The 252,166-nt window shown below is 40.1% G+C and overlaps 2 protein-coding genes and 1 long non-coding RNA gene across 3 annotated transcripts; 2 read left to right on the top strand and 1 right to left on the bottom strand.

Moving 5' to 3' along the window:
* The first annotated feature begins 5,311 nt into the window (after nt 1-5,311).
* On the top strand, nt 5,312-6,549 carry LOC124285807. The gene is made up of 2 exons (XM_046722073.1): nt 5,312-6,010; nt 6,118-6,549. Exons 1-2 carry the CDS (start codon nt 5,312-5,314, stop codon nt 6,547-6,549), a joined length of 1,131 nt encoding a protein of 376 aa, XP_046578029.1.
* A 52,037-nt stretch (nt 6,550-58,586) lies between these two features.
* Nucleotides 58,587-168,927, bottom strand: LOC124285913 (tyrosine-protein kinase transmembrane receptor Ror2-like). Its single transcript, XM_046722193.1, has 9 exons — nt 168,489-168,927; nt 125,531-125,812; nt 123,790-123,917; nt 117,587-117,773; nt 98,730-98,745; nt 79,046-79,303; nt 68,221-68,414; nt 63,494-63,745; nt 58,587-62,089 (listed from the first exon to the last, which is right to left on the bottom strand). The coding sequence occupies exons 1-9, from the start codon at nt 168,571-168,573 to the stop codon at nt 60,924-60,926; spliced, it is 2,568 nt and encodes an 855-aa protein (XP_046578149.1). The 5' UTR covers nt 168,574-168,927; the 3' UTR covers nt 58,587-60,923.
* Nucleotides 168,928-177,333: 8,406 nt separating this feature from the next.
* LOC124285917 lies at nt 177,334-225,979 on the top strand. The gene is made up of 3 exons (XR_006900910.1): nt 177,334-177,445; nt 177,613-177,707; nt 225,587-225,979. It is a non-coding gene; the product is annotated as an uncharacterized LOC124285917 (long non-coding RNA).
* The last annotated feature ends 26,187 nt before the right edge of the window (nt 225,980-252,166 follow it).

Genomic DNA, 252,166 nt, shown 5'->3' with positions numbered 1-252,166 from the left:
TACCAGACAGCTATGGTGGATTTGGATTTTAGGTATTGCCCTGATTATGTTTCTAGGTTTTGCAGCACCATATTCGTACTTGTACTTCTCAAAAGGGGCTGTGGGGTAGCCTAGTGGTTAAAGCGTTCGCTCATCATGCTGAAAACACGAGTTTGATTCCCTACATTGCTACAATGTGTGAAGCCCATTTCTGGTGTTCCCCGCCATGATATTGAAGGAATATTGCTAAAAGCGGCATAAAACCTCACTCACTCACTCACTCACTAATGTAAATTAGTGTTGCACCATAGGAATACTTATACAGTATGTTAGATTACTTCCTGTTGAAATAATGTGACGTTAAATATTAACTCACTCACTCACTCCTGTTGAAATGGAATGGTGTTCAAATGCTGTCTCAGTATGTGGAAATAGAAAGGTTTTAAGCAAGCCACAGATGAGGTTCTTTTACATTTCGGCAAGGACAGCATGGTTTATATTGCACTGTGGGTGAAAATCTGGAAATAAATAAAGGAACACTTGTACTTTCATGGTTTTTTCCCTTATTCGTTTCCATGAGTATATACCACAGACACACTGAACAACTATCTACCATTGACTCAGTAAACCACAAAGTACCACTCACACACTGAACTACCAGGTACCACAGGCTCACAAGACCATGAAGTACCTCTGACACATAGAACATAGCACCATCAGCACACTGAACACCAGCAGCAGTACCAAAATATCACAGTTGACAATACAGTATATAGAGCACCACTCCCCTGCCCATAGACTAATGCTTAGTCTCTGAATATATATAATTTTGATAATAACAAACAAGCCCATATAAATTGAAAAGGAGCCCCAGTGAGACCAGAGGTTCAGAACCTGAGGAAATCTAGACTTGCTTTATTTAGGGCTTTAGCACTGCAGAGAGGGCTTGGCAGTAGGAAAAATAATGTGGTTCAGGGACTGTGAGACAGACTACCCTGCCCACTTCCCAGTTACAATGGCAGGGAGTCAGATATCCTTCAATGAAACTGCCTCTGAGGTGCAACAAGGAAGCACAGAGATATAGTTCCACATCTTTTTGCACCAGTCTGAGCCACAGTTGAGGAGCATTTCCTGAAGTTATCACCAGAGTCTGTGCTGAACGGCATTAGCCCAGCATTAGTTCTGACACCACACTATCAATGTTACATGTTGTCCATTTTTTGTGGCCCTCGGGAAAGCTTTGGAGGAACAACAGTGCTTTGTACAGATGATAACATGCTTCAGTGGGCTAAAGTACTTTTGTAATATCTCAGTTTATTTTACTGATTTGGTGGTGGAAGAGAGTGGCAGAAGGTGGTGGATCATCTTTTTGAACAGTGTTTCAGTAATAAGCCAGTTTATAAATGCACCATGGCCATTTTTCTTAATCATAACAAACACTTATATATTTAAATGCATTTGGAAATATATTTGTATTCCATTGTACTGAAAGTAGATTTATTACAACTCTCATTTAGTAATATTTTTCAATGTTATTTATTCAAGAATTTTTTATCATAAATTGCCAAATGTACCTGTGCAAAAAGTACAACTCTTTTTCCAAATTGCTGCATCTGCACTTGTATATATCCAAGATATATATTTCTCTGGAGAAAAAACTAGAACAGGTCTGTGCTGATATCTCAAGGATCATAAACTGGGAACATCTAGGCTTCAAACTCAGACAAGGGGATCCTGGCATTGCTATGGGAAGCAACTCTGCAAGAAGAAGCACCTCAGACCAGTAAGCAACACATGCCCATAATGACCTGTGAATGACATAAACCAATGTATACAAACTGTATACTGTATACTGAGAAACACCATGACTGGAACACCTTGTTTGGATTCTGAGTTAGACTAGGTCACCAACAATATATGACTGTCATAAGACATAACTCAATCGATCGGGTTGTCAATCTCAGCTCATCAATCTTTGTTGTAGTCTTGTTATCAAACACTGATAGGACCCGTGAAGATCCAGGGTAGAATAGGTCTTCAGCAACCCATGCTTGCCACAAAAGGCGACTATGCTTGTCGTAAAGAGGCGACTAATGGGATCGGGTGGTCAGGCTCGCTGACATGGTTGACACATGTCATCGGTTCCCAATTGCGCAGTACGATGCTCATGCTGTTGATCACTGGATTGTCTGGTCCAGACTCGATTATTTACACACCGCCGCCATACAGCTGAATTTTTGCTGAGTGCGTCGTAAAAACTAAACTCACTCACTCACTCAAACACTGATAGTGTCAATCATTGCTCATAATATCAATCACTGCAAACAGTTGGGGAAAGCACTAATTTAAAATGTCCTCTTTATAGTGATAAAAGCAAATCATGTATTACCCCAGAAGTGTGGTATGCCTATTTCAAGATTTGTTAAACCCGAATCAACGAACTGATCATTTGTTGTTTGGTTATTCAGTTTTAGATTTTATCGAAAGCCATTCATGTCGTGATTGTAACAAATTCCCATTTACTGACAAACTGTTATCTAGTCGCATTACTGAGAAAGAAATCCAGGGCCCCGTTTCAGAAAGCTCTCGTAGCACTACGACTATCGTAAGTCAATGTTACACTATAGAAAGTACGAGAAAAGTTACGAGATCTTAGGCTTACGAGAGCTTTGTGAAACAGGACCCAGGACACTATTAATTGCAGAATCCTGGAAAAGCCCCAGGAGAGGATGGCATACCGCCTGAATTCTCAAAACTATGTTTTAAAATAAATATTTTTTACCTTGTTTACTCTTCTTATTTAATACAAAAAGGATGTCATGGTAAAATGTACAATCTGTAAAAATGTATATGTATGGATCTGTAAAAGGCAGGTGTAAGGATTAGTTGCTGCATTCCACACCTCTAGTGGGGTATGACAAGGGTACGTTTTGAGCCCTGTCCTGTCTATACTCTTTATTAATGAGCCTGTGCTAGAAATGTATGCTGCCTGTGACCATGGTGTATTTGTTACCCAAAATATAGAAGATCAGATGTTACCTTCATTTGCCAATAACATTGTGCTTTAATCGTATACTGTTCGGGGCTTGCAGGGACAGCTAGATGTTTTAAATACATATTGTTCGAAATGGGGATTGCGTGTAAATCGTGATAAAACAAACGTTACTGTCTTTAGAAATGAAGGAATAATATTTCAGTATGAATCATGGACACTGGATAATGTGAAGATAAAGTCGGTAACTTACTATAAATATCTTGGAATTGTGTTTACCTCACGGTTAATATGGTCTAAAGCATGTCAAACCCTCGCCATGAAAGCACGTAAGGACATGGGACCAGTCTTTCATTTGTTCAAAAATAATAGTTTAATAGATTTCTCAACTGCTTACAACATATGTGATAGTAAAATCGCTCCAGTATTAATGTATGAGTCGGATATATGGGGTACTAAATATCATGACACAATTGAAAAGATACAAGCATGCTATTTTAAAGGTTTTCTAGGTGTGGGTAATCTCGCAGCAAACCAAGGTATTCTGGGTGAAACTGGATTCCACTGTGTGTTTAAAAAGACGCAAAAACGGGTAATTAAGTACTGGATTAAGCTTTTGTGAGTGAATGAAATTCGATACCCCTTCCAAAGTTATGTTATACTTAAAGTTTTAAATGAGAATGGTAAGGTCAATTGGGAATCTTATGTGAGAAAAATATTATTTAATAGCAGTTTTGTATATGTGTTCATATACCAAGATGTTGTTGATAAGAACATGTTTTTAACTGCATTTAGAAGACATATCTAAGATATATTTATTTTCAAAAATGGTATCACAGTTTAGAATCGTCTGCTTTTTTAGTGCAATAATATAATATAATAATATATAATCTCTTTAGCAACTTGAATTATATATAACTGTACTCTGAGACAAACAATTAGTTAGAGCAATGTGTAAATTTCAAATATTCACAACTTTCGAGTCAACATTATCCATAAAAGGTCATTGTTAAATATGCCTCATACAGAATCTATATGTAAAACCTGTGACCTGCATTTGGTAGAAGATCTGTCATACACACAGGTTAAAAATGGCTGACAAATTAAGAACTGATGTCTTCATGTAGCAAAGGTGATGCAAGGCAAATACAACCAGGAACCAGCCTTCCTGAGCAGGGTTTCCTTGCAGTCGTCTTGCGTTACAACCTTTGTTGGGAGTAGCATCGCTCTGATGAATTCTGTGTACACACATATATGAAGTAAGGAATTGTTATGTTCATCAATGAGATACAGGGAGATAACTGATGTTGAATAAACAAATAAAAATATCCTATACCGTCATAAATGAATATGTATTTTTATATGTGTGGCTTTACTTTGTTAGCAAAATATTTTTTATTATAACAGCATAAAATATGTCCCTTTTAGAGCTATGATTCATGTAATACATCAAATGAAAATATATAGAATCGTGATCTTTCACAAGATTGTTAGTACGATCTATTCTACATGTTGAAAGTGTATCTTCCATATGAAAGCATGCATTGTTTCCTTTTTGCTCATTTTAATCTTAATTTCAAAAACATGTTGAAAATAAATCTTAGATAATATTCATTACCATGCATCTAGAAAATTTGTATGAAATATAAAAACATCATCAGACGCTCCTTATCCAACAAAGTTTTTATTGCAGCTTGTGTCAGTTTGTTTCAAAAGGCTTAATGCTGTGACAGACCGAAACCTAATACACGATAAGAGCACATATGCTTGGTTGTTTTTCATCCATTTTTTCGCTGTTTTTTTTCTTTGATGCAAGCCTTCTGCACTTTCACATAGCACGTACGGGTCAATTACCGTACGCTCAGCACATTCTACAGCTGTAACATGTTTTTTCAGTAAGGCTGCAAAAATCTATGAGCTTTTTATTGTCTTCAGAACTGAATTAAACTGAATGCTGCATGTTGTGCTGTCTGTAGATCATGCAGAACCCCTATAAATGGTGTTAACAGACTGGTCGGGGAACCATGAGGAGAGTTTGACAGTAGCAGAGACAGAATGGAAGTGTCTTACAGTGAATTTTCATGCAGGTTTCCGTTGGGTTATTTTCCATTAATATGGTATAAATTATAAAAGAGAATAAAAAATAGACATGGTGAATATGTTTTATCAGAAATGTTTAAAAAGTAATGGATCTTATGTGCTGCTTGACGTATAATACCAACAGGGTAGTCTAATGGTTATAGTGTCATTCATAGCACTGGAGATCCAGGTTCTATTCCCTACATGGTTACAGGGTGAAAGCAGAGATGCCAACCTCTACGATTTTATCGTAGTCGCTACATGTTCAATGTTCTCATAGAGGTGTCTCTCTGGAACATCATGATGTTGTGGTGGTACATGTTCAATGTTCTCACAGAGGTGTCTCTCTGGAACATCATGATGGTGTGGTGGTACATGTTCAATGTTCTCATAGAGGTGTCTCTCTGGAACATCATGATGTTGTGGTGGTACATGTTCAATGTTCTCATAGAGGTGTCTCTCTGGAACATCATGATGTTGTGGTGGTACATGTTCAATGTTCTCATAGAGGTGTCTCTCTGGAACATCATGATGTTGTGGTGGTACATGTTCAATGTTCTCATAGAGGTGTCTCTCTGGAACATCATGATGTTGTGGTGGTACATGTTCAATGTTCTCATAGAGGTGTCTCTCTGGAACATCATGATGTTGTGGTGGTACATGTTCAATGTTCTCACAGAGGTGTCTCTCTGGAACATCATGATGTTGTGGTGGTACATGTTCAATGTTCTCATAGAGGTGTCTCTCTGGAACATCATGATGTTGTGGTGGTACATGTTCAATGTTCTCATAGAGGTGTCTCTCTGGAACATCATGATGTTGTGGTGGTACATGTTCAATGTTCTCATAGAGGTGTCTCTCTGGAACATCATGATGTTGTGGTGGTACATGTTCAATGTTCTCACAGAGGTGTCTCTCTGGAACATCATGGAACATCATGATGGTGTCTCTGTCATGATGGTACATGTTCAATGTTCTCATAGAGGTGTCTCTCTGGAACATCATGATGGTGTCGTGGGTACATGTTCAATGTTCTCATAGAGGTGTCATGTTCAATGTTCTCACAGAGGTGTCTCTGGAACATCATGATGTTGTCGTGGTACATGTTCAATGTTCTCACAGAGGTGTCTCTCTGGAACATCATGATGTTGTGGTGGTACATGTTCAATGTTCTCACAGAGGTGTCTCTCTGGAACATCATGATGTTGTGGTGGTACATGTTCAATGTTCTCACAGAGGTGTCTCTCTGGAACATCATGATGTTGTGGTGGTACATGTTCAATGTTCTCACAGAGGTGTCTCTCTGGAACATCATGATGTTGTGGTGGTACATGTTCAATGTTCTCACAGAGGTGTCTCTCTGGAACATCATGATGTTGTGGTGGTACATGTTCAATGTTCTCACAGAGGTGTCTCTCTGGAACATCATGATGTTGTGGTGGTACATGTTCAATGTTCTCACAGAGGTGTCTCTCTGGAACATCATGATGTTCTCATAGTGTCTCTCTGTCATGATGGTACATGTTCAATGTTCTCATAGAGGTGTCTCTCTGGAACATCATGATGTTGTGGTGGTACATGTTCAATGTTCTCACAGAGGTGTCTCTCTGGAACATCATGATGGTGTGGTGGTACATGTTCAATGGATGACAACTGAAGGTTTCCCTTACAAAATTGGGTGTTCTCTTTTTGCCTGCAGGTATTGTTTAGGTATTAAAATCAGTGAACCATACTAATCCTTAGAACAATTGGGATTAAGGCTATAGTCTGTATTAGAAATGCATGCATGCCAGCAAATTAGGAGAAATGGTAAAGTTTATCACATTTTGTTTATTGCATATAGCACCCACAAATACAATGCATTGTAAGCAGAATGCAAAGAAAACACTGAATCCAAGTTGTGGTGAAAAATGTTTGTCAACATATTAAATATGAATTCAGTATCCTGGTATCCATAACATCAAGCTGAAGGTTGTATTTTTCAAATTTGAGAAAAATATTCAAATATTTTGAAAAATTGAGACAATTTCAAAATTTCCAATCCCAAAGTGCAAATACAAATTGTGGAATATCCGTCCCCTGCTACACCAAACACCAGCCATTCATTAACGACTGATAATTAGTAATTCCTCATATTTTGTTTGTTATTATCTAATTATTGTGCAATGAACATTAAAGCAACAAAAATAATTCTTTATTGAAAATATGTCATGAAAATATGAAATATTTATTAAAAACATTTTCTTCAAATATTACACACAAAAAGCAAATCAAACATATCCATCTACACATATATCAGCACATCAGGCAATATTATCCTATCAAAAACATACAAAACATAAAATAAATAACCCAAGACCTCTCCAACAGAATATAAAACTCATTCACCCTATGATATCTGACATGATTCAAGTCCTTCCATATTTTGATCACATACACAGAAACTGATTCCAACCCCGTGCAGGTGCTGATCCACCAGAGAGAGGCTCAATATGGCCGCCTGGCGTGATTCCATCTGCTCCTGATATCATTACGTTACAAAACCTGGCTGTTCTTTTTGTTGATGAAGGCCTGGCTAAACATGGTGCACACAAGGGGTTAGCTTAAATGCAGAAGTCATGCATACAGGCCCTGGTACAACAGCAAGATAATATTTGACTTCATGTTTTTGAAATTTTTGACAAATGTTGTACAGAAAATAGTCATTAGACCATATGGTTTTAGTTTGTTTTAGAGATAAGCCTGTCCGTATAATGGAAAAAATAACAAAAAAAAGATTTTGTTTATTATTTGTTCAGATCAATTGAATTTGCTGATTGCAAGTCTTTTCTTTCAAGGACTTTTTAATGGGTAACTATAGGTTTTGGTTGACAGAGAATCCTTGCAAATTTTGATGTATTGTGTCAAAACATTATTTCTATAAATCATGATGACTATCCTAATTAGTGAGAGTATCAGATTTGAAAGTTGTACATACTCCCCTTTTGAAAATCTAAATAAAATCTAAATAATTTGATTAGTGTCATGAACACTTAATGACACCACATCTTACTTGAATCTTTATCATATATTATCAAATAAACCCCTGGCATTGGAAAGACAGCATTTTAACCCTTAGATAGATAACACAATCTTCTCTCACATGCCCTGCAATCAAATGTTATATACTACCTCCAAAGGATTCTGTGGTCAAGTGGAAAGAGCAGGTTGCCATGTCAAACCAAACAATGGTACTAAATGGACCTTTTTTGTTACCCTGCCTGAAGCATTAAAGCTACAAACAAGGTATGGCTGGCTAAGAGACTGTATGCCATGTCTGAGCAGGACATTCATGCTATACAGGCACCCATGAACACATGTGTCTTTATAAATGCAATAATTCTGACCGAGACATTTAACTGTCACATCCCCCATTTGCCACTCAGGTCTGGTTTGATGTCAAGTTTTATTCAGAAGAAGCCTTTTGATTGGTTGTTATTTTCAAGCTCATAAGTGAGAAGAGAATTATGTTGTAAGTTAGTGATAGAAGCTATGATGACAAGTGGGTATTAATACTTACAGAAAGGAGACAAAACAGACTGGACAATGTATGATACCGGTAATTCAGTTCTAGAGAATGAGTAATGTGATGGAAGTGGTGCAAAAAGAAAGAAAATAACTACTGACAAGATATTGAATAACCACATAGAAATAAAAGTACTAGGCAAACTCAATAGTGTAAAATCAGGAGAGACTGGTTGTAGCTTGCAGGCAAGGCTTCAAAGGCTTAGATGTGTGTATTTAGAATTTACTTGATTCCTTGATTGTATCAGAGGTGTCGTGCGGGAAGGCTAAAATTTATTTTTCAGATGTCCCGGAAGGCTAAAATGTATATTTCGGATTTCCCGGGAGAGCTAATTTCCAAGGGAGTAGGGGTGTACCGCCAAAGCTAAAGATACGGTGCTGGGAAGCATAATCCATGTCGGGAGTCAATAGTTTAAATTTCTTTTCAAAACATTGTTATAGTAGAGTGTTTATCTTCTTCGCTTGTTTAGACCTTTAAGATGAAGGTATTTACAGGAGAATCACCATACAGATCCTTTTCAAAACTCTTTACCTCGGTAGTAACAGCGAGACTTGTTTCATGGTGTGAAAAATACAACATCATCTCTGATGCTCAGTTTGCTTTCAAAGCTGGTTACTCTACTGTGGACGCTGTATTTATACTACAAAACCTGATTTCTTCTCTGTACACCCAAGGAAAGACGAAATTATATTGTTGCTTTGTTGATCTAGCCAAAGCATTTGACTCCATTAGTCGTGTCAGTCTATTTCTAAAGTTCAATCTGGTGGGCATCAGAGTTAGACTATGGAAAATTATCGTGTCTATGTATGACACTGTGAAATCATGTGTTAAACATGATGGTGAGTTAACTGGCTTCTTTCTGTGCTCCCTGGGTATTAAACAAGGGGACGTAATGTCACCGATTCTTTTTGTCCCTATATCTTGAAGATATTGAAGTAGCACTACAGGCAAATATTCGACACTTCTATTACCTCTACTATGATGTATGGCTGTGAAGTGTGAGGTATTGTGAAATATTCGGAAGAATTCACTTAAAATTGTGCAGTCGTATTTTGCAGATCAATGCCAAATCATCTACAGTTGCTGTATAAGGCGAACTTGGGAGGTACCCTTTATATGAAAATAGGTATATCCGTGTGTTACGTTATTGGTTTAAGTTATTACAAAGTGACAACTGTATACAACAGGTTCTTTATGGTTTATGTTTAAATGGTCTAAATAATGGTTATAAATCATGGTTACGTATAGTGTTAAACTTAAAATTTGTTTGTATGAACTTGGTTTGGGGCATGTTTAAGAATTTCCAATTGTAAATGTTGATAATCCTGTTTTCTTTGTAATTTGTCAGAGCCTACGTGTGAGGCGCACCGTGTTCATCCAGCCATAACATTGCATTGCAAGTACCTGGAAGGCTACGCTCATTGAACCGAGAAGCGTCATGATTTTTGCCTTCCCGGCCATGAACCGTATCAGAGACCATGAAATAAATTTATTTTATGGTCTCTGGTTGTATGTAGGCATGCCAACCATCAAGTACATTGTGATCTAATTTCAATCTCTGGATTAGTTAAACCAACAAGGGTTTGAAATAATAAACATATAATCCTTTCCCAGGTTATAAATTGCAGTTTTCATGTTTTAGCAGATGTTAATAGCAAATCTTCTGCAATTACCACCATTTTTTAATGGTTAACCACTCTGAAATAATCCTTGGATTATCTCCCTTTCAGCTGGTAGCCAGTCTCAATTGAAAATGAAATTCTAACCTCTACAAGTATCCATATGTAGCTGATCTCTTAAATCCTTGGGCACTTTATCAAATTTATGAGATGATCAAATTAAGTGCAGCAGTAATTTGGTGAAACTAGATCCTGTGGTTGTAACTGGTGCAGCCATTTTGTTTATAAGCCCTCTTAGTGACCCTTACAGGTCTGTCACAAGTAATAAAGCCTATCTTCATGGTGCACAGATTACTTTGGTTCAGGCAGGTGATAATCTCTGTTATGTGCTAGGTGATGCATGAAACAAAGACTTGATGAGACTGATATTGTGTCTGATTCTTGTGCTGATGGGGTCGTTGTCGGCACGGGTACTACAGATATGTATCCCAGGTACAGTATACAGAAACGTACGCCTGGCCATAAGGAGAATACAGAAACGTACCCTATGACGATTCCATTCCCATTGTGTCATATTCTTGACATGAACTGTCATACTGTTGTATTAGATACATTTGATTGCGGTATGTAAGTAATGAGAATACACAGTAACGGATATTTCGCGATGCACATGAATACCACTCGGAATCAGTTGAACGGGAACAACTACATATGGTTTCGGGTTTGGATCACGGAATATGGACTCGTCCGCCTTTTATGGTACCGAGTACGTTTCTGTATTTTGACTTTGTTTAGGGTACATATCTGTATACAGAAACGTACCTGGGGTACGTATCTGTAGTACCTGTGCCGACAACAACCCTTTCAGCCCTAGGATGAGTACATTCCACATTATTGCTTTTTCTTTTTTGTATAATTGTTTTTATTTTTCATACCACTTTTACAGTTGCACATGGGCTGCAACATGCATGGTAGAGTTCAAGTCAAGTTATACAGAGCATGTAACAACAACAATGCAGAATAAATCAGTTGTTGAACAGGTTGTGATATGTCAACCAGAATTTGTAAAAAGCGTCGATTCTGAAGCTTAACATAGCAGCATATTTAGTTAAATTGTAATATTGAGTAAGCTTTTTTTTTTTTACATGAACTGAAATTTGACATATTTCCAGATGTTTTACAATTAAAAATAATAGTTTTGAAAAGGATGAGGGTCACATTAATTGGATCATAATGTTTATGACGGAATCCAAGAAGAATTTGTTGTCTTGTGAAATTCAAATTTAAATCTATTTTATCATTTAGCCAATCTTGGTTGCTTTTTCTTGATCAGAACTCATACTGTTGTATTAAAGGCATTTGTTTTTGGATATGGACTCGTGCGATGTTTAGGGTACCAGATACGTTTCTGTTTTTGACTTTGTTTAGGGCACATTTCTGTAGTACCCATGCCAACAACGACCCCTTCAGCATTTCTTGCAATCATGTTGATGTTTCAAGAGGGCAATATCTTGTTAAAGTGGCCAAGGGTCTATTTTTTTAGGTCAGTAGCACATAATTTTGCCTCAGTTATGGTTAATAATATCATAATTACATGATTTAAAAAAAATTGAATTAAGAATTGCTTCTTTTATCTTTTTCGCAAATCCATTACAAAAAATGCAGCCATACTTTTTATACTAGAGAAGCTGTTTCATAACAACCTTTGGAATATGTATGTTTGAATACAAAAAATATTTCTCTCCAAGTTTTAATTCATTGCCTTAATCACACACAGCAATACCACTTTTGATCGCTGCACAACAGGACGGGTGAAACAATCTACAGATGTGATATTGTGATGAAGTTAATAAATTAATTATTGTTTATAATAACTTCACTGTGTACACATGCCACTAAACTGTCCCATACAGTCATTAAGTTCTCATTATGACACATATAAACAAGCTAATTACAAAAATCGAAAATAAGATTTGCTTTGACCTTAATTATGGCACTCGTTTTTGCCAAATCGTTCACTGCCACCTCAGGCTCGGATGTAGCGACCTAAACACTGATAAGTATAACAGACATTTAATAGACAGCCCATGTTGTTCTTGTGGACATCAGAGTGAAAACGCCCTACACTATTTCCTCACTTGCCGTAACTATACTCGGATAAGACTTAATATGTATTTTTACACTACGGTTATAAACTAGATACCATTCTTAAGGGAAACAAAGAACTTACTCCCTGTGTTAACCAGAAAATAGTTGAATCCGTCCACGATTATATAACCAAGACACAACGCTTCAAATTTTCTCAGGAAAATAATTAAATTTACTCAACAACCTTCTCATGATTGATTTATATTTCTACAATGGCTTGTTAGACACACACAACTGTAACTCTCTAACTTATGACTACTTAGAGAATAGTTGTATTTCATGTAATCTGTATATATTTATATATATTTAAAAATATTATATTTATGCAATGGTCAGTATCGATGACATCAAATCCTCCATTTCATGTTGTATTATACATTGCATGGGAGCGGTGTTAACATAAGCAGTAATGCTTGTTCACCAATCCCAATTCATCTTCATGAATAAAAATATGTTTAAATCATATAAACAAGCAGGGTGCCCTTCAAATTCAAATTTCAACCCATTCTGGATCTGTCTGGGTTTGGTTTTGATTAATTACGCATTGAGGCTGATTAACATCTCTCAGTGTCTCAGCTTTCAAAAACTTTTTCTTGAGCTAAAATAAGGCCACTAAAAAAATGTTCTGTTTCTGTCTTACCAAACTGAGGATTAAATCATAGTATGGTTTTGGCCTGTTAATATGAAAAGGAAGAGCCCTTGTATTTTCTCAATGAAGTTTCCTCTTCTTATATTGAATTTGATCAAATTTGGACATTTTTATGGAGTTGTTTCCTAATGGAATTGCTTTTTATAAAACGTACGGTACCTTAAAGTGGCTGGAGTTGGTGAAAAATACTGAAATTGTGATCAATAATGTACAGTGTATGTTTATGTTGCCATAGGGTCTGTGTGGTGGCCCAGTAGTTGAAACGTTCACTCTTCACACCAGAACCACGAGTTTGATTCTCAACTCCCAGCAAAGTGTGAAGCCCGTTTCTTGTGTCCCCCCCTCCCCTCAACATACCCTTTCCTCCCAACTCATGGAATATTGCTGACCCCATACTCCTTACACAAAACTAACTTATAGTCTGTCAGATATTATATTAGGGTTTTTATTACATTTCTCAAAATCTTCTCTCTTTTTTTCATAAAATACATATATTTCACAGTCTTGGTGCAAGACTAACAACATATGAATTTCTTACAAACTGCAACACTTTGAAATTTGTATTCAATTTTTTTTTAAATATCTGGCAAATGATCACAAAAATTAAATGACACTTTTCCACATATTTAGACATGAAACAATCATGCACAATAATATTGTCCTGTAGGTTCTAATGTCATTCAGTGTGTTGGGAATGAACTTAAGCAAAAAATTACGTTGAATTTTGAGTTCAAGTTGATCATGGATTTTCATTGTTAATGCCTGACAAAGCATTGCATGCAAGAAATTTGATGCATATCTTCATTTTTTCTTTGTCTGAGAATGATATTAACATGTTTAGAATCTGATGCCTGTGTGAATGACAAAGACAAGTTAAAAAGAATAAAATACTTCTTCTTTATCAGATTGTTAAAAATTGGCAGACATTCTCAGACCTTACATATTCATTATTTACAATTTAACCCCCCCTCCTCCCCAGAATGTCTGTCTTTTGTCGTAATACTATCTATCAACATTAAGAATGGATTATTCTGAAAAAATGTAGCCTTTGTTACATGATAAACACAATCTATGTGTATTTATCATTTCCATTTCTCAAAAGTGCAAACATCGAATTCTTTTAAATATTTTAAATCCCTATCAGATTCTCAAAGTTTGTTTATACAGCTCAGTGCAAATCAATTCTCAATCCTAATACACTGATGTGCTGGCTAATCTGCTCCAACCATGCAAATATAAACAGTTTCTCTTTATGGTTTGTGAGAAATTTATTTATAAAAGATTAAAGTAAATACATCTGCAAGAAGACAAGGGATTGCATTTCACAGTGGCGATGTAAATTGCACCATTGTCATATGGTTGTAATACTCCAGGTGGTGTCTATTGCCCTGAAGTGTCAGAGGTATTTCATAAATGCTATCAAAACACAACCTTAGGAAACCTTTACCTTAGCTGTATCATGTTCTCAATGTCAATGTTATTTAATGTCATTTGATCTCATGTTTCGATGACATTTGGTTAGATTAAGACAAAAGTATGACAATAAAAAAGCAAATGTAATATGAATTTTGAAAGGTAAGATGTACCATGATTTATTAATTAAGTATTTTCCATAATTCTTTCTTGTTCAAGATTTGTGTAAAATATCTTTCACAGTTTCAGGTATCTCCCATAAGCATGAAATGCATTTTTTCAGATTTTCTTAGTCACTCAGCTATGTTTTAGGACTAGAAGCTAAATAATTTGTTATTTAAAGTTTGATTTAAAATGAAATAATAGATATAAGAGAGATATGGAAGAATGATTATTTGCCATAAATCATATTTAAAGTCTTTTACAACTGTAATTAACAAAATTGTAAAATATTTTTGAACTAAGAAACAAAAAAATATTTTGTTCATGCCTAAATGTTGATGGCTGATTTGAGATTTGGTCCCAAACAATGGCCATATAAAAACTATGTATTTGCTCATAGCAGTGATGCATGGAACACCAAATGTACCAAGACCCATTAGGTGCCGTTCTGACACCAAGATTTGTGAGAGTGAAAGTTCTCTTGCAGTAGACAAAGGGGAATCTTCTGCGAGGGTTAATGGGACATCGAGAGACAATGCTATCAGTACTCAGACAACACCGATTCTATCTGACATGATGTCTGTCTTTCACAGTGGAAGTAAGATATACGTCCATCGTGAATTTAACCCATGTTTGCAGCTATCTATACCTTTGCTCTCAGACAAAGCAGTCTGTGGCAACGATCACGTTTTCAGACTGGTCTTATGAACATAATGGATGTTCAAAAAGTTGATGTGGATTTATTGTGATATTTTTTTCCATTCTCCATTCTGAAGTTGATGAATACTTGTTGAAAACTAACGGGATATCTCAAAAGCTCGGAGGAGTTATCAGGTTTTCCTGCCCCAAGGGAAAGAATCAGTTCATATTTTAGGTTGTGTTTGTTTGTTGTTTAACGCCGCACTCAGCAATATTCCAGCTATATGGTGATGGTCTGTAGATAACAGAGAGATCTGGACCAGAGATCAGCATGAGCATTGAGCATTGATCTACACAACTCTGATACGCCTCAACCAAGTCAGTGAGTCTGACCACCCAGATCTTTAGGTGTCTTCAGGTCATGAGGAACAGAAAATCAGTATTTTTGAGTTGCAATAAGGTTATTTGTTGTATTATATATGGAGCGAAAAGATGTGGGTCTGATGATGATGATGATGATGATGATGATCAACTCTGTGAATCTATTTTGGAGCCATGTGATGATGATTACTGTGTTCATGAATATAAGAGATGAGCCTAGTGGTTAAAGCATTGGCTCTGATGAAGACCCGGGTTCAAATCTGGGTACAATGTGAAACCCATTTCTGAGTCATGTCACATGACACTTACTGTGTTCATGAACATAAACTGTAACTTTGGTTTAACATTTTGTTTTTGTGGATTTATGTAATGTAACAGACTATCAGTCACAGGGGATCACTAATGTGACAAAACAGTACCTGGTAGTGAGAAGTATTTGCCCAACCCAGGTAAACTGTCCCAGCTCTATAACTACAACATCATTTACAATGGATGGCATCATCTTTCATTGATATGACAACACGCTGATATCAGTAGAATGAGATCTTGAACTCTGGTACAATACCTCTCTGATGACTGAAGAGGTCACCTCGATCAGAGGTCATGTCTGATAAACTTTCTAACCAGCCAGTCAACATCAAGAACTTGGTGTTCTCAGTTTGAGTGAGCATGGCATTCAGACAACCATGTCTGCTTTTTGTATTTTGAAAACAAACATAATCATGAACTCCAATTCCAAACACAAAGCCACGCTGTTACATTGTTGTAGACATTTAATACAGCAGGTCATTTCTGAGCACCATCGTGTCTGCACACTGAAAGTTGAACCATTTAGAGTTCTGTAATGACTTCTTCCATGGCATTTTAGAAGTTGGGAAATACAATATAGAGAAACTTTAAGGATAACAACTTCCTTACTACGTGAGTGCGACGTTGCACTCACGTAGTAAAGAATTTGTCATCCATAAAGCTTATCTATATGTAGTTCGGGAATGGTTTTCTTTTGTTAAGATTGAAACCATGGAATCAAGCTGGTAATATTGCTAAAAGTGACATAAAACTAAACTCACTCACTCACTCACTCACTCACTCACTCTCACTCACTCACTCACTCACTCACAATATATAGATTTGATTTGACTTTTATAGATTTGATTTGACTTTTGGGTTTTACTGAAGTCGTGAATACCTACAACTTGCCTTACGTGGGGCTTTCCTTCTCAGTCATTCTGACACACGCGGATAAAACATAAATAGCACTAAAAACAGCATCAGTTGCAGCTAACCTTGACAAGAGTAGCATTTCCTCCACTAACCAAAACAAGGAATGCAGACACCGATTCCACCATGGTGGTGATCATTCAAAGTAATTCTGTCTCTTTACTCCTAACTCTTACCTTTTCCCTGAACTGTATCTAATAGCAAGTAGATATATTTAACATACTTTAGATAAAATATTCATTAGTGATCAGCTCAGGTGACTCGCTCTATCAAACCCAGTCCTGAGTACAACCAGACACACAGTGTATGCAGGTCCCTGTCAGGGAATTAATCTTAAATGCATCATTAAACCCATCTCAACTCATCTCTTCAATAGTAATGCCTCATTTTATCTTTCTGGGTCATGGCTAGTTTGCTTTTATTAAATAGGGAATGTGGTAAAAATAAAAGGAAAGGAAACATGCCTTTACCCATTTTACTTATTCTAATTTTTACAATTTATTAGTTTGGGGAAATTGTTTGAGCCTTTAGGCACATCTCTTGATGTTTTTTTTATTCTGTATAACACTGTAGAAGCTCGCATTTAGCCCCTGAAGTAATATTTTAAGATTTGGTTGATTAATTGTCATTAAAATTATGAAAGAAAGGTACCCGAAGACTGTCTTCATTTCCTGAAATTTAACAATTCTAGACTTGCATTGTATTGCAGACATGCAAGGGATTTTCCAGACATTCATGTTTCAAGGTCTGCATTAGACACAACATTTATGTTTAGGCCAGGCCAATTTTATTTATTGTTTTACGGATCCGCCTGCTGTATTTTTTCAAGAATAAGAACAAAATAAATATTAATTTTCCCCGCCCAAAAAATAAAATGCTAATGTTTTTATTGGCCAAAAATGTAAACTTAACAAGAAAATACTTTTGGAGTGTTTTTTGCCCCATATGCAATTCATAAATTGCCAAAAGTCAAATACTTTTAGTACCGGTATTTAGAAAGAATATCAATTTGATTGGGGATTTTATTTTTGTTTTTTTTTCCCGCCTGCCTTTAGGTTTCCTGAGGACCAAAATCCATAAAACAAGAAATAAAATTGGTTTGGCCTTACAGAATAATCTTTTTTTATCATTCTATATTTATTTTGATGGATTTGGATGGAAAACCCAAAATGTGAAATAAAAAAATGTGTAAGTAATTTAGCAGACATTTTGAATCAGTCCATTTGGGTCACACTTTTATGGGTTATTGTTAATAAAGACAGTACGATGAGATAAACTACTGGGATGGTTTTGTCAATTCCTTCTCTCCGTTGGTGATGCAAGAGATGAAACTAAAGCATCCTCCCAGTGCTACCAGAGCCCAGTTTGGACCAGGTGTTGCGATAGGAATGGAGATAGTTTACTGCAACTAACAAGCAACATGACATATTGAAGATCCTGACATTTACAAAGGGAGGATCCATGTCCATTTCAACTGATGTACATGTGCTTTAGGGTGGGCCATACAGGGGAGGGATTGGGGAGAGTGAAATTGTGGATTGGGACTGATGTTATTTCAGATTTTTGTATTACCCCTGAGACCATCAGTGCCAAGGTGAAAGAGACCCTGAAGAAGTCAAACCTCATCAATTCCGTGGGTTTGAAGGCATGCCAAGGCCATTTACTTTTATTAGATGGTTTACAGTTTTTGGGGCAAAAAATTCAATGTAGGTGGTCTTAAATCTCTTTTAAAATGTTTCAACTAACTTATCTGTGCTGCTTCTAATGAAGAAAGTGAACAAATGTTAACACTGCAATATACTAAAAACTTAACAGAATGGACTTGTGGGAATATACTTTTTTCCATGCACGTTTTCACCATTTCTTGGGAGCAGTATAATCTTGTGTTGTTTTGCTCACCTAATGGTCAAACAGACTTGGCAATTTGGACAGGCAAATTTTTTTTTTTTTTCTAATATTTCATGTCAATTTGTTGGTCGTCGTCATCATCATCATCATCATTCATCTTCATCATCATGATCATGAATATAATACCATCAATCCATCTGGCCAACTTTTCACACACACACATGCACACACGCACACGCACGCACACGCACGCACACACACACACACACACACACACACACACACACACACACACACACACACAAAAAGACTCCGCCAACGCAAAAAAAATCTTCACTGTGGTCTTAAGTCATTTTCTGGATCCACCAATGGTTACAGACACAACTACCAGGAAAGCCCATATTTACCCTCCCTTTCTTAGGCAATCAAACAGTGAAACATGTTAAGCCCACAGATTTGATTTAAAAGAACTTTTGATGTTAAATATGTTCAGAAAGTTAAACTAGAACATTAATACATGGTATACGTTTACCGGTCACAGAGTGTGAGTGGTGTTGGAGTCTTTCTGGTAGGGGTGTCTCCTTATGAAGGTGATATTCAGTTTGTTTGATGTTTCATTAACCTTTTAATGTCAGATTCTGTATTATGTGTATTTTATACAGCCATATGTTTGTTTTAAGCCTGGGGCAATAATGTGAATAAAATGTCACTCAGAATTAGTAAATTGTTCAATTTCGTCCAGGGGTAAAAAGTCAAATGTTTGGGAGGGTTGTGACACCAGAGGTGATAAAGATGTTTTTATAGACTTTTGGGGATGGTTACAAAAGAATGAAGATCCCGGGTAGAATAGGTCTTCAGCAACCCATGCTTGCCACAAAAGGCAACTATGCTTGTCATAAGAGGCGACTAACGGGATCGGGTGGTCAGGCTCGCTGGCTTGGTTGTCACATGTCATCGGTTCCCAATTGCGCAGATCGATGCTCATGCTGTTGATCACCTGATTGTCTGGTCCAGACTTGATTATTTACAGACCGCCGCCATATGGCTGGAATATTGCTGAGTGCAGCGTAAAATTAAACTCTCACTCACAAAGGAATGAAAACCATTTCGGGAGGTAATACTTTTGCAGCACAGTCATGGAACAAATATTAACCACCACCCTTTGAAAAAAGAGCCCTAGAATAAGGATGGGTGAAAGACTACAGATGTTTAGAGGATGATGAAGCTCAGCATCTGGTAGGGTACATATTTGGTCCATGGAAGACTGTGAGATGACAGAAGGCATGAGAGTGGTGGTATGTAGGAGAAAACTGCAGGATGGGTAGCATTCTCGTCTGTGTCATGGTAACAAGTGATGGAGAGACAAGAACTCTCAGAGGTGAAGGTCACTGCATGTCATGTCATGCATTTGTCAGCTTTCATTTCTGATTGTATCTGAGGGCTGTTGTGTTTTGTTTGTTGTTTGGTTTATTTATTGTTTAATGCCCCACTCAGCTGTATAACAGCAGTATAACAACTGTGACTGGACCAGACAAACCAGTGATTGATACTATGAACTTACATCCTGCTGTATTGTAATTCACATTTAGATGTCAGTTTGTTTCTGTGTTAAAGGACCTAACTGCCTATTTGAGGATGAGAATCCATGACAGAAAGCTGAACATTTTGATATGATACATCTGTACTTGTACCCAGGGCATTAGACTTACACAAGTGTGTAAGGTAATAATTAATAGTTTAAATTACAATTTCTAAAAAATTATAAATAACAGTCCACTTATCTAGATTTGCCTCTTTAAAGGATAGAATTACTATCTATCCATGGACTTAGCATTCAAAATCAGTACAGCCTTGGAGCAAGGCTTCCAGGGCATCGGGAATACAATTGGCCGTGCGGAGTTGCATCTCTTGGCTATGCCAGGATCTGATGATCATGGACTCAAACTTCAGACCCAGTATGGTCTTTTGTTCATCACACACCACAACCTCCCCAATTTCCTCCCCTCACATCTACTGTCTCTGCCATGATGTTGCTGGAATATTGCTAAAAGTGTCATAAAACCATACTCACTCACTCACTACTGTCTGAAACTAAACTCCATCACACAGTGCTATACATGAAGAAAAGTGAGTGAATGTCAATATTAAAGGTTAGTATTTGAGGTATTTGACAACAAACCTTTAAAACATTGAATCTGGACTAGACAAACCAGTGGTTGAATCTGGACTAGACAAACCAGTGGTTGATGTTATGAATAATGTCCGATGTTGTTGTGGTACGATGAAGTCCAACTAACCATTGTCAATTAATCACACCACCTCACTGTAATCTGAATTTTCTTTCTGGCACTTTAAAAGCAATTTCATTTTTACACTGAATTTATGAAGAGTTTAAAACTCATCCAGTATACCATTTACTGTCTTTTATAAATTCTAGTCAATTTTTGGCTATTGAAACTTTGGGTGTCTTTGTACAGAATAGTCATCTGTTTCTTCTTTGACAAGCATAGGTTGCAGAAAAAATACTGAAACATGAATCTCTAAATTAAAATCAAGGAGGGTGACAAATAAAAGCAGGATTGTAATTCTTTTAGTATAGATGGCAGGAAACCGGGGAAAATGAAGAAGTTTCAAACACGAAACATAAATATTTATGACAAAGGTCAAGGCCACCTCTCTTACTTCCAAATAACAACATGGCATGGTGGGACAGGAAAAGCTATACTCAGCTGGCCACATGACTAAAGTGTGCCAAAACAATTTTTCAAGAAAATGTTTGATGATAATCTCAAGTATCTGAAGCATATATACCAGAAAAAACATCCTGAGATTGAATCCCTTTTATCAACTATTCATCTGTGATAGCATCTCCTGCTGTGTCCACAGGGAGGCTCCTCTAGCTCCAAGAGCATCTCCACACATCTGAAATATCTCCAAAATGGCTGCAGCCTTCCCACTTATCAACTTGCCTTGCAATATGGTCACTGAACTGATCAAATAAGCCCCGAAAAGTCTTAAAAAGAAGCAGTCAAGTTTCTTCCTTATCTGCCATGAAAATGTTGTGACCCCTTGGCTGATGTTGAATATGTCCTTATCTCCGGAGTCTCAGCTTGGACTGATAGCTCTCTGTGGTGCTCATGCGTACTGGATACATAAATATTATGCCTAAAACTTTCAAATTTCACAGGTTAAACTTAAAAAATTATTATAAACACATATTGTACATGATAATCATTCCCAGGCATCATTTATGCGGGAATGTGTGCTGGGCGTTATTTTTGTGATTTTTTAATGTTGGAATATATTTCTGGTTATGATAACAATCCTGGTTTTATAACCAAAAGCATTCTGGTAGATCTAGACAACATGTCTCCTTAGTTTATCCACGGCATCTTGAGATAATCGTCTTCTTGTTCTGTGTTGTGGAAATGCTGTTTTAAATGGCTCCAGTGAATAGAATGTTTAATGTTCTTCAAAAATCCTGGTTAAAAATATAGGATCGGCCGTCAGTGTTATGTCTGTGGAATACTGTCAGAGATATTTAATCATGGTTAAGTTTAATCCCTCCATCATAAAAACTAGTAAACTATGCTATTTCAGATTGTAACTGTGAGAGTTTTTATCCAAACACATTCTTCATTTTTATCCTGGTTACGTTTACTGGTTGGATTTCTAAAAAAAATGTGGAGAGGAAATATTGAAAGTTGTGAAAAGGTTTGATCTGCAAGACCACCTCAGCGTTTGTGTGATCTTCAGTTTAACAGATCAGAAATAATCCCATGTGTATACTTTAAACAGAAATGATCGCAGGAGATTTGCTCTTCAAAGACATGTGTTTCATCAGCTGTATTTCAGACGATCTTTATTTGGTAGGAGATTCCTATCAAGGATACTAGATCACATGCTGTGTGAAACAAAGCCATTTATGTCAGGAAAAAAGTTCAAAGACCACCGAAAATAAAACAAACATAAAAAAGCTTCAGTTGTAGAACATTCAACACACATTGTCAGTCAGCAGTGTGAAGGATTGGGTGTTAACATAAGACAATGGTTTATCTAAGTGGCAGTTACAGGCGGGTGATATGGAAGGCTGTGGTAATTAGTGAAGACTCCACACTGTGGAGGTATTCCCCATCTTGTGCTTGTGTTACACCTCTCTCCCACCCACAGGCAGAGCATCTCCCATCAGGATGAACAGCACTGATGTAAGAGAAAGTGGATGGACTGAGGACATGGTTGAAGGAAGGAGATCTCATGTAGAGGTGTGGCTCTATTGTGGAATGAGGAGATCTCATTGAGAGATGGGGATCTCTAGTGGAGTGAGGAGATCTTGTGGAGTGAAGGTGGAGAGATGAGGATCTCTAGTGGAGTGAGGAAGAGATCTAGTTGAGTGAAGTGAAGGTTGAGAGATGAGGATCTCGAGTGGAGTGAGGAGGAGATCTAGTTGAGTGAAGTGAAGGTGGAGAGATGAGGATCTCGAGTGGAGTGAGGAGGAGATCTAGTTGAGTGAAGTGAAGGTGGAGAGATGAGGATCTCGAGTGGAGTGAGGAGGAGATCTAGTTGAGTGAAGGTGGAGAGATGAGGATCTCTAGTGGAGTGAGGAGGAGATCTCGTTGAGTGAAGGTGGAGAGATGAGGATCTCGAGTGGAGTGAGGAGGAGATCTAGTTGAGTGAAGGTGGAGAGATGAGGATCTCTAGTGGAGTGAGGAGGAGATCTAGTTGAGTGAAGTGAAGGTGGAGAGATGAGGATCTCGAGTGGAGTGAGGAGGAGATCTAGTTGAGTGAAGTGAAGGTGGAGAGATGAGGATCTCTAGTGGAGTGAGGAGGAGATCTAGTTGAGTGAAGGTGGAGAGATGAGGATCTCGAGTGGAGTGAGGAGGCGATCTAGTTGAGTGAAGGTGGAGAGATGAGGATCTCGAGTGGAGTGAGGAGGAGATCTAGTTGAGTGAAGTGAAGGTGGAGAGATGAGGATCTCTAGTGGAGTGAGGAGGAGATCTAGTTGAGTGAAGTGAAGGTGGAGAGATGAGGATCTCGAGTGGAGTGAGGAGGAGATCTAGTTGAGTGAAGGAAGGTGGAGATGAGGATCTCTAGTGGAGTGAGGAGGAGATCTAGTTGAGTGAAGTGAAGGTGGAGAGATGAGGATCTCGAGTGGAGTGAGGAGGAGATCTAGTTGAGTGAAGTGAAGGTGGAGAGATGAGGATCTCGAGTGGAGTGAGGAAGAGATCTAGTTGAGTGAAGTGAAGGTGGAGAGATGAGGATCTCTAGTGGAGTGAGGAAGAGATCTAGTTGAGTGAAGTGAAGGTGGAGAGATGAGGATCTCGAGTGGAGTGAGGAAGAGATCTAGTTGAGTGAAGGTGGAGAGATGAGGATCTCTGAGTGGAGTGAGGAGGAGATCTAGTTGAGTGAAGTGAAGGTGGAGAGATGAGGATCTCTAGTGGAGGAGGAGGAGATGGTGAGGAGGAGATCTAGTTGAGTGAAGTGAAGGTGGAGAGATGAGGATCTCTAGTGGAGTGAGGAGGAGATCTAGTTGAGTGAAGTGAAGGTGGAGAGATGAGGATCTCGAGTGGAGTGAGGAGGAGATCTAGTTGAGTGAAGTGAAGGTGGAGAGATGAGGATCTCTAGTGGAGTGAGGAGGAGATCTAGTTGAGAGTGAAGTGAAGGTTGAGAGATGAGGATCTCTAGTGGAGTGAGGAGGAGATCTAGTTGAGTGAAGTGAAAGGTGGAGAGATGAGGATCTCTAGTGGAGTGAGGAGGAGATCTAGTTGAGTGAAGGAAGGTGGAGAGATGAGGATCTCGAGGTGGAGTGAGGAGGATCTAGTTGAGGTGAAGAAGGTGGAGTGGAGAGATGAGGATCTCTAGTGGAGTGAGGAGGAGATCTAGTTGAGTGAAGGTAGGTGGAGAGATGAGGATCTCTAGTGGAGTGAGGAGGAGATCTGGAGCTGGAGTGGAGAAGTGAAGTTGGAGAGATGAGGATCTCGAGTGGAGTGAGGAAGAGATCTAGTTGAGTGAAGTGAAGGTGGAGATGAGGATCTCGAGTGGAGGAGGAAGAGATCTAGTTGAGTGAAGTGAAGGTGGAGATGAGGATCTCTGAGTGGAGTGAGGATCTTGAGATCTTGTTGAGTGGAAGTGAAGGTGGTGTGGAGGAGAGGAGGATCTCTAGTGGGAGTGAGGAGGAGATCTAGTTGAGTGAAGAAGGTGGAGAGATGAGGATCTCTAGTGGGAGAGGAGATCTAGTTGAGTGAAGAAGGTGGAGAGATGAGGATCTCGAGTACCCATCGTGGAGGAGGAGATCTAGTTGTTGAGTGAAGGTGGAGAGATGAGGATCTCGAGTGGAGTGAGGAGGAGATCTAGTTGAGTGAAGATGAGAGAGAGAGTGAGGATCTCTAGTGGAGTGAGGAAGAGATCTAGTTGAGTGAAGATGGAGAGATGAGGATATCTAGTGGAGTGAGGAGATCTAGTTGAGTGAAGGTGGAGAGATGAGGATCTCTAGTGGAGTGAGGAGAAGATCTTGTTGAGTGAAGGTGGAGAGATGAGCATTTCAATCATCTTATGAAATATATGTCATACTCAATGTGTTTGTAATCATTGTGTCCCTCTTGTAAGTCTTTCTGCATACTAGTATATTACATTGCTTCATGTCTGGCGACATTCTGCTGCTCTCCCACCCACAGACACCTCCCCAGCAGCTCCGCTCATACTGCTCATGTTGCCTGTAGATCCATTGTGAAAGTGAGGAACTCCATTGGTTTGTCTGAAGCCTTCATCTTGCTCCTATCTTGTAGCTCTCAGCATGATGGCGTGATAAAATGGATGCTGTAATGGAAGAATTGACATTATTCAAGCCTGTCCTTTGTTACTGTTAGAATGTGACAAAAGACAAATGTTACTTATGTAGGCAACTGTGGAAGGATATTCTGTTGGACTGTAAATCAGTCAGTCTGACACTGTTGTTGGCTAATGCTGACGTCCTCCTCAGCTGCTGCAAATGGATTTATATTTTGATATATCATGTATTTTGTCAAAGTCTTCATGAGGAAGAACATATAAGACTTTGCTTCTTGGAATGAAATATAAGACTTTGCTTCTTGGAATGAAATATAAGACTTTGCTTCTTGGTATGAAATATAAGACTTTGCTTCTTGGTATGAAATATAAGACTTTGCTTCTTGGTATGAAATATAAGACTTTGCTTCTTGGTATGAAATATAAGACTTTGCTTCTTGGTATGAAATATAAGACTTTGCTTCTTGGTATGAAATATAAGACTTTGCTTCTTGGTATGAAATATAAGACTTTCTTGGAATGCTTCTTGGAATGAAATATAAGACTTTGCTTCTTGGAATGAAATATAAGACTTTGCTTCTTGGAATGAAATATAAGACTTTGCTTCTTGGTATGAAATATAAGACTTTGCTTCTTGGTATGAAATATAAGACTTTGCTTCTTGGTATGAAATATAAGACTTTGCTTCTTGGTATGAAATATAAGACTTTGCTTCTTGGTATGAAATATAAGACTTTGCTTCTTGGTAATGAAATATAAGACTTTGCTTCTTGGTATGAAATATAAGACTTTGCTTCTTGGTATGAAATATAAGACTTTGCTTCTTGGTATGAAATATAAGACTTTGCTTCTTCTTGGTATGAAATATAAGACTTTGCTTCTTGGTATGAAATATAAGACTTTGCTTCTTGGTATGAAATATAAGACTTTGCTTCTTGGTATGAAATATAAGACTTTGCTTCTTGGTATGAAATATAAGACTTTGCTTCTTGGAATGAAATATAAGACTTTGCTTCTTGGTATGAAATATAAGACTTTGCTTCTTGGTATGAAATATAAGACTTTGCTTCTTGGTATGAAATATAAGACTTTGCTTCTTGGTATGAAATATAAGACTTTGCTTCTTGGTATGAAATATAAGACTTTGCTTCTTGGAATGAAATATAAGACTTTGCTTCTTGGTATGAAATACAGGTATAAGACTTTGCTTCTTGGTATGAAATATAAGACTTTGCTTCTTGGTATGAAATATAAGACTTTGCTTCTTGGTATGAAATATAAGACTTTGCTTCTTGGTATGAAATATAAGACTTTGCTTCTTGGTATGAAATATAAGACTTTGCTTCTTGGTATGAAATATAAGACTTTGCTTCTTGGTATGAAATATAAGACTTTGGTATGAAATATAAGACTTCTTGGAATGAAATATAAGACTTTGCTTCTTGGTATGAAATATAAGACTTTGCTTCTTCTTGGTATGAAATATAAGACTTTGCTTCTTGGTATGAAATATAAGACTTTGCTTCTTGGTATGAAATATAAGACTTTGAAATGAAATATAGACTTTGCTTCTTGGTATGGAAAAATATAAGACTTTGCTTCTTGGTATGAAATATAAGACTTTGCTTCTTGGTATGAAATATAAGACTTTGCTTCTTGGTATGAAATATAAGACTTTGCTTCTTGGAATGAAATATAAGACTTTGCTTCTTGGTATGAAATATAAGACTTTGCTTCTTGGAATGAAATATATAAGACTTTGCTTCTTGGTATGAAATATAAGACTTTGCTTCTTGGTATGGGAAATATAAGACTTTGCTTCTTGGTATGAAATATAAGACTTTGCTTCTTGGTATGAAATATAAGACTTTGCTTCTTGGTATGAAATATAAGACTTTGCTTCTTTGGGTATGAAATATAAGACTTTGCTTCTTGGTATGAAATATAAGACTTTGCTTCTTGGTATGAAATATAAGACTTTGCTTCTTGGTATGAAATATAAGACTTTGCTTCTTGGTATGAAATATAAGACTTTGCTTCTTGGTATGAAATATAAGACTTTGCTTCTGGGAATGAAATATAAGACTTTGCTTCTTGGTATGAAATATAAGACTTTGCTTCTTGGTATGAAATATAAGACTTTGCTTCTTGGTATGAAATATAAGACTTTGCTTCTTGGTATGAAATATAAGACTTTGCTTCTGGTATGAAATATAAGACTTTGCTTCTTGGTATGAAATATAAGACTTTGCTTCTTGGTATGAAATATAAGACTTTGCTTCTTGGTATGAAATATAAGACTTTGCTTCTTGGTATGAAATATAAGACTTTGCTTCTTGGTATGAAATATAAGACTTTGCTTCTTGGTATGAAATATAAGACTTTGCTTCTTGGTATGAAATATAAGACTTTGCTTCTTGGTATTTATGAAATATAAGACTTTGCTTCTTGGTATGAAATATAAGACTTTTGCTTCTTGGTATGAAATATAAGACTTTGCTTCTTGGTATGAAATATAAGACTTTGCTTCTTTGGTATGAAATATAAGACTTTGCTTCTTGGTATGAAATATAAGACTTTGCTTCTTGGTATGAAATATAAGAAATATAAGAAATATAAGACTTTGAAATTCTTTTGGTATGAAATATAAGACTTTGCTTCTTGGTATGAAATATAAGACTTTGCTTCTTGGTGGTATGAAATATAAGACTTTGCTTCTTGGTATGAAATATAAGACTTTGCTTCTTGGTATGAAATATAAGACTTTGCTTCTTGGTATGAAATATAAGACTTTGCTTCTTGGTATGAAATATAAGACTTTGCTTCTTGGTATGAAATATAAGACTTTGCTTCTTGGTATGAAATATAAGACTTTGCTTCTTGGTATGAAATATAAGACTTTGCTTCTTGGTATGAAATATAAGACTTTGCTTCTTGGTATGAAATATAAGACTTTGCTTCTTGGTATGAAATATAAGACTTTGCTTCTTGGTATGAAATATAAGACTTTGCTTCTTGGAATGAAATATAAGACTTTGCTTCTTGGTGTTTTGAATAATGGACCTTGTTTTATATTTATTTTGTTGATTTACTTCATGGGATTCAGTTTAAGTTGTAGCTATCTTGAAATGGGGGAAAGTTAAAAATCTTTTTTTTTTGTAACTCTAATCTCATAGCGTTATCAGAACTTCAACAACTGAATATCCACTCAAACTATCCTCTTAACATTTCACCAACCACTAATCCCAGCTCCACAACCACCCATCCCACCTCCCACCCATCTCACCTTCACAACAACCCATCTCTTCACCACCCACCCTACCTCTCACCTTCACCAACCCAGCTCATCTTTCACTCACCTTCACAACAACCCATCTCACCTTCTCACCCATCTCACCTTCTCACCACTCTCACTCCAACCCTCATCTCACCTCCACCCACCCACCCATCTCCCTTATCTCACCTTCTCACCAACCCATTCTCACTCACCCATCTCACCCATTCCTTCACAACAACCCATCTCACCTTCACCACACTCCCCATCTCACCTCCACCACTCCACCCATCTCACCTTCACAACAACCCATCTCACCTTCACCACACCCATCCATCTCTTTCCTCACCTCCACCTCATCCTCACCCATCTCACCTTCTCTGTTACCACAACCCATCTCACCTTCACCACAACCCATCTCACCTTCTCCACACTCCATCTTTCACCTACCTCCACTCACTCACACCCAATTCTCACCTTCACAACAACCCATCTCAAATTCACCTTGACAACAACCCATCCACCTTCACCACCCACCCATTCACCACACCTTACCTCCACCCACCCACTCTGCACCCATCTCATCCTTTCCATCAGGATAAAAAGATAGCATTACCATAAACACTGGTCGGCCTTCTCACCTCAGCACCAATCCAGCTAGCACCAATCTCAATGCATAAGCCAGACAGGTCAAATATGATAATGAAAATATCACCCATCTCTGAGTAACAGTAATGATAAGCCAGACAGGTAATGACGTAACAGTATGCTATACACCATTCCAGTCAAGTCCCCACATAAACCTGCCACACAGCATCACACCAAGAATCTAGAAGGAGGCTGATGAAATGTGACAATCTTGCACCACACTCTATTATGATAAACATGCTTTCAGGAACTAAGATTGTAAAAAAAACCATGGTTATGCTTTCAAGACGTACATCAATCTTTTTTGGGCTGTATGTGACAACTTCACAAATGAACATGGTGCTAATGAATGTCATACTACATGTAGAGTTCCATGCTGTAGAAATTATCTTGGAGCCAGCTGTTTTTTTGCCACGACTACCCTGTGTGTTTTTGTTCGTTTCAATGATCAACGAGTTACTTAAGCACAACACTTTTTAGCAAAATTCATCCATGTGATTTATGAATATGCATGAATATGATTGAATTTTGCTAAAAAACTATATGATTGTTGATCATGCTTTGCATGGTGAAAATGCTTTTGTATGAAGATTCAACAGTTTGGAAGTACAGAAATGTTCATTCTCTTTCAAGACATCTTACTTGTCAACTTTAGTCAATCACTCATTACTTATGTTTATTCCTTGGTAACTTGGGTAGTGATGCCTTCAGTGGTAAATATTTCAAATAGCTCCACCACACAGACTTTGATGATTATGCTAGTTACACTGAGTCCAATATTTTGCAGACCCTGTAAGGCTTGTTAAATTAAATTTAGTTTTTACATTATTAAATATTGTTCAGTTTAGTTTTTTCACCTGATTCTGACTTTTTGCATGTCATGCAGTGAGATGAGTGATGGCCACATGGTATATTAGATGTTCTGGCGACCCCCGCCATGATATTGCTGGAATATTGCTAAAAGCGGCATAAAACTAAACTCATGCATGGTATATTAGATGAAGTTTTCTTCAACAGAATTGTATCTTACTGAGGAAATGCAATAAGACAAGTAAAATTCTCCTTCTAAGACGGGCGGTGGGGTAGCCTAATGGTTAAAGCGTTCACTTGTCACACCCGGGTTCGATTCCCACCATGGGTACAATGTGTGAAGCCCATTTCATAATAGTCCTCAACCCTCTACTAGGATTCCTCTTTCTCAAAATGAGAACCTTCCTTCAACTAGATCTCTTTCTCTCAATTAGATCTCCTCACTCCACAAGAGATTCCCATCTCACAACCATCTTTCAACTAGATCTCCTCTTTCTCTCCAGGGCAGTGGGGTAGCCCAGTGGTTAAAGCGTTCGCTCACATGGGTACAATGTGTGAAGCCCATATCTGGTATCCCCCACTGTGATATTGCTGGAATATTGCTAAAAGCAGCATAAAACTAAACTCACTCACCCTACTTTCATCCCTTCACTCTGCACAAGAGATCCTCATTTGCTTGAACACACATCTCTCTCCCAGACCTCCCCATCCCATCACTGTAACTCAATACAGTCCACTACTCACCATCCATTCACTTGAGGAACACTAGAATATCAATCTCTCACTTCTCACATAGTAGTCCTCATTTAAGTTGAAAAAGAAACCAAATTCTTAACCTCCAACAAGTTATTGATTACAAAATCAACAATTCCGTTTTATGAGACCCTAGTCTGTCTCCCATTCTGTGTATCGCATTATTTCTCCCACTGTTCAGCCCTCCCTGCAATGCCAAAGCCCTAAATGAAGCAAGTCTAGATTTCCTCAGGTTCTGAATGTCCTGTCTCACTGGGTCTCCTTTCCAATTTAAAAGGAATTATTTGTTTCCATCACAATTATGTATATTCAGAGACTACACATTAGTCTATCTGGGACTCTTGCATCTGTGACACTCTGATAAGCTTAATGGTATTCTCTTATCAGGTTTGCTTGTATTATCCCATGTGTGATGCTTAACTTCTGACATTGACCTATGACACTGATTAGTTTATCAAATTCCAAACATTGGATATAGCCCAAATCATAACACCATCCCCTTTAATGACCCTGTGAAACTTTAGCATCTCAGATATAAGCAGAGTGTGATTCCAATACAGATAATTCTCTCACTTTCATTATTTTCTTACAAAATTGTAAACTTACACCTGTAAAATAAACCACTAACAGTAAATATTTGCAAAATCTGGTTGATATAAAGTTTCAACAATAACCATTCCTAAAAGCCTCAGAACCTGTGTCCCAACTCACAGATAATGTTAATGGGCTTTTAGTAAAGATAACATTATCTGAATAGAGCTTTATTTTCCAACATTGGGTCTCAATTAACAAAATAAACCTTAACGGTAAATAGTTAACAAAAGTCACCCCCTCCACAAGCAGAACGTGTTTCGGAAACAATGGAACATCCCTGATAACACTCACACTCAACCAGTTGTCAGGAAGATAGTCTTATCTTGAAGGAGCTCCTCTTACACAATGTCTGAATCTTGGTTATAAACCTATCACCCTGAATGTGTTTACTACCTCACATGGGGAATAATTAGTCAAGTTTAGTGGTTATCAGGGAGGAGTTGGACTTGAGAGTCAGCTGATGTCCAGGTTCAACCTCCTGCTGATAACATGCAACTGTCCCTGTTTGTCTATTATGTAACCCCTCACTTGGGTTCACAGCTGGAGAGCTTGACACTTTAACAGACCCTCTGCTGCTAATGGTCTCTCCAGAAACAGGGACATCTAGTCTGAGTACAGTCCCTTAACCATAATATATTCACCTAGGCCTAGTCCTTACTGTAATACTATAACTCTAAATGAGGCAAGTCTAGATTTTCAACACATTCTGAATCTTCTATTTCACTGGGGCTCTTTTTAATTTAAATAGAGTAATTTGTAATCAAAATTACATATTTTCATATATTAAGCATTAGTAGCACTCCAGTGGTCATATGTGGTGTCTTCCTGGAACAGAGATATGTCACTCAAAGGGCCTTGAGTGATGTCTCCTTAAAAGCAGAGATATGTCACTCAAAGGGCCTTGAGTGATGTCTCCTTAAAAGCAGAGATATGTCACTCAAAGGGCCTTGAGTGATGTCTCCTTAAAAGCAGAGATATGTCACTCAAAGGGCCTTGAGTGATGTCTCCTTAAAAGCAGAGATATGTCACTCAAAGGGTCTTGAGCGATGTCTCCTTAAAAGCAGAGATATGTCACTCAAAGGGCCTTGAGTGATGTCTCCCTAAAAGCAGAGATTTGTCACTCAGAGGGCTTTGAGCAATGTCTTGCTAAAAGCAGAGATATGTCACTCAAAGGGTCTTGAGCGATGTCTCCTTAAAAGCAGAGATATGTCACTCAAAGGGCCTTGAGTGATGTCTCCCTAAAAGCAGAGATATGTCACTCAGAGGGCTTTGAGCAATGTCTTGCTAAAAGCAGAGATATGTCACTCAAAGGGCCTTGAGTGATGTCTCCCTAAAAGCAGAGATTTGTCACTCAGAGGGCTTTGAGCAATGTCTTGCTAAAAGCAGAGATATGTCACTCAAAGGGTCTTGAGCGATGTCTCCTTAAAAGCAGAGATATGTCATCCCAAGGATCATCCCAAGACATTTTTTACAGGTTTACAGGCTCCAGAGACAACATGAAAATAGAATAAAACTGTTCCTGCTGGGCACTGTGTGTATTATTCAACGGGATGTATACACATCAAACAATGTGCATCAACACGTTATAATATCCACCACAAATGCTTCTGGTACAGACTCACATAAGACTGTTACCAGTTGCAGCATATTCAGGTAACATTTCTTTTTAAATAATGGAAAGTATGTTCTTCTCTCCGTACAACCGGCCATCTGTTCAGGGAGACATACAACCGGCCATCTGTTCAGGGAGACATACAACCGGCCATCTGTTCAGGGAGACATACAACCGGCCATCTGTTCAGGGAGACATACAACCGGCCATCTGTTCAGGGAGACATACAACCGGCCATCTGTTCAGGGAGACATACAACCAGCCATCTGTTCAGGGAGACATACAACCGGCCATCTGTTCAGGGAGACATACAACCGACCATCTGTTCAGGGAGACATACAACCGGCCATCTGTTCAGGGAGACATACAACCGCCATCTGTTCAGGGAGACATACAACCGGCCATCTGTTCAGGGAGACATACAACCGGCCATCTGTTCAGGGAGACATACAACCGGCCATCTGTTCAGGGAGACATACAACCGGCCATCTGTTCAGGGAGACATACAACCGGCCATCTGTTCAGGGAGACATACAACCGGCCATCTGTTCAGGGAGACATACAACCGGCCATCTGTTCAGGGAGACATACAACCGGCCATCTGTTCAGGGAGACATACAACCGGCCATCTGTTCAGGGAGACATACAACCGACCATCTGTTCAGGGAGACATACAACCGGCCATCTGTTCAGGGAGACATACAACCGGCCATCTGTTCAGGGAGACATACAACCGGCCATCTGTTCAGGGAGACATACAACCGGCCATCTGTTCAGGGAGACATACAACCGGCCATCTGTTCAGGGAGACATACAACCGCCATCTGTTCAGGGAGACATACAACCGCCATCTGTTCAGGGAGACATACAACCGGCCATCTGTTCAGGGAGACATACAACCGGCCATCTGTTCAGGGAGACATACAACCGGCCATCTGTTCAGGGAGACATACAACCGGCCATCTGTTCAGGGAGACATACAACCGGCCATCTGTTCAGGGAGACATACAACAGTGGGGCTAGTCTGTCTCACAGTCCCTGAACCACATTATTTTCCCTACCGCCAAGCCCTCTCTGCAGTGCTAAAGCCCTAAATAAAGCAAGTCTAGATTTCCTCAGGTTCTGAATCTCTGGTCTCACTGGGGCTCCTTTTCAATTTAAATGGGCTTGTTTGTTACTATCAAAATTATATATATTCAGAGACTAAGCATTAGTCTACAGTGTGGCCTGCATGGGCGGATCCAGGAATTTTGAAAGGGGGGGTTCAGGGGTGTCGAACCCGCTCCACCAACACAAAAAATCTTCAATGTGTACTGAAGTCATTTCTTCAAGACATGCAGAAGATTTCAAACCCCTGAATCCCACTTAGATTTATATTTGCAAATGCAGCTACTCTCTCAATTTCACTTGTGATTTTTCATGAAGATTGTGGTGAATCAAGTAGACCAGATATTTACATGCCCATGAAGGTCCGGTTAGAATTGGTCTTCAGCAACCCATGCTTGTCATAAGAGGCGACTACGGGATCGGGTGGCTATGCTTGCTGACTTGATTGACACATGTCATCGTATCCCAATTGCATAGATGTTGTTGATCACTGGATTGTCTGGTCCAGACTTGATTATTTACAGACTGCTGCCATATAGCTGGAAGTTTGCTGAGTGCAGCGTAAAATTAAACTTCACATTTCCTGGTTTAGATTCATCATATTTTGTTTTTGTCTTGCACAACATTAACTGCATATGTTGCCAGTGCAGGCTGCAGTGTAAGATACCTTATTCCAACAGTCTTGCAGTTTAACATGATAAATTCACAGAATGTTTTCAACAGAATATACAATTACTGCAGTTCATATTTCACAGTTTTTTGTTTTTGTATTTTTAAAGGATCAGTTGAACCCAGAAGTCAATTAAAAAAATGTCTTGCTTAAAGTGCAACATACGATCCAGGTTTAATGGGGAATATCTAACTTGAGAATTCTGCTGCACATCAAGATATTTCAGGTCATGACCTGTCTCTGGTGCAACACATGGAATCTGGCCTGATGGTGCAGGCATACCATTGCTGAACCCTGGCTATGACTTGGATCTGGTCTGATGGTACACAACCAGCCATTGGGGAACTCTGATCTCAACATGGTTCTGGTCTGATGGTGCAGGCATACCATTGGTGAACCCTGGCTGTGACTTGGATCTGGTCTGATGGTACAAGACCAGCCATTGGGGAACTCTGATCTCAACATGGTTCTGGTCTGATGGTGCAGGCAGACCATTGGTGAACCCTGGCCGTGACATCAACACTGTGGGTGTGTAGATGCAGGCTGAATCACTGCCAGGCTGGTGTTCCGGACAGTATTCTCAATCATGGGAACCCTGGAGTCTGTCATCCATGCATGTTTGTCAAGAGGAAGGAACTGATAGCTCCACTACATGACTTAGTCAGTCTCACAGTCCCTGAACCACGGTATTTCCCCTTCTGACCCGCCCTCTCTGCCTTCTGAAGCTCTTAATGAAGGGAGTCTAGATTTCCTCAGGTTCTGAATCTACCTTCTGACTGGGGCTACTAAGACTAAGCAGTAGTCTATACATGATCCACATCCTGCTTCACAGTTTCAGTTTTGCTGAAGGATAAGCATATTTAGAGGTTAAGAGACCTTTCACAAAATGCTTTGTGATGGTTTTGTGTTGTTTTTAGATAAAAAGATTGTATTTCTTGTGAGGTTTTAAACACTCATATCCATGAATGAACATATGATAATGTATGACTACAATATGGTAAAACAACTTCTAATACTTGTAGTTTCCATTTCAAGTCATTTATCTTTCAGTAAGATTTTTTAAGAATGTGAAAAAAAAATGAAGATATGTTTATTTCTTCAGTGTTTTATCAGTTTTAGTGACATCTGTAATGGGAGCGCAAGATGCATGAAGAGGTTTGAGATTTTTTCCCCAACTTTTTATAAGATCAATTGGACAGCAATTCAATAAAGCTATGGTATAAATACTTTTTATAGAGAAATATAAACAGGCAACCTTATGTCTATGAACCATCTCGTCCCACAATCTCCCCAGTTTGTTTTTTCTCAAGTATTAGCTTCCTTAGGCCAATAGTTTTTATGTCTAAACGTATGATCTGTCATCACTATCTACAATCGTAATGTTTTTAAAAAATTCAAATCCATTTTTTTAAATTTTAACTTTGCAAAAATTAACTGATTTCATCTTCCTAGAGTATAGAATTTAAGTTTATGCTGATGTCCCTTTGTTTTAAATATGTTCTTCCAACATCATGCACCAGTAGATAGAAATCTGTGATCTGACAAACAGGGAAATAATGGTGTACTGTTTCAGTTAACCTCAACTATCAGCAGAACATTGCTGGTCATCTAGAACAAGCCAACAAAAGGATGCATGCCACCATCATGTGATTCACCTTTTACTGGAGGACCAATGGATCACTTCATCTGAAGATTCATTAACATCAGCTGTATCTTGACATCATGGCTTGTGTTGAGATCCATACAAGACCAAGATGAGATGTCTTTTTTCTGAAAACATACTCTGAGACTCAATGAGCTGAGTGAATTTCTCCAACAGACTGAGGTTGGCACGCCCAGATGACATGGTAACTGTGAACGCTTAGTCTCTGAATATATACTGAGAGAAACAAATAAAGGATCAAAGGAAAATTCAAGCGTTCCTTTATTATTTTCCAGTTTTCATCACAACAGCTGTTCAAAGCTGGTGATGACAACTGGAAAATATTAAAGTAATGCTTGCATTTTCCTGTGATCCTTTATTTGTTTCTCTCACTATATATAATTTTGACATTAACAAATTGAAATGGAGCCCCACTGAGATGAGAGATTCAGAATCCAAGGAAATCTAGACTTGCTTCATTTAGAGCTTTAGCATTGCTGGTAGGACAAATAATGTGTTTCGGGGACTGTGAGACAGACAATTGTAAACCAATAGCCTGCTGTAGTTTGCCCTGTACAATAGTTCCAGTAATATTGCACATGATGCTGAAAAAACTGACTGGTGTTTTATGCTGAAATCAGTGTTAAGAATCTTGCTTGTGTAAACCAGTGGTCGACAGCATGAGCAACACTGCATACAATCAGGGTGTGATGACCCAGTACGAGGCAGGTCACACATTGTTGCCTCATTACTCCAGCACTCATCTCTTGTGATAGAAGACAGGTACTTGGAAAATATTCTACGTGTCATCACTGTCATCATCATCATCATCATCATCATCATTGGTTATTACTGCTTTAATAAATTATTTGAACTATAGAAGAACCAACAGAACATTATCTAGTATGTTTCTTTGGATTTGGAGATTATTGTAATGTGTCAGTGATTATGTTTGTATTTGTATGAGTGTATTATAACAATTCAATATGAAATTATTTTCATTTAGGGACAAAAAATTATGTCTACATTCCGCTTCCCAAGGTTAGAAAAAAACAAACTCAAAAGAGGTGACAAATGCATATGGTGGTCAGGCTTGATGACCTGATTGATGACATGTCTCTGTACTTACTGCTCACTATATCAATCACTGGTTTGTCTGGCCCTGACATCAATATGTACAGGCTGCTGGTATATAGCAGGAATATATACTGATCAGTGATAAACAGCAAACAAAATCATATATACAACTATGGCTTAAAAAAGAAGGAATTTTTTTTATCTCAGCCATCAACAAATCACTTTAATCCTGCATGTCTGTAATTTTTATTGCCAAAAAAAGAAAATGTCACACATAATTTGAAGCACACTCTGTTATCCATAAATTAAAATGCTTGACAACTGACATGCTATTAGAGGGAGGGTTTAATGTATGCTCAGTTGTTGTTTTTCGGGTATTTGTGACGGTGAAAAAATATAATTATATATCTGCTTCCCAAACCTTTTGAATGACAAATTCTACACTCTTAGAAAGTGAGCCTGAGAAACCTTAAGCAGGGAGGTCAGACCCTCAAAAGTAATGTGTCCATAAATCCAGCCTCCTACCAGATCCATACAGGATAAAGTCCTGTAACTCACTGTGATGCTTCAAGTTAGGACGTTTGTAAATAAAATAAAGTTCAAGAAAACAATAAAATAGTTATACCCACCAGCTCAATAATTCCAAATATTCTCAATACATTGTTGTAAGTGATGCCTCTAAGTGGAAACCTGTTTTTGTTTACATTATTCAGTAACAGTACCCAATATTCAGCCACGCTAGTCATTAATGTTACTGACCTGAACAACAGTACTGCTGGAATGTTGTGTATGTCCATATACAACTCATGCACCATCATACCAGGGATTACTGTATCACTGACCCTAAAATAACATGTCGTGAAGCTCTCATAAGGTATGTCAGGCTAAGTCAATGCCACAGTCCCAAAGTTTGAGTAATTCAAATATTGTTTATTGTATTCATTCCTTGTTCAAATTATCTTGTGTTTTTCTGCAGACAATTGTGGCCCAGTTCTCTGAGAAATTCACAGGAATGCACTTTGATTAACACTTGATCTCAAAAGGTATGTCAGCCCAAGTTAATATTCAGAATGTTTAATCAAAGTCCCCGAGTTTCACAATTCAAACATTGTTAATTATATTTATATGTATTTCCAGATTATCTTGGTTTGTTTTGTTGTGCCAGTTCTCTAAGGCACAGGAATTCATTTCGTTAACACTGTGTCTCTGATTGTATCTAATTTTGATAGACTCCGTTTAAGTTGAAACGGAACCCCATTGAGTGTACCTGAGGGAAATCTAGACTTGCTTCATTAAGGTCTTTAGCATTATGGGAAGGGAAGGGAAGTATGTGGTTCAGGAACTGTGAGCAGTTCACTGTATAGATCGGAATCCTTCAAATGTGACAGAAACAGAAAATTGTGGATTTGAATCCCAGTTTCCCCTGACTGTGTTGCTAGGTTTGCAAGCACCAAACTTCTGGCCATGTGGTTCACCAAGCTGGCAATTGTCTAAGACCTGCATCACTTCAGTCTCTCTGTCTCTCTCTCTGTCTGTCTCTCTGTCTGTCTGTCTCTCTGTCTGTCTCACTCTCTCTCTGTCTCCTGTCTCTGTCTCTCCTCTCTCTCTCTCTCTCTCTCTCTCTCTCTCTCTCTCTCTCTCTCTCTCTCTCTCTCTCTCCCAAATCAAAGTCCACTCCCACTCCATTCTCTCTCTCATCTCTATCCACTCTCTCTCCTCTCTCTCTCTCTCTCTCTCCACTCCACTCCACTCCACTCCACCTCCCTCCCACTCCACTCCCACTCCACTCCACCTCACGCCACGCCACGCCACTCCACTGCCTCGGCCCACTCCACGCCACTCCACGCCTAATGCTTAGTCTCTGAATATATACGCCACTGATAGCCACGCCAAGCATGCGCGTGCACCCCAGTGAGACCAGAGATTGCTCACTCACCCTGTAATATTTCTTGTGAAATTGTCCAGATATGATTAGTTCAAGTTTAATGTATCAAGGGTGCCATATGATATATCTTTATAAAACAGGTATGGAATATCTGTTATAAAATACCCTGAAACAAACATAACCATGAAATCTTGATGACATCAGTTCTGATGAAAATATCCTCTGACATCCAGCCTATTACATACAACTCCGCCTTTGTTAGAACTATTATTTTATATCTGATTATCCTTATCAAACTTTGAGATGAATACATGTAGTCAGTATAGTTCTTTGTATATAATTCTTTTAAAATCCATATATGTTACACATATTTCTTATAAATAATTAGTTGTCAGCTCGTTAAGTTTTACCAGTCAGCAACAACACAGTATATCTGTGTCACTCTCTAAAGCTCAAGAGACTGATTGGCCAAGCTAACACCTATTGTTATACTACATGATTTGTTCACCCTAAAATCTATCAGCTCATGACAGAACTGCTCAGGTCAGTGAAGGGACAAGTTGGGACAAAAAATAAAGTAAGTAAATATCCATTATCTTGACATTGTATTGTATTATATTGAATAAATACAGTATGTTTGCATTGTCTCTTTGAGTAACCTAAATGTATGTGAGAAAAAGATAAATAGGTAATGACTGATTAATGAAATATTTACAAGAATCACTAAATATTCTACTGAATGAATGAATGAATGAATGAATGAATGGACGGACTTGTGCAAGTGTTTTATTTCTATTTAATAATCTTTTGAAGATAATTTGTGTAACATACAAATTTAGATGCAATGCATGTGAATCTTTGTGAATAGTATCTGAACATTATATTTTATTTAGCCTACATGGTCTGTGTGTATCATCCTTCAAGTCCAGGAGTATAGCACTCCATAAGTGTGTCAGTTGAAATCATGTCTTGTCTTACTTACAGGGTAGGCATTAATTTCTTTACATTTGTTCCAAACCTCTCCGTGTTGTCATCATGGTCAGTACCATAAAATTTTTGGTAAGAGTTCCCGCACGTAACCCCCGCTTGAAATGTATTCTATTTATTATGATCATTTCAGGGGCGGATACAGCTTTTTTGAGAAAGGGGGGTGCACACTATTGAGAAAAGGAGGGGTGCACATTTCATTTTCACCCGAGTTTCAATGGTCATTAACAAACTTTCAGCACAAAAAGGGGGGGTGCGCACCCCTGCACCCTCCTTCTGGATCCGCCTATGCATTTCATGGGGTTAGGGTTTAGGTTTAGCGTTTAAATTTAGCATTATGTTAGGTTTAGGGTTAGGGTTCGGGTAGGCTTTCTATAAAAAATATCTATTCTTATTATAAATCTTAGGCATAGAATGCTAAAAAAACGGGGGTTACGGGCGGAAATCTTTCAGAGGTTCACTCTGTATGCAAGCTGAGAAGACTAACACTAAGGCTCTATATCATTTTGATAGTAGCAAATAATCCCATTCAGATTGAAATGGAGGCCGAGTAAGATGGGAGATTCAGAACCTGAATCTGAGGAAATACAAGCTTGCTTGCTTAGGGCTTTAGCATTGCAGGGAGTACCAGGCAGTAGGGAAAATAATATATTTCAGGGACTGTGAGACAGACTAGATGACAAGGCAAGGATGTCATCTGCGGGATGACTCCATGCCCTGCTACATGCATACTAGTCTGTGTCACAGTTCCTGAACCTCATTGTTTTCATTATGCATACAGAAAGAAACTTGAACAATATTTTCATTCAGACAATAAATGCCCTAAGTTAATGTCCATTGCTACTGGCACTGACCAGGGTCAAACTTCAACACAGCCTTCATTCCTCATCTGTACAGAATCTGTCCAAGAGGTCAGATTCTCACTGACCAGAAAGTTGCTAACATGCTGCCAGATATGTTCCCCACACTTGCAACTATCAGACCCGACATCTGACCTCTGTAGCAATGAGGCGTGGCAATGCACTGTGCCACTCAGTGCTGCCTCATAATGAAGACGTCTCAATTGTTGTTGATGAGGAATTGTGGGCAAGGGGCAGCAGTAAAACACCAGGGCCCGTTTCATAAAGTTATCTTAGTGCTATGACTGTCCTACCTCCAATACTGTAACATAGACTTGTGCCAGTCGTAGAGCTGCGATAGCTTTGTGAAATATGTGTGTGCATGTGTGCGTGCATAACAAAAAGCAAATCTCTCTTAAAGAAAAACATGTAAATTTGGATACTTTATCATTTTTAAGGCTGAATCTTGTGTTGTGTGAATTATAAGTGGCTAAAGGCAAAAGTAACTAATAAGTTTTGATCACTCTTTTTACTTTTAGTAATTTATGAAGTGTATATGGGTAAACAAAATCTAAAAAGAACTTTCCTTGTAAGTTTACATTTTTGGCCAATAAAAACATTAGGATTTTATTTTTTGCCAGGAAAAATTCATTTTTATATTTTTTCTTATTCTTGAAAAAGATATGACTGGCGGATCCGTAAACAAGAAATAATTGGTCTGGCCTTAAGAAAAAACTTACGTAAGATTGGATATCTGGTCATTTTTTAGGCTGAATGTTGTGTTGTGCGAATCATGCATTGTTGAATGCAAAAGTAACTAAAACATTTTACAACTGAAATATGATTAGGGCTTACTCTTTCATATTGCTATTGCTAATCTGAGTAGAATACACGTTTGATGACTGAACATAATAACAATTAGAACGATATTCACATATTTGATTTACTGACTGACCAAGATTCAAAACAAAATATCCAGACACTTTTTTTTACAGCTATACATAAACATGGCATGAACAACTCTCCTATCCAGTGTTCAATGCAATCAGACAAATCACCACATGTTTTACAGTCCACTGAAGATATTACATGTGTTTTTTCAGATTTTTATTTTTGACACGTTTTCACAGCTATACATATGTTATTGAAGGGTTAGCTTTCACTGAGAAAATTATGCTTTTGTTTACATCAGTTGTACACCTCGAGGTGTTGTCATCAGCACGTTACAGAGCTAGTTAGACTGACATTTCATTCCAGAAATAAGGTTATCTTATTTAAAAATATAATAAAATAATTTATCCGCAAAACAATTCCCAGAACTATCCTTAATATATTAAGCTGAAACAATCTAGACTTGTGAAATCATTCTAGATTTGAGCATGAATATATTCTCTGGGAGAGAGACTTGGAGCTAATGGTATGATCACTTTTATATATAAATATATATTGTCATGCATCTGACTGTCACAGTTGCAGCAGGGGCAGTGGGGTAGCCTAGTGGTTAAAGTGTTCGCTCGTCATGCCGAAGATCCAGGTTCGATTCCTCACATGGTTACTATGTGTGAAGCCCATTTCTGGTGCTAAAAGCGGTGTAAAACTAAACCCCCACACAGTTGCAGTAGTGTATATATACAATCTTGCAAAACAGTATGTAAAATGTTGAGAAACAAATAAAGGAACACAGGACAATTTCAGCGTTCTTTTATTATTTTCCAGTTTTTATCACCACAGCTCTAGTCAAAGCTGGTGATGAAAACTAGAAAATATTAAAGGAACACCTGAATTTTCCTGTGTTCCTTTATTTGTTTCTCTACGTATATACCAATAGGCTTGCATTAGGCCTGTCTGTTTCAATATCAGGTTTTGTTTGTTTGTTGTTTAAAGCCACTCAGCAATATTCTGGCTATATGGCAGCAGTCTGTAAAGAAGTCTGTATCAGACAATCCAGTGATCAAAACATGTGCATTGACCTATACAATAGGGATACCACGATATATGTCAAACGAATCAGTGAGTCTAACCACCCGATCCCATTTATTTGCCTATTATGACAAGCATGGGATGCTGAAGACCAATTCTAATCCGGATCTTCATGGGTGTTCAATATCAGAATAAGGACACATGTTTACAAACATGAGAAAAGTCCAGTCATGTGATATCAATATATTGGCCTGTAGCAGTCGTGTAAAGCTAAGTCATCACTGTGACAAGAGTGGGCATGGACTCCACAATGGAAGCAATCTGCAGATAAATGTAGATCTTTTCATACATTTTATGCTTCTTATTCTGTCACCTTCTCCATTTTTAATGTTTTCCTTAAAGTGACAAACTCTTCTTTCATGAAGCCACATGGTTAAATTAAAAAAACATTTCCTTTCTCCTTTACACAGCATTAGTAAGCAGTTGTGTTTTCTTCATGGAGACAATAATATTTTACTGTCTGAACTGCTCATCACCTGATCAGTCTCCATTCGTCACTGCACAAGTTCATCTGTTCAACGATGAACATATATGTTCCAGGTTACGATGAACAGCTGACAAACCTTTCACCCACAACACCACACTTGCAGATATAATGATCAGCCGCACAAATTACCCACAGCTTGAAACAGATTTATGTGAGGTTTTCCCAACAACTACTAAAGACACGTTATCACAGACTCTGCCAGGCTGATGTATGCGACCTTGTCCTGAGTACTATTAATGACTACAAAATCCATTCTTCACCAGTAATAATGGCGTTCTGCCAGGTGTTCATGCTATGTAAGTGCAGCCTTCCATCTGTTTATAATACTATCTTTCCAATAAACAATAGTTGAACATGTGTTTAGGAGAATATTATCAAAACAAACAACCATTTGTAAATTGTGAACATGCTTTACAGATTTATTGTAAATACCATAATAAACAAGGCAAACTGTTATTTGAACTGCTAGTGTATGCATGATGAGGTACACGCTGTATGGTGTACGAAATATGTACAGTGTACATAGGAATGACAGCCATGCAACAGTATGTTTCTTAGAGACTTGCTCCAAGGCTGTACTGAAGGCTAAGCCCATGGATGTATAGTAATTCTATCCTTTAAGGTACATAAACCAATTGAAGATTATATATTTAGAAAGCTGAGAATTAATGCATTCCATACATAATTCAAATGACACGTAAATCCGACTTGTTAAATAATTATTGCAAGTTTTATTTGGGGATGTCATTTTGCTGCACTCCTGTCGAATGGGTTCGACAGTAGCATTGAGAGGATTAAAGAGGCAAGTCTAGATAAGCGGACAGAACAATCTGTTAGTGGGACAATGTGTTTGTTTATATGTTTTTATGCCTGTCTGTTAGAGAGAAATGTTTTAATTTTTAGAAATTATCATTTAAATATTAATTATTACCTTAGAGACAAGTGCAAGTCTAGGGATAGGGGTGAGGAGGAGCGTGGGAGTGGTGGGATAGGTTTAAGGATAGACTATGCTAAGTCTCTGAATGTATATAATATTGATAGAAACAAGGGAGACCCAGTGAGAAAGGAGATCCTGAACCTGAGGAAATCTAGACTTGCTTCATTTACAGCTTTAGCTATGCAGGCAGGGCTAGGACTGTGAGACAGACTAGCCTTGGGACTGTGTCTTTTTTGCTTACCCTCATTTCATGTACTTGACTTTTTCATAGAGATCCCCCATCCCACCTCGATATTGGTGTGATTTCAGTGACCAGCTCTTTCCCTGTGTGATCTACCTGGTATTAAATGATGGATTAAGTTTCAGATGTCATGGATTTTACAATTTCTGCAACATTTTATGTCATACACCACTGCTTAGTCTGTCATACAGACCCTGAAGCAAATATATCCAAGAAAGCCCACACAAGTCTAGATTTCCAGAGCTTCAGGAAAATGAAAGTCTCAGGGCTCCTTTTCATTATATTTTTTTACTATGAGCTTTTTTCTGTAAAATATGTTCATATCAGAGCCTAGTTGTTAGTCTAACCACTTCTTACAGTTCATGTTTTAGTTCTTTGTCATGGGTGGCTCAGTAGACATAGGTTCAACATTTTGCTGTACAGAGTTGTGTCCATTTGGTCATGACAGAATCTGCACATTCTGTAACTGAATCCCAGCTTGATAATGATTCTTGTTTTGTCATCATTTTGCCTATGCTCATGGTTCTCACCAAGCGAAAAACATGTATGACCTCCGAGGAAGAAAACAAAAAGTAATTCAATCTTTAGAATTTCAATCATGAGATTGGTTCTGATTGTGACTCTTGGAATGTCATCAGATGGTTTGATGAAGATGGTTTGATGAAAGTGGTATGTGTCTGAGACGTACATTGTAATATCTCTTTGGGCTTTCCATCCAAACTGAAACTGACATATAAATGAAACACCATTAAAAGTGTATTTAACCCAACTCACAAGCTCTTGTTCAGCACTGAATCAGGTGATTAAAGGGGGGGGAAATAATCACATTCATGTATTTTTTTCATTTGTACCATGCTGGGCCCAGGGAATATGTGTCGTTTATTATCAGTACAACTGCGATACAGATCAAATAAAGGCTAGTGTTGCATTTCTTGAGATCAACATCTCCTTTTTTTTCTTTTCCTGACAGATAGGAGATCACATCATCCATAACCAAATCTCCTGTAGTAAAGGATACAGTGGAACTGATCTCACCAATCTGTGATTTTAAGGCAGGAAAACACTGAGTTGGATAAAGATAGGCAATTACAGCCATGCTGAAACTTCAAGTCATGTGCACATAAATAAACCTTTACTTTTCATGATTTTGAGGCATACAAGCTGTAGCTCTGGTCTATATCCTGACCACATTGAAGAGAGAAAGCAGAGATTTCCCTCCACCCTGTTATCTGTATGTGAAATAATATTTTAACGCTTGTCATGATGAATTTTTATTCTAGATTATTTTTCACTTTGAAGTTATCATGCTTAAGTTATTTTGTGGAAGAACTAACTTTCTTTAAAGAATCCAGAAAGTTGTACGAACTGGTTTAAATAAATAAATAAATAAATGGTAAATAAATAATAGATAAATAAATAAATAAATAAATAAATAAATAAATAAATAAATAAATAAATAAATAAATAAATAAATAAATAAATACTTCAAACTACTAGTATACTATTGTTATGAATCAACATGATCAATCCCCAACAAGATATTTCAGGGTTCTAAATTGAAGAGTGAGTGAGTGAGTGTGGTTTTACGCCGCTTTTAGCAATATTCCAGCAACATCACGGCAGGGGACACCAGAAATGGGCTTCACACATTGTACCCATGTGGGGATTCGAACCCGGGGTTCTAAATTGAGAAATGTAGTGGTTTTTAAATGTAATAGAAACAAATATTGTTCATATTTAGAAAAAGTTAAAGCAATTTATTTTCAGAAAGCAAACAGATCTAACATGTGATGTTTTGGTGGAACATATATAACAACTCCTCAAGTTTTGTTGCCAGAACTGTTATGTTTCAGCTGATAAGAAGAGTCATCATTGTATAATGCTTTATGTTAATTACATCTGTGTGAAAAGTATAATCAGATACCACTGTCTTGCATATCTTGCACTGATGTACATTGTAACTATTGTTAAGATTGTATAATAATTTGGAAAGGGTATTTTTGCTATTATCTTCATTTCCATCATGTGAAGCCCATTTCTGGTGTCCCCCCACCGTGAAATTGCTGGAATATTGCTAAAAGCGGCATAAAACCAAACTCACTCACTCACTCATTTCCATCATATTTTCATAACCACTGTTCTTCACACTGTATTAATTTAATAATTTTGTAAAATTAAAATTATTATGGCAAAATTCATGATTCTTGAGGCACAAAGCATGCAGTTCAGATTGGACCATGACCTTTGACATTTTGCACATGTCACATGAGGTAACAAGAATACATTTAGCAAATGTTTTTTAAGGATATTTCTTTCAATTATTTTGGGGCAATGTAGTTTTGCAGCTCCTAACATGTCACTTGTGTGGACCACTGGAGACACTAAACTTTAGGTCTCGCCCCTGGCTTAGATTTTTCTCATTTCCACGTTTCTCTAAAATGTCATGACAGCCGAATTCTATATAATGTTCCTACATCCACTGTATAATTTGTGAAAACACATCGATATTTTACTGTGTTTTATATCTACTTTAAACTGGCAAATATTTTTCTTTTACTCCGTACATAAACAGTTAAATCTGTTTAAAGTTTTCTAACTATTTTTCAAAACCCTATATAAACAGATTTCAGGAAATACGATATAGAAATACCATCGTGTGATGGAATATAAGTCAAGGACATCAAGGGAGTTTGAAAGGTGGGTCCAAATTTGAAAAAAATGGAAAGAATATATTCATTTAAGTTGAAATTTCATTACCAGATGTGTACATAATTTTAAAAAAGAATGGAGTTCTAGAACCGCCTATGTTTATTCCCTCATCAAAATCTTCTTTTTTTCTTTCCAACTACATGTACCTCTTCTATACCTGTCGCAGCTAGAAGATCTTTTGCCCCTTTAAGAAATTTGCCCACCATATGGAAGCAGTTCCTAGCACTTCAAGCGATAACATTAACAGTGTTTGGAGTTCACAACACTATGGGCAAGGTGGCAGGATCATGGAGGGGAGCTGTGTGGAGCCAGTAGTTCCTAATTAACCAATAATAGACAGGCATGGCCAATTTAAAAATCACTCACTCCACAATACTATCTTCTTTACCACATGGCATCGTTTGACCTTGCAGGTGAGAGAGACCTCGGTCGACCAAATAGGTCTGTGTAAATTTGGAGGTGGGATGTGTGCTTGCTCTGTGAGAGTAAGTGGCTATAGGGAGAATGTTTGGTGTTTATGTGTGTGTGAAGAGACATCAGAGAATCATGTCTTTTCAGACTGTAGCTTATGACCTCATATTGGTAATTGGTGTTGCCTTGATCGTTCGTAGAATCCTCTTTGTTTTTGTGCATTTGATTCTGACCTGGAAAGTCTGAAATTGGATTGGAAACACACACTGGACAGTACAGGACAGGATGTCTTTTAAAATAGGATTAGTACAGAACATATTAGATTATGGATGGGATGGGTCCAAATTTCCTACCCGGGTACCCATTATAATTGTGAGTTTGTCCCCTTCAATAAAATCAATCGTGGCTGAGATTAAGAGCGGCGTCTGGAAATATTTTGAATCCGTTGCATCAGGCACAAAGACAAAATGCATTTTGTGCTCAGTGCCACTAAGTCACAAATGAGGGGGTATGTTATCGATGTGGAAACGTGATCAAAACGGGTCCGGGTAATGTGATGGGTACCTGTCCAACTCTTTACCAACCTGTCTCGGGTATCTGGGTTACCTGTCCCAGCCCTATATTATACTAACATTAATTCACAATAAATGCTGAAAGGTTATCATGTTTATTTTGTCTTTTAGTTTCTAATTTTTTGGAACAGAGAAAATCTCTTCATTTTCAGAGATCCTGAAACAGAAGAATCTAGATATGTTTGAGATCTATTGAGTGAGTGAGTTTAGTTTTATGACGCTTTTAGCAATATTCCAGCAATCACGGTGGGGGACACCAGAAATGGGCTTCACACATTGTGCCCATGTGGGGAATCGATCCGTGGTCCTCAGCATGATGAGCGAACGCCTTAACCACTAGGCTACCCCACCGCCCCGTTTGAGATCTAAAATATATCCTGGTGGTGAAACTGGAAGCAACAATTGTACTTTCTTCTCTGTCAGACGTGGGAGGTAAGTGAGCCTAGTTGTTGTAGCATTGTCATGCTGAAGACACCACCCACCTGGTCCAGTGGATGTAGACCCTCTGCTCAGAGAGAAGGTAGATGGTTCGAAGTTTTTACTCAAATTTCAAACTGAAATCCACAATTTGAAACAGCTGAGTTTCTAACTCAGTCGCATTTCAAAACTCAAGTAACCTATCTACCAAATTAAAATTTTCTGCTGTTTGAGTTTAATGTCTATTTCAATTAATTCTGGGAAATGCATTTTCCTGCATTTTCTCAAATTTGAGTAAAAAACTTTAACTTAAGTCAAAACTTAAGTTTGTTTTGAGAAATCATGGCCAGATCTTGTACAAGCAGACACAGATGAGGTCACAGGCATGCATGCACAGGTTGCCATAATCTTAAACCTGGCGCTAATTCTGTTTAGCTTCATTATGATATTGAAGGCATGCTGCTGTCTTGTATCTCCTCCCATGATGGGGCTGGAACAATGTTGAAAGCCACATCAATCACCGTCTCTGTCACTCCCAATCTGGACAGACTGAACTGGGTTAAATGCTGCATAGCGTTTCAGTTACATCTTTTTTATACATTCATGCAATGTTACTAGACATTTATGTATGAACCACTTTGGCGAAACCCACATGAGGATGTAATGAAGCTGATAGGAAACGATCATCTGCATTAGTTCAAACCTGTGCCAAGAAGATCCTTACAACTAAGGGGCATAACTCTGTACAGTAGCCTGTATTGCATCTCTGGCACCGGGTAAGAAGAGCAATAATTTAATTAGGTGACAATTTATATTTTGTGGTTTGCAATTATGTTCTCTATTCATGTTTGTTCCTGTAGCTGGTACCCGTGAAGATCCAGGTTAGAACTGATCTTCAGTAACCCATGCTTGTCCTGAGAGGTGACTTACAGGATCGGGTAGTAAGGCTCACTGATTTGGTCGAAACGTGTCATCGTATCCCAATTGCGTAGATCTATGCTCATGATGTTGATCAGTGTATTGTCTGGTCCAGACTCGATTATTTACAGACTGCTAGAATATCGCAGAGTGCAGCATTAAACACCAAACTACAGACACTATCAAACTCAGGATTTCATGTTTCTAATGTATAAGGTAGCAGGGGACTTACATTCTTACAACAGGATTTTCTTGTCCTGTGTGGATTCCAGGTTGAAATAGGACCCCAGTAACCTGTGCTTGTCTTCAGTCAATCTTTATTCCATACTGAAGAGTGAGTGAGTGAGTGAGTGTGGTTTTATGCCACTTTTAGCAATATTCAAGCAATATCATGGCGGGGGACACCAGAAATGGGCTTCACACATTGTACCCATGTGGGGAATCGAACTCAGATCTTCGGCTTGATAAGCAGACACTTTAACCACTAGGCTGCCCCATATTGAAGGCATGCTGCTGTCTTGTATCTCCTCCCATGATGGGGCTGGAACAATGTTGAAAGCCACATCAATCACCGTCTCTGTCACTCCCAATCTGGACAGACTGAACTGGGTTAAATGCTGCATAGCGTTTCAGTTACATCTTTTTTATACATTCATGCAATGTTACTAGACATTTATGTATGAACCACTTTGGCGAAACCCACATGAGGATGTAATGAAGCTGATAGGAAACGATCATCTGCATTAATTCAAACCTGTGCCAAGAAGATCCTTACAACTAAGGGGCATAACTCTGTAAAGTAGCCTGTATTGCATCTCTGGCACCTGGTAAGAAGAGCAATCATTTAATTATGGGACAATTTATATTTTGTGGTTTGCAATTATGTTCTCTATTCTTGTTTGTTCCTGTAGCTGGTACCCCTGAAGATCCAGGTTAGAACTGATCTTCACTAACCCATGCTTGTCCTGAGAGGTGACTTACGGGATCGGGTAGTAAGGCTCACTGACTTGGTTGAAACGTGTCATCGTATCCCAATTGCGTAGATCTATGCTCATGATGTTGATCACTGGATTGTCTGGTCCAGACTCGATTATTTTCAGACTGCTAGAATATCGCAGATTGCAGCGTTAAACACCAAACTACAGACACTATCAAACTCAGGATTTCATGTTTCTAATGTATTAGGTAGCAGGGGACTTGCATTCTTACAACAGGATTTTCTTTTTGTCCTGTGTGGATTCCAGGTTAGAATAGGACCCCAGTAACCTGTGCTTGTCTTCAGTCAATCTTTATTCCATACTGAAGAGTGAGTGAGTGAGTGTGGTTTTATGCCACTTTTAGCAATATTCAAGCAATATCATGGCGGGGACACCAGAAATGGGCTTCACACATTGTCCCCATGTGGGGAATCGAACTCAGATCTTCGGCGTGATAAGCAGACGCTTTAACCACTAGGCTGCCCCACCGCCCCTCCATGCTAAAGAGGCCACAGGCCTATAATACATTAAACATACATTTGTATTCACCCGAGTAGTAACATTTACATTTTTTCAAATATTATTTTTTTCTTTGTAATGTTGCATGGAATACAAACATTGATAAATTCTGATGCATTAAACTGTTTGTACTTGTCAGTAATGATGTAAATTTTCTGTGCTTGTCATAAGAGGCACTGAAAGAGTGGATTGGCTAGTGGTCACGTTTAGTGATTGTGTACTATCTTCCCTTGACAATATGGTTTGTTGCTCATGATATCAATCACTTGTTTTGTCTGGTCCAGTCTGATTACTGACAGGTGCTCTGCTATAGCTAGAATATTCATGTGTACACCATTTAACAAACAAGCCCATCGTAACTTGCACTAGTGCTAGAATATAAAAAGAGACATCTACATGTGATTGGTGTCATTTCAGTAAAGTAAACATTTTTTTGCCCATTTATGTCTTCATCTATTTTCACTCACTAATAATTTGCTGACAATTCACATTCTTGGGAGCATCAGTTGTCTCTGATATCAAAGCTTGTAATAATATTGAAATTCTTTCAGTCAACATTTGAACTCATCTGGGGGGGGGATGTCTCCCCCAAATCCTACCACCAACTCAACCTGCTCCTTCCTGCAGTGGAGAACCATCTGTGGATAATTGAACAGAAATTCTAGACTGCCAGTTGACAAATTCATCTTACATGCAATAAAAGATAAGCTGTTGAAATGTCGATGTCAGGGGAAGAGCATTTAGAATCTTCAAGATATGTTTTTTGCCATACGGAAGACTTGAAGCTGACCTCCAGTTTTCGTTTTTCATATAGATGCTGTAATGGTTGGTTGTGTTGTGAAATGTCAACACTCTCTCTTAATTTATTTATTTTCTGTTGGCTTCCAATTTGGTTAGCACTTTTTGTCATGTTGGACAAATGCACCATGACCTACTTCTGGTACCAGGTCAGTACAATGTTGCTTACTTTCAACACCAGTCCATGGCTTGACCTGACTGAATACTTTTTGTGTGGCTTCACAGGACACTCCATTGCTTAACTTTACAGAACATTCCTGTTCCTTATTCTCACAGGAGCCTCCCTTGCTTGACCTCACATGACACTCGGGACAGTGGGGTAGCCTATTGGTCAAAGCATCCGCTCGTCGGCACCTAAAACAGGGGTTTGATTCCCAACATGGGTACAATGTGTGAAGCTCATTTCTGGTGTCCCCTGCCGTGATATTGCTGGAATATTGCTAAAAGTGGTGTAAACTAAACTCACTCACTCAAGGAAAAGAATGAAAAAACTCGCAGCTACCAAGACGAGGAACATTCTTTTGGTTGGCCTCAAAGAATCTTCTATAGCTAAACCTAGACTAATTCTTAGTCTCTGAATATATATAAGTTCAATAGTAACAAACAAGCCCATTTAAATTGAAGAGGAGCCACAGGGAGACCAGAGATTCAGAACCTGAACCTGAGGAAATCTAGACTTGCTTTATTTAGGGCTTTAGCATTGCAAAGCCGGGCATGGCTGTAGGGAAAATAATATGGTTCAGGGACTGTGAGACAGACTAAGCTAAACCTTAAAGAACACTCCAATGCTTAACCTCAAATAGAACATGATAGAGCTCACAAGCTTGTTATTTCTTGACCTCAAAAAGATGCTATTACTTGAACTCGCATTGTATGACCTTACACAACATTCAAATGCTTGCTATATCTTGACCTCACAGAACGTACGATTCCTTGACTTCACTTATACTCTGTTGACTCACCTCTGTTGATTTAACGGGTAGCCTAGTGGTTAAAGTGTTCACTCATCATGCCCAAGACCCGGGTTCGATTCCTCACATGGATACAAAGTGTGAAGCCCATTTCTGGTGTTACCCGCTAAGATATTGCTGGAATATTGCTAAAAGCAGCATAAAACCAAACTCACTCACTATTCATTTAACTAACAGAACAGCAAAGCAGCACAGGCCTATCAGATACATTATATTTCGGAGTATTCTTACAGATGAGAACTGCACTGTAATTAATAGTGGACAGAAGGTTGGTGGTTCCAGCTCCAGGCTGTGTCTTACCAAAAAGATGGTACTTCCTGTTATCCTGCCTGGCATTTGGCATCAAAGGCCTAAAAGGATTGGTCAGCTCTCAGGCAGTATAGTATGTATACCAGGAGTTATCTGTGCTGGTACAAGCATACCCACACCAATATATGTACAATAAAGCCACTCTCATCTCACTTCTTGTAGAAGTCCCTGTTTGGGCTTGTAGACATTTCGAGAAAAGTTTTTGAGTTGGGTTTTAACACTGCTTTGAACAGTTTTAAATTTTCATCCTGGTGTGTCAGCTAATTAAGGGAGGACTTTTTAAGCCAAAATAGATGCAAGTCTTAGACGTTTAACACTTTTTGTAAAATCCTCAAGCAAATGCAGGATGCTGTCAATGAAGCTTCCTAGATGACAAGGCCACCCATTACCCACGTTTAGAGTGGAGTTCCATCTGGGGAACTCGGATTTCTCATTCCAGACAACAATTTTTTGAAGGTCATTGGAAGACTAGCTTTTCCATTTCCATTTGTCCAAAGAATGAATGTCCATAATTCTTGTTTACTAATAAAATCAACACAGTTAAAAAAATAATAATAAGTCATCTTCTATAGCGCACAGTCTCCAAACACCAAGTGATTGCTCGCGGTGCTTAATCAGAATCTGATTCTTATTACCCTGGATAACCCAAGCTGCCTGTTAGGCGCTAGAAGGTTAAAGTCACATGACTTTATCCCACCGGGTACCCATTTTCTGCTGGGTGAACAGAGGCAATTTGAACAAACTCACTTGCCTAAGGTGAGGCCACATGTATCGCATGTGCTTCGTTGTAGGGCAGGACTAAAGTCCTAGAAACTCTCAGGAGTCAGGCTGCCAAACACGGTCACCCATCCAAGGATTGTCCGAGCTGGACGTTGCTTAACTTCAACTGATTTGTGACCTGAGCTCTGTGCACAGGACCACCTATATGAAATACTGACATAATTGTACTCAGTAACTGATTGTACAATAAACCAGTTTGAGTCAGTATCCACAGGGTATCAGTGTATACAAAATGGCCAACCAATTGTGAAACAGACTAGCCATTGACAGTGTATGAAATAAGGCCTGTCCGACTGCTCAAGACGGCCTAGATTTCTGACTGATGGTCTAGATTTACAGCTAGCCAGCCCTATGGTCTGGTAAAACTTTTAGATGTTCCATACATATCTTGGTGTCTGGTCTGGTTAAATCCATTTTGGGCTGGTAACATTTTTAAGTCTGGCTGGCTGGGTTTTTGGCTTATTTCAAGTTTGATTGATGTTAAAGGCAGAATTTCACACATTTTTGACAATATTTTGGCCTATAATATATATATTGGGGCATATGCTTTCACTTTAGATTCTTATTGATGCAATAAAACACTTACCGCGTATTATCCCTTACGACTTGCTTGAAATCAATAATTAAAACTTCGATGCGACCAGCTTCCAATATTATGCTGTGCTGGGTCAATGATGCATTTAGGGATGGCGGGGTAGCCTAGTGGTTAAAGCGTTAGCCTGTCACTCCAAAGAACTGGGTTTGATTCTCCAAATGAGTACAATGTGTGAGGCCCATTTCTGGTGTCCCCCACTGTGATTGTGCTGCATTATTGCTTTAAGTGACATAAAACTAAACTCACTCAAATGGTGCATTTGTGTATTTCATAGCCAGCTCCTACTAAAAAAAGCAACTAGTGGATATCTGGGTAATCTTCAGCAACCCTTATTATAAGAAGCAACCAATGGGATTGAGTGGTCAGGCTTATGGACTGACTGACTGACTGAGTTTGGTTTTACGCCGCTTTTAGCAATATTCCAGCAACATCACGGCGGGGGACACCAGAAATGGGTTTCACACATTGTACCCATGTGGGGATTTGAACCCGGGTCTTCGGCGTGACGAGCCAACGCTTTAACCACTAGGCTACCCCACCGCCCCCAGGTTCATGGACTTGGTTGACACATGTTATCTGTTCCCAATTGCGGTGATCGATGCTCATGATGTTGACCACTGGATTGTCTAGTGACTTTTATTTACAGACTGCCGCCACATAGCAGGAATATTGCTGAGTGCGGCGTTAAACAACAAACTAAAACTACAGGTTACAGAGACTACCCAGAATTCCCTCAGGGTCGCTACCAGCTGGACTGTAACACGCAATGATATGTTGTCTTCCCATGGACAGCCGATGTCAGGAAATAATCGAAAGATAAATCATATAACACCATTTCTTCCTCATCTGGTATTCCAAAACATGTCTGTACTGAGATAAATAACTCCGAGACACTGCGGTTCCATCACGTGAACAGCATGAGGTGTCAGTCAAGGAGCTTGCTTCAAATCCCTTTGAACATTTTACTGCACAAACATTTAAATTTAGATTAATGAGTTCAGTCAATCTTGGCCCATTACATTGAGTTCTATCTGCTCATTTCCGTGGTTCTCTGATACCACATAGACTTTATGAACCCTGTAATCAGAGACACCGATATCCCACATACTCCTCTTGATATAGAATTGGATCCACTTATTTTGTTTGATGTCAAGTCCACCTCGTCTAGGCAGCGATGGTTCTGCATCTCAGGATGATGACTCAAGATCATCTGTATGATTGGTGAATGAGCTCCTCAATCCCTGGTAGGGTTTAAAGGCCACAATATTGTTGCCAGTACCCTATGTTTGGTTTTGTTTAATGCCATTGTTAGCAGTACTCCAGCTATATAGCGCATTCTTTAAATAATCGAGTCTGGACCAGACAATCCAGTGATTGACAGCCCCGTCAATCTACGCAATCGGGATACAATGACAGGTGTCAACCAATTCGGCAAACCTGACCACCCGATCCCATTAGTCGCCTTTGACGACAAGCATGGGTTGCTGAAGACCGGTTCTAACCTGGATCTTCATGGGTCATGCTTGGTTAAGTCACTACTATATGGGTTATGGAACAGTGTGACTGGACTGATTGTGTTACCCAGGATTGGCATTCTTGATCATATTGTTTGTCTTCTGATGAATAATGACTTCTCTGTACATCTCCGGTTTGTCTGGTCCAGAATTAGTTGGCTACAAATCTGTGTGGTAAGACTGTAATACATGTGCTGGCCAACCCTTCATCCATCTGAACCTGTGAATGAGTTCGTTGGTTTTATGCCACTTTGAACAGTATTGTGGGAAAGGTGAGGTGAGGTGAAATTGGGTTTAACATCGTGCTTAAGAATATTTCGCTCATATGACGACATGCATGCGTGTGTATGTGTATGTGCGGCTGACTAGCCCAGACTTTAGCTGGTTTTTAGTGCTAGCCAAGACCCTGAAGCAAATATATCCAAGAAAGCGCACACAAGTCTAGAAAATGTGGCAAGTCTAGATTGCCTCAGCTTCAGGAAATGAAGAAAATCTCGTGGCTCCTTTTCATTATATTTTATATTTTTTTACTATGAACTTTTTTCAGTAAAATATGTTAATTTCAGAGACTAGTTGTTAGTCTAGTGCTAGCCCATTGAGATACCGGGCCGCAGTGAAGCATGAATACCCCACTCAGACACATTATACTGACTCCGAGCTGACCAGTCCTTGTTGTACCCATTAATGCCAAGCGCCAGGCAGGGACCAACAAGTACCATATTTTAACGTCATTTGATATGACCTGCGACCTTCCGCTCTTCGGGGGGGGATGCTCTAACCACTACACCACAGAGGTTTATTGGGGGAAAGATTGAAGTGATACAGATCTCAGACAGCTGCCACATCGGTGAACCACATAAGCACAGGTTTGGTGCTTGCAAACCTAGAAACATAGTCAAGGAAAACTGGGATTCGAACCCACAATCCTATTTTCCTGCTACATTGAGAGATTAAAATCTGTATGAGCGAGTGGATCTTGTTTTATGACTATTAGCAATATTCCTGCGATAGCACATCATGGGACTCAAGAATAAGCTGAATAGGTTGAGAAGGTTAGCATTTCTACTTTTGAAATATTGAATAAAACAAATTAATAATCTTATAATATTTAAATAAAAAATTGATATGGAGACAAATTTGAGCCTGTATCAGTATCAGCTGAAGTGACCTTCTTCAGCTCCCATGACAGACAACTCACACAATGTGCTACTATATGCAAGATCTTCATCACTTTCAATTTTACTCCTATTTAGGATGAAAAGAATTTCATGATAGTGTAATCATGCAGACATGCATGATGGATATTCTGATCCTCGACCGCCTCCGTGGTGTAGTGGTTAGAGAGTCCGGGCTAGTGGAAGGTCAAGCCCCAGCCGCATATCAAATGGCGTTACAATATGGTACTATGCCTGGCGCATTATCGTCATATGACTGCGTCAATAATTTGTCTGAGTGGGGTGTCTCAGCGAAGTTAGCACTATACAACCCTTAAGTTTCACCTCACCTCACATTCTCATATCCACTCATTAAACCCAATTTCACCTCACCTCACATTCTCATATCCACTCCTAACAGCACAGGCATGTGTGAGTTTGGCTTTAAACTGTTTCAAATCAATAACCAAGCAACAACAACAGCGGTTGAGTAGGTACACCACTTTTAGCAATATTCCAGCAATATCATGGTAAGGGACACTAGAATGGGCTTCACACATTGTACCCATGTGGGGAGTCAGATTTGGGTGTGACGAGCGAACGCTTTACTCCTAGGCTACCCAACTTACCCTCACAGAGAGAGACACCATATATATGAGTAAAACACTTTGCTGTCGACACCCCAACACCCAAAGTTTGGTCTAGGCTAAAGTTTCCCCAAGGAAAGTTTGTCCTAGGCCAAAGTTTCCCCAAGAGTTAGGCCAAACTTTCCCCCTGGCCAGTTACATCGGGTCTTTGCTGTAACGAGCGAACGTTTTAACCACTAAGCGACCCCACCACCCCGAGTGTGTGTGAGGTCACTGTCCCACTACTTGTCAGATACAAGGAATCAAGTGAGCGGCAAGCACAACAAGACAGCCGTTAAGTGTATATTGGTTTAATTGAGTAATACCAAACGTTACAGGTATGTTTAAGTGAACACAACATATGTGACAATAAAACTAACACAAGTCTACAGCTCTCACAATAAGGCTGGCATCTAGAGGTCCATCTCTTCAAATGTATTTTAGGACGCATGAACTGAACACAAATTTGTCATCAAAGTCAGCACTAAGTTCATACACAAATAATAAATAACAAGGGCAATACTAACTGCGGCTATTGTACAGCTGTTGCAAATGCACATATCGTCGTGGAAACAAAGTGGACACAAAAATCTAAGGAGCAATCATTACTGCTGGAAATTAGGAAGATTTGTTACCATGGTGACAGAAATGGCATCTATTCAAGTGCCATTTTCTGCTTATGAATCAATTCTTTTTGCATTAAATTGTAACTCTGAGTTGTATGTTCAGCACATCTCAGAAGGATTCATAGATCTCAATCAGACAGGGTTGAGCACCATTTTTTCCTATTTACACAAGCACCTAAACAGGCAACGTTAAGTCTTCATTGGCTATCTTTGACCTTGACCTTAATGGTTTCCATAATTGTTAAGAGCTGTTAATGTATTGAAGAGACTGATGACCAACCTACATCTATACTTCTCTCTGCAACTGTGACACAACTGTGAAGGTGTCGAGGGTGTCGGCTATCGTTTGTTCTGACCTAGTCAAAGCAGATATCCATTACCACAAAACTGGCAGTCTCAACGTTGACAGGGGCCTAATTAACGCTAAGTAAACGTGGGACGAAACACTCATCCCAGTAATCTTACCATGAGAAATACAGCCTCTTTCATATTACTTTTGAAATTTTTCTTATTATTTGGATCACAGATCTGACTATTTTTCTCCATTGTTCGAATTATGGCTTATCAAGTAAATACATAAATATCATTTAACGGAGAGTTGAGTTTTGACTTATTGTTTTATTTCAACAGCAGGATATGCCCTGATTAAATCTGCGATCCAACCCAAATAAAGAATATTTTTGTAGACAGCATTTGGATTTTGGTTCTATTTAGCATGGAATTGAAAGTGTAAACATGAGATGTTGAGAACCACCAGTTTATACATGAAAACCAAGGAAGATTGGAGCCATATATCCTACTGTGGTGCAACCCTATCTATACAGTTAAAATGTGGCCAACAAATACCAATTATTATCAAACATTTTTCTGTGTCAAAAAAGTACAGCTGATTTCTTACTCTTCCCATTTCCATCAACTGACAGAAACTGCCATATTTGGTATTATTAGTTGGTGACCTTGAACTAACACAAAATGGACTCCAAGGAGGTTCCACACGGATAGGCACAACATTAATAACAATCTGTACAAAATCACAATGCATTAGTAGAGAGTCACTGTCTCGCATATCACCCTGGCAAATATAGCTTCCTCATTGGTCAGTTCAAATCACAAGCCTGCACATATCTCATTAGTCAGTTAAAATACTCCGCAACCATCATAAGATTTGCTGCAGGCTTCCTTTCCTTGGTAAGAGGAGATGATGCAGCCAATCAAATTTCACCAGTTCTTCCTGAATGGTCACATGGGATTCAAATCCACCAATCACGTGCTCGTGAGTCTTCATTCTGCTCAGCTGTTGTTGATGCTTTAGCACTCCTTTCAGTTACTTCCAAACTTTAATAACATCAAATGGCAGTCTAAATTAGCTTTGCATTTAACTTTTTTCATATTTCATCACTCTAAACAAAATCAGCTACCTTCTGTATCATAAACTGAAACAAAAGCAATTATTAACAAAGCCTTTTGGTACCCAAGTCCATTTCTTGGGACCATTATTATGCTTTGGCAAAGTATGAAATCAGACAGCCATTTTTAGTCAAACTAGGAATGCCATAAATGGAACCTAGAGATAAATATATGTAAAGATATACAGCCTTCATAATAGTGAGATTTTGTTGTAATTTTAACGTTCAGCCATTCTACTGATACTAAAAATGCCATTAAGCTGCAATATGTCTATTTATTGCAAGCTGTCAAAGTTGTCGTTGGTTTAGGTGCCATATATGAATATTTGAATTTTGTGTTTATTTCTTGTCCCACTTGTCACAGGATCCTTAGAACAAACACTCCTTATAAATCACATGGTAACGTCGTCTGGGAAATATGAAAATTATATATATGATTCAATGAAGCTCTGGAAAAATGATATGTCTTCATGAGATTGGTCAGAGGTCAGAGTGAGTCTTACTTCTCAGGAGGGAATCATGATGGTGTGTCCCTCGAGTCCAAATCACATCCATCGTGATTGAGATAAAGTCTGTGATGGAAACGCTCCATCGCAAATCTCATACTGACACGTTCAAGTTTTTCTTTTTTGAGCACTCTTCATAAAAGGAACATACAGATTTGTGAAGCGATTGGAATGAGGGGCGACTTGATGGCTTTTTATTCCAACAATTTTTCATTAACTCATAAATAGCCACAGGAGTACTTTCGGGCTGAGCAAGGATTTTCCCATCCTTAACGTATTTCACCACTTCTTCATGGGTCATGCCATAATATGGCTGTAACGCAAATGAAAAAATCTCCCAGAGTACAACACCGAATGACCACACATCCGACTCCACAGTGAATTTGTTATAAAGAATAGCCTCCAAGGGCATCCATCGGATAGGAATAGCGTCATTGTCGCTGCCCTTGTAATAGTCAACACTATGAACACTCCTCGCCAACCCGAAATCTGAAATTTTCACAATCAAATTATCACTCACGAGACAATTTCTAGTGGCAAGATCCCGATGAACGTACCCTTTCTGAGCTAAATACACCATCCCAGCCGCTATCTGGGTGGAGATGTACATCTGGTCCGCTGTATCCAGATTGGCCATTTCCTGGCAGTCTGTCAGAGTGCGAGACTGAGTTATGAAGTGCTCGGGACTGCACAGTCTTAAAAACTCATTCAGATCGCCTTTGCTCATGTACTCAAACAACAAACACATCGGCTTGCCGATCGCGCACACACCCAAAAGTTTCACAATGTTGGGATGGCTAAACTCCGCCATCAAGGATGCTTCGCGTTCAAAATCAGCCTGAAGGTCCTCCGATGCATCTTCCTTAAGCATTTTGACACCAACCAACGTGCAGTCTTCTTTTTCTAACAAATTGGGCACCTTAGCCTTGAACACACGACCAAAGGCTCCCTGTCCTATATCACGGATATATATAATGTCATTGCGTGGGTATTCGAGACTTTCTAGTTTGGGGTTCAGTCGGTTCTTCTCCTTCATCAAGTGGTAGGACATGTTGGGTGGGAGTTTCTCAATGTCGATGTCAACATCCTCCTGGGGTGTGGCGTTGTACTTGATGTGATGATTCTGGATCAACATGTTGAAGCAGAGGCCCACAATGAGTGCCAGGACCAGGATGCCCACAGAGGAGACGATGGTGATGATGAAGATGGCCAGGAAGGTGAACTTGGGTTCCTCCTCTACTTGAGGTAAGGTTTGGTTATCTGAAGTAAACAAACATGCATTCAAAATCATTCTGATATAGTTGTGAAATATCTGTTATGAACCATGAAGGTCCACTACTACAGATAACTAAAGCGATACACCATTGTGTCAAACTCTGATGTGTTGAACTTGTCTCAAAGTGAAAGCTGGGTCTTTAGTCCTCATTTTGTAGCTGGGCTGAACTTTGGATAACAAAGTATTCATGCAGGTCCTTTCTATTCTGACATAAAGGTGTTTGTATCAGTTCCCCTCCATTGATGCAAGCGTTAACCAGATTCAGATGTGGCTGCCAATAGCTAACGATCGAAATGGGGAGACGATTGGGCATAGACATCTAGAATCGTTTATGCAGATACTGCCTTCGATATAATATCCAGCTTGTCGAAAACGAGTACCATTTTATCCTTGTCTGCTGTGCCTTCACCGACTTAAGAAAGCAATATATTGAGTATAAATACTATAGTAACCCCTCATTTGAAACATTTGTTAGACTTATGTCTTCAAATCGTCAACTTACTTCTGTTGCTATGAAATTGTATGAATCACTTCATTTGTTATCACAATATTGAAATGTTTTGTACTGTGGGCCTGTGGCCAAGACAAACGTGAATAAAACGACTTAAAGGTGTTTGTAAAGTGTATGTGTAGTTCAGAACCTCCTTCTGAAAACTTGCATGTTACATAATTGTAAGTCAAATTTACATTGTCACATCAAGTCAAGGGCGGTATTGCTGGAATATAGGCCAACCCAATCACTTTCTTATCCAAAAAGAAATCTGATGGTCAATAATATTGACATTTAGTCATTCAGAAAACCAAGTAATCAGTACCATAGGAGCGTTCATGTTTGTATCACACAGAAAATAATTCTTGAATTTTCACTGGCTGTTACAACATTTGACAATTCAAGTGCTGACCAAATGAAGACTCCAAACAATTCTTGCCTGTGAGTGAGTGATTTGGGTTTAATGCCACAATGATCAGTATTCCGGTTATATCACAGTGTGTCAGGTTAACGTGGGGGGAACGTCTGAAGTCACCTATCAACACTTCAATGGTGCTGACAAACCTAGACAATAATCGGAGGAAACTGGGATTTGAATCCACAACTTTGCACAGCAAACTGTGAGTTGGTTTTGATTGTGGACATTTATCTTCTGTTCTGCAGATAAATGTGGTATGAAATGGACAGTTGGCAGACGTGGCAGCTTAAAGACCTCACACCCAACATTTCAGCTGCAAATTCAAAACTTTCAAGAAAATTAATTTAGCAATGTACCCTAACACACTATGTTGTGTTCCATTTGTTGATCATATGAAAATGGCTACTGTCTACCTCAAAGATCGGAAAGTGAGCTCTGACAGATAACTGAGACTAACCAAGTAAAGCTGCCTCAACCTACCATGCCTGTTACACTTTGGTATGTCACAGAACTCCCATCTCCTGTACTTGTTCGTTGTGTAGCACCATGGTCGATCCTCTTCAGAACCTGGGTTCCGACAGTAGTTCTCTGAGTTCTCCAATGACACAAAAACTTCAGGAGGACGCTGGTGCTTCTGGGGCGAGTTCGTGGACCAGTGCTGACAAGTGGCGCCGGATACTGTTGTGTTGACCGTTCCATTGTACCACTGACCAGAACCAACATAGCAGTCACCTAAAACAGAACATCAAAGGTGAGGTCAGGTGAGGTGAAATGAAGCTTAGCTTAATATCACATTCAATATCATTACAGCTCCATTGTGTATGTATATGTGCATGAGCATCAGTGTTTTATGGCTGAGTGTGTGTGTGTGTGTGTGCTTGTTCAAATATCAGAAATTTAGGCTTCAGCATGATGAGGTGATGTGAAATGGGTTTAACGTCTGCATTCCTAATGGCAGACGTGCTATCTCACTGAAAGGCCATGTTGCAATTATAGTGGATACTAGGGGTGGGTATTGCATTGAATTTTCATATTGCGATGCGAAAACATGTATTGCGATATGTATTGTAATATATTGCGTGAAGTATTTTTGCACAAAAAACTACTTATAATCGAGGTAATGCTTGATTTATAGAGCAAATACATAGCAAAACCACTATGCTTGATAACAACTTTTATTCATGATTAAGAATAAAAATGTGAATGATATTGGCACAAATGAAAAAAGGAAATATCCGAAGCTTTCCGAGTGTTACAAAGTTTTCTGAATGCAAGTCAAAATACCGGTTTTCAATCAGCGTATCGCAATACGTATCGTTTTCATGTCTGAACCGGTAAATACCGGTAAACCGGTTATATTGCACAGCCCTAGTGGATACCACATTCAGACACAATTTACCGACTCCAAGCCAACTTTTCCCGAATTCTCCCCCCAAAAGACAGGCAGGTAAACCAACAATACAACCTTGTAACACCATTTTGTATGACTTCTCAGGGCTGAACCACTTTCTGGGCTGACATTGTATCTTCTACTACTTACTACATGGTACTGTTGAGCTGAACCACTGATGGAACAATTAGACACTATTCATCAGCCTCTGTATTCGAAATACTTCTGCAAACCACATTCATTGGTATGGGTGCCTCACTCCTTCTGTTACATATTCCCTCACTGAATGTCCAGAGCCCTGTTCCACATGATCCAAACTTTCTCATGTACATACAAAAGTCATAGTGTTAAGACTATTTTGTTGAACCCAGGACAAACTTCAGCAATCTCAGGCTGCAGCTATTGCAAAACTATAAGATTCAAAATACTTGCAAGTCTATCACAAGAGTCACAAGCACTAAGATAATTTTGCTAACTTTTGGCCAACTTGCAGAAAGCGCTTTTAGGGCACAACTGTTGATGATGATTGTGGGCATGTGTGTTCAGCACAAGACAATTGTTACCCCATAAATACCATACAAATTCTACCTTCTCTTGCCAACACAATATAATTGGTCTGTTTCTGGTTTGAGGACCAATTGGTTCCATGTGTGACATGAAGACACCTAGTACCATTCCCTCTCGGCTATTGTTAATGCTGGACCAAGATGTTGACATAGGTCAAGGCTGACATGCTCAGGTCACTCTTGTGGTTATGTGTGAAGGTGCCAGAAACCAGAGTCTTCAGGAGTGGGTGAGTGAGTGGTTTGATGCCACAATTAACAATATTCCAGCAATATCACGGCAGGGGACACAAGAAAGGGTTTCACACATTGTACCCACGTGGGGAATCGAACCTGGGCCTTCGGCTTGACGAGCCAACACTTTAGCGAGTGAGTGTGTTAGTGTGTGTGTTAAATGCTTCATTGAACATGTTTTAACTCATATCATGGCAGGTCAATTAGATGTGGGCTAAAAGTCACCAGGATGCAATTCTTTGACCCATGAGAGAATGTATTCCACAGGGAACAAGTGGGATCCAGGATCTCAGGTTTGTGACTTAGATTACAATTGTTACTGAGTGAGAGCATGCAGATCTTAATTTTAGGGCCCGATTACAAATATAACAAGAAAACAAAGTCATCAATATCCCCCGCAATGGCAAAATACTCTTCGTGATTATGTCTATGAGTTATGATTATGTCAGATATTTAGGTGTGTATATAGAAAAGTGGAAGGAGAGTATTGAAAGGTTTTTAAAGTTCTGCTCCAGAAGGGAGCACTATCACCAATTTCAGTCTATGTCAAACTTGTTGCCATGGAAATGCCCAAAATATTGTATTCAGAATTCCAAAACTACCAAAAAGGAGCCAGTACACCACCAGATCTATGTACCAAGTTTGGTGAAGAAATAGTGAACGGTTTTAGAGTTCTGCTCCGGAAAAGACAAATGTGCACAGAAGGACGGACGGATGGATGGACGGAGTCCATTTTAATACCCCCCCAAAACGAGTTGCGGGGGATAATTAATGCTAAGTATTATACAATAAAAAATATCCTTTAAAAAGTAAGCTTAACTCTGAATAAAACCAATAAAAATAACCAATAAAAAGGAGTCTGAAATGTTTTGAATTATAGTACTGAAATGGAAACTTTTATCAACATTCACACTGTACAGACCTTGGTTAGATGGACAACTTTGTGGGTGGGGTCAAGAATGATGTGGGTGGATGGGAAAGAAAACCTCTGACCCACCGCCCACATAAACCTCCATGTGTTGACAATAATATCCAGGACCAACTAAAGACAGAATCTGACGATACAACCTCCATGATGACTTCATCATGGCCAACTGCAACCCCAAAAAATTCCACACAAAATCAGAATGCCTCCGTTGCGTTCCACCTGAAATCTGACCAAAGCCAGATCTCCAGACCTGACCCTAGCCAAGGCCACACCCGATGATATAACCCTGTAACCTTACCCCCACTCTGGCATCTGGTCCACCAAGATAGTCTGACATTGGGCCCACCCACTCAGTTCATTGTTTGGGAGTACTCTGTTTCTGCAGTATTGGTGAACATTGGTTTGCCGTAAGCTACAATTGTGATTAATGCTCGACAGGTTTGTGAAGAGGGGATGAGTATATCTACTCCATGAAAAGTGCTCCACAAATGTTGCTGGATGGAGTATGCTAGTTTATGAGTGTCTTCCACATTTTACACACTGAATACAAAGTTTGAACCAGTATGAACCAGTTGAAGCCTGGTTGGCCAAGGGGTGAAGTAATCAGGTATTCCAAGTCACAGCTTCCTAAGCAGTAATGGCAGCTCATATTAGGCTAGGTCTTCCACATCAAGGGCATAATAACTACTCCGCCATGCCAGAGTTTATCAACTTCTACCAGGTGATAATGAGCAGGTGGTAAGTGCAAAACGTAACAGTTGGGTGAAATGGGACTTTGAAGTATACTGAATCACAAAAGAAACATAACATTTCAAAACCAAATGCAAAATTTTGTTCTTTCAAGGTGGTGTTTTTATTATGATGAAAAGCATATCGACCAAACGCACCTAAAAATGCAGGCGTGGTAAAACCTACCAATGGAAGAGAGTCCCAAACTTGCCTGAGATCATTTTTGTTTTGACCCAGTCGCCATGCCACAACTTACGAGAGATCAGAGGAACCAAGCCTTGGACGATTGCAATTGTGCCAGACTGCACGGAGGGTAGCCAATCATTTTAATGTTCATGTTAGAACAATCTACCAACTGCAGGAGCAGTATCAGGCCCCTAACAACATCCAAGATCATCCACGCACTGGACGACCTTCAGTAACATCATAACGTCAAGACCAACAGATTGTGCGAACCATCTACAGGATCGCTTCACCAGAGGGACGAAAACGCCAGACCACTGGGACTCACAACAGACCTTTTAGTGCCAATACAGTGTGTCGAAGTTTGTGGGGAAGAAACCTCTCCTGTCACAGACCATATCGTGGTCCTGTCCTCACCGCCCAAACCAGTGGGCAACACAGCATCGAAGTTGGCATTATCAACAATGGAAAACTGTGCCTTTTCTGGTGAAAGCCGAAATTGCGTTTCGACAGCCGATGGCAGAGTGAGAATATGGCAAGGGCGTGGGGTACAGTTTTCCAATGAGTGTAATTGTTGAAACAGACTTGTGGGGTGGTCCAAGCATCATGGTGTGGGGTGCAATCGGTCTAAATCAGAGAGTTGGCCCCGTGGTGTTCCAGAATATCGGTCCAGGACGAGGTTCAGTATATGTTGAGAGTTAAGATTACTGTGTGTGTGTGTGATTGTACAAAGATACCATGCTGCAGCTTACGATGGATACCTGACTCACACAAAGTATACACACTCCTGGCAATCCTCTCCCATCCTCTAAATACAGAAAGCCATGCAGGGTAACAACAAGTACCATCCTTTAACAGGATCGGGGTAGCCTAGTGGTTAAAGCATTCACTCGTCATGCCGAAAACCCGGGTTTGATTCCACACATGGGTACAATGTGTGAAGCTCATTTCTGGTGTCATCTGTCATGATATTGCTGGAATTTTGCTAAAAGCAGAGCAAAACCAAACTCGCTCACTCATCCTTTTACATCTTTCGGTATGAAGCAGCACAGAATTAAACCACCAACATTAAGCTATCCAGCCAGAAGCTACCCACTAAGCCAAGAGGCAGTGGGCATGTCAAAGAACTACCGTCTAATGTTGCATTACATTGAGAATCAGCTTGGACTGGGAAACTTACTTGTGACGTCTTGAGGTTCTCTCACAAACAGATCAGCCTTGGTGCAGCTGCCCTCAAACTTGCTTGGCAGCAGGTTACAGTCCGGGAGGCGGAAGTATGCTCGCTCTTTGAAGAAGATGTCTTTCTTCTTGTTCTCATCGATGGTTGTCCATTGCTGGTAGCAGAACAGGTCCTTCACAGCCAGACAACTTTCCCTGGAACACATATAAGAGTTCAAATCAGTGAAATGTGCCACTTGATGTTATATTGGCTTCAGCTTTCTATGGAATATGTGAACATTAGGTCAGGGGGCTGATGAGGGAGAAGAAGGAAGTGGATGGGGATTATGATAATTGTAAAGAGATGATGATGATGATGATGATGATGATGATGCAATATTGTAGGTTGTATAGTTGTAATTCATTCATATTTTCATCAAAATTTCTTCTTGATGGGAGCCTGAACCAAGATATTCATCAGTTGACACTGTCAAGGATTGACATTCATTAAGTTGTCAGGGATAATTGATTCATATCAACAAACACATATTTTCTGGTGATAAAATAGATAAAATCAGCTACCTACAAATGTTGGAAAGTTAGACTAATCAGTAAGGATGGGCGATAATACCGGTTAATTGGAATATTGCAATTCAAACTTCACAATACGATATATTGCGGTACGCTTGTCGCGAACTGGTTCACCTGATACGATCGGTAATTTTCGTGATGTAGTAAAAATACTAATAACCTTTGTATTTCATTTATATTATTATACATTAATAGTTTTGAGAATGTTTATTGGTCATATAATTGCATTTGCATGACTTTTAAACCATATAAATAAAACAAAAAGATTGGTATCGGCACTCTTTGTATTGATAAACAAACCAAAATGGCGGATGCCGCTGCAGATGCTTGAATCTTTAATTTGGAAACATTTTCAATTAATCACATCTGAGTCCTGACAGTGGCCAGTGGCATTGTTTCAAAAGAAAGGAAACAATTATTTCATTACCTTAAACCATGTGTTACACTTTCAGAATATATTGCAATATGCCGACACATATCACAATACGAAAATTTTATCAATAACCAACCCTACTAATCAGCCTTCAAAATAACTGGTCGAAAGTACTAAAAGACCAATGTTCAAAATCACAGCTATATGAGCCAGATCTCAGTATATTGAACTGAATCAGAAGACCACTACACATGTTCAGCTATAAATTATGTTTTCCTAAAAATATAGAAAGCAAGAGGAAAAGTTTAAAGATGCAACCAAACCCCCTTAATTAATTAAGATGGGGACAAGTTCTAATTTAGAATCCCAAAGGTCATGACCTAAGTTCAGAATCAGATGGAACCTGATCAATCATTGACTAACATATTTTGAACTGAAAAATATAACCACTTCCTAATGATACTTTCCTACCAAAATTGAAACTTCAAATTTTCTTATCATGAATTACATGTGCTCCCAAACACCAGGACAAACAAACACTGTCACTGTGTCTTGTAAGAGTATGGAAGAGAACCAGGGACTATCTTCCCATGTTGTTTTGACAGTGCTTGTTGTGAAGGCGGGATCTGACGCTCTTCTGTTGACATAGACCAGAAACAGAATCTTTCCCAATAAATAGATAAGCTTCCATTTCAAGGAAAAAACAAACCCACTGACTTATCAGATAAATTCAGAAGCTCAGATAAGACATGTCAATTGCTGTTTCAGACTTGTTCTATATGGAGAAACAATGAACAGTAGTTGCAGGAGGGTAGTATGGAGACATAACTAGTTGTCAGCAAATAGTAGTGTCATAGCACAGCAGAGGACAGCCATCATCCAAATATTTCTAAAAACCACAAACTATGTAGCCAAGCCATGTGAGACTTTTACCTATATTGTAATTATTTAAATGACATTAATCTGCATTCTTAATCCTTATCATTACCGCAGTGTACGTTGTCTTGTCAGCCACCCTGTACCACTCATTCACTTTAATTAAATACTGTATAAGACATTTAGTGGCTTAACTGGTCACCCCCCTTGGCCTTGTCCACCATTACTCCAACTGGTTCAAGGAGGTGAGGTGAAATTGGGTTTAACGTCGTGCTTGAGAATATTTTGCTCATATGACAATGTGCATGCGTGTGTATGTGTATGTGCGACTGCTTGCACTAGTCTAGACTTAAGCTGGTTTTATAGTGCTAGCCCACTGAGATACCATGCCGCAGTGAAGCATGAATACCCCACTCAGACACATTATACTGACTCTGAGCCGACCAGTCCTTGTTGTATCCATTAATACCGAGCGCCAGGCAGGGACCAACAAGTACCATATTTTAACGTCTTCTGGTATGACGCGGTCGGGGATCGAACCCGCGACCTTCTGCTCTCCGGGCGGACGCTCTAACCACTACACCACGGAGGCGGTACTGGTTCAAGGCAGTGCTATTGTTGTCTATAACTGTATATATGCTCACATCTATATTGTCAGGAGTCCGGTATTCCTACTGTATAAGAACGTCTTCGAGCAGGATCATGCCGCTCGTAAGAAACGGCCTGGGGTTGAGCAGGAACTTTGCTCACCTCATTCATGTCTTGTGTATTTGTTTGTCTTGTAACTAAAGAAGCTTGAACTCAACCTGTCATTCGTGTTTGTCAACGTACACTTCATCTTACCAATGTGGAGGATCAGCCATTTAGAAAGAATGCAGCAAAATAGGTATGTTGTTCATGTAAGGTTCACACAGTTTGAAAACACAACAAATTCATTCTTTGAGATCATGAACTTTGGTGAATCCTAAACTTTAAGGCCAATTTACAGACACCTTAATGAATAATAATTATCTTTGTTATTAGTTGCAATCTTGGAACAAACTAAATATTTCAAAATGCCAATTCCTTTACCAAAAAAACCCTCTTCCACATTTTAATTTTATGGGAAAAAATTTGAATTTAATTGCATCATGATGACATGCGGGCCTTTAGTGACATTTTAATAGATTTTGCTTCCCACAAATAATGAATAACAGGTTTATACATCCTTAAACTTTATTCAGGGAAACTGAAATTTGATCTAAAAATGAAGTCATAAAGAGCAAACCAGTTAAGACATGTTTATAGTTTCCTGGCTTGGACCATAATCCACATCTCCCTCACATCTCAAACCAGACTCTGTTGCTGATAACTGCTCAAATTTGGGGACAAATTGCTGACATTTCTGTAATTCTTGCATGGCCCATCTGGGTCAGTGTCCTGTCTGAAGACAACCACTTACCAATTCTCAAGACTTAGACTACATATACTATAATATAAAAAAATGGGTAGAACAAGACCACCTACACCTTTGAAGGACCATCTCTGTGATCAATGCTCAGTGCTTGAGGATGAAGCACTCTATTTCATGTCCTGTAGTAAATATTTAGATGTAAGACAGTTCTTATTTAACTCTCTTTCCCCTCAAATTAGTAACTTCCAAAGTCTTACTACCACAGAAAAATTTAACCTCTTGTTTAGAAATAATGAACAAAATAGTATAGAAATAATATGCTACCATATGTACAACAAATATAGAAGATCTCTAGATTGTTTTAGGCCATTATTATACACATTTGTGTTAACAAAATATATCTTGTTTATGTAGTTCATAGAATATCGGGCCGGTGGGGTAGCCTAGTGGTTAAAGCGTTCACTCATCACGCCGAAGACCCGGGGTTCGATTCCCCACATGGGCACAATGTGTGAAGCCCATTTCTGGTGTCCTCCGCCGTAATATTGCTGGAATATTGCTAAAAGCGGCATAAAACTAAACTCACTCACTCATAGAATACTGTCTATGCTTCTGAAAATATCTTGTCACGTCGAAGACCCGGGTTCGAATCCCCACATGGGTACATTGTGTGAAGCCCATTTCTGGTGTCCCCCGCCGTGATGTTGCTGGAATATTGCTAAAAACGGCGTAAAACCAAACTCAGTCAGTCAGTCTGAAAATATCTGCACAATAAATATCTTATCTTATCTTAAGGATATTTTGTTTAATAGGCAATCCTCATTTTATTTAATGGCTGGCCTATCAGGAGAAATGGTTGAATATATGATACTGATTCTTTGGAAGATGTTAAACAGTCAATGAAGTCCACTATATATTTTTATTATATTGGCCTGAATTATTTTAAGAGTGAATATGCTTTTCAAGCAGTGATTTTAGACAAGTGCAACATATCCACCATCAAGAAACTACAACTAACAATTACATTTCTAAAAACCAGTCTCCCAGTGCTAATGTCATGTAGCCTAATTGTGGGCCAAAGATTTAAAAGATCATTTGTAGATTCAAGATTCCAGATTACAGAAAGACACCTGCTAGTCGGAAACTTCACCACCCTAGCTGTTTTGAAACATTGCTTGTCGTTGTAATCTGAGTGTTGGGATGGATTTTTTTTACTTTTCAGCATTCCAACAATCCCCGTCTGGTGACAAGCCCAAATAATCAGAATAACACCAGTACCGATGTTGTTCTGTTACTTAACATATTGTGTTACCACCACCTACGCAACATGGACCAACATGACAGCAGGGATTCTGTCAGATGTAGTTCGCATGGAATTGATACTCAAAAAAATTATTTGCCAAAACATTTTCAACAAATTTTATGTTTGAAGATGGACAAGCCATGGAAACTATTTTTCATGGAAGCCCCAAGGAGATTGTCAAATGGTAATGGTTGCCTCACAACTATGATTCAATAGCTGGAATAATTACTCTTTGAAACTAGTCAGAAAATATTCAAATATTTTTAGACATACTTTCATTAAGCCCAGAAAATGACAGTAACCAAAATATTAAGATTCCAAATTTTACGGACATGACAACTGTAGTAACCATGGTAGCATGACTCAACCGCTTCCATTTTGACAAAGTTCCTTCATGAAGATCAACAGAGCATAACCATAGCCAAGGTTACGCTGACATAGCGGCTGACGCTATGCTGCTACATCCCTGGTGACCTTTAACAAAATACCACATCACTGCAGAGGGTAATCAGGCTGATGGTGAAATGTACATGATGACCTGTCACAGCAGGCTTGCAATGGACACACCTATCACTCATAACATTGCTGGCATACATTCCCGTTTTGTTTTTTCTTGTATCAAGAACTGCTGTTTGCCATAAGTATGACAATCATCATCAGTGTTGAGTTAACCTTGATCCTTGCTCTATTAATATAATAATCATAATATTTTACTAAAGGGCACAACCACATTTAATTTATTTGTTAGTCTGAACATAATAATGTTATGGCTACATTCAGTGTGACAAATAGGTTCCATTAATATTTAGGGCTTAACAACTGAGTTTAAAGTCTTCATTACAGAAATTGATTTCCATTATTTTCTTTACAAAATCTGATTAGTTTATTTCCGTGAAACATTAGTAAGCATGACAATCGACTTACTCAATTGTTGACAATGGTAGTTTTTTAAGTCAGATATATTACTGTACTGAATTAACTTGAAATAGGTGGAAACCCAAAAATTTATAAAGGACATAGATGATTATCATTACAGTGAAACACATAAGCACTGATAATATCCTTACAATGAAGCATACTAGTCAGGGTTAATCTGAAATTTGAAACCCAATGTTGGAGCATCCTGGGACAACCAAGGGATGCAACTCAGTAGAGTTGTTAGGATTCAAGCATGCACCTTTTTTGTAAAAGAAGAAACCTTTAATTGTTTAATTAATCTCCAAATAATATTTTTAAACGTCAAGGGTGATAAGCATCATAATTTCCAATTATCAAATCACAATATCTTTGCCAAACAATACAATATATATCGTGAAACCTTCCCATGGAAGGAACTACTACTGCCATATAACATAACACAACAGCACCACACAACTACTTCAACACATAAAAATGTCTCGAGGCCATGTTTTTCAGCTCAGAATGATTGTAGAAAGAACTTTTTACAAGCTTGCAGGGTGCCCCTCTACAGCGTAAAGTTTCACAGAACTGAAAATAAAAAACCACCAGGAGAAAAAACATGTCCGGTTTAAATTCACATTCACACACATCACTGTTTTTTTACCCTATTTTTTTCGCCTTGAGAATACACTTGACATTTTTTTTCTCTGGAAATGAACAGGAGCGACGTGTAGAGTTTTGACTTTTTTTCAAGACAACTAAACTGAAAAGGTGTCAGGTTCTAATTGCAATCATGTTTACTACATAAACTGTACCTTTATGCAAAAGAATTAAAAATGTGAATTCATCAAAATGTTTATAAATATAAATATATTTTCATTCATTATTGCAGGAACCTAATTTCAAACAAGAAAATTATTTTTAAAATTTCTGTTCCAAACAAAAAAACAAACAAAACCATCAGGAAACTTAATTTCAAATTTCTCAATTTCCAACAATAGACTGAATCTCAATCAGATATTTGAGTAAACGATGGTACTAAACCCAAACAGTCTGTACATTTTTCATTTTCCCACCAGTTGAAAGGTGACTAAAACCAAATGTTTATTTCATCACTGTTTGTAATCAAACAATGGGCTATAAGGTTTCAGGGCAAAGTGCCCCCCCTAATCTGCTTGTATTTGATAATGAAAGCAACATTTTATGGTATATAATGTCAACGATTGGACCTTCAGGTTAGAAACTTCTGACACCACCTTGCCTCAGGACTTGTCAACAACAAATTCAAAATGTCAAGAAAATTAAATGGTGCACCGATCAAAGGTCAACCTAGCATTACATTAGTAACAAAAGAAAAAAGTCACTTCAGAAACTACAACCAATACAACGTGTTTTGAAAAGTTTTTCACAAGAAAACTGGCATGTTTTCAACAATTTCTGAGATTGCAAGATGGCTGCCATATGTAAGGTTGTTTTCTAGGGACTTCACATTAGTGTCAAAACCATTTTTGGGTGCTTTGTTTTGCAACTGTCTATGGCGATACCTTATCGCCAAGGACTGATAACAGTACTTTTTTAAAGCAAAACAGATTCAAACTTTTTAAAAAAGTAGTCTTTTTTAATTCTTAATTTAGAGTGAAAATGGAGGATTCCTTGTGTTTCCACGGTAACTTTAAACCAACTCATTTTATTGCACAAGACATTTCTCTCCTCTGTAAAATTTAAAGAGCTGGATCCACAAAATACATTTTCCCCTAGTCAATGGGCAGGACTGCTGTAACACAATATACATCTACATTTACCATATTTACTTTCAGATGGCCATAGAGAAACATCATTTTATTTTATGTTAAAGATTGTGACCGACTACATGACATGTAAACAAAATGGCGTCTGCCTCTTTACTGGATTTTTAAAATCAGTGAAACAAACTCTGACAAGCTCAAAACTGCTATAAAAATGGTTAATTATGTTTAATTTGAGTGTGCAAACCACTAAATGTATAAAATAACTTAAACAAAGCAGTGAAGGTCACTAAAATAAATCTGTACAATCTGTAATATTTTTTCCAGTTGTCACCCTCTTGGGAGGTGTGACACGGAAACTTGTTAAAGCGTCATTGACCAATGAAATTAAAATATTTTACATGGATAATGAATTTTCTGTGTCTTTTGGCTCCGGAAAGTCAACCAAAATATACAAGCATGGCCTTGTTGTCCTTGTCTTTGACAGCTGTGATGGAATGTCGTGTATACCGGTATCTCAGATACATAACTGGCCATAAAGACTACGAGCAACAGAACAAGTGAATTTGAAATACCTATGGGTTAAAATATTTCAGCATTCACAATTATGTGGAGTTGATAAAACCTCATTAAACCTCAAAGAAGGTACAATTTTCAGTAAAAATCTTCTTCACTGACAAATTTCTAACTTAAAAATCATGGCTTTGAGCAAAATGTATTAAATGGCCATCTTGCATTCACAGGAATATTGCCTCCATTGATGTGACTGGTCCACCTGAAATATTGCCAGCCACTGGATGACAGGCAAGCTGTTATTCCTAACACCAGTACACTTAATCTAACGGAAATCCGTACATATGGGTCATGCACATGAAACTGGAACTTGTCTTAGTCTCAAAAACTGCTTACATTCTGAACTTATATTCATCCACCACTAAGAAATTTTTTATCAGTGTTAATAAAGAATCCTTATATATCCCACCATATTTATCTTCCAGGCATTCCCTGCCACAACACCCTGAGAGATAAGTCTCTGGTCTGGAGCCACCTGTTGTTGATTTATTGACAGGCTAATTACCAGCCGGATGTGTCAGGGAAACATATTTGTTTTCATATTTATGTTCTATTAATTCTGTAACGGAACCTTTTCGTTCTTATCCATTTTCAAGTCGAGTACTTTATTTCCAAAGTCAATATGTTGTTCAGGAAAATGAGAAACCAGTGTGATGTGGTAGGTAACTTGGCAACAACTTAAAAAAGCACATTATGCCTAAGGTCCTAAATTAATATCTTTGAAAAAAAAATCATTCAAAATATGGCACAAAAAAGGTTTCAGAGACCCCCATGAATATGAAGAGAGATTATCTTGTAAAATAGTTTCAATCTGTAGAATATATACTTTTTGAATGACAATTCTTTATCAAGTGCTTTATCAACTAAAGAAACCCACAGTATTCTGATTCTGAAATGTTTTTCTACTTCCATATCAAATCCTTTACCATACCATATTGTAATAACAATTAAGGAACATGCAAGAGTCAGAAAATATTTTCCCACGTTTTCCCATGTTCCCAGCACATCAACCAAGCAGTATTATTCACAGGGCATGTTTTTCATTAAAGTTAAATCAAAACAGGATTTTACCCTCAAAACAGCTTACAAATGAATCCACAAACACAAATCTGGAAATGTATAAAGAGCCAATTTACAAAACTCGGGTCCCCACACATCATGGAAGTCATTCTTGTTTCCCCAAGGTCCTCCTTGTCTGTTTATTGTTGCTCCAGCTTTGGGTCGCTGAGTGCACTTCTCTTTCTTCTTGTTTATATAATTCCTACAAACTTTCGCAAACCAAAACCACAATCACAAAATATTCATCATCATCAAATCGCCTGAGTAAAAATGAACTTGGAGCATATAACAACTAGCTTAGTCTGGAAATATTTACCCTCAAATCTAAATAGACCTAACACTGAATAAACACGTCTTCATCAAAACGATCTGTTCCTGTCACACCGTTACAGCGAATGTGTATAACAAATGTGTTCATGTTGAGGCGATGTTCCCAAGTGACAGTTTCTGATCTCGGGTTCACGATAAGGATAACTGACGGACCATAAGTCTCCAGCATGTGATAACTTAAAATTATAAACTGTAATTTGTTGCCAAAGGTCGTAACCAGGGTTAGAATTTGTCCAATGGCAGAAAAAAATCAAGGATTGCGTTTTCTCAAATTACATATATTTAGGTTTCACTGATACAGTGACAGAAGATAATTGTCCTCTCATGTATATCAAGATAATTTGTACAAGGAAATGGATATTTTGGAGAAAAGATCTTCTGTCTTGCTGACTGGAAAGTTGGAACATGTTTGATAGATAATAGTATACATAATTCAAGCATTATTATAGCACTCAATGCCTCCAGTGTTCTCTACCCTGGGTGTTCACTATGTCATTGGTTGTCTCTTGAACTACCACATGAAACATTTAATCTTCACTTTCACAGGTCATGGGTAAAAATTAAAGTTAAATTTTAATTTTTTTTAAAGAAAATTTAGTCACATGGCTTCATGCTGTTGAGGTGAAGGTTTCAGTCATGTTTCCAAATGTTATGAGTTAAAATGTTTCAGTCAGATTTCTAAAACTGACAGGGAGGATGAACGGTTGGATTGAGATTAGCATTGTCTGCCATACAAACCCTGAAACAAATATACCAAATACAGCTTGTGCAAAGTCTTCAAAATATGGCAATTCTAGATTACATCATACAAAATGAAGAAACTTTCTTCTTTTATATTTTTTATGAAATTTGAACTGTTTTTCCTGTAACATATGTTCAAATTCAGAGACAAGAAGTTTTTCCAAGATAAGTAGTGTCTCTGATTATTTATGAATGAGTCAGTTGGGAGTGGGTGACAGAAAATGTAACGAAGCACTAAGAAAGCAAATCATTGGTTGATAATGTTGAACCTGGACCAGACACTCCAGGTCGTTGTGGTTGATAGAATGACCACAATCTCTCTGGATGCGTGTCGAGACCCAATCAACGAAATCACCCATGCAGATGATCTATAGTTAACCTATGAGGTGAGGTGAGGTGAAATTGGGTTTAATGTCGTGCTTGAGAATATTTCGCTCATATGACGACGTGCATGCGTGTGTATGTGTGGCTGCTTGTACTAGCCCAGACTGAAGCTGGTTTTATAGTGCTAGCCCACTGAGATACCATGCCGCAGTGAAGCATGAATACCCCACTCAGACACATTATACTGACTCCGAGCTGACCAGTCCTTGTTGTACCCATTAATCCCTATGAAAGGCATGAAGCACATGGGTACTAATCTGTCCTAGAATTACCACTAAGCTTCCTCATGCATGGTTGTAGGGTAGGGTAGGGTAGGGTAGGGTAGGGTAGGGTAGGGTAGGGCAGGGTAGTAGGGGCAGGGTAGGGTAGGGTAGGGTAGGGGTAGGAGGGCAGGGCAGGGCAGGGTAGGGTAGGGTAGGGTAGGGTAGGGTAGGGTAGGGTAGGACAGGGTAGGACCAGCAATATCATGGCATGAGATGACATGGCATGATGAGCAAATGCTTTAACCACTAGGCGACCCACAGCCCCTAACAAGCTCAAAGGTCCAATGATCCCAGAAGGGCAAATGACACAACTCACCTGCAGATTGGCTTGTATATGACCTGTCCATTCTTCTCCTCACAATCCATGAAGGCATAGTGACACATGAGTTTCTCCGCTGGTTCCTGGCAGTACTGGTCAAACAATCCAGTGTCCAACATTTCTTTCCAAAGAGCCCGGACAATGGCCTCAGGGTCATTCCGTGGATCGCTCAGGGAGCTGTTGTAGAACACCCGGCGCCCAGCCAAAGTCTTGGCACATATTGTGCCATTGTATACACCACAGACACCCTTAGCTCTGAAACAACAAGGATTAACTGTCTGAAAAACACAATAATGGTAAACAAATTTAACACTAATCAATGAGAACAGCAGTGATAAACTGTCAAAACCGACCACATCAAAAACCTGTTTTATAATTGTCTGAAAATACAATGACTACCTTTCTGAAGCAACAACAATTAATTGTTTCAATGTCAAAATGTCCGAAAATAAGCATCTCCTCATGCATGAAAATTCTGTTTCCTCAGAATTTGAAAAAAAGAAAGAAACATTTCCACAAGTCAGATCATATATATGACATCAACCTGTTAAGTCATCAGCAAAAAGTAGTTGTCTGAATTAATCTGAATAAATGTCCACCTAATGCCCTCATGACAAAATTTCAATGCCTAAAAAATCCAAACATTCTGTTCTCATTGCTATCAGCCACTGCTGTTAAGACAAGTGGTCTGGAAACTAGCACCGAAACAGATACAAGTTTCCTTAAAACAACTTTCCATACCTTAGCTGTATCATTTTTAAAAAGAATGTATCTCCAAGAATTGCAAAAATAAATTGCTGAAATAAAGTCAACAGTGGCTGTACTCCTTGCCTCAGCTAAACCTCTTTTTTAGCACATACTGAGTGCAAAATTAATTGATAATGGCCCAAAATAATCCAGACCAGTTCTTATCATTCATTCAATGTAACAGCAAGGAGTCATCCAAGTTACAGAGTGCACACAGGCTTAATGCTTCACAACATGGGTAAATATATACTTTGGGGGTACTGCAGATGGGATGTGTGTCTATGTACAAAAATGCACTCATAGGTGAGTCATATGTTTTTAGAAAACATATCACAGTATTTTCACAGCAATATCAGCGAAACTGGAGAGCAGGGGGCAATCTCAAATCATGAGATTTATGACAAGTTTACAGATATATAGTTACTGAAATATAAAAACTGTGACAGCCATTAAACTGAACCAGGCTTCATTTGGTAGTGTCTGTTAATGTAAAAGCATGTTGAACTTGAAATGTGTTCGTCTTAATTGTTCATTACATGGAAGTGTTTTATCAAGATGCAACAAACCATGAAATTTAAACAAACATTAAATCTTATGAACTCATGCCTGGTGCCATCTGCATGTTGAAGTTTTCATTGCAGGTTCTGAATATCCCATCTGCTTCACTACCAGCTCTGATGTAAGTGTCTATTTAAGGAATATTTATAATACATAGGGCTAAGCCATTGACATTTTTCACATTCAAAGACACATCCTTCCCAAAGAGGTGAAACATATAATGTATATTTACAAGGATGAAAAATACCTAGAGTTGCTTCAGATGAAAATACTCCAATCTTATCAACATTATTAACCTGAATCAATTTGGCCTATTTTCACAAATCTCCCTAATATCTGAAGTGAAGTGTCCAAATGTTGATTGTATTTCTTATCAAAACAGAAACTGAAGTGAGTCTTATGTAATTATTTCAAATTCACTGTTTCTGTGAATCCAACATCTATACCCTTTGACATCCAAAGAGACACTAAGTAGATGGTAGAAGGCCCTATGTTACATCAAGTAAAATGTTAAGAACATAATGCCTTTTAGAAAGTAGTCAAATGCAACATATGTTATATTGGGATTACACTTTCTCAGTAAAGTATACCCGTGAAGGTCCGGGTTAGAATGAACCTTCAGTAAACCATGCTTGTCGTAAAAGGCAACAAACGGGATCGGGTGGTCAGGATCGCTGGCTTGGTTGACACATGTCATCGGTTCCCAGTTGCCCAGGTCGATGCTCATGCTGTTGATCACTGGATTGTCTGGTCCAGACTCAATTATTTACAGACCGCCGCCATATAGCTGGAATATTGTTGAGTGCGGCGTAAAACTCAACTCATTCACAGTAAAGTACAGATTCTAGTACTGTTTGAGGGTTGAATCCCATCTATGATTCCAAGCAACACTCTAAACAATGTTGCAGATGGGTCTTAAATAGCTCATGATAATGTAGTGAGCAAAATAGTGTGTACACTAGGAATGACAAGTTGATGTGATGTTAAGAATCAACCTTATAGTTATGTGAGTTGACCAACCACTTCCACCGCTCAACCAACCCCCTTGCATGGATGCAGCCTTCTTTTGCTGAATCAGTTCTATTGACTGATGTATGAGCCATTATTTTTCAACGTCATTTAATCCAAAAGATGTCAGAAATTAAGAATGAGGACAGTTTTTGGAAATACAACTTCTTTATTCTGTATGGTCGTTGTCAAGCAAGTGGTGACGACATTAGGATCTATGTCAAAACGTCGCCTAATAAAGAAGTTGTATATCCATAAAATTGTCCTCATTCTTCATCTCCTTAACTTTTTGAATGCCAATCAAAGAAGTCATGGCAGAAATTAGTTTACAAGGAACTATGTAATGAAAAAAACAGAAACTAGCATCAATATAAGCCAATCAATGCACACCGCATTACTGGTGTAATATGGCATATATAGAGATTACTACACAAGGTCTCATTACATACGAATTATACGAAACGAGTGTCCTTCCTATGGTATCTGACCGAGCGAAAGCGAGGTCAGATAACATCGGAAGGTCACGAGTTTCGTATAATTCGTATGTAATGAGACCGAAAGTGTGGTATTTTATTTATTACCCACGTCTTACATGCATTAAATTGACAAAATAGCGTATTTTTGTTAATTGGTTTCAAACCGAAACCGGGTTTCATACAGAGGTTGCGGAAGAGTTTTGTACTGTAGTACAATATTTGCATGGCGTCACACTGTAATGACGTCACTGCCTTGGTAACCCGGCGTCACGATGCATGTCAGTTGTCATCACCCTCGTACAGCCTCCTACAGTAAACTACTCCGTAGCACCCGTTTCTTGGTTTGCAGTTGCTTCATTCGCTAACATCACTGGTGGAAACATTGCGTTTATGTTTTTAGACGGCTATAATGTCTCAGTTCGACTCACAATTAAACAGCGACACGGCAACATTCGCGATGTTTACATTCCCACAATGCATTTAAGTTGTAGAATGAATGAATTCACGTGTTTGTTATGAATGAAAAAATAGTTATGTCAGAATGTGACCTAATTGAGAGGTCATCGGTCATCCAATCAAATCGTTAGAATCTCAGGTCAAGTCGTTACGACACAGATCAACGCGATACGACACTCGTGTGACGTACAAGATTAGTATGCAACTACCCATACATTGACCACGTGGGTAATAAATAGTAATATTAACTGGGCTTAGTTTTAGGGGCGGTGGGGTAGCCTAGTGGTTAAAGCATTTGCTCGTCATGCTGAAAGGCCTAGGTTCCATTCCCCACATGGGTACAAAGTGTGAAGCGCATTTGTGGTGTCTACTGCCATAATATTGCTGGAATATTGTTAAAAGTGGTGTAAAACTAAACCCACTCACTAGTTTAAGCCTGAAACTCAAGAGGTGAATCAGGACATGTACTATAATGTTTCTGAAGGTGAGTCAGTGAATCTAATATGAATCCAGGATAGCTAAGCATGGACTCTCAGTAACACGGGCAATCCTTCAAGGATCTGGCAAACAGTCTCCAAAACACACATGTACACTCGCACATGTTGGTAAAGATGCAAATCCTATTAGCTGCTAAAATCCGTTACAGAAGCATGCAGCTTTGTATGTACACAAAACCAGTTTAATATCTATCCCATAAGTCCTGACGGTGCAGCAGACAGCTTCCCCACGTGTCCGAGACACAACACAAACACATGATACGACACAAACTTCATACTGTAAACAGCATCAAACCATCTGCAGGATCATCACAGCCCCACCCAACATTACTCAGCCATCTCTTGGGGATTTACATCAAATTTGGCTGTCACATATGGCAAACCACATCTCTGAATTACAAATTAATTTTGACATAGCAAAGCTTCTGTGTATGCAATAATACCACCTTATCGCTCCAACCATATCCAGATTTAAGGTGTCACACAGTAAATCCAGTAAATGAAAGTGCAGTTTCGGGTAACAGCAATGTGCTTGATATATGCGCAAATTGGGGTCAATTTTCTGCAAAAACGTCGTTTTTATGGCTGATTAAATCCTCAAGTCGACTCAACAACCTTAAATAAAAGTCCCCACCTCAACATTCTGGGGTTAGCAGCTATAATGATGCAAAAACAGACTGGAATATAAACACATAAATATTTTGCCATTTAACTTCAGTCTCCATGACAAGTGCAATCTGACATTAGGATTACTCTGAGTAGCTCTATCTGGTAGCAAGTTATTTCCTATCCTGCAGTAAACATTTTTATTTTTTTCCCTATAATGTAGGAGCCATTAAGCATAATGAAATGAGGCACTTATTTTTTTTTGACACTTAAGTAGTTTATGTTTAACTATTACGTAAAAATTGAAACAGAAAACATTCATGCAAAATAGATAAGGAAAAAAGATAATTCTTTGAAGTTTTCCTCATATTTTGCTCTTTAATAAACATGATGAGTATGCCTACCATATATATAATGTAATAAAGTAAATACCATTTGCTCCTGTCAAAGATGCGATTATTTCTTTCATCTCAGTGAGCAGTGCACGTATTTATGATATACATATTTCAGAATGCTGCTGCATTTCCGCTTCTCTGATGCAGGGGCAGGTGAAACTGATGTGCAAAAATTTGTGCAATATGACACCTTGATGCAAGTGCAAGCGTAGTTTCTTATAAACCAAGGTATATGCTTGCAGATCTTTTGAGTGCACGACCCTCATCTGAAATGTCATGACGTGTCTTTGAAGACATGAAAGATGTTTGAACCCTATGCCCAGTTTCTTCCAAATGAAAATGCCCATGCTCTTGTCTTGTGCTACATCAAAGCTGTTTCATTTGAAAATCTGTCTGAGAGAGTTTTTCCCCCAGTAAAACTGATTCTTATATAAGAGTCTTTGATAACAGTTATCTTGGAAGTTTCTATAAGTTCCTTCAAACTTGCACCTCAGAGGATAGAATTTCAGAATATGTCTCAAATACCTCAATTGCATGTGTACATTTATTCATTTGTTGTTTAACTTCCCACTCATCAATATTAGGGCTGTTGATGCCAGTTTGTACATAAGCAAGTCTTGACCAGACAAACCAGTGATGGATATTACAAGCAACAACCAATATGTCGGAGTGACCTGCAAGTCACCAAATCACTGAGTCTAATCACTCAATCCGCCTCAAGTACAAGTTGTTGGGATGTTTGTTTATGGTCTAATGTTGTACACAGCACTGTAAGTAACCAAGTATTGATATCATAAGCAATGATTAAAACTGTGTGATTATGGGTACAACACCATCAGCAAAGTTGCCAAGTCTGTCTGCCCCATCCTTCAAGTCGCTTCCTACTGACATCAACATAGGTCTCTGGGGATCAATTCCAACCTGAAACATCCATGGGCTGGCCACCTTAGATGGGGACCTGGCAGCAGGATCTGGTTGAGAGGAATCATGTGTCAGGTTTAGTGACAAGCCCGACTGTCATTGTGTGGAGGACTGTAGTTGTCAAACATGTCCACAGACAGGATGTGACAAGCAGAGTCTTCAAATAAAGGTCAACACTGGAAGAAGATTCCAACAATGTCTTTGGAACATCCATTTCCTGTGATATATTCAGCCCCTGCTTCTTGGGAGCAAGAAGGTTTTTTGCTATTAATTCACCTCCAGTATCAGGGACCTATCTGTCTCTAATTTGTCTCATAGTCTCTAAACCATGTTATTTCCCATTCCACCCAATCCTATTTAAATGCAATAGTCCTGAATGAAGCTCCTCAGGTTCAGAAATCTCCCACCTCATTGAGGTTCCTTTCTAGATTAAATAGAGTTCTTTCTTTCCATCAAAATGTATGTTTTCTGAGACTTAGTATTAATCAAAGGGCCCCTTCACCAAAGATTCACCCCTAAATACTGGGGGCCAAGGGTCTATGCTAGAGATTTACCCCTTGTTACTGGGGGCCCAGGGTCCATGTTATAGATTTCCCCATCGCAATTTGGGACTGGGGCGTCCTTGTTAGAGATTCACCCTTTGCTACTGGGGGTATCCAAGTCACAGATTCACCCTTGCTAATGGGGGCCAAGGATCCATGCTAGAGATTCACCACAAGCTATTGGGAGTCACATGTTTTGTGATATAGCCAGACCCTTCTTCAGGGAACCAAGAATATTACTAAATATTCACTAAATATTCACTCCAGCCACTAGGATGCAAGGGTTATGTTTGATTCTCCTCAATCTACTTCCAGCGAAATCTTCCTGTGATGGTAAAGCCCCCTGCTTAGGACTACAAGAGATCAACCATGTCCACCACTGGTAGGTCACGCTTCAGGTCATGTTCACAGAGGCTGTGTCAACACGAGGTCATGCAAGTGTGACACCCAGGAATTTCCCCGCCTCCCCACTGTGGGGAGATCATGACTCCCAGACCTCCTTCCAAGTAATGGCTGGGAATCTGGCTATGATTAAAGCCATAGGGTGTATGTTCCTTCAGAGGTATTCCGTAACATCAAGAGGCTTTTATAACATTGTGTGATCTAATGTGACAGTCTTGAAACCTAAGAGTATGTACAAACCTCAGACCTTCTCAAGCAGAACCCTTTCATAAATTAGAGGAGAGAACAGATGCTCCATTGTATGCGATACAAGCTGCAAGTGTTTCCCCCTGATCCTTTTCACAGATTCAGGCCTGGGATTTCATGAACAGAAATATTCCAGTCTCGCCACTTATGATCATTACTAAATGATGTGAAAAACATTTCTTAACCCCAAAACCATATCCCAAAGAGACCAGTGATTGCAATCATGTTTTTTTGTGTTAAATATATTACATAATATTTCCCTGCAGACTGATGATCGTTACTGAATGATGTGAAAAATAATTCTCAACCCCCAAAATGTTTGTGAAATATGGTAGTGATTGCAGTAAGTGTGAAATATACAATTTAACTTATTAACTTGGACATAGAAAAATATTAGTCATGATTGCAGTCATAATGTAAAAAGTATCACAAAAACAGAGAACTTGTCTTGACCAAAGCGTTCACAAGATAAATAAAGTGAGTGAGCAGGATTATCACTGCATCAGTAGTCCAGCAGCTGTGAGCAGGAAACCAAGGCAATAATAATGTAGATTTTCAGCAAAAACAATGAAAGGTTGATCCCAATATTTCGAGTGTGATCCTACAAGATGGTTCCCCTTCCTTCTCCCAGCGTTGTTCTCATACCAGGTAGTGTGGGTATCCAGGATGACAGAGGGAGGGCAGGGATGTATATTTACACAGACTCCCCACCTGCTGGGGAGATGGAGAGCTATATACACCTGCTGTATCTCGCTCCTGGAGTCTCAGTTGGACGTCTTGTCCTCACTGACACACACTGACCCTGCTTGACCAGGACAACCAAGGCACCGATGGTGTTGTGGGAATTATACTCATAACCTTTCTATAGATTAACCAGCTGCAGATATATTCAATTCTATGAACCAAATTCTTATAAAGATACATATATATAAATAAATAGCAAATTTCCTCTTATGCATTTTGGTATTAAAGGTTCCTGTATTTCTGTGAAGTTGTGTTCAATGCTGTTTTGAACAGTTTGCATTATATCTGGTTATGTCAGCAAAATGATGGAGGAAAGGTGTAAGAAATGTGTAAGGAGACATTTACTGAGATGCCAACCCTAATTTAGCCCAATTAGTATTTTGGCTAAAAACTGATGCAAAATTTAGTATTTTTTGGCCAAAATTAGAATGAACTTTTCCAAAGAATTTTCATATAAATAAAATATGTAAATATATTGTCTAAGACCGTGTTATTGACATTGTACTCACCTAAATCAGTAGTAAGTATCCATATATAGCTTGATATTGAATAAAATGTGGTTGAAATTTATTGTGTATGGTACGTATGCTATTTGATAATGTATTTTTGAATGTATTTTTTTTAAATTCGTACATTTTTACTGCTATCGTAGTCACGTATTTTGTGTCGTTTTTTCGTAACGAATATGATAAAATTGTATGAGTTGGCCTCTCTGCATTTACCCCATTACTTAAAACCATGGGTATTAACACAAAAAACATAGGATTCCATCCCATCACCAGCTGATGCTGGCTGCAACTCTGTAGTGTGTCTCCCAGACCTAACAGAATAAATTAAAATGGAGTCCTACTCAAGTCTAGATGATTTACCAATTCTAGAACACTCAGCTTCGGAGTTAAGAATTGTTCTGGGCTCTATTTGATTTGTTTTGTAGATAAATACTTTTTTATATATTTTTAAATAAGATAAATTTTATTTATTATATCAGTTAAACAACTGTGTACAAAATTGCAATGTCTTACGCCATTGTTCCACCTGGGCGCCTTGATACCTTGAGCTTCCATTCCAATGTCACTCTAACTCACAAACCCACAATATATTTTTCTGTAAAACAATCACTAACATTCCATGCCCATTTTGTCATTTCTCATCTCATTCTTAGAGGGTTCCTGAACTAAAATAATATTTATTTGTAACTTTATTTGGGGTGATTTATGTCTGAAGCTAACACTATGAACTTACACCAGTGTCTTTCTCCAAAGGACAAGTTACCAATGGTTCTGATGTTCTGAAACATGACAGGCCATCTGATGTTGGTAATTGGGACCAAATGTTTCATTTGTAGAACAAAGATGTTCAAAGACATGATAAACAGGTTCTTCCTGATCACTGGAACCATGGCAGACACAGAGACATGGAGCAGGGAACCTCTGAGGACAGTCTGGAATGTCTCCACATACTCTATGTCACACAGTGTTCCCTGAACAGCTACCCTGTAAGGTCGCCACGACACCAGGCTAGCATTAATGGACACATTCTTGGTTTGATGAAACCATGGTTTGACAGGGTAAGGACATAGTCTACAACTGCTACACTTGAAAAATGAGGGAACACAAGAATCGGTTTTCTTTCAAGACAACTTGCCCATTGAATAAAAACAAGCAAATGGGAGAAGGTTACACATCAGTTTTCTTGTGAGTGTGTCAAGTTATCCCATTATATGATACTTCAGCAAAATGATGGCTCTGGGTTCCAGAAATGGCTGGTGTCATCATAGCTTTTCTGTGATCCATTCATGTAATTGTCATGACTTCTTTGTCTTTTACAACCAGTGGAATCTGTTTCCTCGGATAATTGAGACTGGTTATTCCCTGGCATTAACATTATACATGTACATGTTGTACCCATGTAGGTTATGAAAACCCATAGAATGACAAGCAAACATACTGATCACTAATATAGTCATGACCAAATACTGACAACTAATATAGTCATGACCAAATACTGACAACTAATATAGTCATGACCAAATAATGATCACTAAAATAGTCATGACCAAATACTGACAACTAATATAGTCATGACCAAATACTGATCACTAATATAGTCATGACCAAATACTGATCACTAAAATAGTCATGACCAAATCCTTAGGGGATAACTGTACTGAACCCACGAATAGTCATGCACCAAATACTTAGGGGATAACTACAGTCATGACCAAATTCTACTGAACCCAAATACTGACCACTATGATAATCATGACCATACTGGGACATGACCAAATACTGACAACTATATAGTCATGACCAAATAATGATCACTAATATAGTCATGACCAAATACTGATCACTAATATAGTCATGGATCACTAAAATAGTCATATACTAGGGGATAACACTGAACCCACGAATTGGGGACGTATACCGGTGGTTATATAGCAGCAAATTTAGTTATATCGGCGACGCGTAAGATAGTCATGACAATCTAACATACTGACCACTAATACAGTCATGACCAAATTCTGACCACTATGATAATCATGACCAAATACTGACCACTATGATAATCATGACCAAATACTGACCATAAAGATAATCATGACAATCAACTGTAGTCATTCCCCCATCAGGCTGCCAATTAAAGTGATCAGAAAACATTTAGAAGAACACACAGAAAATATTTTCTTAGTTCAACAAACAGAGATAGAAACACCATCCTGCTTGTCGACCAATGTAAGTAAACACCTTCTACTTATACAGTTCAGCCACCATTGCCCAAGGCAACATAACCCTGGCTCAAGAGTGTCCGGAAAACACATATAAACTTTCAAGCCTCAAAAAATAATCCCACAGCGCCTGCTTCTCAGACAGAAACTTCTGTAGTCCTTTCTTGTGAACCCAACAGGACACGGTTTTCTCTTCACAACATTCAACTGGTCAGAGACATAAAACTAACAATTCCTGGAGGACCACTAACAATTCCTGGGGGACCAAATACACTGGAAGTGCTGCTTGTGAACTTAGATAAACTGGAAATGTTGACTATAACAGACACCGGTCCAATGTGCTTGACACTTGTGTTTTATGGAGAAAATGATTTGCCATGTTCACATCAGGGCTGCACATCCTGGCATTCATTAATCAGCCTCCGTTCCCTTAGAGTAGGTACATCAATGCTGGAAGTGGAGCCGGGTTGGGGTTTGGAGGGGGTTTGGAGGGTTTTGGATGGTTAGAAACAGGGATGTGGAACAGCTCCAGATGGAGGGCAATGAATGAACAATTGACAGGAATTCTGGCCTTTATTTGAGGAGAGTGAAAACTGGGATTACTGACAGATGAAGGGCTGGTTGATCGTTGTGGAGTGTGACTTGACCAAGGGAAAAATAAACCTTGCTACATGATATATGCTTTGACTTTACACGCAGTGAACTCAGGTGGGGACGTAAAGAGTGGAAATGGGCAGTGACTCTTGTGGATTTATAAATTATTCCGTATGGTGAAGAATAAGGGAAGCATTATGTAACCCTGTCACATCCACATCCAAGTGAAAGGGTTGTGGCGGGTTCTCCTGTGACAAGTGTACCATTGAAAAACTGGATACCTTTGAAAATCACATATGACATTAAGAAACCATCCATTTTTGTCCGTTTTGGAATATATATGTTTGACTGAAGTTTGCTCATAATCTTTGTTGAAAAATCATCAAAGAAAATCATGAAGTGAGATTAATTTTTTTCCCAAGAGCTGTGAGTGCATGAGCAAGTCGCTGAGTGAGTGAGTAAGTCAGTCAGTGAGTATGTGAGATTGGTTTTACACTGCTTTTAGTAAGATTCCAGTAATATCATAGATTAAAAATCCAGCAACTTTGTCATGCTTGAACCACTTAGTCGGGGCCCACTGCACCAAGTAAGAAGTAAATCTTACAGGTGAGCTACTGAATGAGTGAATATTGTTTTAGGCAACAATCAGCACCATTCCGGCTGTACCGTCAAGGACAATGATACATATTCTTCTCAGCTCCCACCTTATGATGACCCTCAACCCAATTTTATGAACTACAGGATATGACAAACATGGATGCCCATTTATTAACATGTTACAGTCTTCTTATTCAACAAATAAGTGCCTTGCTAATTTCCTATAATGCGATATAGATAAAAATATACTATTGTCTGTTAAAAGTTATGACAAGTTCATTGAAAATCTGAAGATTTGTACAGTGTGTTGACTGCCATAATACAAGATTTACAGAAGTGACTTAATAGAGGCTTTGTACACACAGCAATTATGTATGTTCATACATCAAAACAGGTTGGACTTGAAAAGATTGTGAAATTGTTTTTCATTTTTTTATGCACTGGAACTGAACCAAACAGCCTCGTAGAACCTTAAGATCCATAATTATCCACTATCTGAACACACTAAAATTTTAAACTGAAGATGAAAATGTCAAGATAATCCCACCTCAAGATAATTCATGATTCAACCGAAGTGTTTAAGGTTTTATCTGCACAAAGTCTACACTTGACACTAAATCAAGGTGAAAGATAAGTAAGGTCCATGATTGGTTATCTCATCATCGAGGTAATATTTTCCACATTTTCCATGCAACTGTCTAACAATGTTTATTTATGAGATGGCGCTAAGGAACCGAGCTTTATTTCCCAGGTTATTTACAGGCTTGTCATCATCCTCGACCAGAGACTTGACAAATCTGCCAAGCTCGAATGAACCTAATCAGAACAGCAGCTCACAATATAAACAATCCTATTAATCTAGTGTAAAGTTGCAAAATAAAACATAAAAACATTCATCTTTTTAGCCAGTCCCAGATTTTCAAACTCCTTCAGCAAAGCTATTTACTGATGATGAAGCTCAAATCAAATAACAACAAAAACAGCCCTGGCTTTAGGCAAACAAGCCAATGGCAATGATCCATTTTACTGGTCTACAAATGATGAATTAAACACTTTAAGTGCATTCCTTTCCTGCCTGTCAAAATGCCATTTATTTGAAAAAATAGGGATAATATCTGAAGAAATATGCTGTGCGATTCATAGTTCAGTAATCTCAGTGGGTTCTGTTTTTAAAATATCAAAACAGATCAACAATATTGGATTCTGTTTACACCAGTGGGCAGAAATGCTACAGAGCAGTAACCATGGAGATAGAATAAACATATTTTCATACTATTTTTTGTCTACATCAGCATTGAATATCCGAAGTATGTTTGAAACAAAATAAACACAGGAATATGTTTGACCAAACTCGTGTTCAGGTTTCTGAGCCGATGTTAAGAGCCACCATTTTATACCCATCTACTGGGTGGGGTCTGAAATCTACAACACCCATGTCAATTTCATAATAGATTAAGTTAGTGCAAACATCTCAACCTTATTGAGGTTTTTCAACAGAAAATGTAATAAAAATGAAAATATTCTAGACTCTGATAACTTATAAGGACTACATAAGATTTTGTTTGGAAATCATTAGACATCTCTAGATATTTTCAATTTATTTCATCTTTAACATGTGGGAATACATATTAGTATATATGAGATTCAAGTCACATTGTATATCTGATAGAAAATTGCTGAGTAAGCAAATTTCACATTATCTTTTTCCTACACACGCTTATGACAATAAGAGATGTGGTCTGACTGTATGTAAGTCAGATTGTATGTAAGTATATCCTACAAAAAATTGCTGAGTAAGCACATTATCATTTTCATACACATGCTTATGACAATGAGAGATCTGACTCTATATAATTATTCGGGAGTGTAGAAGCATATTTTACGCAGACATAATCTGGGACATATAGTCACAACAGGGATGAGCCCACATGGCAGCTGTCATAATGTATGTCAGGCAATCCCTGAATGTACATATTCATTATAGTGTTATGGTTTCACAATCAAGTTGGACTGACTGACTGGGTTAAGGATCTGATTTCATCAGACCTTACTTATCATACAAAGGTCATTCTTTATTATCTAATGGTGGTTAGTGAATGATAGTCTGGACCAGACAATTCAGTGATTGACATTATGAACATGATGATGAAAATCAACCTGGTCACAATCATCAAGCCTGACCACCTGACCCATTTATTAGCGGCCTTGTTGAACAAGGAGTAGTTAAAGCATTTGCTTGGGTTCAATTCCCCACATGGTACAATGTTTGAAGCTCATTTCTGGTGTCCCCTGCCGTGATATTGCTGTAATATTGCTAAAAGTGGCAGAAAGACTTACTCACTCACTAACACTTGGGGGCAAGTCTACAGCAGTCCTCAGCTGCCTATTTGGTGTGAACTGTATAATTGTTCTCCATGGTTAACAAGCTTTAATATGTTTACATGCTGCCGATGTTCACACGCAACCTGTCGTCATACAAACAGGGTGGGTGGGTGGTGGGTGGGGGTGTTAAGTGTTGTTCATTAAGTCAAATGCTCAGTTTGATTTCCAAAATGGGTACAATGTGTACACAAAGCCTGTGAGTGAGTGAGTGAGTGAGTGAACCCTGTAGATAATCAAATCTGGCTGAGACAAACCAGTGGTTGATAAAGTGAGCAACAGTTCACATCATCAGGGTACAACACTGTGTGTTAGACTAACAGTTAGTCTCTGAAATGAACATATTTTACAGAAGACACAGTTCCTAAATTGTATTCATAAAATATAACAAAACGGATTCCAGAGACTTTATTCATTTTCAGAAACTGAAACTGTGGAAATCTAGACTTGCCACATAATCTAGACTTGCCACATATTCTAGACTTGCCACATATTCTAGACTTGCATGGGCTACATTGGTATTGTTTTGCTTCATACTTTATGTTCTTTAGTGAGTGAGTGTGTTTAGATTTACACCGCTTTTAGCAATATTCCAGCAATATCATGGCAGGGGACACCAGAAATGGTTATGTTCTTTAGTGACTCTAACTGTGTGTCTCCTGGTACCTTAGACTAACATCTAGTCTCTGAAACATATTTGATAGAAACAAAAGTTTCTTAAATATTATAAAACAGATTAGGCCAGACCAAGTTTATTTCTTGTTTTATGGATCCGCTGGTCGTACTTTTTCAAGAATAAGAAAAAAAATAATAATGAAATTTTCCCCGCTCAAAAAATATAAACCTAATGTTTTTATTGGCCAAAAATGTAAACTTACAAGACAATGCTTTTTATTTATTTTTTTTTTGGCCCCATATACACTTCATAAATTGCCAGAAGCAAAATACTTTTAGTATTTAAAAGGAATATTACTTTGATGGGTGATTTTTTTTTAAATTCCCCTCCTGCCTTTAGCTTTTCTGAGGACAAAAATCTGTAAAACAAGAAATAAAATTAGTCTGGGCTCAGCAACTTTTTTATTTCCTGAAATTGTGGAATTGTTGACTTGCCACATATACCACACTTACATAGGCTGCATTAGGAATAGTTGTTTCAGGGTCTCTGTGACAGACTCCTGGAATCTTTTCAACACAAAATGCAAACACCACGCCATTTCTGAAATATGGTATACAACCTTCTGTTCTTAATGTCCATAGTGACACATATCTGAAGTACATTCAATACCCTTTGGTATTTTAACCACCAATCCCAAACAAATAACTTTGTTTCTTATGTTACCAATTATTTACACAAAGTACTTCTTCTCCCAGTTACCCAAAATTGTGGCAAGTTTTTTGTTTTTACAAAGCTGTATCGATATTAGCAAAACACACTCTTTACATTGCCATCAGTCTAACACAACAGACTTATAACAATTTCCCAACATACCATCACAATATATACATCTCACTCTTGTGCATAGTGAAAGACTTGGTGTTTCTCCACTCAAACTTGCTACCTTGCCATGCCAGCTGACAAAGAGATCGGGGAGGTACTAGTATTAGTAAACAATCCTTTATGTTTTCATTGAGAAAGCTCACAGCAACTCACACTTATGTAAAAGTATTTACGCGAAGAACTTACACACAATGGCAGAGCTCCAATATAAGCAGAGTGCCTGTTCTACAGGCGGAGACGTACAATGTCAGACATCTAATAGTGTTGTGACTCCCGCTGCTGTTTTACAAGCTGGAGCAGTTAAAGGTTCGCCATCATAGAGAGTATTTAGCCAATCTGTGGCTCTTAGTGCCAGCTATCACCCAATGTTTGGCTACTGGCGTTAGTTTGCATGTGTATCAATTAAAGGTGCACTACCCTTCTTGTTAAAGGTTCGCCATCATACAGAGAGTATTTAGCCGATCTGTGGCTCTCAGTGCCCAATGTTTGGCTACTGACATTACTTGTATGTGAGAGTGGTGGGGTAGCCTAGTAGTTAAAGCGTTTGCTCATCACGCTGAAGATCCGGGTTCTATTCCCCACATGGGTACAAAGTGTGAAGCTCATTTCTGGTGTCTCCCGCTGTGATATTGCTGAAATTTTGCCCAAAGCGGCGTAAAACTAAACTCACTCACTCACTACTTTGCATACATGTGTATCAATTAAAGGTGCACTACCCTTCTTGCTTGCGAGGGAGGTGGGGTAGCCGTGTGGTTAAAGTGTTCGTTCTGTCACGACGAGTTCAATTCCCCACATGGGTACAATCTGTGAAGCCCATTTCTGGTGTCTCAGGTTGTAATATTTTCACATCTACATAATACTTTCATAAAATCAACATGTAATACAAGGCAATGTGGCTACTATAACCACTTTGTATAGAAACACATCAATGGAAATAGTGTGCACTGTATGTGTGAGTGTGGTATTACACCTCCATCAGGAATATTCCAGCATTATCAGAAATGGGCTTCATGCACTGAACCCATGTGAAAATCAAACCTGAGTCTTTGGTGTGATTAGCAAAGACTTTAACCACACAGTAGACTGTCAAATGGTATATTGACATCTGTTTTGAAACTTGTCATGATCTCACTGTCAAGTCATGTATGGGATGGACTTCTAATTACACCAGCGACAAGCCTCACATGACTAACGGCAGAATAATAGGTGATATTATCTTGATTAAGGATGGTCCCAGCTTAAAGTTAAACATCAGTCTCATCACAGAAGACAATATCAAATCTACTGATCCACTTCCTCACTTTTTACAGCCTGAAGTTATTCTCCCTTAAAAAAACTTTAAGTTTGAAATTGTACTTTGCTGTGATTGACGCACAGGTGACGAAATATTTTTATGCGCTGGGAAAATAAACATCTATTGAAGTACTTCTTTGATAACGTATCTTTTCCCCCGTAACAACACATTTCAATAAACTTGTTCCATAATATCAAATTTTCTGCAGTCTTCATGTCTGAATACTTCAAAGACTGTCAAACGAAAATATTTTAATTGGTAAACCAGATGATTGAAGGCTGACACATATTGATGCATCTGCTACCATCTGTCCCCGACTGGGCTGGTCCCAGGCCTGTCCCAGGTCCCAGGAGCTGGTCTGTGGATGAGACCCATGAGAAAACAGTGCCAGCCCCGTTCCCTCACTTGGGGTGGGGGACAAGTTGAACACAAAATTTTCACTGGCTGAAAATTGTTGTTGAAATCAGCGCCATCTGGGACCGGCTGACAAAGTGGCTACTTTGTGGAATGACTCAGTACCACTTCCGGCTAATTGAGACATTGGCTTAATTCATGAACAATTTCAAAGAGTTCTGGGACTTTAATGAATAAAATTGGAATTCCCCTTGGATTCTGACTAAACCTTCCTCTAGTAATGGAGTATGACATAATGCCAAATACATTTGAAATTTTCCAAAGTTTTAATATCAGAAAACAATTACATCGATCTATATTAGCCATGAAACCAATGGTTATAGAATGAAAGTTTTAGATATATGATGCAAGAATTGGATCTGAAGTATTTTTCAAAGTACCCAGATAAGAATATTAAACTAATATTGATGTTTTGGTGTTAAAATTCATTTCTGTTATAATAAGCACTGAACGCGAGTTGCCCAAAATATTCAAATATCACCCTACCACTTCTTCACCAATGGTATCCTATTGGCGATGTCCGACTAAGCAGCACCATAATTTAGCCATTAAAAATCAAATCTAATTTCTTCCACTAAAAACATAATTTGTTTTGCTTCATATCACCTCTCATCTGCCAACTAATCATACATACAAAATTAGAACTTTCTACATAGATAATTTCATATCTCGGTGATTAAGGTCACAATAACCTCGTACATTGCATGTATATGTCATGTCTGACAGGTAATTAACTAGCCTATCTAACCTTGCACATTTCACTTCCTTGACATCCAAACCTGAGAGTGGAGCTGAGTGTAAGTTTCAACAGGTTAGGCTGACAAACCAATCCACGTTCACTGAGGCAACAGCTGAAGCAGATGCTGTAATGTAGCATCTTTGGCGTTTATTACTTGGTCATTCTGCTTCAACATTAAAGACACACGGGGAGGAGGTCGGCAAGATCAAAACCAGCCCGGCTGATGTTTACTAACATTAAGAACACAGGAATCAAGATCTACACCTTCAGGGTTCACGACGGCTTCAAGCTTATACTGTAGCACTCTGATGGTGTCATTGATGAGATGCAATGAACGTTGGCGTTGCGGGCAAACTTGTCAGAATGTACCAGGAATGGGGAAGGTGTCTTTGACTATAGACCAAAGTCTTTGATGGTGTAATGTGGGAGATATAGCAATGCTTTGTTCCAGAATTGCATGGCTTGATGGCATCTTCTGATGTAAGGGCATCGCGATTGCTTGTTTATGACTCGTCTATTTCAGGGGCGTGCTGTCTTTTTCGATCATGTGTCAAAGTTGGTCTGTTAGGTTATGCGTACACAGATAACTGATTTTAATTTGGAGCTTTTTTCTTACCAGTCACACAAATTCAAATTATAATGGAATTGATTAAAAACCACTATACACTATAACAGTTTTTCATAACACACATACAAGTAATTATACCAGAAACATTGAAATCTATCAAAACAATCCTTAGACATCATTAATTTAACTGTTGAATTTCAGGAACAAAATTTAACAGCCTCTTATAAAACAAAGAATGACACCATTACAAACAAAGTGCTCCTGCATGCAATAAACTATAGGAGGCAGTAAGCCCCGCCTCATCTATCAAGCACCTGGTGAAAGTGGTCAAATGCCATGCTGTATGGGAATTCACACCCATAATCTGTCAGTTCTGATATCCATCTAGGTATAAATACTGGACTTGAAAAGAATTAGAGTGTCCACAAATATTGATATTGACAATCCCATAAAGATAACATAAGAACTAATTGATGAGAGTTATAAACTTCAGAATGATTAACAATGGGCTGGTCCGAAGGCTCTCGGCAGTGTTGGTTATGCAACACATCTGCCCTTATCTCATGTAAAAGTGTCTTGAAGGTATTTAACCATAATAAACTAGTTTCCTATCAAACTGAGAACAGTTTACAGGTTAATGGTGTGAAAACATAGAGTATTCAAGGATGGAAATGACACAAAGGTGCTTGAAACACATTGTGATAATCCCAGCCTTGAATACTGAATGTTTTGTACATTGTTAACCTACATTTTAAGTACAATTGTCTTGAAGGCATTAACCGGGATAAATTAGAACACTATCAAGCTGTCAAAAAATTGTGACACTATTAAGGGCTGTAAAAAAACACTGGTGCCCTAACCATGGATACATATACAGCTATTCATACATGTAAATTATAATGTTGGCACTTCCTCAAAATAAATAAGTTGTGACAACCGATCTAAAGAGACAGATTTAAAGATGTCTAGAAACAAGACACAGGGATTATGTGTGGATGACAGATATCTGAAGTCAGAATAATCTCAAATTTCTGTAAGTTAAACTTTTACCATAAAAACTGAAAAGCAGATAGATCATTAATAATTAATTATAAAATTAAAAACTTCAAGAACATAGGAGGAGTTTTATGTGATTTCAGTGAACATTGTTTTTGTTTATCTGCATCCCTGAGTAAAGGCATTACAACGTTAAACACCAACCTACCTGGACAGACTGTTACATTCACAAGTAAATAATTAAATTGAAACAATCAAATAAACTTAATGGCTTACCTTCCTTGCTCTGGCACTGTTAACATGAAAAAGAAGAAAACAAACATTCTTGTCAAATCCATCATGGCATAAAAATGGTAGAATGATATCCAAGTTCTTCAACAGTTCACATCAACACTTCAATAAAAAAAATCTTTCACTGTTCTGTCAATTCACTTAGCAATGGCCACTATCAGTTCCATCATCAAAGGACAGGTAAAAAATGTTTGGCAAAGTTCCTGGTAAATATTCCTGGCAAAGTTGGTCTGCACATGCAATAAGCACATTCACCAAGCTGAATCACCTGACCAAACTGATGTCACGCAAGCCCTCTCATGAGGTTCACTTGTTGGAGTTATCCCCCCTGACTGGCTGAACATCACACCTCCAATCACCAGTCTGATCCTGACTGGTACCAGAGTCTAATTCATGTCTAAGAGATCAGTTCCACAGATATCCTGTCTGCTTTGGAGAGGCGGGAAAGGTAGACTTCGGTAAATTATCTCATCCACAAAAACATCAAACATCTGGGAAACACCGATTTTTTCCCCCGAATAAACTCAGCGAGAGTTACTTGTTTCTGTTTGTAGTTTAGTTCTGTGTAAAAGGTTCTGAAAATATTATCCCGTTTTAACTGTTCCTCATATCACTGCTGTCAAAACGGCTCTACTTCTGTGTTAGATCCATAACAATAATGTCCTGGAACCCCATCTGATCATAAAAGGTTTGGATCGGCGCCAGAGTCGGTTCCAGATTCTAAGTGTCACTTTGAAGATTCTTCACAAAAATCAAATCTGACGGAATGCAATTTTTTGACAGATGAGTTCATATTTCCAACTGGGGGAACAGATTCTTTCAAGAGTGTCAGCGGAGACCAGTGTTTTCCCAACTGTTGCTAACAGCTCGGTCCTAACAGCCAGGATTACGCACTGTAAAAAGCAGTGAGAGGTGGTATGGAGAGATAGCCGACTCGTGGCTTGGCAGGCTGGAGGGCTGGTGGAGTGTGCCTGCAGAGAGAGCCTGCCTGGCATAGGTCTGTGGGAGGGAGGGGCAGTCATGGCACACGCGACAGCGTGGTGGAGCACAGCTGGGACATGAGTAGGGGGGAATGATGGCTGGGGAGGGTGGGGTGATGTTGGATGGGGACTGCGTGAATGACATGTTTGGGTGAGGTTCTGGGTGTGAGTGGGATTGGACTGGGGAATGGGATGGGATTGTGGAAATACAGCATGTTGGGTGGTGAGGATTCTGTCTGTTTGTATTGTACATGTATACACCTGTGGAGTGAGTGAGTGAGTGAGTGAGTGAGTGAGTGAGTGAGTGAGTGAGTGAGTGAGTGAGTGAGTGAGTGAGTGAGTGAGTGAGTGAGTGAGTGAGTGAGTGAGTGAGTGAGTGAGTGAGTGAGTGAGTGAGTGAGTGAGTGAGTGAGCCGCCTTTAGCAATATTCCAGCAATATCACGGCGGGGGACACCAGAAATGGGCTTCACACATTGTACCCATGTGGGGAATCAAACCAGCATCACGAGTGGACTCTTTAACCATTAGGCTACCCCACCGCCCCTGGATGGAAGAAAGGAAGCGTTAGTATGGTGCTGTTAAGTGTGTCTGGAAGTTGTGACAGTGTAGACTAGGGGTGGGGTAAAGTGGGCATGGATGAGGGTGGTGGTATTGAGTGTGTCTGGGCATTGTGCTGTGTGGGAGAGAGGAGGGGGGATTAAAATTGTTGAACTGGGTGATGAGGGTAGTCTGCGGTCTGTATGTGGACTGCGGGAGTGTTGGTATTGTGACATAGAGAAGGAATTATGGTGCTGTGTTCAGTAGCCTGGTAACACTGTTTTCACAATATTTCAGTTGTGACACTGGGTGTCAGCTCTAAACAGGTCAGGGCTTGGACATTTACCACTTTGTTGCAACAAACAAGCATAGGAATGATGTGAGTGTGGAGTGGGTGTGGGTATTGAGTGGGGAGGTAGGTGTGGGCATGGGCAATGGGTGTGGGAGTGGGCATGGGGGTGGGCATGGGCATGGGCAGGGGCAGGGCATGAGTGTGGATGTGGGCATGGGTGTGGGATGGGCATGAGCGTGGGAGAGGGAGTGGGAGCAAGTGTGGGTGTGGGTATTTTGTGGGGATGTAGGTGTTGGCATGGGCGTGGTCATTGGGTGTGGGTGTGGGCATGGGCAAGGACGTGTGGGCATGGGCAAGGACGTGAGTGTGGGTGTGGGCATGGCAAGGGCATGAATGTGGGCAAGGGCATGAGTGTGGGTGTGGGCATGGCAAGGGCATGAGTGTGGTTGTTGGGTGCTGGTGCTGGTGCTGGTGCTGGTGTTGGTGTTGGTGTTGGTGTTGGCTATGGGTCTGGGCAAGCTCATGGGTGTTGGTGTGGGCCATGGGTGTTGAGTGTGGGGCATGGGTGTTGGATGTTTGTGTGGGCTAATAGTGTGAGGGATGGTTTGGGATATGGTTTGTGGGTGTGGGGCATTGGCATATGGTGTTGGTGTGGGATTTGGGATGTTGGACATGGGGTGTGGGCATGGGTGTGTGGGTTGTTGGCAAGGGGGTTGGTATAGGCTGTGGGCTAATGGTATGGGATGTGGACATGGAGTGTTGGCAGTGGCATGGGTATCGGGATGGATACCAAGTCCAGACTGACCCAATGGTTTAGAGGAGTAACAAGCTTTATAAAATCACTAAAAGGATAACACGACCAGATGGAATCAGCATGAATGAAAACCTGCCCACCATTCCAGCCACATTCCCCATCCATTCCACACTGTCACCACCTTCACCACTCAGCCTCCTGACCACTTTCATCCACTCACTGAACACAAACAGGACCAACCAGGGATGGCCAGTAATGGCAGGTTCAGTGTCTCCAGTGTAAACACCACGGTCAGCAGGGAAAGTTTAGTCTGGACACTCTTGTTTATTATTATGGTTGTAAACATGACAAAGTCCGCAAAGTGAAACCCTAGCGTGTTTCCACAAGCCACATGTGCTTCACAGTCAAAGACAAGAACAATGGAAGACCTGCCTTCCAAATAATCAACTAAAAACCAGCAAGATACAGATTACACTGAGATCACAGGTGTGTAACTGTGCCGAGATGATGCAAACGGCATTACGTTGCAGATTCTGTTATATTGGTATGCAAATATATTATCACGGAAACGTATTCCTCCCGGATTTCCAAGACAGGTGCATAAACAATTCCATCTTACCGTTATTCAGCTGTTCCATAAACTGAACAAAACAAGAAATCTAATGAACACCAAGGAGGCTGAAGCAATGGTCTGTTGACAGGTTTTGTTGTTTATAATAAAATCATATATTTTAAGACCCTTGAAGATCCAGGTTAGAATTGGTCTTCAGCAACCCATGCTTGTTGCAATGTAACTAATGGGATCGGGTGGTCAGGCTTGCTGACTTGGTTGACACATGTCATCATATCCCAGTTGCGTAGATCAATGCTTATGATGTTGATCACTGGATTGTCAGGTCCAGACTCGATTATTTACAAACTGCTGATATATAGCTGGAACATTCCTGAGTGTGGCCTTAAACACCAACCAACCATATATTTTCAGAGACTAAGTAGCTTAGAATCAGCACACTATGGGTAACCTGATGCCAGCTTTGTCCAAAGTTTACAAATGAACACAATTAAAGTCCCACCTGCGTTAAACAAGCCATCACAAGCAATATCTCCACCTCCACACAAAACAAATAACCAGAGCCACAACTGTTCCAGAACACAACATGTCTGCAGACAGGCAGCTATAGTAATTGGTGGGTTAATGGGTTTGGTCATAAACATGAATAAGTGCAGGAGGTGGTCCGTCTGGCAGGAACAGCTACAGGCATGGATTGATGGCCAGTGGTCACTCTTTGTCCAACACACCCCCTACCTGACTTTATGGATGACTTTGTTGCTTGGTTGGGAGGGAATGGTCAGCATTAATGTCACAACAGTTCTACTATTAGATTGGTCAGCAGCATGGTCAGAAGTCCTGGTGGAGTCCTGGCCATTGTGACAGTATAGTTGTGTGTGTTATCCAGACACTGGGGCATTTCATTTCTGGGTCTGGAAATTGCCATGTTCAATTTCAATCCTTACCCTTTTGCTTGCACCATTGGTAACACTATTGGAGATGATGTTAGATTATGTTGGCGATATATTCTTTTGTCTTATACCAGTTAGAATGTCTTTTTGTTTCTTACGATACATAGAGGATACTAAACGACCTTCCGTGTAATACCATTTTTATTAAACGAGTTAATGATTTGGTAACAAACAAGCGAAAGCGAGATTGAGATTAAAACTTTCATGAGTTTAATGAAAATGGTATTTCACAGAAGCGAGTTTAGTATTCTGTTTATTACTCTCCAACAAAAACTGATAGAAACTGCCCTATATACAGTGTGATGACTCTCAGCTTTCCGAGTAAAGCAAGGTGTAATGTATGAATATGTAACTGATACTGTATCATCATCATCACCATTGTCATCGTCATCACCACCATCATCATTGTCATCATCATCATCATTATTATCATCATCACCATCACCATGGCCATTATTGATATCATCATCATAACAAATATCACCACAAGTATTGATCCTGGTACATCAAGACAATATATAAGAACATACTTCAGATTTGGGTTACACTGTGCAGTGAACTCCCCTGATTCTGATATCACTTGGCCCTGTCACCTTCCCAGGTCATCAAGAATATTTGAAATCAAATGATCTATAAAAATAAATACCGCATTTACAACAAATCATTGTAGTACAAAGTAAAACTGGGGCAACTCCTTCAATGACGGCCTGTGTCTGCCCTGGACTGAACTCAACCTCCCTTGGTGCCTGTTGTGAATGAAACTGGGAGGATCAAGTCTTGGAGTCACCACAAACACAGAGTGCAGCTTCCAGAACCCGTCCCGTAATCGCCAGACTGTTGGTTCCACCGTGTTTGTGTAGAGATAAAAACACATCTACACCCATTCAACTTCCTCGGCCCAGCATTTGTACGTTTGTAGTTCAGTTTTGTGCCAAGTGGGGATTTTGGTGTCATCAGTTTAGTCAGATGTGTGGGCCTTTAGAGAGAGAAATCTTCATCTTAATTTACTGTCATTGTGACAGTTACTGTTCATGGTGTCGGGAGTTACTGATGAATGCATTAGTGTTTGTGGGAAGTGGTATAAGATAAGGGGGCTTGTGTGTGATCGGAGATCCAAGGTTTGGGGGAGGCTTGCTTGAGGCATTATTTGTATGGTTGGAGATTTGAGACAGAGTTCAGGACATGGGGTGTAGATGCTGGGTGTGGATGCTGGGTGTGGATGCTGGGTGTGGATGCTGGGTGTGGATGCTGGGTGTGGAGATGCTGGGTGTGGTGCTGGGTGTGGAGATGCTGGGTGTGGTGCTGGGTGTGGATGCTGGGTGTGGATGCTGGGTGTGGATGCTGGGTGTGGATGCTGGATGCTGTGTGTGGTGCTGCTGTGTGGATGCTGGATGCTGTGTGTGGATGCTGTGTGTGGTGCTGGGGTGCTGGGTGTGGTGCTGGGTGGATGCTGGATGCTGGATGCTGGGTGTGGTGCTGGGTGTGGGATGCTGGGATGCTGGGTGCTGGGTGTGGATGCTGGATGCTGGGTGTGGATGCTGGGTGTGGATGCTGGATGCTGGTGTGGATGCTGGGTGTGGATGCTGGATGCTGTGTGGATGCTGGGTGTGGATGCTGGATGTGGATGCTGGGTGTGGATGCTGGGTGTGGATGCTGGCTGCTGGGTGCTGGGTGTGGATGCTGGTGTGGATGCTGGGTGTGGTGCTGGGTGTGGTGCTGTGTGTGGATGCTGGATCACGGTGCTGGGTGTGGTGCTGGGTGGATGCTGGGTGTGGTGCTGGATGGTGCTGGGTGTGGTGCTGGGTGTGGATGCTGGATGTGGATGCTGGGTGTGGATGCTGGGTGTGGATGCTGGGTGTGGATGCTGGATGCTGGATGTGTGGATGCTGGGTGTGGATGCTGGGTGTGGTGCTGGGCTGCTGGATGCTGGGTGTGGATGCTGGATGGATGCTGGGTGTGGATGCTGGGTGTGGATGCTGGGTGTGGTGCTGGGTGTGGTGCTGCTGGATGCTGGATGCACGGATGCTGGGTGTGGATGCTGGGTGTGGATGCTGGGTGTGGATGCTGGGTGTGGGTGCTGGGATGGTGCTGGGTGTGTGCTGGATGCTGGGTGTGGATGCTGGGTGTGGATGCTGGGTGTGGTGCTGGGTGTGGTGCTGGGTGTGGTGCTGGGGTAGTTGCAGATGTGGGTGTTGGTTCTGGAGTGGGCTGCACATGTGAGAGAAGATGCGGGTGCAGTAGTGGATGTGGGGTGCTACTGCAGCATCTGGGTATGGTTACAGGTTCTTGATATGGGGATAGTTACATGTGTGGGTTCTGGGTGTAGGGTGTTGATGTGGGACGCTGCACTGGGTGTAGGTTCTCCATGTTGGTAATCTGCAGTGTTGGTTCTGGGTGTGGTTGTAGTTGGTCTTTATTCTTGGGTGCAGGTGCAGGATTGCAGTTTAGATCTGTGTTTTGGATTTGGTCAAGGATGGTCAAGGTCTAGTATGGGGATTGGGTCTAACTAAGAATATGAGAACACTGAGTCAAGCATTTCCTATGATTTAATATTTTCCATATATTGTCAGTTTCAATTTTTCATAAAAAGTTAGGAAGGAGGTCAACATTGAGGGTGACTGACTGACTGAGTTTGGTTTTACGCCGCTTTTAGCAATATTCCAGCAACATCACGGCAGGGGACACCAGAAATGGGCTTCACACATTGTACCCATGTGGGGATTCAACCCAGGTCTTCAGCGTGACAAGCCAACGCTTTAACCACTAGGCTACCCCACCGCCCCACACTGAGGGTGAAGTGGAAAGGGTCAGGGTAAGTGCAACTCATAGGTATCATGTAAACAGGCAGGTGTGGACGAATGACCCCAAAAGATATCTCACCCAAAACGTAATGCCTTGCAAGAACCACACACTTATCTCCAGAGGTAAAGCCTTAACATCAAAAACCTGTTCCCAGCCCTCTAACTGTGGTTACCTAATTACCACTGACCTTTATCAACAGAAGATAACTTCACATTTCATATCAACCCCAGAGACTCTTGAAATCTGCCATAACACACAAACATCATATACAAACAGCCAATCACAGCCTCCACCAAACACACAAACATGAATGACGGAGTTAGTGTCTCACCACAGGTGCTGTTAGCAAGTAAGTTATATCACGACAGATTGTGCCAGAAGACTGCTGTAACATTATTCAATTCCTCAAGTAACTTAAACACATCAAACACAACCATCATTGCATCACTGCATTTGATGCAGAAGTGAGAAAGTAAAATATGCATCCATCTTCAAATAAGCAGCTTTTTCATTTCAGGATTTTATTTGAAACACTTATCTGAATTGATCAATCATCAAAGAAAAATCAAATATATCCATATTCCATAAATTGAATAAAAAACACATCATAAAATATTCTTATACATCTGTGCCTGATAAACACTATATTGTTCAGCAGGGTGAGTGAGTGAGCTTAGTTTTACGTCGCACTCAGCAAGATTCTAGCTATATGGCGCCGGTCTGTAAATAATGGAGTCTGGGGAGACAATCCAGTGATCAACAGCACGAATATCGATCAACACAATTGGGATACGATGTGTCAACCAAGTCCACCAAATCCTGTTTTTCGCCTCTTACGACAAGCATGGGTTACTGAAGACCAATTCTAACCCGGATCTTCACAGGTCTGCAAAGCAGGGACCAAAATATGGTACAAACAAAAGTAGACATTTAAGGCAAATATTTAACAGAGGCCCAGATAAGCTGCGTATTTGGGTAAAATACGCATAGAAAATTTCCAATTACGCATTGAAAAATAATTGTTGCGTACCAATTACGCATTTAAAATGTTAGATATGCAAAAAGTTTAAAACATATGCGTACGGAATATATTCATAAAAATCACTTGCGTAATGAAAAAGACATCGATTGCTATCAAGTTGTACTGTTAGTATAGGACTAGTGTTGTACTGTCAGTACAGGATGAGTGATCTTTTATGAAATCATTTCCATTATATTTAAGTTGGTTTTGCTTAGGTATGACATAAGGCAGTACATACCTGCTTAGTAAACTTATTCAATGACATATACTTAGGTGAGTAAAATCACTGAAATACCCACATATATTTGAAAGCAGTGGGTAACGGAAAATGAAATACCCACTCAGCATTTATAATACCCACTAAAAAAAAAAATACAGTGGGTACAGTACCCACATGAGCTAAATCTTATCTGGAGCTCTGATTCAACGTTTAACAAAATCATATTCTAATATTTTTACAACAGATATTTACAATTGCCTTTACAAAAAACAAATTCTGAAACTCAATTATTGATACTATCAGCAGTATCATCAAATGTTCCTCCAGTGAACACAAGCCATATTCGACACATCTTCTGTTGTCTGTCAGACCACACTGACAGCAAGCTCCTCCTGTGATAAGAGAATGTCTGCAAGTGCATGGCGCTTACCATTACAAGATCTCTTTTGAAACCATGCTTAGTGTTCCCTGTTCTTGTTTCACCATATGTCATTCCTCTTATCAGAAAATAGTGTTTGGATGATAAAGTGATATTTGGCATCAGTTTAAGTGGGTATTAGCTCTTTTTTCGCCTTGTTCATTTTTAAACATGATCAAAAATAGCTTCCAAATGATGAAGGAAATATAAACATGGGTGCTCTCTGCCACGAATAGATTCCAATCAACTGTAGCATAATTAAATGATTATATTATCAGCATGGGATATGAAGTTTTGAATTCAAACTTTCCCAAACACAAACACTTTAATTTTGTTTAATCTACATACATTAGAAGTATGTTATCTCATAATACCCTAGCTCATTTAAACAAATTATATTTTATCTTTGATACTTTACCCATTTATTTGGGAAACTGACCTTTTAAAAAAATCACACATTTTCCCCTTCATTCATTTTAAGCTAAAACAAATGTTTCAGGATTATAATTTTCATATTTTTATAAAATTGAAAAATACTGACATCTAATTTATCAGGATTAGATATTGCTAATAGTTTAAGACTAGTGACAGTGTAGCTTTGTCTGTCCTACTCATGTCAAATAAAAACATGATCTGAAAAGAAAAATTGCAAACTGTGGAGATTTTACTCATGGTATCTAAAATATTTTTCATAATTTTTTTTTTATATTCCACAAACAAAACAAAACCTATTCTTAAAATTCAAATTTGAAGCCACAGACCAAGCTATACTACAACAATGTGCTCGCTATTGTTAAGTTGAAACTGTGTTGTACCCACTAGCATCCCATTGTCTGACTATACAAATAAGCAACATATCTCACCTCAGCAACACAAAGTTTATTACAAGCACCTGTTTATGCAACAGGGGAGTTATTCCACACTGTTTCGACATGCACAACGGATACCCCATTACGGAACTCTATCATTCCAGCATAAATCTTAACACATGTACTCCAATTGTTGAAGGCACTACTTTTGGTGCACTACATTTCAACACCTATTGTTTTAAAAGATGGAAAGCGACTGTAATTGAAAAAATGGCTCTTTGTCATGCCAAAACTTATCTGATATCAGCATTGTGTTCATATTTTGACCATACCGACTGTTTTATTTGAATTTGACATGTTTTTTGTAACAACTTTTTTTAATACTTGCACCAGAAAGTAGGAGAGATGGAGCTATGATATGTACAATGTTTAAGAGATAATTGGGTTAGCAAATTCAGTTAATGACCACTTTGAAAAGTATTTCAAGTATATCACAGCAAGTCAGCTTAAAGTGGGAAGAAGCCAGAAGAGATTCAAGTCAAAGATGTTTACTACTTTGTAGAAACCAACCCTCTGGCTAACTAACCAAATCATTTTCAGGTCATCACTGGTTTTCAGTCAGAAGATCCTATCACAGCCAAGGGGCATAACTCTGCATACTGAATTAGGCTGTCATCAGGAAGGTTGTTGTCAGAAATATACAAACAGTAAATGTTGGTCCAGTAGTGAAAACTATTGCGGGAATAGCAATGAGAAAGACAAAAATAACTTGCAGCTTCATACATGCGGAATTACTATAAGGACCATAAACCAAATATTTACATACTGTTTTCAAATTTGTTACTTGTTTTATCTCATCAACATACTTTGATCTCCCATGAGACAGAACATATATTCATTATAAAGGAATCCTTTGTCAGAATTGTGTATAACAGCACTTATCATAGTGTCAAAATATCTGCCAAAAGGAGATAATCCAGAGGTATCTGGGCACAACCATACTTAATGATGACTGAATCTGTCTGTTATACCAAATTACAAGCATTTGCATCTTATTAGTTTGAAACAGATTTGCCATTTCAAAAGGAAAACCAAGGAGGACAAACACCTTTCTCTTAATTTTAAAGGTTACAAAAAACTTTGAAGGTTTCGATATTATCAAAATTATTGGACTTTGTTGATATCAAGAAAAAACGAAAACCATGACAAAAAAACAACCTTCATGGACATCCCAGAAACACATTAACAAGACAGGAAACATGTTACAATGTTCCTGTAAGACAAAAAGGGTCTTTCCGAGGTGGCTAAGCAGAACAAAGAATTCTCTGCATGTCAAATGCAGGTTGGAAGTACTGCCTGAAACGTACATGCTGAAATGTACGTGTTGAAATGTACATCTGACAGATTACCTGACAGTTGCTGCTTGCTGTTACATCTTGAAACCAACACTTCAGGTTAATTCTGAGAAGGAGATTGCTGGCATCATGCAACACATTTAGAAACACCCTTCATCGATAGCATGTGTGTGTGATATTCGTGATATTTGTAATTAATGACTGGTCTGCAGTTTGCTTAACCTAAAAACAGAAAAATATTTGGTTTTTATTAATTCATGACTTATAAGGAACACCAGACAGAGTCTCTTAGGCCACATAAAATAATTTCTTGCTTCTCATTACCACCCGACCCAAATTATTTTTGATAGTTTTTGCACTGGTAAATTTGCTACTATAAAGCCAGCAGACTTCGCTTCCAGCATGTCAAATAAAGTTGAAGTTAAAACAGTATTTTTGTATAGTTATTTATTATACAAAGATGCAATCACCTCAAAAAGAACACATATAATTGATAATATTTGCATATTTTGTACACAGACATATAGCAGATATAACATGCAGATAATACTGCACAAACGACTTACATTGTATAGAAAATCAGAAAAATAATTAAAAAATAAAAATAAAATCCACCCCATCTACCCATTTCTTAAAAAGAAAAGTGATGAGAAACAAGACATTTATTTCATGTGGCCTTATCTTTTAATACTTCACAGATTGTTTGAATATTAAAGCCACCATTGGTGAGTCACATAGTTTCCACGCCTCTATGACAAATCTGGGAATGGTCACTGTTTGTGGCTAATGTTTCACTGAGTGTAAAGAAAATATGTCAGTCTATTTCACACAGACAAGCATACAAACAGACTGGCGTTTAATCATGAATCTTTTGAAGGATTGGTCCCATCTGTCATTTGTCCAGAGGATACTATATACCACCATCATTTTTTTACATTGCAGGAAGTTTTTAAGCTAGCATTCACCAAATGTGAACCTGCTTGATATTGAACTAATTGTTACATAGTCTTGACACAGAAAAGACCCATGAAGATCTGGGCTAAAATTGATCTTCAGTAACCTGTGCTTGTCGTAAGAGGCGACTAACGGGATCGGGTGGTCAGGCTCACTGACTTGGTTGACACATGTCATCGGTTCCCAATTGCGTAGATCGATGCTCTTGCTGTTGATCACTGGATTGTCTGGTCCAGACTTGATTATTTACAGACCGCCGTTATAGCTGGGTGTGGCATAAAAGTAAACTCACTCACTCACCTATACAGAAAAGCTGCAGATTAAAAGAATATATATACATCTACATATGTTATCCAAGGAGAGAATCGAACCCAGGCCTTTAGCATAATGAGCGGGTGCTTGAACCACTAGGCTACCCCACCTCCCCTTTGAAATGCTGTGTTTAGTGCTGTGAAAGTTGGAGTAGGTGTAACTTACTTAGCATCAGTGTCTGTTTATAACCAACACTGGAACATATGTTTTAACCTGAATGCCACAGGAAAAATAAAAATATAAAAATGTTGCCATGTTCATGGAAAACGAAGAGAGGCAAGGCAATTTGCTGGCATGGCCAACAGAAAAATACCTCATTTACCAAAATAATACAAGAGGTAATTCTTTGAAATGTTTTGCATTTCACAGGTGTGGAAGCACTCTCTAGTATGATAATTACAAAAGGCTTCTCAACATGCAATTTCCAAATGATCAAATTTCCCTAAATCTTCTTGTTTTAATTTGCTACTCAACACCCCAATCAACAGACACATTTCCAACAAGATGGGACAAAAGTATCCTTTTTAGTTCAAAAATAATGCAAAGCCACTTCTATGTCCCCTACAGGTTCAGTGAAGTTAAGATACCATCACATAAAAAGCTTTTGCTGAGATTCTTAAATCCACAAACAATGTGTCCATTTTAAAAGGGCGATTTCCGTCTTTTCTCTGCTAACAGAATGCATTCAAACACAGAGGCGAAAAAATATGTCTCCATTCAGATAAAACATGAATGGTTGCGTATGGCATTAAACAGGTTCTAGGCATCTGCAGTCTTGGAACCAAACCTTTAGAAAGGTTCATTGAGGAAAACCTTGCAAAGGTCATAATGAGATTTATTCAGCTTGGCTGCAGACACTGGTAGACGCAAGGCGCCAAGGATCCATTCTGAGACAGATATTTTTTTTGGTCCTTTTTATCAACAATACAAGATTCTTTTAATTAGGAAGAAAAGTAGGTACTCTCAAGACTGTCTTTCCCAGTTGGGATACTTAGTCTTGAAATAGAATTAGGATTTCTTATGGAAAAGTAATTTGGTTTGATTTCTGTTCTGTAAACTGAATAAAGATATCCAACTTCTAAAGCCATACAATTCAGAAATTGTCCTGAACAATGGTGTGTGAGTGAGTGAGTCAATACAGAGATTTAGAATCCTCCTGAACAATGGTGTGTATGAGTGAGTGAGTGAGTGAGTTTAGTTTTACGTCACACTCAGCAATATTCCAGCCATATGGCGGTGGTCTGTAAAAAATTGTGTCTGGACCAGACAATCCAGTGATCAACAGCATGAGCATCGATCTGCGCAATTGGGAACCGATGACATGTGTCAACCAAGTCAGCGAGCCTGACCACCCAATCCCGTTAGTCGCCTCTTACGACAAGCATGGGTTACTGAAGATCAGTTCTAGCCCGGACCTTCACGGGTCATGAGTGAGTGAGTGACTGAGTGAGTGAATTTGGGTTAATGCTGCTATCAAATGAATTCCTGTTCTATCTCTGCATGTCAGATTGATACAGGAGGAAAGCTTGAAGTGATGCAGGTCTCAACAATATTCCAGCTGCTTGGCGTCAGTCTGTAAATATTCGACCAGACTGGGACAGACAATCCAGTGATCAACATCATGAGCATCGATCTGGGCATTTGGGGATATGATGACAGTGTTCCTAACCTCCGGGTCTCGTTTCACAAAGCTGTCGTAGCACTACAACTGTCGTACCTCCTGTACTGTAACATAGACTTACGACAGTCGTAGTGCTACGTAGTCGTAGTCACCTTTCACAACAAGCATCAGTTGCTGAAGACCAATTCTACCCAGGATGTTCATGGATAAGATTCAAATAGTGGTGGGTTTGAATTGTATATACATTCAACAAATCACATATACTCACATCATACCTGATCAGTTGTCAATACACTGCACATGAAATGTCGACATCACTGTCTCAGAAGGTTGTATATATACCACATAACATACCTTCACTAATCCATTAACTATATCATTCTTATACTGACCAAAAAAAGGTAGGGATCAGGAATATTGGGGGGGGGTGTGTGTGTGTTTTAGAGAGAGAGAGAGGAGGAGGGAAAGAAGCATTTTCTGTGTAGTAATGACTGAGCACACATTTTGACAACAAAAATCACCAAAATATTCATAAACTTTTTTGATACAGTTCATGTAACCACAAGAATGTATCAAGGATTTGAAAATAATAGGGCTCGTAAGTAGCTCACGGCACTGCGCGCGACCTTAGTACTCCCAGTGACAAACAACGTACACTTGGTCAGATCTAATAAAGTTATATTTGGCGGTTGTGTAATTTGGAACCAGAACTGGTTCTTAAATATATGCTTGTCACCGGAAATTTGGTACCCGAAGTAAACTGGGACCCGTCTCGCATATCGCAAGTTGGTGCCGCAAAGGGAGCCTACAGGCCCTATTGTTTGTGGGCTGTAAAATGTAAAATATCTTTTTGTTTCAAAATCAGATTTTATTTACTTTTCTTTCGAAAATTTCAGGTATTTTACATTATGTGCGGCCTAACTACTCACTGCAATACAGTAAATGTAAAATTAAGCATTCCTTAGTTGAGCTATGTGTGAAACACAAATCATCTAAACTAACCATCACATTAATTAAAACTGCATTAACATATTTGCTTTGAGAATTCTGACTGACATTTACTGCAGACTTGGAACAAAATATCAGCCTTTCAACAAGTCAGGATAAAGCCTTGAACTCTCATCAAAGTTCATGTGAATTGAGATCTACATCAAAAGGCCAAAGAAATATTGGCAACATAATTGTATCATTATCAATAATCAATGCTATTAGGGCCCCTCCCATAATCAACTGACTTCATATTATGTCATTAATAAGCATATTGCATAAACACCTTAAATAAATATGTACACTTGTTGTTGTAAACATGATTAGTTGGCTCTGTGTGAGTTGAGAGTTTTTACTGCTGTTAGCAATATTCCAGCAACATCAATAGCATGACAGAAAAGGGCTTCACACATTGTACCCATGAGGGAAATCAAACCTGGGCCTTTGAAGTGATGATTGAATGCCTTAACCATTATGCTAACCCAATACCCCTTAAGACAAATCAGATGAGTGAGTGAGTAAGGTTTTATGCTGCTTTTATCATATTCCAGCAATATCACAGCTGGGGACACCAGAAATGGGCTTAACACATTGTACAAATGTGGGGAATCAAACCTGGGTCTTCGGTGTCATGAGCAAACACTTTAACCACTACACTAACCCACTGTCCCTTAAGACAAATCAGATGCTCCACACTGATATATAAACTCACGGACAAAAGTAACTGTGATCATGTTTACATTGATTTGTTTTTCAAGAATCACAATACAAAACATCAATTTAATATAAACTTGGAAAATTTTAAAGCCCCGATTTATGCATCAAAACATTAACCTCTTACATTGAAAGGTGGGTTGGGTAGCCAAGTAGTTAAAGGGTTCGCTTGTCATGCCAAAGACCTGGTTTGATTCCAACATCAGTACAAGGTGTGAAGCACATTTCTGGTGCCACCCTTCTATGAAAGTACTTGAATATAGCTCATAGTGACATAAAACCATACTCACTCATACATCTAAAAGATGATTTGAGGAGGCCTATCAGTCTATATCACCGCCCACTTCAATCATCACCCACTTAAGCATGTAAATAGTAACTTTACTGAACATATCATTTCTACAGCAGTAATAACATTACCAAAAAGTTCCTCTCAAACGACAAATCAAACCAGCATGTAAAATATTTTCATATACTTGACCACAATTTTTATGTGAAAGTCAGAATCTAAATGGAGAAAAATAACTGAATTGGGTTTAACCAAGGTACTCCCTATTTGTGCCAAATGTCATGTTTTCTCAGAATACTGAAGTTTCTGGTCCACGTACCAAAGACAAGGGACAAAAATTCTCATTCAATGCACTGAATCACCTACAACAGACTAATTTGGTAAAATATCAATGTCAAGAGAAACATCATGCAAGTGTTGTTGATCTTTCTATTAAAACACTGAGTAATCATAAAATATGTTCACATACGTGACATGGCGGGAAATATATTCATGGAATTTCTTACGAAACAGTCACCACTATTCACGGAAGATATGGTTTGCAGAGTCAACCAAAGAAATTAATCATGATTTTTACTCCATATTAAAACAAATGCATTTTGCAGATAACAGTTCCCCATATTTCAAGTGCATAAACATTAATTCAAGGCCTGAGTGGCACATGCTGTAAGTAGAAGACCAACATCGCTGGAACTTCTTGAACTTGCAGGAATACCTGATGTGTCAATGCCAGGCTGTTTAATGCAAAGCTTATTTTCTCAAAGCATGGCATTTATAAACTCTCAAAGACCATGCCACCTTTACACCAAACACAGGGGAATATGGCCTCTTTTCAAACAAACCATAAGGTTGTCTTTGGAGGGCTGTTATATTCGTTTGAACCCCCAACACCGCATATACGTGTTTGTATCTGAGGAGGTTTTAGCATAACAGAACACATGGGGGTGGAGCCTTAAAGATACACCCAGACCTCCCAGAAAACTGAAATAGCCAAGGGGGATAATGACTGGAACAGCTGGACCTAGAGGCCCATTTGGGGATCTAAATTCATATTAAAGTTAAATTTTACCTTGACAACAGCATGTTTTCAACATATAAATGTCATTCTAATTTAATTTTATCAAGAAAATACATATGTCTAATTACAGGTCTATTGAAATTAGATTGATAAAGATCAAATACAAGCGAATATATTCATATTGATGCTTAAAGTAATCCAAAAAATAAACTTGCCTACTTTTCAGTTTTCAAAATGTGATTGAAAAAATCAAATCTGCTTGAGTCACATATATTATACATATATTATCTCTGAAATATAGCAAATGTTGTGGAAATACTGCATGAAGAGAAGTTTATGCTTTCATCTATATGTGATTTGTCAATTTTACCAAACGGTTTAAGTACCCTTAGGTTGTGATACCATGACTAAAGAATGAAAATTTAGAAAGTTTTTGAAGATGAGAACTGATATGAAGATTCTATTCTGTTGCAGAATATGCACATTCATGTACTGAATCAGTCATTGTATAGTTAGTATATGAGTGAGTGAGTTTAGTTTTATGCCACTGTTAGCAATATTCTAGCAATATCATGGTGGGAGACACCAGAAATGGGCTTCACACATTGTACTCATGTGAGGTAATCATTATGTGAATTGTGTAATGATTCAATGAATCACACCATCAGTCACTGAATCCACTTAGTTAGTGGTGATATGAGTTTGTTTGTTGTATATAACGCCACACTCAGTAATATTCCAGCTATATGGTGGTGGTCTGTAGATAGTCGAGTCTGACCAGACAATCTAGTGATCAATGTTATGAGCATTGATCTGCGATGACATGTGTCAACCAAGTCAGTAAGCCTCAACACCCGATCCTGTTATTCGCCACTTATGACAAGCATGGGTCTCTGAAGACCAGTTCTAACCCAGATCATTATGGGTTTGGTGTATGAGTGAGTGAGTGAGCACATGAGTGTGTAATCCACATCATGTAAAAAATCTACATTTAAAAATATTTCAGTTGTGAGGCAAGTTTCTCTTACAAATTTACCACTTTGGTAAAACCTATGACCATGGGTAAGGCACTGACAAATCTAACAAATAATCAAGATAAATTGGGATTCAAACCCAGAACCAAAGGTTTCAGTTGAACATCCTAGTTTCCTGCACACAATTCCAAGGTTTTTTATCAATCAAGGGAGGTAATGACAAGGCCACCTGGATACCCACATGCCTGTGTTTCACTGACAAACAGAGCCACGTCAAATATCATGTTTCCCTGACTGCAAGTTACAACAGCGAAATGTACATCCTGACAGCAGGGGTGGTATATTTCACAGGCGTTGATACCTGGCCACTTTATCAAGAAACCATCTTTCCTCGGTCCAATTGGGATCATGGAATACTGATGAAAGCATCTTGACATTCCAAGGTTAAGTATAAAAGTTTTCATCACATTAAACTGTTCTGCATCAACAACAGCTTCTATCCCATTCATGTGCCCACGTGAGCTAATAAGATATTTGTTACAGATTCAACAGACCTCAAAATATTTAAAGTGGAAAAAATAGACATGGAAATAACTATTTTGGAAAATTCTCTGAACTTGCATGTCCACAACATACTTGCATATACAACAAGTTAAACTTGAAGTCAGATGGTTACAATACCTCAAACGATGAGACATCTGGACCAGACAATACAGTGATCAACAGCATGAGCATCGATCTACACAATTGGGATACAAAGACAGGTGTCAACCAATTCAGCGAGCCTGACCACCAGATCCCGTTACTCGCCTCTTACGACAGGCATGGGTTACTGAAGATCAGTTCTAACCCGGATCTTCACGGGTCCAAAATTGTACGAATCACAACAATTCACATAACCTACTGAAGAACAAGAAACTGAAACTGAAGTGGGCTTTTTTCATGACATTTTAGTCCGCAAACTATATGATTTTGTTTGTTATTTCACACCGCACTCAGCAATGTTCCAGCTATATGGCGACAGTCTGTAAATAATCTGGACCAGACAATCCTGTGTTTAACAGCATGAGCATGGATCTACACAACTGGGATACGAGGACATGTGTTAAACAAGTCAGTGAGCCTGACCACCCAGTCCTTCTAGTTACATCTTGCGATAAGCATGGGCTACTGCAGATCAATTCTAACCCGGATCTTCAAGGGTCCTGTAAACCAAGAAATACCTAAAGCCTATACCAAATGAAGAAAGAGATTGTCTCATACCTTTTATAACTTTGACTTTGGTTTGACTAGTCTTGACTCGCAGACCTATTCCCACTGGCTCGTTGTTAGCCTCACACTCAATAATGGCGTCATTGGTCACCCTCACTTTGAGATGGGAGATCACTGTTGCATAAGTGTTCTTCTTCGTTCTGAAGCTGATCCCAAGTTTCTCATTAGGTTTTGTTATCTGCAATAGAAACGAGACACATTAGGTGAGGTGAGGTGAGGTGAGGTGAGGTGAGGTGAGGTGAGGTGAGGTGAAATTGGGTTTAAGGTCGTGCTTGAGAATATTTCGCTCATATGACGACGTGCATGCGGGTGTATGTGTATGTGAGGCTGCTTGTACTAGCCCAGACTTAAGCTGGTTTTATAGTGCTAGCCCACTGAGATACCATGCTGCAGTGAAGCATGAATACCCCACTCAGACACATTATACTGACTCCGAGCCGACCAGTCCTTGTTGTACCCATTAATGCAGAGCGCCAGGCAGGGACCAACAAGTACCATATTTTAACGTCTTTTGGTATGACGCGATCGGGGATCGAACCCTCGACCTTCCGCTCTCGGGGCGGACACTCTAACCACTACACCACGGAGGCGGTCAGACACATTAGGCCTGTGAGTTGAGTGAGTATGGTTTTATGCCACTTTTAGCAATATTCCAGCAAGATATAGGACACCAGAAATGGGCTTATGACATTGTACCCACATGGGGAATCAAACCTGAGTCTTCGGTGTCATGAGCGAACGCTTTAAGCACTAGGCTACCCCACCGCCCCGAGTTTAACTTGAAGATATTGGGTGAAACAGTGAAGCATATGGACAAGTATATAAGGGCCTTGGGTAGAACATCAGTGGAGTGGAACATCAGATCATGAAGCTAAATATCAGGACACAGAGCAGAATGTTAGGAATTGTAACATTGGTGCACAAAACAGAAGAGAGTTGAACATCTGATACAGATCAGAACAGGGAAGAACACTGGGCACAGATCAGAACAGGGTGGAACATTGGGCACAAAACAGAACAGGGTAGAACACTGGGCAACAGAACAGGGTTGATCATTGGGCAGAGATCACAACAGGGTGGAACATTGGGCACAGATCAGAACAGGGTGGATCATTGGGCACAGATCAGAACAGGGTGAAACATTGGGCAGAGATCAGAACAGGGTGGAACATAGGGCACAGATCAGAAAAGGGTGGATCATTGGGCACAGATCAGAACAGGGTGGAACATTGGGGCACATATCAGAACAGGGTGGATCATTGGGGCACAGGTCAGAACAGGGTGGAACATTGGGCACAGATCAGAACAGGGTGGAACATTGGGCAGAGATCACAACAGGGTGGAACGTTGGGCACAGATCAGAACAGGGTGGATCATTGGGCACAGATCAGAACAGGGTGGAACATTGGGCAGAGATCAGAACAGGGTGGATCATTGGGCAGAGATCAGAACAGGGTGGAACATTGGGTACAGATCAGAACAGGGTGGAACATTGGGCAGAGATCAGAACAGGGTTGATCATTAGGCAGAGATCAGATCAGGGGTGGAACATCAGAACAGAACAGGTGGAACATTGGGCACAGATCAGAACAGGGTGGAACATTGGGTCACAGATCAGAACAGGGTGGAACATTGGGGCACATTTCAGAACAGGGTGGATCATTGGGCACAGATCAGAACAGGGTAGAACATTGGGCACAGATCAGAACAGGGTGGAACATTGGGCACAGATCAGAAGAGGGTGGAACATTGGGGCACAGGTCAGAACAGGGTGGAACATTGGGGCATGGATCAGAACAGGGTGGATCATTGGGCACAGATCAGAACAGGGTGGAACATTGGTGCACAGATCAGAACAGGGTGGAACACTGGGCACAGGTCAGAACAGGGTGGAACATCGGGGGGTATGGAGAGGAAAGTCAGGGCACAGTACAGTACATTAGGGCATGGAGAAGAATGTCAGGGTATGAGATGGAACCTAAAGTCTTATAGTTGAACATCAGCATGAGGCTTAGAAACATTAGGACCTATGGGACTTGTAATGAAATTTAGCAATCTAAAGCGGCACTCAAAATATGAGTCACCAACTCTCATCTCAAGATGAGATCTTTCCGTTCACCTATTCATCATTGTGTGACATTAGAATTTCATCACTAAAACATGACAAAGAAGGATGTTAAAACACTCAACACCACATCTGAATATTTGGCCAAGTTGAGACAAAGACAAATCTCATCATCTCTTCTGTCACTGATGTTAAAACCACCATTGTTTTTTTCTTGTGGTATGCATTATACAGATTCCCCCCCATTACCTCCCCTGTCAATTAACCCCAAGTTCAAATCATTAAGAGGTCCCTCTGGTCCAGTACAGTTCCAGCATGTGTTGTCAAGGACATGCATGTTATCTTCTCCAGGAAAATGATGCTATTTCTGCCTGTTCTATCTAATCCTCAAACCTTGCAGATGTGCTCACAGAATACAAAATGCTAGAAGCAGTGAAAGGTTAAGAATGAAATTTTTTTACACGGCTCATTTCTAAACAAACCAGATGCTGAATGAATCAAAACTGAAGCTGAGAGAAACAACTGGAGGAGTTAAAGTACTTCAGAAAATGAACACGTTCCATTCAAAGAATGAACTGAGGCACTTTTTCTTACTTCTTAAAGAAAAATTTAATTCCAAGATCAAAAGTCAACATTGACAACATTTGTCTAGCAGTTTCGTCCTGAATTTTATGGATCTGGGATATTTTATTACTTGATTGCAAATGTGAAGGAAATGAGGCTGTACATTAACAGTGGAAAAAATATTTCTTAAATGTTTGCAAGTAAAACTGCAGCACAGATGTTATTTAACAACCAGACTATGCATAAAATGTTTTTCAACAAACAAAATCTGATTGATGTCGCATAAGTTTAAAATTAGTCTTTGACATTTGGTTTTTCACAAGAAGAGAAAGATTATGTGTTTCATTAGCAAGGGAGTCAATAGAATTCTTATGACATGTGGTAGCTATAATCTTGAGAAACTTATTTTGACTTTGCTGAAATGGTGCACAGTTTATCATGAGTGAGTGAGTGGTTTGGTTATCATTACTACAATGTCTACAGATTGTATATATCCAATACTAGGGATGGCAGAACAAACCAGGTGGTTGATAAAAAGAGCATTTAATCATGGACACATGGATGCACAGCTGCAGTAATGCTACCTCTGAAGGTTACAGTGAACATTGGATCAGAACAGGGTGGAACATTGGGCACAGATCAGAACAGGGTGGATCATTGGGCACAGATCAGAACAGGGTGGAACATTGGGCACAGATCAGAACAGGGTGATCATTGGGCACAGATCATTGGGTGGATCATTGGGCAGATCAGAACAGGGTGGAACATTGGGCACAGATCAGAACAGGGTGGATCATTGGGCACAGATCAGAACAGGGTGGAACATTGGGCACAGATCAGAACAGGGTGGATCATTGAACAGGGTGGAAAACATTGGGCACAGATCAGAACAGGGTGGAAACATTGGGGCAGAGATCAGAACAGGGTGGAACATTGGGCATTGGGCACAGATCAGAACAGGGTGGAACATTGGGGCACAGATCAGAACAGGGTGGAACATTGGGCAGAGATCAGAACAGGGTGGAAACATTGAGGGCACAGATCAGAACAGGGTGGAACATTGGGCAGAGATCAGAACAGGGTGGATCATTGGGCACAGATCAGAACAGGGTGGAACATTGGGCACATTTCAGAACAGGGTGGAACATTGGGCACAGATCAGAACAGGGTGGAACATTGGGCACATTTCAGAACAGGGTGGATCATTGGGCACAGATCAGAACAGGGTGGAACATTGGGCACAGATCACAGGGTCAACAACAGGGTGGAACATTGGGGCACAGGTCAGAACAGGGTGGAACATTGGGGCACAGGTCAGAACAGGGTGGATCATTGGGCACAGATCAGAACAGGGTGGAACATTGGTGCACAGATCAGAACAGGGTGGAACACTGGGCACAGGTCAGAACAGGGTGGAACATCGGGGGGTATGGAGAGGAAAGTCAGGGCACAGTACAGTACATTAGGGCATGGAGAAGAATGTCAGGGTATGAGATGGAACCTAAAGTCTTATAGTTGAACATCAGCATGAGGCTTAGAAACATTAGGACCTATGGGACTTGTAATGAAATTTAGCAATCTAAAGCGGCACTCAAAATATGAGTCACCAACTCTCATCTCAAGATGAGATCTTTCCGTTCACCTATTCATCATTGTGTGACATTAGAATTTCATCACTAAAACATGACAAAGAAGGATGTTAAAACACTCAACACCACATCTGAATATTTCCCCATCACCACACCTCCCTTCAATCCCTTCACAAAGACAACTCATCATCTCTTCTGTCACTGATGTTAAAACCACCATTGTTTTTTCTTGTGGTATGCATTATACAGATTTCCCCATTACCTCCCCCTGTCAATTAACCCCAAGTTCAAATCATTAAGAGGTCCCTCTGGTCCAGTACAGTTCCAGCATGTGTTGTCAAGGACATGCATGTTATCTTCTTCTCCAGGAAAATGATGCTATTTCTGCCTGTTCTATCTAATCCTCAAACCTTGCAGATGTGCTCACAGAATACAAAATGCTAGAAGCAGTGAAAGGTTAAGAATGAAATTTTTACACGGCTCATTTCTAAACAAACCAGATGCTGAATGAATCAAAACTGAAGCTGAGAGAAACAACTGAGGAGTTAAAGTACTTCAGAAAATGAACACGCTCCATTCAAAGAATGAACTGAGGCACTTTTCTTACTTCTTAAAGAAAAATTTAACTCCAAGATCAAAAGTCAACATTGACAACATTTGTCTAGCAGTTTCTGTCCTGAATTTTATGGATCTGGGATATTTTATTACTTGATTGCAAATGTGAAGGAAATGAGGCTGTACATTAACAGTGGAAAAATATTTCTTAAATGTTTGCAAGTAAAACTGCAGCACAGATGTTATTTAACAACCAGACTATGCATAAAATGTTTTCAACAAACAAAATCTGATTGATGTCGCACATAAGTTTAAAATTAGTCTTTGACATTTGGTTTTTCACAAGAAGAGAAAGATTATGTGTTTCATTAGCAAGGGAGTCAATAGAATTCTTATGACATGTGGTAACCATAATCTTGAGAAACTTATTCTGACTTTGCTGAAATGGTGCAGTTTATCATGAGTGAGTGAGTGGTTTGGTTATCATTACTACAATGTCTACAGATTGTATATATCCAATACTAGGGATGGCAGAACAAACCAGGTGGTTGATAAAAAGAGCATTTAATCATGGACACATGGATGCACAGCTGCAGTAATGCTACCTCTGAAGGTTACAGTGAACATTAGATGTGTCCTAATGGTTGACAGTGAGAGCTTCAACTCATGAAACGAGAGAGTGAGTGAGTATGGTTTACAATTTTAGCAATATTCCAGCAATATCATGAAATGGACTTCATCATAAAAAGACAAGCAAGAGACAATGATGCAGTAATGCTACCTCTGAAGGTAAATGTGATCAATAGATGTGTCCTAATGGTTGATAGTGAGAGCATCAATTTAATATAGGGTAAGGACACCAAAAAGTCAGTAAGACTACCTTTGAAGGTTACAACAATTAGAGATATCCTAATGGTTGATAGTGAGAGCATCAAATAATGACAAAAGAAGCAAGATGCACAGCTGCAGTAATGCTACCTTTGAAGCTTCAGTGATCATTAGATATTACCTAAAGGTTGATAGTGAGAGCATCTATTCATGAACAGACAAGCAGATGCACAGCTACAGTAGTGCTAAATCTGAAGGTTACAGTCATCATAGATGTGCCCTAATGGTTGATACATCAGCAGGACACACAAATGCAGTAATGCTACCTTTCCCTGCTATAACAGTAATCTACTCGGTTGGTTGGTTTGTTGTTTTACGCCGCACTCAGCAATATTCCAGCTATATGGCGGCGGTCTGTACATAATCGAGTCTGGACCAGACAATCCAGTGATCAACATATGAGCATCGATCTACGCATTTGGGATAAGATGACATGTGTCAACCAAGTCAGCAAGCCTGACCACCCGATCCGTAAGTTGTCTCTTACGACAAGCAAAATAATGTACCCACAAAGGACTACAATGTACACTTACTGAAGTTCCATTTATCCTCCACTGAACTCTAGGAAGAGGTATCCCGGCTGCCTCGCACTGAATCGTGATGAGTTTACCCGCTGGCTCCACTCTCTTCCCATGGAAATTGTTGGTAATCTCAACCGGAGCTGCAACATAACATGGACAAACAGAATGAAACTTACATAATACCTTAAAAAGTAATAAAGTAATTTCTTTAGTAACTCTTGTTTTTTTATTTGTTGTTTAATGTCAATTTCAGCAATATTCCAGCAGTCTGTAAATAATCAAGTCTGGACCAGACAATCCAGTGATTGACATCCTGAAGTTGGAATGCAATGACATGTGCCCATCATGTCATTGAGCCTGACTACCCGATCCCATTAGTCACCTCTTACCATAAGCATGGGTTGGTGAAGACCAATTCTATGTAACTGATAGTAATATGATGACAAAGCTTACTGAAGTGAGGCCTGTAATTGTGGTATGACAACTCCCTTCGTTGCAAGGTCACAACACAATACAATACATGACATGATAAAAACTTGATAAATCTCTTTCCAGACTAATTTGTTCTTGACCTGCAGACTGGGATTCTGTTGTTATTTTCATTCAAATTTCATTCTTTTAAACTTAATATTTTCCCATTTTACGAGGTGTTTCAACATAAAATTGCATTCAATAAAATAATTCAAAAATAAGCATGAAAACTTTCTCTTACACTGGTCTTGTCGTAACACCCCGACCAATATTATTGGTATACAACAAATGTTATAACTATATAAACATGACAAGGAAAATTGTCTGTCCCATTTTGAAATTGGTGTAGATATTTCTGAGCTGAATATCAGCCCCTTGACAGACCTAGATATGTCCTGTATCACCACAGTAAATGAATAAAGGCCCTACCAAAACATATTTTGAACATTTGATTAAACTAAATGAAGCTTGATGGGCATTTCGAAGTTGGAAGGTAACATGACAACGTATGGTATGAATCTACAACTTCTTTAATATTTACAACACGACCTTTCTGGGCTATTTCTTGCCCCTTCATTAGGTGAATGGAGGGGCAAGAAGTAACCCAGAAATGTTGTGTTGTTTATATTAAAGAAGTTGTAAATCCATACCATACGTTGTCATGAAACTAAATGACTATATGAAATTGTGTGCATACTGACCAAAATTATTCATTTTTTCTCCAATGTGTTGGTAAAATATCCTTTGAAACTAATTTGTATCAAAGATTGTAAGGGCTTCACATATTTCAGTGCATTGGGTTTTAACACAGCCCATGCATGTATAGTAACTCTATCCTTTAAAGACTTTGAGTGAGTGATGTTTAGTTTACTCCGCTTTTAGCAATATTCCAGCAATATCACGGCAGAGGACACCAGAAATTGGCTTCACACATTGTACCTATGTGTATCCTCTAAAGAGGCAAGTCTAGATAAGCGCACAGTCTAAGGACACCAGTCTGTCGTTTATATTTTCTAGAAATTATACTTCAAACTATTAATTATTACCTTAGAGACTTGTGCAAATCTACGTGCTGTCTTGCAAAGAAACATAATCTGTGCAAATCTGGGATTCAAAAACGTGATCATAGATTAAATTTCTGGCACACCAAACAAACACAACCCTGCACTGGGAGGTACTCCAGGTGACTGAGCCACTCCTGTCCCTAAGATGCATGGAACCCAGCAAAGAGGCTTCGAACCCATGGAATTCGAGCCAGTCCAAGGGAGACAACTCTACTTACCATGAACAGTGAGATGGACGGTTTCTGACACCACAAAGGTCCCTAGGGTGGGTTGTGAGGCCTTGCAGTGATACGTTCCTCTGTCGACCACCATGACCTTGAAGAAACGTAACGTCCCAGACTGACGGGCTATGTTGTAGTTGGACGTTTCCGGGATCATTTCCATTTCGTTGTGGTACCATTTGACTTTGATAGGTGGTTGGCCTCGGGCTTTACAGTGCATTTCCAGTCGAACACCTTTCAACACTGTCTCATTCTTTGGAGGTCGAGATATTCGTAGACCTGGAGGAAGAAGGCAGAGGGGTCATTAGACAACAGTTTGGTGAAGTCATAGTTACAGAAAGTTACCTTCAATAGATATCATGAAAAGCAAATGATAAATAACAAATTATTCCTCATCTGAAGTAGGAAGGGACAATTACATAATTTACTTTCTTATCATAAAAACAGCAGCCATCTTGTGTAATATGGTGATGTGAAAGCATTTTAAACATGAAACTGAACATCATTTCTGAACATCACTTGATATTTGTGTATCCTTGAACATCACTGCACATTTTCAGTGAACATTATCCTTGAACATCACTACACATTTTCACTGAACAATATCCTTGAACATTATCAATGAACATTATCAATGGAAAATATCGCTGAACATCATCACTGGTCATTATCCTTGAACATCATCACTTGACTTAATGAATTACAAAAAATATTAAATTTCTATTACTCTGACACTGAAGAATTATCCATCAATTGATGTAAAATAATTCCTAAACAGATAATATTTGTTCAGTTTCCATTATTTTATGAATGCTTCATTCAGAAATTTCTATGACCTTCTTCAAGTTTTACTACAAAAGTTTCAAGACAATGTTTGTGTGAAGGAACAATATCAAAGTTGGCTTAAGCTCTTAAAGAAACATTTTGGAATCTCTGTATATTGTTTGCCCTTGTTTGGGTGAATTCATTATTTCTAAGAAAACAGTCAAACCAATTTAGATTAATATCCTTCAAAATATGACAATTCTCATGACCCACGTGAAGAAGAATAGTAAATATGATAGGCTTTCTTTGTCATCAGAAGAAGGGTTTTGCAAATACGCGAGTAGGTTGATTTATACAAAAACATAATTGTTTAACATAGAGGTACTTTCCTTTGGGAGGTTAAAACAAAACACAAGTAAGGCCCATAGATTTCCATACACTTTTGGATGAATATAATAAAATCATAGACAATCTTTCATACAACTGATCAATAAAACATTTTCTTTTTATTTATTTGTTTATGATAATCATATCTATTTTCATAATTGGGAATTATTTTACAGTCATTTTACAGGTGCTTCAACATGGACACACACTGAAATTATTACTCTTCCAAATATTTAGTGAAATATTGTTATTTAAAGTATGAAAACTTCAAAAACATTATTCTTAAATGGCGTCACAAGTTCAAATGTTCATCTAATTGGACATCACAAACTCCAAGTGAATATTGGCATTGATCTCTGTACCATGTGAACAGCTGTAATTTTGAAGCAAAGTGAAGGGAGACAACTCTTGCAAGCTACTCGGGAGGGAAATGCTTTCAAGGCACAAACAACTGATTGTGACCTATATATTTATACTGGTGTTGGATATAAAACTGATGATTCAGTTATATTTTAATCTTATTTACTAGGGCTGTTGCCATTCAAGCACTTATTTGGTAAATTGAACTGTATTCTTTCATGCATTCATGCGTCACTGGAATCAAATAATCACAACCATTTTTAGTATATTTTACTTCAAATGTCTCAAAGTTTGTTATATATCAAAGCAAAAGCAATAGTATACAAAAGGTCTGAGAGTCTGAGTGAGTTTAGTTTTACGCATGCACTCAGCAATATTCCAGCTATATGTCAACCAAGGCGGCCTGTCCCGTTGTAAATAATCGAGGTTCATTCTAGTCTGGACCAGACAATCCAGTGATCAACAGCATGAGCATCAACCTGCGCAATGGGGAACCATGACATGTGTCAACCAATCCAGCAAGCCTGACCACCAATCAATCCCGTTAGTAATTGTCCCTCTAAAGAATTATTTGTAAGCATGGGTTACTGAAGGTTCATTCTATCCCGGACCTTCACGGGTCAATATATCTAAACCAGGCAGGATATCAGTCAACACACCTTTATTATATCATTACTGGATATCTGACTGGATATAATAGATAAAACAGCAACTAGTCACGTTAGATTATTTGTGAACAATATTCATAATCATTACCACAAATTCGTGGATTGTTTTCGCCTCATAGCAGATTTGTGCAGCCCTACTATTTAAATATGCCATCAACTTAAGTAATTGTCTGTGATGCATTTTGAGTGTTCCGACACTTGTGCCGTAATGTATCTACACTGCAGACACTGCACCCATCGTAGGTACCCTTATCATTACTTGGTTCGTGATAAAAGTTTTACTACAATTTTGAACACATTGAACCAACACTAGCACAAGGAAAAGGCCACTAAGTGTAACAATGTCTTGAATCTACCTGATGTTTAGGGCCATGAGCAAACTTTTTAGCTATGAGCCAAACCATTTCTCAAGCAGTCACTTGTATTCATAGTGGGTCCCCCACAACACTATATATACTATTGCCTTTTATCTGTCTCCAGGTGACCAACCACTCTATTAAGATTAATTATTGTATTTTCATCCCAGTCTAGCACACTTGTTTCTTGTGAACACTGCTCACAGCAATATATAATCAAGTCTGAACATGGGAATCTAGTGGTCGACATCATGAGCCTCGACCTGTGCAGAGTGAGTGAGTGAGTGAGTTTGGTTATACGCCGCTTTTGGCAATATTCCAGCAACATCACAGCAGGGGACACCAGAAATGGGCTTCACACATTGTACCCATGTGGGGAATCGAACCCGGGTCTTCGGCATGATGAGTGAATGCCTTAACCACTAGTCTACCCCACCGCCCCCTGTGCGATTGGATACATGGTTTATCTATGCCAGTGATCACCTGATGCCCTTTGCCTCTCGCGACAAGCATGAGCTGCTTAAGACCCAGTTCTAACCTGTGAGAAAAGGTATCTATGGCTGGTTACAATATTCAACTGTTTCAGTCATTTTTTCTCATAATACACAGTTTGAAGAGACAAACATATATCCTTTTGGAAAACATGCATATTTATACCTAAGGCATAAAAAGAGATACCTCTCTTAACACCCTATTAATTTCAAAGCAATGTCGTGAATGTGGTATGTGCTGGACATTTAACAAGTCCTTATGTTGATTACGCCGCTTTTAGCAATATTCCAGCAATATCACGACACTGGACACCAGAAGGCAGCTTCACACATTGTACCAAAGTGGGGAATCTAACCTGGACCTTCTGTGTGACGAGCGGACACTTTAACCATTAGGCTACCCACCCACCCCCTTTGAACAGTGTATGTTGTTTTTACATATCCATTCAGATGTGGGTGTGTTCCCATCTGCTTTAATAAAAATACTTGTTATAAAGTCATTATCTATGCATCAAGTGTAGGGCTTACTGGATAAAACATGGATGACAAGAAGGGAGCAGTAATTGTTGCATTAGATGCAATTTACCTACAAAGTAAGAGTTGTCACTGTTTTCAGTACATTAAGTGAACTTCCAAACATATTACATACAAGTAATTCCTGTATACTATAGTACATAACAGTACATGTACATTTACACACATTTGCTAGGTGAAAAATTTTCATAAGCATAAACCCGATCGAATATGAGAGTTCAAGGATATTAGCTGGTTTTCAATGAAATACTCCTTTGCTGGTCCGAAACCCAGTTGGTTGGATCGCTGACGCTGAATGGCATCCAGTGATTATGCAGGCTAATGGTGCCTAATGGAAGGCTAAAAGTTGGAGTTTGGTTATTCTTTATCCATTCAGAAATCCACTTAGACCTTCTGCCAAAGTATTTTCCTTTTTCATTCACAGAACATTGGCAAAGAAAATATTTGTCCCTTCTCTAGACCGATCCCCGACCGCGTCATACCAAAAGACATTAAAATATGGTACTTGTTGGTCCCTGTCTGGTGCTCTGCATTAATGGGTATAACAAGGACTGGTCGGCTCGGAGTCAGTATAATCGGAGTGGGGTATTCATGCTTCACTGCGGCATGGTATCTCAGTGGGCTAGCACTATAAAACCAGCTTCAGTCTGGGCTAGTACAAGCAGCCGCACATACACACACACACCCGCATGCACGTCGTCATATGAGCGAAATATTCTCAAGCACGACGTTAAACCCAATTTCACCTCACCTCACCTAGACCCAAAGAACCGTTCCTGCTACTCTGTGTCAGATTAAATAACTCTCCTTTATAACTAGTTATGTTGATGTTTGGACACTGTCTGGATGTTCCTATACAATTAAAAATTTCTATTTTTCAGCAATGGTATGTTTGAGACGATCCCCAGGTTGCCCTGCTTATCTTGTTTGAGGTATTTGGAGATGACCCCTGACCTGAAAGGTTATCAGCCGTGACCCGGTTTGCTTTGGGTGGTATAAATTCACACACTCATCTCACAGACCCATGTGGACTCATGACATGGGTGCTAATATTGTCAGTATATATTGGATGTTTCACAAAACTTTATAACATACAGAACAAATACATAACTTTATTTCTTAAACAAAACAAGAAACACTTGAGAGGATTCTGGTCAGAGTTAAAGTGACAGTACGTTATCAAAGAACAAATAATATCTTGTGATTTATTTCTTTATCAACTTTGATATAAATTTGTTCCAAACTGATATCTTTAGGGAAGAATGAGTGAGTGAGTTTAGTTTTATGCTGCTTTTAGCAATATTCCAGCAATATCACAGCAGGGGTCACCAGAAATGGGCTTCACACATTGTACCCATGTTGGGAATCGAACCCCAGTCCTCAGTGTGACGAATGAACGCCTTAACCACTACGCTACCCCACCTCCCCTCTTTGGGAAGAAATAAGCAACTGCAAATGAGTTTTGCTTATGAAGCATTGCATTCATATCCATTATTAGGACAAACTTAATGAATCACATTTTGTATTCATGCAGAGAACTAAACCCTTGTCATCCGGACAAGCAACCACCTCAACCAATGGTCCACCCACTATCTAAAGCGGAATATGATTAGGGTACCGAGGGGCAGTGGGGTAGCCTTAGTAAGTGGTTAAAGCATTCGCTCATCATGCCGAAGACCCGGGTTCAATTCCCCACATGGGTACAATGTGTGAAGCCCATTACTGGTGTTCCCCACCGTTATATTAAATGCTGTGTAAAACCATACTCGTGCTTGTTAAGGGTACCGGGTACATTTCTGAATTCTGTTTTTGGCTAAGGTACGTTTATGTATAAAGAAATGTACCTGGGGTACACATCTGCAGTACCCGTGCCACAACGACCCCTTCAGCCTATCTAAGGAGGTAGAAACACAAAACATGTTCTTGTGCCGCTTTCAACAGAGTTCAGTCATTTCATGACTTGTCAGATAAATGTGTGAGGACAGCCTAAAGATATAAGATATATTCATTCACCCACTGGTGGAAGGGTACAAAATCTTCACTAGATGTATTACATAACTCAACACAGAAGGCCTTACATAACTGCATAGTGTACATAATACGGGACGACATCATATTCAGGTTTTGTTTGTTGCTGAATGCCGCACTCAGCAATATTCCAGTTATATGGCGGCAGTCTGAAAATAATCGAGTCTGGAATAGACAATCCAGTGATCCAAAGCATGAGCATCAATCTATGCAATTGGGATACGATGACAGGTGTAAACCATGTCAGTGAGCCTGACCACCCGATCCCATTAGGTGCCTCTTACAAACATGGGTTGCTTAAGACAAATTTTGACGGGTTGCATATTTGAGTTGAGTTGAGTTGAGTTGAGATGAGGTAAGGTATATTTGTGTAAAAACATTCCATTACAGGACAGAGGCAATTTTGGAACAGTGCTGAACAAAGTGAATGTCATCTTTGTTCTTTGGCAGCGTTAATTTGATCAGCCTCTTTCAATTAAGATATCCAAGACACATGCCACTTCCATAACACCCAGGACCACTGGTATGGTGCTGAAAACCTAACTTACATTATCAAGTCAAATCTGAGAATGGAACTCTCAAAGATGGACCCATGGTTATTCAAATTTTGAATCACATTATTCTGAAATTTTAGGGTCATTATATATGCCAAGTTTCATGAAGATGCCCCTCGTCCAGTTTAGTCACCTGAATCTAAAAAGACGTTTAATTTAGCCTCTATCACTCCACGGAGATCCAAAACAAGGTCCAATATTTCACTTGTTCATCAGCGTGTGTAATAGGTTAATGAGTGACAGAGACAGACTGCATGAAGGCCAATGTCAAACGTGACATGCACAGTGACTTATGTTCAAACATATATACCAAACAAGCTAAAATGTGACCGGCTATGCTATTTTCAGCTCTTATGAAATTGAAGCTAAGCTGAAATAATGGACGAGACAGGTAAAGATCTATGTCACTTTCATGTGAACGCATTGCAACTGTTAGTTGTCACCAGATCAACATGTCATAATACATTTAGTTGATATATGTTTAGGGAAACTGGAATAAAGTTCCTTACAAGGAAAGGTATACCCATTAAAAAGTATTCATTTATTAAACTGAAACCCGCAAGAACTATCAACTGTTTGGTGAAGGAGTAACACATCTTGTGATAATATTTGAAATCATGAAACCAACAGCATGGATATTTATGCTCATGCTTTCAAATACAGGTCTATCTGTCCCAGACTTTGATTATGTACCCGAATACAGCCAATATATTTCTGACGATGGCATAAAACAAAATTCACTCAGAAACTAATAAACATCCTACAAGGCATGAAACTACAACAATAAACATCTGACAAGACATGAAACATCCAATAAACATCTGACTAGACGATAAACATCTGACAAGACATGAAACATCCAATAAACATCTGACTAGACGATAAACGTCTGACTAGATGTGATATGTCCAATAAACATCTTACAAGGCATGACATGTACAATAAAAACCTGACTAGACATGAAATGTCCAGTAAACATCACACCACATGAAATGTCCAATAAACATCCAACTGGACATGAAACGTCCAATAAACAACATGCACCAAATATATTTTGCTTGTACAGAACATTTGGCAACCAAAAGAATTCTCCCTGACAGGATTTTTTTGTGATTGATAAGCTGGTTTGCATATTATCATTTGCCAAACCTTTGGTCAGTTGTGGACAATAACAGCAATTTTGCATTTTTGAAACGTGAGTGTTGGTTGGACGACATAATATATTCAATTTGTAAGATGTGAATGGATTGTTGAAAAACATAATACAGTGTTTACGTGAGGACTAAGCAATTCACTGTTTGGAGTAATGGTGAATGGTCAGTTCAGCAATCACTTGCAGATCATTAAGCTGATACCACTCATATAAAATTATTTTTAAAAATCCAAATGAATACACAATGCCAATTACAATGTGGTCAAAAGTAACACATGTTATAATTGGGATTACACTTTCTCAGTAAATTACAGACAATAGTACTTTTGCTGGGTTGAGTTCCATCCAGGATTCATACTCACACTTTCAGAGTCTGGCACCTAATCGGCAACACAAAATATCAGCTATCTAACCCACTCAGCCACCATTGTTCAACAAAAATGGGAGTCGGACAACTGGTAGTCTAGATCATGGACATGTGTAAAATTTAAATGAAATTTGAATATTTTCCATTTTTTCTGATTTTCAGGGGCAGTGAGTCCATAACCAAAGTGCCAAAGTCCCAGCTGTTGACTCGGAGACATGTGCCAGCTCCCACCCCCACACATTCATTGATAGCAGATCAAGGTCGCCCCCACTCCACCCCCACAGACATGAATAGGTTGGTGATGACACCACCTGTTCATTCACACGTCATGTACCAGATATTAAAAACCATTTCACCATAATGCAATTTATGATGACCTGTTGAAACAGCCGCTCATTGAATTCATCACTGCAAACAGCTTGTTACTTTATGATTGGTGTCAGTAATGTTCATCACATAGTTGGGCTAAATTTGAAATCTGAACTGTAATAATGAGATGAAATTTTAATTGTGGTGATGTTAAACTTTATAAGAATTGTAACTGATTGATCTCCCCATCTGCTGCTGTTTAACAGCTGAAAAATAGCGAAACACATTGTCAAATGAAGATAATGTTCCTTCACTAATTGCTAATTTACATAGTAATCATAGATTGTATTGGTTGGAGGTTAAATATGTATTAACTATTTACAATACTTTAAAATTTAAACATGTTAATATGAAGTATTTGTTTTTTAAATTTAAGTCAAACTGGATAACCACGGCAACCTGACAACTCCTACAACTTTCCACAGTAAATCAATCAAACTAGAATCATGTTTATTGGTTTCGAATTGTTTCGGTAAATTAATTTCTAAAGTCAAAATCACGTTCCTATTTTCAATCTTGACAATCGATCATAGTGTGTTTCATTTCCCAGCGACAACATCAGAAGAGTCGTAAATAAACATCAGCCCTGATATTGACAACCAAAGAAAAAGCCCATGTCACATGTACAATGGTTCATATCACCCTCTGCTGTAGGGCCACCTAACACACACCTTGAAAGTGCTTGTCTATTACGATGTCTATTTCAACAATGGATGAGAGGCTAAATGCCTCCTACATAGAGAAGCCACAAGGCCGAGATGCTTGTCATATCACACTGGCTTATGTCAATACAACCAAATTTACATGCTCTTTTATTATGACAGTCAATGTCTCGTTACTTAAAGAGATACTGGTATTCTCTTGAGTCTTGAATATTTCATGACGGAGAGGTATGCTGGGTCATTAGATGTTTCGCCCATGTTTTTGTATAGTGTAGAGGGATGTTTGCATATTTGTAATGAAGGGAATTCACGCAAGCAAACAAAGAGCATTGTCGTGTGGGTGGAGATCGAGCTTGGAGCAAATGGACTGAAGGGTCTTGCTGTGTGGGTGGGGATCAGGACTCCAGGGTCTTATAGTGTTGTTTGGGATCACATCTCCAAGGTCTAACAGTGTTGTGTGGGATCAGGACTGCAGTGTTTTATAGTGTTGTCTGGGATCACATCTCCAAGGTCTAACAGTGTTGTGTGGGATCAGGACTGCAGTGTTTTATAGTGTTGTCTGGGATCACATCTCCAAGGTCTAACAGTGTTGTGTGGGATCAGGACTGCAGGGTTTTATAGTGTTGTCTGGGATCACATCTCCAAGGTCTAACAGTGTTGTGTGGGATCAGGACTGCAGTGTTTTATAGTGTTGTCTGGGATCACATCTCCAGGGATTTGCTGGTTGGGGGACAGTGTGTTAAGAGACCCTGAATCTGGCAGTGAGGGTGGGGGTGGCTATCAGGGTCCCAGGGTGTAGGGCTCAGTGTTGTTGGGGATCACATGTCCAACGTCTTGCTGTGTTGTTTGTGATCACATTTTCGGAGATTTGCTGGCTGGAAGAGGGGGATCAAGAGATCTTGAATCTGGCGGTGAGAGTGTGTATCATGTCTCTAGGGTCTTGCTGTGTTGTTTGGGATCAGGGCTCCAGGGTCTTGCTGTGTGGGTGGGGATCAGGGCTCCAGGGTCTTGCTGTGTGGGTGGGGATCAGGGCTCCAGGGTCTTGCTGTGTTGGTGGGGATCAGGGCTCCACAGTCTTGCTGTGTTGTTGGGGATCAGGGCTCCACAGTCTTGCTGTGTTGGTGGGGTTCAGGGCTCTACAGTCTTGCTGTGTGGGTGGGGATCAGGGCTCCAGGGTCTTGCTGGGGATCAGGGCTCCACAGTCTTGCTGTGTTGGTGGGGATCAGGGCTCCACAGTCTTGCTGTGTTGTTGGGGATCAGGGCTAACTGTTTGACTGTATGTCATCATACCTGCTCATGATATCTATAATATTTTCTGGCAACCATCATAAAACTTGGATTACTGCAGAAAACAGTATAGAACAGGGAAAATGGTATCAATGCCATGGATAGAGTGTATGAGTTCCAGTAAACACACACTGAACAATATTTCTGTGATGCAGACTGAATAAGTCACAGATATTTACAATTTACCAAAGAGGGTATAGTGGAGATAAATAAAGAATCATAAGTGGAGCAAACCTGAGCTTGGTCTGTCTCACAGTTCCTGAACTACATTATTTTCCCTCCTGCCCAGCCCTTTTTACAATGTTAAAGCCCTCAATAAAGCAAGTCTAGATTTCCTCAGGTTCATGAATCTCTGGTCTCCCTGGGCCTCCTTTACAACTTGTATGTATTTGTTTGTTACTATCAAAATTATATATATTCAGAGACTAACCTTAGTCTAACCTGGGCTTTGAACTGTTGTTCCTGGCACCACTAAGAGACAAAACTCTCACATAGTAGTTCAGGAACTCAAAAGGGAGGTATGGATTCTATATGTTTTTTTCCTTGGGTGCAGATGACTCAGTATGAAATAGCCACAAAAGAAATACTTTTTTCACAGCCCTAGGGCAGTCATACATTTTGATAAATGTACAAAAAAGCATCATAAATAGAAACATCTCACTAAGCCAGGGAAAGTTTATAACAGCTGATGCCACACAAATCACAGGGGAAAAAATAAAATGACACCAAAAGAAGACATTAATTCCACATACTCAACGTAACGTAAATCATATCTCTGAAAAAACTAATTCATATTAATCATTTCATCTATTCATGATACCATAGAGTACATTAAAAAGACAGGCCATTGACCTGCATCTGTCCAAGTACACAAACAATGGTCCCGTGAGCCTTTAACCCTGAAACCCCAGCACTAAAGGGGAGATAACTCAGCCAATGTTGTTCATAAACAAAATACTGAGTCACCTATTGGTATATTGAAATCATCCATGGCCAAAGGGCAAAACATAAATGACAAGTGTTAAATTATCAATAGTTATTATCAATATTTTGTTGCAAAGAGTTTTTTTCAAAGATCCATTTAAAGTTATATCGTACTGCACAAATATGCAATCAATTTTTCTGGAAGGGATTAAAACAATAAAATATTTACATAATTAAAAATTGATGTGTAAAACTTGCAGCAGAAATCTGTATGCAACAAAGAAATTGTATGCTTTTCAACCATCTTCAACCCCTTGAACTAACTTCAAAGTTTCTTTTAACATTACTTCAGTCACGTTTGCTTGGTATGACTGGAAAGCACTCTATAATGCAGAATCTAAAACATTTGCTACTTTTGAAAACTGGAAACCGCATCAAGCTCTTTTGCAAAACGAACCTAGAAATGATTATGATTAGATTCATGTATACCTCTTTTGCTATTTTTTCATAATTCCCAGCTGATTGACCTTACAACAGAAATCCCTAAAACAGTTTTCATGTAGGTGAAACCAAGTAGAATGTCCACTGGTATATGTCTACATATTGACCCATGAGACACCACTGTCACTGTCAGACAGTGCAAGTCCTTCATTGATCTGGTAGACAAACTGTGAAACAACATTAGTACTGTCAATAAATATTGATGTTGGTTGTTGTGAATCTCCATTTCATGATTACTCAGCAAAAATTACTGTTACATGTAACAATCCTCATCAATACCTTCGAAGGAAACAGGTACCTGACTATTGAATCAGAGCAGAGTACAATCCCAAATCAGTCCACTTCACAGGTCAATTACTCTACTCAGTAACCAAACAAATATCATCATCACCATCATGTCCTTGAGGGGTGGTGGAGCGTACTTACAGGAAGGGTGGTGGAGTATACTTACAGGAGGGGTGGTGGAGTATACTTACAGGAGGGGTGGTGGAGTGTACTTAAAGGAAGGGGTGGTGGAGTATACTTACAGGAGGGGTGGTGGGGTGTACTTACAGGAGGGGTGGTGGAGTATACTTACAGGAGGGGTGGTGGAGTGTACTTACAGGAGGGGTGGTGGAGTGTACTTACAGGAAGGGTGGTGGAGTATACTTACAGGAGGGGTGGTGGAGTATACTTACAGGAGGGGTGGTGGAGTATACTTACAGGAGGGGTGGTGGAGTATACTTACAGGAGGGGTGGTGGAGTACTTACAGGAGGGGTGGTGGAGTATACTTACAGGAGGGGTGGTGGAGTGTTACTTACAGGAGGGGTGGTGGAGTGTACTTACGGAGGGGTGGTGGAGTGTACTTACAGGAGGGTGGTGGAGCCCTGGTGGAGGGGTGTGGTGGAGTGTACTTACAGGAGGGCTGGTGGAGTGTACTTACAGGAGGGGTGGTGGAGTGTAGTTACAGAGGGGTGGTGGAGTGTACTTACAGGAGGGATGGTGGACTTTACTGATGGGACGAGTGGAGGAGTATAATGATGGGACTATGTACTATGACAAGAAGTACTATGTCTTTAGCTGTCCCTGTCTGGGTATTGCACCCACTGCAACCCTGTCTGGGTATTGCACCCACTGCAACCCTGTCTGGGTATTGCATCCACTGCAACCCTGTCTGGGTATTGCATCCACTGCAACCCTGTCTGGGTATTGCATCCACTGCAACCCTGTCTGGGTGTTGCAGCCACTGCAACCCTGTCTGGGTATTGCATCCACTGCAACCCTGTCTGGGTATTGCACCCACTGCAACCCTGTCTGGGTATTGCAGCCACTGCAACCCTGTCTGGGTATTGCACCCACTGCAACCCTGTCTGGGTATTGCATCCACTGCAACCCTGTCTGGGTATTGCACCTGGGTATTGCACTGCAACCCTGGGTATTGTCTGGGTATTGCATCCACTGCAACCCTGTCTGGGTATTGCACCCACTGCAACCCTGTCTGGGTATTGCACCCACTGCAACCCTGTCTGGGTATTGCATCCACTGCAACCCTGTCTGGGTATTGCACCCACTGCAACCCTGTCTGGGTATTGTACCCACTGCAACCCTGTCCAGGTATTGCATCCACTGCAACCCCTGGTATTGACTCAAGTGTGCTGCTTTATCCGACCTGTGTAATTAGTAATCTGAAACATAACTTTTCTGCCTTTGTTGAGTATTTTTTAAATATATATTTTTATGTACAGAAATATTTAATCTTTTTTTCTTTCTTGTATTTATCCAAACAATACTGTTAATGATTTGTATTAACATAAGGGTCCCCTAAAAACATCTAGGGAAATAATCATAATATTCACCAAATAGGTTGAAACAGTATTCTTTGGGGCCATTAAAGTTGATCAGCTTCACACCCTAACAATCACCTTCACATGCAATTAATCAGAAAACAGCCGAATAATCTCGTAATCAGACAAGTCTCGATCTGCTGGTTGTAGGGCTAAATGAATCGCAGTCCTGTCAGTGGGGTTCCAACACTCCGTTATACGCCGATATCAACGATAAGGCAACAACTTATTGTTAAATCTTGCCATTGATAACTGACAATTAATTTTGGTTTTCCTAACCACCATCCACACAAAGGAATTACTGCCCAATCAGGCATGTATAGCGGACAGATTGAACTAAACGATGAATTCCTCTATGGTGATAGCCAAGGACCTACAATAACAGCAGGCAGTGTATAATGGGAGCATGACAAATTGTGGATCTACCTACATAGGAGGACCTGATGCTGGATTGAAGGAGTATGTCACACGATTTTGGAGATAATGGGGTTTTCTTTTAGCTATGATTAAATGTCATGTACCTCTGAGAGTATTATTGGTGCAGAACTAATGCATCAGCAAAGCCGTATTTAGTCATTGTTTGGCTCGGTCAGTCGTGTTTCAGAGAATGTACTTTTATGTGGGGCATCAGACATAGGTCTGACTGACTTACTGAGTTTTGGTTTTACGCCGCTTTTAGCAATATTCCAGCAACATCACGGCGGGGTACACCAGGAATGGGCTTCACACATTGTACCCATGTGGGGATTCGAACCCGGGTCTTCGGCGTGACGAGCCAACGCTTTAACCACTAGGCTACCCCACCGCCCACATATGTCTGAGGGTTGATAACCTGTCATAGTGGTGTTTGAACCCAGCATATCCTAATGATGTCTGGGCCATGATCTGACTGAGTTTGGGCTAGAACATCGAGCAGATCAGTTTGCTTTGAAAGTCCTGAAGCGGCATGTCCGAGGTAAGTTTGAAGAGATGAAAGTCTAACATCTTGGTGCATCCTATGAACTTGGGTGTGGTGCTGGCACACTAAGAAATATGACCAGGGTTAGTCTTTGATTGATATCCCATGATAGGTTCCTGGCACACCAAAGGGAGACAACTCTGTACAGCAAAATGTATTATCTCAGGTGACAGGGATACTTGTGTCCCCTATCAGCTATAACTAGTATAAGAGAATGCCACAATGCCGTATTTTGCAGTAAACAATGAGTGATAGATCTCAGGTCAGTAAGCAATGTGGTCAAGAGTGGACAAAGTAATGGCCAGGTGAGTGACCAGTTGGTACAATGATGTTACACAAATGAAGCAAGCTCATTCCTGATGAGGTATGTTTGGATGCTGTTGAAATGAGTGAGTGAGTGAGTTTAGTTTTACGCCACACTGATCAATATTCCAGGTATATGGCAGTGGACCAGACAATCCAGTGATCAACAGCATGAACATAGATCTACACAATTGGGATACGGCAACCCAGTCAGCGAGTCTGACCACCCGATCCCATTAGTTGCCTCGTACGACAAGCATGGGTTACTGAAGCTCAATTCAAACCCGGATCTTCTCGGGTCCTGTTGACATACTGCTGGGACATAAAGCTGCTACAATGTTGCTGCAGTGCAGCTGTTACTATCAGAATGCTGCTGCTGTTTAAAGGTTTGAGACATGTTGCTGAAACATGTTATATTGCTGAAAAGATATTGCAATGTTGCTGTCATTAAGCAATAATGTTGCTGTGATGGAATGTTATGTTGCTGTCATACAAATTCAATGTTGCTGTCATACAGCCATCATATTGCTGACGTGTTGCTGTCATTAAGCAATAATGTTGCTGTGATGGAATGTTATGTTGCTGTCATACAAATTCAATGTTGCTGTCATACAACCATCATATTGCTGACATGTTGCTGTGATTGAGCCATAATGTTGCTGTGATTGAATGTTACATTGATGTCGTACAGATTCAATGTTGCTGTCATACAACCATCATATTGTGCTGTGATGGAATGTTATGTTGCTGTAATACAAATATAACGTTGCTGTCATACATTTATCATATTGCTAACATGCTACTTAAATTATACCATAATGTTGCTGTGATGGAATGCTAGGCTAGGTTGCTATAATACAAATCTAATGCTGCTGTCATACAGCAGTTACGTTGCTGTTGCAGCATGCCGTGATCATCTCCACTCTCCATCTACTACCATAACTCTACACACACATATATATACATCCAGCCTGACAGAGGGGAGAGGTTGTCAAGTACAGTTGTTGACTTCAGTGCAATGAACGATCATTGCTGGACTAGTTCAAAAGTGATTGATTTCAGGTAAATAAGTAATTTGCTTGGTGTGACTTCCACTCCAGGGTGCTGTACACAGAGCTGGTGCAGTATTGATCTTGTTATCTGCTGTTTACCTGGCAGTAGTCACTGCTAAAACATTGTCATTTTAAATACACACCTTTCCAATTTCACTCAGGATAATTTCCATTGGCTTTCAACACATATAAATGTATTCAAAGCGATTTGTTATGCCAAATTCCATTTGTGTACTAGCAAAAGTAAAAACCACAAAGACAATTTTGTAATTTGGTCTGACTTATTCACAAAATTGCTGATTTTCACAAATATAATAAGATTTATCCACATGCTTTGTTTCCATATTTAAGTGAACATTTTTCACCAATGTCTTCAGAAAGTACAATAACATCATAAATCATCTCTACACACAGAAGCTTTAAATGTTTTGCCCAAGGCAAAAATACCACGTCAATTTCAAAAGGCCGTACAAAGCACTTGGAAACTTCAATGGTAACAACAACCTCTTGAAATCCTGGTTTATATTTCCCAATAACATACAATAAACATGTTTAAAACTGTAAATATTGAAACAATTCGTGGGACATCAAACATATTAAGTAGCTGCTCTCACTGGCTGGCATTACAAACACGTGTAGATTTCGACTGTAAATACTAACAGCTGACGAGGGTGACGGACAGGTGTCGGAATATGTGTTCCACAATGAAAGATGGAGATCATGGATGCAGGTGTGAAATTAATATCAGCTTGTTATGAATATGGAGTGATGTGAATAACAGTATCATGGTCTGATCCCTAACCTCCGACAACATTAGCCCTGTCACTCAAGTTATGTACGCTTGTTATTTCAAATTTTATGTCTGTCATAGGAGAGGTGATGGAACAGATGCATCCATTTCACATATTTTCGCAGATTATGTGAAACTGATAATATAACATATGGAAAAAGCAAATAAACAATATCCACATAATTTCATAAAGTATTCCAACACACATGAGTGAGTGAGTGAGTGAGTGAGTGAGTGAGTGAGTTTAGTTTTAAGCCACTGAGTTTTGGTTTTACGCCGCTTTTAGCAATACTCCAGCAATATCACAGCAGGGGACACCAGAAATGGGCTTCACACATTGTACCATGTGGGGAATCGAACCTGGGTCTTTGGGTGACGAGCAAACGCTTTAACCATTAGGCTACTCCAACGCCCCTATTCCGACAAAAAATATATTACCTCTGTATGAGGCTTGACAAAGCTTTCAGAATAATGCTAGACAGATTTTAAGAGTGAGTGATTAACTTTTTACAGTTTTTCAGTGAGGTTTTACACAGGTTATGTTGAGTAAATAAAGTTTTACACAATTATTGAGATTCATTCTGATTCTGAACAAATTTGTTTAAAACACCCAGAAAACATGTATGGATTTAGTGTTAAACTCATGAGTGTCAGTGAGGATGTGCCGACCCATCGTTGGTCCAGGTGGCCAGGTGTGATGTTACACTCCAACAGCATTTATCAACATCAACATCATCTGCTGACATGAGAATCTCAACAACAAAACACTGCCATCACACCATATCAGTATCACAAATACAGATTCTGCTCTTCTAATTTCATCAATTTTGGGGGGCAGTGGGGTAACACTGCCATCACACCCGGGTTCTATTTCCCACATGGGTAAAATGTGAAGCCCATTTCTGGTGCCCCCTCTGTGATATTGCTGGAATATTAAAAACCATACTCACTCACTCACTCATCAATATTTGAGTTTGCATGGTGGAGGAAATCAGTCAAACTCCAAAATACGGTCACACATATTATGGACACATAAACTTCACTTAGATAATGACAATGCATTTTACAAAAAAATATGAATTACAGAAACACGTAGTAACCTTGAAAGACATCCACCTTTGAAATATACAACATTACTAACCTACAGTCAAGTGATAGACAGCTGTATGTTTCTGTACTGTCACCAAATAACTTCCGAAAATACCTCCCATGTCAGTTTCTTCAACAAACACTTAAAAGCATAAAAACACACTTTTTAATGGAGCATACCCAGAGTAAGCTCTTACTGGACAATCAAAATTCCACACTTGCCGATACTATCATAAGATGACCTGTTACTGAAAAGGACTTTGTAAGAAGTTTGCATATTCTCCAACAGTTATCCAGCTCTTGTCGTTGAAATCTACATTTTTGACAAGCTGATTGACAGATAAGATATCAACAGGGATCAGAAATACCTTCCACAGCATTCCAGGTATTGTTCGCTGTAAATATGATCAGGTAAGTAATTCAGGTAAGCAAGCTAGTGATCCAAGCACTTAAACCAGACAATATAGACTGCATTTAGCTCCACAGAGGTGACAAGGCCATGGAGTTCTCTACACAATAGAAAACTTGTTTCAGTAGTACATTTTGTAACAATTCCAATCTGATAATTTATATGGGCTGTTCTGAATTTAAAGTGATTGAAAAATGGATATCATTGCCATCCAAATAAAAGTGAGACTCGAGCTTAATAACCATCACTATTCATATTGTCAATGAACAAAAAGATATATATATTTTGTTTTAACATATTAATTTTGCAACTCTTTCTGCAGCCAACAGAATGTACAAATTCATTAAAAAATATATTCTTTTAACTCACTGAAAAATCTTTTGACAAATCTGAAAATTGCATGAAATATGAATAAATACAAAGATCCATATCAGAGATTGTGGTACATTTGTCGGAAAGGTCTACACACATGATTGCAGTTGGTTGTGTTAATTCTGTTTAGATTGGTTTACCACCAATTGTACCTTGGTTACAAAACAATATATGGAGCTGTAGCCAGGTGTTTATTTCCATATCACTTAGCACCCTGTCTACATCTAAATGTAACCAGATTTTAGAAATCTTGTGATCATCATTGTTGCAGATGTATCCATGATCATTTTACAACATTCAACAACACGCCACTCCCACTAGAATCATCCCAAATGTACTTTCTGTGTTATTTCAGTAGTATACATATGAACTTTTTCCACAGCTGATTTGAAACAGCACCATTTGACGCAAATGTCTCTAATTGTATATTATGTTTAAAAATATCAGTACAATGAGTGACACCTCTCCAGCTTTGTTGATAATTCAGAATAATTTGTCTACATCAGCTCCACACCTTAACCCAGTTTTTAAACCATGTAAACCAGGATTAGAAAGATTTTAAAAGATAGCATGACAATGTGTCAACTGCACAAGGTCTCAGCAGAGATTCTATTTAGCGACATGTTCTGTTTCAGTTTAGCCTATCCTGTTTGTGATAGTGGCTTTGTCACACCCTTCTAAATATCTTCCTAAATGTCTTGAAATTCCATTGGAATGTGCTGTTATGGGCATTAGATTCAACTGGTTATTCAAACTCACTAAGCTTAAAATTATTGCACTCTAAATATACATGTAGTAAACATGCAGGTTTATTTATTCATGAGTGGACTGAAAACTCTGAAATGAGCGGTTTTTAAGAATGACTTGGGAATTCAGCTTTGGTCTGTGGTTGTGTAATTTGTCACTACAGTATGTACACAACACTTGAGCTGGTCTGGTATGCAGATTTTTCAAATTCCAATTGTGTGTGTTATCAGGGTTGTAGTGGAGGATTTCAATCATTGTCCCTTACCTACCCAGGTAGCAGTCTGACTTCATAGCAACATGGATGGCTGTAAATAAACTGTCTCTATCAGGTGACAGGACAATATAGGTCTGTATTACATCTTTCTATCTCTCCATCAGGTGACAGGACAACATAGACCTGTATTACATCTCTCCATCAGGTGACAGGACAACATAGACCTGTATTACATCTCCCATCTCTCTATCAGGTGACAGGGTGACAGGACAATATAGACAGGACTGTATTACATCTCTATCTCTCCATCAGGTGACAGGACAATATAGGTCTGTATTACATCTTTCTATCTCATCTCCCTATCATCAGGTGACAGGACAATATAGACCTGTATTACATCTCCCTATCTCTCCATCAGGTGACAGGACAATATAGGTCTGTGTATTACATCTCTCTATCATCAGGTGACAGGACAATATAGACCTGTATTACTCTCTCCATCATCTCTCCATCAGGTGACAGGACAATATAGACATCTCTATCTCTCCATCAGGTGACAGGACAATATAGGTCTGTATTACATCTCTCCATCAGGTGACAGGACAATATAGGTCTGTATTACATGACAGGACAATCTTACATCTCTCCATCAGGTGACAGGAGGACAATATCAGGTCTGTGTATTACATCTCTCTAATATAGGTCTGTATTACATCTCTCCATCAGGTCCATCAGGGACAATATAGACCTGTATTACATCTGTATTACATCTCTCCTCATCAGGTGACAGGACAATATAGACCTGTATTACAGACAGGACAATATAGGTCTGTATTACATCTCTCCATCAGGTGACAGGACAATATAGGTCTGTATTACATCTCCCATCAGGTATAGGTCTGTATTACATCTCTCCATCAGGTGACACAGGTCAACATAGACCTGTATTACATCTAGACCTGTATTACATCTCTCCATCAGGTGACAGGACAATATAGGTCTGTATTACATCTCTCCATCAGGTGACAGGACAATATAGGCCTGTATTACATCTCTCTCTCTTGTCTCTCCTTTTGGTAACACCAGACATACATTTCTTCATTATACACCAAATGCACAACCATACCCAACCTCCACCCTGCCCTTCAGCACTACAAATACCAAACATATCCACACATCTGTGTCATCCATTCTCATATATAACTTCATGGTTCATAACAGGCAACTCAGTTGTGTGTAATTAGAGCCTTAATGACCAGGGTGAAGCAGGAGTCTTGCGGGATCTTTGAGGAGATTCCACCAGAATGGTATTTCCCTGGTTATGATGGAACCTGTCAGCATGGTAACACTCATCACAGATCACTCTGCGGCCACCAAATACCTACATATATCACCTACATTCTTTCTGGGTGAAAGACAAGTTACCCTGCTGCCATCGAACATATGGATACATCATCTGTACACCAAAATACCTTATTACGTCACAGGAACACCAAGATACCTTGATATATTAGCAGAATGCCAAAATACTTTCCTATGTCACAGGAACACCAAGATACCTGGTTACATTATCAGAACACTTTCATACCTGGTTACATTATCAGAACACTTTAATACCTGGTTGCATTATCAGAACACTTCAATACCTGGTTACAATACAGAACACTTTAATATCTGGTTACAATACAGAACACCAAGATACCTGGTTACATTATCAGAACACTTTAATAGCTGGTTCCATCATCAGAACACTTTAATACCTGGTTACATTATCAGAACACTTAAATAGCTGGATACATTATCAGAACACTTTAATACCTGGTTACATTATCAGAACAGTTTAATAGCTGGTTCCATAATCAGAACACTTGAATACCTGGCTGCATTATCAGAACACTTTATTAACTGGATACATTATCAGAATACTTTAATACCTGGTCACAATATCAGAACACTTTAATACCTGGTTACATTATCAGAACGCTTTAATACCCAGTTGCATTATCAGAACACTTTAATACCCAGTTGCATTATCAGAACCCTTTAATACCTGGTTACATTATCAGAACACTTTCATACCCGGTTGCATTATCTGAACACTCTTATACCTGGTTACATTTTCAGAACACTTCAATACCCGGTTACATTATCAGAACAGTTTAATAGATGGTTCCATCATCAGAACCCTTTAAGACCTGGTTACATTATCAGAACACCTTAATACCTGGTTACAATACAGAACACTTTAATACCTGGATACATAATCAGAACACTTTAATACCCGGTTACATTATCAGAATGCTTTAATACCTGGTTACATTATCAGAACACTTTAATACCTGGTTACATTATCAGAACACTTTACTACCTGGTTACATTATCAGAACACTTTCATACCTGGTTGCATTATCAGAACACTTTAATACCTGGTTACATTATCAGAACACTTTAATACCTGGTTACATTATCAGAACACATTAATACCTGGTTACATTTTCAGAACGCTTTAATATCTGGTTGCATTATCAGAACACTTTAATACCCGGTTACATTATCAGAACGCTTTAATACCTGGTTACATTATCAGAACACTTTAATACCTGGTTACATCATCAGAACACTTTAAATAGCTGCTAATGTCACAGGAACATCTAGACACCTAGAAACAAATTCAGAACACCAAATTTCCCGAAAGCTTTTCCACAACACCAAAATACCTCATTATGTCACAGCAATGTTAAGAATCTGGATAAATTATCAGAATACAAGAATACTTGGCTATTTCACAGGAACATCATGATACCTTGAAACATATTGAGAACACCAAAAGTACCTGTTTATGTCACACGAACAGAAGATACCCTTGAAACATTATCAGAACACCCGAGAAAATGATATTTAATGAGAACACCCAAACACCCAGTTATGTCACAAGAATACCAAGAGAGTTGAAAAGAAAAGAATTCTTCACCTTTTTTTAAGAAGCATATTTTTTTTCAAAGGAAGGTCACCAAGTTAATTTCCCTGAGTATCAAACTACATTATGTGGAGATAAATAAACAGACTGTACATAATTGTTTCATTTACATTACACTGAATTACAGAAATCTTATCTTGAAGACGATTCTATTTCCTCTGCCCATGAAGGTGTTTCTATTCAAAGGAAAGGGCAATTCTAGTAGGCTAATTTCCTTATCACTCATACAGGGTGGTCGAAGTGCCACACAAACTGTCTAATCAGACAGACATGCACCCAACTGTCTTGGAGGGAATTTATTTTGGTTATCATGTGGTTATAGAAACTGTTATCAAATGATCCTGTGTTGATATTTCATAGGTGCAAAAACAATAAAATATGTCACAAGTCATTAGATTGTTTTTGATCTTGAGGTTCAAAGCCAAATAAATGTACAGGAGAAGGTACATTAAAGGCATTAAGAGTTTAACATTATTGTTTTGGGTATCAGTGTCAATGCTTTGAGGGAAGGTGGTTGCTGTTGCCTACTGGTTAAAGTGTTTGCTTGTCACAGCAAAGGTCTGAGTTCAATCCCTACACAGGTATAATGTGCGAATGTGTATTTCTGGTGTCCCTTGTTGTGATAGTGATGGAATATTGCTAAAAGCAAGGTAGAGACCCATCTCACTAACACACTCATAACTTGAAATAAATTTGAACCAAATCAATATGAAGATAAACATCTCAAAAGGAAAAAGGGACATCAATGTTTATTGTATCAGGAACTGTTATTTCACAGTGGTCAGTGCATAGGTTTTTCAGGACTGAATATGTTGTTGTATAATGCTTCATACAGGGTTTTACGCGATGCGCAAATGTGCATCCAGTATGCACAAACGTAGAGAATGTACGCAGCAAAGCAATTCACTACATCCAGAGGGATGCAAAATATTATTCACTGTACCCACAACACATCTATGACTTTGCTAAGTGTTTGGTTGTTTTTTTCAGAGCAGTTACTTGCATCATTTCACCCATCAGTCCACATGATCAATGATTCATTCCACGCTCTAAAGAAATGATCAAATCGTACTCTTCTCTACACTGTTACTTCACAGGATCCTCATATTGACTGCAAGAACCCTCCAAACTAGTTACTGACCATGTTCGTGAGTGGAGAGAAAACCCTGTCATTATATATTCACAGTATTCCAGCTATATGACATCGGTCTGAAAATAATTAAATGTGGACTAGAAAATCTAGTAATTAACATCATGATCATGGGCCTACGCAACTGGGATAACATTGACTTGTAAGTGAGTGAGTCCAGCCACCCTATCCTGCGAGTCGCTTCTGATGGCAAAGATGTGATGGGTTGCTGAAGACCAATTGTCACCAGGATCTTCATGCATACTGATTTCCTTTGTAGGTACATGGTACAACGATGAGGGAGGTGTAAGTAGTGATGTAGGTTGAACTATATCTGTATACACCCATATCTGTTTATACTCAATAACTGTATACACCCAATATCTGTATATATTCAATATCTGTATACACCCAATTCTTGTTATGCTCATTAACTGTATACACCCAATATCTGTATATATTCAATATCTGTATACACCCAATTCTTGTTATGCTCATTAACTGTATACACCCAATATCGGTATATATTCAATATCTGTATACACCCAATATCTGTATACAGGGGCATAGGAATGGGGGGGGGCTAAGCCCCCCCCACACTTTTTTCTAGATGAAACCATATGTACCTTACCATAACTACGATTTCATTTTGATTTTCAATACTTTACATAAATTAGCCCCCCACCCCGTTTGATACCAAATCATTAACTTGTTTGATAAAAATGGTATTACACGGAAGGTTGTTTTGTATCCTCTATATATTCAGTATACCAACATGCATATACTCTATATCTGCATATACTCAATATCTGTATACATTCAAAATATGTATATACTCAATATATGTGAATGTGTTACCTTATATCTTACTGTAAACAGTTCTTACAAGGTCAACAAGTTAAACTTTCAAACAAAACTAAGACACCCCCTACAATACATCTGACTACATATTACAGGGAAAAGCCATGTGTCGAGATTTAAAACTGTTGTTACTCTTACAAATACCACTGAAAGTGGAAATGAAAGTAAAAATTCCTCAAGAGTAATCCGAAGGTATATCGTCTAATCCATATGCCCACAAACATCAAAAAGACGAAATCTGAAAGAATCCTATTTGAACAAGTTCCATACATTCATATAAATATTCATACGCACAGAATTCCAAAACTTTCATTACTTTGACAAACACGGAGATGAAAGATCAGTCCTGACTTACGCCTGAAATCAGCACTACACAACAGCAATATTCACTTCATAATGCAGTATAGGATATTCAAAGGCATTACCTTTGATCTCTTATTTCTCTGATCAGAGGTCAGTATTCACTCGACCAGTATTGACGGCCGCTATTCACGGAGGTCGTACTTTTTTCACAGAGGTCGTCTGTAGGACAATGGTACAACAATGCACCATGGGCGGGAGTGAGAGGTACAGGAATTACTGCCATGTTGTTATCTCTCTCATGTCATTCAAGTAGTTGTAACTAGTTATAATTTAATGAACTGTTGGTACCATCAGTGCAAGATTTCACACATATTGGAGACATTTTCAATGGCATCTGTTTCAGTTCCATGAAATCCTAACCTCACCGCACTAAAATATTCATTTTGAACCAGACAAACAAGAACTTGCATTTTAAATGCGATGGTAGTCAAAGTTAGTTCTAAAATAAGACAGATGTCTGCAGACACTCATTAGTATCTTGAGTGTGTGTCATTATCCTTGCCACACACAGATGAATAGAAATATGCTGTATTTTTGGAGATACAGAAACGTGATTCATGATTGGTGGACAAACATCCAATCTTACACCACAAGGATACCAGTCGGACTCTAAAATAGATTCCATTCAAAAAATTCTAAAGGAATAAGAATGTTTGTTTGTTGTTTAATGCCACAATCAACAATATTCCAGCTATTTGGTGGCGGTCTGTAAGCTCCAGGTTAGAACTGATCTTCAGTAACCCATGCTTGTCCTAAGGTGAGGTGAGGTGAAATTGGGTTCAACATCGTGCTTGAGAATATTTCGCTCATATGACGACATGCATGCGTGTGTATGTGTAGGTGCGGCTGCTTGTACTAGCCCAGACTGAAGCTGGTTTTATAGTGCTAGCCCACTGAGATACCATGCCGCAGTGAAGCATGAATACCCCACTCAGACACATTATACTGACTCCGAGCCGACCAGTCCTTGTTGTACCCAGTAATGCCGAGCACCAGGCAGGGACCAACAAGTACCATATTTTAACGTTTTTTGGTATGACACGGTCGGGGATCGAACCCACGACCTTCCACTCTCTGGGCAGGCACTACACCACGGAGGCGGTCGCTTGTCCTAAGAGGTGACTAATGGTTTCGGGTGGTGTGGCTCGCTGACTTGGTTGACACATGACATCGTATCCCAGTTGCATAGATTGATGCCCATGCTGTTGATCACTGGATTGTCTGGTCCAGATTCAATTATTTACAGACTGCCGCCATATAGCTGGAATATTGCTGAGTGTGGCATAAAACTAACTCACTCATGACCACACAAAAAGAAGGGTCAAGAAGTAGCCCAGAAACGTTGTGATACACAATAAAAAAGAAGTTGCCATCCATATACTCGTCTTATATATTCACAAACTTCTAAATGCCTCTCAAGAATCTGATAGGGAACACCAAGAAGGAGCAGCTCTGACAGATGGGAATCAAACATACTTGGTGTTACAAGCAAACACTTCAACAACTGGCTCTCAATAATAATTTCAAGATTGTGAGTCAGTGAGTTTAGTTTCACACTGATTTAGCAACATTTCAGAAATATCAAGACAGGGGACACCAGAAATGGGTTTCACACAATGTACCCATGTGGGGCATCGAACTTGGGTCTTCGGTCGTGACGAGTGAACACTTTAACCACAAGGCTACCCCACAATTCCAATTCATGATGATAGTTATATTAAATCAATGTAGATACTTCTCCAACATATATGTTTTCGTCCACTCAGCAAAAGATCTTTCTGGAATGAACGGTCAACAGATTCGAGCAACTGTGCGCTAAAAGTACAACTGAATCTCCCTCTACTGGTCAATGTCCGGACAGCAGTGGTCAATACTAGCCGACAGACCTACACCATATCCATGGACACGACTTGTATGATCAATACAATCAATTTCCCAAGCATATCCCTGACACGAGATGACACGTGGATATTTCTAAACTGATCATATTGATAACCTTAGCTATATGATATTTGATCTTGATGGAGGATTTCACACCATGAAGTTAATTTGAGTCGCTGTTGTCAGCTGTCCTAGATGGCCTTGACCTCACACTGCTGAGTCAGGCAAATATACTTCAGTCCACTTGAGACATGATATTGTCTGTTAACGATCAACTTGAACACATCCAAATATCAGAGTCAGACTAAAATTTGTCCCTGAAAACATGCTCAGATTTTCAAAAGACTTGCCAAAGACTTCTTCAAACTAGACTTGCTAAAGAACTGTAGATTTGCTTTGGAGATTTGGAGATTTGGATATTTTTGTTGCGAGTGAGAGAACAAGTATATTCTTTCCCTACTTACATAAACGATAATCTGGGGGGATCATAAAATGATATACTTTATGTATTTGTTTACAGTAGTCAGCAAAAGGGCCACAAAACTCATCTGGGTCCGAAGTCCAATATTTTGTACTGGACATCGGGGAAAAAAATCCGAAAAATTGTGAAATATTCTAAAGAGTACAAAGTCATGGCTATACTGATATTTCTGGAAAGTTGGATGAAGAAATATCAAACTGTTGATGGCTCATGCTCCAGAAAAAAAGGGCGGTGGGGTAGCCTAATGGTTAAAGCATTCGCTCGTCAAGCCGAAGACCTGGGTTCAATTCTCCATATGGGCACTATGTGTGAAGCCCATTTCTGGTGTCCCATGCTGTGATATTGCTGGGATATTCCTAAAAGCGGCATAAAACCATACTCACTCACTCCAGAAAAAAAGAAAAGAAAAGAAACTAAAAAGAATGAAGGATAGATTGATGGAAAAGAACCCAATCCTATTTCCTGATCCAAATAAGGACAAAAATATCGATGACCTTAAAAAACCAGAACATAACCATGACATCTTAAACATCTGAAGCAGTTGTAGGAATATAATATGCATTAAACAACTATGCATAAATATTCACGGGGGCAATTATTTTACCGGTAAGTAACTTCAGAGAGCAGCAGGTTGTTGATTCAATCCCTAGTAATGTCACACAAACTATGGTACTTATTACTACCCTGCCTGGAGCTTGGTATTGACGAGTGAAAACAAGAGTTGGTTTACCGTGTCGGAGTGGGGTATCCATATCAAACTGCAACATGGTAACTAAATGAGCACTATAAAACCGATAATTCTACAGATTAGTACATGCACACACATATGCAGGCACAACATCAATGCATAAAGTGAGTGAGTGAGTGAGTGAGTGAGTAAGTGAGTGAGTGAGTGAGCAAGCAAGTGAGTCTGTTAGACAGTCAGTCAGTCAGTTCCTGAGTCAGTCAGTCAGTTAGTTTGGTTTTACGCTGCTTGTAGCAATATTCCAGCAATATTGGGCTTCACACATTGTACCCATGTGGAAAATTGAAACCGGGTCTTCAGCATGACGAGCAAACACCTTAACCACTTGGCTACCCTACATTAATCCTGAACACAACATTAAACCCAATTTCATTTTGCCTCATATTGTCTTTTTGAACATACACACGTGTTGTATGAAAGAACACTCTGTCAACACAGGCCATATTTGATAAAGTTTCACAAGTTCCCTCCCTAACGGAAGTATCATTTATCATGTTTATGAGGCTCCTTGCCACCAATATAGGCAGTTGGTTAACTCCCTAAATCAATCACTGGTTCATCAAAACAATCATTCATCAATCTAATCATTCAGACATACCAATATTTAAATACTTGTTGATAAAGTCACATTGATCATGTTTACGAGTTTATTTGCCCCAAATACATCAAAGTTCGGTAACACCCAAAATCGATCACTGTTCCATCAAATCAATCAATCAATCACCAGCCTAATTAACACGTGATGATAAAATACTTATTCATATCAGAACATTCACTTCATCTGTTTGCGGTGCAGACATTACAAGTTATTGCCAACCTTCTCCATTTTGATGAAAATTTATCAAAGTTTTAACTGACCAAAATAAATGTTTGATCATTAGTATATATTTATTGCTTGACTTATTAACTTAATTCATTAATTAACTGTCGGATAATTACTTGACATAATTCCACATTTCACAGGTATTTCTAATGTAAAAAGATAATATATACTATTCACACTTTGCTAAGGATCAAATCATGGATTCAACAGAAAACTATTATGTGGGGTCAAATTTGGTTAAATATCTACTTGTCAATGACTTGTTCCATGATTTGCAAAATGGTTGATTGGTGCCATGAAAACCATTTTTATGGTTACTCGTGTATCTAGTGCATAAAGTTAGCTTAAAGTGACTATTGACCTAATGAGGGGTTACCATATTATTATTTATCCAGTTTTAAATGGATACAATTTCAAATTATAAATCTACGTTTAAGTAAAGTTGTGAATTTTGTGTGTAGTATATATTGCTGTTTATATATACTTCCCATTAAAAGTTTAGACTCACTTAAAACACTCACTATACATTATGTATATATATATATGGTTACATCGAAGATTGATTTCTCCACTAACTTGGGGGGAACCAACTGCAAACCTTATGCAGATGAATTGCACGAGGATCATGCATCAAATTGCTAAAAAGCATGTGCAAATATTGTGCATGTGAACAGCTGCATTTTGGTGTAAAGTTTTGTTAAGAATTCACCAATTTTCACTGATTGTTATCATTTATTGAACTCATGACAATAATCTTTTCAATGTGACGAATTTGTTTTACAATAAATCAGTTCATGTGTAAACAGTACCTTTAAACAGTATGACATATTTTGCAAAATCTACTTTAGAACAGTTGCCTGAAGTAAGAGGCTATATTTACACTAGTGAGTCTAAACTTTTGATGAGAAGTATATGATGAGATCTGAATTGACCAAGACAAGGTATGAACTGGATCTTTTCAAATAGAACCCAATGGCGCCATTCATAAAGTTTTGTAGAGTGACACTTAGTCCCAGACATAAAGTTATTTTATTTCAAAATACAGACCTACAACTAAGTAGAGCTCAGGAGAATGCTGAATCATTTACATTTCATTTATTAGACTTGCCGATTTATTCTAGACTTGAACTGGATTCAATATCTTATAGGGTCTTGGAGACAGGATAAAAGTTGGGGTGGGACCTTTTGAATGTAGTGTGCGATTGAGCATGATAATCTAAATGAACGATGTGAAATGTGTTCTGTTCTTACATGTTCTATTCTTACATACAATAGCTTGTTCTATTGTTACATTCAATAGCATGTTCTATTCTTACATTCAATAGCATGTTCTATTCCATGTTACATGCTAGTTACTAAAGAAGAGGTCAATGAGTGAGTGAGTGAGTTTAGTTTTACGCCGCACTCAGCAATATTCCATCTAAATGACGGCGGTCTGTAAATAATCAAGTCTGGACCAGACAATCCAGTGATCAACAGCATGAGCATCGACCTAAGCAATTGGGATAAGATGAAATATGTCAACCAGGTCAGCAAGCCTGACCACCCGATCCCATTAGTTGCCTCTTACTACAAGCATGGGTTACTGAAGATCAATTCTAACCTGGATCTTCACGGGTCAATGACAGAAGTGTGTTTCTATACCGTCATCTGTCATGGACCTACTTGTGATGGCCAAGCCCCATAAGATGAGGTATATAAAAACCAACATTAAAAAACCCACAAGCTATAAACACGATGCAAAAATCTGACTTCAAAGCTGGCCCCTCGGCATCTAGAACTTTGTTGTGCTACTGGCATTCTGATACAACAATTTCACACCCTGACCCATTTGCACTCAGCATTAGTGAGACATATGTACCTTGAACATTCTGCTTGGTAATTTCAGTGGACAATGACCACTTCATCTGCGCTGTGACTTTTTATTTATTTGTAGATAATAAGTAGTCATGTCAAGTTAGAGTATAAACTATATTTCATAACAATTTTAAAACCAAAACAGTCCAAATTGGCATCAGGCAATGAAAATTCTAATCTTTGCTTTCCTTACTCAATTAAAGATTGCTAGCCCTTTGTCGTTCATGGATTGGCAAGACATAGCTGCTATTTTTAACTCATTATCCTCCCAGATTATGACATGGCATTATAACATCTAAAATACTTGTCATACAAAGATTTTCTGATGCATCAATGAATCAAGAATTTACAACTGATGAAATTACCAATCCACCTAAACAATGTAACAACTGATGTTTTCAAAACTTAATATTTAGGCCAGACCAATTTTATTTCTTGTTTTACAGATACGCCAATCGTATTTTTTCAAGAATAAGAAAAAACAAATACATTAAGTTTTCCCGCTCCAAAAATAAAATTCTTCCGTTTTTATTGGCAAAGAATTTCAACTTACAACAACAAAAATTTTGATTGTTTTTTGCTCCATATACACTTCATAACTTGCCAAAAATAAAATACTTTTAGTATGCAAAAGAAATATAACTTTGGTTTAGGTTTTCTGAGGACAAAAATCTGTAAAACAAGAAATAAAATTGGTCTGGCCTTACCAAATTCTGCTAAAATATCAACTGATGGCTGGATGGACTAGTCATAAAACGTATTTTGAAACAATTCTAAATCTACTTTAACATGTTTAAACTGTAAGAATGAGCCAAACTTTACCAGTCACTCTGTTGCTTACACAAGTAGAGCTGACAATTTCCAAAATAAAATGTGCTGATTCAGCACCTAAGAAAATATCCTTTTATGATACAATAATAGCAATACATACTGATAAGTAAGGTAGCTGCAATTGATATCATGATATTAATATGAATTACTGTTGCATATGACTAAACCAACTCACTCACTATATAAACCATATATCTATAAACCCAGGTAAAACCTTTGTCATATGTGTGCCATGCCCACCGTCATGCACAATGACACACTGCTAATCATTCAGTTTGTTCAAGTAGACACATTCCTCTCATACTATGTATTATTTATGCCATACATATATCATCAATTTCTTTGAACAGCGCACAGGTAAACACAGGTGGAAGCAATGAACAATCAGTCTACAGTGTCAGCCCGACCACTCCCCCATACTGCTGATCGACTAGTTGTGGGGGTGGATTACTAGGCGTATTTCCGGTCTCATGACACAGCTGGCTCTGGTTGACAATAATTCTTGTATGTGTATACATACATATACCTGTTCTTTATCATAGCACAGTCCCGGTGACACAAGCTATGCCTTCAGTCATTGAATGTGGTAAATTCAGCTCCTAGCACTAATAACAATAGGAAGATGACCCAGCCTTGACACACACCTCAAGGTGATACTACACTGTGAGAATACAGAAAGCGTCAACCACCCCGTATTCATACCTCAGTCAGATGGGGGTGCAGATTTCAATCATTCTCAAGAAGTAAATATTATAAATTTCGAGAGGAAAAAATTGAAAATGTGAAAAAGATGTCATATATCAGTGACTTAACTTGTTCATTTTTCGGGGGTGGGATGATACTGGAACTCTTGTTGGAGTAAAAACTATTTAAACATTTCAGAAGAGCTCTTACAAATACTGAAAGAAGTACACACAAAATCCACAACCCACATTTAAAGAGAACTACTGGCATATTCAGTGAAAGGTTTAACCTTTATGGTGCCATCAAAAACACAGGACAATTCCCTTTTAGCAGTTTTGGGAACAACCTGTTATTTCTTTTTCAAGTGATACCTGTTCCCCAGGCCCTTCCCCATGTATGCGGAACAGATATCTTTCCTTTGTTCAATCATATACACACCAAATAACAATCATATACACACCAAATAACAATCATATACACACCAAATAACAATCATATACACACCAAATAACAATCATATACACACCAAATAACAATCATATACACACCAAATATCAATCATATACACACCAAATAACAATCATATACACACCAAATAACAATCATATACACACCTAATATAAAATATTCAAAACACTCAGTTCATTATACCAATATCCTATATCAGTTCAGAATTGACATATGCATACACACATCTTTATCATTTATTATTTTGTACAACATTTTATCAAATATTTTTGCAATAAAATAGTCAGATTAATTTTAACATGTTTTAACAACAAACTACAAATTAATCATATAATGGGACTGGGTGGTCAGGCTTGTCGACCTGGTTGACACATGTTGTGCAGAATGATGCTCATGCTGATGATCACTGGATTCTCTGGTCCAGACTCGATTATTTTCATATAGCTGGAATATTGGTGAGTGCAGGGTTAAACAACAATCAACCAATCAATCATCATGGTCAAATCTATAACTGACCGCCTCCGTGGTGTAGTGGTTAGAGCGTCCGCCCGGAGAGCAGAAGGTCGCGGGTTCGATCCCCGACCACGTCATACCAAAAGACGTTAAAATATGCTACTTGTTGGTCCCTGCCTGGCGCTCAGCATTACTGGGTACAACAAGGACTGGTCGGCTCGGAGTCAGTATAATGTGTCTGAGTAGGGTATTCATGCTTCACTGCGGCATGGTATCTCAGTGGGCTAGCACTATAAAACCAGCTTAAGTCTGGGCTAGTACAAGCAGCCGCACATACACATACACACGCATGCACGTCGTCATATGAGCGAAATATTCTCAAGCACGACGTTAAACCCAATTTCACCTCACCTCAAATCTATAACTCCTACAAATCATAAATTTTCTTGCAGCTAACTTTTACTACTACATTTACATAAGCCAGGCTAACACCGCTTCCGGCAAAATATTTATCTAGCTCTGTATCACAACAGAACATATATTCCACAGTGCACTTAAAAATACAACATGCACTGAACTCTAAACAATTCACGACAAACAAGAGTAGCTTACCTGTAATGATAAAGTTTCTAAAATTATATCAGAATTGTCATCCAAACATAAATACATAAAATGCCAATAAATTTTCAATCACACATCAATCTTGTCATTTGTGCTGCAGTTGAACTGGTACATGTTGGATCTATTCCTCACGCTTTATGATCAGTGTGTCACGCATCTCTTCAGGGTTATCTAAAATGAAGCCATTATTGTCTGGCGAGCCTTAATCTTGCAATCAGTAACATACCTGTCACGTTGGTATTCAGCATATTGTAGCACATTCTTTATCTCCGACCTCGGGGGCAGATCGTACACTTCATTAATAACACAAGTACACCTACGATAGATTGGATGAAGTGTTTTTCATTGACAATACCAATGTTGAGGAGAGTCCAAAGTGATGCCAGTCTTTGATGGTTACCATTTTGGTGAAACCTATGAGCAGGGTATGGTTACAAACCATTAATATGTGCAAAGGTTATTGGATCCGGGCACATCTAAGGGACATAATTTTGAACAGCACAAGAGTTTAATGTAAGCATGGTAAGTGAAACTGTTCTTAGCACATTGATATTACGAACCAAGAAACATTTCATGGCACACCAGGACTTGGTGAGTGAGTTAACATGGTTTTATGCCCCTTTCAGCAAAGCCACAGTGGGGGACATCAGAAATGGGCTTCACGGAACCAGGATTTGAACCCCTGATCATAGGTTTCTGGCACCAGAGCCCCAAGATTGGTTGAATATGATAGTGGTGTGTTAAAGAAAACCAATACCATGGCTTCATTTTGAATAAGGTCTTCGAAAATGGTTGAATTCCAAAGATTACAAGTTGTGTATTTTATGCTATTTCACTGTAACCATAAGGATTGATTGAAAAAATGACGTAACAATTGAATGACGTTATCCGAATGCGCCATTCTCTAGTGCCCCCTCGTAAACGAATTATTTTTACATTACGTCACAATGTAAGTGACGTCACGATGCATGTCAGTTGTCATCACTGTACGGCCTCCTACAGTAAACTACTCTGTTGCATCCCGTTTCTTGGTTTTGCAGTTGCTTCACGCAGCTAACATCACTGGTGGAAACATTACGTTTATGTTTTACACGGTCAAAATGTGTCAATTCGACTCACAAGTTTTCAGCTGTACACGGTAACGTTCAATGTTTACATTCCCACAATGCAATGCCGTGGAATGTCGCTTGACTACTCCGCTTCATCTGGATGTACTGATCTAAACTTAGGTTGGTAGAAATGCGATCGCTGATATTGACCCCATATGGTTTTACGTTAATGACAAGATGTAATTAAAATAATTCAGAGAAGATAATTAAATCGAGAACGTAGTAAACCGTCATCAAACTGTTATCATTTGTGTTTTTTCTGGTAGCGTTCTTTTTAATGTAGGGGGCAGACACATCAATAGAACAGCGCACCAGTTAGCCCTGTCGCGAGGATTCTTAATTTAGGTTACCGACACGTCATTTGTTTTCTGCCTTAACTTAATCGTAATTATCCTTAGAAAGTATTAAATTTAGCATCTTAGAAAGATGTAAAGTTCGTTTTTACCCCAATGTGTTTTGTAATAAAGTATAGTTTTTGCCCTGAACTATTATAACATCAAAGCACCGGACTACCGTCCTCGGCTTTAATTATAATAGTTCAGGGCAAACCGCTATACTTTCTAAGCTGTCAAAACACAAGGTAGAGCTAACTTTATTTCTTAATTAATATGTGCAAAGGTTATTGGATCCGGGGGCATCTAAGGGACATAATTTCGAACAGCACAAGAGTTTAATGTAAGCATGGCAAGTGAAACTGTTCTTAGCACATTGAGCTTATGAACCAAGAAACATTTCATGGCACACCAGGACTTGGTGAGTGAGTTAACATGGTTTTATGCCACTTTCAGCAATACCACAGTGGGGGACACATCAGGAATGGGCTTCTTTGAACCCCATGAACTGAGACCAAAGATTTGGTTGAACTATGCCTAGTGGTGTGTTGGCTAGATCATATACCTTCTAGCTCCAGAGACCCAAGATTGGTTGAATATGATAGTGGTGTGTTAAAGAAAAAACCAATGCCATGGCTTCATTTTGGCCAAGGTTTCAAAAATGGTTGAATTCCAAAGATTACAATGCATCGTATGATATTTTATGCTATTTCACTGTAACCATAAGGATTGGTTGAAAATTCAGACAGGACCTGCAAAGTGGTTGACAGCTCAAACCTAAACCAACTGTTGACAATGTGAGGCTAAAAGATAAGGAAGGCTACAAAACTGAATAGTTGCAGCCTACTGATTTATGGAAGGATGAACTATCTTATGGAAATTAAAATGCTATGCCTTCCAATTGCACCACAAGTCGGCTAAAAATGTTTTGACACAACAAAAAGTGGATTGAGCAATGAGCATTAACCATGTTAACAGATGTATTTCTTCAAAACAAAAAATACATCTGACAAACCATTTGGCTGACTGTCAGTGATACTCTTAGGTTACTTAATTATTGCATTAGGTTTAGACTGGCCCATGTGGACATGCCATTTCCCTCTCCCCATCAATCATTGTGTCGTGAGTGGATGGTTTCTATTTCATATTTCACAACTGTTTTGTTACTTCTAAGTATCAACTGATAACTCAATTCCATCATTGCCATTATGCAATCTGAACATCGTGCTGTGCTGAATGTGAACACCAAGTGGCATGGCTAATGCTGAATGTGAACACCAAGTGGCATGGGCAGTGCTGAATGTGAACCCACAATGTGGCATGGGCAGTGCTGAATGAGAACACCATGTGGCATGGGCAGTGCTGAATGTGAACACAATGTGGCATGGGCAGTGCTGAATGTGAACACAATGTGGCATGGGCAGTGCTGAATGTGAACACAATGTGGCATGGGCAGTGCTGAATGTGAACACCATGTGGCATGGGCAGTGCTAAATGTGAACACCATGTGGCATGGGCAGTGCTGAATGTGAACACAATGTGGCATGGCCAGTGCTGAATGTGAACACCATGTGGCATGGGCAGTGCTGAATGTGAACACAATGTGGCATGGGCAGTGCTAAATGTGAACACACATGTGGCATGGCCAGTGACACAATGTGGCATGGGCAGTGCTGAATGTGGCATGAACACACATGTGGCATGGCCAGTGCTGAATGTGAACACAATGTGGCATGGGCAGTGCTAAATGTGAACACAATGTGGCATGGGCAGTGCTGAATGAGAACACAATGTGGGAATGCTGAATGTGAACACCATGTGACATGTGCTGAATGTGAACACAATGTGGCATGGGCAGTGCTGAATGTGAACACAATGTGGCATGGGCAGTGCTGAATGAGAACACAATGTGGCATGGGCAGTGCTGAATGTGAACACAATGTGGCATGGGCAGTGCTGAATGTGAACACAATGTGGCATGGGCAGTGCTGAATGAATGTGAACACAATGAATGGCATGGGCAGTGCTGAATGTGAACACTGAATTTGAACACAATGGAAGGCTAGTGCTGAATGAGAACACCATGTGGCATGTGGCATGGGCAGTGCTGAATATAAACATCATGTGGCATGAATGTGAACACAATATGGAAGGCTAGTGCTGAATGTGAACACAATTTGGCATGCCCAGTGCTTAATGTGAACACAATGTGGCATGACCAGTGCTTAATGTGAACACCATGTGGCATGGCCAGTGCTGAATGAGAACACCAAGTGGCATGCCCAGTGCTGAATGTGAACACAATGTGGCCCAAACAATAAACACCATGTCCTTTTCCATATTATAAACCAACATTTCAGAGACAAATTCAACCATATTGTTCCAAAATAATGAACATAGCTGTATCTTCAAGTGCTGATACTCAAGTGAACCGGTTAATATATAACTGAATGGAAACACTGCTAGTGGCTCTTTTTCTCACAGTGTGTAATTGCCAGCAATGAAATAGTATTATAGGACAGGAACCAGTAAAATTTAATCATATCTGACAGTGACAAAACATATTGAATGCAGCCATATTTTCACGTGCTGACGGTCTAGTGGAGTGTTCAATTTAAACCTAAACAGAAACACTACAAGTGGGTCTCTTTGTCAGTAACCAAACTCAATACAAGCATATTATGACAAGAGACATCCATCAGTAATCTTCATACCCTTTAAACATATAGACGTTACAGTCTAACAATTCCTCTTGATATACATCATGGACTTGTGGATATGTGGCAGGACAATTAAAACTGTGCGACCCACTTGTAGTGCCTCAATACATTCAGTTCAGGTAACAAAATTATTGAACACAGTATAAATGGTAAAATGTCCATCTTTTCTAAACCCCAGATGTTCCCAAATAACATAGGATTATCTCAATATGCACTCAACATGGTGCTTAACACCCGTTCCTAATAGCAGCACGTCATTAAATAAGGTGTGTACTAATGAATTCACCATGTGATGGGACCATGTGTAGTCATGCTAGAATGATTCCTAAATGATGAGTATGGCGCAGAGTGCTGTCTGTTGGACCCTGAACATGTCAATTTGAATACATTACGTAAAGTTTGCACCACTACAAAATGGAGTTAAATTTGTTTCAAACCAAAATTAATATAACAGACAGATCAATGCAGATTTTTCTTAACATCTGGTTTTTAATGATATAAAACACATGATGTATTGCTATACAGATATGCATCAACAACATTTGGGAGACATTTCCATTTAATATACAACTAATATACAACCTCTTCAACTTCAAAACTGCTAACTGACATAACACACCATTCATTATACAACAGTCAAATACAATATTGGGATGGAATATATGCAATATCACAATGTTTCTCAGGAAACAGTTCCACTATTATAATCAATGTCTATCAGTGTTGAACTAACAAGCAACAATGTTCCCACAGAATAGCTGTGTGCTAATGTGAAGAAATGTACAACATTGAAAAACAATCACATCAAATGTTGAACAGCTGTACATCAGTATCAGCTTTCAATCAAATATCTGTCCCACAAATTAATCCACAACATATATTGGGTTATGAGATAAAAACTGATATAAACAGTGATGTGATCTCATAAATCATCAATGACAATAACACGTCAATTTCAAGGGAACTCACATGGGACAGAAATATACATATATTTAACACCCAACTCTATAAAAATATGTCAGAGATGTTTTATATCTTTTATGTGATTGGTTGTTTTTTTAAGGCTGCATGCAGCAATACTCCAACCATATGGTGGCGGTCTGTAAATAATCGAATCTGGACCAGACAATCCAGTGATCAACATCATGAGCATCTATCTCCTCAATTGGGAAATGATGACATGTGTCAACCAAGTTCCGGTTAGTCACCTCTTATGACAAGCATGGATTGCTGACAACCAATTCTAAGCTAAGGGGTGCAATGTGTATGACAATGGTTCAAGGTTACAACTGACAATCACATAAATAAAAATGTGCAGAATTTGAAAATATGAAATTGACATTAAAAAACACTTAGTTAGAAGACCATGGTTGTCAGTTTCAATTGATCTTAATTGAACTTGTAAATTTCTAAAGAGGCTTCATATGATGGAAAAGTTAGTCTAAATATGAAATGTGCCCCAGTTACAACCGAGTCTTGTTACCACACAGCTCTCTTCTAATTCAGCCACCGAAGGTTATAAACCAACTTCTCATTGTACGGTGTTTAAATGGCTTGGGATGGGCGAGGACACAAGGTTGATTGTGGATTTCCACGGTGCTCTAGTTCAGGAAGCTACCACAGTCATGTACATAGCTTACTGCTGTCCTTGTCATTGATGTTCATAATAAATCAACACACATATCAATGTGTTGTTAAGCCCATTTCTGGTGTCCCCCAGGCCTGGAATTTATCGTCAGTCATAATAAATCAACACACATATCAATCGCAGGCCTAGTTTATCGCCTATCACCTACTAAATATTTGTGGGGTAGCCTAATGGTTAAAGCGTCCACTCATCATGCTGAAGACCAGGGTTCTAGTCCCCACATGGGTACAATGTTTGAAGCTCATTTCTGGTGTCCCCAGCTGCGATATTGCTGAATATTGCTGAAAGCGGCTTAAACCATACTCACTCACTAAATATTTGAACTACGACATAAAACCTTTAGGCCTTCATCTATACAGAGTTTTTATACTGAAAAAAAGCTTGTGGTATATCTATGTATCCCAAGTGATGGGGTCTGTGAATATTTCTGTAGAGTTACATGTGTATTTACCTCCCAAATGGCACTTTCGTTAGGCCCCAAAAAATATATGTCCGTTTCCTATTACATTAGGCCCCAAAAATATATGTCCGTTTCCTATTACATGCTTTTCAAAAATAGGGTAGGTGAGTCGGTTTTATCTTTCTTTTTTTTAATTTTTTAATTTTTTTTAGTATCACCAGGTGGGCCCCTGAGAAGGTTTTCAAGAGTACAATATCATGTAGTGACAATGCCTTCTGATGAAACATTGAAAGATTTCTTATATCAAATCATTATTTATGTTATGTATTTGCAGGTTTTGTCAATGAGAGCCCATTATGCCAATTCAATGCAATCCATTTTAGCCCTATGTACACTGAAAAACATAAAAATATTATACTTGATTTGGATAAAAATGAAAATTGAAATGCACTCCAGTCATGATATTGACTTGGTTTAAAAAAGATTTGGGGTGTGTGTGTGTGTGTGTGTGTTAGGATAGGGTCGGTCGGGTTACCGGAAACGGACATATTTTTTTGGGGGCCTTAGTTTCAAAGCATATATTCATAAACTCAAATGCTATTTTACACATTTATTCATCATATCTGTGTAATCGATGCTCATGATGTCAGTCACTGGACTGTCGGGTACAGATTAGTTAAAGACTGTCGTCATAAAAATGTAATAATACTGAATGTGGCATTTTCCCACAAACAAGCGGAAACACATTCTTTTGATAATCAAACGTATAACCAGGATAGGGCATCTAAGGTATTGCAGAGTGTGAAATTTACGCTGGTCCTGTGGTCAATGGCTAGTAAAAATTAATCAGTACCACTAAATGATAAGTTTGCAGTAGTCCTGGCCCCGATTTCTCGAAACAAACTTAAGTTTTACCCAAATTTCAAACTGAGTTGGACAATTTGAAACAGATGAATTTTTAACTCAACTGCATTTTTTAAATAAAAAAGCCCACACAACTTAAGTAATCTATCCACCAAACTCAAATTGTCTACTATGTTTGAGTTTAATATCGATTTTAGTTCATTCTGGGAAATGCATTTTCTCAAATTTGAGTAAAAACTCTAACTTAAGTCGAAACTCAGACTTAAGTTTGTTTCGAGAAATCGGGGCCTGGTGGCCAGTGAATTTTGTATTGATAGTTAAGTAAATCTACGAACGTTATTTTGGACCAGTGAAGTACAGACAGGACCACTAATTATTGTCCACTCACTGGTCCTGTGGTCTGCGTGGGACATTTTGAAAGGTTTCTTTCCCTGCATTGAGGTCTAAACAAATGAAATCTATCAACACAACAGTAGGTACATGAAATATTTCACTGGTAGGTCAACATGTAAACAATCATGAGTAGTTCTCTGTTTATCATTGATCAGCCTTTAAATTCCTTTCCATCAGATGAGTAGGTGGTCAAATCCTAACCGATATATCTGAGCCTATCATGAAGATAACCAAGCGTGAATCCTGATAATTAACATAACAAGACGCTTACACATTCCACACAATGACACAACAGGATGACTAGATGACACCATGTTAAACTCACTTAGGCAAGACTTCCCTTGGCAAAGTACCCTTACCCTTCGGTAACACTTCCGCCGTATCCCCCCTAAATTTTAATGATGAGGAAAAAGTTCTTTGAGTGGCAGTTTAGAAGTCTTTCAGTATGTTCAGATACAATTAAAGAAACATGTTCAAACTCATCCTTATCAGATGGGGAATATAAATTTAGGTTATTTACTATAATGACATTTGGGGGGATATGGGCGGAAGTCCTTCCAAACCTTCTATGGAGAAACAAACTTTGTATTTTTGCATTTATATTATTTTCTGTTTAAAACAGTTTACATGGCAGCTGTAAATAATTCTATATTGAAATATGCTTACATGGCAGCTGTAAATAATTCTATATTGAAATATACTTACATGGCAGCTGTAAATAACTCTATATTGAAATATGCTTACATGGCAGCTGTAAATAATTCTATATTGAAATATGCTTACATGGCAGCTGTAAATAACTCTATATTGAAATATGCTTACATGGCAGCTGTAAATAATTCTATATTGAAATATGCTTACATGGCAGCTGTAAATAATTCTATATTGAAATATGCTTACATGGCAGCTGTAAATAATTCTATATTGAAATATGCTATCCAAAGGAAGTTCAAGAACACCTGAATATTTCATATTACTAGTGATAGTCACTAAACTAGTTAACTATGCTAATATGACTGAATTGGGTCTTCACATTTCTTTCAAAAGGTATGTAGTATGTAATAATTACTTACAAGAGTTTCAAAACAAAAACTTTAAAGTTTCTTTTTAATTCACAGTATGGTCTAAGAGTCAATGTCAAATTCAGATCAAAATGTTGAAAAAAATATGCATAACATACAAGTATTGAATCATTTGAAAAAATATCAGTAACTGAAGGAATAAATATCATTATCCCATATATTCCCATGTAATCGCCTCTTATTGCACGATCTAAGACGTAAAGCCCCGGTAGATATATAAACCCACACGCATAAGCGCGATAGGAGAGAACGTGAAAACTAAAGCTGTGAGCCAACGCATGTATAGGTTGTAACGCGACAGTCAACTTTGAGTGTTGCAAGGAATAATGTTCCCTATATGTTGGGAATAAGCCTGGCCTAGTAAGCAGGTCACACGGCACAAGGTGTATAGGCCCCGTCATTGACAATAGACAAGTATGTTCACTCTCCTGTTCCGTACGACCGTGTAAGCTATATAACCAGTTGCATTCTATCTGATGTGCGTTGCATGTGGCCTAGTTTTTCTACCGCGAAGGTGTGTTCACCTGTATATCCCACGCTCAAAGATTAGACACGTATATGATAACATAAGCATTTACTATCGTTTAGAGGTTAGTTGAAGCAGATTTAGGCAAATTGGTGGGGTTAAAAGTTCTCGAAACGATTCTTAGCCCAGCTGTCAAATACGAAACAACGTTGTCAGTGTCACCTGTCAGATACCAAGTATCAAGAAAAGTATATATTGATAAGTTGAGCTAGTTGTGGGCAGTATGGCGTTGCGATGGGAAACTTCAGAGTTTTATGGGCAAGACTATACCCAAACAGTTGACATTCCCTGCCTGATCATTTGTAATCAGGTGATCTACCTAAATGGCAACTGCGACTGGTATGTTCCTTTGATGTGCCGCTAAGTTTTCAAACAGTAATGTTTAAAGAAACCCAGCTAGACGTGTATTTGTGTTTTGTGCCAGGTTCGTGTGTTTCGTCAACCCTATGATCGGGGCTCAAGGACATTAAAAAAGATCCCCGGACACAGAGAAATACCTGTCGGAGAGTCCCGTTCCACAAAACAAATTGATAGTCAACTTACCTGTTGCTGAGGTCGTCGTATTGCACGTCACCAGGAATAAAAGTACTCCAAACAGCCTGCCACCTAAAATCGTTGTAAGATCCATTTTAGGTGTTGAAGACAGTATCACGGTGTCTTATATCGAGAAATTCTAATGATATACATCAATGACAAAAGCAAGTTTCCCCACACGGTGACATTGTCGATATAACGAACGACTGACTGACTGTCGCTCCTCGGCAGTGTCCCGGCGATACGCTAGCAGGAAAATATGCTGATGAATCCTCTCGGCTAACGATTTGCCCCCAGTCCGGCCATACACCTTGTTTGAAATTGTATCCAACTTCTTAGACACGGTAAATTCCTGACTTCAAGCGACTAAAAGACACTTTCCCGCTTGTACCCCAACTTCTCATTGCCCCGACTCAACTACCTATCCTAAGGAAAATGACCTGCGCGAAGCTGTCGCAATTTCGACCCCTATGCGCATAACAAAACCACATGCTTTTAAGCAAGATATTTTATCGGTCTAAACATGCATCGGAAACGCGTCTTCTACGTAAGCTTTGACCTGGGAATGATATGGTTAGTGAAGCATATGGATTTTGTTATAATCTTCCAGTCAGAATTATATCACGATCACTTGTTCACGTTTTAATCGTCTGAAATGAAAATGGTGTACACTACTACAGCCTTTGAAGCAAGATATCAACGCTCACTTTGTGATGCGGCATCTTGCTGGACAATATCAGCAATACATTCAGCAATGTGAAGATTTAACTGCGATATTATCTTTGGATTAGTGTAAAACATGTATAATGATGTTCTAATTCACTGAGACATTGCTGTTCCCTGAACATATGATAACTATCGATCGGAGAAAGTATGTTCTGGGTAATTCCGACAGTGTGTTAAGTAACTATAGTTTAATTGTTTATTACGTGTTATTTGATACAAGGTGAATATTGTTATCGCTGACTTTACCAGTGCTGATATATTATATACTGCCACTGGATTGAGTAATTACTTTGTCGAAACTTGCAAACCCAGTTAAATTTACAAAACAATTGTTAATTAATAACATTTCCTTGGTCAGTTGGTGTCACCCTGAATACTTTTGCGTACATATTTCTGCGTTGGCTATTGTTTCAATTTGGAAATTTACTCTACCGTCATCCATAATGCACAGGTTTGTTTACTGGTAACATTTTACTAACGGGGCGGTGGGGTAGCCTAGTGGTTAAAGCGTCTGCTCGTTACGCCGAAGACCCGGGTTCGATTCCCCATATGGTTACAAAATGTGAAGCCCATTTCTGGTGTCCGCCGCCGTGATATTGCTGGAATATTGCTAAAAGCGGCGTAAAACCATACTCACTCACCAAGTTTACTAACACACGTCCAGTGACGATACTCCGTATGGAGAACATCACTGGGATAACGTTGATCCGCTAGTGGCTGAATAACACAAACTGGGGAATATTGCTGTTGTGACGTTAATTTATTATTAACTATTATTCTTAAACTAAGGACCATTTCTGACATGACGTGGACCCGTGAAGGTCCGGGTTAGAATGAACCTTCAGTAACCCATGCTTGTCGTAAGGGGCGACTAACGGGATCGGGTGGTCAGGCTTGACACATGTCATCGGTTTCCAATTGCGCAGATCGATGTTCATGCGGTTGATCACTGGATTGTCTGGTCCAGACTCGATTATTTACAGACCGCCGCCATATAGCTGGAATATTGGTGGATGTGGCGTAAAACTAAACTCACTCACTCACTCTGACATGACGTGAATGAGCTATTAATTACCTTTCTCAAAACAGGAAATATTGGTGATGGTGTTATGACGTTAATCAGTTATTAACAATCTTTCTGATACAAGGGAGAATTGGTGATGTGACGTTAATCAGTTATTAACTAACTTTCTGAAACAAGGGAATATTGGTGATATGACGTTAATCAGTTATTAACTAACTTTCTGAAACAAGGGAATATTGATGATGTGACGTTAATCAGTTATTAACTAACATTCTGAAACAAGGGAATATTGATGATGTGACGTTAATCAGTTATTAACTAACTTTCTGAAACAAGGGAATATTGGTGATATGACGTTAATCAGTTATTAACTAACTTTCTGAAACAAGGGAATATTGCTGATGTGACGTTAATCAGTTATTAACTAACTTTCTGAAACAAGGGAATATTGATGATGTGACGTTAATCAGTTATTAACTTTCTGAAACAAGGAACTTTCTGTTATTAAACAAAGGGAATATTGATGATGTGACGTTAATCAGTTATTAACTAACTTTCTGAAACAAGGGAATATTGCTGATGTGACGTTAATCAGTTATTAACTAACTTTCTGAAACAAGGGAATATTGGTGATGTGACGTTAATCAGTTATTAACTACCCATCAATAACTCGGGATTATTGCTAACATGACGTTGATACGCAATTAATAACAAACTGTCTGAAACAAGGGAATATTGGTGATGTGGCGTTAATCAGTTATTCACGACCTACACAAAGTTGACTACCAATTTAGTTTATATGCTCTACCATTGTTTACGGCCTGTCCTAAACATGACCTGGCTTGACATATTTTCAGGCTTACAACTGTGGTAGGGCACTTCCCTCACATTACAACTACAAGCACAGATAACGTGACGGCCAAAGTGATGTTAAGATTCTCCTGGGCCGGAGTCCAATAGGTCACTAAGTTCGCTCACCTGATGACGTCATAACGCGCGCTTCTGTGGCACACAAATTGGCGTGGATCGATGCTTCTTTGCCGTCTCCTGTTCTGCGTTGAAGGTCAGTTGACTGTTCACGCTTGCACAAGGTCCACGTTGTTGTAACGGCCAAACAGAGAACCCCGGTTGACGATAGGTCATCTTTTATTTAAATGTACATATAGGTAAGCACATATACACATCATGACAATTTATTCAGTGTTTGACAAAGGTGAACTCTACACATCTGTCGGACAAGCTTCTACATAATCCGCGAATATACTTTTAGTTTGAAAATATAAACCAAATATTCGGACCCGTGAACTCCAGGTTAGAATATAGGTCGCCAGCAAATAATTGTTTTAAGAGACGACTAACTTGACCTAATGTTCAGGCTAGCTGAATTGGCCGATTGCATGTAAAAGTGGTTGCTCGTGATGTCAATCACTTGATCGTCTGATCCAGATTTCATTCTTTACAGACTGCTGTTATATGGCTGGAATATTGTGAGTGTTTGGAAATAATGAGTGCACGTATATTGCGCCAAACTCCAGGCACAGAGTGCTTGCTCATGGTGCTTAAAAAAGGAAGTCACTGCAAAAAGCCATAGGCGGGTTTTTTTTTCACGGGTGCTGACAAGTTATAGAAAGTCCTAAAGAGACAGGTTTTGAGGTCGCTCTTTAAAATGCCAAGGGATTCTGCCTCCTTGATTTGAAGAGGTTACGGGTTCCATAGAGTTAAACATGAAACAAACCAACCAAATATTCGAATACTTTAGCTTAGTGCATCGGTTTGTTTAATGAGTTTTAAGTTTATTTTTCAACAGATTGAATTATGAAACCGTGTATATTTTATTGTAAAAAAAAGTTAAACAAAATGCAACTTACTTGATATGGTCATTTGGAAAAGGGACTGAGTAAATAATGAATGTGCTGGCGTACGATACTTTATACAACCCTTTTTGTATTCACTGGACCCGTGAAGATCCGAGACCGCCTCCGTGGTGTAGTGGTTAGAGCGTCCGCCCGGAGAGCGGAAGGTCGCGGGTTCGATCCCCGACCGCGCCACACCAAAAGACGTTAAAATATGGTACTTGTTGGTCCTTGCCTGGCGCTCGGCATTAATGGGTACAACAAGGACTGGTCGGCTCTGAGTCAGTATACTGTGTCTGAGTAGGGTATTCATGCTTCACTGCGGCATGGTATCTCAGTGGGCTAGCACTATAAAACCAGTTTAAGTCTGGGCTCGTACAAGCAGCCGCACATACACATACACACGCATGCACGTCGTCATATGAGCGAAATATCACCTCACCTCACCCCACCGTGAAGATCCGGGTTAGCATTGATCTTCAGTAAACATCTTTGTCGTAGGAAGCGACTAACGGGATCGGGTGGTCAGGTTTGCTGACTTAGTGGACACATGTCATCGGATGCCAGACTGGTAGACGATGTTCGTGATGTTAACCACTGCATTGTTTGGTCCTGACTCGATTATTTACAGACTGCCGCCATATAGCTGGAATATTGCTGAGTGCGGCGTAAAACTAAACTCACTCATTATGTATTTAGTGACCTCTGCCTTTGTATTGTGTACAAGGTGTACAATATCAAAATATCTGACTTCGATCAGGGTAGAACAACAAACGGTTTGTAAGTCGCATAACCTAATCGGTCCTTCGTGTGTGGTTTTCTGGGGAATTTTATTGATATGTGTTCTTTATCTTGATCAGTGGTAATAGATCTTTTATTACGAAATGCATGCTTATCGCAGCTAAATCATATTTCTGTTGTGTGATTTTGTCCAATTTTTCTGTCGTAAGTTATGACATTTCAGGCTTTTATATCTCTTTTTCACACACTGTTCTTTTCTATTTGGAAAACGGATGTGTTCGTTTCTGAAGGTACGTCGATTTCACGGTATTATAAGTACGAATGTAAGTGAAGTGGTGTTAAATGTTGCGTTCAAGATTATTTCATTTATATAGCGACGGGCTTGCTCGTGTGTGGGTCTGTTTGACCTGGTCTGGGGTTATGTCTGTTTTATATTCCGATCCCACTGAGATACCATGGCCTGTTTGAACGTGAAAACCCCACAGACGCTTAACGCTGTGCAGGGATCAAGTGCCATCTTCTAACGTATACTAGTATGATGCGGTCAGGACTGGCCGCCTCCTGTGTAGTGGTTAGAGCGTCCGCCCGGAGAGCGGAAGGTCGCGGGTTCGATCCCCGACCGCGTCACACCAAAAGACGTTAAAATATGGTACTTGTTGGTCCCTGCCTGGCGCTCTGCATTACTGGGTACAACAAGGACTGGTCGGCTCGGAGTCAGTATACTGTGTCTGAGTGGGGTATTCATGCTTCACTGCGGCATGGTATCTCAGTGGGCTAGCACTATAAAACCAGCTTCAGTCTGGGCTAGTATAAGCAGCCGCACATACACATACACACGCATGCACGTCGTCATATGAGCGAAATATTCTCAAACACGACGTTAAACCCAAGTTCACCTCACCTCACCGGTCAGGACTAGTGAAGATCCGGGTTTGAATTGGTCTACTGCAACCCATGTTTGTCGTAAGAGGCGACTAACGGAATCGGGTGGTCAGGCTCACTTACCTGGTTGACATATGTAATCATATCCCAATAGCGTAGATCGATGCTCATGCTGTTGATCACTGTATTGTCTGGTCCAGACTCGATTATTTACAGACCGCCTCCATACAGCTGGAATATTGCTGAGTGCGGCGGTAAACAATAAACAAACAAACAAGTGACGCGGCCAGGGGAACAAAACTTCAGCTGTTCGGGGCGCACGCCTTGTTAACGTGACCAGGGGCGGTGAGGTAGCCTAGTGGTTAAAGCGTTGGCTCGTCACGCCGAAGACCCGGGTTCGAATCCCCACATGGGTACAATGTGTGAAGCCCATTTCTGGTGTCCCCCGCCGTGATGTTGCTGGAATATTGCTAAAAGCGGCGTAAAACCAAAACTCAGTCAGTCAGTCAGTCAGTTAACGTGACCATGCATGGAGGCGTTGAACTGTACCGAAATCGCCGTTCATGACATCAGCGATGAGTAACGGATCTGAACAGCCTTTCAGTCATAAAAATAGAAAAATGATAAATATAATATGTAACTACATAAATGTCTTTCCATGGGATTCCCGTGTGAGTTCATTGGTTTAAGCACGGGTCGCAAGATTCGTTTTTCTCAGGTACAAGGTGGCAAATTGGTCGAAGGTATTTATCTTCATATACTGAAAAATGTTTTATTCTAATAACAAGCCTTACAAATAAGGATGGTGTAACAATTAAGAATAAGTTAATGTCGGGTGACCACCATCTGCATTGATGCAGGCGAATCTGCAGCGACCATTGAGGACACATGCTGACGTAAAACAATCTGACGGATGTTCAAAGTCAACCAAAGATTTGTCAAACTGAGCTAACGTTTCAGGCTGGTTCGGATCCAGTAGGTCCTCCTTGTTAATGTGGCTGTGGCAACCCGAAGATGCACCAACTGAATATGGTTGTCTTGTAAACGGGATATCACACTTGGACGACCAGCCCATGACAAGTCACGAGTGTTGTTCTGCTGGAGATTTATTCTAAAATCGACCTTCGATGGACATTAAAATGTTGAAATTCCTTATACCTCTTTCATCTTTGTAGTATTTCTGCAGTTTAAGTTTATTTTCAGCAAGCTGTGCTTTGCGTAGCGTTATTTATACTTAGATAATATTTTGTTATGACCACCTAAGACCTAAACAATTATTGTGTGCTGCTGACATTCAGAAACCACGTGTGTGTGTGTGTGTGAGTGAGTGAGTGAGTTTTCAGTTCTACGCCGATTATAGCAATATTCTAGCAATATCACGGCGGGGGACACCAGAAATGCACGTGTGTGTTATTATGTAGGGCTGGGACGGGTAACCCAGATACCCGGGACGGGTGGGTAATGAGTTGGACCCTGGTACTCGTCTCGTCAATGAATTAGACTCAGAATAAATGTATTTTCATTGGACGTAATTTCGCTTTTGAACATCAGAATGTCAGCTTAATGTTGGAGGAACAGTTGTGTCACTTTGGTGAAAACCACGAGCAGGGATCTGGTGCTGACAAACCAAGAAATATACTATGGGCGAATCGGGTTCGAACCTACAATCAAAGGTTTCTGTTTGACTAAGGGACGCAACTCGGTTAAGCGAATTAGTGAATCCTTGACTGGGCCAGCTGTGTCGACGCATGAGTGAGTAGTAATGGTAGAGTGAGTGGGTTGGGTTTTACTCCACTTTTAGCAATATTCCAGCAATATCACGGCAGGGGACACCAGAAATAGTTGTCCTCATATGACGACGCGCATGCGTGTGTACGTGTGGCTGCTTAGTGCTAGCCCACTGAGATACCACGCCGCAGTGAAGCATGAATCCCCCACTCGGACACATTATACTGACTCCGAGCCGACCAGTCCGTGTTTTACCCATTAATGCCGAGCGCCAGGCAGGGACCAACAAGTACCATATTGTAACGTCTTTTGGTATAACGCGGTCGGGGATCGAACCCGCGACCTTCCGCTCTCCGGGCGGACGCTCTAACCACTACACTACGGAGGCGGTCTATTTATATAGTATTAAATGGATACAATTTCAAATTATGATTCTACGTTTAAGTAAAGATGTGAATTTTTGTGATCCTTAGCAAAGTGTGAGTAGTACAGTATACGTGTGGGTGGAGCGGTGTTCCAGATACTTCGGAATCGCCATAACCGTGAGAAGATTTGATCAGAAACGAACACGCCCGGTCATGCTTCGCAGAACGTCATTCCTCAATAATATTGCGTACAGTGCTTTCTCTGTAATTAACGTGTTACTTGATATACGACTTGAAAACAAGAGTGATCGCTTTCGATGCATTTCCCATGCGAAAATTTGATGCAGGCCTAATCACATTGACGCTTACACTACCGATGACGCGAAAATTGTAGCGATTTCATCTCGCATGAACGCTTTCTTTCCCACACTGCGGGCTCTTGGCATGGAGTATACGAAGGACCTATGGTGCGCTACAACAATATCAACCTATGGCCGAACAGAAGAGATCGTAAAAAATATGTTCACAATTGCACGGGTTGTGATTCTGTTTTTCAGTGCAAATGAACGATACTGTGAATCATTAGGGGTGAATGAGGGCACTTATATTTAAAAAGAGAATCTTCAATACTTTGTTTGGATCTTTTGAATTCGTGCAGTTGTATGCGCTAGTAAAACGTATATTTGTGTGTAGATATTTGATTAAGCGTACACACTGCGGTATATTTAGATATGTTGCTGGGAAATCACATGCTTTATATATGATGCTTCTCTGTATGTGTGCATTGTGTCAGTGATGGGTGTTTAATTGGTAACCTATTTACGGGTGGCCCAATCGTTGAGGTGCTCATATCGCTTTGTGCAGAGTTGCGTCCCTTGGGCGTTCCAGATCGAGGGTTCGAATCCCAGATTCTTTCTGATTATCTTTCTACTGGTTTGTAAGCACAATATCCATGCTCGTATTTCAGCAAAGGGGTGAATTGAATCTTTTTGGGCTTTCCACCTACATTATAAATATTGACAGCTGAGGATTTATCTGAAATTCTATTCAAGGTACCTTAAACCAAATTTACTTGTGAGTGAGTGATGTTTTTAATGTTTTAGCAATTTGTCAGGTGACTTTGCTAAAGGGAATCGAACCCGGGTTATTTTGACGATCCAACGATTTAATCACACAGACAGAGAAAGTAAAATGGTGCATGTCTTCGGTATATATTGCTCTTTGAAAGAGTTCCTTACGTACCCCCCGCCTATTTTATAAGGTACTTTTCATTACTCTGTATTTTTTGAAAAAAAATAGCTGGGGGCTACGTAAGGAACTCTTACCCTGAAGTTCTGCTGAAAGCATATGCTGATTATTTACAAATCATATAATATTTAATTTCCAATCAAAAACACATCGGCATAAATAATACTTTTCCACCTGTTTCAACACTCGCTTCTTTTTGATTCATGTTTGTTTCAAACCACACGGAACACGTGTCAAGTCGACCACCACTTGCTCGTGCATTTAGAATAAACACGATATCGGTTTCGGTCATGACACGCGTGCTGCACGAACATCACGTGCAGAAGTGATGTGAACATCTGTTGGCGAACAGACGATTCAGGGAGTCCGCCATGATGTTAAAATTCCCGAATCAGACAGGTATTTGTTTGCAAAAATGCTTGATTTTCATGGAATTTTCCCAAACCTTCGGCAAATTAATGTAACTGTTGGGAAGAACATATGAATACATTCACTATAAATCAAACATCTATCTCCGTACAAAATGTCGAATTACCAGTCATTTTTCTATGCCACTTATCTTCCAGATACCATATTCAAAGAGGTGACCCCAAGCCGTAGGGTTGCAGTTTATATTTCGTCTTCAGCAGTGTCCGAAGAGACAATACCTGTGAAGATCCGGGTAAGAATTGATCTTCAGCAAATAATAATCATCGATCGACGCAACTGTGACACGATTACATGTATTAACCAAGACAGCGACCTGACCATCTTACCATTAAGTAGCCCGTTACAATAAGCATGGATTGCTGAAGTTCAGTTAACCCGGATCTTCACGAAGGTCTTCTGTAGACATTCTATACCTCGAACCTACCCGTGAAGATCCGGGTTAGAATTAGTCTTCAGCAACCGATGCTTGTCGTAAGAGGCCACTATAACGGGATCGGATGGCCAAGCACGTTGACATGGTTGAGACGGCAATATTCTAGCTGTATGACGACGGTCTGCAAATACTGGAGTCTGGACCAGACAATCCAGTGATCAACAACATGAGCATCGATCTGTGCAATTGGGATATGATGACATATGTCAACCAAGCTCATGAGGTCAGTCACTGGATTGTCTGGCAAATCGGGTTCATTGCTGGTTCAGCAGTAAATAAAAAATCCCAAACACTATGTGATCTGTTTCACTCTATTACTCAACGCGGGCGGTGGGTAGCCCAGCGGTTAAAGCGTCTGCTCGTCACGCCGAAGACCCAGGTTCGATTCCCTAGATGGGTACAATGTGTGAAACCCATTTCTGGTGTCCCCCGTCGTGATATTGCTGGAATATTGCTAAAAGCGGCGTAAAACCATACTCACTCACCATGACCCAACCCACTCACTCATACGCTGGTCTATCACATGTTAAGATGCCTGTATATGGGAATTACAGCATAATTGCAATCTGTGACTCCGGGGGCGGTGGGGTAGCCTAATGGTTAAAGCGTTGGCTCGTCACGCCGAAGACCCAGGTTCGATTCCCCACATGGGTACAAAGTGTGAAGCCCATTTCTGGTGTCCCCCGCCGTGATGTTGCTGGAATATTGCTAAAAGCGGCGTAAAACCAAACTCAGTCAGTCAGTCAGTCTTTGATTCCGCTACAGTCTAAGACTGGTTTAGACACAAACTGTCTTAAATAACTGAAACAGTTTGAGGAATATGTGTCTAAAATTGATCACGCACTATTCTAATCATAGAAATAACACCGACAGAGAATATTTTCATATAAACTGAAAACGTGCCTCTTAAATGAAACCGGTTGTTTTTAGTCCATTCTTTAAAGTTTACACATATTCATTTCTTGATTGAGATTCCGCACCGAGAAAAAACATATCGATAACATCTAGTGGCAAAATACGATATTGTTATGTGATATCCACCATTTTGCAATGAACGAGTCGTGTCACCTAGCTGCGATAGTCTACTCCCTATTCGTGTTACGGAATAAGTTGAATATGGTCTCCATGTTAATCTTCTTTCTCCTGGATTTGTCTACTGTTGCCGTGGATCACCTGTGGCTGTTTACATAACTGCTGAAACGCTCGAGTCGCACGTGCACGTTAATCTTCAATACGTCATCATGCGCATATCCCAGCTATACTCAACATTTTTATGCGAATGTGGAGTGTTAAAAGACCGAGACTATGAAATGTGTCAGATAGAGAGACAGATATATCCGTTTTCTTTATAACAACGCGGATGTAAGGTGTCAGATGTTGGCCAAATATATGCTACAATAAGATAACGGAGATACCACGGTCTGTCTCATTGGTGGAAGGCTTACCATTTTTCCTTTTCGCTAATCGTTTAAAGGCCGAGTGTGTGTCCAGGTGCCAGGTTGCGATGTCTTGTAAACCTAGTAGAGATAGATAACTGACACTTATTACTCGGCTACTAAAACGGCTTTTAGTCAAAACACGGATTCAGAACATATGTGCAACATGACTATATAACTGACTTGGCCGATTTTGCTTTGTAAGAGTGAGTGAGTGAGTTTAGTTTTACGCCGCACATACCAATATCCCAGCTATCAGACGCCGGTATGTAAATAATCGCGTCTGGACCAGACAATCCAGTGATCATCATCATGAACATCGATCCACGCAATTGGGATATGATGACATGTGTCAACCAAGTCAGCTAGTCTGACCACCCGATCCCGTTAGTCGCCTCTTACGACAAGCATGGGTTACTGAAGATCAATTCTAACCCGGATCTTCACGGGTTTGCTTTGTAAGAGAGAGAGGTGGGGTAGCCCAGTGGCTCAAGCGTTTGCTCGTCGGGCGGTGGGGTAGCCTAGTGGTTAAAGCGTTGGCTCGTCACACCGAAGACCCGGGTTCGAATCCCCACATGGGCACAATGTGTGAAGCCTATTCCTGGTGTCCCCCGCCGTGATGTTGCTGGAATATTGCTAAAAGGGGCGTAAAACCAAACTCAGTCAGTCAGTCAGTTTGCTCGTCACGCGGCATGCCCGGATTTGGATTCCTACAAGGGTACAATGTGTAAAGCCCATTTCTTGTGAGTGAGTGAGTTTAGCTTTTCGCCGCACTCAGCAATATTCAAGCTATATTGCGGCGGTCTGTAAATAATCGAGTCTGGACCAGACAATCCAGTGATCAACAGCATAAGTATCGACCTGCGAAATTGGGAACCGATGACATGTGTCAACCAAGCCAGCGAGCCTGACCACCCGATCCCGTTAGTCGCCTCTTACGACAAGCATGGGTTACTGAAGGTTCATTCTAACCCGGACCTTCACGTATCACAATTGCGGAGATCGATGATTATAATCTGAATCGAAGGGTTGTCTGGTCCAGACTGGATTATTTACAGTGAATGCGTTTGGTTTTACGCCGCTTTTAGCAAAAAATCACGACCGGGGACACCAGAAATAAGCTTCAATCATTGTACCCATATTGGGAATCGGCATGACGGGCGAACGCTTACACCACTAGGCTACCCCACCGCCCCCTATAAAGAAGAGTATTTCAATATGGTTACTTTGTTGTTTTTCTATTTGTTATGTATACGCACAAGGAATATGGGCATATATTCAGGACTTGTTTCGCCCCTATAATCCTGATGGGGACACCAAGAAGACGCAGCTCTGTCAGCCGGGAATCAAACATACTTGTGTTACAAGCAAACACTTCAACAACTGGCCTACCTCTCAATCATAGGGCCGGTGGGGAAGCCTAGTGGTTAAAGCGTTCGCTCGTCACGCCGAAGACACGGGTTCGATTCCCCACATGGGTACAATGTGTGAAGCCCATTACTGGTGTCCCCCGCTATGATATTGCTGGAATATTGCTAAAAGCGGCGTAAAACCATACTCACTCAGTCAGTCATAAATTAATGAAATATGGAATATTGGTAAGTGCAGTGCTGCACACAAACCTGCATTTTGTTATACAGACAGTAAAAGATTATTGCAAACACAATTGGCTTCTTCTGAGAAATTGGCTTGATTGCCTTTAATATTAAGTAGTTTTGGGGCGGTTGGGTAGCCTAGTGGTTAAAGCGTTCGCTCGTCACGCCGAAGACCCGGGTTCGATTCCCCACATGGGTACAATGTGTGAAGCCCATTTCTGGTGTCCCCTGCTGTGATATTGCTGGAATATTGCTAAAAAGCGGCGTAAAACCATACTCACTCACTCACTCACTTTAAGTAGTTTGAATTTAGAGAAGCCTGTCTTGGGCGTTTTGCTGGTGGCGATTATTGTATTACTCCCGACTGTTAAAACATCTGTAATAATAAACACAAATACTTTAATTGTTTTGTCATGAAGGTTTAATGCTCGTGGAGGAAATTGCTGGGACAACTTCAAACAGCGGCTTGCGTGTACCATATCGTGTTTCATCCAAAACAGCATTGTTGTGATAGGATTAAAAGCAGGAGCGACATGCTTTAGGAAAGCTGTGCACATTTTATATTATTGTAAACTGCCCACAAGAATATGTTTCAGTTTAAAGTGGCAGATGGAATTTATTCTCGAAATTTTGGTGGAATATTCAGATATTTTCTACCGAGGCGTTCCTGTTGCCGAAGTTCTCCAATATCATTGGGCGCCATATGAGCAGGAAGAACTTGCCTTGTTATGATGTTTAAATTACGGCAATGTTTTCAGTGATAACATGTTGAGAACTGTTTGGACATGGCTTATGAATGTTAATGTAGGTGGACTGTGGGGAACGCGTCCACTGTAACGTAATATATGCATGCTTGCTGTATGCGACATGTTATGGACATATGCAGTTGGTGTCTGTATTGGAATAGTGGGTGGAACCAGACACCATATAATAAAAAAAGTGGGGGGAGGGGTAGGAAGCCAACTGTAGGTAACATGCCAACTGTAGGGGAACTATAGGGCAACTGTAGGTGACAGGCCAACTGAAGTGGAACTATAGGGCAATTGTAGGTGGCATGCCAACTGTAGGGGAACTATATGGCAACTGTAGGTGACATGCCAACTGTAATGGAACTATAAGGGTAACTGTCAGATACACGACAACTGCATAGGGCAACTGTAGGTGACATGCCAACTGTAGGGGAACTATAGGGCAACTGTAGGTGACATGCCAACTGTAATGGAACTATAAGGGTATAGGATACACGACAACTGCATAGGAAGGCAACATGTAAGCGACATGCCAACTGTAGGGGAACTATATGGCAACTGTAGGTGACATGCCAACTGTAATGGAACTATAAGGGTAACTGTCAGATACACGGCAACTGTAGGGCAACTGTAGGTGACATGTCAACTGTAGTGAAACTAAAGGGCAATTGTAGGTAACATGCCAACTGTAATGGAACTATAAGGGTAACTGTCAGATACACGGCAACTGCATAGGGCAACTGTAGGTGGCATGGCATGAACTAAAGAGGGCAACTGTAGGTGACATGCCAACTGTAATGGAACTATATGGGTAACTTATCAGATGCGGCAACTGCATAGGGCAACTGTGGACGGCATGGCAACTGAGTGACATGCCAACTTGTAATGGAACTGGCGGTAACTGTCAGATTCACGGCAACTGACAGGGTAAATGTCAGGTGACACAACTGAAGCGGAACACTAGCAGGGCAATTGTGGGTGACAAGGCCAACTGAAGTGGAACTATAGGGCAATTGTAGGTGGCATGTGTGGCAACTGTAGGGGAACTATAGGGCAACTGTAGGTGACATGCCAACTGTAATGGAACTATAGTGAACTATGGGCAACTGTAGGTGACATGCCAACTGTAGTGGAACTAAAGGGCAACTGTAGGTAACATGCCAACTGTAATGGAACTATAAGGGTAACTATCAGATACACGGCAACTGCATAGGACGCAACTGTAGGTGGCATGGCAACTGTAGGGGACATGCCAACTGTAATGGAACTATAAGGGTAACTGTCAGATACACGGCAACTGCATAGGGCAACTGTAGGTGGCATGGCAACTGTAGTGGAACTATAGGGGCAACTGTAGGTGACATGCCAACTAGAGAACTATAGGGCAACTGTAAGGTGACATGCCAACTGTAATGGAACTATAAGGGCAACTGTAGGTGATAGGCCGACTGTGGAACTATAGGGCAACTGTAGGTGAGAGGCCAACTGTAGTGGAAGTAAGGGGTAACTGTCAGATACACGGCAACTGTAGGGCAACTGAAGTGACATGCCAACTGTAGGGGAACTATAGGGGTAACTGTCAGGTACACGGCAACTGTAGATGGCATGGCAACTGTAGGTGACATGCCAACTGTAGGGAACAAAGGGGTAACTGTCAGGTACACGGCAACTGTAGGGTAACTGTAGGTGACATGGCAACTGTAGGGAACAAAGGGGTAACTCAGAAGCACGGGAAATGTAGGGCAACTGTAGGTGACAGGCCAACTGCAGTGGAACTATAGGGTAAACTGTAGGACAACTGTAGGTGACATGGCAACTGTAGGGGAACTAAGGGGTAACTGTCAGAAACACGGCAACTGTAGGGTAACTGTAGGTGACATGGCAACTATAGGGGAACTAAGGGGTAACTGTCAGAAATACGGCACCTGTATAGGGTAAACTGTAGGGTAAGTGTAGGTGACATGGCAACTGTCAGAAACACGTCAACTGTAGGTGACATCCCAAATGTAGTGGAACTATAGGGGTAACTGTAGGGCAACTGTAGATGACAGGCCAACTGCAGTGGAACTATAGGGTAAACTGTAGGGCAACTGTAGGTGACATGGCAAATGTAGTGGAAGTAAGGGGTAACTGTCAGATACATGGCAACTGTAGGGTAACTGTAGGTGACATGGCAAATGTAGTGGAACTAAAGGGTAACTGTCAGATACATGGCAACTGTAGGTGACATGCCAAATGTAGTGGAACTGTAGGGCAACTGTAGGTGACATGGCAACTGTAGGGGAACTATAGGGGTAACTGTCAGAAACACGGCAACTGAAGGGTAACTGTAGGTGACATGGCAACTGTAGGGAACAAAGGGGTAACTGTCAGGTACACGGCAACTGTAGGTGACATGCCAACTGCATCGGAACTATAGGGTAAACTGTAGGGGAACTAAGGGGTAACTGTCAGGTACACGGCAACTGTAGGTGACATGCCAACTGTAATGGAACTATAAGGGTAACTGTCAGATACACGACAACTGCATAGGGCAACTGTAAGCGACATGCCAACTGTAGGGGAACTATATGGCAACTGTAGGTGACATGCCAACTGTAATTGAACTATAAGGGTAACTGTCAGATACACGGCAACTGTAGGGCAACTGTAGGTGACATGTCAACTGTAGTGAAACTAAAGGGCAATTGTAGGTAACATGCCAACTGTAATGGAACTATAAGGGTAACTGTCAGATACACGGCAACTGCATAGGGCAACTGTAGGTGGCATGGCAACTGTAGGGGAACTATAGGGCAACTGTAGGTGACATGCCAACTGTAGTGGAACTAAAGGGCAACTGTAGGTAACATGCCAACTGTAATGGAACTATAAGGGTAACTATCAGATACACGGCAACTGCATAGGGCAACTGTAGGTGGCATGGCAACTGTAGGGGACATGCCAACTGTAATGGAACTATAAGGGTAACTGTCAGATACACGGCAACTGCATAGGGCAACTGTAGGTGGCATGGCAACTGTAGGGGAACTATAGGGCAACTGTAGGTGACATGCCAACTGTAGGGGAACTATAGGGCAACTGTAGGTGACATGCCAACTGTAATGGAACTATAAGGGCAACTGTAGGTGATAGGCCGACTGTGGAACTATAGGGCAACTGTAGGTGAGAGGCCAACTGTAGTGGAAGTAAGGGGTAACTGTCAGATACACGGCAACTGTAGGGCAACTGTAGGTGACATGCCAACTGTAGGGGAACTATAGGGGTAACTGTCAGGTACACGGCAACTGTAGGGCAACTGTAGGTGACATTGCAACTGTAGGGAACAAAGGGGTAACTGTCAGGTACACGGCAACTGTAGGGTAACTGTAGGTGACATGGCAACTGTAGGGAACAAAGGGGTAACTCAGAAGCACGGGAAATGTAGGGCAACTGTAGGTGACAGGGCAACTGTAGGGGAACTAAGGGGTAACTGTCAGAAACACGGCAACTGTAGGGTAACTGTAGGTGACATGGCAACTATAGGGGAACTAAGGGGTAACTGTCAGAAATACGGCACCTGTATAGGGTAAACTGTAGGGTAAGTGTAGGTGACATGGCAACTGTCAGAAACACGTCAACTGTAGGTGACATCCCAAATGTAGTGGAACTATAGGGGTAACTGTAGGGCAACTGTAGGTGACAGGCCAACTGCAGTGGAACTATAGGGTAAACTGTAGGGCAACTGTAGGTGACATGGCAAATGTAGTGGAAGTAAGGGGTAACTGTCAGATACATGGCAACTGTAGGGTAACTGTAGGTGACATGGCAAATGTAGTGGAACTAAAGGGTAACTGTCAGATACATGGCAACTGTAGGTGACATGCCAAATGTAGTGGAACTGTAGGGCAACTGTAGGTGACATGGCAACTGTAGGGGAACTATAGGGGTAACTGTCAGAAACACGGCAACTGAAGGGTAACTGTAGGTGACATGGCAACTGTAGGGAACAAAGGGGTAACTGTCAGGTACACGGCAACTGTAGGTGACATGCCAACTGCATCGGAACTATAGGGTAAACTGTAGGGGAACTAAGGGGTAACTGTCAGGTACACGGCAACTGTAGGTAACATGCCAACTGTAGGGGAACTAAGGGGTAACTGTCAGGAACACCTCAACGGTAGGGTAAGTGTAGGTGACATGGCAACTGTAGGGGAACTAAGGTTTAACTGTCAGGAACACCTCAACTGTTGGGTAACTGTCGGTGAGATGGCAAATGCAGATGAACTAAGGGGTAACTGTCAGAAACAGGGCAACTGTAGGTGACATGGCAACTGTATGGGAACTAAGGGGTAACTGTCAGGAACACGGCAACTGTAGGGCAACTGTAGGTGTCATGGCAACTGTATGGGAACTAAGGGGTAACTGTCAGGAACACCTCAACTGTAGGGTAACTGTCGGTGAGATGGCAAATGCAGATGAACTAAGGGGTAACTGTCAGAAACACGGCAACTGTAGGTGACATGCCAACTGCAGGGTATTACGACTACGTGACATCTGTATGGGATATTACCAGTGCAGATGGCATAACAACAGCGGGAATATGACAACTGTAGGGGACGAAGCTACTGTAGAGGGAGTCTCGCCTGTCGTATTAACATTGGGGATTAGGTAGCCGACACTGTTGATGACGACGACTTACGTTTGCACCTGATGGCGCTGCCTGTTAAGACGTCTCCGGTGACACCTGGGGTGCCATGTGGTTAATATGAAATTACCATAATGTGTTTATACGTAGGTGTACGGTGCTCTAATCTGTGGCTCATGTAATGGATATAGATGCGCCTTGTCTGCACAGATGTGTCTAACCCGGTCATCCATCTCCAGCAATGCTGTATTAGACATACTGCTTCAGCTACTGTGCCCTAGTAGCTACCGTTTCTAAAGACTTACTCTTAGTATGTTTAATTGTATGAAAAGATGTATATTTAAAGTTTTGAATATCAGGTTTTGCTATTTACTGTGACTGAATTTCGAAGTTTAACTGGTCTTCGTCATCACTATTATTCTATGCTCTTTTCTGTGGGAAAATACTTGTTCTGGTAGCCTCGAATAACTGCAAAAATGAAGATGTAGCTTAAAGCAACCATCAGTCACTCGCCTCCAGGTGGGACCAATCTAGGCACGATGGAGTTAACGTGTAGGAACAAATGATCGTTATCTAACAACTGTGAGTTAAGTGCCGTAAGACTAACGCTTAGTCTCTGAATATATATATATATGTCAGGGTAGAGACTGCGATCTGGTAGAATCGGTGATTCTACCGGTAGAGATTCCGATCGGAGTCTCTACCAGTAGAGACTGCGATCGGAGTCTCTACTGGTAGAATCTCCGATCCTACTAGTAGAGATTGTAATCGTAGTCTCTACTGGTTGAATTGGAGATTCTACCAGTACATTTTCCAGTTCAACTGGTAGAAACTCAGATCCTACTAGTAGAGGCTGCAATCGTCTTCAACTGGTAGAAACTCCGAGTGATCTGTGGGTAAACAACAAAGACACTTTTTCTGAACAGTACTATGCATTTTATATTAAGGACTAAAATTACAAATGTGACTTGAGAGATCATATTACAATATATACATATATTACAAAACTGATTACAAGCAAGATCAATTGCATAATCAGTGTTTGCCCTAGGCATAAAAATTTAGGAGTCATCATGACTCCCTGGTGTCATGAGAGGGAGTCATGGACATGTTTTTGGGAGTCAACTTCTTTCATCAAGAGATCAACTGTTATTGTTTAATAACAACAGGTCCAAGTAAGGCAGGTCAGGTATTTAATCAGCACTGAGCAGTTAACTGGCAAACATTAAACTTAGTAGTTTTAAACAACAATAAATTACAATATGTACTCAAACTTAAACTAAAGTAAAGTTATCTGAACTAACAGCCCAGGTCGAGCATTGCCTCAACAATGACGCGAGCTTATACATTCACTCTTTGGAAAGCAGTGTTTTTATAACCATTACTGATCATAAGTTTTGAAATACATCTGAATGAACTGCCTACTTTTAACTGAGACTTTGATAACAAACATTTAACACCTCACTGTAAACAATATCAAAATAAAAATGGTTTGTAACACTGTATTTACATCATGTTTGGACTCCACTCAAAAACCAAAAACAAAATACCTTACTCCAAAACAGACTTAACAAATAAAGTTAACAAGATAACAATAAATAAGTTCAATTATAACTGGCAAATAATAGGAAAACATTATCCCCACTTATTATACTTGCTTGCATAAGCTTGCACTTGCATAGGTTATTCCATATAATCGTAGTCCCTACCAGTAGAGACTACGATTGCAATCTCTACTAGTAGGATCGGAGATTCTACCAGTAGAGACTCCGATCGCAATCTCTACTGGTAGAGACTCCGATCGCAATCTCTACTGGTAGAATCTCCGATTCTACCAGATCGCAGTCTCTACCCTGACATATATATATAAAAGGGAGATCCTGAACCTGAGGAAATCTAGACTTGCTTCATTTAGGGCTTTAGCTATGCAGAGAGGGTTGGGCAATAAGGAAAATAATTTGGTTCAGGGACTGTGAGACAGATTATGGGTAGCGCATGAGTAGACTAACGCTTAGTCTCTGAATATATATAAAAGGAGCCCCAGGGAGACCTGAACTAGGGGAAATCTAGACTTGCTTCATTTATGGCTTTAGCTTTGAGGGAGGGCTAGGCAGTAGGGAAAATAATGTGGTTCAGGAACTGTGAGACTATGGCTGCCGTATGGGAGATGATGTCAGGTGATGGGATATGGGAGAGTTTGTGTGGTGGAACCTGATGCTTTCATCTATTTCATCAATAAAAGATACATATGCTTTATGTACGATCTTGAGCGTTAAGACGCGAAACGTTTTGATTTAGGTGGATTGTAACGTTGTTGAACCCAAGTCATTCCCATAAAACTTGATCTGAAGATTTCTTTGTATATCACGCTCTCATGATAAGATATCGTTTCAGTGACTGAGTGAAGGTTGTGGATGCAGCGCAGCTTGGGACCATATCTCAAGTCATATCTGGGGAATATGAGAACCCACACATGCAAGGGAAACCACAAACAAGCATTTGAACAAGCGTTTGAACATGGGAACATTGGTAATAGTTGTTCGTCAGCACCATGTTAGACTAACAACTAGTCTCTGAAATGAACATATTTTACAGAAAAAAACAGTTCAGGATAAGAAATATAAAATGAAAAGGAGCCCTGAGTCTTTCTTCATTTTCTGAAACTGTGGAAATCTACACTTGCCACACAATCTAGACTTGCATGGGCTTTCTTGGATATGTTTGTTTCAAGGGCTGTACGACAGACTAGCACCATGTCTGTGCTCGTTGGTTTCGCTAAAGTGGTTAACGCACAAGACCTGCCTCTCTTGGTCTTTACCTCCCACAATATAGGCTGACACGCCGTGATATAGCTGGAATACTCTTCAAACTGGCGTTATACCAATACCAGCCCCTATTGGTGTTACTTTCAAAATATATAATGTGAACTGCTCTAAAGTTTGTGAGTCAATCTATTTTTGGTGCAAAGAACAGCTGGTCTATATTTACGGATGTATTTTTTAAAGACAAACCTTCACTTCACTATTGTTTTGAATGCCATAAAATGTAGGCTAAATGTGCTTTTATTAATGGTGATACTGGGAACACCTACAGTCGTCCCTTGCATTGATTGTACAGTAATTAGCCATGTTAATAAACGTCAACATGATCAGGTATAAGTAATAGGAATTGGCCCTTCAATCAGCACTATGTCATGTGACTCTAGTCTTTAGAGAGAGGTTTTATAAGTTGTCCTCGATCCTTTTCACATTGTGAATACAATATGTTTAAACTAAACTAAACTGGTCTCTGAATATATATAATTGTGATTGAAACAACTTTTTTCTTATAAACTGAAAAAGAGCCCAAGGGCGGTGATGCGGTTCAGGGCGCTCAGGGGCGGATACAGCTTTTTGAGAAAAGGGGTGCACAGTTCATTTTCACCCGTTTTCACGAGAGTTTCAATGGTCATTTAATAAAAAGGTTCAGGACAAAAGTGGGTGGCCTATGGCGCTGTGCTCTTTGTTCAGCTTTCGTGCATGTTGCTGTTATCTAATGTTATACTAGAGTTTTAATTTTACATGTACAATTGGCATGATTTCTGTATATGTCAGCATCATCAAAATCCGAATAACTAAAATGGCCATACCACCCACATCCTTGGATTCACACGCATGCATGTCTGTCGTTAATTTTCCCTATGGCGTGTTATTCTTGTATATTCGTCTCTACCAAACTCAACACATTATCTTTATCCACATGCACTGGAAATCTAAACCGATGAGAAAAACCCACCGTTTTACCGTGAGAAAACCGAAACGTGTAAACGTTAATGGTTTGTTATAATACATGCCGCTAGACCGATTGACAGATTTCCCAACTCCACAGCAGTGTTTGAAGCCGATTGTGGCCATCATCAACCCCTATCAGCATATCAAAGGTGCGAAATGAAACCCTAACAGGAGTTCCAGACACAAATGTATACAGGATGAAAAACCATCTATTCCAGCCAGACTCTGACCCCTGACAGATGAACATGGCCGTGGCTATCACAAAGCCAGCCAACCGTTCGGACAACATGGATCATCAAAAGTCCCGGTTGTCAAAATTAGTCGGTCTCTCGTATCTGTTACTTTGGGAATCTTTGTAACAGTGGGTGGTATCACAGTCCTTATCTGATGCATGGTAGGCTAATAGTCTGTGAGATGTTTTATTACCAAATATATTTGTCAGTTTGTGAAGCACAACAAATCAGTTGTAATGCTGATTTCATGATATGGAAAAAGAATTGATATCTGACATCTGGACTTGTTTAATAAACTTACATGCTAATATTCTGCATTGTTGAAGGAATTTTTAAAGACACTAAGACATCAATTAAATCCATCTTAACCTTGAAGATCCGGGTTCGAATTGGTCTTCAGTAACCCATGCTTGTCGTAAGAGGAGACTAACGGGATCGGGTGGTCAGGCTCGCTGGCTTGGTTGACACATACCATCGTCTCACTTTTGCGTAAATCGATGCTCATGCTGTTGATCATTGGATTGTCTGATCCAGACTCGATTATTTAGCTGGAGTGAGTAAGTTTGGTTTTACGCCGCTGTTAGCAATATTCCAGCAATATCTGATTGTCCTAGGCCATTATTATTAGTATACACATTTGATATTATTATATGTTTTGTTACTTATCGTATATATATGATTCATTATATATCTTGTATATGTAGTTTATACTGTTTCTGTACGGAACGTTTGCACAATAAATATTTTATCTTTATCTTTATCACGGCGGGGGACACCAGAAATGGGCTTCACACATTGCACCCATGTGGGGAATCGAACCCGGGTCTTCAGTGCTTTAACCATTAGGCTAACACACACACACACACACACACACACACACACACACACACAGAGCTGGAATATTGCTGAGTGCGTTAAACAACGAACAAACAAACAAATCCACTGCACTATTCTAAAACACAGCTGTGACATCAATCTTTTGTTTCAAGCACATACATTAACTATAATCACGTGCATTGTTAATATACAAGATCCAATCATCAAATCGTTAAAACATGCACGTGCAGAACACACACATGGGCTAGTTCAATTGCATCACACATATGCCGTAGTTAGATCTGATTTCGCAGTAATTTGGTGCTGTATTTTATAGTAAGATAACACAAGCTTGAACGGACTTGCGTTACCAGTAATGACAGTCGCCATCCTCACTGGATCGTTCATTACTTATAACGCAGATAGCTGTCCAGTTGTGCCATATCCTAAACCGATTTCTCCCCTAAAACTGCTCTTCGGTTTTATAGGTGGAAATGCACGATATTACTATGTTACTGAATATATACTAACATAATCATTTGCGTCCTCTTATAATGATATAATCCATACGTCAACTCTCAAGCATTTAGCTTGAGACTCAGGCTTTTGTTACGTATGTCACGTTCTCGCGACAAATACGTTCATATGAAAAATATGAATAAAAATCTGTTAAAAATCATACAAAAAGCACTGAATAAATCGTTTTCAGTGACTTTTCTGAGAAGCGAATGTTCAATTATGCGTTGGCTTCAGTGGTGGGATGGGGTGTTAATTTGTATTCTCCCGTGGGGTTGGAATTTATGTATAGTCTTTCAATATGAGCTCTGTTTAATTGAAGCAAACCCATTCCATCCCAACCCCCCCAAAACACACACACACACTTCTTTCTAAACTGCATTGCATCAGGGGCGGTGGGATAGACCAGTGGTTAAAGCGTCTGCTCGTCACGCCGAAGACCCGGGATCGATTCCCCACATGGGTACAATGTGTGAAGCCCATTTCTGGTGTCCCCCGCCGTGAATATTGCTGGAATATTGCAGTGTAAAACCAAACTCACTCACTGCATCATCAATAGGGTACAATCGGTGCATTCTGTGAACTGGACGCCGCTGAGATGTGCATGGCTCATTGCCCCGACATGGTGTATCATAATTAATCTGCCCTGTGTGGTGGGGTGGTCAGCCGTGGCTGCCGGACCCCCGGGCCGACCACCTGACCTGTCAGGCAACGTTCAGGAGGGGTCGGAAGTTCGGAGTGACATGACTCTGTTTGAAGCAGTTGCCTGTTGACGTCTGCATACTTTCCCAAGATACATAACCGACTTCGTAATTGACATGGTACGCGCACGTGCATGCGCATGTTACACGTGTGATCGTTGCTGTCGACCAATGTGAATTACGTCCATATCATTTACATGATTTCGTACTTGCTGAATCTGATTCTAAAACAATCATGGGAGCGAGTAGTCTGTCCCACAACCCCTGAACCGCCTAGCCCCTTCTGCAATGGTAAAGCCCCAAATGAAACAAGCCAGATTTCCTCAGGTTCAATCTCCCTTCTCACTGGGCTCCTTTTCAGTTTAAATGGGATTATTTGTTGCTATCAAAATTATATATATATTCAGGTACCAAGCGTTAGTCTTTATTTTACCTTCCGCCCAACCCTTTCTGCATTGATTAATCCCTAAATGAAGCAGTCTAGATTTCATCAGGTTCAATCTCCCTTCTAATTGGGGCTCCTTTTCGATTTAAAAGGAATCGTATGTTTCTATCCAAATTATATATTTTCAGAGGCTAAACGTTCATTTTGTCTCGGGATCGCTGGTAGTCGTCTGAAGCCAGGGGCGTAGCTACCATTATAAAAAAAAGCCCGGGCTTACACATGATTGTTGCAAAAATGGTTGGGCAAGCCCTCAATACTATTTAAATATAAAGCTTTGCAACCTTTCGGGCTTACAGGAAAAATTGGCTTGCTACGCGCCTGGAAGCGCCTCAACGTTCAGTGGAGAGTTACGTCCCTTAGTTGTGCCGGGTTCGAAATCGAGGTTCAGGTTTCATTTATATCCCTTGTCGTGGTTTTCACTTCTGGCATTTCTCCCACATCGGTCCGACTTGCCGTGATATAACTGAAATGCAAAGTGGCGTTTAACACAAATCACTCACTAACTCATTGAGAGATCGTTGTCAGCGTGACATGGTATTGTATGCACGTCACCCGATAGAAGTATTATTTTGTTACAAGCTTCAGAGCTATAATTATATGTTTCGAATATAATTACACGATTGTAAGACCAAAAAATATTACATTCCCAACGGGTGCTTGAAGTTCAGCAACAATGCGCCGCAAATTAAATTCTTCATATCTCCCCTTTAGATAAACGCTATATATCCCCCGTACTGGTTAAAAAAGCTATAACAATGGTAAATTCAGTTCTCGAAATATACAGACAAGCATATTAAATTCAGGTACTGACTGCTTAATGTATTATCCCGCACACCCTTGAATGGTATCTTGTGAGCCCAACATTCCCATGTATAATTAATATGAGCGGTAGTTTCCACGTCGAGTGTGTCAAGGTGGGTAACGTTATAGGCCTTCAAAGATGTGTCTTGTGTCCAGATGCAGTGGTGGGTTAAACATGACTCAGCGCAGGTGGCCCCCCTGACGTTACCCACGTCTCGGCCATGTCCCTGCGTCTGTCAGTCAGCAATGTATACTGTAGTATGACCGCCATCAGTGTACGTAGGGGAGTCATCTCTAACTCAGGAATGGACTGAGGTACACTGATCGATCGGGGTAGGAGAGTCGAACCTCACCCAGGAATGCACCGGGGTACACTGGCCATCAGGGTAGGAGAGTCGTCCTTCACCCAGGAATGTACCGGGGTACACTGGCCATCAGGGTAGGAGAGTCGTCCTTCACCTGGAATGCACCGGGGTACAATGGCCATCAGGGTAGGAGAGTCGTCCTTCACCCAGGAATGCACCGGGGTACAATGGCCATCAGGGTAGGAGAGTCGTCCTTCACCCAGGAATGCACCGGGGTACAATGGCCATCAGGGTAGGAGAGTCGTCCCTCACCCAGGAATGTACCGGGGTACACTGGCCATCAGGGTAGGAGAGTCGTCCTTCACCCAGGAATGTACCGGGGTACACTGGCCATCAGGGTAGGAGAGTCGTCCTTCACCCTGGAATGCACCGGGGTACAATGGCCATCAGGGTAGGAGAGTCGTCCTTCACCCAGGAATGCACCGGGGTACAATGGCCATCAGGGTAGGAGAGTCGTCCCTCACCCAGGAATGCACCGGGGTACACTGGCCATCAGGGTAGGAGAGTCGTCCCTCACCCAGGAATGCACCGGGGTACACTGGCCATCAGGGTAGGAGAGTCGTCCCTCACTCGGGAATGTACCGGGGTACACTGGCCATCAGGGTAGGAGAGTCGTCCTTCACCCAGGAATGCACCGGGGTACACTGGCCATCAGGGTAGGAGAGTCGTCCCTCACCCAGGAATGCACCGGGGTACACTCAGCCATCAGGGTACCGGGGTAGAGGGTCGTCCCTCACTCAGGAATGTACCGGGGTACACTGGCCATCAGGGTAGGAGAGTCGTCCCTCACTCAGGAATGTACCGGGGTACACTGGCCATCAGGGTAGGAGAGTCGTCCCTCACCCAGGAATGTACCGGGGTACACTGGCCATCAGGGTAGGAGAGTCGTCCTTCACCCAGGAATGTACCGGGGTACACTGGCCATCAGGGTAGGAGAGTCGTCCTTCACCCAGGAATGTACCGGGGTACACTGGCCATCAGGGTTCGTCCTTCACCCAGGAATGTACCGGGGTACACTGGCCATCAGGGGTCCCTCACCCAGGAATGTTTTGTGGTACACTTTCAATCAGAGTAAGGGTGTCGTCCCTCGCTTATGTTCTACCAACTTAGTCTAGTGGACAGAGCGTCCTCTGGGAGAGCGGCAAGTCGGTGGTTCGATGCCCTGGCCATGTCACACCATTAGACGGTAAAATATGCCACTTGGTACTAGGAATTTAGTGCTGGTCGGCTTGTAGCTTTAGTAAGAAGCGACTAACGGGATCTGGTGGTCAGAAACGCTGACTTTGTTGACACATGTCATCGGTTCCCAATTGCGCAGATCGATGCTCATGCTGTTGATCACTGGATTGTCTGGTCCAGACTCGATTATTTACAGACCGCCTCCATATATAGCTGGGATATTACTGAGTGCGGCGTAAAACTCACTCGCTCATTCGTAGCTATATAGTGGTGTATCAATGTTAAACTGCAGCAGTGTCTCGGTCGGGCTAGCAGTATAAAACTGGAATAAGATGATAAGTCGGGACGAGTACAAGCTAGAGTACTTGTTTCGTACCACCTCCGTGGTGTAGTGGTTAGAGCGTCCGCCTGGAGAGCGGAAGGTCGCGGGTTCCATCCCCGACCGCGTCATACCAAAAGACGTTAAAATATAGTACTTGTTGGTCCCTGCCTGGCGCTCGGCATTAATGGGTACAACAAGGACTGGTCGGCTCGGAGTCAGTATAATGTGTCTGAGTGGGGTATTCATGCTTCACTGCGGCATGGTATCTCATTGGGCTAGCACTATAAAACCAGCTTCAGTCTGGGCTAGTACGAGCTACCGCACATACACATACACACGCATGCACGTCGTCATATGAGCGAAATATTTTCAAGTACGACGTTAAACCAAATTTCACCTCACCTCACCTCACTTATGTAAGTGCATAACCTCTGAACGCAACGTTAAATCCCTTTCACGTTGTAATATATACATTATATATTTTATTGTTCTTTTTTCATTACATGTGTGAAGCCCATTTCAAGTGTTCCCCGCAGTGATATTGTTTGAGTATTGCTAAAAGCGGCGTAAAACTATGTTGACTCACTCACTCATTATTGGGGCGGTGGGGTAGCCTAGTGGTTCAAGCGTTCGCTCGTCACGCCGAAGATGCGGGTTCTATTCCCCACATGGGTACAATGTCTGAAGCCCATTTCTGGTGTCCCCCGCTGTGATATTGCTGGAATATTGCTAAAAGTGGCGTAAAACCAACCTCACTCACTCACTCACTCTGTATTATTACATATCTATCTCGGACACGTGGTGTTTCGGTGCAGTTTTATTATCATATGTGAGTGAGTTTAGTTTTACGCCGCACTCAGCAATATTCCAGTCATATGACGGCGGTCTGTAAATAACCGAGTCTTAATGAAATCTTATTCCAACCTTTATCGTTGAATAACAATTTCAAAAACTCAAATCACATCATTAGTCACTGGGCTAAAAGTGGAATCTTGACGACCAAAGATCTTTGTGATGAACATGGGTTTATATCCTTTGATCAATTAAAGCTTAAATTTGATATAAAAGGTACTCACTTAGATCTTGGATATGTTATATATATTTTACCTGAACCTTGGAAAAAGACTTTAAAGGAATATAGATATATAAACATTAATGACCTCACAATAAATTCACTCCAAAAGGATTTCATATCCCCAAGAAAAGGTTCAAGATTATTCTATGATAAATTGTTATCTGAAAATGTTAAACCTCACATGTGCCAAAAGTGGGAAACATTATTTGACTGTATTGATTTTGATTGGCATTTGATTTTTCATACTTGTAGAAAGAATTTAAGAGATGTGAAACTGTTAGATTTTCAATATAAATTTCTGCACGGAATTGTTTATACCAAAAATGAACTTTTTAGAATGAATCTGGTGGACAATACAATATGTTCTTTGTGTAATGATTCTGTTGAAACCTTATGCCATGTATATTGGGAATGTGATGAAACCAAAAACCGTCTGGAAGAAACTTGAACAGTGGATTACGAAACGTATCCAAACACTTAATTTGACAAAATCTTTGATCTGGTTTGGCTTTTTAGGTAAGAACCCATTACTGAACCACATGATCTTATCTGCTAAGAGATATATTTACACTTGCTCTTTGACAAAAACAATTCCAAAAGTTGATAATTACTTAAGGATATTGAAAGACATATTTATCACTGAATCATTCATCTCCAGAAGAAATAATAATGTTGAAAGCTTTTTAGTCACATGGTTTCCTCTCATCCCTGAATTTAACCCTGAATGACTATTAAACAAAAAACATATCACTAAATTGATATTCAATGTACTTAGTGTACTATATCGCTATTGAGCCCACTAGCTTGTATGTGCACACATTCCTCTATATGCTTGTACTCATCATGATTTTGTACTTATCACATTGGGAACAATAAAAATAAATAAATAAATAAATAACCGAGTCTGGACCAGACATTCCAGTGATCGACATCATGAGCACTGATCGTACGAAAGCTCGTTAGATGAATACCTTTGTAAACACATTAAAAATAATCGGGTGTCGTCTTGAACACATCAGTCAATTCCAAGTTTATTTTTTTATGTAGTTTCAGTTCAAGTGTTGATGACTCACCGTCAGAAGATCGTGCTTTCAATGTCATTATATTTTACGGAAGTGAGTTCAAATTTAGAATGTTTAACGTCGCATCGACAGTATTTTACGTTAACGCTTGCCCGACTTAGTTCCCTTATAAGAGTACATCAGTTACACTGTCCTCACCTCGGCAATCGTTTCCTCTTTGTACTCCCTCACACTGGCTGGAGAATTGTATGTGACGCTATGTATGTTTGGTTGAAATCGACTTTCATTCAGACGCTGCTGCATGAATGACCACCTGCAATGTGTGAACGTAGCTAGCTTGTTCGTAACATAGGCAGCCGGTGTCTACTATATAGTAGATTCCACACTGAATTCGAGAGCTGTTTCAAAGTTTCAAAAGAAATGTTTCTGGACTGACCGAGAAAGAACTTGTATCACCTGTGTACCATGACCTGAATCTACCCAGGTATCGCCAACGAAACATGTTCAGGAAACATCAGTAATTTCATATTTGTCAGTGATTCATAAAACATCAGTAATTTCGTATTGGTCAGTCATTCAGGAAACATCAGTAATTGTGTATTTGTCAGTCATTCAGAAAATATCAGTAGTGTCATGTTTGTCAGTCATTCAGGAAACACCTGTAAGTTTATATTTGTTAGTCAGGAAGCATCTGTAATTTCATCTTTGTCAGGAAACATCAGTTATTTTGTATTTGTCAGACGTTCAGGAAACATCAGTAGTTTTGTATTTGTCAGTCGTTCAGGAACATCAGTTTGTCAGTTCATTCAGTCGTTCAGGAAACATCAGTAATTTTGTATTTTGCATTTGTCAGAAACGTTCAGTTCAGAAACATCAGTAGTTTTGTATTTGTCAGTCATTCAGGAAACATCAGTTATTTTGCATTTGTCAGTCATTCAGCAGGAAACATCAATTCACCTGTAAACATCAGTAAACATCAGTAATTTGTTTATATTTGTTATTTGTCAGGAAGCATCTGTAATTTCATTTTAATTGTGTATTTGTCAGTCATCAGTCATTCAGGAAACATCAGTTTCATTTTGTATTTGTCAGACGTTCAGTAATTTTGTATTTGTCAGTCGTTCAGGAAACATCAGAAACATCAGTAGTTTTGTATTTGTCAGTCATTCAGGAAACATCAGTAATTTTGCATTTGTCAGTCATTCAGGAAACATCAGTAGTTTCAGTCATTCAGGAAACATTAATGTCAGTCATTCAGGAAACATCAGTAATTTTGTATTTGTCAGTCATTCAGGAAACATCAGTAATTTTGTATTTGTCAGTCGTTCAGGAAACATCAGTAATTTTGTATTTGTCAGTCGTTCAGGAACATCAGTAGTTTTGTATTTGTCAGTCATTCAGGAAACATCAGTAATTTTGTATTTGTCAGTCATTCAGGAAACATCAGTAATTTCAGGAAATGTATTTGTCAGTAAGTTTGTATTTGTCGGAAACATCAGTAGTTTTGTATTTGTCAGTCGTTCAGGAAACATCAGTAATTTTGTATTTGTCAGTCATTCAGGAAACATCAGTAGTTTTGTATTTGTCAGTCGTTCAGGAAACATCAGTAGTTTTGTCATTTCAGGAAACATCAGTAATTTTGTATTTGTCAGTCGTTCAGGAAACATCAGTAGTTTTGTATTTGTCAGTCGTTCAGGAACATCAGTAGTTTTGTATTTGTCAGTCATTCAGGAAACATCAGTAATTTTGTGTAATTTTGTATTTGTCAGTCGTTCAGGAAACATCAGTAGTTTTGTATTTGTCAGTCGTTCAGGAACATCAGTAGTTTTGTATTTGTCAGTCGTTCAGGAAACATCAGTAATTTTGTATTTGTCAGTCGTTCAGGAAACATCAGTAGTTTTGTATTTGTCAGTCGTTCAGGAAACATCAGTAGTTTTGTATTTGTCAGTCGTTCAGGAACATCAGTAGTTTTGTATTTGTCAGTCATTCAGGAAACATCTGTAATTTCATAATTGTCAGTCATTCAGGAAATTTAGTGGGTGGATGATCAGTGTACTGTGTCAGAACTTCACAGAGACTTCTGGCGTAGGTGTTCTGAAGTGTAATTAAAATCCAACACATTAATTATAATGCACGACCCGGGAACATCCTGGTCAGAATTCATGATTGCTGCAAGAGGCGACTAACGGGATCGGATAGTCAAGTGAATGATGCATGTCATCCTGTCCCGATTGCGTAGATCGATGCGCATGATGTCAATCACTGGATTATCTGGTTTAAACTTGATTTACATCCGACTTCCGTCATATAGTTGGAATATTGATGTTTCTTTAAACAACTGGGGCGGTGGGGTAGCCTAGTGGTTAAGGCGTTCGCTCGTCACGCCGAAGACCCGGGCTCGATTCCCCACATGGGCACAATGTGTGAAGTCCATTTCTGGTGTTCCCCGCTATGATATTGATGGAATATTGCTAAAAGCGGCATAAAACTAAACTCACTCACTTAAAACAACGAAGAAACAAAACATTTTAAAAAATTCAAAATAATGACGTGGATAGTTTGGTACGCACAGCACCTCGGACATTTTCAGGCGCTCGTGCTTGGGTATTCTCGTATCTTAAACCTTTAATCAGTCTCCTTGCGTACATGCATTTACATCAAATGAGGCCTTAAGCTGTGGGGCTTGGACACCTGCACTCGCAGTCATCACATGGGCTTAGAACGCTCTCAACAGGTACGCGTACAGGTAACATTGAGAACGGGGGATCATGCGTAATCACCTAATTGTTGCTGGTGGTGTACGGGTCGTCTCTGTAGGGGGAGTAACACTGCGACAAATATGTAATCGCTGCGGTGGCGGTGATCGCTAACCGGTTTTATGTCAGGCGAACATTTCTTAAATACCTTGCGTGGTTCCGCACTGTGGTTGATCGACGTGGAATTAATGGTTGCGTTTGTGCTATCGCGTCAACTCGGCGGATGAGAACGTTTTATATGGGATCGCCGTTGTGATACTGAAACGGAATACATTGGCAAAAATATTAATAAAAATTATGGTCACTCTAAATAGGGGTATTTTATCCTCTATTATTATTTAGAAAATGTGTACATAACTTATTTGAAAGGGGAATTTATGGGAATGTGCCAGCAACTAACCGATTCTGTTCCCGATGTACTTCTAACGGTCGAGAACGAGGGACACTTTTTCCGCCATGTCTTCTCTGTGATAAACAACGAACCACCTTTGTACAAGTGCAAGAAATTCGTGACTCGAAATAAAATGACAAAATGTCTATTCTAAACGTAATTGTGAACGTAAAAAACTATGCATCAAATATTTTCATTAAATATCAATTTAATGTCATGAAGGTGTTTTGTATAATTATAGTTATATTCTGTTGTATATAACGGACTCATAAATTAATGGAAACTAAAGGCAAAATCACACCTATTCAGGGTTTCACTGTTGAATCTATCCAAATGTGACCTTGCGAAAATGCACACCTTTCTGTTGATACGAAGGACGACGTCTTCACTGCCTTTAGACAGAATAGACAGATTAAATTTCTATTTTTGTGAGGGCAAAACCATCACAAACTCGCACCGAAAGGCTCACAATTGTTACTTCCAGCTGAAACTGTGGCATCGACTATTGTCAGAAACTGGAATAACACTGGACTGTGTGCATCCATCTCAGAATGTAACGTCTTCACTCGTTTAGCTTCTATACATTCAAAGGAGCGGGTACATCTTTGTGAGAAAGGGGGTGCACACCCTGGAGAAAGTGGGGGTGCACACCCTTGAGAAAGTGGGGGTGCACACTTCATTTTCACGAGAGTTACAATGGTTTCAATGGTCATTTAATAAACTTTCAGGACAAAAGGGGGGTGTGCACCCCTGCAACTGCCCCCACCCCCACCCCTTCTGGATCCGCCTATGATTCATCCTGATTCACCAACAAGCCTTTTGGTTTCAAGTGCATAAAACGAAGAGGTCAAACATATATGATATCAGGTCTGAATACAAACACACAAAATCAAATACAAAACCCTGTCATCAGATTCAACTAGGTTATTAGCTTATTCATGATCTTGATTCACCTGAGACAGATCACCTTACTGACATGCAGGTACAAACCTAAACGCTTAAAAACACTTATTAACAATGTCCAACCAGCCAGACCTAACTATCTGAAAATATTGACGATAAAGTCAACACGAACAGGACTTTCCTCCCTACGTCCGATGGTGAGTGATCATAAACTTCAAACTGATAAATGTCAGTACTCTAAAGGTCAGATTGGCTGTGTAAATTATGCTCGATGAGCAGGATAGAAGATTATGATCATTTTCAGGATGCAAAATAAATATAGGAAAAAATACAAGCCATATTACGTCCGAAAAAACACACTTTCATGAAACAAGAAAATGTAGTTGATTCATTTACTTGCTTGCAAATCACCCTCCTATTTAAGAAAGATTCGAGTAAATAACAAATTGATTACAACTGTCCATCAGAATAAAGAAGTTGACATCCATAAATGTTTGCCTTTAACTGCCATCACATATATTTGCGTCTTTTCTACTTTCTGTGCGGTGCGGGACGGTTGGGTAGCCTAGTGGTTAAAGCGTTCACTCGTCACGCTGAAGACCCGGGTTCGATTCCCCAAGACGGTTTCTTCATGAGACGCGGCGGTGTGGTAGCCCAGTGGTTCAAGCGTTCGCTCGTCACCCGAATGCCCGTGTTCGATTACCCGCGGCTACAGTGTGTAAAGCTCCTTACAGGAATATTGCTTAAAGCGGCATAAAGCCATACTCATTCGCCCTTACGTAACTTACGTTACGTAATGCATATAGCATCTAATGACATGTCATCTAAATAAGCGTACATGTCGATGCGTCCTATCTTTAAATATCAGACCCCAGGAGAGTTCATCAAAGGCTTTATTATTCAAGGCTGTTTAATACAATTCCATTCTGAATAGACCCACTACGCCGTTTTTGAGGAATAACAGGGTACTAAGCGTTAAGTGTCGGCAGGGAGGGTAATTAAGGAAGGGCGTGTGCCAGATAGCTTGTGTTAGATACTGTGCAGTCTTCCCTGACTCTCCATAGCCTTGGACTAGAAGTACCTGTGTTGGCGGGGGCCCCATCGTCAGTCGTCGCTTCTCGCGCTAAGCTCCATAAGTCACGCAGTGTGCACAGAAACAGCTCTAATTTGATGCATACACTGACGGAGCCAATCAACAAGCAGCCATACATTCGATTCTTGTGGAAACGTCTTTGTTCAGTTGGGCCGTAAATCACCACGCGTTGCACAGGAATGATAAGAAGTCGAGTGGAAGGGTGTACCGTCTTGATGACTCTATTCGTTACTGACAGTATTTTTCCGGGTCATCGACATATGTTGTTTAATAAGATTTCTAACTGACATAATTACTGTTCAGCTGGCTGAAAATTGGGCTTGCACCAAGGCGGTACTGAGTGCTGAGCCCATGGACGTATAGTAATTCTGTCCTTTAAAGAGGCAAATCTAGATAAACGAACACTACAAGGACGCCAGTCTGTTATTTAAGGTGGTTTTTTTAGAAATTTTCATTTTAACTATTTCTTATTACCTTAGAGACGTGTTCAAGTCAAGCTGAAAATATGGCAACGAGACAAAATGTTTTACTTGTAAGCCGAAACAGAAGAGGGTTGGAGCGGTGTGTAGTCCTTGTCTAACACCCTTCTTTGATAAATGTCGGACTATGATAAGCTTTCCTTATCGCCCATTGGAAATGGCAAATTTTAAACTTGCAAAACAATTTGAAATATTGAAAGTTGTATTTATAATCTGACCACAGGCCTTTATCGTTTCGGTTAGCAGCACGTTTTGGACGTAACACATAGAAATGTAGGTACTTACTTAACTTAACTTAATAATACTTTATTGCCCAAGAAGGGAAACTGTCTTGCGTTATAGACGCTTGAATTACAATAAATACATATATCCATTACACACACATCACAACACGAACAGCATCAGTCACCCAATCTGACATGCTCTCACAGATCACAATGAACATTCAACAGTGGTTAAAATGATTTAAGTACGTTGTAACATGACAGATTATTTTTTCAAATTAAACGAATGTAAAGAGAACGGGTAAAGTTGGACAGTAAAAATAAATAAATAAACTACAGTGTAAAACAGTTTAAGAGTAGCACTGGATACAGAACAAGTCCTTAAAACACAGCAAAAGTACTAAGAACAACTAAAACTACTTTTGTTTGTTTAGAATAACAATGCTGTTTGGGATAAATGAGTCGGTGGCTCTCTTTGTCCTGAAGCGGGGAATTTGACGGCCTGAAGGAAGAAGTTTATATTCGGGATGAAGAAAGTGGTTCGAATCTGTACAAATTTTGTGTGCTAGGTACGTATGTCTACAAAAATATGGCCATTTTTCGAATTCTTAGAGAAATCATGTCTTAAGATTTTCGTTATCTTCATATCCTTCTATAATGGGAATTTTAGAAGTTGAGTTGATGAAGAATAATGACAATTATTATGAATATACAACTTCTTTTATTCTGTGGAGGCGACGTTTCGACATAGATTCTATTGTCATTATTCTTCATCTTCATATCCGTGAATAAATAGCTATGTCTAAAGATTCGCTCAGGTCAAATATTTTTTTATTTTTAAAATACCTGAAGACTTTTGCGAACGTTTAAGCTTTCAATAAAAGATGTTTAAAATCCAAAACGTGAAAGTGTTGAAAACACAAATTCTCTTTCATGCAATCACATCTAATAACTTGCAAAATTATATGTATCTAAAATATTTTTTTGAAAGAGTAACAGTAGTCTTAAACATCCTTGTTCGATCTAAGACATTGTACAAATATATGCATATGTGATGATAGCTGTATTGAAATGTTCTGTGTGGGTTATTACAGTCACTTATCCCTGACCATTTCAGGCTACGCTGCCTGACTGTCATCGGGTTATTCTTTTTTGACCGGTGCAAGAAGTAACGTTTGAGGAGTTACTCACCAGAATCATTGACGCAAAACATACGCGCGTACCTAACGACCTGTCCAACCGAATTTAGCCTCCAGTCCTCATACCACGAGCCCAATTAATACAGGATTCTCACCCACTGAACTAGACTCCAGGCAACATTGTTTCAGGAATGGAATAGAGACAATATGATGGATATCTCCTCCCCACAAAAACAGCATGGATGTAATGAATGTAAAGGAACGATGGCGAATGAATGCGCCTACAGCAGATCCGTGCTAGTCTGCTGCGGCGACGCTGAACTCCTTCACCCCGATACTTAAGTAATATAAATGTTTTCGATTGTCAAGAAATTAAAACTAATCACCCAAACGCAGCTAGGCACATACCCTGACGTTAAGTGATTACCTCTAGGTTAAAAGACAAGGGTGTATATTTAAAACACGGACCCTTACAAGACATTCCTTCGCCAGATAATGACTCAACTGGTGTATATAACAAAATAACATGTGGAAGAAAGGGTTATTTATATCAGGACATTCGGTAAGTGTTTGCTCAAAGCTTAACGTCCGCTTGACATGCAAACACTAAATACTACACATGACGATGGCGAGTCATGGCGCGCATAAAACTATATTAAGGTAAATGAGATTGGAGGTTTAGATTTATATCTTTGTCAAATGGCATGCAATGGGCACTAAACATTTAAAGCTCCAAGAACAATGTGTGTGCCCGACACAGAAATTAGGGACGTTCCAAATAGCAATTACACATATGGAGATATGGTACATGTGTCTTTCGAGTTGGCATTTATTTCATTTGGTATTGTAACGCTGTGTATATGCATTTGTATAAGTTATATATATGTATACACAGTGACCGGTTAAGCGAAAATCTTGATAATTATGTGCGTGGATTGTGCCGGGTTGTGTGTACCAAGCAATTATTTCCTTCAGCTCAATACGTTATGCCCAAAACGTCTCTAAAAGGACAGACTGAACTGTATAACATTATTTTTCAGAACATCGCTTGATACTTCCATCTTCGTAGGTGATACTTCCATCTTCGTAGGTGATACTTCCATCTACGTAGGTGATACTTCCATCTACGTAAGGTGATACTTTCATCTACGTATGTGATATTTTCCTCTTCGTAGGTAATACTTTCATCTTCGTCGGTGATACTTCCATCTACGTATGTGATACTTTCCTCTTCGTAGGTGATACTTCCATCTACGTAGGTGGTACTTTCCTCTACGTATATGGTACTTTCCTCTTCGTAGGTGATACTTTCATCTTCGTAGGTGATACCTCCATCTTCGTAGGTGATACTTTCATCTACGTTGGTGATACTTTCATTTGCTTAGATCTTTTGGCTCCATAGATGACATTGTGAACGTTCGTATCGTTACTGAGACAGTGTTATTGTGTTGTGAGTGAGTGAGTATGGTTTTACGCCACTTTTAGCAATATCACGGCGGGGAACACAAGACATGGGCTTCATATTGTGTTTTGAACTTACGACACCAGCTGTTTTTTATAGTATGAACAAACTTTACAAATTTAAATTATGATATATTTAATTTTTTGGCAGCATGCTGGTCGTTTGTTTTTTATGCGGCCTTTTCTGTATTTTCACAAGCTCAATCAGCTTTAATATACTTCAAAGTATTAGTTTTAAGATTTGAGTTCTCACAGTATACAATCAAATAACGACATATCAAGGTTGAAAGTGAAAAAAACCCAACAAATTATTTATTAAGCCAGAGTTAAGCGGGGTAGCCTAGTGGTTAAAGCGTTCGCTCGTCACGCCGAAGACCCGGGTTCGAATCCCCACATGGGCATAATGTGTGAAGCCCATTTCCGGTGTGCCCCCCGTGATATTGGTGGAATATTGCTAAAAGCGGCGTAAAATCAAACTCACTATATCACTCACTCACAAACACTGGGCATAATCAACCAGATAACAATATCTGTATGCTGTAGATTTGTACATTACGTTTGTAGAGTTTTATGTATTCTAAATGTGGAACAAGTTTACTTTGCAGTAAAATATAACCGTATCTTTATTTGGCCGACACCCAGCTCGTGCCGTGCTGTGCTGTGCTGTGCTGTGCTGTGCGTACCTGTTACCCAGGTTTTACTGGACACTGAATTAAAACTATTTACAGCCTTAAACATAACGTGCTATTAGTAGAGCTTCTTGAGGATGTGAGGAATGTATTTAACGGGTGATATACTGCATATAACCACCCGGAATGAGAGGGTTTCATCTCAGATTACGCACAATACCGTTCTATATTAGGATCAGATCAAGTTGATCCGGGTAGCTATGTTGATGTACGTGAAAAAGTCTGCAGTTAGGACCGCGGGAATATAGTCGCTAACAAAGGTGTCTGTATCACTATAAGCATACTGTCGGGGCGAAGTTGTAACCGTGTAAAAATATATCTTGAAATAGGTGTATGTTTCTCCAGGCAAGTCGTGACCTTTTTGATATTAAAGATTATATATATGGTTACATCAAAGATGAATTTCTCTACATCCTGGGTGAACCAACTGCAAACTTTATGCAGATGATGTTGCAAGAGGATCATGCATCAAATTGCTGGAACGCATGTGCAAATATCGTGCATGTGAACAGCTGCGTCTTGGTGTTGAATTTTGTTAAGAATTCGCCAATTTTCACTGAGTTTCACCATTTATTGAACTCATGATAATAATGTTTTCAACGTTTCGAATTTGTTTTACAATACATCAGTACATGTATAAACAGTACCTTTGAAAAGTATGGAATATTTTGCAAAATCTAGTTTAGAACAGTTGACTGAAGTAAGTGGCTACATTTACACTAGTGAGTCTAAACTTTTGATGGGTAGTATAGCTGGACTAGGGACCGGTTTTGACTTATTTTGGGCGAGGCTATAGGGGAGGGAGTTGCGTTCGAGACAAAGAGTGAGTGAGTGAGTATGGTTTTACGCCGCTTTTAGCAATATTCCAGCGATATCACGGCGGGGGACACCAGAAATGAGCTTCACACAGTGTGCCCACGTGGGGAATCGAACCCGGGTCTTCGGCGTGACGAGCGAACGCTTTAACCACTAGGGGGCCGGGGGGTAGCCAAGCTCACTAACTCACTCACTCACTTTAACCACTAGAACACCACCACCACACACACACACACACCCCTTCGAGACAAAGAGGTGTTTCGACTTACAATGTTTAAGTCAGAGCTAAACATATCTTTAAAGGACATGTGTGCGTGGTTGTGCGTACGCGCGTACGAAACTTTTCTTGAATGGCGAAGTGGGCGTATGTGAAGGTCATCAATGACCTTGTCTCCCGGTATCGGGGCGGTGGGGTAGCCTAATGGTTAAAGCGTTGGCTCGTCACGCCGAAGACCCGGGTTCGAATCCCCACATGGGTACAATGTGTGAAGCCCATTTCTGGTGTTCCCCGCCGTGATGTTGCTGGAATATTGCTAAAAGCGGCGTAAAACCAAACTCAGTCAGTCAGTGTCTCCCGGTATCAAAACTGTCACTCCATTTGATTTCTTGATTAAATAAATCTGCTTCCGGTAGTCATGGTCGAATCAAGATTCCCCCATTTCTGAAATTGGGAGTTATTGTAGAACAGTTCTATCAAATCTCCATCTGCTCAGTATATATATATCAGTACAGAGCGTTCGAGTACCTAGTTGCCGTTACTGTCACTTGCCCCTTCCCGCATAATCTGTCTCCCAGACCCAAGAGAATACATTTAGATGGCAGACCTATTCTACTAGTCCTAGTCAAGGCTGGAATTATTTGGCAAATCTAGATTGCCTCAGATGTAGTCATTATGTTATGTTCTAGACTCCATTTGGATATGTTTTGTAGATAATGATAAGATAATGTTGTGTCTGGGACTAAATGTCAATCTACTCCCTGCAATCTCATTTTGGGCCACTGATGTGTGTGGTCGCACGTCAAGCACACATGCATATGTCTCGCCGCGGGCGGTGGGGAATCCAAGTGGTTAAAGCGTTCGCTTGTTACGCCAAAGCCCCGGGTTCGATTCCCCACATGGGTGAAATTTATGAAGCCCATGTCTGGTGTTCCCCGCCGTGATATCGCTGGAATATTGCTAAAACAAGCGGCGTAAAACCATATCACTCACTCACTCACTGTCTCGCCCCACTATTTTCCCTTCCGTCCAGCCCTTTCTACAATGCCTCAGCCCCAATTAAAGCAAGTCTACATTTCCACAGGTTCAGGATCCGCATCTCACTGGGGCTCCTTTCCAATCTAAAAGGAATTATTTATTTCTATCAAAATTATATATATCCATAGACTAAGCGTTAGCCTAGTATATGGCGTCACTGACCAGAGAGAATGCCAAGATATGTTAAGGTAAATTCTTTCAGAGATTACAGGGGTTACAGAGACCAATAAACACTAGTCACACACATTATCATCCAATGTCATATAAGAACACAGAAGACGGTGCATTTTATCAGACAAAATCACTTCAAATTTGAAAACAACACTTTTATAAAGTGGTCAAAAATTTACATACGTTATATTTAATAGGTTAGATCGCTGATTTTGTGCTGGCGATTAAGTGCCTCAATCCGGGATGGGACTGAACCCCCAAAATGCAGAGCTGGGCCTAGATTTTCAAAGCTCTCTTAGCGCTAAGATAGTCGTAAGTTAATGTTAATGAATGGCACTTACGACTATCTTAGCGCTAAGAGAGCTTCGAAAATCTAGGCCCTGCACTGAACTGAGAAAGTGTAATGCCAAATATATCATATGTTACTTGAGATTTGCTTTTATTTATTCACAATTTTAACTTATGCAGTGTATGAAGGTCTGCGAAAACACGACGGCAAGGCGTCGCCGAGAATACTCTCGTCCTGGTGGTACAGGTGTTACTTCGATCCACCCCAAACGCACGTTTATATAAACAAATATTGACAATTTAATTGAAGTGGGTTTTTTACATCTTTTTAAAAAAGAAATCAGAACCACATGCATGCTTTTCGCAATCCGGTCTGGTATGTCTGGTATTCCACTGTGTCACATGTCTTTTAAAAAAACTTGAAAACTGCATTGTGGTCCATTTTGAAGATTAAATCGCACATTCCTCGTTGTAAATGTACATACAGGTATTCAGGACATTTTAATCTTGGTTGATGGGTGGCGTTCAACTGACAGTCAGGTGATGATATGATAGGATCAAATTATGTCATGTACATACTTGAAAGAACAAGACACACAGTTCCAACAATCGGATGTTTCTTGGTCTTTTCTGTTGAAAGGCTAACTGATAGTGTAAGTTTCGCTGTCGCTGCGCCATCGCTAGACATAAGGGCTAATGATATTGTCCATGTCTGTCCCAGGGGTAGACTAACCCTTAGTCTCTGAATATATGTAGCTTTGATTGTAACACATAAACCCATTTGAATTGAAAAGGAGCCCCAGGGAGACCAGAAATTCTGAACCTGGGAAATCTAGATTTGCTTCATTAAGGGCTTTAGCATTGCCGGGAGGGCTAGGCTGTAGGGAAAATAATATCGTTCAGGAACTGTGAGGCATACTATCCCAGGGATATTCTGTTCGTCACGATGAGAAGGATGTTATGGCGGCCGAGGTGTGTAGTCTGTCCTACCTACCCTGAAACATATCCAATACAGCCCGTGCAAGTCTATGATATCTTGCAGGTCCAGATGAGATGTAGGGCGGTGGTGTAGCCTAGTGGTTAAAGCGTCCGCTCGTCGCGCTGAAGACCCGGTGTTCGAAATGTGAAACCCATTTCTGGTGTCCCCCGTGATATTGCTGGAATATTGCTAAAAGCGGTGTAAAACAATACTCACTCACTCACTTAGATTAGATGGGGTGCGGGGTTCTTTTACCACTGTCTTGCTGTCTTATGTTGTTCCCGTCGCAACTTAATGCCATACGGTACAGTACGGTTATAACGAACCCTTAATTTTAGCTCATTATAACCGTAGTTCCTTATATGCATTTCGACTGAACGATATATATATATATTTATACTGAGGGAAAAATAACATAAGGGATCACATGATTACTTTTTTATCCAGATTTCGTCACAAGCTTTGTATCGCTCACCTGGTATCGTAGCCTGGGAAAAAATAAAGGAACACTTGTGCTTTCATGTGATCCCTTATTTTTTTCGCCTCCGTGGTGTAGTGGTTAGAGCGTCCGCCCGGACAGCGGAAGGTCGCGGGTTCGATCCCCGACCGCGTCATACCAAAAGACGTTAAAATATGCTACTTGTTGGTCCCTGCCTGGCGCTCGGCATTAATGGGTACAACAAGGACTGGTCGGCTCGGAGTCAGTATAATGTGTCTGATTGGGGTATTCATGCTTCACTGCGGCATGGTATCTCAGTGGGCTAGCACTATAAAACCAGCTTCAGTCTGGGCTACTACAAGCAGCCGCACATACACATACACACGCTTGCACGTCGTCATATGAGCGAAATATTCTCAAGCACGACGTTAAACCCAATTTCACCTCACCTCCATAGTCTTATCATTACACAATGCAGTAACGAACATGCCTTTCACTCATTACTGATAATGTTACCGGTTTGATAAGAGTTACCTTGGCAAAGCTAAGTCAGCTGTCGAAGTTAAAATAAGTTTCAAATATTTAATTCCAATTAATCATTTTAATGACATTTGTTGTAGACTAAAGGCCAATTATCGGACCCTGAGAACGCATGTTGATAAGCCCCAACAGATGTCTCAACTCAATCAGAAAATACATGTGGATACATAGACAGACAGGATTCAAACAGACAATCTGACTACGCTGGCGTTGTTTATTTTACTATTGAGAAAAAGATGCAAGGAACACGAGCAACCGGAATGTCAGAATTATAAATAGGATGTGTATATTTACACCTCGCCTCACAAAGCTCCATGACAACCTTCACATGACCCGAGCACTGTTCTCACCGTCACTACGACGTTACACAACGTCATGGTGGTCCACGTTGCATATACAACCGCTTCCTTGTATACTCAACACGAATAGTAAACAGTGTCAAACTACCACATCATAACGCTGGGTTCGTTCACTGGCACACCCTGTGGGAGAAAACTTCAGACCTTACACTAAAGTTTGAAGGAGTTTTGTTGGTTTCTTTGTTTGGAGGGTTGTAACATTAAACTATCAGAATCAGTTCAGCTGATAAGTGAGGTAAATCTACCATCATCATTCTATATTCAGCATTAGAAACTTGTGTTTCAAAACGATAAACTGACTGACTGACTGACTGAGTTTGGTTTTACGCCGCTTTTAGTAATATTCCAGCTACATCACGGCGGGGAACACCAGAAATTGGCTTCACACATTGTGCCCATGTGGGGATTCGAACCCGGGTCTTCGGCGTGACGAACCAACGCTTTAACCACTAGGCTACCCCACCGCCCCGATAAACTGACAGTATAGTAAGAACATTCATAGACAATAAGGTTCGGGAGGGGGTGAGGCGGATAATTCGTGTCTTTGATGTGCTTAATTGTTAATTGTTTAACGTTTTTGGCAAAGAGTTGGGTAACGATTCTGGAATATTCTGGTAGCGTGTAGCAATATTCAAAGGCATGACATATATCCACGCACTCAGCGGAGGTCTGTAAATAATCAAGTCTGGAAAAGACAATCCAGTGATCAACAGTATGAGCATCACTCTACGCAGTTGGGATACGATGACATGTACCAACCAAGTCAGCAACCCTGACCACCTGATCCCGTTATAGTCGCCTTTTACGGCAAGCATGGGCTACTGAAGATCAATTCTAGCCCGGATCTTCACGGGTAGGTTTGCATGTAAAAGGTAACTTGTAAAGTTGTATATAATACGGCAATGTGTAGGGATGTATAAAAGAGGGTAACATTTAGGGTTTGTATATGATAAAGTGACTCGAAGGACGTGTATATAACATTATAACACTAAGGTCCTTAGTAGGATATACACTTCTCTAACACTGGAATTTGAAAATTCAGACAAGCTGTTGTTTTTATCCACACGGCATCGTCTTATAAATGGGAAATAGCACTCATTCCTAGCTGATGGGACCTGAAAGTCTAAAAAACAGAACCTTGTGTTGTTCTGCGTGTCAAAATGCACTTAATCTCACCCTCATATAAAAACCATAGCATGCACGTTTTAGCATTGTTTATAAGGCGCCTTGTCTAATTACTGGTGATGAACAGCGTTAATTGATCTGAGAGGAACTGGCGTCTTGGTGCTACCATGTACATCATGATGACCTGGTAATATATTCCCAGGACAGCCTGGGGTTACGACAAGTATTTTTGGAATTCGGGTCCTATCGGACGCACCTTGATGAATCCCTTAAAAGAAGTTGGTTGTTTCCAGTCACAAAATTATACTCAAAAGATCAAGAAAATAGGTACACCTCACCTTATATCTTCTTTGTGCCTTATATCTCCTTATATGTATGCGCATGGACTTTGTCCCATATTTTCCCCTAGACTAACGCTTAGTTTATGAATATAAATAATTTCGATTGTAACAAATAAACCCATTGTAATTGAAAAGGGGCCCTAGGGAGACCAGAGATTCAGAGACCTGAACCTGGAGAAATCTAGACTTGCTTCATTTAGGGTTTTAGCATTGCAGGGAGGGCTAGGCAGTATGGAAAATAATATGGTTCAGGGACTGTGAGTCAGATTAATTTTCCCTTGGCATTTCCTTTTATTAAGGCTTGAGGGCAGGGTCTACATTTCTTTGATAAAAACACTGTTTGAGGTTTTCGACATAGCCTTGAAGTATAAAATCCCGGAAAGGATCATTTTGGTGGTTGTGATATATAGTAGTGATGCAGTCAAATACACATGCCCTATATCGTTTCACTCATTGTTTCCAAGATATATCACGACACGAGCCTCAAGTGCATTATGGTCAATTATGTTTGACCCCGGTTTGGACTTGGAGTGGATCATTACGGGGGTCAGTTATAAGAATAACGATCGTTTACATCAAACTTATGGCTACCAACGTGAAGGCCGATTCCGGATATGTGGGCACAGCCAAATGTAATTATCACCTTTCCGAGATGGGAAATGTTAGACAGACCTCTGTGGGTTCGTGTGTGTAACCTGTCCGTGTCTGTATGTTTCACTTAGTCTCTGAAAATATACAATTTTGATAGAGACAACGGATTACAGAAGTGGCGGGAGAGAGGGGAAATTATTAGATTCAGTTAATGTGGGGCAGACTATCTGTCAATCACTTGATAGCCTGGCCCAGACTCAGTTATTTACAGACCGACATCATATCAACAAACAACAAACAAACAAGCAGTTGGTCCAGACTGAACGTATCCATTTCCGAGATTAAACCAGGTGTCCAGACTGAACGTATCCATTTCCGAGATTCAACCAGGTGTCCAGACTGAACGTATCCATGTCCGAGATTCAACCACGTGTCCAGACTGAACGTATCCATGTCCGAGATTCAACCAGGTGTCCAGACTGAACGTATCCATTTCCGAGATTCAACCAGGTGTCCAGACTGAACGTATCCATGTCCGAGATTCAACCAGGTGTCCAGACTGAACGTATCCATTTCCGAGATTCAACCAGGTGTCCAGACTGAACGTATCCATTTCCGAGATTCAACCAGGTGTCCAGACTGAATGTACCTATTTCCGAGATTAAACCAGGTGCCCAGACTGAGACTGAATGTACCTATTTCCGAGATTCAACCAGGTGCCCAGACTGAATGTACCTATTTCCGAGATTCAACCAGGTGTCCAGACTGAACTAACCTATTTCCGAGATTCAACCAGGTGCCCAGACTGAATCTACCTATTTCCGAGATTCAACCAGGTGTCCAGACTGAACGTATCCACTTCCGAGATTCAAACCAGGTGTCCAGACTGAATGTACCTATTTCCGAGATTAAACCAGGTGCCCAGACTGAATGTACCTATTTCGTAGATTAAACCAGGTGCCCAGACTGAACGTATTAGATTAAACCAGGTGCCCAGACTGAACGTATCCATTTCCGAGATTCAACCAGGTGTCCAGACTGAACGTATCCATTTCCGAGATTCAACCAGGTGTCCAGACTGAACGTATCCATTTCCGAGATTCAACCAGGTGTCCAGACTGAACGTATCCATTTCCGAGATTCAACCAGGTCCCCAGACTGAATCTACCTATTTCCGAGATTAAACCAGGTGCCCAGACTGAATCTACCTATTTCCGAGATTCAACCAGGTGCCCAGACTGAATGTACCTATTTCCGAGATTCAACCAGGTGTCCAGACTGAACTAACCTATTTCCGAGATTCAACCAGGTGCCCAGACTGAATCTACCTATTTCCGAGATTCAACCAGGTGCCCAGACTGAATCTACCTATTTCCGAGATTCAACCAGGTGCCCAGACTGAATCTACCTATTTCCGAGATTCAACCAGGTGTCCAGACTGAACGTATCCACTTCCGACATTCAACCAGGTGTCCAGACTGAATGTACCTATTTCCGAGATTAAACCAGGTGCCCAGACTGAATGTACCTATTTCCGAGATTAAACCAGGTGCCCAGACTGAACGTATCCGTTTCCGAGATTCAACCAGGTGTAAAAATTGAACGTACCCTTTGCTAAAAGCGGCATTAAACTAAACTCACTCAATCCATTACTTGAATGCAACAAACTGAAGCATTATCAAGTCCCAGGCGCATCTATGCAGTATAAATGGCAACAAAACAATTACTTATCAACAACTGAACACATAGTAGCGTCGTCAGCTCAAACACTTATTACATGGGACCAAGTCCCGGCGTTGCTACCGGTTGGGCAGAATGCATTGTAATTCCGTACAATGTTTCTGAGTGTTTCATTTGATAATTTGTTTACTTTGAAAGCAATTTGAAGAAAACATGCCAGCAGTTGACAAGGGACACATGCTTTCACAAAACACAATAAGCGAACAGACAATAAACACATTGTTCCGGCGAACACAACTCCTTACACGCGCGGAGAATTTTAACGCTCGAGAACAAAGCCTCGAAAACTGCGGAAATGCATTGAAGAAAACATGCCATTTAACATGTACACGTGCACGACTCGTGTTTATGCCTTTCGAAGGCATATTTCTTCTCATAACAAGGGCCTGAGTGTGTTTATACGCGTGTTTCTACAACAGAAGAGGCGGAATTGTCACTAGAAGGCCGCGAAACCATTCACAGGCACCAGGGTGCCGTGGATCGTGATTGACGCACGTCGTATGTGAATGATTGCTACACAGGAACACAAAAATAAAAGATTAAGATGTTCATGCGTAACTTGCACGTAAGTGTTCCTTTTTTAAGAAGTAGTAAATTCTTCCCGTGAAGATCCGTGAATGATGTTAAAATGTCCTCCACAGGTCCAACATGAAACATTTGAAGGCTTTACTGACGCCTTGAATGTAACCTTGTCAAACAACCAGCGTCGTATGACGCTTTTTTAATCTTCGTAGAGCATGTGGGATTGTAACTTCAAAGTTGTGAAATGTAGACGCCAAAGGCTGGAACTGGTTGAACCGATCGACATTCATTATTTTCAAGCCCCTGAACAGCCGTGTTTTGTGGGGGAAATATTTACGTTTGACATTCATATAATTTTGACAGATTGTAATATACAACAAACACCACATGAACGGTTGATGGTAGAAGTCCGCATGTTTCTCCAGTGGCTGCAAGTACCGCGTTATATCATATGAGAGGCGGTGGGGTAGCCTAATGGTTAAAGCGTCCGCTCGTCACGCTTTACACCCGGGCTTGATTCCCCACATGGGTACAATGTGTGAAGCCCAATTTTGGTGTCCCCTGCCGTGATGTTGCTTGAATATTGCTGCATGAGACACTCACTCACTCAATCTATCATATGATGTAATCTTTAAGATCCAACCGTTGCCTCGCAATGAATCCGGGAGTGGAAACCAGTGACCCTCTTCACTAAGGGATCATACCGCTACTACTATCGTAACTATTCACACTTTGCTAAGGATAAAAAATCATGGATTCAACAGAAAACTATTATGTGGGGTCAAATTTGGTTTAAATATCTAAGCTTATTGTTAGCATGGATCTTAGGTTTCAGTATGTCATTGCATCTTGTGGATCCCATACCTGCTATTGACAGGTGTTGTTTATTTGTCAATGACTCGTTCCATGATTTGCAAAATTGTTGATTGGTGCCATGAAAACCATTTTTATGGTTACTCACGTATCAAGTGCATAAGATTAGATTAAAGTGGCTGTTTGCCTAAAGAGGTAATACCATGTTATTATTTATCCAGTTTTAAATGGATACAATTTTAAATTATAAATCTACGTTTGATTAAAGTTGAGAATTTTTGTGAGCAGCATATTTGGCTCCCAAACAATTGTACAGTTGCAGCTCGAACTCATCTCCAATGTAGACTTGTTCAGTCGTAGTGGTATGACTGTCTTAACCCGAATTTGGTTCCAATGTATAGTCGTGTTTAGCCTAAGCGCTACGACGACTATCGTGACCTGGATTTAGCTCCAATACAGACTCTATGTAATTTATCTATATTACCTAACAGCGTTCCTAGTTGGTTTGCTGTTTAACGCTGCACGTAGCAACGTACCAGGTATATGGCGGTGGTCTGTAAAGAATTGGGTGGACAAGACAATCCAGTGATCAGCATCATGAGCATTGATCATCGCATATGGGATACGATGACGTTAGTCAACCAAGTCAGCTAGCCTGACCTCCCGATCTCTTCTTAGGACAAGCATTGGTTGGTGTAGATCAATTCTAACCCTGATCTTCAAGGTCCACCAACATCTACGACAATATCGAGTCTACAAGTCTAAAAGTCTCTTCAGAGTAACGCTTAGTCTCTGAATACAAATAAGTTTGATAGTAACAAATAAACCCATTTAAATTGAGAAGGAGCCCAGTCAGATATGAAATTCAGAACCTGAAGGAATCTAGACTTGCTTTATTTAGTGCAGGGAGGGCTAGGCAGTAGGGAAAAAATAATATGGTTCAGGGCCTGTGAGACAGATCAGGTTGTAGCGCTACAACCTTTCTGTCAGTCGGACTCCGCAAGTGCACCCGGGACATCCCACCACCCATCACGTCTCCCGAATATATTGAACTATAATTGCATTCGTATTCTCATCTAAGCAACTAAATACCAATTTCTGGTGTAACTGAAGCCATTAACATCTCCACACATGACCCCTCAGCACAATGAATTTATGAGGATATCAATGTTGGAATCCAGCTCAGACACAGTTTAGTGGTTTAACGACCTTTCAATAGGCCTGTTACTGAGTGCCGGGCAGGGTGGCGTGAACACACCGATGTCAAAGTACCTGAGAACTTATTTGTAAATTAGGTCTAATGCAGCGTAGATTGTCTCCTTCGTTTGAAGTCAGGTGACAACCGTGTGTATGGGCACTTCGTCTCTCCACTAATGACACCGGCCACGACGACACGCCCTCCCGTATACAACCATTTACACGCAAATTGACTACATCGTTTAATGCATTGTAAGTTACCTCCTCTTGTAGACATTCAGTGTCTGCTTGCATTATTTCTACTCAACGCTGAATGTATTACATGTCCTAGATTAACGCTTCGTCCCTCAATATATACAATTTTATATAATTTTAAAATTAGTTTGATAGCAACAAATAACCCATTTAAGTTGAAAAGGAGCCCCAGTCAACCTGGGAAAAATCTAGACTTGCTTCATTTAGGGATGTAGCATTGCAGGGAGGGCTAGGCGGTAGGGAAAATAATGTGATTCAGGTACGGTGATAGTCTGTCATACAGACCCTGAAACAAATATATCTAAGAAAGCCCATGCAAGTCTAGAATATGTGGCACGTCTAGAGTTCCACTGTTTCATGGATGAAAGTCTTTTTTTTATCATGAACTGTTTTTTTCTGTAAAATATGTTCATTTCAGAGACTAGTTGTTGGTCTATACTGTGAGACAGACAATGCATGTCCATGTTGATAAATTGACTGAATCATGCATGCACGGGCCCTTATATTACATTCTTGTCTGTTTATTTGTAGAGTTGAACACTATCGCTCTGCGGATACTTTTTGTACTAAACACATCACGGGTGGGTCCCTCGAACATTCAAAACGAGTACTCATCATATTCACCAAGGCCACTGTCTGCATACGGAGAGGTCAGTGCAGTTCAAATACTTTCTCACGTAGTTCAATTTGTATTGGTTTGCCCCGGATCAACAATCACATCTACACTGTCCATCTCCAAACGATTATGATTACCAGCGTCGAAAGGTAACCCGTCGCAATAGCCCGGAGACCACCCAGGTAGATTTCATTTGGAACTTGGGTTTCAGATGCAAGTGATGTTCAGTCAGGCGTGGTAGGTCAAGGAACAAGATACCTTATTTCTTTCTTGTTTACTATTTCGCTTCTTATCCAATGGGGGCGGTGGGGGTAGCCTAATGGTTAAAGCGTTGGCTCGTCACGCCGAACACCCGGGTTCGAATCCCCACATGGGCACAATGTGTGAAGCCCATTTCTGGTGTCCCCCGTCGTGATGTTTCTGGAATATTGCTAAAAGCGGCGTAAAACCAAACTCAGTCAGTCAGTCAGTAAGTCTTATCTAATGTCTTATTCCTTTGGTGAACGTAATTGGGTTTAAGAATTGTAAAATACTTTATGGATGATAACGTCTTTTATATAGACTCTGTATTATATCATGATGCGACGTTGCGGTATAGGTTCTTACACCGTTGTCAAGCAAGAGTTTCCAGAAATTTGTTTTCATTTGGGTTCTTATCTTCACCAACATGTGTGCAACTATTCCTTTTAAATCCCGATACATGCCGTATGGTGGCTTTCTTCAGGGCGATAAAGCGATAAAGCGTTGGCCCGAATGAACCACCAATGACGTGAGAGGCACCATAAACATACACTCAAGAAAAGCATTCTATGACAGATGAGGTAAAATGAGGTAAAATGGGTTTAATGGTGTTTCAGACAAGTAATATTCCAGCCAAATTACGATGACCTGTAAACAAGAACAAACGGGATGATAGCGTCCAACGTCGTTAGGGCACCTCATAGACATCACCGAAACCAGATCCTGACCAACCGATCCCCATTTATTCGCTCTTTCAAGCATGGTTAGGGGCACTGTTTGGGTGTGATAATGGTCATATAGATTAATATGATTTCTCTCTGATCCGACACGACATTTAAATAGGAGTGAGAAAGTGAGTTTAGTTTTACGCCGCGTTTAGCGATATTACAGCAATATCACGGGGGACACCAGAAATGGGTTTCACACATTGTACCCATGTGGGGAATCGAACCCGGGTCTTTGACATGTCGAGCGAACGCTTTAACCACTAGCCTACCTCATCGCCCCCATTTAGAAAAAAGGACTGACTGACTGACTGAGTTTAGTTTTACGCCGCTTTTAGCAATATTCCAGCAACATCACGGCGGGGGACACCAGAAATGGGCTTCATACAATGTACCCATGTGGGGATTAGAAAAAAAAGGAAGTGACGGGATAAGCTCACTAGTTTGAATAACATGTCAGCAATATTCTAGCTGTATTGGAATGTTTAACTGAAAACCCGGTGATTGATACCATGAGCAATAACCCACACCGACGGGTTGAGATGTCACGTAACAGCCGAGCCTGACCCTTGGAAAAGGGGTGCATCGGACTTTAGCTAACACGCGTCACCACGAGGCGGACAACGTATAGAGATTGGCTCTGGTGAGAGTACTTCATGGCTGGCGTATATTGAATCTCATTATCAGATCTGTATATGTCTACTATTAACTTAGAGTAACCCATTCTTGTCGTAAGAGGCGACTAACGGGCTAGCGTAGTCAAGCTCACAGGGGCTTGTAACGCTAAAAACTGCTATCAAGGTATATACTGTCACTGACGGGGTCTTAGTACTATATAAAAGGAAAGGGATGTAACGAGGTCGCTGACTCTTTAAGTGCGGGGCAGGTTAGGGCCAAGGTCGTCAATAGCGAACGGGCACGACACGATGCTATTTGCGATGAATAAATGTACGTAAACTCATTATGGCAGTGAGATGTAAGTGTCTCCGAAAGAATGGCAACTAGCGCGCTGACAGGCGCCATCAGTTCAACATGTTTTGGTGAATGTCGTTTGTGTATACTGTGAAATAAACAAGAAAATGGGTGAGTTACCGCTACAAATTCTGAGCAGGGATTTTGGTTTGGAATCTAGAAATCACGATTTTTCGAGGTTCCGAAGACCCTAGCTCCCAAAGTACTGCTTCGGCTTTTGTGCTGTATGTCTCATTTTGTGTAAATCTATTGGCTTGAAATGTGAGCATACTTTAAATGGGATAAATACATGTACAGTGAGTATTGTTGAATTCGCCCTGAAACGAATTTCGTACGTTGACTTCGTTTCATCCCCTTCCTTGTATATAGTACTAAGACCCCGCTAGTGACAGTATATACCTTGATAGCAGTTTTTAGCGTTACAAGCCCCTGTGGTCAGGCTTGCTGACTTGGTTGACACATGTCATCGGTTCCCAATTGTGTAGATCGATGCTCATGCTGTTGATCACTGTTTTGTCTGGTCCAGACTCGATTGTGTACAGACACAAACATTGTGTTAAACAACCAAACAACAAACCAACCACACCACCCGGGACTACCCTACTCCAGGCAACTGAAGGGACCAGATGAAAGTGGCACAGTAGACTCCGTTGGACCTGGATGACGGTGGAAGCCAGCCCTGATCACGGCTTATTTCGGCAGCCGTCAGCTCAGCCGCAGTCTAAACAGCTTGGTTGACAATACTAGCCGGTGTAGGAATCGCGCCTCGACACCATCTCTGAATAGAAATTATGCAAACACTACCTACCAGGGTGTTTGGAAGGGAGAAGTGAGATTAGAAGCCGAGGTATGTGGCGGTAGGGGTTATTGTTGCGGAGGTGTGTCTCACTGCTTCTGGACGGGAGGCACTTTACTGTGCATCTTGGGAGGCGACCGCGTGTGAAGTACAGCATGGTGTGGAAGCCGGGTGGGCGATGTTTAGTGTTCACTATAACACACCTTACAGGTGGCAGATACTTGATATTCCTGACTACATGCTGGAATGTGGGCTCCGATTATCGTTAAGCGTGGCTTCCACGCAATTTAAACCCCCGAGGCTATCAACTTTATGTAACAAAGATTTTGTTCCGAGTCGTATAGCTTGTACTCAGTGACCTACGGTGGCTGTTGTTTTACGCCGCTGTCGGGACTGCGTGTACTGTAACAGTGCCGTCGTACAAAGCAACCGACTAGCGCTACGACTGTCGTAAGTCTGGGTTAGGGCCACGACTGTCGTAAGTCTGTGGTAGGGCCACGACTGTCGTAAGTGTGGGTTAGGGCCACGACTGTCGTAAGTCTGTGGTAGCGCTACGACTGTCGTAAGTCTGTGGTAGGGCTACGACTGTCGTAAGTCTGGGGTAGTGCGACGACTGTCGTAAGTCTGTGGTAGGGCTATGACTGTCGTAAGTCTGTGGTAGGGCCACGACTGTCGTAAGTCTGTGGTAGGGCTACGACTGTCGTAAGTCTGTGGTAGGGCCACGACTGTCGTAAGTCTGTGGTAGGGCCACGACTGTCGTAAGTCTGTGGTAGCGCTACGACTGTCGTAAGTCTGTGGTAGGGCCACGACTGTCGTAAGTCTGTGGTAGGGCCACGACTGTCGTAAGTCTGTGGTAGGGCCACGACTGTCGTAAGTCTGTGGTAGGGCCACGACTGTCGTAAGTCTGTGGTAGGGCCACGACTGTCGTAAGTCTGTGGTAGTGCCACGACTGTCGTAAGTCTGTGGTAGTGCCACGACTGTCGTAAGTCTGTGGTAGGTGGTACTGTCGTAAGTCTATTAGCCACGACTGTCGTAAGTCTGTGGTAGGTCTGTGCCACGACTGTCGTAAGTCTGTGGTAGGGCCACGACTGTCGTAAGTCTGTGGTAGGGCCACGATGTCGATTGTTGTAAGTCTGTGGTAGGGCCACGACTGTCGTAAGTCTGTGTGGTAGGGCCACGACTGTTGTAAGTCTGTGGTAGCGCTACGACTGTTGTCTGTGTAGCTACGACTGGTAGGGCCACGACTGTCGTAAGTCTGTGTTAGGGCCACGACTGTCGTAAGTCTGTGGTAGGGCCACGACTGTCGTAAGTCTGTGGTAGGGCCACGACTGTCGTTAATCTGTGGTAGGGCCACGACTGTCGTAAGTCTGTGGTAGTACGACGACTGTCGTAAGTCTGGGGTAGTGCGACGACTGTCTACGTAAGTCTGGGTTAGCGCTACGACTGTCGTAAGTCTGGGTTAGCGCTACGACAGTCGTAAGTCTGCGGTAGCGCTACGACTGTCGTAAGTCTGGGGTAGTGCTACGACTGTCGTAAGTCTGCGGTAGCGCTACGACTGTTTAGACTAACGCTTAGTCTCTGAATCTAAATTAGGGCCTGCAGCTTTTCAGGATTAAGGGCAAACACTGCCGACAAGTGCTACAACTGTCGTACGTCTGTGGCAATGCTACAACTGTCGTACGTCTGTGGTAATGCTACGATTGTCGTACGTCTTTGGTAGTGCTACGACTGTCGTAAGTATGTGGTAATGCTACGACTGTCGTAAGTCTACGGTAGCGCTACGACTGTTCTAGGTCTGTGTTGAGGTATGGGAGTTACGACCGCCTTAGCTCTAAGATACCTTTGTACAATGGCATCCAGGTGAGTATCTGAATAATTGAGGGTCAAACAAGCCAGTGGTTGATGTTAAGAGCATCATCATTGGGACGACCTCATGATCCAATTAAGTGACCTTTCAAGTGGGAGTGGTTTAATGTTCAATTTGTGCAGTAATGGGTTGGTGAATGTTGATGAATGCCGTAGTCAGCAATAGTCACAGGAGTCTTGGCTAGACAAACCAGTCATGAACAGGATTAACAGTCAGTGTGCGAAATAGCCACTGGCCCGCTAGCCCGAGGCTGGTAAAAAATCAAGTCGGACCAGTAAATCTCCACAGTAACTGGCCCGACTGGCTATTGAATGTTTATTTGGTAGATATATAACTTTCTTTGACTTGTTATAACACATTTTTAAATCATGCACGATAATGGCCTGATAAAAATGTTCATTATATTATCAGCAAAATTATGAATGCCGTGTCTACATTCAAATTTCAGGCTAGTGAATTATTTTGTGAGCTAGTATCTCTCAGGCATAGCTGGCCCGACCGGCTAGCAAAATGTGGAAACTATATCGCACATTGTTAACAATCAACACCTCCTGAACATGGTTGCATTCAGTCAGCCATAGTCCCTGAACCACATTATTTTCCCTACTGTTTAGCCCTCCCTGTAATGCTAAAGCCCTAAATGAAGCAAGTCTAGATTTCCTCAGGTTCTGAATCTCCATTCTCACTGGGTATATTTGTTACTGTCAACATTATATATATTCAGAGACTAAGCGTTAGTCTAAGTCAGACATACCACCGAATCCATTTCAGTCTCCTCTTACGACGAACATAGTTGTCTGTGGTCCATCTGTGATCCTTGTGAGGTGAGGTGAATTTGGGTTTAACGTAGTTCATATGAATAAACTCGTATTCCAGCCAAGGCCTACATCGAGCACACCTTGGTATAGTGCAAAGTCGTCTAGTTATATGCTGGACTAGGTTTAACGTCGTGCTTGAGAATATTTCGCTCATATGACGACGTGCGTGCGTGCGTGTGTATGTGTATGTACGGCTGCTTGTACTAGCCCAGACTTAAGCTGGTTTTATAGTGCTAGCCCACTGAGATACCATGCTGCAGAGAAGCATGAATACCCCACTCAGACACATTATACTGACTCCGAGCCGACCAGTCCTTGTTGTACCCATTAATGCCGAGCGCCAGGCAGGGACCATTAAGTACCATATTTTAACGTCTTTTGGTATGACGCGGTCGGGGATCGAACCCGCGACCTTCCGCTCTCCGGGCGGACGCTCTAACCACTACACCACGGAGGCGGTCGTGATCCTTGTGGCAAGTGTATGGAGTGTCTGCCCGGTGAACGACAGGTCGGTGGGTCAGTGGTTTAAAACACATTAAAATCAAATGTGTTACTTGATGTTGCCCTGCCTGGCGCTCGACATTATCGGGAGGCCTGGAGTCAGTATACTGCCTGAGTGAGTTTTCAGTTTCAAACTGTAGCACGGTATCTCAACTGTTCTAGCACAATGATCTCTATGGTGATCGATATATACGGTATCTCAGTGTTCTTGCACAATGATCTCTATGGTGATCTATACGGTATCTCAGTGTTCTAGCACAATGATCTCTATGGTGATCTACTTTCAGCTGATTCAATTACTCCAACCAGGTTAAAACTAATGTTTAGTAAAGTTTAGTGAAAGGAATGAGTGAATGAGTTAGTCTAGTTTTACGCCGCTTTTAGCAATATACTAGCAATATCAAGCGGGGGACACCAGAAATAGGCTTCACACATTGTACCCATGTTGGGAATCGAACCCGGTCTTATGCGTAACGAACGAACGCTTTAACCACTAGGCTACCCAATCTCCCCTTTAATGAACGGAAGCAATATAATTCTGCAATGTTTCATTTAAACGAGCTGCTTTTGGCCTTTTCTTCAACTTAAAAGGCTTGAAGGTTTTTTATTCGATTCTTGCGGAGCTAACATCCACGACAAAATCGCTCAAGAGCAGTCTGATAACCACACATGTGTAAGGGTAAAACATAGATCACATCCCTGATTCCTAGAAATATAATATTAATATATATATATATTAAAATGATAAAATTTCAAAATATATATCTAGAAACAAAAACTCCAATAAAATTAAAAAGAAGCCCAGAACATTTCTCAGTTACACAGCAGTGGTAATCTAGACTTGCCCAATGCATCTAGATTCTCTGGTGTCTGGAAGAAAGACTAGACTCCAACAAGCGATGTTTGAAATGTTCCATATTTCCAGTTGAACGCCGTATCAGCTGGATACTCCGGGATTGACGGCCCCTGCTCTCGGATCAGATTCATCTGTCTGCTGTAGAACCACTTGAGTCGCTGCTGTGCTTCCCCCTCCACAGACACCCTGGCCGGCTGCCCTCCAGACAACGTCAACATGGCTGCCATGGGAAAGTTGTTCTGGTAAAAACATGATCCGCCATGACACCTGTTCCGAGGTCGTTGCCTGTTGCGTGATTAATGAAGTATATGTCAGCCACCATCCTTCACGTCTTGGGGTAATCAGGGTCTGGGATATGTTGCCTCTATATTGGGCTAATCGGAAGTCGTGTCTGTTTAGAAAGTCCAAAAATGTCTCTATGTGCCTAATCAAATATGGATAAAATTTGTCTTTCGACAGATATATCGTTTCATGTTATTCATGTCACAAGTATGAATTTTTGTTAAATCCGATTCTTTGACTGGCATTTAGAAGTGGGAAGAACACTGAACTAAATGTGATCGTCCATTGTTGGCGAAACAGTTGGGGCCGATCTTTCAATATTCCTGGGGTTAGGTGGGATGGGGGTATTTTATCGAAAAAATACTTCTCTCAGCAAATGCATGAAAAGAAAGTTAATTTAAGACTATTAAAAAACAGAAACAGGTTGAAACAAAAAATACACTGTCGCAAGAATGCTTGTTATTTACAATATTTTAGGCTCGTTGCTTTCAAACAAATTCCGGCTTTTGCAGAAATATACACACTCCCTTCCACCCCTCCGGATCATGAAAACAATATCACAATAAAGGTTTTTGAAACCTCACACCCATTTTTATTGCATCTACATACGTAGAACCGAATTTACAATCAACATAATTCTATATACAAATATCAGTCTCTGTGATCACAATATAGGCTGGGTTCATAAACTTAATAAAATAAAGCAAACTTTTGAAATAGCGAACACGAATAAATGTAATCTATCTACCATGAATATACTCCAGTCAAAATGTGAAGACATGTTCAAGCATTCACTAAGTGATTCCCCTACTTCAAATAACAAATTAAGAACATACAGATTGGTCAAGTCATCTATAAAACTCGAAAATTACCTATTTCATTGTAAAAACAAAGCTCATCGATCACATTTTTCAAAACTACGTTTAAGTAATCATAAACTCAAAATTGAAACTGGAAGATATACAAAACCTGCAACCCCGTTAGAACAACGTCTCTGTGAAATGTGCAGTGTCTTAGACGATGAGCAACACCATATAATATCATGTACCAAGTATAACGAAGAAAGGGAATCACTTATACACACAATGCTATATTATGACCAAGAATTTACTACACTCTCAAAAAAAGAACAATTCTTAATAATTTTCACGAACAGAAGTCCTGAATTAATTTCCAAAATATGTCACCATCTTTACAACTTTAAATGAATGTTATATCTTACCATAGCCTCCTTATATATTACTTCCATGTCATTATACCACATGATTTCTAAAAATTGTTATAATGTACATCATTTATGTGTGAAATGTATCTATATTTCTTGTACCTACTGTGTAAATATTTGTAGTTTATAGAATATTGCCACTGTTTCTTCATGGAATGCTATGCAATAAATATCTTATCTTATCTATACATTAGGATTAGATTCAAGAATATTCTTGTATGCTTCTTGGAGATTCAGTATCAGTGCCGTTAATGACATGGGACACTTGGAGTTAACCCTCACTTTCTTTTGGCGTTCTTAAGGGAAAACACAAGAATATAATCCATCTCAAAATCGCCAAAGTTTTCCTTGAACATTTGCAATCCGAGAAAAGAACCAAGTACCATTGTGTCCAAACATTTATTTAACTGTGTATACCACACCAACGCTCTATGACACAATGTACCAATGTGGGGATTCGAACCGTCGGCGTGACGAGCGAACGTTTTAACCACAAGGCTACCCTACCACCCCAGTGTAGCCAAGAACTCAGCATGTCAGTGATCTAGTATTAATGGTCAAATAATCCACTCCCCGTCTCATATTTAAATCTATTCATAAAGATCTAGTACATTGGTAAATGTTGCTTTAAAGATTAAGAAATACACTGTACACAACAATATATGACAAAAGTGACTTCAGCTTTAATTTTGTTTAGCAATATTCCGGCAGCTCCAGCTTCAGATGTCTGTAGAATGCGTCGATTTAAAAGAGTCATACGAATCATGCTTGAAATGTGTTTGATAAGGATAGCAGCAATGAAGTCCAGTCAAGTCAAGCACGTATGGTGTGTGGTTTAACTGGGGTCTAGACTTCAGCTGAACACATCTGTTGGTCAGTTTAACTTTTATTTAACAAATTTTATTTTGAGCCTTGTCTTCAACAAAATATGGGAGTCTGCTAGTCAAAATGAACTGTATTACCAGGGAAAGAAACCTTTCAAAATTTCCCACTAGACCACAGGACCAGTGAGTGGACAATAATTAGTGGTCCTGTCTGTACTTCACTGGTGACCGCCTCCGTGGTGTAGTGGTTAGAGCGTCCGCCCGGAGAGCGGAAGGTCGCGGGTTCGATCCCCGACCGCGTCATACCAAAAGACGTTAAAATATGGTACTTGTTGGTCCCTGTCTGGCGCTCGGCATTAATGGGTACAACAAGGACTGGTCGGCTCGGAGTCAGTATAATGTGTCTGAGTGGGGTATTCATGCTTCTCTGCAGCATGGTATCTCAGTGGGCTAGCACTATAAAACCAGCTTCAGTCTGGGCTAGTACAAGCAGCCGCACCTACACATACACATACATGCACGTCGTCATATGAGCGAAATATTCTCAAGCACGACGTTAAACCCAATTTCACCTCACCTCACCTCACTTCACTGGTCCAAAATAACATTCATAGATTTACGTAATCAATACAAAATTCACTGGCCACCAGAACAACTGCAAACTTATCAATTAGTGGTCCTGATGAATTTTTACTAGCCAGGGACCACAGGGCCAGCGTAAATTTCGTGCAAGCGGTGACATGTGGTATACTATTTCAGCAGAATTGATACCATCCCTGTCTTACCTAGTGAGCCTACTCCGCCATGCCGATTTAACTGATTTGATGGAGTCTAACGAACTACGAAATTTACTACGCTCAGTTCCAAATTACTTATTCAGCTTAACCGTATATGGTCCAATAAACACATCCTTGGTGTTTTTATATTGTCTATATCCTCGTTTAGATGTAGCCTCTGATCATTCTGCAGCGGTTGCCATCATAATTTACTTTTCATTTTTTTTTTCTATGTAGCCTGGTACCGCCATTTACAACAGAAAGAAATGGCACTTATGACGAATGTTCAACCTCTCTGCTTCAGAGGAAACAAAAACAATATGGCATTTTCCATTGAAGAAATGAAATTGCTTTTAAAGCAGCAACTGTAAGACGTTTCTCAAGAAGAGCAACGCAAACAAAAGTCAATCTTGAAGACATCAACAAGCATATTCTAAACTAATCAAGTTTTCAAGATGTCATATTGCCCCTCTTAGCGATGGGCGATGTGTTTATTTTGGAGGTTTTTATCTGAAATCCTCATCAGAACTCTTCCACGTGCATCCATGTGCTTCGGGAAACACGTCTGGTTGAGTCTGTGAATGAATTCCCCATTTCATTCTTGCTTGAAAGCAAAAGCGAAAAGAAACACCTTCTACTCAAGATGTTACCGGTGAATTAAACCTTGGGATGTAACTGTTCCCTCTTAAATTCTATCTACTTAGGAACTTGGACATTCTACACCGGTTCCCTGATAGCGTAACGAGATGAAAGAGGCCGCACACACACACACCACAAGGATCTGCGTAAGATCATCCCGGCAGCGGAATCGAGGCGGTGAAGAGGGAATAAGTCCCCCATGAAGTATTACCACCTTATCCACCTGCACTAAATGAGACCCCAGTTGATTGTTCGTTTAGGACAAGGAATCCACTGGCTTGGTTTGTTTGACCACGAAACTCAAGTTGATATCATCGGGAACTGAGCAACGAGGGTTGATGTAGACTAACGTTTAGTCTTTGAAAATATACAATTGCGGTAGAACTAAATAACTCCATTGAAATTGAAAACAGCCCCATTGAGTTGGGCTGAAAGGGTCGTAGTCTAACGCTTAGTACCTGAATATATATGATTTTTATAGTAACAAATAAATCCATTTAACCTGAAAAGGAGCCCAAGTGAGTTGGGCGATTCAGGCTGAACCTGGGGAAATCTAGACTTGCTTCATTTAGGGCTTTAGCATTGCAGGGAGGGTAGGCATTAGGGGAAAATAATATGGTTCAGGGACTGTGAGACAGACTCAAGGGGTCTTTGTGGGCACAGGTACTACAGATATATACCCCAGGTATACAGAAATGTACCCCAAACAAAGTCGAAGTACAGAAACGTACCCGGTACCCAATACGGGGGAGTCCATATTCCGCAACCCAAAACCGAAGCCGTATGTAGTTGTTACCGTTGCTCCCAGATGATTGCGGGTGGTATTGTGCACCGCGAAATATTCGTTACTGTATATGCTCGTTTCTTACATAACGCAATCAAATGCACCTAATACAACAATATGCCAGTTCCGATCAAGAAAACGACACAATGCGGAATGGGCTCGTCCTATAGGGTACGTTTTTGTATTCTGGTTTTGGCTAGGGTACGTACGTTACGTACCAGCGATACATCTGTAGTACCCCTTTAGCGTGAGTTGGGACATAAATTCTGAGCCTGGGAAAAAATCTGGACTTAACGGTTTTTGTACCTGGAAAGACTGGGTGGAAGGGGTAATAGTGTTCAGGGATAGGGATGGTTGGTTGGACAATCCAGTGATCAACAGCATGAGCATCGATCTACGCAATTGAGATACGATGACATGTCTCAACCGTTAGTCGCCTTTTACGACAAGCATGGGTTGCTGAAGACCAATTCTAGCCCGGATCTTCACGGGTCTGAGGGCCTGTGAGACAGACTAGGGGATGGTGAGGTTTGAATGTGAGGAGGTTCACAGCGTTGCCCTTCAACGTACGTTACACATGTTGCAGATCCATGAACTCTGTTTCCTTCAATAAAGACGTATTTACCGGTGTTAGCCTGAGGCCATGAGTAGAGGAATCTGGGGGTAAATAACCCGACGGTGGTTTGGGTGTTCTGTTCGCTGCCAAGAGACACAGAACCAGCCAGGGCTTCACCGGCAGCTGCATCAGTTTCGACATGGACTAACCTCACGGTGGGGTGGAGATGGCTGTACATGGGTGCACGTACCATGGAACCCGCTTTTGAACCGACTCTGTAATCCCATGGGAGTGTTTTAAGGTCACATTTGTACAGTTCTGTTGCAGATGTCGTGCCTGCCATGTGGGTGAGCAGCTACAGGATATGGGCGGAGAGTCATCCAACTCCATAAAACAGGAGGAAGGTGCTTAGGATTTAGGTAACAAAACAAAGGGAAATTCTATGAAAACAACACACATATCCGGAGGCTTACAAAGTTGGTTTTGTGGAGAAAGCTTAAGACAACCGATGTACGTCCTATATTCTTGACAAGGGTGATAGTCAGAGAACCGGAGGGCACCTGCCGTAATATTCATAACATGTGCCTTTATTTCATGTTTGTTTGTTGTCTATTGCAGAATCACTGCAGTATTCCAGCTATTTGGGGGTGGTCTGTAAATAAGTGAGTCTGGAACAGCCAATCCAGTAATCAACATCATGAGCATCGATCTACGCATATGGGATGCGTTGCGTTGACATGAGTCAACCAAGTCAGCGAGCCTGATATGATGACATGGGTAGCCTTTATGTGAACTGTGTAAAAGAAATGTTTTACAGAGGATTCAGTGTTTTTATTTATATATATTATGAACAAAACTAATTAGGTTGCATGCATATTTCTGCATAACGTCTCCACTGTAAAGGAACTCTGTCTTATCTACAAAAGAATATCCCCAAATATATTCATGACCCCAACTTTTTTGTAAAGTATATGATGTTACGCTATTATTGGTTCTTTTCAATGGTTATTTCGTCAATATCTTAAATTATTAAATCAGTTTGTCTTTCGTGTTTGTTTTTTGTTTGGATCCATTATTAAACGGTCTTCACTGGAGGTGATGTCATGGATTGCTGTAGGTCAATTCTTACCCGGGTCTTCACTAGAGGTGACAAGTTATGGATTGCTGAAGATCCATTCTCTCCTGGGTCTTCACTGGAGGTGATGTCATAGACTGCTGAAGGTCAATTCTTACCCGGGTCTTCACTAGAGGTGACAAGTTATGGATTGCTGAAGATCCATTCTCTCCTGGGTCTTCACTGTAGGTGACAAGTCATGGATTGCTGAAGGTCAATTCCTACCCGGGTCTTTACTGGAGGTGACAAGTCATGGATTGCTGCAGGTCAATTCCTACCCGGGTCTTTACTGGAGGTGACAAGTTATGGATTGCTGAAGATCCATTCCCTCCTGCGTCTTCACTGGAGGTGACAAGTCATGGATTGCTGCAGGTCAATTCCTACCCGGGTCTTTACTGGAGGTGACAAGTTATGGATTGCTGAAGATCCATTCTCTCCTGCGTCTTCACTGGAGGTGACAAGTCATGGATTGCTGCAGGTCAATTCCTACCCGGGTCTTTACTGGAGGTGACAAGTTATGGATTGCTGAAAATCCATTCTCTCCTACGTCTTCACTGGAGGTGACAAGTTATATATTGCTGAAGGTCAGTTCCTACCCGGGTCTTCACTAGAGGTGACAAGTCATAGATTGGTGAAGATCCATTATTACTCGGGTCTTTACTGGAAGTGACAAGTCATGGATTGCTGAAGGTCCATTATTACCCGAGTCTTCACTGGAGGTGACAAGTCATATATTGCTGAAGGTCCATTATTACCTGAGTCTTCACTGGAGGTGACAAGTCATATATTGCTGAAGGTCAATTCTCTCCCGGGTCTTCACTCGAGGTGACAAGTCATATATTGTTGAAGGTCAATTCTCTCCCGGGTCTTCACTCGAGGTGACAAGTCATATATTGCTGAAGGTCAATTCCTACCCGGGTCTTTACTGGAGGTGATAAGTCATATATTGCTGAATGTCCATTCTCTCCTGCGTCTTCACTGGAGGTGACAAGTCATATATTGCTGAAGGTCCATTCTTACCCGGGTCTTCACTGGAGGTGACAAGTCATATATTGCTGAAGGTCAATTCTCTCCCGGGTCTTTACTGGAGGTGACAAGTTATGGATTGCTGAAGGTCATTCCTACCCGGGTCTTCACTGGAGGTGACAAGTCATATATTGCTGAATGTCAATTCTCTCCTGCGTCTTCACTGAGGTCCTACCCCGGTCTTCACTGGGTCTTTAGGTGACAAGTTATGGATTGCTGAAGGTCAATTCCTACCCGGGTCTTTACTGGAGGTGACAAGTTATGGATTGCTGAAGGTCAATTCCTACCCGGGTCTTTACTGGAGGTGACAAGTTATGGATTGCTGAAGGTCAGTTCCTATCCGGGTCTTTACTGGAGGTGACAAGTTATGGATTGCTGAAGGTCAATTCCTACCCGGGTCTTTACTGGAGGTGACAAGTTATGGATTGCCGAAGATCCATTCTCTCCTGCGTCTTCACTGGAGGTGACAAGTTTTGGATTGCTGAAGGTCAATTCCTACCCGGGTCTTTACTGGAGGTGACAAGTTATGGATTGCTGAAGATCCATTCTCTCCTGCGTCTTCACTGGAGGTGACAAGTCATAGATTGCTGAAGGTCAGTTCCTACCCGGGTCTTCACTAGAGGTGACAAGTCACAGATTGGTGAAGATCCATTACTACTCGGGTCTTTACTGGAAGTGACAAGTCATGGATTGCTGAAGATCCATTATTACCTGAGTCTTCACTGGAGGCGACAAGTCATATATTGCTGAAGGTCCATTATTACCCGAGTCTTCACTGGAGGTGACAAGTCATATATTGCTGAAGGTCAATTCTCTCCCGGGTCTTCACTGGAGGTGACAAGTCATAGATTGCTGAAGGTCCATTATTACCCGGGTCTTCACTCGAGGTGACAAGTCATATATTGCTGAAGGTCAATTGCTGAAGGTCAAGGTCCTACCCGGGTCTTCACTGGAGGTGACAAGTCATATATTGCTGAAGGTCAATTCTCTCCATTCTAGGTCTTCACTGGAGGTGACAAGTCATCTTCACTCGAGGTGACAAGTCATATATTGCTGAAGGTCAATTCTCTCCGGGTCTTTACTGGAGGTGATAAGTCATATATTGCTGAAGGTCAAGTTATGGATTGCATTCTCTCCTGGTCTTCTTGGACAAGTCATATATTGACAAGGTCATATATTGTGACAAGTCATGGATTGCTGAAGGTCAATTCCTACCTGGAGGTGACAAGTCATATATTGCTCTTTACTGGAGGTGACAAGTCATGGATTGCTGAAGGTCCATTCCTCTTCCTGAGGTGACAAGTCACTGGTCTTTACTAGGTGACAAGTTGCTGCTGAAGGTCAATTCTCTCCTGGTCTTCACTGAGGTGACAAGTCATATTGCTGTGCTGAAGGTCAATTCTCTCATATATTGCTGTCATGTCGGGTCTTCACTGAAGGTCATATTTCCTGAAGGTCAGTTCCTACTGGGTCTTGACAAGTTATGAGGTGACAAGTCATAGATTGCTGAAGATCCATTATTACTCGGGTCTTTACTGGAGGTGACAAGTCATGGATTGCTGAAGGTCCATTATTACCCGAGTCTTCACTGGAGGTGACAAGTCATAGATTGCTGAATGTTCATTCTCTCCCGGGTCTTCACTGGAGGTGACAAGTCATATATTGCTGAAGGTCAATTCTCTCCCGGGTCTTCACTCGAGGTTACAAGTCATATATTGCTGAAGGTCAATTCTCTCCCGGGTCTTCACTGGAGGTGACAAGTCATAGATTGCTGAATGTCCATTCTCTCCCGGGTCTTCACTGGACGTGATAAGTCATGGACTGCTGAAGACCAAATCTTACCCGGGTCTTCACTCGAGGTGACAAGTCATGGATTCCTGAAAAATACTTACCCGGGTCTTCACTGGAGGTGACAAGTCATTGATTCCTGAAGACCAATTTTTACTTGCTTTTTTACTTATTTTATAAGCTGTAGTAACAGTGAGCTGATTCCAGATGGAGAGGTGATATTACCAACGTCACTAAGTTTCTCTGTCGAGGAAACGTGATTCAACATAAGCAACGCGTGTTTATTATCATGGTAGAAACGATACATTATAGACAGAGAAGAAATACCAGCGATAGGGCAGTTGTGATTCAGAACAGACTGACCGAGCGCTGTTGTTTCAATTCCAAACCTCACACAGACCAGTAATTGAAACCAAACAACTTAAAACCTATATCAAAATAATGATGCCGTTCCAAGATATGTCATATCTAAAGTTCATCCGTTTTTTTCACACCGGTGGAGGAACTTAAACTCTCTTCAACGTCCCAGAAGATCGTCGCTCTCGAAGCAAGTAGGGCCCTTGGCGTCTGTGAAGACTGAAGGTCATTTCGTTGGTTGCAAAGGGGTAGAATCTGACGATGGGGATGTAACACAATGCACTCACTGGGGAAATCTGCAGATTCGATTTACTTCAAATGTTGCACAGGTCACTGCGAGGAAAAGGTTGCCTGGTCGGGGTTGGTGGGAATGTGCCCACATGTGAGAATATCGCAGCGTTGGGTCAGCAGGAAGCTTGTGAATTAAAATCACAGGGATTAGGGCATATTTATTTAGGGCATATGGGAATTGAAGAGAGTCACTGGTAATGTCACTGAGAGGCTATCAGCCTTTACATTTGTTTTTTATCAATTTGAAAATCTTCTGCACATTCTTACCAAAAACAAAGTTACTTACACCCGTTATTTGTTATAAGGGTGCACTATACAATTAATTAATCTGTTATACTGTAATAAAACCATCTGACTAAAGAGGGATAAACTGAAGACATAATATTGCTGATATGCTTTGATTTTCATTCCAATTGAACAGAGTATAAAAACCTAATGTGATTGGCAAGATTCATGTATGTATATATGCTGACCATTGCTTGTATAAATGTGAAAATTGACAGCCATTGATACCGTGGGTGCTGGTTAACCAAAATATAGTCCGTTTGGCTCAAAATCGGACCGATGAATTGCAATCTAACTCGAAAACTTCTAAACATATAATACTCATTGAAACACTGATCATAATCAAAACATCAGACCAACTCTGTGATATTTATGCAGAATTTATGTCCTAAAAATAAAAAAAGTTGTTTAACAAACTATCATTAAAATTTTGACACAGTTCACTATTTATTACGAGGGAGGACTGTAAAGAGAGGAACAGCCAGGTGTACGCGGAGCTCGTGCACAAGTGCCGACAAAGTTATTGAACCATTTACCTGTGCTGTCTTCATCCTTTCTCGCACACCTGGACCAACAAGTACCATATTTTAACATCTTTAGGTACGACGCGGCCGGGGATAGAACCCGAGACCTTCCGCTCTCCGGGCGGACGCTCTAACCACTAAGCCACGGAGGTGGAGCATGTCACAGGACAATGTTAAGGTTGCAACATCGCTCATGACGGTTTTTTTAGTTCATAATTATATCTACTCTCATTAACCAGTCAGTAGTCGCTTAACATATTTTCCCGATGCTGGTTCCATGTGGAATAGAGAGTTCGAGACCGGCCTTTCTATAATATACATTGGTTTTTGGTTTCATAAATTAAATGTACTCCACAGACACATGGAAATAGCAACAAGTAACATGCTGATGTTATTTCACAGTTATTAAGTTTATTACTCTCGGATAAGATCTGTAATCTTTGAATTAGGTCACTTTTAAACATACCAGGGTAAATAACGTGTTAATTAAAACTGAATCAGCCATGCTGGGTAACAGTGTAACATGTTTCACGCCGCCCGTCCACATCAAAGAAACTCACGAGTAAGCTTTTGATAAAGTATCACTAGACTAAGTAAGGGAAGCTTAGTCTCTGAAAACATATATTTTTATAAAAAAATAAATACCTCCATCCATATAAAAAAGGATTTCAAGTGAGATGGAAGAGTTAGACCCAAAAGAAAATCTAGACGTGATTCATTTATTGCTTGCGCGTTTTAGATAGGGCTGGGCGGAAAGGAAAATAATATGGTTCAAGGACTGTCATACAGTCTACTGTATAAATTTTTCAATTTTTATCTGCAAGGTTTTGTTTTAATATCAGAGAGGGCATGTTTTAAATTAAACACCACTAAGATGCTTCAAATACACCTCTTTCCAGTGATGTTTCTCAGCTTCTTGTAAATCTGTATTTTCACATTTTTGTTTTGAATTAAGGACGGCGGTGTTTCAGTAAAACCTTCAGGCGGCGCTCGGCAGAAAGAAGTCTGGCAGAGAAATTTCCTAGCGTAAAAAGGCGGCATGTTTTTTTCACCGAGGGCAGCGTTATCTAGCGACAGAGAGTCAAGTGCTAATAAACTTGTTGAAAACTCTCCCCAATGGCCCGCCTCCTCGGTGGGAGGCCCCCACATCTGAAAGCTAATTCATTATGCTGAATTATTTTGGCCGTAAAATGTGCAAATCAGCACATACTAACAGCATGGGGCTGGACATATTCCGTCACCCAAGCTGCGCTTACGCTGAAATTTGAGTCTTGAATAATTTGAAAGCTTGAAGAAAATTGACAGAGTGTTTCATGTAAGCAGATTTTTGTTAATAGTGATTAGCCTCATCAGGCTGAGATGGCATGGGAGGGAACGAAATGTTTTTGATTCACCGTTGAGAAATGTTTGGAGGAATGCTTGCGTAAAGATGAATAGCTTTACGCGGGGAACAAAGAAAGCAAATTAATGTAGTGAATGAAAATTTATATCCAATTAACACACCATCTAAAGAATAAGTTAAGGAGAGAGTGTCGGGAGGGAATTAGATTCGCTCACTGTTATTCAGGATTATCGCAAAAACATCGTGAAGAAATGTTGAATGGATTTGGGGCAAGTTCAGGAAACAGATTTTGTGCACAAATGATGCTATTCCCGCCTTATTTCATAATTTCAGTTGATGATATTCCCGTTTGTTTCCTTGTACAAATGATGCTATCATAGTACTTGATTTCCCCGTTCAAATGATCCAATCTCCCCGCCCCCTTGTTTCCCTGTTCATATGACACTACTTCGCCTTTGTTTCTGGTTCAATTCGTAATCGGACAACTATAGTCCGTTTGATTTCATTTGACACCGATGAATTGCTCACTAACACAAAATCTAATAATTGCAACAAAACCAAATTTTGCACAGTTACATGAAATCGACAGACCAACTCTGATGATTTGTCTCATAATTTTGGACACCCGAATAAAAAAGTTGTTTAACAAACGATCATTATTTTGTTGTCACTTTTCGCTATTGCTTACGAGGGAGGGCCATTTGCTAGTAGAATAGCCAGGTGTGCGAGTTGTACGTGTGAAATTGAAATTTCACTGCACGCGCTTGTTGATTACCTGGCTGTTCTACCAGCAAGTGGTACTTGGTTTCTTGTCGACTCTTACGTCAGTCAGACATCTTCTGTTGTTGGGGTAGACTAACGCTTAGTCTCTGAATAATTTTGATATTAACAAATAAACCCATTTAAATTGAAAAGGAGCCCCAGTGAGATGGAAGATTCCGAAAACTAGACTTGCTCCATTTAGGGCTTTAGCATTGCAGGGAGGGCTAAGCAGTAGGAAAACGATGGGACACTCAAGTAGGAAGAAATAAACTGTATGAATTGAAACCAACAATTGGTTATACCTACTTGGGTTGTCAGTCAACACGTGATGAGGTAATTTTACGACGATGTCGTATTGGCCACAGTCGATTTACTCATGACTATCTGCTGAAAACGGATGGGGATGGACCCCCCATGTGTGTCTCTTGTGATGAGGTTTTCACCATCAAGCATATTCTGCTTGAATGCGTGGACTTATCGTCTGCAAGGGACTCACATTATGATGCAACAAATCTGAAAGATCTGTTCTCCCGCGTGAGCGCTCATCTGATAGTGAACTACCTGAGGGAAGTTGATCTGTACCATAAATTGTAACTGTGAAATGTGACTAACAAATTGCCTGCCTTTAAATTTGATATGTTTTTTAAATAAAACTCATTCCGAGTATGTACTTACAATGTTTATTAATGCAAACTTGTTCTCGTCACTATATGGCTGGAATAATGCCGATGTGACGCAAAACCTAACTCAACTGAACTCAACTAAGCAGTAGGGAAAATAATGTGGTTCATTGACTGTGAGACAGACTACATTTAGGGTTTTGGCATTGCAGGGAGGGCTGGGCATTAATGTGGTTCAGGGACTGTGAGACAGACTATAGTAGGGGTATCGAGGTACGTGTCTGGTGTTTGTGTTGAAGGTGGACAGTATCACTGGTTTACGTGATTTCCAGGCTGTCGTCATGTGCTGCATTAAAACGAGTGAAACGGGCAAATAATATTTTTTTTCTGGCTACTTAGACTAACACCTAGTCTCTGAAATGAACATATTTTACAGGAAGAAAAAAATAGTTCCTAAATTATAATCATGAAATATAATAAAAAAGGAGCCCAGAGATTGTCTTCATTTTCAGTAACTGTGAAAATCTAGACTTGCCACATATTCTAGACTTACTCGGGCTTTCTTGGATATGTTTGTTTCAGGGTCTGTATGACAGACTACTGGCAACTGTACAGTGTGTGAATCTATACACATATACACTGTTCTTTGTTTTGTGTTGCTGTCAGGTCAGCCGGTTGCCATGTTCTTGGTGTACTACACCTGAAAGTGCAAGGCAAAAGGACAAGCCACTGCAGCCAGTGATGGTAGGTGTATGTACCACTGCTTCTCTATTGTCCCCCGCCGTGATGTTGCTGGAATATTGCTAAAAGCGGCGTAAAACCAAACTCAGTCAGTCAGTCAGTCTTTATTGTTTCATGTCGACATTTAAACTTTGTCAAAGGTAACTTGTATGTTAAAGTTCGAATTAGCCATTTAGTGGATAAATGTGACACGTCACAAGTATAACTGAGTGGAATTTTCCCAAACATAGACAGGTTTAGGATGTTCTGGTCCATCAATCACTGGATTGTCTTGTCTGTTCCAGGGCGCGGCACCCGTGAAGATCCGGGTTAGAATTGATCTCCAGTAACCCATGCTAATAAGAGGCGACTAACGGGATCGGGTGGTCAGACTCACTGACTTGGTTGACACGTCATCGTATCTCAATCATTAGGAACAAACAACTAATAAGAGTTTATTTCAGGTTTAGAGCATCGTTAACTAACTTCAAAATAAACAAGCCAAGAACCAGTATAGATACAACGGCGATCTGTGAACTCTGTAATCATAACCTTAATGAAGACGAGAACCACGTGTTTTTGTTTGTGACAAGTATTATCAAACCAGAGCCATCGACAGAAGCTACAATCAGTCTACAGTGGCCAAATAACCATTCGGGTAATTTCCATGTCACAAAACAGTAATGTACAGCATCTAACAGCTATCTTAGACAATCAAATATTTAAAATAAGATCTGTATGAAATTCAAATGTTTACGGTCAGGTGAAATTTATATTGCAGTTGTCAGTTGTGTCTTATGGTCCAAATACTACCGAATTATACTGTTCTGTTCTGTTCTGTATCCCAATGACCCCTAGGTCCATGCTCATGCTGTTGATCACAGGATAGTCTTGACCAGTCCCAATAGCTGGACTATTGCTGAGTTCGGCGTTAGACAACAAACAAAATCTGACACACGCGCTGTGTTAAAAACGTTAGACTAACGCTTAGTATCCGACTGACTGACCGACTGACTGAGTTTGGTTTTACGCCGCCTTTAGCAATATTCCAGCAACATCACGGAGGGGGACACCAGAAATGGGCTTCACACATTGTACCCTTGTGGGGAATCGAATCCGGGTCTTCGGCGTGACGAGCCAACGCTTTAACCATTAGGCTACCCCACCGCCCCCGCTTAGTATCCGAATATATGTTATTTTGATAGTAACAAACAAACCCATTTAAATTGAAAAGGGGCCCCAGGGAGACAGAGATTCAGAACCTGAACCTGAGGAAATCTAGACTTGCTTCATTTAGGGATTAACCATTGCAGCGAGGGCAAGGCAGTAGGGAAAATAATAAGGTTCTGGGACTGCGAGACAGACTATAAAACGGTTGCACGAACTGATCCACCGAAAATCTTCATTAGGATAGACAGTGCAAGAAGATCGTCGATGGTGTTCTCTACTGGGGTCTGAAGTGGCTGTCAAACATCACAGAAACATTAACAGACAGGGACCCCTGTGGCGTGCCAGTAAATTCGAATCCTGTCATTCAAAAGTAGGTTTTTTTTGCCTTTGCTTACACAAATTTTATGCTGTATATTAATTAGGCAGTTAATGCTCCTTTACTCACACCGGCTCAGCGTTACATGTGTTGTTCATTACAATGTCTAGACGAGGAGTCGAAAGGGCCATAGATCGTGAAGCGGTCTGGCAGTTGAACCCCCATTGAAACACCTTCAGAAATGTTTTGTTTTTGTAGAAGGATTGCATAATCATTTCTGCTAAACTACTGAAGCGTTGTATATAGCGATTGGACTACCGTGGTTTTCGCTGACTACGGTACATTAAAGTTGAAGTACTGTTCCGCTTTTACTGAATATATAACCTCAATGAGATGTAACCTTGCAGAGACAATAGTAAGAGACAATACAGTGCAGTAGTCCGAGGCTATAGTTGAGAAGGATTTCAAAGGATTCCAACTAGACTAACGCTTAGTCTCTGAATATATAATTTTGATTGTAACAAATAAACCCATTTTAATTGAAAAGGAGCCCAATGGAGACCAGAGATTCAACTTGAGGAAATCTAAACTTTCTTCATTTAGGGCTTTAGCATTGCTTGGATGTAGGGAAAATAATATAGTTCAGGGACTGTGAGACAGAGTAGATTACAGCAAGACTACATCTTTCAGCGCCTCAGACAAGCGAGAGCTCTAAACATGATTTGACGCTTGTTAATACACGATAGTCAGTTCCTTGCCTGATACAGTAACTGGTAAGATATCATCAGAACATCAAGGTGACTTTTGTAACGAATTCGTTAGACTAACAACTAGTCTCTGTCAAACATATTTTACAGAAAATCAGTTCATAATAAAAAAAACATAAATATAATGAAAAGGAGCCCTGAGACTTTCTTCATTTTCTGTGGAAATCTAGACTTGCCATATATTCTAGACTTGCATGGGCTTTCTTGGATATGTTTGTTTCAGGGTCCGTATGAAATACTACGAGTTTGTGTTCCTTGTTCAAATTTTAACTTGTGACTATTGTTACGAAGGAAGCATGTTTGCATATAATGTTAACATCGTATATATCCAGCAGTGTCATCGGACGGATGCCCATGTCTTTAATGTTTCAGGTGGGGTAGCCTAGTGGTTAATGCGTTCGCTGGTCGTGCTGAAGACCCGAGTTCGATTCCCTACATGGGTACACAGTGTGAAGCCCATTTCTAGTGTCACCCGTCGTGATATTGCTGGGATATTACTAAAAGCGGCATAAAACTAACCTCACTCACTCATGTTCTACTACCAGTGAAGATCCGGGTTAGAATTGATCTTCAGCGGCGTAAAACTAAACTCACTCTCTCACTCATGCAGTTTTGTGAAGATTTACACTCCAGTGAACTCACACGTTGTGAAAATCAATTTCACGGAAAACTGATGTTACATGCGACTCGGCGTGACAATGATCTCGGCTTGACGTACCTTGACTTTCTTATCAGCAAGTTCAATGAGCGGAAAGATACGTGCAAACGAAGGTATCCATGCATATAAGATAACGGTAATCTAAGACAGATGTGACTGAGATTGCCAACTGACCATTAATATTTCATGTTTACCTTTACGATCTTCTGCACCTTAGTTCTGAACGTTGCGATGAGGGTCAGTCCAACATGCTCTAACTCACTCACTCACTCTTTGCCCAACAATCCTTTCCAAAGTTTTTTAGACATGCTGACAATAGTTCCAAATTTGACGCATCCGTAGCAAAAATGATATCTGATGCAATTCCCCATTTTGACACTTATCTATGTTCTCGTGTTGTTGTTGGTTTCCTTTTCAGGTTAAAAAAGGTTGCCTTGCCTTTGCACGTGTTTATGGCGGATGGCACCGATGTGGTAGGATAAGGTAACCCTTTCCCGAAAACCTGCTTTTATAACGATTTGATAGTGATTTATATACACTAATTAGTCGAAATCGTACATTTGACCCTACGTTTAGCAGAGATTCATTATTAATTGTCTATTCATGGCGTACCTCCTGGAAGCTTTTGTGTCATACTAACAGTCAATATGCTCAGGGGCGGATACAGCACCCCTGCACCTGCACCCCCCACCCACCCCCACCCCACCCACACACACACACCGGATCCGCCTATGATGCTATGTTGTTTTCAGATATAAAAAGCGACATTCTTTAGTATATTTCGATACCGCATCTGTCATACAAACATCTAATTTGGTATTTTGATGAAAATTGATTGTAAGAGTATAAAAAACTGAGATTAAGTTCACAGCTTGAAGAATAGCGTCTTTGCTGTATACTTTCCCATCAACTAACTTTATATTGATTATGCCAGTTTATACTAAACAAGAACCCACACTTATGGCACATTGATTACAATTTCCCACATGTCTTCCCACTTAAATCTGCAACCTCCTCGCAAGAATTTTCGCATGTTACATTAAAGTAGTTATGATTTAAACACTACGAACAGATTAGGAAACGCCACGTGATTATGTCCCCTTGGGCTGTTTCCTTGCAGGGGGGCATCTCAAGGTTGCAACAAAGTGTGGAATAATGTCTGAGAAAATCACGCCTTGGGCAATTACATGCAAATGTTATTTGAGAATTATGGAAAAATGGATTTTCACAGTTGAGTCTGTTTGAACTGGAAATTGATCAACCGTTAGAACAGGTGGTGGCATTAGCAACCAAACCGAGGCTTCGATAATAATGACGTCAGCGATCTCGTGTCGAGGCTGTCCTGAACTAGGTTACATCCGGGTACATGACTCGGCGTGTGCAAGTGTTGGATTTCTTGGTCTTGAATGGAACCTTCAGGAACTGGGTTTCAAATTCGACCCCGATTAAACAAATATGACAGTCAGTCAAGGCCAGCCTCTGATGATTAATGGATGAGATAGTGTAAGGGAGTTTTTGATGACCATGCCAACTGGCAAGACATTAAAGAAATGCGGTTGATGTATTCGAACAGATCTGCATGAGAGTTTTTTTGATCGTTCGACATTCAACACTTAACTGGTCCTCTTTATAGGAGAATCAGATGAGTTTTATTAGCTTTCGGTTTGTTAATGTTGACAGACGAAATGCGATAGTGTGATAGTAGCTGAAAGTTGAATGCCCCGCGTATTGGTTTGAACAAGCTGAAACATTAATATTATAGCCGTGGTTGACCTCAAGTGCACGGCTGCTTACAACTGGTTTATAATATTAATATTGATAATAACCTGAGTTGTTTGAAGTGTTGATGCCGTGAAGTATGGAATCCGAGAAGGGACATTGTCGCTATGTCGCATTGTCGCCCTCTCAAAAACAAGTAAATTGAGGCAAAATAAATCAAAACGCAACATCGCGACAACACGACATTTCTCCCATTTGTCGCATTGTCGCGATGTCGCGTGTCGCGTGTCGCGTTTTGAATAATATTTTTCTATTCCGCCAAAGGGCGACACGCGACATAGCGACTATTTTCAAGGTCAAACTATGTCGCTATGTCGCGTGTCGCCCTTGGAGGAAAATATTCAAAACGCGACACGGGGTTTTCAGGTAAACCATATCTACAATCGGTGTGTTCAGGTAAACCATCGGGGTGTGTTCAGGTAAACCATATCTACAATCGGTGTGTTCAGGTAAACCATATCTACAAGGGGTGTGTTCAGGTAAACCATATCTACAAGGGGTGTGTACAGGTAAACCATATCTACAAGGGGTGCGAACCATATAAAATGGATGTGTTCGGTAACCATATCTACAAGGGGTGCGAACATATATCTACAATGGGTGTGTTCAGGTAAACCATATCTACAATGGAGGGGTGTTCGAACAGGTAAACCATATCTACAAGGGGTGTGTTCAGGTAAACCATATCTACAATGGGTGTGTTCAATGGATGTTCAGGTAAACCATATCTACAATGGGTGTGTTCAGGTAAACCATATCTACATATCTACAAGGGATGTGTTCAGGTAAACCATATCTACAATGGGTGTGTTCAGGTAAACCATATCTACAACGGATGTGTTCAGGTAAACCATATCTACAAGGGGTGTGTTCAGGTAAACCATATCTACAAGGGGTGTGTTCAGGTAAACCATATCTACAAGGGGTAAACCATATCTACAAGGGGTGTGTTCAGGTAAACCATATCTAGGTGTGTTCAGGTAAACCATATCTACAAGTTCAGGTAAACCATATCTACAATGTGTTCAGGTAAACCATATCTACAAGGGATGTGAACAGGTAAACCATATCTAAATTGGGTGTGTTCAGGTAAACCATATCTACAAGGGATGTGTTCAGGTAAACCATATCTACAAGGGGTGTTTTCAGGTAAACCATATCTACAAGGGATGTGAACAGGTAAACCATATCTACAAGGGGTGTGTTCAGGTAAACCATATCTACAAGGGATGTGAACAGGTAAACCATATCTAAATTGGGTGTGTGCAGGTAAACCATATCTACAAGGGATGTGTTCAGGTAAACCATATCTACAATGGGTGTGTTTCTACAAGCAGGTAAACCATATCTACAATGGGTGTTTGCAGGTAAAACATATCTACAAGGGATGTGAACAGGTAAACCATATCTAAATGGGGTGTGTGCAGGTAAACCATATCAGCAAAACGGTGTTTACAGGTAAACCATATCCCCTGAGTAGATGTGTTCAGGTAAACCATCTGAACTGACCGGATGTGTACATGGGCAGGAACATCAACAGGGATGGTTGCTTCGTGGCGATGGGTAAAACCAGTGACAACAAATGTGGTAAATAACGATTCTTTTTGTACTTAGTCACGACAAAAACCCGGAAATGGTTTAATGGGACTTGGCTGTGTGTTTATTTGCCCAGAGGCAGGAATGATTCTCGATATCCAATGCTTGTAATCCAAGGGGGATCCCGGTGCAGACATCATGAAAGATGGTTCACGGTCTGACGTCAATGTCCAATCTGAATCGAAACAGGTAATTAGTGTCTGTGATATATGCAGATCATGAACTGTATAAAGTTATGAATAACATCAATTAACCCGGTTGGGATCCTGTTCCCTTTAATTAACACCCCGGGCTTGCCACGTCGTGGGGCAGACTAGATATCCGTGACTCCATGCTAATTTTCGTTCCGGGTGAGAAACGTGACTGTTTCCCACCAGCATGTCACACCTTGGGGTATCGGTATTGATTCTTACCCCGTATCGGGTGCATGTCATCCTGGGAAATACTGACAAATGATCCCGTACCCCCTGCATCATTTCACGCTGTTAGATCCTCAGACAGTATAACCTCCCTCCACCCTGTGGGGGCGGTGGGGTAGTCTAGTGGTTAAAGCGTTCGCCCGTCACGCCGAAGACGCGGGTTCGATTCCCCACATGGGTACATTGTGTGAAGCCCATTTCTCTGGTGTCTCCCGCCGTGATATTGCTAGAATATTGCTAAAAGCGGCGTGAAGCCATACTCACCCACTCACTCACCGTGCATGTCACCCCGTTAGACAGAATATATCTTCAGTACCCGTGCATGTCACCCCGTTAGACAGAATATGTCTTTAGTACCTGTGCATGTCACCCCGTTAGACAGAATATGCCTTCAATACCCCGTGCATGTCACCCAATGAGCTCCTCAGACAGAATATGGCTTCAATACTCCGTGCATATCACCCATGTCACCCCGTTAGAATATGCCTTCAATACCCTTCGTGCATGTCACCCCGTTACACAGAATATGTCTTCAGTACCCGTGCATGTCACCCCGTGCATAGACAGAATATGCCTTCAATATGCCCGTGCATGTCACCCCGTTAGACAGAATATGTCTTCAGTACCCGTGCTTCAGTACCCGTGCATGTCACCCAATGAGCTCCTCAGACAGAATATGCCTTCAATACCCGTGCATGTCACCCCGTTAGACAGAATATGTCTTCAGTACCCGTGCATGTCACCCAGAATATGCGTTGTCACAGACAGAATATGCCTCTTCAGTACCCGTGCATGTCACCCCGTTACACAGAATATGTCTTCAGTACCTGTGCATGTCACCCCGTTAGACAGAATATGCCTTCAATACCCCGTGCATGTCACCCCGTTACACAGAATATGTCTTCAGTACCCGTGCATGTCACCCCGTTAGACAGAATATGTCTTCAGTACCCGTGCATGTCACCCCGTTAGACAGAATTTGCCTTCAATACCCCGTGCATGTCACCCCGTTAGACAGAATATGTCTTCAGTACCCGTGCATGTCACCCAATGAGCTCCTCAGACAGAATATGCCTTCAATACCCGTGCATGTCACCCCGTTAGACAGAATATGTCTTCCGTACCCGTGCATGTCACCCAATGAGCTCCTCAGACAGAATATGCCTTCAATACCCGTGCATGTCACCCCGTTAGACAGAATATGTCTTCAATACCCGTGCATGTCACCCCGTTACACAGAATATGCCTTCAATACCCCGTGCATGTCACCCCGTTAGACAGAATATGTCTTCAGTACCTGTGCATGTCACCCCGTTAGACAGAATATGCCTTCAATACCCCGTGCATGTCACCCCGTTAGACAGAATATGTCTTCAGTACCCGTGCATGTCACCCCGTTAGGCAGAATATGTCTTCAGTACCTGTGCATGTCACCCCGTTAGACAGAATATGTCTTCAGTACCCGTGCATATCACCCAATGAGCTCCTCAGACAGAATATGTCTTCAATACCCCAATGCATGTCACACCTTTAGACAGAATATGTCTTCAGTACATGTGCATATCACCCAATGAGCTCCCCAAACCCAAGAGTTTAAAAAACATGAGTTTTTCATGTAATCGCCCAGCTGTGACTTGCGATCCAAGATGACTATTGTCATACCCCTACCGGTCAAGCTGGTCTATCATAAAACCCAGATATCAACCATAAATTCTGCTTCTCTGGTCAAGTTATCCCCAGACTGTGATGCCATAAGATAACATTCTTTGTGATTATCTCCCCCTTCAAGCGCGTGGTTAGTTTTATCCACGTTATGGCCAAGGATCAAATATTTGCATTCCACACAAACACCTCCAAAGATCCCTCCCGCATAGACGTTTGATAAACTTTTTAATATAATGACCGTTAACAGCCACGGCTTAGTGCAGTGGACTATTTCACGGCCATAAAGTCATCTCCTGAAGAGGAGTTCAGATGCACTCTATACCTCAAGTACAACTGATCCCCTTAAAATTTCAATGCGGGGGTTTTCAGACACTGCCCCCCTCCCGACGAATCGCTCTTCAGGACGCCTGTCTGTCGCTATACTGGGATACCCTCATGCAACAACCAGCTCTCTGTGAGACTGGCACTGCTTTGTTTCAATGGGAACAGATTATCTCTAGCTCCGGGGTTCTATCTTGTGAACATTTGCACACTTGATGGATTTATTGAATTACCTAGCGGTGATTATTTGTGATTGATTACGTGAATGACCTCAACATAGAGCAGGCACATTTTCAACATTCTTGCATGGACTGTCTTAATAACACTCAACGCTATTTGCGTGAAGGCACTTGAGAAACAGTCTTTAGGGAAATAGCTTACGTGATTTAGAAGGAATTGTTTGAATAGTTGCTAAAGCAAGAAGGCTTGCTAACTCGAAGTCATTCCAATTATAACAGATGATATCGAATATGAGGATCTTTGCTCCCTGTTAGAGCGCTTATTGGACATAGAGTAAACTACGGTTATCACGAACTCAAAGGGTCCAACAGTGTCAGTTCGTAATAACCGTAGTTCATAAACATTTCGATTAAGATCAAGAACGCAGCTTGCTAACTCGCAGTCATTCGAATTTATAACAGATGATATCGAATATGAGCTTTGCTCCCTGTAAGATCGGGTGGTCAGGCTCGCTGACTTGGTTGACACATGTCATCGTTTCCCGATTGCGTAGATCGATGCCCATGCGGTTGATCACTGGATTGTCTGGTCCAGGCTCGATTATTTACAGACCGCCGCCATATAGCTGGAATATTGCTGAGTGTGTCTTAAAACTAAACTCACTCACTCATGTTAAGACTCAAGAGCCACGCATATTAAATTACGGTTATCACGTCCACCAATTTCAGTTCATTTTAACCGTAGTTCACCATAGACATTTCGACTAAAATCTTAAAATGGTCGGGAACCAAAGAACAGGACGACGTCCCATACCTCAACATAGACGTACGATAGTCTTGCCGCAAAGGTTCTTTAATTTGTACAACGGCGCCCTGTTCCTTATATCCGTCAGTTCGTTACAAACGTAATTTACTGTATTCAAGTATATCAGAGAACTGTGCTTTTCATAAGAGTCCACTGACTGGAGTCCTTACTCAGGTTCGTCGACTTGGTTGATAATAGTCACCGTATTACGTCGATCGGTGCACATGTTGTCAACACAGCCCGGTCCCAACTCGATTATTTACAGACCGCTGTCACACAGGTGGAACAATGCTGAGTGCGGCGTTAAACAACAAACAAGTAATAAAATATGGGAGCTACGCCAGTCTGGTGACCTTGACACCACAATTCACGGTACAGTTGCGTCCCTTGGTTTTCCAGATACCTATGATCGTGGGTTTGAATTCCAGACACGACATATTGTATCGTAGTTCTTTGGCACTATTTACGTGGTCGGTGGTTTCACAAAAGTGCTAATTGTCAGTGACAATGACTTGTCACTATTTCTTGTCACTACATGTGTATTCATCCACTTATTGTTTAGGAATAAAAAAAAGCAGAAAACAAACACATGCGCAGGGCCACATAAGAACGTCATGTTTCCTTTTACCGACCATAATTTGGATGCGAATCCCAATTCATTTGAGTATATTCTTGCATGCTTAATTCCGGATGTGATTTAGTAGAGAAGATCCGGGTTAGAATTGGTCTTCAGCAACCCATGCTTGTCGTAAGAGGCGATGAACGAGATCAGATGCTCATGCTGTTGATCATTGGGTTATGTACAGACAGCCGCCATATTGCTGGAACATTGATGAAAGCGGCGTTAAACAACAATCAATCTTTTAGTTTCCTTTTCTGGCCGAAGTTTCATTTGTGTGCAACCTGATCTGACGACCAGCATGCCACGTGGTATTTTTTAGCAATTGGGAGCTTCTGTAGAATATTGTTGGTCATTTATTAGCTCATGGGGCTATTTTTAGAAAACTGTACAATAAACTGTAACAGTCGTTTAAATGAAACCCAGATTAATGATGTCAGAGAACAGTTAGCTTATTATCATAGTCCCCAATAAATAACGAGTTATCTCCCTTACGATAAACAAAGCCTCTCTGTTCGCTGTGGTACACAAGACGCTTGTTCTACAAACTACTCATGATAGACACGTGCTGATCGAGGCGATAATGACAATTTATCAAACAGCTCCGTGATCTCTCCACACAGACCTTTCATAACAAGAATATAGCCAACTGGGTTAAACTATCGTCTAACGTCAACGACACGACTTCGAATTACGTTCTAACTTCGCGGATCAACATCAAAGATGTTGTCCTACATCTGGCAGATCTTATTTAAAAAGGGCCGTGATTTTTCACCTCGAACAATTCAACTCGGCGCGTGGTAGACAAACTGAAATCCGTGCGTGGCGAAAGAGTCATTTCGGCTTGGATAAATTTGACGTTATCCCATGGGTTTATACTCTCTCAATATGTTCTGAGTTATTTATGCTTGGTTCTTTTATCTGTAGACTTTAACGCTGTTTGGTTGATTCGATGCATACTGGGGGAATTTAAAGCTTAATTCATCGGAGAGGAAGAATTCATAACAGGATTAGTGTCGGATTTGCCCAACGCTGCCCAGCACTTACGGGAAGAGTTATAATTCACAAACAGCCTTTGTTGTTAAACCGGGGCTTTGTTTATAATATCTCATAAGAATAAACAGTGCTCGTCCGTCCAACAGCCCGACGTCAAGAGACGACGTATCCTCAATCGGGGCTGGAAAGAAACACCTCTGCGCCCATTCCGAGACATCACATTGTCAGATGGTGCCATTACTGCGTACTCTGCCTGCTACTCAGGGGGTATATTTGACTAACGTACAGCGGGGAGACGTAAAAAGCAAGCGTTGCATTGGTCCAACGTCGATTTCTTCACACGTGTCAAACGTTAATCTCTGCATAACGCGAATCTGTAGGCATAAGCACATGTGTTTTAGCACCCGATTCGTTCAGGTTATGACCTCGGGATTACAATGTAATCAAACGAGATAAAAACACAATCCAAGCCACTTCCCATATAACCAGGTAGCATGTATCCAATTTATTATTAGGGAGAGTGAAATGTGTTTTGTTTTCATCGTGGGAGCCGATAGTGCTGATTCAGCGCGAGATCCTCTCCGTCAACAAAACAAAGACTGAATTAAGGCGGGATTGTTTAAACTAATTCCTCTTGGGGAAATTATGAAACCTTATGCTTGAAATCAATAATCTTAAGTACATTGAATTCATATGCTTCAAATTCACACTGGAAATATTTTGGTCGGTGTCTAAACGTCGTGGGGACCCGTGGTGGGCGAGCTGGTGGGCGAGCTGGCTAAGGCGCAAGGCTAGTGATCCAACGAGTTTAAGGAGTCGGGATCGAGCTCACCTGTGTAAAATCCTTGGATTCAACTTTGTGCGCAGACTAGCTTGACACATGTCATCGTATCCCATTTGCTTAGGTCGATGTTTATGATGTCAATCTTTGGATTGCCTGGTCCAGACTCGATTATCTACAGACCGCCGCTATATATAGCTGGAATATTGCTGAATGCTGAATGCAGCAAACAAGTAAACATTAAATGAAGACAAATGTTATGAAAGCGAACGCAACGCAGGTGCCCTCTCACTCATATGGTTGGAATATTGCTGAGTGCGGCATCAAACAATATTACTGTTGTGTGATTCAGTGTACTATTCTTTTCCATTTTTGACAGATGTTCATGTATGAGTGAGTGAGTCAGTTGGGTTTTACACCGCTTTTAGCAATATTCCAGCAAAATCACTGCAGGGTACACCAGAAATGGGCTTCACACATTGTACCCATGTGGGGAATCGAACCCGGATCTTCGGCGTGACGAGCGAACCCCACCGCCCCTGTTCATGTATGAATTATAATGGGGCCGAGATGTTGCAAATGGTTGAACATGTCGCACGTCAAGTATAGGAATAATCTAAACAGGGGCCATGGGACATTACGTATTACAAGTCATGTCATCTC

Source organism: Haliotis rubra, unplaced genomic scaffold, assembly GCF_003918875.1.
Source record: "Haliotis rubra isolate DU_JTF1 unplaced genomic scaffold, ASM391887v1 Scf37, whole genome shotgun sequence".
In the NCBI taxonomy this organism is placed as follows: domain Eukaryota; kingdom Metazoa; phylum Mollusca; class Gastropoda; order Lepetellida; family Haliotidae; genus Haliotis; species Haliotis rubra.
The sequence above is the reverse complement of the archived record's forward strand: the minus strand, read 5'-3'. Positions and strand labels throughout refer to the sequence as shown.

Excerpts from the sequence above, each read along its gene's own strand:
- LOC124285913 (XM_046722193.1), bottom strand. The coding sequence starts at position 168,573 with ATGGATCTTACAACGATTTTAGGTGGCAGGCTGTTTGGAGTACTTTTA. Across the intron at positions 123,918-125,530 it reads CGTCCATCTCACTGTTCATG|CTCCGGTTGAGATTACCAAC; the intron begins GTAAGTAGAGTT and ends GTTATGTTGCAG. Across the intron at positions 117,774-123,789 it reads GGAGGATAAATGGAACTTCA|ATAACAAAACCTAATGAGAA; the intron begins GTAAGTGTACAT and ends TTTCTATTGCAG.
- LOC124285807 (XM_046722073.1), top strand. The coding sequence starts at position 5,312 with ATGTTCAATGTTCTCATAGAGGTGTCTCTCTGGAACATCATGATGTTG. Across the intron at positions 6,011-6,117 it reads ATGGTGTCTCTGTCATGATG|AGGTGTCTCTGGAACATCAT; the intron begins GTACATGTTCAA and ends ATGTTCTCACAG.